Source organism: Ictidomys tridecemlineatus, chromosome 3, assembly GCF_052094955.1.
Source record: "Ictidomys tridecemlineatus isolate mIctTri1 chromosome 3, mIctTri1.hap1, whole genome shotgun sequence".
Taxonomy (NCBI): Eukaryota; Metazoa; Chordata; class Mammalia; order Rodentia; family Sciuridae; genus Ictidomys; species Ictidomys tridecemlineatus.
In genome coordinates, this window is record NC_135479.1 from 146,534,835 (window position 1) to 146,778,627 (window position 243,793).

A 243,793-nucleotide genomic window follows, 5' to 3' on the forward strand; every position below is an offset into this window, starting at 1 on the left:
TAACCCATGTAGACTGTGGTATTTGTTATAGCATCCCATACTAAAATAGACTTCCAAAGGACAGGTATTTGCTTTTCCAGGGAAACTGACAGGGCCTTATGAAGACAAAGAGGAGCAAAGCCAAGGTTGGAAATCAAGTGGTTCCATGGCAGAGTGTGTTAATTAGCTTTTCATCACTAAACAAATATCTTAGATAAACTTATAAAGGGGAAAGGTTTATTTCAGCTCACTTTTTTTAAGTTTCAGATCATGGTGTGTTGGCCTCATTGCTTCTGGGCCTGCTGGGAGAAAGCACATTATGGGGAGATGTGACAGAGCAAAGTCACTCATCTCATGGAACTCAAAAAAGAAGAAAAGGAAGTGGAGAGGATGTCCCCACTTTCCTCTTCAAGGCATAACCCTAATGACCTGAAGACTTCCCACCAGACCCTACCTCCTGATGTTTCTACAACTTCCTTTAAAACATGGGCCTTTGGGGGACATTCCAGATCCAAGATGTAGCACACGACTATTGATACTAAGAGCCCAACTGCACTTCAAATTAGGGGAATGGTCACTCTCTAAGGAACACATAAATGATTGCAGAATTTTGTAATTTCAGACTAATATAAAAACACGTAGCATAAAATTGTACATGCCATTTTATGGCCTGCTCTTTGTATATCAGCTCACTCATATCAAGTTTCTTAGTCTGTGCACATGCTGCTCCATATGCCTTTACTTTTCTTTACACTCTTATTTTCTCAGGATTAACTCCTATTGTCTTTTGTCATCTCAATCTCAGAGTCTTTAGTTAAATTTCATTATACATTATTTCCAATCATTCAGTGCTCCTTGAAAAAGAGCTCAGCTCTTTAACCTTTTCATCCCATCTTCCTCCATTCCCCAGAGTCTACTGTAATTCTGAGTGACCTGTGCTCACCAAAGAATAAAAGACAGGGCCGTAAGAAGACCTAACAGACACATTTTTCTATTCTCTTCTCCTGTGAGGAAGTTTCATTCTTTTAAAACTGAAAGATCGATTCTGAAGCTAAATGTGGAATCAAGTAAATAAACAGAAAGGTAATGTTTGTGTAAGGGAGCCGTTAAAAGGACTTTCATGCAATGGCTTTGTTTTCTAGGTAGAAGAAAGTTCATCTTTTGGGAATGTGAGGAGTAGATAAGGGGTTGAAGATTGACAAGGATGTCAAAATTTCAATTAACTGCTGTGAGAAGTGGGAGAGGAATAGAAGACACACCAAGGATTTGGCAGTGTCCTGAGGATATGAAGTGAAGTTGTGATGTCTAGTGGTCATGACACTGATGCTACTGATGATACTGACATGGTCTGATGTCCCAGTAGCATTCTGTACCCCAAAGGAGGTTGAACCCATCCAGGACAGGACTTTGCTAGGTCCATACAATCAGGAATTTGAGAATATAATGATTAATAGAAGTGCCCCAGTGTTCTGGCATTGAATAACCACTTCAAATTCTAGTTCTGTCCCTCACTATATGACCCTGTGCAAATTACTTAACCTTTTGAAGTTTTATTGTATCATGTCTAAAATGAGAATAATCATGTATGCTTTACTGAGTGTCTTGCCTCTATTATTCTGGGACCTGGAGACACAGCTGAGATCAAAAAAGAGACAAAAATCCATTTTCTTGGAACTAATCATCTAGTGAGGAGAAAGTAAGAGTAATAGATAGTACATTAGATAAAATGCTTGGCGGAAAAAAAGCAGCCACTCCCCTCAAAAAAAAAGTTATATCACTATAGTGGACTACAATTTAGATGGGTGGCCAAGGAAAGGACTTAGTGGACTGATGTTTGAACCTCAAAGGGATGAGGATGTACATAAAATGAGCTAAATATCTGATACACAGTAAAATTCAGTAGATTCAAACTAATATTATTCTGACTATGAACAAAGTGCCTAAAATGACAGATCAGTGGGATCTGGCTGGTCTCCCTAACTGTTTTAACCGAGGAGCCCAAAACAGAGCCTGAGTGATTCCGGTCTCTGGCTGGAGCTCTTCATTAATTAACACTCCAGAGTCTGAACCCTCAAATACCACTGTTTAAAGAATTGCTGAAGCGCCACTTACTAAGAGGCACCTTCATACTATTCACTATTCTTCACTTCTCACACTCATGCCCTTAGAGATGTCGCCAGTCTTCTTTCAAATTAACGCCAGGTCCTGGTCGCCATTTGTCTTTGGGTATGTATGTCACTTCTCTAGTTCTTATTTTTCATTGCAAAGTGAAAAGGTCACACTAGAAGACCAACTTTCCGACTTTACTATTTTACGACTCCAGCAAAACCCATATCCCCACTCCCTTTTCCTTGCTCATTCAACAATCTCACTGCAGCTGGTAACCTCAGTCCAAATTCTCTAAAGAAACCTCAGCCTTAGTCTGGTCAGTAACACCCAACTCGGCGGACGAACGAGAGGCCACCGGAACATTCACCACACACCGGTATCGCCTAACCTTTCTGGAAAGCCCTCCCTCTCTGCCTTTCCGGCCTTTCCCCCATCTTCTTCCGGGACACGCTCTCGCCTTTGATCCCGCCCCTCCCCCAGCCCTTAAAGTCCATTAGCTGTTTCTTTGGGGGAAGCGGAGGAGTTTCCGAGCGTTGATTGGCTGCTGTCATTGTTGACGGGTTTAGTTACAAACAAGGCGTGCCTGGTCTCCCTGGTAACGCTCTGACGATAGCTCTGATTGGTCGACGTCCTAATCTTATTTTCCGTCCCTTCAGCGAGTGGCTCAGTCCCTGGTGGGGCGCGGCGGTGGTAGGTGTCGGTGGATGGTGTTTCCGAGCTGACGTGGCTTAGATTGGGAGGGGGGCCGCTGGAGCCCCCCATCTCAGTCGCTTCTAGGTGAGTGGGTGACGCTCCCCAACACCTCCCCTCCTCGAGTGCTGTAACGGTCACCTCTGCCACACAGGCCGTGGGGACTTTCGGAGCAGCCCCAGTCGAGTCCCTTCCCTGCCCCGCCTCTCCCGGATTCACTCTGGGTCCAGCTCTTCACCCGCCTCCCTTCACCTACCAGGCCTAGTTCTAGGAGCGCTCATTCCTGTGGGCCCCGCCGAGGGTTTTGGCTTCGCTCTGCGCGGCTTCGCAGCACGTACTCGCGGTCTGCCCCTTTCTCAGGACCTTTCTCCTCTGGGAGCGACGGGGAAGGGCTCCCAGATCAGTCCTGTCCTCCGGGCCCTCTCTCCTGAGCGGCCCGCTTTAGTCCGCCTCGGTACGCAACAACTTATATCGGAGAGAACCTGCCGGGGGCCCTCGAATCCTGGTCCTAAACAAACTTAGTGTCCCGAAGGGGAGGCTGGTCTCAAGGCCGGAGATCAAAGAAACGTTGGAACTCGGCATACAAACGCCACGGGGTCGAACGATCCTTCTAATGCTAAAGGGTTGCTAGAGAGATGAGACGAAAGGGATCCCTGTGATTCTATCAATGCTAAAAACCCCAGGAATCAGGTGGCAGGCAGTTGGAGGAAAGGGGACTTAAAAGAGAATTCTGGAGGAAAAGAACTTGATTTGGTTGCGTGGACTATATGTAACACACATAGGAACGGGAGGGTTGAGTTCCTTGACAACTGGTGAATATGTTTCTCTGACTTATTTAAAGAGCTCCGGTTCCTCTATGGGGAGAGAGCGCTTTAAGAATGGGACAGAGGTATTTAAAAATCTTGGACAAGCGCTTTCACTTTTGGAGATAGTTGGAAGCTGTCCGAATGTAAAAGGGACCCGTTTACAGTTCTATGTAAGATGGCAGTGGAGAACTTAACAGAATTGCTGGCTGCCTTTCCAGAAGCCATAAATTAATAACATTGGATAGTCAGAATGACTATGAAGGATCAAATCCAGGAAATACTCTGTTGGAAAAAGGGGAGGATTTAGTCATGAAATAGATACAGTGTTAAAAGAGTACTTAAAAATTGCGGGCTGGTGTGTAGCCCAGTGGTAGAGCTCTTGCCATTTTTTTTTTTTAAGTTGTCCATGGACCTTCATTTTATTTATTTATATGTGATGCTGAGGATCGAACCCAGTGCCTCACACATACCAGGCAAGCGCTCTACCACTGAGCCAATTTGAGCATGTGTTTTTCCCCAAATATTGTATACTTCTTTTGGCTAACATGTGACTGCTAATATAAATATATCACGTCTGTTATAAAACATACAAAAATATAAATTTAAAAGAATGATTTTTTAAAAATGGTAGAACACTCCCAACTCAATTTAAAGGTCAGATTGGAACTCTGCATACAAATGGAAAACGGTCAGTCGAAAGATCCTTCTAATGCTAAAGGGTTGCTAAGAGAGATGAGCCAATGCTTTGTTTTTTCAAGGTTGTTTGCACCTGAGAATCTCCAGAGTGAGGGGAACCTCCATGAGTCCCTTCCTAAAAATAATTATCTTTAGATCTTTTTCTTCTTTTCCTATAACTTTTACTTGATGTTTAAAGCCCCCTGCTCTTTTCCCTCCTTTGGGTTAATGGATTGATTAGGGGATGTTGATATTACATTGTTTATAAAATAAATCATTAATTTCTCTAGGTTAACTACTATTAAAAAAAATTATTTGGAATGGACACATCTCACCAATAGTCATTACATAGTAACTAGTCTATTGTCAAGAACCTTTAAGAAAGTAGAGATTAGGCTCTACTTTCTTAAAGGTTTTTAATTAAGGTATTTTAAAATCATTTATGTATACTTCAGTACCAAAGGATATAATGTAAAACAAACAAACCTCTATTGATTTTCTTCTTCATTCCCTACTAACCAGAACAATTTCTTGATTATCCTTAAGAAATTTTCTGGTCATAGTGAAGCATACATATAATATATACCTCCTTTCATGTGAACCACAATGCACATTCTATTCTATATCCTTTTTTTGCCACTTAATACCATATTTAGTTGGAGTATTCCTAATCTGAAAATCAGAAATGATAAAAAATCTGAAATTGTGAGATCTAGGACATGATGTCACAAGTGGAAAACTCTATACCATGCATTTTCATTTCAGGCACAAAATTATTAAAAATATTGTGTAAAATTATATTCAAGCTCTGATTATAAGGTATATATGACAAAAATGAACATTGTATTTAGACTTGAGTTCTATCCCCACGACTGAACATTGTGTTTAGACTTGAGATAGACAAGATATCTAATTATGTATATGCAAATAATCCAAAATTCAAAACCATTCAAAATCTGACACATTTCTGATCTTAGGCATTTTTGGATAAGGGATACTTAACCTGTATTAGACATTTTCAATATGCATAAGTATAAAAATACCTCTATTTCAAATGGCTTTCCCTTGTAGAAACAGCTGTCCTGGTGACAGATTTAGATTGTTTTCAGTCCTTAGCTATCAAACACTGCTCTAATGAACATCTTCATGTGTGTGTGTGTGTGTGTGTGTGTGTGTGTGTGTGTGTGTAGTGTCCTTGTATGATCCTGTCTGTGGTATAAACAATATGGAATTTTGGGGGCCATATTATTATGAATCATATAACATGCTAAAAAAATCACCTATTCTTAAAATAAAAAGGGCTGGGGATGTAGCTCAGTGGTAGAATGTTTATGTAGCATGCCCAAGGACTTGGGTTTTTCCCAGTACTACAATAATAAATAAAAAGAAGAAGAGAAGAAAAAGAATAAACATTGTGCCCTCATGCCATTATCCCTGTTTTTCAGCCTTGGTGAAGAATATTGGGTGCTGAGGTTACTCAAAAAATGGAATGTCTTTTGTGTACCTCTATTAGCCAGTTAGCCAAGAAACTTTGCAGAGCTGTGACTGGGCAAATTAATTTCCCTGTGCTTTAGTTCACTCACTTTAAAATTAGGGACAATGATAGTATCTCCTTATGAGAGTTGTTATAAGAATAAAATGAGTTAAATAATGAGGAAAAATAGGTTATATATGTAAAGCAATTGGAGAAATGCTTGATGAATAGTGCTGTGTATTGATATTGCTATCATTTACTTCTAAATTTGTTTAATAAAAAATAATGACTTTTTGAATTTTGAATTATGAAAAAAAGTTTTTAGTTTTCTAATTGTCTAATTATAATATTGAGTGTGCTTTTTCTAGCTGCATAGCACTACCTTCTTTACCTTCCTCTTAGCTCTTTATCCTGGTTGAGAATCACTTTGAAAATGAGTTCAGGAAAACTACAGAGGTACAACTTAAAATTCATGAAATGAGTCTGAGAAGTGACCTCAATGTAAATCTATCCATTTTCTGTGTTGTTTCTGTGGGAATGTGACTTAAATTCCACAGCAAGTGGCACATAGGTATGTACACACAGTGTACATACGTCCTATCTTCAGTTATTTTGCTTATTTTTTCAACTTAATTATGTTTTCTGTGGTTGAGGACATGCTTGATATTCCCTTTATTTTTATAGTTCCTACCATAACCTTACACATTAGATAACTATGTTAAAAATAGTATTTGCTGATAAATAGTGAAGGCTTTAGAAAAATAATGCTTTATTTAATTCTCAGTACCATTTCAACATACAGTGGAAGGTGCAGCCTACATGGACTTTGAGGGATTGTTTTATTCGCCTAAGTGTTTTACAGAAACCTAGCATTGGCATGATATAAAATATATAGTCTATTTACTTTGCAATAAAATTAAAAATTTCTCAATAATTATTGCCATTAATATTTTTGTTATCCTGTTTTCATGTGACTGTATCCTTTGCATGTAATGATTTTTCAGTAGGATGCCAATAAAACACAGCCTCCTAGAAAAGATGAATCAGAATCTCATATATGGTAGTGGTATAGGGGAGAAAGGAGGAAAATTATAGTTCAGAAAATATTCAGGATCTTTTTTTTTAAATATTTATTTTTTAGTTGTAGTTGGACACAATACCTTTATTTATTTACTTTTATGTGGTGCTGAGGATTGAACCCAGGGCCTTGCACTTGCTAGGCGAGAGCTCTACCGAGAGCTCTACCGCTGAGCCACAACCCAGCCCTTAGGATCTTAATTTTATATGAAAATAGATTGCTGCATAATTGGAAAAAATTTAAGTCATAATTTCACAATAGACAGTACATAAAACAAGATATGTCACAAATTTTCTAATTGTAATATGCATAAGGTTTGATTTTAAGGCCTGCCACCTTGGGGAGTGGGTGTGTGCACTCATTTGCAAAGGTGATAGTTTTACATTTCTTTGAAATGGATATGGCTTAAAAACAGTTGAGAAACACGGTCTGAAATTTCACTACTTTTCTGTTTACTTCTAAAAATAATAGTGGTAGCAATAGGGTCTAGGGTACTTAGAGAAGAAAAGTATGGGTATGAACAGAAGGTTTGTGATAGACAGGGAATAGAGGGATTGGTCAGGGAATCTGAACTGAAGGTGCTGGAGAGCATCCAGTCACTTTGGGACATGTAACAAAAAGCCCCGAGTTAAGTCTAGAAATTCCCTTATGAACATGCTATGTTCTATGAGTTAATCATTACTGAATGTATACATGAATCAAAACATCACAGTGTATCTTATGAGTTGTAAAAAATATTATATGTCAATCAAAAATAAACAAAAGAAACTCCCTATGGATGCTTCTAAACATAATTGCTTAACAAATAGTTAATTATTAATTATTTTTTCTTTAAAAAACCCTTCTCATTTAAAAATAAAACCCAGATATGGAAAGCCACACCACAAAATACCTATGGCATAATGAATTACTTTAAGGTGAATGTTCTTGTCATAATCACCAGGTAAAAATACAACTTTGAACATCATCCCATAGACTGACCTATGTGCCCATTCCCACTCTCTTCCCTTCCAAAGGTAATCACTTCCTTGTGATTTCTTTATAGTTTTATTACCCAAATGTAAATGTCACCTTTTTAAAATTTGATATTTTGTTTAAGTCTTTTCCTTACAATTATTTGTTGAAGAACTTAGGGGTCTTGACCTCTGGAGTTTTCCAGTCTAGGAATTGCACATTCATTGGGTAGTTCAGCCTATTCCTCTGTTCTCTGCCTTTCCTACAGATTAGTGCCAATCTTTTGATGCTGTATAAATCTGTGGGTTCATTAGGATATGTGAATATTAAAATAGATTATTTATTTTATTAGATGAAATAGTTTTATAAGGAAATGCATCCTCACATCAGCTGTTTGCTTTCTCAAAAAGTTCAAGTAGGAAACGCAAAATAAATTTTTATATTAGTTTTGAAGATAATTGGTTCAGATGGTGACTAGTTAGTTTATTCCCATTTAACTCAAAAGATTTAAAGTTTTTTTGTGGATTTCAATCTGTTGTTAATTCTTAATATTTTTTTAAATGGGTTCCTTTATTTATTTATTTGGTGGTGCTGGGGATTGAACCCAGGGCTTTGTGCATGCCAAGAAGTGTTCTACCACTGAATTATGTACACAGCTCAGCATTTCTTATTCTTAGATAAATTCAGATTGTTTTTTTAGCCAGTGGGAACCTGGGCCTTTTAACTCCTGGATCTTTTTGACGTGAGTGTAGTAATCTTTGATAGCTTCCTTGCTAACTTATGTGACAAGATGTTTCAGGCTCATTTTGTATATTTCCTAATTTAGAACAGGAATCAACCATTTCTCTAAGAAGCCCTCCTATTTAAAAAACAATTTTTTGTAATGGTAATGGTATTGCTTCTCATTTTATCATTATTTATAATTCTTATAACTAATTAGAACTAGGAAAATATAAAGATTAAACACCTTATAAGTTCGTACTAATATTTTATAGTCAAGATCAGTATTCTGAGACTTCAGTTTCTTCTCAACTTCTTTATCTTCTTTTTTCATACTGAAATTATGATAGAATTAGTATGCCTGTAATTACTATTTGCTTGAATCCCACATTCCACATAACAATGTTAATACAACCCCTGCCACCTTATTAAATGAAGTTTTAAAGAGGTTTTTTCTTCTTTGTTTTGCATATGCTGTTTACAAGCTCCCCAGGTGTTTGTTTTTTTTTATAATTTTCCTGTATATTTTATTTATACACACATGCACCCATCCACATCCAACTATGTGTGTTCAGGTTCTCTGTTCTTGAATTTTGGGTAGTTTGTGTCTTTCAAGGAATTGGCTTAGTTCATCTACTTTGAATTTATGAATGCTATTTTCTTTGAATGTATCTTAGAATTACTAGTGGTATTTTGTTTTCATTTATGATGTCAATAATTTGTCTTTTTTTTCTTAATCAGACTGTCTAGGACTTTATCATCTTTGTTGATCTTTTCAAAGAACCACATTTTTGGTTTTATCGGTTTCCTCTATTTTACTATTTTCAGTTTTATTAATCTTTAATCTCAGTTTTTTATTTCTCATTTCCTGCTTGTATTGGTTTTAATTTATTCTTTTTCTAATTGACTAGAGAAGAAGCATAGAAGCATAGGTTACTTCTTCCTTTTTTTCTAATATGTGCATTTAATACTATATACATTTTGAACAATGATTATATTAAACTTTTAGTGAAATTACATGGTTCATCAGGAAAGTTTAATGAAAGCATGGGATTCATGGGGGCACATGAAAAGGAAAGAAAATTTATGAATCACAAGGCTTAAAAAAGTAGGGGAGGATTACAATCTGGCAGAGGAAGGAAGACTAAGAAATTCATCTTTATAATTGAAACTGTGGTGAGAGGAACGACATTAAAGATAACCTTTAAGATGTACTTAACAATTATATACTATTATTTAAGGATTGTATTCTTGTATTTTTTTTTAAAATATGATATTAGTTATAGTGATTATAATCTCTGTGCTATTGCCACTGTGCAACTATACTGTACACACTCAAATGACCTTTTGAAGAAATCATCAGGCTGCATAAAGTGTCTACTATATATATCACCTGCATAGTTTTCATGTTAGTGATATGGTTACCACTATAGGTGAAGCCTTGGTCATTTTATTGATTATTATGTTTTCTTTTCCTTTTTCTGCAGAAATGCTAAGCCGTTTATCGGGATTAGCAAATGTTGTTTTGCATGAATTATCAGGAGATGGCACTGATCAGAATATGAGGGCTCCCTTAGACCCTGTGAGTAGCTCTGTTCTAAATTAAACCATGACAGACATGTTTCATGTTCTTCTGAGTATATAAATAATTTAGAAGTGTGTGAGTAACTTTCTTTATGCAAAGTGGAAACAAGGATTAAGGAAAATATTAAAACTCTGTAAATTATCCTTCTACTATAAATTTATGGCTTAAGAGCCACAAGGGTGGAAACACAAGTTCTGGATGAGATTTGAAAGATCTTATTTGTCTCTCTGGACCTGTTTAGTGCTAGATTGTTTTAAGGCTTCCTCCTCCTTGGGTATGTATGTCTGTTTTATAGAAAATGTTTAAATGACAAATTAAAAAGGTTTGGGTTTGAGACTATCTCTTTGCTTGTATAAATTTATCTACCACTTTTCCTATATTTTATTTTTATTTTCTGAAGGACCTAAAAGAAGTCTATTAGTTTTCTGAAAAGACAAAGAATAATGCCTAGTGGTTAAGAGAATTTTATTCAACTAAGCCTCTTAATTTAAAATTATGGGCTCTTCCACTTTATAGTTTGTGATCTTTATTTTCCTTTATTGTTCTCTTTGGTAGTAGTGTTAGTCAGCTTTTCATCACTGTGATCAAAATACCCCAAAAAAACAATGTAGGGGTGCTGGGGTTGTGGCTCAGCAGTAGAGCATTTGCTTAGCATGTGTGAGGCCCTAGGTTCGATCCTCAGCACCACATAAAAATAAATAAAATAAAGGTATGGCATCCAACTACAACTAAAAAAAAATTTTTTTGAAAAGAACAGTATATAGGGGGGAAAATTTATTTTGATTCATGATTTCAGAGGTTTAGGCCATGGTGAACAAACTCCATTGCTCTTGGACAAAGAGCAGAACGCCATGGAAGAAGGGCATGGTGGGAGGGGCTCTGTTCAATTCATGGCATCCAGGAAGCAGAAAAAGAGAAAAGGGAAGTGGCTGCAGGGTTCAGAAATCCTTCCAGGGCATGCCCCTAGTGAATCCCCTCCTCCAGCGCCCCCCCCCCCATACATACAGTTAGTCTACTCAAACTAGGCTGAACTGATTAGGTTTTAGCTCTCACAATCCACTCTTCATCCCCAAACATTCCTGCATTAACACAGGAGCTGGTGGGGGGGATATGAATATCCAAAGCATAGCAGTAATATTAGATTAATAGTACGTCAATAAAATACTCAATATATTGTAATGGCTGTAAGTACTGTTGGCTCAGTTTTTATAAAGAGTCTTGAATTTCAAAGGGTATGAGTTGGGCAAAGGATAAGATGAAATTCCTGGAATGAAGGGATTCCTGTTTGGAAGTTATTACCTTTTCCCTGATGTATTGGCAACTTTTTCCTAAACATCAGGAAGTACCTCAGGAATTGGACATGGAATTTAATAGTAGAACAGAAGAGGATGTTTTGGAGCGCCTGGCTTATGCAGAACAGTTGGTGGTGGAGCTAAAAGAAAGTATTAGACAGAAAGATATTCAACTGCAGCAGAAGGATGAAGCTCTACAGGTACTGCTGCATTTGTTCTTTCTTATAGAGCCTTTGCCAAAGGACAGATATACCATTCACTTAATAATCTAGAGAATTTGTTTCTTATTAATACTGTAATGTGATGTCTACTAAAATAACTTTTGTTATGTGCTAGATAAATATTTATGGAGAATAAACATTCATGCATTTATCATTATTGTTTTTTGGCAGGAGGAAAGAAAAACTGCTGATGACAAAATTAAAAAAATCAAACTTCATGCAAAGGCAAAATTAACTGCTTTGAATAAACACATAGAAGAAATGAAGGCACAAGGAGGAACTGTTCAGCCTCCAGAATCTCAGTCAAAAGAGTCATTCTCCAAGGTATGGGTACTGGGTATTAGATGTCTTTTCTGAGTCTAGAAAGCTTCTCAGTATGGAAAATCTTCACTAACCACAAATATTTGTAATGGTAAAATAAAAAGCATTAAATACTGTCCTTTCTTTGGGGACAAGACATAATTTGACTGGACTATCTATAGCTCACACATGGAGAATGAAAGGCCTACAGAAAACATGGACATGAAATGTCAGTTGTGGCTTAGACTTTCAGAGAATTAAAAAGGCTAATAGGAAGAGATAACAATTAAAGTTAGACATTTAGAGGGGAGTTAGTACTTTTTGGAATAGGTTCAACTTGGAGGAGTTAGAACATTAACTCTAATTTTTTTTTGTTTTTTTTTTTGCACTCTGAAGTCCTTTATTCAGAGACTTAATAAAGAAAAATTCTATGTCCTCATATGGCCAGAGTGATGGATTAGTGTTTTACAGATTTGGGGTCTGAATCAGCCAGATTACCTTGGACTCCCTGTAAAGGAAGTTCTCTGATTATGGCTGCCACCAATAAAATAGTTTACAGTTGAGGATACAGAGAGGACCTAAGAAAGTTTCTCTTTTGAGGAATAGAGTATTACTGTTCCAGTACTTAATATTTTTCCTTCATGATATTCATATTTAGACAGCTATCTGGACAACAGGAAACTTCAGTTTTGTGCAGAGTTCAGTGGCAGGAATGTCACATGTGCACATTGTAGTTGTAGAGTCAGTCAACCTTCACCCTGTATAAGAAATCTTATTTTCTTAATTTCTGTCTGGTTTTATTCATTTACCAGCTGAGTCCTTATTCTCATTGTTCTCAGTTCTTGGGAGAAAAGGTTTTAATTAGTTTTCTAGGCATAATCCTTAGGACATTAGTTAGCTCCCCAGTACCTTGGTTGGTTTTTCTTTTCAGGGGCTAATGCTCAGACGACATTCCTTTTCATGAACTGATAACCTCATTTAACTTCTCAAAAGCTTATTTTAAAGCTTTTATTAGTCTTTTCAAATAACTTCTTCATCTGCATTCTTCTTTTTTTTTTAATTTTTTTATACCACATTTTCTTTTTCTTTTTCTTTTTTTAAAGAGAGAGTGAGAGAGAGAATTTTTTAATATTTATTTTTTTAGTTTTTGGTGGACACAACATCTTTGTTTGTATGTGGTGCTGAGGATCGAACCCGGGCCGCATGCATGCCAGGCAAGCACGCTACCGCTTGAGCCACATCCCCAGCCCCGCATTCTTCTTTTCTTACTTTTTGTTTTTTCCTCCAACAGTTCCCTTCCCCTGTCTGTGGTAGCACCAACCTTTCTTTTGTGTTGTTTTTTCCTTCAATTTCCCTCAGTCGTCTCTTAGATTTTTAAATTATTTCATACTTTTATTTTTAATTAATTTTATTTTTAGCTCTGAGACCTAAAACATCCAACATCTTACAGTTTTATTTCCTTTCCCTGTTGAGTAAATGATTCCCAGCAGTCCCAGGCAGTGCTAGCAGTCAGAGTATACATTTATATAGTAAAACTATTATGGATTCAACACAAAGCCAGATGATCTGAGGAGCGAGCATATAGTTGAAGAAATGAAAGCAATCCTCAGATGCTAGACTAATGTGAAAGAAAAATGTAAAATTAGTTTTTGCACTTGCAGTAAGCAGAATTAGGTTCATTTGGGGATTCAGTGAGGAAATTGAATCTGGGTCTAAGAAAGATCTTTTTTTTTTTTTTTAAAAAAAAGGAAAGATTGTTGAAAGATTTGGATTTTCCCTACAGGCCCTTTTTCTGATGTTTTAACCCTCACTTAATAGCAGCTGTAGTTTTCTGGACTCTGGCCTTGATTTTTCAAGGCAGCAAGATTGGATTTTCTATTTAAGTTTAGTCCTGCAAGACACTGACTTGTTCTTAGTCTTAAGCTGTCAGATGGGAAGCTTAGTGCTACTACTTCTAAGTATAACTTCCTTCCTATCTTTTCCTGCTTTATAATGTTTTCTATATTTTCCAGAGTTTATAGCTTATCTCTGGGGGAGGGGAGATCTAGTAGGAGCTACTTGGCCATACTAAAACTGGAAAACCCTAAAATTACTTTAGGTTTTTCTTGCTCCCATGAGTTTAATAAAATTATAGTTTAGTAGTTGTAAAGAACAAATAGAGTGTGTGTGTGTGTGTGTATGTATGTATGTATATATATGTATATATATATATATATATAAATAAATTGTAATGTTTTTAAATGAATTACTTTATCTGTTGCATTTTCAGCATGACAAAAGTTCTACAGAGGAAGAAATGAAAATGGAAAATATCAAACATGAACTCCAGGAGAAGGAGAAACTAATTAGCAGTTTGCAAGCCCGGCTTACTGAGGCAGAACAAGCTGCCCAGGTAGGGGATGTGAGTTACCTCATGATCATAAGGTTAATGAATCACTAAAACCCAAGGGATGCATTATTATATGACATATTTATCAATATGTCTATCAGTCCCATCCCTTCCTGCTTTCCTATCTCCTTCTCTCCTCCTCCCCTCCCTCCCCTCCCCAACTCCTTCCTTTCCTCCCTTATATCCAAGACTAGTAATTTTATTAGTATATGCTTGGGTATTTGCCATTCTTGGTAGATATTTGTATCTACCTAGTATATTATTTGAATTTGTGGTTCACATATTTATTACATAAGTTTCCTTGATTTATATAGTTTGAAGTATTAGATATTTTCCCTTACTTGGTTTTCTTTTGGAGGACTTCTGTTGTTTGTGTGTTTGATCTTGGATTATCTACAATATTTATCACTTTTCTCAATTTCTTTTTATCTCTTTCTTCCTTAAAATTTTTCTAGCTTCTTTTTTTTCACTCAAGGCAATCTATTTTATATTTCTTGTTTTTTCTTCTATTCTGGAATGGTTTTTTCTTTTATATCAACTTCATGAGTTTGGTTACCTCATTTTTTAGTTTTTCTCATTCTTTTTTGTTGTTTTTCTGTGATTCTGGGGATCAAACCCAGGGCTTTGAGCATGTGAAGCAAGAGCTTATCACTGAGCTATATCCCTAGCCCTTCTAATTCTGATTTATGATTTTCTTTCATGTCCTTTACAATTTTATTAATTTTTAACTCCTTTTGAAATAGATAGCAATTTCTTCTTGTTTTTTGAACATGCTTCTGATATATTTTTTTTTTCACCTGTAAGCATATTATTCTCCTTAGCCTTTTTAAATACTAATTTCATATGGGATTTGGGCCTTGATCTTTATATCCTTTTGTGTGGGTGAAATTAGTTTTCCTGAACCTTCAGGAGGGGGCTTTTTTAGGAAAACTTTTCTTACATAATAGACTTCGCTCATGTGTTCTTTTTGGGTTGTGTTCAAAGTAGATTTCTCAGATTTGTGACTTTCTTTCCCCCACCTTTCACTTTGGTCTATATCAGCACTATCCAATATGAATAGGTTTATTTGTAATACAAAACTCTGGAGGCAATTCACTTTTTCCTCTCCAGGTGAATATTGAAACAAACTCTAATATATCCACATATTGGAATTCTTCTTAGAAATAAAAACAAATGAATTATATATACATCAGTAGTCTGCCTTCATTTTAATCTATACTGATTTTTGAACTAGAAAAAATAATTTAGTTATAACTAAATTAATAATAAATGTATATATTTCAATTTAACTACCAATTGTGATTTATTTTGGTATCAACTATTTACCCAAACTGTCTGCTTTAAGTATTCAAATTATTACCTTTGTAATGTCACAATACTGTATAGGAGTGTAGAAAACTATTGAAACCGCATCATTCTATTGATACCAAATATATGTATGTTTGTCACTTGAACAACCCCCCAACAATATCTTATCTATACAACATATAAAGTAAATATAGTCATACCAAAACAAAATTATTGAAAAATAATTTATACTTTAGTTTTAAATTTAGTTAAAATTAAATATTAAGAAGAAAAATTTTTCACATTAGTTGTATTTCTTATTCCTTTATAGCCTTATGAGGTTAGTTGGTGCTGAATTATACCATTCTCTTTTTTTCTGTTTCTATTATCCCTATTCTTAATTTTTATTTTTTTATTTTTTGTGCAGTGCCAAGGATTGAACCCAGGGCCTCACACATTCTAGGCAAGCACTCTGTGATTGAGCTGCATTCCCCAGCCTTGCTTAATTTTTATTTCATTAGTGAGCATTTTCTTCAGAGTATATGTCTAGGTCTTAGAAGGGAGCCTTGATGAGAGACCAGAGGGGCTAAATTCATCTAGCCCTTTTAGTCCTCCTTACTGTGGACGGACCCTTTGCATTTATTCAAATTAAAGAATGGAAAAGCCCTGTTGCTATTCTAAAATTTGCCAGCTGTCCATTCCAGCAATACTTTTTGGCTATTTGGGAGTTTTCCTGTTCTCAGGGCCATCAGATGTCACTTTGCCTCCATCTTCTTCCTGTTATTCAAACTCTAATACTATGCAGGTCTTGTAGATTTTAGTGGCTTATCCTTACTTCCTTATGTTTTATGTTTTAGGGTTTGTAGAACTATCTTCCTAATTTTATTGTAAATATTGTCCATGTTTTTTTTTAAATTTTGCTGTCTAGTTTACTGTCTTTTTCTAAAAAAAAGTGAGGCAGAGAAATGTGAAAAAAATTTTTTATCACTTCTGTCTTCTTCTGACAAATAATTTTTGATAATCTCTTTTTTAAATTCACAATGCAATTCCTTTTTATGTTAAGTGGAAATTAGAAGGAAATATGGTAGGCATTTAGGATAAATAAGAAAGGAAGGTCAAAGAATTAAGAATGCTAAGCCTTTTGCTTAAATAAATACTTTAATTCTTCTATATTTTCAGTTTGATAAAAGTTCTACAGAAATGGAGGAATTTGTAATGATGAAGCAACAGCTCCAGGAGAAGGAGGAACTCATTAGCACTTTGCAAGCCCAGCTCAGCCAGACACAGGCAGAGCAAGCTGCACAGGTAGGGGAAAGAAGTACTTTTATTAGAATAAAAAGTTATGATATTTCAATCCATCACCATTTCTTACATTGCAAGTCAATTCAGATAGTTATTTTTTAAATTTTAGTAGGTGAAAGAATAGTAGCTAGAGTGTTAAAAGTAGAAATTAGAAGGGTGTGGTAATAGAAGAAATTAGGTAAGTACATAAGTATGTCATTAGGGAACACTAGAAACTCTCAAAAAGTGTTGTTTACCTTGATGTGTTTGCCATAGGCTAATTGATGATTGTTTATTAGTTTCACAGATCCAGATACTTGATTTTAATAGCATGGTCTCTTAGGAATGGGCTTTATAATAAGTTCAAAAAAGACTAATAAGCCAAAAGAAATACAAATAATTAGGTCCATTCTTTTCATACAATAGAATCTTAGTGGGAAGGTAAATTATAATCAGAAAGTTATTTAGTAGGCATGTAATAAGAAAGTTATGTAGGTATGTGATTCCTTGTTAAACAGCAGAAGTATATGACGTTCATCTTATTTATTTCTTCCAGCAAGACCTGACTGTTTAGACTGACATAACTCTTTCTATTTTTCTAAATTTTTAGTTGACCACCCACACCCATATTTTTCCTTTGGGAATGCTTTTGACTTAACACATTCTATCCATGAAGTACTTTTTCACATAGCTAATCTTACCCATCAGATATATTGGTAACTTGTTATTAGTGGTACCTTTTTATTTATAAATGGTCTATTGTTTTAGTCAGCTTTATTACTCCTATGACTAAAGGACCCAACCAGCATAACTGTAGAGGAGAGAAGGTTTATTTAGGGCTCATGGTTTCTGAGGTCTTAGTCCATAGAAGGCTGGTTCCATTCCTTGGGGCTTAAGGTGAAATAGAACATCATGGTGGGAGAGAGAGATCACATCATGGTGGGAGAGAGAGATCACATCATGGTGATCAAGAAGCAGAGGGAGAGAAAGATAGATATCACTCTGAAGATAACAAAATATACCCAAAACCATACCCCAATTCCCACCTCTTCCAGCCATACCCTACCACTTCAGCTACCACTCAGTTAATCCCTTTCAGGATTAAATCACTAATTGGGTTAAGACTCTTAAAACCCAGTCATTTCTCCTCTGAACTTTCTTGCATGTCTCACACGTGAGCTTCTGGGGGACACCTCACATCCAAACCATAATACCTGTCGTTGTATAAATTGTTAAAATTATATATACTGAAATCCTTAATTTTATCTTACTAGCTTTCATTATGTCCTTTTTATGTAGTATCATACACATATCATATCATATCATATGGAGAAATACAATACATGATTTTTACCTATAATTTGCTTAAATTATGGAAAGCCAAGATATATAACTATATTAACAGATTTATGATAATTTAAGAAATTCCAAATAAATGTTAAAGCAAGCAACATTACAAACAAATTATTTTGAGAGGAAAAAGATGTTATTGTGAGCATGACAGTTATGGAAAGTTATATAGAAAAGTTGAGATTTCAGCAACACCATGAGAATAGATAATATTCTATAAGAGCTGGAGAAAGGCATTCTAGTCATGGAGAAGAGTGTGAGAAGTCTCAGAGAAGATATATATCCAGTACACTTAAGGAAAAGATAGTTAGCTGTCTTTGGCTAGGGAAAGACTCCATGCCTGCATGCTTAAAACACAGAATTCCAAATTCATAATGAAGTCAGAATTTCAATAATCAAAAAATCATAAGGGTTTTTTTGTTAAACTATCAAGAAATGAGCCAAAGTTAAGGTTTTACAACTAAGAAATCAGCAATAGGTAAAGGACCAATGCAAAATGGGCAAACTAAGATCTGATCAACATGCTCAACCATAGAATGAATAGACATCATAGCCTAAAGCCAAACAAAAACACTGATGCCCGGCAGCTCACAATCATTCATTTATTTCCACTTCATCCTGTTAAAGGCCAAATGAGCATGATCTAGAAGCCTGTAAGTAATGTTATCTGAAAATAACTGTTTGTGAAGGTGGTATGGGTTTGGAAGCACACTGAATTCTTTGGTAGAAGCAAGTCTTTGAAAATAAGACTGGAAAGATAAATTTATATTTTCAATTATAGAGACTCTTGAATAAAAGATACATTAGATTGAATTTTCACTTATAAGGCATGAGAATGTCATTGAATATTTTTGAGCATGAGTGTGATGTTGAAAGAAGTATCCAGAGTTTAATAGAAGTCTAAATTTATATTTAATGTTCTAATCTTTGAGAACTTTTCAAAAATATACTTGTATGTTTAAAACATTTCTACCACCCATGAAAATATAATTTCTAATAGAGTTTTATTGAGACTGACTTCTGAATTTGATACTAGACTTCCTCTCATTTGAAAGTACCATCAGGCCCTTCTCTCTTCCAGCATTCTCATCTTTGACATTCAAAACTGAATTTTAAAAAAACTTGTCTGTAAATTCTTAGTGTCTGTCTTTGGAGAGTAGTCTGTAAGTTTTTTTTGCGAAATACTCGGAAGTATAACTTGCATAGTTTCTCTGGTGTGTATCTTCAGTTGAGTTCCATGCAGCAGGTGGTCCGAGAGAAAGATGCCCGCTTTGAAACACAAGTTCGTCTTCATGAAGATGAGCTTCTTCAGTTAGTAACCCAGGCAGATGTGGAAACAGAGATGCAACAGGTGTGTTGCTCAAACGCAGTAGAATGTCTGTCATTTCAGTTAACATTTAATCAAGACATCATAGCCGCATTTCAACTACTACCCCTCCCCACTGCTCTTCACTTGGTCCTGGTGTGCTCCTTATTGGCTTCTTTTTGGTGTCTTTGTCTTCTGTTGCACATTATTTTCCCTACCCTTATTTTGCCATTTACCCCTCTAATAAGGTTGTTAGAACACCAAAGCAGAGTTTAATTGGGGAATACGTGTGGTAGTCAAAATTTGGTTTTTCTTTGGTTTGGTTGATTGCAGCTGTCTTCGTGCATTAAAAACCTGATTCACATCTTTAAACCAATGAAGTCAATTTTAAACTTGGAAAAAATTGAAGACAAAAAGGAGAACTTTGAAACTGTGAAGTCCTTTATTATCAGTATTTTTTAAAATGTTCCTTAAATAAATTTTGAAAATTGACTTCATTGTATTTGAATTCACCATCTACTAACTCAAAGGTATTTGTTTTCACTTAGTGTGTAGTATAGTGTGGTACTGAAAGGCACTCCAGTGGCACTTGTTGTTTGATCCATTTTAATTGTTTTTGACTGCAACTTCTTCCAAGTTCTAAGCAATCTTTCAGAATGTACCACAAAGTAAAGTTTCAGAATATAATACTTGTTTAAGTAGAACATTATTTGCATACATGTATTCAACACATATTTTTCAAGTGCCTACCCTGTGCATGAAACTAGAATAGAAATGGTTCTTGCCTGCAGAGAATGTTATTTTTGGTGGATGAGATATACATGTTACCAATATTATTTAGGCACAAGACATGAACTATGTAATTTTGAAAGTGAATTTTAAAATGTATCATTTTCCTATAATTATCAGAAGGCTCTATAATTCAGGGACTTGCTCATTTCTGACTTCGGTGGTTGTCTGAGCTCTGGGAAGACATTTTGGAGATTCTTTGTTGCTGCTGGATGGGGGAGCATGGCATGCTGGTGTCCCCTCTTTAGTTGATCATCTTCTACATTAAGAAATTGAAATGTATAAATCCACATGACATTTTGAAAGGTAGAAAAATAATAATGCTCATTTGTTAGCACATTGTGTCTAAAATGTTTTTACAGAAATTGAAGATGCTGCAGAGGAAGCTTGAAGAGCATGAAGAAGCCCTGTCGGGCCGTGCTCAGGTAGTGGACTTGCTGCAGCAGGAACTGACTGCTGCTGAGCAGAGAAATCAGGTACTGTCTTATTCGATCTTTACTGCCTACCAGGGGGCTATTCTTTTCCACTTTAATTTGCTAAGAATCAGGTCTAAAAGCCTGTTGTAGACTTAACCAACTTAGTGAGACCCTGCCTTAAAATTAAATAAATAAGAACTGATGATGTAGCTCAGTGATAAAGTACCTCTGGTTCAATCTCTAGTACCAAAGAGAAGAAGAAGGGAAAAAAGCCTGTTATAAGCCTTTAGAGAATGGGTACCTTTTGGTTTTTCTTTCAGTAAATATATCTGATTATGTGGTGGTGGTATAATGATGAGCAAAACAAATACAGTTCTCCACCTTGTGGAGCTTACATTCCACATCATTATTGTTGCTCTTTTCATTTTAGGTCCAGAGTCCTACTTTCTCTAGAATGTCCTATTTTCCTTTAGTGAGTTCCTTTTTGATCACCTTTCCCCTTTGATGTCTTAAATGAATTCTTGTGCATTATATATCATCTCTTCTTTGCCTGATTTTGTCAGGTGGATTGAAGTAATCTCATTATGTAATATTCCCTTGAATCTAAAGATGATCAAGGATTTTGATATTCTAAAATCTTAAAAATACAAGTATCCTGTTCCCTGATTATAATGCATCCTGTCATTTCCTTTCTCATACTGTCCTGATCTTCATTCTTGTTAAGAACCAAGGATCTTTCCACTTTGTTCCTCCAGCGTGCTTCTTCTTTTGCCTCTCTCTTTCCTCTTTGGACCCATGCTTGACCATTTGGACTTTACAGACATTAGATTCCTTGTTGTATAACATGCAAGTAGTCAAATCATAATGCAGAATTGGTGCTATAGCCCACATTCTCTGCTTGTTCATTTGGGCACTGCATGCTGCTGGAGAAAGTCAACCAATCCTGTCTCCTAGTCTTCAACTCTCTTTCTTGAGGCAGGATTTCTCTCTTGCTTAGAAACATGTTCCCCTTCCTTTTATCCTCATAAAACCCATGTCCTGACCCCAAATCCCCTCTGACTGCCATTAGATAATGAAGTTTAAATTCTAGTTGTGCCACTTTTTAGGTATCACACACAAAATAATTACATCTATATATCTTCTGGCAAATTACATATTAGTTGTACTATGAATCCTCATAACAACCCTATGTAATAGATACTCTTATCATTTACATTTCGTAAAATGAAGAAGTTCAGGCATGAGAACTCATACGTGCCCCAAACCAATTTGGTAGGATTCAGATTGGTAAAATGGGGATAAAAGTATTTATATCATGGGCGTAACACAGGATCACCTGAAATAGTAAAAGTATTTAAGACAGTGTTTAGCACATACTTATGTGTAATAGCTAAAATTATTGTGATTCTACTGAAATCATTCTAAAGTCATAAAACACTTCTGTAATATTTGTTACTATTAATTACTTATTCCTTGAAGTTTTTCATTCCCTTGACTGTTAGAACTTGGCATTATGTTGGTTCTTTTCCTACATTTCTGGAGCTTTTCTGTTTGTTTTTACTTCATTGACTTCTTTTCGTTTTCCTACCCATTTAACTGTGTTTCCCAGTATATCAGACTCAGTCCTATATTGTCACTAAATGCATTCTTTTCACTTTCCCTCTCATGGTAGATGGTAAGACTGCATCCCTAGTGCCACTAATATCTCCAAAATTTTATCTTCCCAGTGTATTTATTATCTATCCAGTTCCCTTCCAATATGGTGGGTATCACACAAATCCCTCAGTGATCCCTGAGGTGATAGATATGACCATTACCTTGATCTGATCATTACATATTGTATATATATATATATTGAATTGTCACATTGTATCCTATAACTATATATAATTACTATATGTCAATCAAAAATAAAAATATATTAAAAACAAACAAAAACCAAAGAAAACCTTTTTTATCATATTTCCTCTCTTAAATGGACCATTTACCTGAAATAATAAAACTCATTAGGCTTTTTTCCCCCTCCTTGTTCTTTAACCCCTACAATTAATTAATTAGCAAGCACCAAGAGCTGTGGCACACACCTGTAAACCCAGCCACTCAGAAGTTGAGGCAGGAGGATTGCAAGTTCAAGGCCAGCCTCAGCAACTTAGCAAGACCCTGTCTTAAAAGTAAAAAATAAAAAGGACTCTGAGGATGGAGCTCAGTGGTAAAGCACTCCTGGGTTCAATCTCCAACACTAAAAAAATTTTTTTAAATGATTATTGTTTCTTGATTTTTACCTCTTAAATAATTCTTGAATTCTCTTTATTAGTAATACCAGTAGACTAGTTCTGGCTCAACATTTTTGCATGACAGGATTTTCTCTTCCTCTGTTCTCCTTCCTGTCCCCCATTATATCTTTTATTTTGTCAATCAGGGAGATGTCTCCAAAAATCATTTCTGACCAGAGCGCTTCATTACTTAAAAGAAGAAATTCTAAGTCCCTTAATAATGTAGTGTGTAAAGATACTTATGATTTGACTCTTACCTTTTCTTACTAAAGCTTTACCTGCTACAAATTTCAAACATCATTGATAACCCTGTTTTTCTTTGCCTCTCTGCTTTTTTTGTCCTGTTTCTCTGAAGGTACTCTCTTTTAGTGCCCACTTACCTGGTTGAGTCCTCACTATTTAAATCTTACATTAGGTGGCTGTCTTTTAAGAAGGCTACCCTAACCCATCCTTCTTCTCTGCTCATATTAATACCTTTAAGTATCCCTTCTCATGGCCTTTAATATTTTGTATTATACTTATCTATAGATGTCAGTGTCCTTGAACTCTGAGTTTCTTGAGGGAAGGGACTGGATTCATTGATTCATTCAGTATTTATCAGGTACCACTCTATGCATATACTGTGCTAGGTGCTAGAGATCAATAAAAATAAAATAGACAAAGTTCATTTCCTATGGTACTTATTTTCTAATAGGAGAGGCAGAAAATAAAAGATATGTGAGTACAAACTATCAAAAGTATCTAGAAGTAAAAATATAGGGTCTTTAGCCAGTAGGTTTGGTCTCTTAAGTGCCTAGCTCCATCCTTCACGTAGAAGAAGTACTTGACTATGCTCATTGAAATGAAAGAATATATTTATGGCTCATGGGCTTTTATCTTTTTTCTTAGAGTCTCTCTCAGCAGTTACAGCAGATGGAAAGTGAACATAATATTTTAAGGAACACTATGGAAATAGAAAGACGAGAGTCCACAGTTCTGAAGGAAAAGATGGAACTTGAAATGGCAGAGAGAAAATTATCCTTTCATAACCTGCAGGAAGAGGTGCAACACCTTATGGGACAGATTGAACAAGCAGGCCAAGTCCAGACTGAACTGGAGTCTCAATATTTTGCTTTGGAGCAGAAGCACAAAACAGAAATAGAAGAGAAGACTGTTTGCATTTTGAATCTTCAAAAGACTGAGCAAGAGCTACAATCTGCCTGTGATGCTCTAAAGGATGAAAATTTAAAACTTCTCCAAGATAAGAATGAGCAGGCAGTTAAGTCAGCCCAGATCATTCAACAGCTGGAAGGTTAGTGTTTTATTGCTATTAAAGTTCATATCTCTAGCACTTTAGTGGCTTATACTTCTTATATTCAGAGATGTGTTAATGATATTTTTTGCTCAAACCATTTGAATCAGTAGGGTTAGCAAAGACTTCACTTTTGAACTGTTTGTTGCATTTTTTCCTGCCACTGACTTCAGTAATAATCTTTCTTAATATTATAATTCCTGTACTAATAACTAGTGATAATGATGTTTCAGATATTAAACAGCATGCTGTGTGAAACATGACTCTGATCTAAAAGGGGGTAGCATTTGAATTCGTTTGTGGGAAACTCAGGCCAGATCTAAGTACATAGGTAGGGGAACTAAATTGTATGGAGTCATTTTTAATTTCAAATGTGAATCTCAATCCTTTTCCTACAGGTAAAATTTTCTTTTAAAGAAAAAACTTTTATCCTTTAAGAGAGTACAAAGAAAACCTTTTAGGTATCTTTGTTATAAAAGTAATGCATTTGAGCAAATTGTTACATATGCACATAATGACATAATGAATCCCACTATTAGGTATAACTATAATGCACCAATACAAATTAATTAAAAAAAGCAAAAAACAAATACATGTTTCTAAAATTTTGAACATTTTAGAAGTTTATATTAAAAAGTGAAACTCCCAATACTGGTAATCTATCTTACTAGTCCTTTTCCCCAAATTATAACCTCTACTGATTGGTTAACAATCATAGAAGGAAAGATGTTAGATCTACATTGACAATTTGTATTGAAGAGCTGAGTATCAGCCAAGAAAGCATTACATGATAACATGGTTACATGAGCATGCTGTTTTCTTATCTAAACCAGGTTCGAGTTTATAAACTTTTCTCATGGGATCTTGAAGGGACCAATAACACTTAAGTGGAGAGTGAAGGAGATAAAATATGAAATACAAAAGTTATTTTCACAGGGAAAGGAAAAATAAACTTTAAAAAAATGCTTAGGTCTATTTTATTTTACCTTTGAAGGAAGTAGTTTTACTGCCTTTTGTCCTTAAGAACATTGACAGTTTTTTAAAATGCCCTTAGCATCACAGTTGTAATCAAGGTCACTGAACCTAGTAAACAGTATATGATGTAGCCTTAGAAGATAATAACTTTAAATAATAAATTTCAGACTTGAAGCAGATAGAACTTCTATTTGTTTTATTTTTTTCTTTTTCATAGATCAACTCCAGCAAAAATCTGAAGAAATTAACCAATTTCTAAATAAACCAACCTTTCAAAAACATGAAATTGCATCACAGACTTCTTTCCCAGATATTTCTGATGAGGGCACACAGGTAATGAAATGTGAATTTCTTATGAATATGATTTGTTTGTTTTTGCTGCATCTCTGCTTGGGAACAAACAGCATCATAAACCTGTCTTTTCTGCCCGGTAGGATGCTTTTTTGGGAGATGATTCTATATGAAATGAATCATGAAAAGCATTAACACAATGTCTCAATGATGAATGATGAGAATGTAAATAACAAACTCTATAATCTCAGGAGCCCTTCTGATTCTGAGGCCTTAAAAATTTGTATTGGAGATGAATTATTATTTTTGTTTTTATAATCAATTTTCCCAGTTCAGAAGTCAGCTTTGTTTTTGGTAGACTGAACTTTTTTCAGGGTTAATGTATATAAGTCAGTATAATCAAACTTATGATTTTTATAAAAATTGTATTGCTCCCATTAAATTTATCAGAAAAAAATTACTTGCCAATTAATTGCTGATTAACCAATATATTTTCCCTTACTTTTACAAAATTCTCTATAAAAAGCCAGATTATAATCACCAGAAGGCTGCTTATTGAGCATAAACATGACAACAAGGCAAATTAGTTGGATGATCCTAATTAACTAGTGCCAAGCTGGGATAACTGGGTTAATCCACCTCCATATAAGATGATACCCTTTCAAACTGATAGAACTATACAGCAACAGAGTCCTGTGGTCCCTGGGCAGTACGATGCACCAATAAAAAAAAAATTTTGCATCTATAGTTTCTAGCACCTGTGCTTTCCAATCTCTTCCATTATCCCATTTGCTTTACTGTCCATTTATCTATTTATTTGTCCATCAATTCATCTTAATTTCTTACACATTTCATAGTATAAAATAATCAGCACATATATCTCTAAATATCTTAGCATGCAAGTCATTGACCAGATTTCAATATTTATTTATAGTTGAGGTATACTAGTTGAGAAAATTCTTTTTCTTTTGAAGTAAAATTTACAAGCTATTATATGCATAAATCTTAAGGTGCCATTGAGTTATGTCAAATGTGTACACCTATGTTACTCAGATCCTTACTAAGATATACTTTGTTACCATCACCCCACAAAGTATCCTCATATTCTTTCTTATTTTTACTTTTTGGGAGGATGCCAGAGATTGAACTCAGGGACCCTTGACCATTAAACCACATCCCCAGCCCTATTTTGTATTTTATTTAGAGACAGGGTCTCACTGGGTTGCTTAGCACCTGGCAATTGCTGAGACTGGCTTTGAACTTTCAGTCCTCCTGCCTCAGCCTCCCAAGCCGCTGGGATTAAAGGTGTGCACCACTGTGCCTGCTCTTCATACTCTTTTGTAGTCATTTCTGCCCTTCTCCAGGGTCAACTACTGTTTTTGTTTTGGTTTTTACCATATATTAATTTTGTCTATTTATAACATCATATAATCATACAATATGTGCTTTATTGTGTAAACCTTTCACGTAACATATTTTGAGATCCATCTGTATTGTCGCATGTGTCATAATTTGTTTTGTGTTTCTGAGAAATGGTCTATCTTATGAATATAATATGTTTTCCTTTCGTGTGATTGTACTGCACTTTCTTTCTTTTTTTTTTTTTTAAGAGAAAGAGAGGTAGAGAGAGAATTTTAATATTTATTTTTTAGTTATCGGCGGGCACAACATCTTTGTTTGTATGTGGTGCTGAGGATCGAACCCGGGCCATACGCATGCCAGGCGAGCACGCTACCACTTGAGCCACATCCCCAGCCCTGTACTGCACTTTCCTATTGATGGACACTTAGGCATTTTCATGCTTTGACTATTGTAAATTGTGCTACCATGATCATTCTCACACTATTTGTGTAGACATATGTTTTCATTTTATCTTCAGTAAATACTAGTTGAAGATTTGCTAGGCCATAGAGTACATATGTATTTATATTTTTAAAGAACTACCAGATCTTTTCCCAAACTGATTGTCCCATTTTATATTCCACCTTCATTATATAAAAGTTCTAGTTACTCCATATTTTCTTCCAGATTTGGTAGTGTCATCCTTTAAAATTTTAGCCATTCTATGAGTTTATATTTCTAAATGATATGGAAATTTATATTTCTAAATGATGTGGCCATTTTGTGTATCTTCTTCTGGTAAAGTGTCTGTTCAAGTAATGATCCCATTTTTAAAATCAAGTTATTTATTTTTTATTATCAAGTTGTAGGAATAATTTATATATTAATTCCAAATATTAATCAGTTATCAAATATGTGTGGTAAAAAGTTTGTCCCATATTGTGTCTTGTCTATTCATTTTCATAGCAATGACTTTGAATTAACATACATTTTAAAATTTTGATGAAGTCTGTTACTTATCAGTTTTGGATTTCTGTGTTCTAAGAAACCTTTTTTTAATTTTTATTTTTTTTAGTTGTAGATGAACCAATACCTTTATTTAATTTGCATATTTTTTATGTGGTGTCAGGGTTCGAACTCAGTGCCTCATGCATGCTAGGCAAGCGCTCTGCCCACTGAGCCACAACCCCAGCCCCACTATGAAACCTTTTCTTAGAGCTAAGTCATAAAGATACTCTCTTATGTCTTATTCCACAAATTTATGGTTCTAGCTTTCACAGTTAAGTGTCTGAACCTTACATAAATTCTTGTGTATGGTGTTCAGAGGTTTTTTGGTTGAGTTTTTTTTTTTCTCATATGGATACCAATTATTATTGTACCATTTCTTGAAGAGACTTTCCTCATTCTATTATTTTGGTAACTTTAATGAAAATTAAAGATTAATAGGTGTCCACATATGAATTTTCTATTCTGTTTCATGATCTTTTGTCAGTCCTTAAGCCAGTGTTACACTGGCTTCGTTACTATAGTTTGTCTTGAAGTCAGGTATTAAAGTCCTCCAACTTTGTTCTTTTCAAGATTGCTTAGATTATTCCAGGTTCTTTACATTTCCACATAAATCATATGTTCAGCTTTTCAAATCCTATTTTTTAAAAAGTCCAGTTGGAATTTTGAATTAGCATTGTATTATCTTTTGATTAGTTTGAGAATTGACGTCTTAACACTACTGAACTTTTAAATTTATGAATATAGTGTATCTCTTCACTATTTAGATCTTTACTTTGTTTTAACAGTGTTTTATAGTTTTCATTGGAAAAGTAGCACACCTTTCAAAATTTATTTTAAAATAGTTCAGATTTTATGTTATTTTTAGATGAAATTATTTTATTTTCTAACTGAATGCTAATATGTAAGTATATAATTGAATTTTATTAGCCTTCCAGTCTATGAACTTGATAAGTTTATTTTATTAGTTCTGATACGTTTTTGTAGCTTTGTTATAATTTGCTACATAAATAATCATGTCATTTACAAATAAAGACGTTTTACTTCTTTCTAATCTTTATAACTTCATTCACTATTTAATAGAAGTAACAAGACTAGACCTTTTTCCATTGTTCCTAATATTTTTAAATATTTTTATTAGTGCATCATAGTTGATGGTGGGATTCATTTTTTGACATAATCATATGCATACAATATAATTTGCTCCACTTCAGTCCCTGCTATTTCCTTTCTCTCCCCTTCTCCCTCTCCCTGTTCCCTTTCCGCTACTGGTCTTCTTTCTATTTATTTATGGTTTTTTCTAAATGATGCTTTATAGATATACTTAAAGTTGAAATTCACTGTGGTATATTCATTATGTATATAGCATAATTTGGTCAATTTCATTCCGCTGTTCTTCCCCTTTTCCTCTCCCTCTATCTTCTTCCACTGACCTCCCTTCTATGTTCATGGGATTCCCCTTCCCTTTTTTCTTCTTATTTTGCTCTATCAAACAGAACATTAAATCCTTTTTTTTTTAATCTAGCTTATTTCACTAAACATGATTGTTCTCTCATTTTCATCCATTTACCAGCTGTTGTAGATTTTTCATAAATGTCCTTTTTTAATTTGAGGACATATTCCCTTCTATTCCTATTTCACTGAGAATTGGTATTCAATTTTGTCAAATGCTTTTTCTACATTTATTGAAATGACCATATAGATTATTTTCTTTTATTCACTTAGTAATTCAGTTATTTAATATTAAGACAATGTTACATCATTAGAATAAACCTCACCTGGTCATGAAACATTATACTTTTCATCTATTATTGAATTTGATTTGCTAACACTTTCAGAACAATTTTTATCATATATTCATGTGAATTTTTCATATTTTATTTTCATCTATTGACCTTTCTCCCTTTGGATAGATCCAGAGACATATTTTATATATAGTAGTCTGTACACCTTTGAAATATACAATTTGACAAGTTTTAACCTGTATGTAACACACAAAGCCTTCACCACTATGAAAAAAAATGAACATACTCATCATCTCCAAAAGTTTTATTCTGCCCCCTTTTAATCTCACCCAACCCAGGAAACCTCTGATCTGTTTTCTGTCATTAAAGCTTTAATTTTTTTAGAATTTTTCTTTGTTATTTACTTATTTTTGGCTTCTTTCACTCAGCATACGTATTTTGAGAGTCAGTCTGTTCCATTTGAAAAATCATTCTGTTGTATTGTTGAGTACCTTGAACATGCCATTTACTCACTCACTGATGGACAGTTTTGAAGTGTTGTGTTTTTGGCCACTGCAAATAAAGGGTCTTTTCTAATCTTTTAAGGCAATTCAGATAACAAGAAAGTAAATCTAGCCATTATTGCAGTTACCATTTCTGACATTTTTCATTCTTTGGGGATAAATTAGTAGTTGGCAATCTTCTCAGTGAAGGATCAAATACTAAATGTTTTAAGCTTTGTGGAGAATACAGTCTTGGTTGCAGTTAAATTCTGCTGTTGCAGAGCAAGAGCAGAAGAATAAGAGTAAACAAATGATTGTAGCTGTGTTCCATGAAATTTTATTTACTGAAACAAGTGTGGAAGGCCTCTAAAATTTGCCAAACCCTGCCTTCAAATTTCCATCTGGTCTGATTCTGCCTAATGAACTCCCTTTGACTTTTATGTGTGGGTATGGTTGTGTTCTTATGTGTTTGTGTGTATGTATGTTATGACTGGTTCTTATAACTCTTGTATGACTGAAGTCATCTTTATCTTGACCTTATTAAAGATATTTTGCAAACTATAGAATTCTAATTGACAGGATTTTTTTCTTTTCAATACTTTAAGGATATTAGTTGATTTATCTTCTTTCTTGCATTTTGTTTTTGACAAGAATTTTATTATCCTTCTCCCTCTTTTCCCCTGGCTGCTGTAGGATTTTATCACTGGTTTTGAGTACTTGAGTTGTGCTTTAGCATAGTTTTAGTCATACTTCCTGTTCTTGGGATTCATTGAGCCTTTTGAATCTTTGGGCTTGAAGTTTTAATCATTGTGGCTGTGTCACCTCACAGGCTCTGCCTGGCTTCCCCCTTTTTGGAGCAGATAGCCTGGAAACTCGTTTATGGCATTAAGTTTGTAGGGTTCTAGCCTCTAAAGGATCACTGTTCCAGTATTTTAAAAGCTTTTGTTTCATTATTTCACCCTGTATTGTTTTGGTTGTTTCAGAGGGAAGGGTAAACTGTTTCAGGTTTTGCTTCAGTGGAAGCAAAAACCTTCTATTGGATTTTTAGCTATATCTTTTTACAAAAGAATTTTGAAGTTGTTTTTCTAGAAAGTATGATATAGATTCTTAGCCTTCCAGCCTTAGAGCTAATACTCTGTCCTCTTCACTTAAAATGTAGAAACTTTTACCCTATTTTTAATTTATGTATATATTATATTAAAAGCTATAAGCCCCAGCACTCAAGTTTAACATTTAAATATTAAAAGAAAAATATTATCTTTAATACTTATCCACATATTTATCATTTGCAACGCTTTTCCCTCTTTTATGCTGAATACTTTTTGGAGCCCCCTGTAGATCTCCTATCTGATATTCTGTGAACTACAGCCATTTGCTGGAGATAGTTTTTTTATGTCCATTTCATATAATTTTTCTTTGGCTTCTAGAATAGCCTACAATGTCCTTGCAGTCAGGTCTGTTAATAATAAAATTCTCTTAGTTTTCTCTTATGTAAAAATGTGTTTAGTTTGCATTTATTCTTGAATGATATTTGTTACTGAATAATTCTCTATTGACTGTTTTTCTCTCAGGACATTAAAGAATACCATTGTCTTCTGACCTACTTTTTCCCCCCTCCAACAATTGATCATAGACATTCAAATTGTTTTTCCTCTGTATGGAAAATATCATTTTTCCATTGATATTTTAAGACTTTTCTCTTTATTCTTGTCTGTGATGTACTTAGTTGTAGTTTTCTTTGTGATATTCTTGCTTTTTCTTGAGTTTGTTTAATGTAACCTTGTGTTTGGGAAAATTTTAGTGATTTCTTGAAATGTTTTTTTTTTCCTGATCATTTTTTCCTCCTTCTCTTCTGGCATTCTATTTACAGTTATGTTGAATCTGTTAATATTGTCCCACATGTCTCTAAGGTTGTGTTCTTTTTTTTTAAATATTAGATTTGATAATTTCTGTTGATCTGTCTTCAGATTTACCAAGATTTCTTCTGCCATCTTTCTTCTACCATTAAATCTATCCATTGAATTTTTCATTTCAGGTATTCTGGTTTGGTTTGTTGTAGTTCTAGAATTTCAAATTGTTTGTATAGTTTCTTTGTCCAAACTAAAGATTTCAAATCTTTTCATTCGATATGAGCATATTAATTTTTAAAAAATATTTTTTACTTGTTGTTGGACCTTTATTTTATTTATTTGTATGTGGTGCTGAGAATCGAACCCAGTGCCTCATACACTCTAGGCAAGCACTCTACCACTGAGCCACAACCCCAGCCCCAATATGAATATATTAATTTATGCCCTAAGTGTAGCTTCTTTAAAATCCTTATTTGATAACTACAAAGTCTACATTATTTTGTGTTTAGTCTCTGTTGATTGTTTTTTCTTGAGAATGAGTCACATTTTCCTTTTTTTTTTTGTTGTTGTTGTTGTTGGTTTTTTTGATGAGTGATTTTATATAGAATCCTGGATATGTTTTGCAGTTTGTTCTTAAGAGTCTATTCTGCTATTTATAAAATTCTGAAGATTTTTGATTATTTTTTTTATCATTCAGCAACCTGGAATCAAATTACAAGCTCTGACCTGTGATAAAAAGCCACTAAAAACTCAGTTTAGTTTTTTTGCCTTAACTGACTGCTTTGAGTCAGTCCTGAAAATACACTGTTCATTGTTCAGTCAGAAATTTGAACTAAATTTGTACATAGAATTTAGAGCTCCTTTTTGCAAATAGTCTTTTTCTTCTGTCCAATTTCCCTGATGTGCCAAAAATATATTATAGCAGTTGTGTCTGCAACAAAGTATTTCTTCTTATCCTTCAAGCCATAAATACCCATGGCTATTCTATTAAAGTTTTACGTGCCTTATATAACACAAACTGGGAACTTCTGTGTTAAAGCCATAAAAAAAAACCTCTAAGCTCATTTCTTGCTATTTTTTAGTCATCAAATGAACGTTTGGAGTCAGGTATGCCATAAAAACTCTTATGGCTTAAAAATTTCACAATTCTGTGAAAAAATGCATAGAATAACCCCCTTAGAGAGATATAAAGCTAAAGATGTAGCATAATTAGTTATTTGCTTGTCATTAGGAAAACCTAACATTCTGGATTCATAAATTAAGCACAGGAGAATTTTATTGTGTATGAAAAACAAAACAAAACCAAAAAGGAATGAAGATTCTTCTTCCTTTCTTAAGAAGCATATGTTCCTTTTCCCTCTGTTTCCTTTTTGAGGTTTCCTTCTTCATGTTCTATCTTCTCTAAGAGAGAGGACTTGTTGCTTGGTGACGTTAATCTACTCTTAGACTGTTACTCACAAACCTAAAAATGTTCTTTCTACGCAATAAACTTGAGATTTCTATCTTTCTAATTCAGTCTTCAGTCTTACATTCAGAAAACCAATGAACTGAAAGTTGGTGTAAAATATTTTATTTCTCTATCTTCAGGTAGAGAAACATTCTTTCAAAGATTACCTAGGCAGAGAAGTAGATGCTATTTTTAAAATATTGCCATGGTTGGAGAATTTTTAGAAGACAAAAATGCTGGAGGTTAGCTGGGCATTAGTGTAAGTGTTTTTTATTGGAGAATCATTAACTTGTTGTCTTTCCACAATTTAGGCAGTCACTGAGGAGACTATTGCCTCTTTGCAGAAGAGAGTGGTAGAGCTAGAGAATGAAAAGGGAGCCTTGCTCCTTAGTTCTATAGAGCTGGAGGAGCTGAAAGCTGAGAATGGTATGTATTAAATAAAAAACCATAATTCTCTCTTCTTATCTCTCATGTGCCTCTATTCTTACTACTATACATGTGTAACATGTAGATTTTCTGATTCTATGATAGTAAAGATTTTAGCATAGCTGATAGTTTTCAAAGATAAAATTAATACACACTGATAATTAGAGCATAGAACCAGTGATTGCACAAAACAGTTTGCACTATGAGCCATAAATACTATAGAATTTCTATATAATTTAAATTCATTTGGAAATAGTCAGGATATCTTCTAGGGTTTATGAATGAACAGAACCTTAATAAGATAATGAATTTTTAAATAGGGAAAATGAGGAAAGGAAGGACATTCTTAGTAATAAATTTGTGGAATAAGTTAACAAAAATCATTATAAATAAAAGTTTAAAGGTATACTGCATTCTGATTTTTGCTCCTGCCATACTTTGCTTAGAATCTGACCCCTTTCTTTATCTGGATAACTTCAGTCTCACCCAGAGCATTGCTTTTCAGCAATTTAGCCCTTTTCCTGGGTTAAATGTATTTTTATGCTTCCGTAACATCTTTGCATACTTTTAATGTTGTATTAGAATTATCTATTTATATGCATGTCTTTTTATTACATTATAAGCTCTTCAAAGTATAAATTATGAGCTCTTTAAGGGAAGAGGCAATTCTTAAATTTTTACAAAATCTTTTCTTTACCCAGAACTAGTAGAGTATCTGGCAAACAATGGCTGCTGAATAGTTTTCTTGGGTTGTACTGACTTGTTAGCACTTTATTATATTGAACTTTATGTGAACAGTTAGTAAGAATGAAGACATATCTTCTTCCACTTGACTGCTTCACAAGGACCTTATGGGATTAGTAGCATATAAATATTAATGCTTTGCTGATCTAATTTATCCTAGATTAACTGACTACTAAGCTTTATGTTTTAGGAGTAAGAATGAATACCAAGTAAAGTTTGTAAAACTTATTAAACTCTAGAGTCAATATATTCAATATAGCCATTTTGTATTTTCCACTTAGCCCTAAACTGAAGATTATGCTCCCTGATTAACCTATTCCCACCATAAGCAAAGAAAGCCACATGTTCAGCTCACTTATTTAACCCACTCAAAGTACTTCTTTGAGACCTTAATCATGATGCTTATTTTACAGTTTTGCTAACAGTCCCTACCCTGCTCATGTGGCTTCCACATGGTTTGGAGGTATGGTGTGAGTTCCATTCTCTTTCCTGAAGGGATCATTAGCCTTAAGGCATTGGGTAGAGGCTTTTGTGTCTGCTCTCATAGGTTATCTTTGCTTTATGTGTCATGTTATATTCAATTCACTTTTGTACTGCCAATTCTATCATTGTACCCCCCACTTAAATAATCTTGTAAAGTGTCTGAATATACTGTAGGTTCATTTACTTCATAAATATTCTTGCCTTCTTTCATATAGCCAATGTCTGTGGTACCTTTCCTGTGTGCCAGGAACTATTCTAGTTGCTAAGGATATAGCTGTGAACATATTAAAGGAGGAGACAGGTTGGAAATGTGTTTGAGACCATTTCAGAGAGTAATAAGTATTAGAATAAAAATGAAACCGGACACTGCAAGCATCCCTGGGATAAGGCAGAATTAGAGAGGTCAGGGTCAGCCTTTCTGGGGACTTGAAACCTGAATGATTAAAGGGGTCAGCCATGCAAAGAGGCTAAGCAAAGAACATTATGAGCAGAAAAGAAAAAGCTGTACAAATGTCCTGAGGTGTGAATGAACTTGACATTTTGCAGACAGAAAGAAGGCCAGTGTTTTTGAAGTATAGTGAACAAAAAAGGGGCAGTACAAGAGAAGATTGGAGAATAAGCGGAGTCAAAGGATGAGCACCCAAATGTTAAAAACATTTGGGTATTGTGTAAAAAGTATGCTTATTATTAATAAGTTATTAATATCAGTGCACAATATTTTTATTTTCCAAGGTATTACTACTTTTGTTAAGATGTACACATTGCTAATACCTATATTCTGATCCCAGCTCTGTAAACTAACCATTTAACCTCGTCACATCATGTTATTTCTTTGTTTCCTCATTTGACTGTTCAGGAGATTGGATAGCTTCCATTTAGTGCAAAAATTTAAAGTCTTGATGAATATATAAAAAAGAATACTGAGGACATTATAATTAATATAAAACATACATTTGAACACAATATAATTATGGATAAATTAAGGCAAATGTATTGCCTCAGAGCTCCAGATTATGCTATAGAAATAACTGCTTCATCTCCCATGTATTGGTGCCCTCCTTCTTTTAAGCCTTCCACTACTTAGTATGCTTCATGCAGGCTCATTATCATCACCTAGCTCTATTCTCTGTCTTATCTCATTCTTTTGCTTCTTCTTTATTTTAATAAAGCAAGTTATTCATCTCCCCAGAACTATTTTATTTTTCTTCTTAATCTATTTCATCATTTCATGCATCTCAAATGTGATTGTGTCTCTGTTTTCTCAAACACTCCATATATTTTCTGAAGATCTTATTTTGTGACTTGCAGAAAAACTGTCTTCTCAGATTACTCTTCTGAAGACTCAGAATAAAACTGAGGAGGCAGATAGTGAAGTCCATGAGGTAAGTGGTACATTCCTAGTATAACCAGAATAAGAACTAAGTTAAGAGGAGGTAGCTTCAAATCTTTGTAGTGTCAACAGAGAATTACATGTGGTGAGGTCTATTTCAGAGATTCACAATGGTTAGAATTTCTCATGTACTCGTGTACATGAGAAGATTTGGAATTCTTTGTCCTAAAGCCATACAACTACAGTAGCCATTGCTTTTTCTTTGTGAATCTCAGAAAAGTTTCTCAGTGGAGATTAAATAAAATCTCTTAGGTTCCCCATCCTTCCCCCAGTTGGCAGGGCACCTTTGGAAAATGGAGCTTTTTATAACCTGAAAATTATTATAAGAAATATATGACTGCTTAATATTATTCTGTTGATTTAGAGAAACTTTTCCCCTGTGCTAAATAATTGTGTTCAGTTTTGATCTCTAGAAATTTAAGTCTGATATAGGTAATGAAGAAAGCAAAAAATAAATTTTAAATTTTTAAAATAGTGTTCATAAAAAAATTATGATATAACTTTTCTTAAATTGATGAATAATTCAGAAGATTGAATCTCTTTTTCTTACTCAGTAACTGAGAATGATGTCAAGATGATAGCTAATATTCATTGAGTACTTAGTGTTTGCCAGCTACTGTTAGTAAGTGGCAGAGCTAAGATGTAAACCCAGCCAGTTGGGTTGCAGAGCTTGTTGGCCATTGCATTATTCAACAGTTACGTGCTTTATGTTTTTATGTTTATTTTCCCATCAAGTTGGCATACTTTTCCTGAAGGGAAAAATGTTGTTATTGGCAGAGGTGGAGATTTTATTGTGTGCCCTGCACCGAAGTCCTTTTAATAAAATGCTGATTAAATCTGTCTTGAGATTCACTCATTTTTCTTTCTCAACAAAATAATTTTAGAGATAATATTTATGGATTGAACAGCCTAACACAGTAATGTTTATATAATTTGGTTATTTGCTCAATAAGTCCATAATTTCATGCCCAAGCTATTTTTTGATGATTCGATTCTGGCAGTTTATCTGAATCTACTTGTTTAAAAATCTACCTGTCAGTTAATAGGAATTTTATCTAATATTTGCATTTTCCTTATTTCAGTGACTAATTAAGGAAAAGGAATCCCATAACTTCCTCTGTGATATGGGATAAAATGAAGATTTAACTTATTTCTGTTTCCCTTTTTATTTTTAAGCAGTTCATGGGTAAACTAATTAGGAGTTTTAATCTAAAGAAAAAAGTTTTCCAAAAAAGTAATATCTAGAAAGTGAATTCCAAGTTTCCTTAGGTCTTATGACTAGATCTCAACCTCAGTATGGGATTGACAGAATTCCCCTATTCATTCAATTGGAGATACAAACTGGTTTATAAAAAATTTAGCAGTTTTATGGTGCAAAGGTGGTTGGGATCAAAAAGTTTTAGGCTTTGAAAAATGCACCAAATATTACTTTTTACTTATGCTATTTTAAAAAATATTTTAAAACATTTGATTAAGGCCTGTTCTTTCCTAATCTTTCTTTTTTTGTTTTGTTTTATTTTTAATAGATCAGCATGGTTGATATTACCATATCCAAGAAGAGCAGCTCTTCTACCGAGGAAAGTGGACAAGATGTTCTAGAGAACACATTTTCTCAGAACCATAAAGAATTATCAGTTTTATTGTTGGAAATGAAAGAAGCTCAAGAGGAAATTGCATTTCTTAAATCTCAGCTCCAGGGCAAAAGGGCTGAGGGGGACCATGAGATCCCTGACCAGAAAGAAGTGCAACAGATGGAGGGTGAGGGAATACCTCCAGTTAGAATGCAAGTATGTCTTGAAAATACAGCACAAGATTTTCCCTTAGTGCCAAATGAAGAGAGTAGTGTTCCAGTAGTTGAAAAAGAAGAAGAGGTGAGCACTGAACTTCAAAATACAACATCTGAGGAAATATCTTTAAATGACACTGGAATAGAAATTAAATCATCAGAGCAGGGTGATGCTGATAAATCCCCTTCTGCTGTGCCAGATGTGGGTCAGTGTCACCACGATGAGATAGAAAGGCTAAAAAGTCAAATTTTGGAGATAGAGACAAGCTTTCATAAAGCAGAAGAAATCTACGAGAAAAATTTAGATGAGAAAGCTCAGGAAATCAGCAGCCTAACCCAACTGATTGAGGAGTTTAAAAAGAATGCTGAAGACACCAGCAGCGCACTCACTGCTTTGTCTGAAGAAAGGGACCAACTTCTTACTCAGGTAAAGGAGCTTAATGTCTTAGCAGAGCTGAGGGCTCAGGTGAAACAACTGGAAACCAACCTTGAAGAAGCAGAAAAACAAAGACGACTTGACTATGAAAGTCAGACAACTCAGCACAACCTGTTCACCGAACAGATCCACAGTCTTAACATAGAAGCCAAATCTAAAGATGTGAAAATTGAAGCTTTACAGAAAGAACTGGATGATGTGCAGCTTCAGTTTTCTGAGCAGAGTACACTGATGAAAAGCTTGCAAAGCCAGCTGCAGAAGAAGGAAAGTGAGGTGCTTGAGGGGGCAGAACGTGTGAGGGGCATCTCCAGTAAGATGGAAGAACTGTCACAGGCTCTGTCACAAAAGGAACTTGAAATAGCAAAAATGGATCAACTCTTACTGGAGAAAAAGAGAGATGTGGAAACCCTCCAGCAAACCATTGAAGAGAAGGATCAGCAAGTGACAGAAATCAGCTTCAGCATGACAGAGAAAATGGTTCAGCTGAATGAAGAGAAGTTTTCTCTTGGAGTTGAAATTAAGACTCTCAAAGAACAGCTGAATTTATTATCCAGAGCTGAAGAAGCAAAAAAAGAACAAGTTGAAGAAGATAATGAAGTTATTTCTGGCCTTAAACATAATTATGATGAGTCAAGCCCAGCAGGGCTAATAAATAAAGAAGAACTACAGCATGAATTAGACCGCCTAAAGAAGGAAAGTGAGCAGAGGAAGAGAAAGCTACAGGCAGCTCTTATTAACAGAAAGGAACTTCTACAAAGAGTCAGTACATTAGAAGAGGAATTGGCCAAAGTGAGAGATGAATCTAGGAAAGAGATTCCACTCAATGAGAGTGAGAGAAGGGAAATGGAAGAAGACAAGGAGAACAAAGAAGACTCAGAAAAATGTGTGACTTCTAAATGCCAAGAAATAGAAATTTATTTGAAACAGACAATTTCTGAAAAAGAAATGGAACTACAGCATGTAAGGAAGGATTTGGAAGAAAAGATGGCAGCAGAAGCACAATTACAGGCTGTAGTCCAACAGATGAATCAAAACTTGCAAGATAAAGCAAACCAAATAGATTTGCTCCAAGCAGAAATTATTGAAAATCAAGCAGTTATCCAGAAGTTAACCACAGGGGCCAAGGATGCAGGTGATGGAGGCTGTACCACACCTGTAAAAGAAACAGTGGTGAGCAGTCCACCTGCCGCAGGTAGTGGAGAACATTGGAAACCTGAACTGGAAGAAAAGATACTGGAACTTGAAAAAGAAAAGGAGCAACTTCAAAAGAAGCTTCAGGAAGCCTTAACCTCACGTAAGGCAATTCTTAAAAAGGCACAGGAGAAGGAAAGACAACTTAGGGAGGAGCTAAAGCAACAGAAAGATGACTATAATCACTTGCAAGAACAGTTTGATAAGCAAAGCAAGGAAAATGAGGACATTGAAGACCAGCTAAGGCAGCTCCAAATTCAACTAAGGGAGTCCGTAGACAGAAAACTTCCAGGCACTGACCAGCAGGAACTGCACTATCCTGCTCAAAGTTTATTCAAAGCCACAGAACAGCATCCCACTCAAGCTACTTTAGAGTCTGACTTGTGCCCACACTTGCTTTCTCAACACGGAGATGCAAATACTCTACAGGGCCATACTTCTATTGCCCAAATTAAGGCCTATCTGAAAGAAATAGAAGCTGAGAAAGAAGAGTTAAAATTGAAAGTAAGTTCTACAACAAGTGAGCTTACTAAAAAGTCAGAAGAAGTATTTCAGTTAAAAGAGCAAATAAACAAACAGGGTTTAGAAATCCAGAGTCTGAAGGAAGCATCCCATGAAACTGAAGCCCACACAGAAACCCTGAGGCTGAAATTGGAAAGCAGTCAACTAGAAATTGCTGGCCTAGAACACCTGAGAGCATTACAGCCCAAACTAGATGAACTCCAAAATCTCATAAGCCAAAAGGAAGAAGAGGTTAGCCACCTCTCTGGACAGCTGAGTGAGAAAGGAAAAAACCTTACTAAAGTACAGACAGAAATGATAGAACAGGAGGACTTAATTAAGGCTCTGCATACACAGTTGGAAATGCAAGCCAAAGAGCATGAAGGAAGGTTAAAGCAGTTACAGGTGGAGATTTGTGAAATGAAGCAGAAATCAGAAGACATTGTAGAAGAAAATAAAACAAAGCAACTAATACAAAGGAAACTGCAAGCTGCACTTATTTCCCGAAAAGAAGCACTCAAAGAAAATAAAAGTCTCCAAGAAGAGTTGTCTTTGGCCAGAGATACCATCGAACGCCTCACCAAGTCTTTGGCAGATGTGGAAAGTCAACTTTCTGCTCAAAATAAAGAAAAAGATACACTCTTAGGAAAGTTAGCTCTTCTTCAGGAAGAAAGAGACAGACTCATTACAGAAATGGATAGATCCTTACTAGAAAATCAAAATCTCAGTGGCTCTTGTGAAAGTCTGAAACTAGCTCTAGAGGGTCTTACTGAAGACAAGGAAAACTTAGCGAAGGAAATTGAATCTCTGAAGTGCTCTAAGATTGCAGAAAGCACAGAATGGCAAGAGAAACACAAAGAATTACAGAAAGAGTATGAGATTCTTCTGCAGTCCTATGAGAATGTTAGTAATGAAGCAGAAAGGATTCAGCATGTAGTGGAAACCGTGAGGCATGAAAAGCAAGAACTATATGGCAAATTGAGAAGCTTAGAAGCCAACAAGAAAGAGACAGAAAAGCAGTTGCAAGAAGCTGAACAAGAAATGGAGGGAATGAAGGAAAAAATGAGAAAGTTTGCTAAATCTAAACAACTGAAAATCATAGAGCTAGAAGAAGAGAATGACCGGCTTCGAGCAGAAGTGCACCCTGCAGGAGATACAGCAAAAGAATGCATGGAAGCACTTCTTGCTTCTAATTCCAACATGAAGGAGGAACTAGAAAGGGTCAAAGCAGAGTATAATACCCTTTCAAAGGAGTTTGAAGCTTTAATGGCTGAGAAAGACAGTTTAAGTGTAGAGGTTCAAGATTTAAAACATCAGGTAGAAGATAATGTATCTAAACAAGCTAGCCTTGAGGCCACTGAGAAACCAGAAAACCAACAGGATATCATTGAAGGGCCAACACAGCCTGTACCAGGTGCAGATCAAGGGCAAGACTCTCCAAGTATGAGCACAGAGCCTGAAGGCGCCGAAGCTGTTCTATCAGAGCACAGTGCCAAACTGGACATTGGTGAGAATTTTAGTTCCTATGATGAAATTAATAACTACCTACAGCAACTTGATCAGTTTAAAGAAAGAATTGCTGAATTAGAGGAAGAAAAACAGAAAGGCAAAGAACTTAGTCAGTCTCTAGAAGATGAGAAAAATGCCTTACTGAGTCAAATATCAGCAAAGGATAGCGAACTAAAACTGCTTCAGGAAGAAGTAACCAAAATAAACCTGTTAAACCAGCAAATCCAAGAAGACCTCTCCAGAGTTACCAAACTAAAGGAGACAGCAGAAGAAGAGAAAGATGACTTAGAAGAGAGGCTCATGAATCAATTGGCAGAACTTAACGGAAGCATTGGGAATTACTATCAGGATGTTACGGATGCCCAAATAAAAAATGAGCAATTGGAATCTGAAATGCAGAACCTTAAAAGGTGTGTGAGTGAATTGGAAGAGGAAAAACAACAGTTGGTCAAGGAGAAAACGAAGGTAGAATCAGAAATACGAAAGGAATATTTAGAGAAAATACAAAGTGCTCAGAAAGGACCTAGCAATAAAAGCCATGCAAAGGAACTTCAGGAGCTGTTGAAAGGAAAACAACAAGAACTAAAGCAGCTGCAGAAAGACTGCATCCGGTATCAGGAGAAGATTAGTGCTCTGGAGAGAACTGTTAAGGCTCTAGAATTTGTTCAGACTGAATCTCAAAAGGATTTGGAAATAACCAAAGAAAATTTGGCACAAGCAGTTGAACACCGCCAAAAGGCACAAGCAGAATTAGCTAGCTTCAAAGTTCTGCTGGATGACACACAAAGTGAAGCAGCAAGAGTCCTAGCAGACAATCTCAAGCTGAAAAAAGAACTTCAGTCAAATAAGGAATCGGTGAAAAGCCAAATGAAACAAAAGGATGAAGATCTTGAGCGAAGACTGGAGCAGGCCGAAGAGAAACACCTGAAAGAGAAGAAGAATATGCAAGAGAAACTGGATAATTTACATAGAGAAAAAGTTCACTTGGAAGAGACTCTTGGAGAGATTCAGATGACTTTGAACAAGAAAGACAAGGAACTGAAGCAACTGCAGGAGAACTTGGACAGTACTGTGGCCCAGCTCGCAGCCTTCACTAAGAGTATGTCTTCCCTCCAGGATGATCGGGACAGGGTGATAGATGAAGCCAAGAAATGGGAGAGGAAGTTTGTTGATGCCATTCAAAGCAAAGAAGAAGAAATTAGACTCAAAGAGGAAAACTGCAGTGTTCTAAGAGACCAGCTCAGACAGATGTCCATCCATATGGAGGAATTGAAGATCAACATTTCCAGGTAAATGCTTAATAATTTTTTTTTCTTTCTGAGGTAATTGAGGGCAAAGAAAGTCTCTAGATTATTCCTATTCCCTTTAGAATTATGGAATTACTTGTTAAATTCCCTTTGAAGATACATTCTCTGTCACGTCTGACTTTTGTATGTTTATAGGAGCTTCTTACTACAACATGAAAACATTCATCTTCCTCTCTAATGAGAGGTCTCTTGGGTTTCTCATTCTTTTTATTTCCATTTCTGGATTTCTTGACTACCAAAATAACCTTCTCTGGATTTGTACCATAGTTGACTCCCATATTATTTTCTTTTCTCTTCCTCATAGTCCACATCAATTTATATGCCTATTAGAATTAATTTCCTCAGCCTCCAAATTTATGGTATCATTTTTCAGGCTCAAGAAATAACAATGTGCTGGGGATGTGGCTCAAGTGGTAGCGCACTGGCCTGGCATGCGTGCAGCCCGGGTTTGATCCTCAGCACCACATACAAACAAAGATGTTGTGTCCACCAAAAAAAACTAAAAAATAAATATTGAAAATTCTCTCTCTCTCAAAAAAAAGAAATAACAATGTTCCCCACCATTTGTACTCTTCTACTTCTAATAGGATCCTTCTGTTTTCCACCTCTTATACCAAAATTATTCATTAAAAATACCAAACATTAACTTGTCTGGAGCAAAATAGAAAAAAAAAATACAGGGAGAAAATGTTACTTTTCTCAGTGTCCAAAACCATATCACTAAAAGAAGCAATATATTTTGGAGTTTATGATTTAAATCTATGAATCCTTAGGTTGATAATATGTTTACTACATTGAGCAGACAAGCATACAGATAATATCTCATTAAAAAGTTTAACACTGTCATTTATGAATATGGATTCATTTGTAGATTTGTTGAGTACAAGTTGCATTGCAGTATTTATTCCTTAGGTACAATATTTCTTGAACTCTTTAGTTAATGACAGCCCCCCTCTTTTATTTTAAGGCTTGAACATGACAAGCAGATTTGGGAATCCAAGGCCCAGACAGAGGTTCAGCATCAACAGAAGGTCTGTGAGGCTCTACAGGGGGAAAACAAAGAACTTCTGTCACAGCTTGAAGAGACTCGGCACCTATACCACAATTCTCAGAATGAATTAACTAAGTTGGAATCAGAACTTAAGATTCTCAGAGACCAGTCAACTGATTTAAATAACTCTTTAGAAAAATGTAAGGAACATAAAGAAACTCTGGAAGGGATCATAAAGCAACAAGAAGCTGATATCCAAAATTGTAAGTTCAAGTATGAACAAGTAGAAACTGATCTCCAGGCCTCTCAAGAACTGACCAGCAGGCTGCATGAAGAAATAAATATGAAGGAACAGAAGATTGAAAGCCTGCTTTCTGGCAAGGAAGAGGCAGTCCAAATAGCTATTGCTGAATTGCATCAGCAGCATGATAAAGAAATTAAAGAACTGGAAAACCTGCTGTCCCAAGAGGAAGAGGAGAATATCGTCTTAGAAGAAGAAAACAAAAAAGCTGTTGACAAAACCAATCAGCTTATGGAAACATTGAAAACCATCAAAAAGGAAAACATTCAGCAGAAAGCTCAATTGGATTCCTTTGTTAAATCCATGTCTTCACTTCAGAATGACCGAGACCGCATAGTAAGTGACTATCAACAGCTGGAAGAGCGACATCTCTCTATAATCTTGGAAAAAGACCAACTCATCCAGGAAGCTGCTGCTGAGAATAATAAGCTTAAGGAAGAAATTCGAGGCTTAAGAAGTCATATGGATGATCTCAATTCTGAGAATGCCAAGCTGGATGCAGAACTGATCCAGTATAGGGAAGACCTGAACCAGGTGATATCAATAAAAGATTCTCAGCAAAAGCAACTCCTTGAAGTTCAACTTCAGCAAAATAAGGAGCTGAAAAATGAGTGTGCTAAGTTAGAAGAAAAGCTAAAGGAGTCCGAGAAAGCAAAGGAGGGTCTGCAGAGGTCCTCTGCTGCCCTCCAAGAGGAGAAACAAAGTTTATCTAAAGAGATTGAAAGCTTGAAAGTATCCATATCCCAACTAAATAGGCAAGTGACAACCTTGCAAGAAGAAGGTACTTTAGGTATGTACCACACCCAATTAAAAGTAAAAGAGGAGGAGGTTCAGAGGTTAAGTGCAATACTTTCCTCCTCTCAGAAAAGAATTACAGAATTGGAAGAGGAATTGGTTCGTGTTCAAAAGGAAGCTACCAGGAAGGTAGGCGAAATTGAAGATAAACTGAAAAAGGAATTAAAGCACCTTCATCATGATGCGGGGATAATGCGAAATGAAACTGAAACAGCAGAAGAGAGGGTGGCAGAGTTAGCAAGAGATCTGATGGAGATGGAACAGAAATTACTCGTGGTCACCAAAGAAAATAAAGATCTCACAGCACAAATTCAGTCTTTTGGAAGGTCTATGAATTCCTTGCAAGACAGTAGAGATCATGCCAACGAGGAGCTTGATGAACTGAAAAGGAAATATGATGCCAGCCTGAAGGAGGTGGCCCAACTAAGAGAACAAATGGGCCTCCTACACAGAGAGAGCGATGCGCTTCTTTCTCAAACAGGCTTTCACTCCAACAGCACTGAGGAGAATGGCTTGTCTCGCCTTGAGAAACTTAACCAACAGCTCATATCTAAAGATGAACAACTGCTTCAATTATCCTCACAACTAGAAGATTCTTACAACCAGGTGCAGTCCTTTTCCAAGGCTATGGCCAGTCTACAGAATGAGAGAGATCACCTGTGGAATGAGCTGGAGAAATTCCGAAAGTCAGAGGATGGGAAGCAGAAGTCTGCAGCCCATCCTGTCTCCAGCCCCGCTGAAGTACAGAGTTTGAAAAAAGCAATGTCTTCACTCCAAAATGACAGAGACCGACTAGTGAGTATCTAGTTCCCTCTTTCAGATTTGAGAGTTTCTGAACCTTTCTTTAAATTGATTTTTTTTTTTAATTTTCTTGATTGTTGATGGATCTTTTTTTTTCTTTTTAATTTTTTTTCTTTTATTGGTTGTTCACAGCATTACAAAGCTCTTGACATCATATTTCATACATTAGCTTGAAGTGGGTTATGAACTCCCAATTTTACCCCAAATGCAGATTGCAGAATCACTTCAGTTACACATCCACAATTTTACATAATGCCCAATTAGTAATTGTTGTATTCTGCTACCTTTCCTATCCCCTACTATCCCCCCTCCCCTCCCCTCCCATCTTCTCTCTCTACCCCATCTACTGTAATTCATTACTCTCCTTGTTTATTTTCCCATTCCCCTCACAACCTCTTATATGAAATTTTGTATAGCAATGAGGGTCTCCCTTCATTTCCATGCAATTTCCCTTTTCTCTCCCTTTCCCTCCCATCTCATGTCTCTGTTTAATGTTAGTCTTTTCTTCCTGCTCTTCCTCCCTGCTCTGTTCATAGTTGCTCTCATTATATCAAAGAAGACATTTGATATTTGTTTTTTAGGGATTGACTAGCTTCACTAAGCATAATCTGCTCTAGTGCCATCCATTTCCCTGCAAATTCTATGATTTTGTCATTTTTTTATTGCTGCATAGTACTCCATTGTGTATAGATGCCACATTTTTTTTACCCATTCATTTATTGAAGGGCATCTGGGTTGGTTCCACAGTCTAGCTATTGTGAATTGTGCTGCTGTGAACATCGATATGGCAGCATCCCTGTAGCATGCTCTTTTAAGGTCTTCAGGGAATAGTCCGAGAAGGGCAATAGCAGGGTCAAATGGTGGTTCCATTCCCAGCTTTCCCAGGAATCTCCAAACTGCTTTCCAAATTGGCCGCACCAATTGGCAGTCCCACCAGCAATGTACAAGAGTACCCTTTTCTCCACATCCTCGCCAGCACTTGTTGTTGTTTGACTTCATAGTGGCTGCCAATCTTACTGGAGTGAGATGGTATCTTAGGGTGGTTTTGATTTGCATTTCTCTGACTGCTAGAGATGGTGAGCATTTTTTCATGTACTTGTTGATTGATTGTATATCCTCCTCTGAGAAGTGTCTGTTCAGGTCCTTGGCCCATTTGTTGATTGGGTTATTTGTTATCTTATTGTCTAATTTTTTGACTTCTTTGTATACTCTGGATATTAGGGCTCTATCTGAAGTCTGAGGAGTAAAATTTTGTTCCCAGGATGTAGGCTCCCTATTTACCTCTCTTATTGTTTCTCTTGCTGAGAAAAAACTTTTTAGTTTAAGTAAGTCCCATTTGTTGATTCTTGCTATTAACTCTTGTGCTATGGGTGTCCTATTAAGGAATTTGGAGCCCGACCCCACAATATGTAGATCGGAGCCAACTTTTTCTTCTATCAGACGCAGAGTCTCTGATTTGATATCAAGCTCCTTGATCCATTTAGGATCTTTTTATTTATTTATTTATTTATATGCAGTGCTGAGAATCAAACCCAGTGCCTCATACCAGCTAGGCAAGTACTCTACCACTGAGCCACAACCCCAGGCCCTATTTTTCTTTCTATAGGAAAGGATAAACATATATGTGTTTTTGTTTATCATATTGCCTTTTTTAAAAAAATCAAAATTTTTCTTTGCACAAAATTCTCCACTGGTTTTAAAAGGACCATGAGATAAGAGTTGTTTTACATATTTCATATATACATGCAGAAACACAAATGTTTCCAGAATTTGTCCTAGTTTAATTGAAAGAAAGAATAGGGATCACTTAGTGTCATCTTATACTGACATTTAGCAGTATAGATCATCTGGTAACATTTAGGGTAGAAAGGACTCAGCTCCTCCCCAAAATGTAAACCAGCCAGGCTTGGTAGAGCAGGTATTGTAATCCCAGTGACTTGAGAACCTGAAGCAAGAGGATTTCAAATTTTCGGAGAGCCTCAGCAATTTAGTGAGACCCTGTCACAAAAATTTTTTTAAAAAGGGCTAGGGATGTAGCTTACTAGTAAAGTACCTATTGGTTCAATCCCTAGTATAAAAAGAAAATAAACCAACCCAAATTCATTAAGAAAAAAAGTCAAATATAGAAAATTTAGTTTAAGGATTTTTTTTAGTGAAGGATTATTTATATGCTGAACCATTAGCCATTTTCTCTTAATACTCAGCTGTTTTCAGTGACAAAGCCAAGGACAATTTATTGAAATTTTGTTCCTTTTCTTAAAAGCCAAGAGTTTATCCAGGTGTGCATGTATGCATGCGCGCGCGTGTAAGCGTGTGTGTTTCCTGAAAAGTTCTAGGTCATCAAGATTCAGAGGCAGAAATCTGGAATCATCAGAAGCAAGCGAGGTTGTCAGGGGATTCTACTTTGTGGCATTCCTATCTTCAGTTTCATGACAGTCTGTTAACTTGATTAAGGCCATGTGCTTCCAGGAAAATAGGCCAAACAGGAAATACATTGAGCTTATTAAAAGTTCAGATTTTCCATTTTCAAATGTGATCCATGCCCAGAATCTGAAAATTCTAGTTTTTAAATTGGCCCTAGTGAAAATTTCAGATGGTTTACCCTAACTGTAGTCTTAGGCAATTTTTTTTTCTTTGTAGGTATTGTGTTCATTCCTATTATACTTAATATCCAATTTTTATAAATAACCTTTTCTCTTTTATAATTTGGACAAAGCACCCTTTTTCAGTTCTGGCTTTGACATCAACACAGTTTTTCTTGTTTGTATTTTGAAAACACTCAGCTGGTTTTGTCCTAGGAACTTGGTGTTTTATATTCCTTTCAGAACACAAATGCAAAAGCTCCTCTTCACCAAGACACTAGTATATACCTCCAAGCTGGGCCCGTGTTGATTACCTTCTAAGTCATAACATTTTTCCTGGAGCTGTTAGGATAGATTCTGAATTAACTATGTTTCATTCAGTGAATCACTTTACTAGTCTTATCTATTGTAAATACTAAGTGCTAAACTTTATCTCTTGATACCTGTTCCATATTTTTGTTTGCTGGATATTGATAAACCAGTTTAAAAAATAGTTATTTCCTTGTCTCTGTAAGTCAAAGTAATATTCTTCTGTTCTCTTAGACTTAACAGCTGTCTATGATTTTATTTCATTTAACTATCAAGGTCTATCATTGCTTTATTCAGAATGTGCCCCCAAATGTCTTTCCTTTCCATCTTTAATATTCTTGGATAAGCTTCTAGATCTTACCCTTAAACTATTGTAATCATTTTGGTTTTGGTTTGTCACAGCTCTAGGTTATAATGTAAGTTATAAATGTAGCACAAGGCAATTACCATTCCTGGATAAATTTCTGAAACTCTACTGTCTTATTAATACCCTACTTTAAAACCTTTAAAAGTTATACTATCTCTAGAATAGGTTTTGGATTCAAACACCTGAGTCTGACATTTAAGACCTTATAATTGGTCTATATCTTTCTTTCCATCTTCCCTTTTATTGGTCCCTGCTCATACTATTCATCCCAGCTAAACTGACGTTCTCTGTATATAGTGATTATATCTGATACTTCCTACTTGCCCATATTATCATCCTCTCAGCCAAATTATCCTAATTTCTTTTCTGGGTGAGTACTTTCCATTATTTAAAAGTCATCTAGAGCTCAAATTCTCTGCTTACATTTCTCAATTGCTTGATTGTTACTTCCTTTGTACCTTCCTAGTACTTTTCTTATTATTTGTCCTTCATTGCCTTGATTTTTGTGTGTATGTATGATGTGTGTTTAATTTATATATACTATTATTTATTCAACTAGGTTGCAAACTCTTGAAAATGTCAGTCTTATACATGTTTGTACATATTATGGTATTTAGCATGGGGCTAACCAAATAGAGGATAATCAACAATTAATAGTCATCTTCTATATTTGTGCTTCTTACCGAAAACACCATTGTTTTCTCTGTTGTGTAAACTCTTATTTAGGGAAGTTAGGGAAAGTTTTGAGAACTTTATATCTACCATGAGAGAATCATAAAGCCCAGGTAGGTTTATAAATTACATAAAGGCTTTGATAGTCTGACCACTTTATACATGGTCAGCTGCAGTCTGGAGGACTTGCTGTATACTTTCAGAATGTATTAACTAACTATCCATCAACTCTTCTTTTTCAAATATCTAATTTGGAAGATTCTCAATCACTATATGTGGAATAAATATGGATTTTTGGTGGTGGTGGGGTGCTGGCGAGTAAACCTGGGGCCTCATGCATGCTAAGTGCACATTATGCTACTGAGATACACCCCCAGCCCAGGATATCTCATTTGAATCAGTGTTAAACATTCAGCATAGGTCAGCAGTTTATCCCCTTTGCTCACACTCAATATCAGGACCACCCAGAGATGATTTAGGATTGAGAGAAGTTTGAGTTACTTTTGTTCCTTCATTTATTTATTAGTCAGTGGGGGATGTTTTCCCAAATGAAATCTGAAGGTTCAAATGGTGAGAAATTAGCCCCAGGAATTCTACTGGGACATAACTACTTTGAAAGATTCTACAGTTTTCATAACTATCCACACTTCCTTAAGACTTTCCCATATTCTGATGATGCATTTAGTCATCTTTGGAGGTGCCTGTATCTATTTATCTCTGTTCACCTCATTCTAAAAATGTCATGAGGAAGCATAGAAAGATATAAACAGGTTTTTTAAAGATAAAAGGTATTGAAAAGAGAAAATATAGGACGGTGAAAGATTAAACCAGGATTAAATCCACTCAACTTGGATCAGTGCCCCAAGAAGTCACAATGTCCTATAACCTTTGTTAGAAAGATGGGCTGTTAATTGGCTCTGAGCTTTCTGGCAGTAATGAGAAAGATAGACTCAAAGCCATATGCTTAAATTTCAGTGTCCCTATTTTAGGAGAAAGGAAGAAAGAAAATTTACCTGCTCTAGATAATTATAGTTACTCTTTAAGTATTGAAGAAATATATATAATGTTTTCCTATAAAGAGAACACTGTATAGTTGTGAAACAACCTTTTACTTCTCTTTAATAAATATAACAAGGTGTTTTATAGACACACAGCTTTCTGATGATTTGATCTATTCTGAGGATAACATTGAAACTCCTCCAGCTAGAGTGGAGGAGTGAATGGAATGTATAAGTAATATATTTTTGCTTTAAATCAAAGCAAATATTTTTAAATATTTTATTTAAAAATAAAGTTACACATGGACATATTTAATTTTTCTAAGCTCTCTTACGTTCTATAGTTGTTTGGTGGGAAAAGCTAAGAGTAGCACCTCCAATCTCATTTCTTCTCCTGAGGCAATATGCTTTCAACCTTTAAGCATATTTCTTTGGTATTTCCTCAGTGTCTAAATATTGTGCTTATATTGCACTTTGACTTTTCATTTGTTGCATTAACTGTCGACTTTCTTCATACTAACAAGTTTTAACTTTCTTTATTCCCTCTGTTTTCACAGTATGTATGCACATTTTTTAATGTACAACCCCTTATCTATTTTCTTATTGTAATTTAATTTTAATTTCTGTTAAATCAATTCAGTATTTTTATGACTAAAAATGCTATTAGAATTGAGATGCATTACTTATATTTTCCTCATCATCTGTCTTTCCTAGCGTTATAACTGTGTTTTTGTTTTTGTTGTTTCTTAGTTTTCTTTGTACTTATCAAAGTGATTCACTTGTTGAAATCTCCTGTTTCTTACATCCTATTTCTTCTTGGTTTTGTGTCATTGCTTTTGTGAAATCATTCTGTGTCTCCCTAAGAAAAGGTACATGGGAGGTAAATTTATTGAAAATGTTCTTTCTTCTCCCATACCTGATTGATAGTTTGGGTGAGTATAGAATTCTAGATTGATAATAATATCCCTTCAGAATCATGAAGAGGCTGGTTGGTTGCCTATGGTTTACAAGTCTAAAGCTATTCAAATTCCCGGCCTTTTGTGTGTGATCTGTTTCCTCCCTCCCACTCCTCTTTATCCCTTTTTCTCTCCTTTCCCTTATTACTCTATCCCCTGTTATGAACTTTTATGATAACATGATTTGGTGGGTCTGTTTTCCTTTATCAACCAACTCAGTCGTTTGGCTACACTTTGCGAAGATGTTTTTCATCTTTATCACTTGGCCTCAGGATTGAATTTTCACTTTTACCAATATGTTCTTAATTTCTAAGGAATTTTTGTCTTTGTCTCATAGATTTTCTAACTTATATCTCTCCAGTGATAATGGTGATAGGTTGGCTTGTTGCTTTTGTTTTGTTTGGCATTTTGTTATAATTAGCTTTTCTTTATAATTTTTAATTTCTGCTCAATGTCTCTTCAATATTCTCTCTTAAATCTTTCAGTACATTACATTTTTCCCCCTCTTATCTCTTCCAAATTAACTTGTGGTAGATTCTTTAATCTCTTAATGTTAGCCATTCCTTAGGTGAAGGTTAAACTTTGGTTTTCATGTGTATGGGTAGGGGCTAAAAAGCTTATAGGTAGAGCTTACCACCTGTGAGTTTCATTGTGTGGGTGATCTTGTTGAGCCTATTTGTGTTAGTTCCCCAAAATGGTATCTGGCAACCTCAGATTTTTGAGAGGGAGCTTCTCATTTTCTATATGGAAGTAAACAAGCACTCTCCGAGCTGAGCTGGAGATAAGGCTATAAGCATTCATAAAACATACATTTAATTATTCTTGTTTTGGAATAGTATTCTTACTTGCCACTTGCCTGATGTTCCATGGTCCAGAGATACTTCCTTTACCTTCTCCAGAGAATAAAGCTCAGTGTTGTCAATTAGAGCAACACAAAGTGGTACTGAGGAGGGGATCTAGAGATGAAATTGTTTCTTAAGCAGCTTTCATCTAATCCTCCTTATCTCAGCTACCACCTTCCTCCGACCCCCATCACCATTTTTTTCCAGAAGTACCTGGTGCTGTTAATTCCTGAGCCTTTGAAGATTCTGCAGAGTAAGTTGTATTGGTTCTTGGCTTTTCTTACTGCCAGCTTAAGATTCAGCTTTCTCAGATCTAAGTCAGTTACCACTTATTCATCTGCTTTTCAGCTTCCAAAATGTGTTGCTGCTGACTTTTCTGATGTCTTTTGTTCTTGTGTTGTATGCTTTAAAAAAAATTTTTTTAAATGCCTGTATTGTAATGCTAATCACATTTCTGAGAAGGTGAAAGAAGTGTGTGTCTAGGTTCTTGTCTTTGCCCAGATGTCCTAACATTATTTCTATCAAGACTTAATGAGTATTGGGGGATAAAGAGTTTGAAAATACACCTGGAATATAAAACCAAGTCCTTCATCGTCATCATCATCATCATGACTAACTTTACATGTGAAGTGTGTTAATTTTTTCACTGGATGCTCGTATCCTAATGAAAAAAGTACTATATCTCCATTTAACAGATGAGGGAAATTACGACTTAGAGGGTATGAGGAGCATTTGTATAGTCACACATCCAAGAAATAGTAGGTCATGCAACTGCAGAGCCTAAGTGCTCTTAACCACTGGACTGCACCACCTTCTTAACATTAGCTAATCAAGTTCAAATTGATGTCTATGTAAGAAAGTTTGGAAGCCTAACCCAGGACACATGACTATATGGAAAACCAATCAGTCTTTACGCTTCTTGTTCTAGGGTGTAACCACCCACAGTGAAGTGGTAGGTCCCTTCAGTCTATCCCATGTCAGAGTTATAACTCTGGAATCAACTTAGAATCCTGGGAGCAGGGTGGGTATGGAGACGAAGTTGCTGAAATGGTCTCCAGCCTTGATGGCTGTCCATGGGTGATTTCCAACAGCATGGCTGTGTGTGTTTCACCATTTTAGAGACTCTTGCCTGTAGTGTTATGTTTTAGTGGGTGATGTATCAGGTGCTGGTAGTCTGTTGCCATGTCTGACTTGACTTGTGGGAGAGCTACTGATGACTTAGCTTGGTGAATGAGATGTGATGAGTCATCCTTTAACTTTCCTTTTGGTTAAAGCTGAAGGAATTGAAGAATCTGCAGCAGCAGTACTTACAGATTAATCAAGAGATCATTGAATTACGTCCACTGAAGGCTCAACTTCAGGACTATCAAGATAAGACAAAAACATTCCAGATTATGCAAGAAGAACTCAGGCAGGAAAACCTCTCCTGGCAACATGAGCTGCATCAGCTCAGGTATGATGATCCCTGCATTTGACCCTTTTCATTTCACTTTCTTTTAACTTTTAATTTTGAAATAGATTTATAGAAAGTTGCAAAACTAGTACAGAGAGCTCTTGTGTACTCTTTACCCAGTTTCCTCTGAAGATAGCAAACTTACATAACTATAGTACAATATCAAAACTAGGAAATTGACATTGGTACCATTTACAGGTCTTCTTCAGACTTCACCAATTTTATGTGTACTTATTTGAATATGTGTATGTGTAATTCTGTGCAGTTTTGTCACATATATAAAGACACCATGTAAACACTACAACCCAGACAGTAGAACTACTCATCACTACAAGTATGTCCTTAGTGCTACTAGTTTATAGTCACATTTTCCTCTCCCCTTCCGCCCTCTTGCACTGAATCCCTAATCTCTGGCAACTACTAATTTATCCTCCATCTCTATAATTTTGTCATTTTGAAAATGTTTTATAATTGGAATCTTACAGTTCGTGGCCCTTTTCCCCCACTCTCCAGAACATACATTTTAAACATTTATTTTTATTGGAATTTTTTGGTTATACATGAAAGTAGAGTCTATTTTGATAAAATTATACGTGCATGGAATATATCTTATTCTAATTAGGGCACCAGTCTTCTGGATGTACACAGTGGTGGGATTTACTATGCCATATTTATATATGTGTGTATAAGAAGGCTATGTCAGATTTTTCCCACTGTCTTTTCTATTCCTATCTCCCCTCCCTTCCCTTCATTCCCCTTTGTCTAATACACTATTCTCCTCCTCACCTTATTGAGGGTTAGTTTTTACATATCAGAGAAAACATTTGCCCTTTGGTTTTTTGTGATTGATTTATTTTAGCATGATAGTTTCCAATTCCATCCATTTACTAGCAAATGTCATAAAGTTATTCTTTTTTATGACTGAGTAATATTCCATTGTGTGTGTATGTGTATGGTAGAGAGGCTATTTTTACAAATACTAAAGGAAAATAGCTGGGGTCAAATAGAAGCCTTACTTTTGGCCAGATTCAGGGAATAGAAATGACAGCAGCTAATATTTATTGAGTGTTCAGTATGTGCCAAGCTCTATGCTTGTTACATAGTAAGTATCTTATTTAATCCTTATGATAACATTAAGGAGTTGATAGTTTATTCTGTTTTATTGAAAAGGCCCAGAGGAATTAAGAACTTCTTACTCAGAGTGTGTTCCTAGTGTATTGTGGAGCCAGCTGTTGATCCGAAGTCCTTCAGAGTCTACAGCTGCGTTCCCTTTTTTTCCCCCCACATTTTTTATTGGTGGATTATAGTGGATGAGATTTGTTGTTACATATTCATACATGTATACAATACACAATATAATAAAAAAAATTTGGCCAGTATCACTTACTCATCAATCCCCACCTCCCACTCTGTGGTCCCTTTCCTCTACTGATCTCCCTTTGGTTTTCATGAAATCCACCCCTATCTTTCTTTTCCTTTTCCACTCTAGCTTCCAGATATGAGAGAAAACCTACAACCCTTAACCTTCTGAGTTTGACTTATCTCACTTAACACAATAATTTCTAGTTCTATCATCTTCCTGTGAATGATATAATTTCATTTTATTTATGTCTGAATAAAACTCCTGTGTATATATACCACATTTTCTTTAACCATTCATCCGTTGATGGATACCTAGGCTGGTTCTATAGTTTGGCAATTGTGAATTATGATGCTATAAACATGGGTATGCCTGTATCTTTGTAGTATGGCTTTGATTCTTCAGGATAAATGCCAAGGAGTGGTATAGCTGGGTCAAACGGTGCTTCCATGCTTAAGACTTTTGAGGAACTTCCATACCGATTTCCATAGTAGCTGTAGTAATTTACAGTCCCACCATCAGTGTAAAAGTGTTTCTTTTTCTCCACATCCTCTCCTGCAATTGCATTCTTATAGCCATGATGTTATCATGGTGCTGCCCTGCTATCAATTATAATGGTTTCCTGTGTCCTACATGGCCTGACCTCATTTCTCTCCATTCTTGTTTATAACACATGTACTTTAGTACTGCATCCCACAATTTTAAAATTCATTCTGTAATTCAAACTTTTGCTTAGTGCCTTTTGCTTAGTTTTTTTTTCCTGCACTTGGAACACTTTTCCCATTTTGGAAACTCAATTCATTATACAGATTCCAGACCAAATGCCAACTTCTCTGTGAATTTAGTCCAGGCCAGCCAGTTGTGGAATTCCTTTTTTAGTTCTGCATCAATTTGTTGCATGTTTATGTTTATAACATAAATTTCACTGATTATATATTTTCTTTATTTCATGTCTAAGAACTCATAATGGTTTTAAATATAGAATTATTTACAAGTAATTACTCATGAGTATGTTTTTTACCTATCCTTGTTCCATGAGATTTTTGTTTGTTTGTTTGTTTGTTTTGTTTTCTAGGATGGAGAAGAGTTCCTGGGAAATGCATGAGAGGAGAATGAAGGAACAGTACCTTATGGCTATCTCAGATAAAGATCAGCAGCTCAGTCACCTACAGAATCTTTTAAGGGAATTCAGGTCTTCATCCCAGACTCAGACCCTCAAAGCACAATACCAAAGACAGGTGAGGAATCAGTGTTGATTGAAATTACCATTACCAGAAAACATCAGCTTCATATAAGTTAAGTGCCCATCTGCCACTATTAGGCGAGCTACCTTATGACTTTCTGTGGGGTGAGCAGGGTTTCTAGAGGGAAGGAATTAAGCATGAGAAATCTTAGAAGAAAATTTCTTCAATGTTTGTATCCTGGCAGGCATCCCCACAGACATCAACTTCCCTTGACGGATCACAAAACCTGGTTTATGAAACAGAACTTCTCAGGACCCAGCTCAATGACAGCTTAAAGGAAATTCACCAAAAAGAAATAAGAATTCAGCAATTGAACAGCAAGGTAAGTGTTTGCTGCTAATTGGAATTTGGTTTCTTTTTCCAATGACTAGAAGCAAGATGATAAGTAGAAGCTGATTCAGCATAGGTTCCCCGCTGTAGCACAACTTTCTCAGAACCTGGGTTGCTTATTCCAAAGTACTAGACACAGGACCATTTTCTTTTCTGTGCCCTTGGAGAGGAGACAGTCCTTGAAGATGATTTGGAAAAATCCATACAGTAAGAATAAAGAACTACTCTAGGAAGCTTTCCTCCCAGCATCATCTCCGCACCCGAATCACTTGTTAGTAACATTGGGGTAACTCCCTACCTCATCTTTTATGAATAATTATCCTTCTGTTGCTTTTTGACTAGTCAGAAATGTTCTCCAGTGGCTAAATCCCTACCTGCCTTCTTCAGAATCCAGTTAAGAGTCTGTGTTAAAAATAGAAATAATTTAAGAGACCAGACTCTGGAGCCCAGAGATTGGCTTCAAGGAGAGTGTATATGCCTCAAAATGTATGCACAATGGGTTATGCATAGGTTTCTCATCAGTTCAACAAGAGTCTGGGGTCAAAAATTGTAAAACTCAGTAGGCTCTTTTCACAGAAGAGGAAAAAGGCCTAGTATAATACAGTAATTTACCTAAGATGTTAAGAGGAGGTCATTGTGAAGCAAATGTGATCTTTGTGGAAAAGCACGGTGCATGTCATAAGTTGAACATACTCATTAAATGGTGTTAAATTCAACTAATTGATACTAAAGTGTAAGAAACTAATACTATTAACTTAGGTAGAGAAAACTGCATTTTTAAAAAGTGGATCCAAACAAACTGGTGAAATTGCAAATCCCCCTTTGTTGGGGACATCTGTATGGGAGTTTCAGAGGGCCTCTGAGCAGCTGCCACCCAGTTTCCCTTCCATATTGTCAGATATTCCAGAAGTTGCAGAATAGGTCTATAGCCCCTCTTCTTGCAGTGAGCTAGTTCCCATCTCAATCCTTAAATTTGCTCAAACATTTGACCTCTAAACATTTGACCATGACTGTCTCTGAGTATTTGTCTTCTAGGACAATGTTAAAACTGGAATTCAGGAGTATTTGAAAAGATGCAATCATTTTGGTGGATAGCAACTAAAACAATTCTAAATGTTTGATTGAAGTAAAACATAGAAAAGCATTAGATCATAGGTGTAGTATGATATATTATCACAGCTATGTGATTAGCACACAGATCAAGAATCAAAATGTGCCAGAACCCCAGAAGTGCCCTGTGCCCTCTTCTATTCCCTACCACCCACCTTAGAACTACGTATGAGTAGAGTCGTAGCTTCTCTGTTGTGTGGCTTCATTTATTTTGTGAGATTCATCCACTTTGTTGAATATAATGTGATTTTTTTTTTCATTCTTTTGCTGTACAGTATTGTGTTGTACCGTAATTTCTCTCTTCTATTCTTGAAAGACATTTGGGTTTTTCCAGTTTGGAGCTAAGACGAATAGTGCAGCTAGAGTTCTTTGAGAGAAAAATCAATAAAAATATTTATTTATAATATAGATGAACTTTATGTTTCAGTTAAATGTATGTGTAAGCCTATGGGTTACAATCAAAGTTGTATTTTTTGACAGATTTATTGAGATATAATTCCACTAAAAGTACAAAAAACACTGCTACAGGTCATTGTTATTCTGAGTGAGAAACAGCTCTTTTAGAACTCAGCTAGAAGGTACCTAGCTACCTAGCCTGGGTTCATTAACAGGGAACTCTTATTTGCCCTCTATGAGTCTAGTTGTGTGTTAGGTGTTAAGGATGCACATAGGGGCCTCTCTTGAAGTTTTTACAGTCCTTTGAGTTTATCCTCACTCTTAAATTGGTCCCAACTAACTAGGAGAATTGTTTCTGGGGCCCTAGAATCCAATGGCCTAGATGGGTGGTCAGCATAAAATGATCTCTCTCTAAAGCCACTTTTCCTTAGATGTTTCTACCAGCACGGTTAGATATCTGTGTGTACTGTAAAAATATTCTCAATATTTTAAAATGTAAGAGGGATAAATAATGATAATTTTAGTCTATATCATTCCCCCAAATGTGGACATGATGAAATATAGTAGCTTATAAGCAGATGTCAGCAAACTGTTCCTTAGTGGCTTAGAAGAATAAATATTTGAGATTTGTAGACCTGACAGTGTATCTATGATTCTCTGCAGTTGTAGTCCAAAAGCAGCAATACACAAATGAATGAGGTGATTTTATTGCAACAAAACCATATTTACAATAAAAGGACTCCAGTCCCTGGATCATGGTGCCAGCCCTAAACTAAAGGCACCGTGTTTATTCTAGACCAAGCAGTGCAAACATTAGGAGGTGGCATATTACTGATAGGTAATTTGGTTTCTCCAGTTGTGGGAGTTTTCGCTTCCAGTGAATTTTGCATGCCTTTTCCTTCCTCTTTTATATCAGCTAAGGGAAAAGTATGAGGATTTTTTTCAATATGAAGGGTTTTTCTGTTTGTTTTTGTCTTGTTTGGTTTTTATATGTGCATATGTTTGGTATGATTTGAACTATTCATTGTGGCCAGGGACGTTTTCTTTCTCCTGTGTTAGAAGATTGCATTACTCCCTCTGTCTATAGTTGTCATTGTTCTCATTACTTTGTCTTCAAATTCATATTGCCTCTCACATATTTACATACTTTTCTTTACTAATACCAGTCCACAACTGCAGGTACCCATGACTTTCTTAACGTCCCTTGCTGGGCCCTCCAATTGGATTTATCAGGTAGTAGATAAGAGTTCTAGACTTGAAATCAAGAACCACATTGAACCAGGGTCTGACATCTGCCAGCCACACAACTTTGGACAAATCACTACTCATTTTTTTTTAACCATTTGTGGACAAGGACAGAAGTCCTTTCTCTACATCTTTCAAATAAGATTATACTTGTAAAAGTGCTTTGTAAGCTGAGACTTGCTCTTCAGAACCACGTAAAGTAAAAAGTAAAGAGCAAATTTTATCTTAATAAGTAATTTTATAAGTATGTGTAATTCTCTTGTTTTAATTTTATGTGTGCATCAAATGCCCCCCCAAGTATCTCTAAAAAACAATTTATTTTCTCTAAAACATTGTTTGATTTGACTGTTGAATCTGTGAAAATCAATGCTCCTAGTGTAGTTATTTGCATGTCTTTAGGTGTGTTTGGATTTATTCTATTTTCACTTCTAACATATTATACCTAACACACATTATAATTAATCTATTCTTTTTGTTAGTACCGGGTTTAAACCCAGGGGTTCTCTACCACTGAGCTACATCCCCTTCCCATTTTGTTTTGTTTATTGTTATTGTTTTGAAACAGGGTCTTGTAAGTATCCAAAGCTGGCTGCAAATATTTGATCCTTCTGCCATTACAAGCATGTGCCATCATATCCAGCTTATGATATTTTACTCTATTCTCTTGATACTGTGGTATTGAAGAATCTGTCCAGTAATATTATTGTACAAATTTTTAAGTGACAGTGCTCTTTCTAGCTATATTGAATTTGGGATTATAGTCATTTATTACTAGTTTAACTTGGACCCAACCTATTGCCTTCCTTTCTCCTCTTATATTCCTGGAATAGCTTATCCTAGTAGATTTTTGGGTTTCTGTTTCATGGTTTTTCAGTCAATATTCTAGGCACCATTAAAACAATAAAAAAAATTCCCTGCTACTCCTCCAGAATAATTTTCTTTTCTTGGTTGAAACAACTAGGCATTTTCTCACTTTGACATGCACTTAAAAATTTGATCCTTAAAACCCAGCAGTGCTATAGTAAAATGGTTCTGTGGAAGGGCACTTATCCTCACTTGTGTTTCAGTTCTCTCAGCTCCTTGAAGAGAAAAACACCCTCTCCATTCAGCTATGTGATACTAATCAGAGTCTTCGTGAGAACCAGCAGCACTACACTGACCTTTTTAATCACTGTGCAGTCTTGGAGAAGCAGGTCCAAGATCTGCAGGCGGTGAGTAAGAAGGAAGTGAGAATGAAGAAGTACTAGGAAATTGAGGGCAAGTGGTAAAGCATAAAGAGCAGCCTCAACGACGCTTCCACAGGTAGGAGTGATGTCAGTGGGGCAGAAGAGGAGAATGTAAAGGAAATGGGAAAAAAGTCTAGGAAAAACTACAGAATGGAAGGATTAGAAGAAAAAAGATGAGTGAGACAATGAGAGAGAAATCAAAACTTGAGTAGGAAATAGTAATGACAGGCTTGGGCCCTCCAAAACTGAGAAAGTATGGATTTTGCTTTAAGAAATATGAAAACTGTAGGAGGACCTGGGAGACAAAATAGGCAAAACTGTGGAGGCCGTGGAAAGAATGTGGTTTTGAAGCTCGTGGAGGCTGAGAATTCATATGAGTTCCATCAGACACACAGAAGGGGCTTGGAGAGTTCACAAGCAAGGGAGGGACCAGAGTTCTCGAAATCCATGAGCCCCACTAGATGAAAGCAGACATTTATGGTGAGGTTTAAACTTGCAAGAAGATAAATTAAAAAATGAGAATGTGAGGAGAAAGCTAAGGAAGAGACAAGGGTTTTAGGGAGGTGACTGATCTACCAGAGCAGATTCTCACTTCTTAACCTGCACTTGAGAATTGTAAGTGAGAATATTCCTGTCCAGGATTTCTCATTCTCTCCCATTTTCTACTTGTATAAAATTTCTTCTTCTCTCCAAACTCTACTTGTAAAAACTGAGAACTCATTTTTTACAAATAGAGTTTCATAAATGCTTTCATTACTGAATTATTAAGCTCATTCTTCTTCTAGGGGCTACCACATGTAGATGTTGCTCCAGGAGCTCCCCAGGAAAAGAATGGAGTTCACAGAAAGAGTGATCCTCAGGAATCAAGGGAGCCACAGCAAAGGTAGGGGAGCAGGACTCTTCCTGGGCATACATAAATGCACAGAAGTCAGGCAGTCACCTAGCTTGTACTGTGGTCCACTATATGACTATATGTCTTATTTATTTATTTAGTGGTGCGGGGATCAAACCCAGGACCTCACACACTCTAGGCAATACCACTGAGTTATATCCCAGCCCATATTGTGCCTTATTATCTTTTTGGCCTCAGAGAAATGATGTAAGAATTAAATAGTAACAAATGGTATGTGTGAAAAGTTTATAAAGCCAAACAGCAACACCCCTAACAAATACTGTGGCATTGAAATGAAAGATATTGTCAGTCCTCAGACATCCTGAAGCTATTTCTGCAGTTTCATTTAATCTCTCATCAGCTGTGCTTTTAAGATGTGTGTGTGTGTGTGTGTGTGTTTGTGTGTGTGTTCATGTTCAGAGAAGCTTCTATAAACTTTCCTGCTGTTCTGCATCTAATGATGCTCACTGTTTCCCTTTTATTTTGAAGCTTTTCTGAAGCCCAGGAGCAGCTGTGCAATACCAAACAGGAAGTGAATGAATTAAGAAAGCTGCTGGAAGAAGAACGAGACCAAAGAATAGCTGCAGAGAATGCCCTCTCTCTGGCTGAAGAGCAGATCAGAAGGTAAAGTTGAATCGGGGCAGCCTCTGATCTTTTCTCGTTGCATTCATGAGCATTTGCATGGCCAGACTCAGGATTCATTATGATCTTACCCTCACTAGGAGACAGGTGCTGCAGTGAGTGTAGAGTCATATTGTGGTCACCCAAAAGAACACTACTTTTGGAGTCTAGGAGGGCCATGCTTCCCAAAGCAGTTTTTAGAAAATAATAATAATAATGATAACAATAACAATAACAAAATCTGCCAATCCTATGATATGAAGTAAGCTTTGAAAAGTATTTTGCATCCCCACAATAACTGTGGGTATTTGGGTTCTTCAGAGGGCCAAATCAACAACAACCTCCATTCCTTATCTGAGATCTGAATCAATTGAAGTCATTTTTTTAAAGATTAAAACATAATACAAGATGAAAAGACCATTTTATAAAGCTGACTTTTAAAACTAAATAACTTTATTAGCAAATGATACTTCCTAAGCCTGCACTTCCTCTCCCAGTCACAGACTAAACTTTCTCTGTAGAAGATTCTGCTCTTGCCATACTCAAAACATTGGAATCACAGAATGAATTGTGCTTCTTGGGAATAATTTGCACAATATGTGATTGGAAAGGATGGGACTACAGAACCCGTATTCATTATTACCAGCTCACTAGTTGAGAGAATCACTATGCATGAGAGGGTGAAGTGACTACAAGTATTTGTCGCTGGAAATCCTTTTATGTGGAAAGAAACATTAAAAGAAAGCTCTTGTGTTATGTCTAGGGTTATGTTATGTCTGATCAAGCATCTGCCTGTTAACTGGGGTGGAAATTCATTGTATTTGTGTTCAAATGCCTTCTTGCAAAGCTTAAGTGTCAGAAGAGGCAGCCCAGGGAGCGGGTCTTATTTGAAATCCCTTTTTTTCCCACTCAGCATATTCAGAGCTTGTTAAAATTTAGCATCCATGTGGGCCTTGGTGTGCAGCTTTAAAGGTGGCTCGGTGGAGGCACAGCACAGCTTTGGGTTGTCTTGCTGTCTCTGCCCAGCATTTTCAGGCCTTTCACCTATAGCTATTTCTCTTCTACTTGCTGTGGAATTGCTTAGACCTGTAAGACCTGGCCCATGTGGAGGTGGATCCCCCTAATGCATAATTTACTTACCCAAGGCAACTTGAGACTGCATAGCACAGGGTGACTCCTGAGCCTGTGGATGAGCTGCATAATCCAAGCCCAGCCCCTTATAGTTCCTCTTTGGCTGTGATGTGGAATGGAAATTGGGATAGCTAATTAAGTGCTTACCACCTTGGCCAAGTACTTTAAAGTCTTAGGGACCACACACGTGTACTCTGTAGTGCATGGGGAACTCAGTGGCCTTGCAGTTGAAAAGCAGCCCACACTGGTGGCTCAACAATACCTACGGACATCCCATCCTCCCTCAGCCTGACTGACTTGCCTCCAGAGTAATAGAACATGCAGTTTAGGGTCAAGGCTGCCTCTGAGAAACATACTTCATGAAGGATCAAACATACAGAAGGTGTATTCTGCAGTCAGCCTGGGGCTCAAGAGGAAAGCAGGTGGTGGGGGTGGGGGAAGCAAGGCTGCACATGCTCAGGATCTCTTTCCAAACTCACAGATCAGATTCAGGTATTCCTTCTCTCCTGGAGAAGAGTGTGACCTGTGATAGATATCCCCCAGGAAGAAGAAGCATGAGGAGAGGAGCATTCCCTCCTGCCCACCCCAGTTAACAGGCAGATGCTTGATCAGATGTGCTCTCACCACAATTCTCATTTTCCTCAAGAGACCATTGGGTGAGTGATGGCAGCTTCTTCCTTAAATGGAGAAGTTCCAGTATGAAATAAATAAGCAAATCAGTAAAAATGAAGCCGGAAGCAGTAGAGGCTGCCAGTGCAATTTAATTTGAAGAACCCCACAGAAAAATTTAATATGTTTTTGCCTCTTAGCCTTTAATAAGTGAAAAAGAAAATATGATAAGTTTCTCTGAATCAGATGTGTGTAGTGGAAAAAACAAAAACAAAAACTGGATATTGGCTTCTGGTTCCACTGCTTGCTGGTTGTGTTCCCAGGGGTAGGTCACTCCACCAACTCCAAAGCATCTGAGCCAGCACTTGGTACATAGTAGACAGTCGACTCCTGGTAGTTAGTATCACCTTTACTACTCTGGAGCCAGGCACTGCAGAGCAGCCTTTGCTGCAGATCCCCTGTGCTATCTCTGGCTGGGTGACCAGGAAGACTTCCCCAACTAGCCTCTCGTGCTATGAACCCATACTGTGCCTCTTTTTCCTTACACAGGCTAGAACACAACGAATGGGATTCTTCCCGGACTCCTATCATTGGCTCGTGTGGCACTCAGGAGCAGTCATTCTTAATAGATATCACGAGCAACACCTGTCGAAGGGTAAGAAGGGACAACGCAGAGAGGGTGTGCTCTCAGGGCTGCCAGTGTTGAGGGTCCAGAGTCAAGCAGAGAGTATATAGAAGACTAGCCACTGAGCAGGTGATGTCTCTAAGACTAGAGGGTGCAGAAGACTTAGAGGAACCTGGTGGAATTTGCCAACTTGCATGATTAAAGGGGAAGGGAAAAGAACATAGCCCTTTATGATGAAACTCTCTGACTGTCAGGTTTTTCTTTCAGACTCGGAGTGGTGCTGGATGGAAGCGGGTCCTGCGGTCACTCTGTCATTCACGAACCCGAGTGCCACTGTTGGCAGCCATCTACTTTCTGATGATTCATGTTCTACTTGTTCTGTGTTTCACAGGACACCTATAAACTTAGTTGTCACTTTTTGGACCATACCCCTCAGAACTTGGAAGTCTCTCACCTCTATTGCCATAATTATCTATTCCAGTGGAACAGTCTTCCCATTTACAGATCATCTCTCTGCCTCTCCAAGAAAAGTGCCTGCAAAAACAGAGGTGGAATGAGGACAGGTTGGAACTTCGGGGACTGGAGAGTCTGCTTTCTTCTACTGCCCAGGGCCCAAATACTCTGCTTAATCTGAGACGCCTCACAGTTGGTTGGTTCAGAGTTGTGCAGGTCCTGATGTTCTGTGGTCCTATGAGATACTGAGACATGTCTTTCAACCAAGTCAAGAGAATGGTCCTAATAAACCTAATAATTTGAATTTCAATATTATTTTGATTGATAGCTCTTTTTGTTTCACTTGTCTATATTTTCTCCTGCTTCAGGGGAAAGTTCTAGGGAATAAACAACTGGCCTCATAGACATGTGATTAGATGTCTTGCTGAATAGGATGGGAGCTGAAGAATTCCTCAGGGACTTATCATGGGGAAGGGGACAGCATCTTTTCCCCTGACTGTTCTTCCACTGGAGGGAAAGTTGTGGTCCTGGTCTATAAGGACAGCACCCATTGTCTGTGCCCTTGATCACACGTAGACTAACTGACTGGCCTCCATAGTAATATATTTCTACAATGTATTAAGTGGCCGATACCTTTCCCTGAAAGGCAAGAACAACTGGCTTTGGACACCAGTGTTCAGATTCTTATCATTCCAGTTACTCGTATGTGCTTCAGTTATGGACCCTGAGATATGCTCAGGGGCCAGCAGGGGCCATTGCAGGGTGGGGCATTGACTTCCAGCCCAGGGGTGACTAGTGTGATGCCCACACTGCACCTCTTGAAGCACTCAGCTCCAGTGCTCTTGGCAACAGTTATTCCAGTTTCCCAGCCCCATACTCACCTACCTCTGAGGACCAGAGGGCTGAGGCAAGAGGAAAGAGAATATAGAGAGACAAAATATTTAAAATCAGACCTAAGAACGACAGCCAGGGGAAATTCCATCTGTGCCTGTTCTCTGCCACCTCTCTCTCCTCACACACCCTCACTAGTTTGTGACTCTCTTATTATATTCAAGATATGTCCCCTGCCTATTCTCCCTACCTATGGAAGAGAGGAGACTGGAGGGATCACTAATCTGTTCACAATCTTTGCTCTGTGGTGATTAAATCTTGGTCACAGTATCCCAGGAACTTTCCTGAATAATTGTAAAATAAAATTATTTTCAGACTGAGTAGTTTTGTGTGTGCATGTGAATTATGAACATGGTTGTTTATATACCTAGTGTTTGTACACTGGGAATGGGGGAAGGAAGAGAGGGGAAGAAGGAATGGGCTGCATAGAAATGTCTACAAGTCTAAAAAGCTCTACATACTCAGGCTTCCTCCTCACTGACCAACATCAGTAATGGCTGCAAGCATCCTTCTAGCCTTAGTTGCTGGACCCCAGTCCTAATACTGAACCAAGAAAGCTAGGTCTTAGGATATTGAATTCATTAGACTGTTCATGTTCTATTCTGTCTTAGAAGAACTCTTGAAAACATTAGGCCCCTAGAGATGCCTTTGGGTGGGAGTAGCCGGAGGAGAGTTTAATAGCACAAAGCAGGTCAGGTGGGCATATTATCATGTTTTTATATAAAGTTGCTACTTGGGAAAAGCTAGACCCCTTTCTAAAGATACATTAGCTAGGTTAATGGAGCCTAGTGTATCTGGTTTCAAAGCCCACGCTACTTCTGCCTGCTGCATCTCACTATATCATCAAGAATGACCTTGAGACATTTGCAGAGGGGTATGGGTTTTCTTGTGTCATCTGGAAGTTCTGTGGTTTCTTCAGAGAACTGTGTTCCTATATGTTGTGTCAAATATCTGGTCTGTTAGTTCCAATTATGATACTACATTAGGATTCCAAATGAAATGAAAGTTTTTTCCCTTTCTACAAACTTTTCCTTAAAATAGTTTCCATGCCCCCACGATAAATACGAGAGAACAAATGAATAAAACTACCCAGTTTATCTCAGATTTGGAAGTGACTTTAGAAACTTTCTGCCCCTTATTCAGAGATGCCCTTTTCTCTATGGTGGACCAATTCCAGTCCTGCTTGGGCCCCTTGGGGAGTCCATGACCTGTGAGCAAGTTTAGGAGAGGCTAAATTGGATACAATAATAAACAACTGCCACTCCTCAGTGGTTAAACAACAAAGGGTTATTTTTTGAAGATTCCAAGTCCCACAATGATTGGGGCTCTACTCATGTTGTCATTGTCAGCCACCCCCACCCCCACCCCCAGCTGCCCAAGGAGCCTCTCTGGGGAATTGTAGATTGCCTTGACAGGCAATGAGAGAAAAAACATAGCAAAACTTGCAGTGATCTTGAAGTAGAAAAGGATACACTTCTAACAGGTTACCTGAGCAAGTGTGACTTCAAGAGGAAAGGGAAGGACAGCTGATCTGGATGGACAGTCCTAACATCAGATGATACCACCTGGTTCTTTCAGAATTCTCTCTGAAACCAAATCCTCCTGGTGAGCTCCGACTCCACACAGCCTCCGAAACAACCAGGAATCTTTCTCCCTCCATGCTTTGACTTGCCCCTCATTAGTTATTCTCTCCTGTCAATTGATGAATTCTTATTTAGACATGGACTATGTGCAGGTCTCATTTTGAAGTGCTGTGGGTAATGCAGAAGTGAATTATTTTTTAAATCTTAACTCTTCAAAATCTACATGTAAATCACTTTTCCCTTTAGGGCTTTCTTGGTTACTACAGCCTACATCAAATGCTTTGAATTCTTTTACTACTGCAAATGCAGCTGCCCACCTATGCAGGACAAATGCTGATCTATGACATTTCCTGATGGGTTTTCCAGCTCAATGTCTCTGTTTCTATGACGAGATTACAAACTTGGAATGAAAACAGAGTTTTTTGTGATTGCCTCATGATCCTCAAAACCTTGCAAAAAACTAAATCATTTAACCCTTTTAATTTAAGTGCCTAAAGCAGAAGGAACTGACTCAAACTTCAGGAAGTAGCTGTGAGGACAGGGTGACAGGAAATGACAGGAAACCTGAATACGGAACTGAAGCAGCCACTCACTTTCTTACCCTGAAGCTATAGCATTCAGAGAGGGCGCGGGTGTGGACGTGAGGAGCCCGGAGCTCAGATCAAACCCTTACGCTGGTGGAGGTGGGTATTCTGAGCGAATGGTGGGAGACTTGGGGAACACAGGGCAAGAATGGAAGATGAATCTACCTGGTGCTCAGTTCTTGTTGAGGGACAAGGTTACTGTTAAACTCTGATGGCCAGAAGGCCTGGTTGTACTGGTGTTGGAGAATGAGCACCTGGGTGTACAAAGGGAAAGGAAAGGTTTCAGCCCAGGAAGCAGATTTCAGGAGCCAATAAGACTCAGACCCAAATCCACAGCCACCCTAAGGGCTGCAGCTCCTAGAAACTGAGTTGGGAGGGGGAACCACAGGTGATGGAGACAAAGACTGTACTCGAAGAGTCCATGGTTTAGTGGGTAGACGAAACCCACAGAGGAAACGTAACAGATCAGGAAGTAGTCACTAGTGCACACTAGTGCTGAGAACCGAGTGCTGATGGGGCCAAGTGCAGGGTGACTGATCAGCTGGGGCTGGTTTCTATGATTATGATCCCAGAACCCTAGAGTGTCAGAAACAAAGGGGACTTTACAGATTACCTCGGTTAAACCCTGGGTTTATTTTCCTTTGGAGGAAATCAGAAATAATCCGTTGTTTGCCAGATTATTTAAGATTCTATCTGTGAATTTCCTAGTCCAGCCCCCTGTACGTCCTCTACGGCAATTCCCTGCCATTGTCCGGGTGCTTCACTGATGTTACTGTAAGAGCCTCACGGTGAAGCTTCAACTGTGCCTGGGCTCCATGTCTCACCAGCTCACCCTAGTCTCCCACTTCTATATAGCAACTCTTATCTTTCTGATTTCTGGGCAGTAGGGAAAGGATATTAAGTTGTCTCTGTATCAGAAACTTTATTTCAATGGAGCTGAGGGTGTGGCTCAGTCGTAGAGCACTGGCCTAGCATGAGTGAGGCACTAGGTTCAATCCTCAGTGCCACATAAAAACACACACATACATACATACATAAGTAAAGGTTTTGTGTGCATCTACAACCAAAAAGTGAAAAATGAGTGAAGGTGGGAGAGTGATGAGAGTCAGGGTGAGGCCTCAGAGGAACAGCTGGAAAGAGGAGGAGACTGTCAGTCCTCACTGCTTCCTTATTACTCATGAATATTTCAGAGACTTCTCCTTTCGGTTTTCTATGTGAGGTCCTTTTGTTGCAGAGCAGCCCAGGAACCAGCCATAGGAATTATAAGAATGTAGGATGATGGGTGTCATTTACCTGTCCCCACCCCTCATCCACAGTTGTTGCCCCAGCAGGGAAGGCCGAGCGGCTCTTGGTGGTGACACATCCCGCAGCTAGGATGACTCATTCTCTCATCTCCAGTCTCCCCTGTGGCAATTCTATAGCCACACTATCTGGAATTTCCCCTGAGCAGGTTTTCAAAGAGAAGGATGATGTTTCCAAGTGGACACAGAATCTGGAGAGTCTGAAGGTGGAGGTGGAGAGACCGGAGAGCTCTAGGAGTAGTCAATTGTAAAGGGAGACAGTGAAGAGGCGCGGGGGAGGCCGCCAGTGGGAAGAGGTGTCAGAAAAGGGAAGGATGGGCAGGGAAGTTGCCAGCTAACAAGAGGGTCAAGAAACCTCAGTGGCCACCAGAGCAGATGGACGTTGTCTATTATGACCTCTTCACACCGAGATCCAGGAGCCCACAAATGCACAGCAACTCTAGCTCTTCCTCCAGCACAGTTGGCAAGGCTCAAGGGAACACTGGGGCTGCCCCCGCAGAACAACACCTTGGAATCCTTTCAAACTGGTCTTCTCCAGATGATCTCTTTCATGGCTATTTAGCTGATAAAAATCAAATATCTCCTAATGTTTTAAGATAAAGGATTTATTACATGCTAATTTTGAATCCCTTATATTCTTTAGAAATATTATCAAACTTTTTTTAAAAACTGAGTAGTAAAGATTTATTCCCAGTAAATAGTGCTTCCCCATGCATTGTTCAACACAGGAATTCCAGCTGCTTGTCCCTTCTGACCACCCACAGCTGTGCAGTGACCAGTCTCCGCACAGCTCTTGCATTGATGGTAGAAAAAAAAATATTCTCAAAATAATTAATTAATCAGGTTGTAGACAGTAGAAGATTTTCATTTCTCCAGGAAATGAAAATGTTTGGGTCGTGTGAAAGGAGTCATGTAGATATCAGAGTGAAATGGCAGCATACTTTGATGGATGTCCTAGCTTCCCTCACTGATTACCACTCTGTAAGCCACTGCCTGGCTGACCTCTGGACACAAGTGAAGAGTCCAGCTGTTTTGACACCCAGGACATTTAATGTTACCTACACCCATGAGAATTTCTCTCCAGAGAAGGTGAGCCCAAGCCACATTAGCTTGTCTTAAATAAACCCCATCTCCTCTACCTGCACATAAGTACCTTCCTAAAACTTTCATCTGCTTTGTCTTAGCTCCTATTTTCTTCTAGGAAAAAAATGGCAGGAAACATTGGGATTTAAAAAAAAATGTTTATTTTTTTAGTTCTAGTTGGTCATAATGCCTTTATTTTATTTTTATTTGGTGCTGAGGACCAAACCCAGAGCCTCATATGTGCTAGGCGAGCACTCTACTGCTGAGCCACACAACCCCAGCTCCAACAATGGGCTTTTTAAAACTTTTTAAAAATTTGTTCTTTCTAGATATACATGACAGTAGAGTATTTTTTTGATATATTATACATACATACAATAAGTATACCTTGTTCTAACTAGGATCCCATTATTGTGGTTAATATATGATGCTGCGTTTACACTGGTCATGTAAGACATAAGCTCCAGCTTAGGTCTGTGTATAAGGAGAGGAAAGATATGCCCAATTCATTCTATTGTCTTTCCTATTCCCATCCCCCTCCCATCCTTTCATTCCCCTTTGTCTAGTCCAATGAACTTCTAGTCTTCCCCTCCCTTGTTGTAAGTTAGCATCCACATATTAGAGAGAACACTCTGCCTTTGATTTCTTAAATTTTTTTTAAAAATATTTATTTTTTTAGGTATAGATGGACACAACACCATGCCTTTATTTTTTATGTGGTACTGTAGATCGAACCCGGATCCCACCTGTGCTAGGTGAGCACTCTAAGGCTGAGCCACAATCCCAGCCCCTCTGCCTTTGATTTTTGGGGGACTGGCTTATTTCACTTAGCATGATAGTCTCCAGTTTCATCCACTTACCGGCAAATGCCATAATTTCATTCTTCTTTAGGGCTGAGTAATATTTCATTGTGTATATACACCACATTTTCTTTATCCATTCATCAGTTTAGGGCACCTAGGTTGGCGGGCTATTTAATATCGGCTTTTTGTTTTTCCTTCTCCTGATTCTTTTTTGTCCTCAATTATTCCCATTTTCTGTCACCTTCAGATGTGGAAGTCTGTAGTGGGTCATGATGTATCTGTTTCCGTGGAGACCCAGGGTGATGACTGGGACACAGACCCTGACTTTGTGGTGAGTTTGAAAGTCGTTTTTCTTGAACGATGAGGAGCGTGAGGGATGAGCAGGCATGTGAGCCACTCTCCGACCTTGGAGGAGACTTAGACAAGGACGATGTGGGACTGAGTCTCACAGTGGGAAGGATCAGTGGGACAGTGGGTGGATGAGTAGGGCATGTCTGATAGCTGGTGTGAAGGGTGGAAGGAGACAGGTGTGAATGGTTGATGGGCCAAGCTAAAGTTGAGGAGCAGGTAGACCTGGTCTCCTTTGGCCTAGGATCTAGGATTTGGGCTAGAACTGTGTGATACAGGTGGGTTGAGATGTTGTAGGAGACTTAAGAAGAACAGGCAAAGGAGGCAGAGTAGGAATAAAGGTTTCAGAGCTCAACAGTTTAAATTTTACATGGAGCCAGACGTAGTAGGGATACCCTGACTGAAGAAGGTAGCGGATACAGGGAACTGGGAGGTCTGTGTAGCAGTGTGTGTGGGTCTCCTCTTGGCACGGCACATTTCCCACCAACACTTCTGTTGAATGCTCTTTTGTAGAATGACATCTCTGAGAAGGAGCAACGATGGGGAGCCAAGACCATCGAGGGCTCTGGACGCAAAGAGCACATCAAGTAGGTGCCATAAGGACTGGGAGAGGGAAGGGGATTTTGTGAAGAGCTCAAAGCAATCTCAGTAACTCTGGGGAATATGTGGGAGGGAAAAAAAATAGTTCATATGTGTTTTGTTGTTGTTGTTGTTAATTTTGTTTATTTATTTTTTGTAGTAGTGGGGATTAGAACCCAGGGCTTTGCATATTTTAGGCAAGAGCTCTGCCACTGACCTACATCCCAGCTCTTTTTTAAAATTTTAATTTTGAGACAGGTTCTTGCTAAGTGTCCAAGGCTGGTCTTGAACTTGTGATCCTCCTCCATCAGCCTCCTGATAGCTGGGATTATAGTCATGCACCACTGCTCCAGCTTATGTCTGTGTATATTTGGGTTTTTGGTTTGGATATTTTTTTTTGTAGATTCTGTCTTTGTGTGTCTCTATATGTGTCATTGTATATTTCATTTCTTTCCTCTTGTGCCCATGACCTTATAATTAGTTTTTTATATCTAAGACCCTGCTATTTCCTCCAAGGGAGTCTGTTGTAGTAACAGCCTTCCTTCAGTCAGGCATCAAGGATTCAGAGAGGAAGTGTCTGTCTACCTACCTACTACCCATTAGGTATCTAGTTATCACCCATCTGTCTCTTCACATAAATATAAATGTGTACTTAGAATAGAGGGTGAGTTCAGATGGGCTAAGAAGGAGTCAGTAAAATGTCAAGGTGAAGAATTCAGAATACATTTAAAAAGACAATATGAGCTTCCAGGGTTGACCCAAATAACTTAAAATACACATTTGTACTTGTCTTCCTCACACAAGTGAGAAGCCTTGTGTTTAGTAACACAAAGAAGAGTGATAGGAATACGTAATGATTAAAACTATTTTAGCAATGACCTTTTACGGATTGTGATAGCCTAATATTCACTTTTACTAGCAAGATACCAGAAGAGAGAAGGAACGTGGGGACACATCCAGAGGCTCCTGTGGGATGTATTGTGTATTAGGATTGAGAGAGCCCCTCTCTTCATGGATTATTCAGATCCATCTAACCAGGAACGTCAGCTTTGGGTAGGAATAGAGTGTCCAAGGCCAGTGGCAAAGTAAACACAACAAAGAGCATAACAAGAGCAACAATAGAAAGAACCAATAACTACATACAAAATGGAAAAATTAATTTTGTCAGCTCCATTTTAATCCCCCCCAATCTAATAGCAATGTTTTAACCTCGTTTCCCCTAGATTTAGAAAAGTGTGAGTGGGTAGAACATTTGTCTAGCATGCACAAGGCCCAGGGTTCAATTCCCAGCATTGAAAAACAAAAAATGTCAGTGGATGACCTTGTTACTCAAGCAATACACTAAGAAAACTTGGCACTTGTTTATGTGGTTTGAGAATATTCAGTACTGTGCATGGTTGTTCAATCAGACATAAATGGTTTGAGTTACAAAGCTATAATGAATGCCATTGTTAAACAAACCAGGCAATTCTGGAAGCAGTTGGAGCTTCACTGAATACATCACTTTGTCTGACGTCCACTGAAGTCATACAATGTGGTAACCATGCATATGTCTTGTTAACCTAGCTGGATCTATACCTAATGCAATAAATGTTAGATGTATTTCCACAAAAGCTGACTCACCTCCCATTTATCCAGGCTACCAAGTTACAAAAGCCTGATCTTTGTTGGTAACAGGCCTGGTGACTCTCTCTTATCCTCTCTGATAGTCAGAGACCTCATTTGGACCAAAAAAGACTTCTAGAGGACATTCCAGTATTCAGTGTCTGACCCTCTGGTTCTCTGTGGCTGATGTGCTCTATGCCAACCTTCACTGTCTGATGGGAATCACTGAGGCCTTTGGAGCCGGGGGATTGGGGGGTTCAGTCCAAGAGTAACTGTGCGCTTACATGACTCAAAGCAGGAAGAGGAAGTGGCTGGTTCTCACTATCTCACCACCATCTCCCACGCCACGGTGTTTCCATTTAGGTCTGTCTTCAATAACTTTAGTTTGAGAAGTGGTTTGGTAATTCAGAAAATAGCTCAAATGCTCCTCTCTGTCCCCCAACTTTTGTATAAAGAAACTGCCTGATTTCCAAAGTGTGTGGCCCTTTCCACCTTCCTCTCCACCCTTGCCCACTAATCTATTTTTAAGGATTCTCACTACTCCCAGACAAGAGTTTCTTAGACTATCTTTGGGAAAGAACCAGGTTTTTAGTCTGCTCTTGTTTTCAAATTTGTCACAGACTAATATTTTTGTAAAATGAAAAAAATGACATGAAGAAAAAAAGTATGATTTTTTAAATATTTTTCTAGCTGTAGTTGGATAGAATACCTTTATTCCATTCATTTATTTTTATGTGGTTCTGAGGATAGAACACAGGGCCCCAGGCCTACTAGGTGAGCGCTCTACCGCTGAGCCACAATCCCAGCCTCAAAGAAAAGCACAATTTTAATTTTTAGATTTGATAAATCGAATTGCTATGTTAAAATGCTATGAAAGTTTCTAAATACATACTCCCAATTTTTATTCTTATTTCATTGTGGAAGAGAAGTGGTTGGGCTTGTGCACCGCACCCTGAGCAGCCTGACATCAGACGCAGCTCCCGGTGCTTCCTGAGACCTGTCTGGCCATCAGGTCACATCCTCACTGCCTCGGGAGCACTGTCCACTTTGTCACGTCCTGACGTTTTATTCCAAGTGGCAACGTAGAATGATGCGGTACCAAGAGTACTAAACAAGCAGCCTGAAGATCTAGGGACTGTTCCCTGCTCTGCTACCAAGGGACTCAGGGCATTGAAGAGAATTATGTCACCACTCTGTCTCTATTCCCCCTTGTGACTGGGAATAATAGACCATCCCTGTTTACCTCACAGGAGTGCTATGAAGAGCCACAGCTATGGCCTAAGAATCATGGCAACACTTATTAACTGTTACATGTCATGCAAAATGTGTTTCCCAAACAACACTATATCATAGATCTTGCTGTTATCCTGATTTCACAGAAAAGTAAATAGAGAGGTTTAGATGTTTAGTAATTTGTCCAAGGATGTACAAATAATAATTTGAATTCAGCTCAGTCTGACTCTGTGGACTGAATTTTGTTGTTGTTGTTGTTCTAGGGATTGAACCAGAGGCACTTTATCACTGAAATACATCTCAGGCCTTATTTATTTATTGTGGAGACAGTGTCTTGCTAGGTTGCTTAGGGCCTCACTAAATTGCTGAGGTTGGCCTTGAATTTGTAATCCTCCTGCGTCTGCCTCCTGAGTCTCTGGGATTACTAGTGTGTGCCACTGTGCCTCACTTTCTTCTTAAATTTATTCTAAAATATTTCATATTATTTCATGTGGCTATAATTATATTTATTTTTAGCTTTGAATTTCCAAGTGTCCATGGCTAGTATATAGAAATAACTTGATTTTTTTAAAGAGAGAATTTTAGTATTTATTTTTTTTTTTAGTTTTCGAAGGACACAACATCTTTCTTTGTATGCGGTGCTGAGGATCGAACCCGGGCCGCACGCATGCCAGGCGAGCGCGCTACCACTTGAGCCACATCCCCAGCCCGAGAGATAACTTGATTTTGACATAGTTACCTTGTATCCTGTGATCTGGCCAAAGTCATTTAATAGTTCTAGTAGATTTTTGTTTATGGCTATTCCTACATACAAGATCACAGAATATATAGTACACATAGTATACATACAGAACCACTCACTTTTGTGCTTTTAATTTTGTTAAAAAAAAAAAAAAGCTCTGTCCTTTCTTTTAGTTCATCTTTGAAGTCTTGGATTTTGCTTGGTTCTCATGATCTTCATTGCTTTATTAATGTAACATAGTTGAAATTTTTAAATAGATATCTGAGAGTGTGTCAAAAGTTTCTTAGGTGTACTTGGCATATTGAGTTAGTGACTTATAATTTTTCCTCTCTACTCTTGCACCTGACCCAGGTATTACTTCCATACATGAATCATCTTTGTGTTCTCAGAACCTAACAGCACCTCACACTCAAAAACTGTTTCATTAATAATCATTGAATAAAGGAATGCTATATCAAGACCTATTCAGAATGGATTCAGCTATATCCTAAATAGGTTAATAAAAAGTTGTTATTTTCCTCTGGTCACATTTTCATTCAAATTATATAATCTATTGATTGGCATAATCTCCTGGCTAGCCTCTGTCATCTATTAAGTGGGTGTTTCTGAATATCATTTTTCTAATCCCTTTTTCAAAACTTGTTTCAACGTAATGTAGTTATGATCTGATTTAATAATCACTAAGCTCATTAAAACTTAGTGGATATTTCTTAATAGAAAGCAATGTTTGGCCCCATTTTCTTCATTCTTCCTCTGAGTCTTTCAATTGGGAAGCACAGGAGAGTGATTTACTTGTTCTTGGATCCCACAGCCTTTCTGACACAGTAGGTTCTAAAGCATTGGTGTTGTTGAACTAGTAACATGGGACCTCTGCCGTCACCGCTGCCAGAGGGTTTAAAGGAGGCATGGGAACAGAGGGTTCTTCCAGCACTTAGATTAATTTCATCTGGTTTATAGCCAGCTTTCTAAAATTAACTGTGGCTAAAGTTGAAAAGGCTTTTTAAAAAGACCTTCACTGGATTATTCCACAAGGCCACCAGATGGATCTATTCTTCCATGAAAGAAGAGCATTTCCACGGTGAGATGGCCATTCTGCCTATGACCAATGTGTCTACTGGTCCTGAGCTTGTGAAGGACCAGGGACATCACTCTCAATACCTCAAATCTTCATTGCTTGCTGCAGAAGGTCAAATTTCTTACCTAGAGTTCTCTTGCCCAAATGTTTCTAAAAATCCCCAGGGGTTCCTGTATGTGCCCCAAGTATATATCAGTCCTTGTTGTCACTTAAGGGTGCTGGTGCTGATCTATGGCTTCATATGCTCAGGCCAAACCCATTGGCCAAGGTGACTGTCCACCCTCTAAAGTGTTGCAGCCACCTTCATGATAAAGATGGAAGTGAGTGTTCAGTGAGAGAGAGGATGGCTCCCTGGGTGTCACTTGCTCTTGGGGATGGGGCAAATCCCTGGGTGTCCCAAATCTATCATTTGAACCCTAAACTGTTATAACAGTTAAGGATAAGTGGATATTATTATTATTTTTTTGTTTGTTTAGTATTAGTTCTCTCAGGAATTATCTGGCGTGGGGAGAAGAGGGTCAGAAGATGTTGATTCTTGACAAAAACATTCACACAATACTAATGTATAAATAAATTTCCCCAATGCTACACTTTTATAAGCACCATTTTTAATGATTTCCAGTATGCTATTGAAGCTTAACGTTTCAATTTTCTAAACTATTTTTTAGTTATTGGCCATGTCGTTTCTTGCTGTTTTGCTGTTGTGCACAATGTTTCAATGAATATTTTTATGCTTCTTGAGATGGATCACTTAATTGATAGAAAGCAGGTCCATTCAGAGAGGAAGATGACATCTCAGTTATTACAGTATAGGTACCATCATCCTCTAAGGCTCAAGAACATGAAAAAATGGTACTAAAGATCAGAATCTTATTTTAATAAGCAAAATAACAGACTATTAGGAAATACTATTAGCTTCTGAGAGTTTTGATCAGGGTATTGTGCACAGGTCAGACTGATCTCTTACTGCCAGACCCATCTCTAGCATATTTTGAGGACTCGGGTCATTGCTACAAATAAACAGACCTCAGGACTTCCACTCTTCTGGGAGGATGGGTTCACTGACCTCCCTATGCTGAGTGAATCTTGATCATGTGGTTACTTCCAGCATTCACCAGCTGAGGAGCAAAGTGTCGGAGGAGCATGATGTTCTCAAGAAGAAAGAGATGGAATCAGGGCCCAAAGCGTCCCATGGTTATGGCGGTCGGTTTGGAGTGGAAAGAGACCGAATGGACAAGGTTAGTTGCAAGAGAGAGATTTGTTTTTTAAAAAAAAATCGATTAATTTGTTGGTTTCATGGTTTCAAATGTGTTCAAAAGTACAGTACCCACTTAGGCTTTAAAAAATAGAATGTCTGCATGTAATTTTTATCTTTTTTTTCCCCTGATCTTAACACCTAAGATATAGATGGTAGAAAATAGAGGCTAAATATTAGAATGGCAGCCAGAGGCACACTGTTACTCCTGCCCCAACAAGAGAGGGTGTGCCAGGTTTCTGTTCGCGACTAAAACACACAAGGTTCACTCCAGTTAAACTGGGCTAACTGGGCTGCACAAAATAACCACACAAGAGACACAAATACCTTTTTCTTTGGGGTCACTGTGATGGCTCCTCTGACCTTAAGGGTCCGCAGGGAAAGACAGAGAGCATGTGCTGACCCCTTTTATTGAGGAGAAGCTATTCAAATGAGGCAAGGGATCATATTTCAGGGGGCTGAGTCTATCTTCATGATGTCCACTGTCAGCAGGTTGACTGACACCTGGGTAGGCCACACCTAAGGACACAGTAAGAGAAGGGGCCTTCCATGGAAGATTCTATCCTAAACAGGGCCAGGGGTTATATTACAAAGGAACAAGTGAGCATAGCTCCACCCATGGGGCTGTAGGAAGACACAGCCTGGGCACGAAGACAGTCACTCGAACCCTAGAAGAGCGGGACAGTCTAGCAGCATGGGTGCCTGACGCCACATCACCTAGCAGGGGAGTTAACTCAGTCACATGGGAGGTTGGTCTCCCACAAGGGTGCACAAGAGGAGAAGGGGAAAATAGGTTTTAGAATCATTTATTTATTTTAAATGTCTATATGTTATGTCTTTGTTCAACTTCTTTTATTATTTCTTTACTGTGTATTTAGTGATCTTTTTGTACAAATATTACACGTTAAATGTTGGAGAAAAGTTAAGAATTTACTTCATTATTGTTTTGATGCACAAGGCCCTTGTTTTAGCTCTTTTTGTTTCTGTTTTGAACACTGCTCCTCCTATTCAGCTCTGTCCTCTGGCTCCCTGCCCAGCCTCCGGGAGTCTTCTAGGTGATGGCTCCCTGGTGGTACAGGGAAGAATCAGGGATGTGCAAGGCCAGGAAAGGCCCCCTGCCCTCATCCTGTACTCCTCAGCACCACTCTCAGAAGCTGCAGGACTGATCCAGTGTGGACTTGCTGGTGTTCTGACATGCAATGGATATTGCATCCCTGTATCTATGGTTTCAAGGTCATTTTGACCATTTCATCCTTCCATTCTTGATTGTTCTCAGAGTGCCGTGGGCCATGAGTACGTTGCTGAGGTGGAGAAGCACTCTTCGCAGACTGATGCTGCCAAAGGCTTTGGGGGCAAATTCGGAGTTGAGAGGGACAGGGCAGACAAGGTAAGCAGTGACTTGCTCCCTGCACTGTCCTCCTTAAACCATGGGGGACCTGCTGATACTTGCCCATAAATGTAGGCCACACTATTGGAGGCAGTAGATACTATTTGGGTGTGGTGCCATCACAGGCCTAGTTCCCATGAACTCCCTCAGCAAGTTCCTTGGTGCCACTGTTGGAGGTCACATGCTGAGCCCCAAGATATCCATTGAAATGCAGCAGGGGCTGGGTATAGCTCAGTGGTACAGCACTTGCCCAGCCTTTGTGAGGCCTGGTTTTTCATTCCTATCACTGCAAAAAAATAAATAAATGAGGCAAAGACTCCAGCTCTCTGAATAAGAATTCCTCAAGCCATTGGTTTTGTTTTTGTTTCTTTATTTTATGTTTGTTTGTTTGATTGGTTTTTTTTTTTTTTGGGTACTGGGGATTAAACCCAGGGGCACTTTACCACTGAGCCACATCCTCAGTCCTTTTATTTATTTATTTACTGGTACCAGGGATTGAACTCAGGGGCATTCAACCACTGAGCCACATCCCCGGTCCTATTTTTCTATTTTATTTAGAGACATGGTCTCATTGAGTTGTTCAGCACCTAGCCATTGCTGAGGCTGGCTTTGAACTTGTGATTCTCCTGTCTCAGCCTCCTAAACTGCTGGGATTACAGGCATGCCCCACCGTGCCCAGCAAGTCATTGGTTTTTATTATACCTATACACATGAAGAGAAATTTCCCCAAGCTCTTCTTTTGGCCTAACATCAAAACCTTCTAAAAATGCATGCCTTTCAGGAAAACAGAGATGTCAACTTAAATATTATTACCATGACAACAAATAATCTATAAAAGCAATTATTTAGGATCGAAATGATTTTCAGAGATGAAGGGTACTTTTCACAGGATTTAGCTTCAACCTCTGAAGTCTGGGTATTTACAGAGACTCCTTTGTACCAAACAGTAGTTTAAAAGAAACACACACACACACACACACACACACACACACACACACATATATATATATATATATATATATATATATATATATATATATATATATCAGCATAGTACAATTACAGGATGACAAGGTGAACAGGAGAGGAAATTTGCTAATTCATTGAAGCTCTCTGTTCCATGCCTTATTAAATGAGATTCTTTGAGCTTTTATTTCATGGTGCAGGCTGGTGTCTCTTCCCTACAGCTGCACAGAGAGAGGACATCTTCAAGCTAACTCAATTGTGTTGTTCTAATTTCCAGCATTTGTTGATTATGTGAGACTGAATTCATAAAACTAAGTGCTAGAATATTGACTGTCTACATGGTGGAGAGAGGCAGGGGAAAGCCAAAACACATCTTGGAAAGTTCAAAACCTGCTCTAAAGAAAAGGGAAATGCAGAAGGTGATTTTTGAAGGCATAAATGGCATAGCTTGTAATGTTCTATAAACAGGATGGAATTTCCTGTTCCATTTGGCTCCCCTCCTGTGTGTCTTTGCCTAATCTCTTATTGTTACATGTCTGCTTTACAAGCCACAAGGGAAATCACCTGAACAATGTGTGTGTCATGTAAATAAAGAAAGGACACTTTACTAATTAGTTCGTGAGATGCAAAACCTAGACTTACTTACAGACTCCCAGTTACTAAGCCAATGGGGATGCAGCCCCCAGGTGATGTTAGGTCCCCCGGACAGTTCATCCAGCTCTGGGGTCAGCCAAGATCCAGAATCTCCCAGGTTTCTCCCACCCCATCAAAATCTGCTGTGTTTCACTGCTGAGTTATGAAAGAAGGTATAACCAACTAAGAACAGGATAAATATCTCTTTCATGTGCACACTGGTTTATAAGGTACTTTTATACGTATTATCTGATTTTAGTTTTGTGAGGATTTCTCAGGAAGAAATACACTAATTTAGAGAGTGACTCAATGCAGACTCATGTATATACCTTGTTCCATTTTTTTTGTCATATTATTCTAAATGAAGAGGGAGCCTTTCTTGCATTTTATAGTGGAGATGAGTAAAGCAAGTGTTCCACTTTTCTTGTTATATTAGAGACCAGTGCTCAGTCCTATTAAGGAGCATGTCTAAAGCTAACCAACTATGAATGGGGGAAGCGGGGTTGGAACTAGAGCTGTCTGTGTGCAGAGCCCGTGCTCACTGCTCGGTAGCACACTGCCAGGCACCACCAGCCAGTCGGGATTCTGTTTCTAGGTTAAAGTCCCATCACAGCCCTGAGCCCCCATAATCTACCTTTGGGGCTGAACCTAGAGTAAGGGAAAGGCAGGGAGAGGAAAACTGACAGTCCGGACTCTAACAGTTCTCTGTCCATTTCTCTGCAGTCAGCAGTTGGCTTTGATTACAAAGGAGAAGTGGAGAAACACACATCTCAGAAAGGTGAGGATCTGCTCTCCCGCCTTGCCTACCTGCCCGGCTGGCTCCTCCACGGACTTCACCTCCCAACAGCTGCTGCCAGTGTCCCTGCTCCAGGACTCCCCGGCCCACTAACTTATCCACTTTTTAATTCTACTGTGTGCTTGTTCTCTCTGTCCCCTTCACTGCTTTCTATGAGACTGATGAAGTTTTCTTTCATTCTTTTTTCTTGTAACAGTCTGAAAGTATTCGATTCCTTTATTCTAGAATTATCCTTGAATTTTAAGTCTCTAAGATCTAACAGACTTCCCTTTCAACCCTAGACTACTCTCGAGGCTTTGGTGGCCGTTATGGGGTGGAGACGGATAAACGGGACAAAGCAGCTCTGGGATATGACTACAAGGGAGAGACGGAGAAACACGAGTCCCAGAGAGGTGAGTTGGGGCTGAGAAGAGAGAGGTCACCGAGAAGGACAGAGATCTCCTTCCGTTCTGTCTGGAAGTGGCTCCAGGGGCCCCGGATGTGGAGGGGCTGATGTGCAGAGAAGGCAGATGGGGTGGGGTGGAGAGTAAGTGGGTGGAGGAGGGGAGACATGCAGGGGTGGAGAAGACCACAGCAGGATTAGGAGCAGAGCTGAGGAGGGAGGCCAAAGAGAAGGGGTCACTGGGAAAGGGATGGAGACGGGCTGGGCGATGGCCACACAGTGGCTTGGCTATGTGTCCCACATCCCCTTCAGCCTCACAGTCTACCTCTTCCCTGGATCTGTGCAGGGGTAGCTGGAGAGCTCTCCTTGTTTTTTCCTTTTTTGTTTGTTTTCTCATTATTTTGAAACTTCTTTCATTTTTTTGATTCCCTGTTTCCATTTCTCTCTTCTCCATTCTCTCTGAACTTTTCCCCCCATTCTTTCCCCTCTTTTCCCACCCATGCCTCTCTCTATCCTCCGAAGTCTCACATTTCCTCTTGTGTCTCTGTGTCCCACATTCCTGTCTTCTGGTCCTTCTTCCCACGGCTCCATTTCCCCACCTATCTCCAGCATTTTAATCTCCTATTGTGACTCTCAGAACTTCCTGTCCCACAGATTACGCCAAGGGCTTTGGTGGTCAGTATGGAATCCAGAAGGACCGAGTGGATAAGGTAACGCGCCAGAACACCAGTGTCCTGAGAAGGGTCCCCTACGTGTAGGGAAGTGGAGAGAAGAGTGCGAAGCAAAGTCGGGAGAAGGATGGGACAGTGATGCTGGTGCTCTGAGCCTGTCCTGCTGGGATCCTGCCCTCCCCATTGACTGTCTTCAGCATCTGATGGACATGAGGTCACAACCTGATGAGCTTTAAGTGAGGACAGTGGAATGCAGCAAGGAGAGACAGAGAGGAGAAATGAACCTCAGGGAAAAGTGGTGTTAGTTGTGCAGTTTCATGGATTGCTTGGCATTGCTTAACCCACTCTTTTTTGTCTCTGCCTAGTCCACGTCACTGTTGTTCCATACACTAGCTCCTTCTGCACTGGCCAGGGACCCTGCTGCACTCTAGGCTCAAGACATGTGATCCAAAGTACACTAAGCTTTCAAAGGGAGCCACCAAACCTACCTGTTTAGAACTCTCTCTGCCACAAAATAATAATAGGACCTTGTACTAGTGTTAAGACCCACATGGTTAAGGGCTACTTCCTACAGTGGGCCCAATCCCCAGTACTGCCTTCTGAGGCACTGCCATCCTGTCCCTCCCCACCTGCACACACGGTTCTCCCAATTTGCAGAGTGCTGTTGGCTTCAATGAGATGGAGGCCCCAACCACAGCTTATAAGAAGACGACACCCATAGAAGCAGGTGAGTCTCAGTTTCCTCTATGATCTTCAACTTCCTCTTTCTCCTCCGCAGTCTACCTCCTGCATGCCTTTAACTGCAGAGGTTATCTGATGGAGGCTTGATCTCTAGCCTCATATTCCCAGATCTGTCTCCTAGAAAAACCAGGTCAAGTGATAGAGTGGCATTAGGGAGGGAGCTGGGGGCAGAGAACACAGGGGGGAGGGAGGGAGAAGAACTTGGGAAGGGTATGCAGGGGTAGGAGCTTGGGATGGGCAGAAGATGGTGGTGGCTCGAGGGTGTACATGTTTGAGGAGAGTGAGCTACTGAGGGAACCAAGGCGTATAATTTAGAAAGGACAAGAGTCTGAGGTCACACCGAATGGCTAGATGGAAATCTGGGCTTTGAGTCCAAACCATCCCCCTGTACCCCTCTGTTCCTCCATCACCGCCTCTTTCTCTCTCCCTCCAAGAGTCTCCTCTCCATCTTCTCTTCTGGATATCTAAAACTGATTCCTCTTCTTCCTTCAAACGCCACCCTTTCCTCCACTCCCCGTCCATGTCAACCCTAATTCTTCTTGCCTGTGTACAGCTTCCAGTGGTGCCCATGGGCTGAAGGCAAAATTTGAGTCCATGGCTGAGGAGAAGAGGAAGAAGGAGGAAGAGGAGAAGGCACAGCAGGCAGCCAGGCAGCAACAGGAGCGCAAGGCTGTGGTGAAGATGAGACAAGAGGTTCAGCAGCCAGTGGTTCCCGCAGAAAAGCCAGCAGCGCCAGCCCCATTGCCCAAGAAAATCTTCTCAGAGGTGAGCCTGGCCCTCCAGGATCCTCGTCTGGAATCTCTTTCCCAGGCAGAACCTGAGGGGTCCAAATGATGGCAAGAACATAAGGCCTGGGTCTTCCCTGTGTAGGCACAGTCAGCTGTTCCTGTCCTCAGGAAGATTCAGTCATCTGTGTAGTTGATACTCGAACGTCAGAAACATCAGAAGACAAACAAGCGAACACTAAGATATATGTAGTACAATGAAGGGCAGGCCACCAGCCACTGTGGCCAGTCATCCAAGAGGGAGGAGCCAGTTCAGGCTGGGGCCCATCTTGAGCGATGAGTTCTACTTGGATTGGCAGAGAGCAGGAGAGGTGTGCCTGGTGATTGTGAGCGAAGGTGGTGGGTGCTTGTTCTCCATAGGCCTGGCCTCCAGCACAGAGTCACCCAGCACCAGAGCCCGAGCCTATGAGAACTAGCAGAGAACACCCAGTGCCTTCCCTGCCCATGAGGCAGAGTCCCCCGGAGGTAAGCAGGGCCCCGAGGACTCTCTGCCCCAGGGAGGTGGGTTGCATAGGGTGGCCAAACACCCTGCTTCACCTGGGACTGTTCTGGTTTGAGCGGTGAAAAGTCCTGCATTCTGGAAAATTCCCAATCCTGGACAAACTAGGACAGCTGTTTATCTTAGCTGTGCTATCCCAACGATGTGCTTTTTGCTCCAGAGTTTCCCTGGGCTTCCAAAGGCTCTGACATGCCTTCCACTTTCCTGCCTTTATTCCTTTTACATTCCCCTCCTGTCGTTTCTTGGTAGGTGTTCTGAGTGAGTGGGTATGGAAGGAGGTTGCAGGATGAAGATGGATGACAGACTGTGGTGGTGCAGGTGGAGTCTCCACTGACTCCTCCTGCTGAGTGCAAGTCACATTGCTCCACATTGTCTTTTCTCAGGACCATGAGGAGCCCCCAGCTCTGCCTCCTAGAACTCCAGAAGGCTTCCAGGTGGTGGAAGAGCCAATATATGAAGCAGAGCCTGAGCCTGAGCCTGAGCCTGAGAATGACTATGAGGATGTTGGGGAGATGGACAAGCAGGAGCAGGATAATGATCCAGAGGGGGACTATGAGGATGTGCTGGACCCTGAGGATCCCTGTGTTCCCTCCACCCTGGCTAGTGAGTGGGGTATGGTTAGGGGGAGAAGCAACTCCTCAGTTTTGTCAGGTGTGGGAGAAGAGGGGGATGCGTTTCCCCACTGCCCAGGAGGATCTGTTTCTGCCTTCTCCTTGTTGGTGAGACCATGTGTATATTTCTCATCATGCAGGACCATCAGGCAGCCCAGCTAGGGCTGGGGCTATGGGGATCTCAGCTGTTGCCCTGTATGACTACCAAGGAGGTAGGTTGGGAGTGGCCTGAGACCTCTGATACACAGGAAGGGGATGGATTCTGGGGGTCAGGGAAAGGCCCAGTCTTGCCACCAAGACAAAGGCCAGGCCTCTTTCCTGGGAGTAAGTTCAGGGAGAGATGGCAGGATTCCTGTTTGACCATCTTAATATCCCCTCCATTTCCTCCCCAGAGGGAAGTGATGAGCTTTCCTTTGATCCGGATGACATCATTACTGACATTGAGAAGGTGGATGAGGGCTGGTGGCGGGGACGTTGCCACGGCCACTTTGGACTCTTCCCTGCAAATTATGTCAAGCTCCTCCAGTGACTGACCTCACTATCTACTACAGCTGTGACTCCCCATGTCCAAAGTGGCTCTGCCTCCATCCCATCCCCATTCCTGCTGCAAGTGCCTAACAGGAAGTCTTGGGTTACCCGAGGTTCTGGACAGACTTCCCTCTCCTGTTTCATTAAGGCTTCAGGCCAAAACAGCATGAGGAAGGAGGTCTCCTTCCCGATGGTGTCCTCTATGTCCTGGAATAGCTCTTGGATGTTTACATTGTGGTCCTGCCTTCTTCCCCAGTAATGCCCACTATAATGACTCCCCCAACTCTGCTCTATGCCCTTGTAAGCACTGGGCTTCCTGGTTTGCTTACCTGAGAAGGTGGGTCTATTCTACCTGGTTGTGTTTTTGCCCACTTTTCTTTCCTTTGGAGATATTTCTGAGATTTTTTTCTGTTCACTCCTAAAGTTGGAAATAAAGTGGGACTTCTGTGCACCTCTGTGCTGAGGAAAATAAAACTTCTTGTGCAGTCCTGGCTCTCATTGCTCTAATTTCCCACCCTCTTCCAGGCATATCCAGAAGACCCACTTTTAACACTACCTATTCCTAGCACCCTAGATTCAAGGGCGAGGCATTTTCCTACTCCCTTACACCCGGTCCAAAACAGGTGATCTTGAGAATGGTGGTAAGGTGGGATGACAGGTGGCCAGGTGGTATCCACGTTAAGGTGGTATCAAATCTACCAGCTTTAGCAGTTGTGCCAGGCCAGCCACCTTTTCTTTCCACGTGGTGATTGTAGAGGAAGAAGCCCAACCTAGAGGATAGAAAGCAGGAGAAAGGAAAGGAAAACAAATTGTAGTGAGGCTGAAGAGGATTTAGATCCAGAGACAGTGGCCTCCTTGTAGCAGGCTGGATGGAGGAAGTACATGAAACTTCTGAATGACCCAGAGCCGAGGCAGATAGGAAAGAGGGTAAGGACATGTGGATGGCCATTGTGGACAAAAAGTGAATTGCCAAGCAAACCATGGGATGAGGGAAATTGAGAGGTCAGGGCAAGGTGGGTTTTTCTCAGCCCCAAACTACTGGGCTCAGCCTCAGCAAAGGTCAGAGACAGAAGATTTGAGGGCACAAAGTGGGGGATTTGGTGTAGATGATCTTTGGTTGATAGGACATAGAATCTATGCTGTTACCAGCATCCAAGTTGAGTCCAGCTGTCACAGAGGGAGAAGGCATTGGGGTGGAGGAGGAGGAACTAGGATTAGTGGCTGAGATCCATAGTTGCTCCAGGACTTCATCAGAATTGGTGAGCTGCGGGGGCACCTAGAGAGCTGCACGCTTCAAGCTTGTTCTTGACTTTTCTTCAAGACACACAATCCTTAGTTTCAATAATGACTTCTCCACCAGCAAATCACAAAACTCTCTAGATATAACTCACACGATTCACACACCTTAACCTTTCAAAGGTGAGTGCAAAGCAGCCTTTATTTCCTCCTATAGAGACACTGGGATTTCCGGTATATAGCAATAGGTCACCACATGTACACAATATCATTCTTCATTTCAGTTTGCTTTGATTTCACACAGAAGGCAGACTTTTACAGCAGTTTTCCTGATCCATCTCCAAGTTCCACTTTGCTTTTTCACTCTTCCCTTCAGAAGAGGAGAAAGTTCTTTTCCAGATCGCTTTGCTGCTAAGGCAATAGAGTCCTTTCTGGCCAAGTTCTACAGACCCTGCCCTCCACATTCAAAGCTAGTCTCTACTCTGGTCTGCCTTTCTGGGCTGTGATGCTCATCACGGGCTCTGTTGAGGCTCTATTCCTGTGACACAGCCCTCTCTGCCCACCTCAAGTGCTTCTTACTCTGAAGCCATGTCTAGCTGTCTTGCCTCTTCCTTAGGCGCTCCCTGCTCCTGCTGCTCACTACAGCCTCACCTCACTAATCAATCATCTGTCTCCCCACAGGGTCTCTGATAAGGTCCCCTCCTGCTCCTCTGCTCTCTCCTCTAGGAACCAGGAGATACCAGCAGTACCCTGGTTTCCTGCAATATGAACAATTAACTTATAAATGTGTTTGATGATGTTGACCAAATCAGTACTCTTCTGAAAGGAGCAAATGGGAGAGGAAAGTGCCTCAAGGAGCGCCCCGCCCCCCACGAGGGGGCGTGTCCTGAACCCGTGCCCCGCCCACCCTCGCTGTGGAGGGAAAGCCTTCTGCCCTCTTCATGCCTCTGTGGTTGCTCCTCAACCGCAGCCCTGACTCATCGTCCTCTGTCCTTAGTTCCTCTTTCTCTCTTTTTCTAATTAGAAATCCTGGCTTTGGGAGCATTATTCCTCCACATAAGAAGGACCAGATTCCAAACACATGTGACTGACACCCAGAGAACTCTCTTCCTTTCTTCTTTCCCACACCTGACATCCAGAGTTTGCTTCTAGTTACTCATCTTCACTGAGTAAAGCCTTAGATCACACTCTAGTTATATTTTTAGAAAACAATGACATATATAAATGTAAAATATAAATCAAACAATAAGCTTTAGAAAAAGTAAGATTACGTTACCAAATAGTACCAAGTGGCACATAATAATGAAAGATGAGCATATTTCTGGTTTGGGGCTTGCTCTACCACCATCTTGACTCTTCATTTTCAGAGGTATGACCTACACCATTTCTGAACTGGGGCGACCCAGTCAAAACAAGCACCCAGATGAATGAGCCAATTTCTTTGGTTGGGTGAATTCGTTCTCTACTTCCATTTTGTTCTGTCCTCCCTTTTTCCTATTTCTCACTTGCTTGAGAACAGCTAGAACTGCTTGGAAAATGGCACTGATTAAGGTAAGAAGGACATAAACATAAGACAAATAACTTTCCTGGATATAACTGAGGAGAGCAGAAAATACATATTCTTCCATGTGGCCCGGGGACATGAAGCCATATCAAACAATTGGATCCATCTGGTTTCCGTCTTAATATCACCTGACATCTGAAACCTATTTAGTAGATACATAAGGGCAGCATTAAACCACAGCCATTGTGGATGGCTATGTGCAACAAGATTCTGTTGTACTGACAAATGAGCATATCCTAACTTACTGCTATGATATTCCTTAGGACAGTGGTTCTCAGCCTGCAGCCACTTTGCTCCCAGAGGACATTCTGCAATATCTGGAGACATTTTTGGCTGTTCACTGTGTGAGTGTTACTGTGGGGTGGTGGGGGATGGATTTAATAGAGGCCAAGGGTATTGCTAAATACCCTATAATATATAGAATAGTCCATTATGACAAAGAATTATCCAATTCAAAATGTCAATAGTTCTGGTTAGGCACAGTGGTGCACACCTGTAACCCCAGCATCTTGGGAGGCTGAGGCATGAGCATCGCAAGTCCAAGACCAGCTCCAGAAACGTAGTGAGACCCTGCCTCAAAATGAAAAGGGGCTGGGGAGGTAGCTCAGTAGTGAAGCTAGTCCAGGTTCCAAGTGGCTAGGAGTTCCAAGGTTAGGAAACTCTGCTTTAAGGATTACAAGTTTATTGGGGACTTTTCCCTCTACTTATGTGCTTGGGAATATTCATGGTTTGTTACCAAAAACAGCAGTAGCATCTGTTTTTGACAGGCTGGAGGAATGACCAGCGAGCTTGGGGCAATCCAAGGAACCACTGTGTTCATATGTCTTTCTCTCCAAGGCCCCCAGTGGACTATCCAAGTGGTGTATGGTACCTGTGGACTAGTGCCACAGGAACTGTGGGGGGTCTTGTTTGGACTTTACCCAACACGTAGTCTCCTCAGCTTCCCTGTGTGTCCTGGCATGACACTGAGGTTGGCATCATGTATGGAGGTCATTTCAGACATAGGGTGGCACTGGGCTTTGCCTATGCTCTCCTTCACCCAGACCTACAATATACGTCTCAGGAAAAAACAACCTTGACTCCTGAATCATTATTAAAAACGTTAAAAAGTAGGCTTGAGGCTTTTGTCCTTTCTTTGAAAATACAGAGTCTCCTCTGGACTCTCCCTCGTTTTTCAAGGCTTCCTTTCTATACCTTGCTAAGAATCTACACAAGAGTAACTGACTGTCCATGTACTGTCTGCCCTGCCAATATGCAAGTTTTGTAAACCAAAAAGCCCAGTGTAAAATCATGGGCTTTTGTTGGTTACGGAATTTCATTGCTCTCTCACTTCCTAAAGACTTGTATTCCTTTCCAAATAGCCTCAGTTACTTATTCTCTCCTCAGACTTATCTATTTTAGAAAAAAAGAAAAAGAAAACTAAGTCACAGTGTGGCATTATCATATAAGTCATCGCTTAGGAAATTCTTAGGTCTAGTACAATTGCTGAGGTTTTGAAAGACATCATATGTTCCAATACATGCAATGAAGCAGAATATGCAGTTACAGCAGGGGTTTCTCAAACCATTCTCAGTCCTGCTTTCAATCACTCCAAGGAAAAATTCAAGAATGATGCCATCCAAATCTCTAGATGTGTCTTCCTCGTGGTCTAGTTCTAAAGGTGGAGACTAAGCTCTCCTGGGCCTGCTCACGGGGCTGACACATGCTAGTCAAACGAATCGGGTCAGTCTTGTGCTCTATGATGTTGAAAGGACAGGCCTTCAGATGCTCAGACATGGAGGTGACTTCATTAAACTCCCAGCTCTTGATTTGGGAGAAGAGGCTGCTGAACTGCCAGATCTGTGGAGAAAGAGAAAAACTTAAAGATAAACCTGGGGCAACGCCCCCAGGCTGGCTGTGTTTGAATAGGATGAGGAAACGCCTCTCTCTACTTCCTTCCCGAGTGTTCAGTGGCATTTGACTTTTGTCAGTTTCTTCCCCAGAGTCCAATTTTAAGCTTCCCCCTTCCAATTAATAACCTTCCCAGACAGCCTTGCAGTTGTGTGGGAATGACTGACACAGATCAGCATATTGACATCCACCTACCTTCCCCTGTCCCTCCACTAGCAACCGTTAGTTCTAGAGTAGACCCAGTTTAAATCAGGACAATTAGCACCAATGGGATTCTACCCCAGCACTTTTGTTTGAGATTTCAAAAAGCAGATTCTCTTTCTCCTTCTGTACTTGAACTAGGAACTGTAGTCCTAGGAGGTGTTAGCAGTCTCCAGGGACCACCAGAGGAGAACTGTCTTAGAATGGAGCCAATATTGAGGAAACAAAGAAACAGAAAGTAAAACGAACATTTGGGGAATTTTTTGAGTTGCTAAGTCAAGCCTTACCTGAAACTATTAGGCTAAGGACTTTTGAGTTATATACGCTAATAAATTCCATTTATTGTTTATGGTACTTTTAATTGCTTTTCTACCTGCTTGAAATTAGAAGTATTCTAACTAAATTAAGGTCTTACCTCAATGGAGAGTTCTATGAGTTGAGTCAGTACTCAATAAAACACTCTCTGGTCTTTCCAGCTGGGAGGTGGTGGCAAAGCTACTAGTTTTAAAATGTGGCTATGAGGCTTGGCACCCTTGGCACCTGGTACCCTTTCAGCCTGACTACTTCACCCTCAGTGTTTTGTCTTGTTCCTGTGCAAAAATAAACTATTTCTTGGGATCTTGGAATTATTTCCCTTTTTACCCCAAAAGCCATTTTAATGTGAATATCCTTTAGCCCCAACTAAATTCTCTTTATTCTTTTCTGCAAGCAAATTAGTTTGTCCCAAATGATATCCAAGAGTGGTCAGCAATCATTGAATTAGGAACAAACTTGAAACCTACCTCTCCCCACTCCCATCTCCCCCCCCCCAAAAAAAGAAAAATATAATTTCTAGCATGCAAATTAAATTATTTGCATCTGTATTGTAGAGGAAGATAATAGGTAGTTTTAGACAACACTTTTCAAAAGAATATCTCATTCACTATTTATCCTTAGCATGTGGTTGACAGTCAGTGTTTAGCACATGGATGTAGGCATGGATACGTAAGAGAGAGTCTTATAATTATGTTTGAACAAGACTGTCTAGGTGATCAATAATGGAAATACACATTTTAAATATAGTCAACAAAAATAGATGCAAACACTTCTAATTCCCCAATGCAGCTCTTAAACACCCACCTTTTAGGAAGAACTGCAACATTAATATTATAGAATTATTGACCTAAATAGGTATTAGTCATTCTTGTTTCGTATTACCCCCATATTTACTATGAGAAAGAACGTTGCAGGCCAGGTGTAGTGGCACACATTTGTAATCCCAGCTCCTTGGGAAACTGAGGGAGGAAGAACACAAGTTCAAGGCCAGCCTGAGCAAATTAGGGGGACCCTATTTCAAAAATAAAAAATGAAAAGGTCTGGAGATGTAGCTCAGCTCAGTAGTGAAGTATCCCTCAGTTTAATCTCCGCTATCAAAAAAAAAAAAGGACATTACAGGCACTTAGATATGATGAATTAGGAGTCTCACTTCTGTAGAAGTCATAATACAGCTAAGCAAATATGACCCAATGGAGAAAAAGAAACAAAAATTTTACTGAAGGAAAGGGATGCTTTAATACAACAAAGTTTTCTGAAAAAATTAAGTATTTGAACCAGGGGAGAGATCGGTAGATTGAATTCATGAAGAATTTCAAAATGCCTTTATCAACAGCAAAAACTATTCTTAAAAGAACCATTGAGGGCTGGGGGTGTAGTTCATGGATACAGTGTTTGCTTAGTATGCCCAAGGTTCTGGGTTCAATACTCAGCACTCACTACAAAACAAACAATAACCAAGAATCAGTTGACATAGGACTGAGAAGAATGTTGCCTTACTGTAATTGAGTCCAAGCAGGAAATAGATGGCACACACAAATGGGGTCACGTTAAGAGAATTTTTAAGAGGAATGATTTTCAAATATATGGGCAAGGTACAGGAAAGCCATGAGATACTGTAGAGTATCCAACCTTAGTAACAGTATAGAGTCACTCCTCTAGGCCTGAAGGGGAAGAAGGCTGTCATAGGAACCCAGAATGAGTAACTGTGTGGGAAGAGCCACCGGAGGCAGCCACCTTAGCTGAACTTAGCCAGTTCAAAGGGGCATGAAGGGAAGGAACCAGGAGAGTGGATCCTTCAACCCTGTTCTTCCACCCTCCTTCCCTCCCATGGTATTAGCCCCACTGGAAGCTGGAGGGCAAAGGGAACCAGTTAAGCAATCTGGGGACACACCAGCGTGGAAAAGGATCTGTCTCCCTTAATAGACTGATCTCCTTGAATCAGTCTTAATTCTAACAACTGTCCCATCATCTAGTGCAATCCTTGTCACATAAAAAGCTCTTTACAAGTATTTGTTGATTGAGTGAATGCATATTAACTTGCCTCTCTGTGGACTTTCCAGGAGGTGCCTCCATGAGAGTACTTCTTCTTCTTCCATTGCAAGAGGACCATCCCTCTCTCCTGTAACAGGGTGGCACAGATATTCCTCATCAGCACAGACACCTGGGAGAGCTGGGACAGGCTGATGCTGTCCAAGAACCCAGCAATGTACTGCAAAACCTCCAGGGGCAGGCTGGTTAGAGAGTTCTGGCTTTTTCCTCCTTGATCTATGAGATGGTTGCTCTTCCTGCTCTCGTTCAGTTCTGGAGCAACCTCGGGCTTGATGGCAAAGGTCTTGAGCTTCTGACTGTAGATCACTTTGGCCTTTTGTCCTGGGGGACGGAAATAGTTCTGAACAAACGTACATCCCAGGTAGGAAAGGGGGCATCGGTGTTGGAACCAGCCATTGAGGCATGACTGAATGTCTGTGTGGACGTTCTTGAAGTGCAGGGGGAATTCATCCCTTCTGAAGAATTTGTTGCAGGTGAAAGTAAAAGCAGAGCTACTCTTGTTGTGTCTCCTGGTCACACACTCACTGTGGAGCTCTACATGAAGTCCCCCTGGGTTGGCAGCAGTCAGGAGATCAGCCAGCACTGTCCCCGAGGAAAACGGTCCTGGCTCAAAGTTGTACGTCTGTGTGGCAAAATCCATGAATAGCCCATCAATGCTCCTGGATTCAGAGATGACGTGGCCCTTGAGTTCTCTTTCCAAAGCACACTGGAGGGTGGTCTTGATGAGGTCTGATTTTGGCAGGTCCTCCACGGTGATCCCCAAGTCAGAAGTATCTACCGCCTTGTGTTCACTCGGCCTACAACTCAACATGGCATCCCCAATTCTTGCTCGCTTCCCACAGTAGCTCACAGGAACTTTGAAGGTGTAAACAGTCTTAACTTCTTGAGCCTCAAGGTTGCCATAAACAAAGTCTCTCTCCCTGGGGGTACAAGCAGGCATCTGACCAAAGTGAATGAGCATCCGCCCATTGTGCACTAGATACATATTATAGTCCTTTGCATCTACAGCTGTTTTCAATCTTTCCAGAACACCATCCTGCCAGGGGGCAAGGCCTGTCTTTTCCATTTCTGCGGAAAAGTCCCGCTGCTTCTGGTCTTGCTGTGGTTCTTCGCCGTTGGCAGCAGCCTCTCCCTCTACCACGTTATTGCCGTCGGAAATCTGTTCTGTCCCTGCACCATCCCTGCTCTTGCTCTCACAATTTGCTGATGAACTAGTTAAAGCAGAGGCTGCATGTTCTTTGCTGAACATGTTTTCCCACTTGTTGAACTTGGCCAGGTCCATCCCTTCTTTGGTCTTGGCTAGTGCCTCTCGTTCTTCTTGACTCAACTCATTCATCTCCCCGTTGGGTGCTGACAAACCATTGTGTGGTACCAAACTGGCATCTGGTCCTCCCACTGCTCCTTCCATTTCCTCCCAGTTGGCATCACCATTCCTGGTTGGCTCCTCCTCCATGGCATCTCTGGTTTCTGGGAAAAGCTCTACCATGTTCAAGGATCCGAAGAGAATCTTCTGATCCTGGAGGGCCAGGGCTGTATCCAAACACTCCTCATTGGGGGTCTCTTTCATGATGTTCTCATGAAGGATTGTTTCTGAGTCCACGTTTGGCCAGCGGTTCCATTCCATGGAGCAGCAGACCACGCTGGCCGGGCACATCTGCAGATGCTTGGCCAGCTTGTGGCGGGACATTAAAAGGGGGCAGCCATATTCAGAGTTGAGGCATGGAACCTGCTCTAAAGGACAGAGGAGCTTGTGCTCTGCCTCTTTGCACATGTGGAAGGTAGCACCGCAGAGCAGGTGGCAGCTTATCACCAGGCAGGAGACGTTGGGCTCCACAGGAACATGGCAGTGGCGGTTGATACATCCTTCACAATGCCTGTGTGGCCCAGGTGGGGGCCTGTGTACCCTGCCCTGGACACGCCAAGAGCAAGGGAAGAGAGGGAAAAAAAAATGAATGCGGTAAGAGAAGCTCAGTGCATGTCTGAGACAGTGTTGCTTCTTTCCTGTCTACTCATGAGTTTTATAGGAACCTTGTAACCTAGTGATGATTGTAGAGAAGAAAAAAATCCCTCCAAGTCTCACATGCCAGAAATAACAACTATCAACTCTTAAAATGTTTCCAGTGTTCATCCTACCTATATAGTACCTATGTTTAGAAAAGAACAAAAAAAGCTGAATGTAATGAATGATCTATGACATTGACAGTTTTTTTGTTATTGAGTTGTAGCTTATGTATGATTTATAGGGCTAATACTGTGAATACAATTTTGAATCCTGTGTTTTGAACTTCTATTATGGCATAAAACTAGATTGGTATTGATTCTTTGCAGTGTTTCTTTATAATGGCAGATAACATTCCAGAAAATTGTGTGCTGTCATTCATTCAATCATCTCCAGAGGTGTGCTGGGAGGAGAAAGGGCTGTGTCTGGTTTTGCTCACATCTGCATTCCTAGCACCTGATACCAGGCCTGGACCATTGTAGGTACTCAATAATATTTTCTGAAGGAATTATTAGTCAATTAGGGTATTGTTCACTTTTTGCTATATTATTTTTTAACTTTTAATTGACAATATTTGTATGTATTTATGGGGTATAGTAGGATAATTCAATTCACATAGATAATGAGTAATAATCAAATCAGGGCAACTAGCATTTCCATCTCCTCAGACATTTACATTCCTGTGTGTTGGGAACCTTATTTAAATATTTTCATTAAAACTGTTTGCTCACAAATTGTTTTCTACTCTCTGCTTTCCCCTTACTCCGTGTTAATTTCTTGCCAATAAATAGCATCAAATCATAAGGACAAGTCTGCCAGCTGTTTGGGCTACAGGCTAAATAAATCAAGACCCTGACTGAAAGGTGAAGCTCCAACAAACATTCTGGCACTTACCATAGCTTCTCAATTTCTTCTTGCTTCTTAACTCTAGGGGAAAATATGAAGATATGAATATTAATGATTAGTAAGAAAAATATTATGGTTATTTATATTAACAGGAGCCAAAGACACTCCACATTCTCTCTCATTTAATTCTTCTCACCATCCTGGAAGTGGTGCTTCCATTTTATGGTCAAGGAAATGGAAGGTGAAAGAAGTTAAGTAACTTAGCCAGGTCACACACTGGTAAGTGATGGAGTCAGGTTTCCAACCCAGGTCATGCTAGCCTGTGCTCGTGCACTGACCCCAGTGCCCTCTGATGCAGCACATTACCTACACCAATGGGAGACGCAACTTCTGTTTTCTTGCAATTTTTTCCATTGTCTATTGACAGTTATTCTAGGGCTCCTACTTCTCTGTCCTATACTTTCCCAATCTGTCCAAGTTGCCCCCTCACTTTGTCTCTCACTGGACCTTCATGACTAATGAGAGGTCAGCCAGATAGCCAAGTTGGTCTGGGCAATGTCGAAGTACCTGTGACATATCTGTCATGTGCCACCACCTTGGTGTCTTCCACTGTGTTGTGGTCAGAACAGGGGTCAAAACCCCAAAGGCCTCAGTTGCAGGCTAAATAGGGAATAGATTCTCTGCCTTCAGGGATTCTGGTCAATTAATTGGTCTTGGGGCTGGGGATGTGGCTCAAGTAGTAGCGCGCTCCCCTGGCATATGCTCAGCTCCACATACAAACAAAGATGTTGTGTCCACCAAATACTAAAAAATAAATATTAAAATTCTCTCTCTCTCTCCCTCTTTAAAAAAAATATTTAAAAAATTAATTGGTCCTATGTGTTGCCAGGTCTTCTGATTTTTCCAGAGAAAGTGGAGTTTTCTGAGTGCACAGTAGGAGGCAGACTACACAAGGCTCAACCCTGGTGCTACAGGTCAGCAGCTATAAGACTTTGAGAAAGTTACTTCCACCTCGTTGTTCATCAGTTTTCCTGTCTGTAAAGGGAGGATGATAATAGTACCTGCCTGTAGCACTGTAGGGAGAAGTTAATGAGTTTTAAATGTATGAAACTCAGAACAGTCCTTATCTTGTCAATTTATTGATGGTGAGTTTTCTCCCAATATTTTTTTTGAAGATTTTAAAATATATTTAAAAAGTTTAAGGGACATTTAAAAAAAAACACCCAAAAACACTCTACCTAGATTCAACAACTATTAACATTTTACCATTTTTCTCTCCCCTTCTTCTCTTTCTCTCTCTCACAAACATTTTGACTGAAAATAAGATATCATAACATTTCATTCCTGAGTACATCAGCATGCATTTCAAAGAATGAAGACATTTTCTTTGGTAATTTTTACATTATTTTGTTTAAGAAAACCAAAATTTATTTATTAATGTCATGCCACAGATTGTTTATATTACTAATTCCCTAGTAGTTCCAAAAAAATGTTTTCCATAATTTTTAATTTTTTTAAAGAGAGAGAGAGAATATTTTTAATATTTATTTTTTAGTTTTTGGTGGACACAACATCTTTATTTTTATGTGGTGCTGAGGATGGAACCCAGCGCCCCACGCATGCCAGGCGAGCATGCTACCACTTGAGCCACATCCCCAGCCCGATTTTTAATTTTTTTAATGTTTAATTTTGAACAAGGATCCTTTCAAGTCCCATTTATTGCATATGGTTAAGTCTTTTTAGCCTCTTTTGTCTGAAACTGTCCCTTCAGGTTTTCCTTTTAAGGAGTGACAGTCTTAAATCTCAAGAAAACTATAGTCTGGTTCATTGTTTATTCACTTGTTCATCCATGCATTCAATAAACATTTGATGATTACCTGCCATGTGTCGGTAAGGAGTATGAGTTACCTGGACTGCTTGTCAAAGTGACTTAGAAACTGTTTTCGTTAGAATCAGTTGTGATGTGTATAGATCTGACTCGAATAGATCTGCAATGTTCAAAACTGTCAACCAGATGTGGCTATTTAAATTTAAATAAATCAAAATAAAACACAATGAATGATTCAGTTCCTCAGTCATGCTAGCCATATTGTAAGTGCTTACTCTCCACATTGGACAACACAGAATGTGTCCATCTTTGTGGAAAGTTCTATTAGATAGTGCTGCTGTGGGTTCTGGCCACCAGATTCGGGGTGTGTACTGGAATTTACAATCTTAACATCCTGCCCATGTAATGATGACAATGATGATGATTTTCATAGCAGGTATTGAACGCAGAGATGTTTAACTGGTGACGTTCCCACCAGCCCTTTTAATTTTTTTCTTTTGAGATAGGGTCTCTCTCTAAGTTGCTTAGGTCCTCACTAAGTTGCTGAGGCTGACTTTGAATTTGTGATTCACCTGCTTCAGCCTCCCAAGTCACTGGGATTAGAGGCATGCACCATTGCACCCGACCACATATGATTCTAATGCACATTAATGAGAACCCTGTTCTTATTAATGAGAACCCCCACTAGGCCCACCAAGTGATCATGAAAAAGGGACTGTGCTGGAATGCTCTCTCCACCTAATCATCCAGAGTCAGGGCAGGTGAGAAGCCACAGGACAGATCCTCAAATAGGTTCAGGACCCAGTGGAAGACAGACCAAGGTGTGAGAATCAGAGAAGGAGCTGAACAAACACAGTGGGAAGCTTGAGGGAATTGGACTGTGCTATCGTCTGAATGTTTGTGTTGCCCCAAATTCATGTGTTGCCATCTTATCCATAAAGTGAGGGTGTTTGGAGGTGGGGTTTCCCAGAGGTTAATTATGAGGGCAGAGCCTTCATGAATGGAATTAGTGCCCTCATAAAAGAAGCCTGACAGGTTCCTTGTCTCTTCTGCCATATGAACATGGAGCAAGAAGATTATGAACCAGTGTGCAGGTCTTCACCAAACATCATGAGCATCTTTGTCTTGGACTTCCCAGTCTCCAGAACTGTGAGAGATAAATTTCTGTTGTTTATAAGCCACCCGGTCCATGGTATTTTATTATACAATCAAAATTAACTAAGATAACCTGAAATGGAATATAATATGTTCAAGAAAGGAGCACATATTCTGGATGCAAGAATCCAGCTGTTGATCATTTAACACTCTTGCCATATCCCAGCTCACTTCTAGGGGAAAAATTGTGGACTTATTTTGGAAATTATTAAATATTAGACTTAAAAATCTGGAATTATTTGATACTCCATAGGGAGCCAAAAATGGCTCCTGTTGTAATTTGAGTGTTGACTGAGAGCAGTGGAGGGATGAGTGGAGCAGGAGGATCTGCAGTTAGAAAATGCTTTTTAGAGAACGTGATGGAAGATTTTATGGGTGATATTGAAAACAGGCAGACAGGAAATATTACAAAGAAGAAATCATATATTTGTTCCATGCTAGAGATGGGGAAAGAAGAGACAAAGTTGATACCAAATTTTTGAGTGAGAAAGGGAGAATATCGGCTATAATTTTGAGAAAAATAGAGGTCTGAGAGGGAACCATCTTTGGAAGAAAGATGGATCCAGAAACCGTAATACAAGTTGCTTGAGATACTGGTAGATCATGTGGATGGGAAGATGAGGGACTGAATGCAGTGATGCAGATTTGAGAACTTATCCACTTAAAAGTGAGAGGGGAAGCACTGCCTAAGGAAGTGAGAACACCAGAATAGGTATGTGAGCCATGGTGCATGGCCATGTGTGACCACTTTGAGGCACATTAGGAAGAAGTAGAGTCAGAGGAGAGAGCTCAGCAAGTCAGAACGATGTTGTCACAGATATAAAGGCAGGGGAGGGCATGCCTCAAATGCTACTGCAAGACTAAGAACAATGACAACATTGCCACCGTTTATGGGAGGTCCCCAAAGAGCTTTTGCCAGAGTGAATGTGGCATTTCAGCTGTGGGACCTTGAGCCATTTGAAATGTGGCATTTGCTCAGAGGGAGGGGAAAGCTGTTAAGCACGTAGTGCAAGACGGACCCGGCAGACCTGTGACCTGGCTGAGAGAATGTGACCATCAGCTTTCTGCAGAAAAGCAACTTGTGAATGAAAGAAGGAGTCTGGAAAATTCAGGGGCTCCTTTTGGCTTTCAGGTGGGAAAGAAGAGGCAGATGACAAGTGGAATAGGACTATGTGAAAAAAAGATCCCAGGGTCAGCAATATCCGGCTTCCTATCTGCCAGCTTGCTGTGTAATGAAGTGGAGCTCAGTTCCTGGGAAGAGAAAAGAAGGGCTTGGCTAGTTCAGTGGGCTACCTATGCAAACTGGGCCCTGGCAGCAGGGATATGTCTGGCTGGAGGGACACAATCCCTTCTTGGCCTTCAGTGTTATGGAGTATGGTTCCTGGGAATAGTGTTATTAAAGTGGGAACATTTGTGGGATAGGTTTAATGCTCTCCATCCCTGTGAAGTTATTTGGAAATATTCCTTTAAGAGAAAACAATGCACGCTGGCATAGAAAAGGCGACCCTCCCCCACTGCTTTTAATGCTGCTATTTAAAGATCCTCTTTCAGGCTCCAGAGCTACATCCAGATGAGTGACTTTGAGAGAAGACATGTGCTGAGCAGAAAGAATGGTGGGTGGAGGCTATTCTGGAGAAGTTTGGTAGTTGAAAGAAGGAGAGAGACAAATAGAGGCAAATGAACCTTTCATTGTGTATCTGGGAAAATTATTCCCACTGAGATAAGGACCCATCTGGAGTACCTGACAGTCTAATTATTGCTGGTTTGCCTGGGACTCCCCAGGTTCAGCATTTAAAAGTCTCACATTCCAGGATTTGGACAGTTGATTGCTCACCTTAAGTTGGAGCAGATCAGTGTTGCCTCAAGTTAATCAAATTAGATATCTCATTGGTTGCCTTGTGACATAGATGACCTGTTCTCCTAATCTTGATTCATTGTGCATAGAGACTGGATCCTTCTCCTCTATGGGGTCTGTCTGACTTTTCTACAGTGAAATATTTGTGTCTGTGTTTTGGGTGTTGTGGAGGAAGAGAAATAAAATTTGGTGCTTATATCATGTGCTTATATCATCTCATTCAGTCCTTACAACAACCAGGTGAGGTGGGTATTACCATTTTCAGTTTACACACAAGGATACTGATGCAAAAAGAAGCCTAAGTTTGTTGGACTTCAAACCCAGTGCTCTTTGCTATATCACACAATGTTCAGAGACCCACGGAGACATATGTGGTCCATTTCACCAGTCTGGGGAGGATGCAAGTCCATGGCTAGAGTTGGGACACAGCATGGTGGCCACATATATGATCTATTCCTATTGTAAAGGAGCCAGGTGTTCTTCATTGGAACCATCTCCATCTCTGTAGAGAAGTTTTCATTTTGTTTTGGTATGTCTCTAAACCTTATCCCATATTATGTCCCCTGTGAGTAGAGGAAACGAGAGGAGGATCTAGGTCTGATTGATGGCTTTACATTTCATGGAACACAGACGTGAAAGGGAAGGGATTAGTGTTAAAAATATTTACTAAAATATGGATTCTGAAATTTAAAATGAAGTACATACTAAATCAATCACACAGATGATATAAACTTTTTACTGTGAAAAAGTTGACAAAAATCTATGCCTGAGCCCTTCAAATTCTATGCTCTTATATTCACCTTTGAATTATCTCTTTTTTAATATTTATTTTTTAGTTTTTGGTGGACACAACATCTTTGTTTGTATGTGGTGCTGAGGATCAAATCTGGGCCACATGCATGCCAGGTGAGCGCGCTACCACTTGAGCCACATCCCCAGCCCCTTGAATTCTCATTTCCAGACTGAAAAGGTAATGCATCCCATCCTCTTACGAATGAACTTCAGTCAAGCACATGATCAATATACTTTCCCCCTCCTAAAATGAATTTTAAAGTTCCCCTGTCTAGAGGGGACAGTGGTCAAAATAACACAATTTAGATTTAAATTAGTTCAAAGACCTTAGATTTCACTGTGTATTGGATATAGCTGAAGTGGAGTTGTGGGAGGACCAGATATGTGAGTTTAAGGAATGGATATTTCACTAAAGAAATAGGGGAGCATTTAGAACCTGGCAACAGTTTGATGTGATGATAATCATAGTGCTATGTGGACCACTCAGAATGTAGCAAAATGATTAGCAAAGGCAGTGTGGTCCCCAGGCAAATAGCGTCAGTATCACCTGGAAGCTGGTTGGAAGTACAGATTTGAGGCCCTACCCTAGATCTACTGAATCCATCTGATTCTATGGAAGCTCCAGTTTGAGAACCACTGAGCTATAACAGCTTGGTATTGTGCTTCCAGGTAGAAAGGAACTACTTGCCAGTTAATGGGGAAGGTCGGTGGGTAATCCTATCATTCCATATCTTCCACCACCACTGCACAAGCCTAAGCACCATGATCTCTCATTCAGTCCAGTATAATGAAGGTTATGATCAGTTACAGTCCCCTAATTTGAACCTCATAATCCATATTTGCCAGCAGAAAGTGTGATTTAACAATTTATAAAATTAGGTCATTACTTTCCTGCTTAAAATTTCCATCCAATTCCATCACAAGAAATAAAGTGTGGAAGTCCTTGTCATGGTTCACAAGGCCATGTAAGAGCTGCCTCCTGCCCTTTGACCTCATCTCTTGCCCTTGTGCACTTGGCTCCACCTTTGAATTACTCCAGCATGAGATCCACATACTTTCTCTTTCTACAGAGAGAATTCTCCCCTCGTTTCTCATTTGCATTATAAGCTTCTGCTCCCTATTTCGAGATCACCTTGCATGTTACTTCCACAAAGAGGCTTATGTGACACCTCCAATGTAAAGTACATCAATCCATACTCTCATGAAGTAGCTAAGTACTTTTTGACAAGTTATTTAATCTCCCCAAAGCTAATTTAGTCATCCATAAAATAGGGCTGATAATAACCCATCGGATTGGATGAGCATCAAAGGTAAACAAAGCAACTCAATTTTTAGGCCATTCTCCTGGTCACCTCCCTCTTCAGGCCTTTATTTCTTCACATTGTATCGCTCTTGAGGCCCTTGGCTGGCCTTTTGATTTTCAGTTGCCCCTTACTCCAATGTATCCTACGTAACAATGCCAACTTAATAATCTTCAAACTCCATTTAAAAAATAAATAAATTTAAATAGCCTTACCTCGGTCTTTTAAGAATGTAAATCCCCATAATCCTCAGGGCTCCTTTAATCACCCCCAAAGCATTCCTTAAGCTCTCATGATTTCAGATAGTATGCTCAGGCCTGGGATACTGCCCCCTCCCCCCCGGGGGTGGGGGCTATTGTCATCAGAAGGCCTGGAACTTTTTAGATGTCACAAAGACAAGCTGAAGGCATTTTTCTTTCCTAGGCCCAAGTTTGTATAAGTTTAAATGTTTACCTACATTCTCCTGCTCATTAAGGAAAATGGAAGGTGCCAGTCAGACTGGGCTTCTCTCTTGTAATTAGCTGCTACAGCAGCAGAGACTGGTGGAGGTTGTTGGAAGCTGGGAGCAGGGAGAGGTTCATATGGCCTGCAAGACTGGCAGGCGCAGCAAGGCAGTGGAAGGTGCTCTGACTGGACTGTCAATAGAGGGCTCAATCACCTCTCAAGTAACACGCTGCATGATCTCTGAGGGGCCAGAGAGTGGGTGCTGCTGCTACTGCACCCAGCACTCAATTGGTATTTACAGAATAGGATGGAGTTGAATTAAACAGAACCTAAAAGAAAGTAGCATTTTGAAAGAGCTGTGAGAGCAACTGGAAACAAATTTAGGAAGAAATTGTGGTGATGCTAATTGGGGGGTGCTTTTTAAAAAGGGTGGAACTAACTAGCTTAGGTGGAAGAAGCTTCAGTGGATTGGAGTTAAAGACACATTGAGCACCACCAGGATTATTTCCAGGGTATTACCGGGACCTTGTTCTCTGAACCACTTCAGCCATACCATCAGAAGTGTGGACCAGGCAGATAACAAGAAATCCTCTACTCCAGAGCTTCTCCCACTAGGAGAATCACTGGGACCATCTTTTTAAAGTGCAGGTTTTGATTCAGTGGGACTAGGGTGAAGCCTGAGCCTCTCTCCTGTAATCAGCTCGAGACAATGCTGATGGTGCAAGGAAATCACTTTGAAAGGAGAGGATCTAGGTTCACCTTATTTTTTAGAAGAGAATGGAAGACTCAGAGAAGGAAAGTACCTTGGTCTCAGAGTCTAATCACATGCTTCTTTTCTACTGCACTGGGATGTTGTTATTGAGTCTGGAGAAACCACAGCACCACCCAGAGCTACCTGCCGGGTGGTGGTCAAAGGCAGCCTACATGGTACTGAGGGCTGAGTTGGACAGAGCCTGGAAGAATAAGGCAAAGGTGGTGACCAAGCGTCACTCATTGAAGGTCATGATAGCAGGTATAGGAGATGTATTTTAAACACTGACTCAAGCAAAAGAGAATGGGATTAACAGATAATAGTTTTAACATTCTTTACTATAATTTTAAAGTTAGCAGCAAACAGAGTTGATGTCAGGGAGATATTTTTAGGTAAAGGGCCCTCTCAGCACCCCTCACATGATGTCAGTGACTAACTATTCTGCCTCCTCATGTGGCTAGCCCTAGTAATAATGATTTATTTCTGAGCTTCAACTTCAGTGAAAGTGACAAGGTTAAAAGGTAAAGGTCAAAGATATGAACTTTAACTCTTAACCTATTAACTAGCCAAGGAATTACTCTAATTATATATTATTAACCTATTTCCCTCCTATGGAGATATTTAATTTTAGGGAAAGAAATGTTTAAAGTTAACCATTGAAGTAATCCTTTTGCATCTTGAGATTTTTTTTTTTTTTATACAACCAGTTGACTGAGAATGATTCCCATACCTGGTTCCATAACCTCAGGCTTCTACTAACTTCACCACACCCTAAAAACCTAACCACTCTCCCCAGATCTCTACAACTTCACAATCTACAGTTCTCCACCTACTCTAGACATCTCTCTGCTTTTAATCTGCTTCGTTGTTTAATTGGCTATTATCTAGGGGTGGCTCTGAATGAAGGCTTTCTATTACTGCTAAATCAGCGTAATCTAGTCTCACTGGGATGGCACCCCAGCATACATTTTGTAGATTTAGTGCCATGGAAACCCTGGCAAAATTAAATGAAGTTAAGCAATTATACACGGTGAATTTCACTGTGCCCAGAAAACAGGCATAATTATAACACAGACACTTAGTGCAGAGTCATGAGTATATCTGGAGGTTATAGAGACAGGCAAGAAGGAACCAGAAACTAGGGTATCTGAGTGGTTGCTTTAGGTCTCTTTTGAGTTGGCATTGCTGGCTTTCACCTGAACACTTCCAAGTTTAGTATACAGAATCCCTTTTGCTGCATAAGCTACTTCCCAGGATGTCCTTAGCTGAACTTTGAACCAGAGAAATACAAGAAAATAAACAGTGCTCCGTTACCCTTGGGGTGTGTGTGTGTGTGTGTGTGTGTGTGTGTATGTGTGTGTGTGCGCGCGCGCGCGCGCATACAACACTATATATTTATTCCAGAAGCCACGAATAATCTATCTGTATTTTATAGCTTATAGTACTGCCTGTATCTTCAATCATTTTGCTGTTGTTCCTCTGGATGGCAAGTCTCAAGTTTGTAACAATTTTTGGTTTGGATGTATAAGCCTATATAAAGCTTTAACTTGTACACTACTTTCACTTATATTCCGTGGATGCATTTTGGATTTAAGAGACCTGGGGAGGAGAGAGTCTCATTTAGGGAATATTGTTAAGAGAAAAACAAGTCTTACTGCAGACAGAGTTTAAATAGTGCGTGCAGTAAGTATAGCTGTTGCATTAACTGGTAGTGTGATACAGTAGATGGAATTTAAGCTGCATGAGAATGACTTGCAATGAACACAGACAATGCAGATTGGAGAAAAGATCATAGCGTTTGGACTTTAGAAAATAGGAATTCTGGGTCTGCACTTTCCCCCTGTGTACTTATCACCTGCTCCCCCTGTCACATAACTTTTCTGGTTAATTGTAGAAGAAAGAACCTAAACCATCAGCAGTTTAGATTCTAAGCTGCTCTAAGATTTTAAATTTGACACTGCAGCTTACACATGGCTGCGTCTCATTCTTGGGGGCTAACCCCCTCCCACAATGAATCTGATCAACAATCCACGTCCTCAGGCACAAAGGTGATGCACAGCAAGCCTCCATCTGCATGTTCATCATCTGAATGTCCCCATGGAACACCTGCCCCTGATTGAAGAGCTTACCTTAACAGTGCAGGCTGAGTCAGCATCTACTGCTCCTGTGTGCCTCAATGGTGAGCAAGCAGATCTCCGGGAGGTACCTGGGTGTATCCGCAGCAGCAGAGGACAGAGTTCTGTTGGGAAGGCAGGGAAGGGGAGAAAACTTAAACAGAAATAGTTCAAGTGTTTTGAAGTTAAAAATAAAACTATATCACAAGGGGCAATGTGACCAGGCTCAGCTTACGACTTTTTCCTTCCCCCTCTGTATCATCACTTGGTCTCTACTGGAATGACATTAGCAGGAGAAAACCTAATGGGAAATGGGTTCTATTTCAATGGGCTTTCTTTCCCTCGAGGAAAGAGAAAAACCCTTTGCAGGATTATTTCAAAGCCAGAGCAGCCTCGGAGTCCTGTGTGTGCAGTGGACAGGTCCAGCTGTGCCCCAGGAGACTGGTGGAGCATTCAGCACCGACTGCTGCTCTAATTATAACCACGCTTCTCACCTAAGCCCAGTGGCTGGCTGAAACATTGACTTGTGCAAGTGACATGCTGTCCTGTTGCTGTTTCTCCGATTTCTTGTCATGACTAGTCAGCAGCTGTTCTCTGCTGGCTCTTGCCTTTCCCAGGTGGCTGGAGAAGGCAGTTTGCAATTCAGAAATCAGGGGTAGAATAAGTTCAAAGTACAGAACTAGAGGTGGAAGGAGGCTTAGATGCCATTTGCTCCAACTCTGTTTTGCAGATGAGGAGACAGAGGTTCAGAGAAGGTAAATTACTTGTCCAAGGTCCGTCCCATGGCTTACTAGTGTAGGAGGCAGAGGAAGGACCTACTTCTTTCTTCTAACTCCCAGTCTTGTGTAATTGATCTTTTTCAAATAAACACATTTAGCCATATTCTGAGGAAAGCATTTTTGCTAATTTCTAGATATGTGGCTTTGACTAGATTACTTAACCACTCTCTATCTCACTTTTTCCAGTTGTGAAATGAGCATAATGATACTTGGTGGGACCATGTGTAATAATGCATTGAGACATGTAAATCACATGAATAATGTCTCCTACATACAGAGGGCTCAACAATGCTAGCTGTAACTTGAAAGTATTTTAACTAAAAACAGTCTTGTTAAATTCTACTGAAATTACAGTCAATGCATTCTCCTCTCCATTGGATTCTTCCATGCAGGTATGTCCACATGGATAAGCTTACCTGGCATGAGAAACCAGCAGATGAACATTGTAAAAATTTCTAAGATGGATTTTGTATTCTGAAACTTTGATGAATGTGTTTATAAGTTCTATACTATTCTTGTGGATTCCTAATGAAGTTCTATGTATAAGATAATGCCATCTGTGAACAGAGGTATTTTTATTTTCTTTACTTTCTGGAGGATTTTTGTCTTCCCTAGAATGGCTAACACAATGTTGAACAAGAGAGGTGAAAGGGGCCATCCCTGATTTGTCCCTGACCTTTGGGGGAAAGCATTCAGTCTTTCACTGCTCAGTATGATGTTACTTGTGGATTTCTAAAGATGGCCTTTATCAGGTTGAAGGAGAAGAGTTTGATTGTCCTAGTTTGTTGAGTGTCTATCATGAAAGGGTATGGAATTTTGTCAGGTACTTTTCCGGTACCTCTTGAGATGATAATGTGTTATTTTTTTTTTTAAGAGAGAGAGAGAGAGAGAGAGAGAGAGAGAGAGAGAGAGAGAGAGAGAGAGAGAGAGAGAGAACTTTAACATTTATTTTTCAGTTATTGGCAGACACAACATCTTTGTACATGGTGCTGAGGATCGAACCCGGGCCGCACGCATGCCAGGCCAGCTGGCTACCGCTCGAGCTACATCCCCAGCCCGATCATGTGTTCTTTTGTGTTTTATTCTATTAATATTGTATAGATCAACTTTTGCATGTTGAACCAAACTTTCATTTGGTTCAACACTTGGTGGTAGTATATAATCTTTTCTATATGCTGCTGGATTTAGTTTGTTAGTATTTTATTGAGGATTTTGGGGGAGGGGGGTGGCATGGATACTGGAGATTGAACTCGTGGGCGCTTGACCACTGAGCTACAACCTTAGCCCTATTTTGTGTTTTATTTAGAGACAGGGTCTCACTGCGTTGCCTTGTGCCTTGTTTTTGCTGAGGCTGGTTTTGAACTTGTGATCCTTCAGTCTCCTGAGTTGCTGGGATTGCAGGAGTGTGCCACCGCTCCCGCTTTATTGAAGATTTTTGCATCTATATTCAGAAGAAATATCAGTCTGACATTTTCTTGTGGTGTCTGTTCAGTTTTTGTGTTGCGTTGTTACTGATCTCATAAGATGAGTTAGGAAGTATTCTCTCATTTTCTGTTTTTTTAAAGAGTTGGTAAGGAGTTATTGTTAATTCTTCTTTAAACATTTGGTGGGATTTAGCAGTGAAGACATTGGGTCTGGGCTTCTCTTTGTGGGAAGTTTTTTTTTATTATTAACTCAATTTCTCTGCTTGTTAAGGCCTTAGTGTTTCTATTTCTTGTTGAATTAGATTTGATAATTTGTCTTCTAAAGAATTTGTTCTTTTCATCTACACTAATTATCTGTTAGCATATTGTTGTTCATAATATTCCATTATATTGACTTTTTATTTCTGTAATATGCATATAAAATCCCCTTTTTCATTTTTGATTCTAATAATTTATATCATCATCTTCCTCTCTCCCTCCCCCTTCTCTTCCGTCTCCTTTTTCTACTCTTCCTTCTCTTTTGGTCAGACTAGCTAGAGGTTTGTCATTTTGTTCATCTTGTCAAAGAATTAGCTTTTGGGTTCATTTTTTTTTTCTCTATTGCTTTTTCTATTCTGTTTCATTTATTTCTGCTTTGGGGATTTTTTTCTTCCTACTTTCTTTGGACTTGGTTTAGTCTTCTTTTCTATTTTTTAAAGGTGGAAATGATTTGAAAGCCAAACCATGAGGATGGTGAAAGGATCAGTGGTTGCCAGAAGTTTGGGGAGGGAGGAATAATAAGTGGAGGAAAGGATTTTTTGGCAGTGAAACTATTCTATATGATACTATAAATTATCCTCTATGATACTACATGTTACTATGCATTTGTCAAACCCATGGAATATGCAACTCCAACAGTGAAACCTAATGTAAACTATGGATTGTGAGTGATAATGATGTGTCAATGTATATTCATCGTGATAAATAGGTCACTCTGATGGGAGAGCTTGATAGTCCAGGAGGCTGTGTGAATAAGGGTAGAAAGTATGTAGGAACTCTCTGTACTTTCTGCTCAGTTTTGCTGTGAACCTAAAACTGCTCTAAAGCATAAAGTATATTAAGAAAAATCAAAAGTGAAAAACCAAAACAAAACAAAACAAAAATCTTCTCATAGCCTAAGGACCAATGACCCTGTCCCAGGCCTGAACACATGCTATAGCCCATATTTCTGCTATTTCTCCCAATACATGCTGGCCCAGATTAGTCTTATATGTGTGCTACTCGACTATTCAAATTATTGTTTCTTCTTTGATTTTAATTTCTAAGTAGAGAAGTGAGTTTCTCTTAATTTTATTATCTTGTTGATTTTAATTTCTAAATAGAGAGGTGGAGTTCTCTTAATTTTATTATCTTGTGATCAAAGGGTGCTGTCTTCATGTTATTGATTCATTTGAGTTTGTTAAGATTTATTTTGTGATCTAGTTTGTGCTTGAAACGAATGTGTATGTAGAAATCTACATATAAACTCTGCACACTTCCATTAGATTAAACTTATTGTTTGGTTAAATTTTTTTCATCCTAACTAAATTTTTATCTATTCACCTATCAGTTATTGAGAGTGTTTTATGATAATTTTATATTATGGTTAAGTATTTATCAAGTTTCTCCAAGAAACTTTTGGTTTAACTTTTGCTTCATATATTTTAGTTAGACGTTATTAACTATCTGCAAGTTCATAATTATATTTTTCAAACTAAATGTTCCCTTTGTTAATGTATATTTTACTTTATTTCTAATAAAGTGTTTTCCCTTAAAGTTTAATCTGACAGGTATTAATATAATTAGATCAGCTCCGTTTTTGTCTAAAGGTAATTTGCAGCTATAAGTTTCCTTCTAAGTGGTGATTTACTTTACCCCATGAATTTTGGCATGTTGTGCTTTTGTTCTCATTTATTTCAAAGCATTTTTCAATTTTCCTTGTGTTTTTTTCTTAATTCACTGGTTATTTAGGAGTGTGTTCTTTAATATTTACATATTTATGAGTCTCCCAATTTTCTTCTGCCATTGATTTCTCATTTTATTCCTTATGTTTGGAGAATATCCTTTGAATATTTCAATCCTCTTAAATTTATTATTTTATGACTTCCAATGCCCTTTGTTCAAAACATTTTCTATTTCTTTTTTCAATTTTGAAGTTTTCTCCAAAGATCTTAATTTTCTTAGTTCCTAGATGTATCATTTATTGAAAGGTTCTTATTTTACTATATATCTCCTTATTACTAATGTTGAGAAATGCTACTGATTATTTGGGTTGATCATATAGATGGAAAATGTGCTGAAATATTACTCTAAAAGCTTAACTCTGATTTTTTCAGTTTTCCTGGATTATCATCCCTTCTTCAAAAGAAGAATGATAGTTTTCATACTTTTTACTATGTCTGGACTCTTATTCTATGTTAAGACTAATGCCGGACATTGTGATGCACACCTATAATCCCAGCAACTGGGAGACTGAGGCAGGAAGCCAGCTCCAACAATTTAGCAACTGGTGAGATCCTGTCTCAAAATAAAAAATAAAAAGTCTGACCATGTGGCTCAATGGTATGTCATCCTTAGGTTCAATCCCCAGAACCAAACACACACACACACAACAATCTAACTAATGGCAATGGTGATTTTTCTCTCACATTTTAACTGAAAATTCCCTCTAGAAAGCCCCCAAACTAAATATTAGAAATAAAATGTGTCTATAATTCTCTTTTATTCAAAGTAAATGACACCTAATGCCACTGTTCCTCTCTTTAAAAGTTTAAGATTGTTTCAGGAAGAGGGAATTTTGGAGTCTCATTGTCCTTCTAGAAGGCAACTAGGAGGCCTCTACCCAGGAAGAGCTTTGGGGCCCAATTTGAGTAGTGCTGAGCTACACTTGGGAAAAACAACAACAACAACAACAACAACCCTCTAGTTTTTACAATATTTTCACTGAAATCAAGAAAGAAGATAGTCACATGTAAAAGGCAAGAAGATGTCTTTTCTAAATGGTCTGCTATTTGTTAGTACTTTGGTCAGAGAAATGCAAAGTTCCAGCCCACTGGAGAGGTTCTGGAACCCTGGGCTGTCTCATAGACTGCAGGCTGCGAAGACTTGGCTTGTCCTACTCGACCAGGTTTGCCTGGGAGATAGAACAACAGCTGGGCCAGCAAATGTCCTGAAAGAGCAACCCTGTCCTTGTAACTGGAACCGCGTAGGTGAAAGATATTGATCCAGGCTGTGGATGGAAGAGCTGGATATCTCACCATTGTCAGGAAAACTACAGTTCTAGGATTTGGGCTGTCACAGGCATCAGAATTCAAGGCAGGAACTGAGTCCACCAGCCACTCCAACTAAGGGTCTTACATTTGAGACTCTCTTGTGGGACTCCATGAAGATAGTGCCCTGACCAACTGGAAGGGCTTATAGGCTGAGGTAGAAGGGGGTTCTAGAATCCTGGAGCCACAGGAGAGAAAGAGTAAGGATTGACAAAGTACTGGGGGAGGTGGGCACATTCTTCTCAGCTGCAAGGATCTGGTTTGGTGGTTAGTGGTTACTGTTATTGCTGCTGCTTCTTCCCCGATTTGAACCTCCTGTTTCTGAACCAAAACTGGAGTGTGGGGAGGGGGACATAGTGGTGTCTTAATGAAGGTGTGTGAGGCTTCTCCTCGGGGGGGAAAACAGCTGCATTGTAACCCTCATGTCCTCTCCAACTCACCACGACACCAGGTTCTGAGACAGCAGAGGTGGGCATGAGGGAGGATGGTGAGGGTCAGGACAGGGACCTCAGAGAAAGAGGAGGGAAAGAAAGAGAGTGTGTCTCAGAGATTATGCTGGGGGTTCAGTGGAAGGGTCCTAAACTCTAGAGAAGAGCTCAGAGATGAAGGGAGAAGTGAGGAATTTGAACAGGGACTTTTAAGGCTTATTTTAGAAAGTCTCGGCAGACATGTTATGGGCCTTGGCGGAATCAGAGGGTGGAGGGAGTCACTTGTCCATTAGTAGTGCTGTGAATCAACAGACTACAGGTGTTGTGAAGAAGACTGAACCCAAGGAGTCAGTCTGGATGGTAGCCTTCTTTGAGTTCTGTAGTGCAAGGGTTACGAGTAAAACTGTGGCCTGGGTGTGGGGTGCCGCAGTCTGGCTGGGCACAATTCAGGAGCCACTTGTCAAAAGAAACTAACTTTATTTTTAGAACTACAAACGCCAAGCAAAACAGCTCCTCAGGAAAAAACCCTCAGAGCCCAACTGCCACCACCGGCTTCCACAAGCCTCTCACCCCCACACCAGCCTCTCAACCTCCCACAATCCTCCTGCTCTTGAGGCCGATTGGCTGGGTTGTGTGGGTGGAGCCAAAGAAGTCCCCCAATGAGCAGCTCCGTGGAGGAGCCAGTCAGCTAGATGTTGCTGGGGCCGCTGTGAGCCAATCATCAGCTGGCAGTCTGAAGGGCAGGGAAACGGCCCAATGAACATCACCGCAGAGGAGCCAATCAGCTAGATGTTGCTGGGGCCACTGTGAGCCAATCATCAGCTGGCAGTCTGAAGGGCAGGGAAACAGCCCAATGAACATCACCACAGAGGATCCAATCAGCTAGATGTTGCTGGGGCCGCTGTGAGCCAATCATCAGCCAGCAGCTGGAAGTTTGCTGGCAGCTGGAAGTTTGCTGGGGCCCCTTTGGCTGTGGCTCTCAACAGTGGGGCATGTGCCTGTAGTCCCAGCTACTTGGGAGACAGAGGCAGGAGGATCCCTTGGGCTCATGAGCTCAAGACCATCCTGGGCAAAATAGTGAGACCACCCAGTAAGAGGGGGGGGGGAGAGAGAGAGAGAGAGAGAGAGAGAGAGGGAGAGAGAGAAGAAGAAGAAGAAGAGGAGGAGGAGGAGGAGGAGGAGGAGGAGGAGGAGGAGGAGGAGGAGGAGGAACAAAGACTCTTCTGTATTTCAATTAATTACAGTGCTTGCTATCTCTCTGACCCTCATTTGCCTCTGAACCTCAAATTCCCTGCCTTTGAAAGTGTGTGATAGTGAGACCAACATATGTGATTGCAGTACCAGTTCAGTAGCTACTTGATAGAGGAACGCTATTGTGTTAGGAGGGAATTTCCAGGCTGAATATTCCAAGGTGGTTTGGATGAGGTACCCAGCACACCCCAGAGGGTCCAGCCTTTCCTGGTTTCTCCTGTAGGCTGTTTCAAAGCTGGCTCCCTCTGGAGGTTATTATTTTGGAGCATGGTCTGGCTCAATAGAGCCTCTAACTCTTCATGCTGTCCGAGGGTGAATGATGCCTCTTCCCTATAGCTACAGGGCAGAGATACAGAGGGGACAGTTACACTTCTATTACCTGTTCCCCCACCTCAGGAGAAACAAAAACAGAAACATAGCTGTGAGTCTCCCATGCTTGCCTTCCCACCAGGCTTGGGATCCAGAAAACAGGGACGCCAAGTCTGAATTCTGAAGGGCTGAGCCACTTGCAATAATGCTCTGCCCTCTTTTTGTGAGACTTAGTGTGTCCCTGGTAGGAAATGAGTTACTCCTGGAATCTCTTCTATACTCAGTTACCTTGACTTTCAGTTTCCCCAGTTCTGTCTGACTCTCCTCTGGCCCTCAGACTTTCAACCTTCCTAACCCCAGGGCCTTTGCCAGTGCTTCCCTCTTCTGATCTTCCTATTCACATTCTTTTTCTTCAAGAAATTAGGAAAAGGGTTCTGGCTCAGTGATAAAGCACTTACCTAACCTCTGTGAGGCACTGGTTTTGATTCTCAGCACTGCATATAAGTAAACAAATATAAAGGTCCATTGCCAACTAAAAAAATAGCTTAAAAATAAACACATAAATAAAAAGAAACTAGGAAGAGACCATTTCCCTGTACCTGGGTAGAACGCACTCTTCAAAATGAGTTTCCTCTTTTCACTTATTTATTCAGGAACCTAGTCCATCTCCTCTTCAAATGGGCTTTATCTTTTATAGGATTTTCTTTATTTTACTTTATTTTATTTGGTACTGGGGATTGAACCCATGGCCACTTTACCATTGAGCTACACCACTAACCCCTTAACAATTTTTATTTTTTAAATTTTGAGACAGAGTCTCACTAAGTTGCTGAGGGTCTTGCTAAATTGATAAGCTGGCCTAGAACTTGTGATCTTCCTGCCTCAGCCTCCTGGGATTACTGGTGAGCACCCCTGCACCTGACTTTTCCCAAGATTTCTAAGACCCCATTTACTCTTTTGAGAAAGGTGTCTAAGATATGAAACAAAAAGTGTCCTTAGAAATGAAACAAAATTAAATAAATGGTGTTTGAAAAATTATAGAATATTTTTTATAAATGGCAATGAAGAAAAGTTTTTCTAAGAATGCATTTATTAAAATTAGCTAAAGAAGGGTTATAAACCCTGACTGTAGTAATAACCCCACAAACAAAGGTAAGTTGTAGGATTTAAGACAAAGCTGTGCTAATTTTCCTATAACATACCCCGTTTCAATAAAAAAGGAAGGGCTTTATTTGGGCTCTACTTCCTGTATTTAAGACTATAATATCAACACTAAAACCAGGCAAAACACTATAAAAAATATAGGCTGATTCCACTTATAAACATGGATGGAAATAAATAAAATATACTTAAGCACATTTTAAATGTGCATATGCTTAAATTTATGGTATCTAATTTTTGAAGTCCATATATATGTATTTAAATCAAATCTATAAAATATGAATTCAGAAATATTTTTTCTGTTCCCATTTTATAAAATTATTCTACTCAAGCTGTGTTTACCTTAGATACCTATATTTTCATTAACACACTGATCCTGTTTTTTTTAGTTAAATGCAGCTTTACCAGGCACATAATCTTACTTTCAAGTAAGCTGTTTGTGATACAGTATTTTTGGAATGTGTTTATGGAATATTATCACGGGGAATTTTATTCTAAGCCATGAGAGACTTACTTGTATAATATGAAGATAACTGTTCCCCATTCCCCATATATCCTGTAGGAGTGTATTTGTGATTTCCATGACCTAATTACTTACAATTTATTGCTTTAAAACTTACTGTCGGGTAATTTTAAACAAAGAAATCAATTTATTCATTTATTTAGATAAGCAATATATGCAAATAGTACAAAATTGAAATAATCTGTGTTCTCCAGCTTTGCAGTTACTTCCTACAGCTTTTCAGTTTAGAAACTGCTTCTCCAAATAACTGTTAAACACGTCAAATGTGGTTAATTCCACTCAGATACTGAATTTCTATTTTAGTCAATTTTAATTAATTTATATGTAAGAAGTAATTCTCCCAATCCAGTTATTGGGAAACATTTTAATATGCTTGCACAACTTGAGTATGTGAATTTACTTATCAACTGTGAATTTTATGAAACCCAAAGACACATCAAGAATTTCTGATAAAAATTCAGCAAGTAGATTGAGATGTGCTGTAAAGTGGAAAGTAGTCATTGGATTTCAAGTCTTCATATAAATGGAAGAATGTAAACTATCTCACTGGACTATATTCAGTTTGTTTAAGTAAAAGTAAAGATGAAACTTTAAACTTATCTATTTGTTTCTATCTAAACATGACATAAAATAAACAAATAAGCTTATAGATAATAAAGAGAAGGAAAAAATGTTTTTTTATACATGTTTACAGCTTTTTATTTACTTTCAAATCATTATTAGCCTGCTTCTGTGTTTAAAAAGCATCCTTTCAAGTAGGACTGTAACTTTTCTACACCTAAGATTTACAAGTATTTCTTGATGTAATAACCAGTCTTTTCTGACAAAATTTATTTTTTTCTTTTCAAATGGGTCTTGGAGCTTTTCCTTGGTTCTGACTTCCCTGCCATCTGCACTCAAAGATGCAGAGGGAGAGAGTGGGACATCCTCAGGGCTGGAGAAGAGAAGAACCCCTCAAACACCAACAGCCACACCCTGGAAAGTTCAGAAGACCATTCTGAGCAAAGCTTCCGCATCAGGCAGCACTTCTGCAGGCTCCAATTTGTGAGTGAGCTCCAAGAACCTAAATCTAAAAAGGGTGAGGTATCTGGGCCCATGATCTCATGAAACTAAACCAAAGCTCCCTTTCCAAACAGAGCCCGGCAATAGGGGACCTAAGTGTGGGTATTCTGCTGGAAGGGATTGCTGAACACAAAATAACCCATACAGCCTCTCTCACCACCACCCAGCAAAAAGGGAAGGCTTGGGGGAGGAAGCTTCCAATAGAAGGATTGACTTGGAGAAGGTAGATTTCCAATAACTTCAAAAAAAAAAAAAAAAACAACAACAACAACAAAAAGGGAAACTGTACAACAGAAAATCTTGCTGGCCTACCCTTCACTTAAGAAAGTACAGGAAAACTCATTTCACACCAAAAAATGCACAACAGAAAGAATTCATTATTAAAAGGGAAAATAAAAAGCAGAATAAAGTCCCTATGGGACCATGAAACCTTGCCAAATATACCCATAAAATGCATAAAAACTCTAGCCCAAATTTCAAAATAAGGTAGATAGGAGAAATCAAGACACTGCTATTTCAACACAAGAATTTTAAAATTAAGAAGTGGAGTGTTTGGAGAAAAAGGCTTAAAAAAGTGGCAAAACTCCCTGAAATTCTTATTGAAGAAACAGAAATAAAAGGAAAGTCATTTCAGAATGATAAATGGTTACAATTTAAAAAAAAATTTTAAATGACTAAACTAAATGGAATATCAAAATGATACCTAACAGACAAAAAAAAGGCAAAGGGAAGGAAAGATTTTTAAAGCATAAGAAATGAAGGAAAGAGATAAAGAATTCAGGAGAATAAACAATAAAAATAAGAACCGACATACGTGTAGTAGGAAAATAAGAAAAAAGACAAAGCAATGACACCGAATAAGGGCTACAAACTAATTTAAGAAACTTCCCTCCAGCAAAAATATCTGGGACTGAATATGGAACGGCATAATCTTAATTTAGATCCCCCTGAAGCAAACCCTGATACAGAGATTCACATGAAAGTATTTGGGAAGCGCAAGGAACACTGGGAAGGGAAGCGTGAGGGGCAAGATGCTGGGGAACTAGAGCCTAACCCTGCAGCAAGCTCTGGGAGAGGTGCAGAAAGCTGCAGTGAGTGGGGGAAGGGGGCGACAAAACCAACAAACACAAAACAAAAAACCAATGAAATGTCAATTTAGAATCTTATATGTAGCCAAAATATGTTTCAAAAAAGAAATCAAAATAAAAGTTGCCTTTGGATATCCCAAAGCTGAAAACATCCATCACAACCAGACTTGTTAAAGGACAGGATGTGTTAAAGGACATTCTCCCCAGAGAAGGTAAATATCTCTAAAGACTTGGATTTGGAATATGTAACAAATGCTTACAACTCAAAAGAAGATAGACATCACAATTTAAAAATGAGCAAAAGAGGGCTGGGGTTATAGCCTGTAGCACTTGTAGAGTGCTTGCCTCACAGGTACAATCCCCAGCACCACAAAAAGCAAACAAACAATTGGACAAAAGATTTTAATAAGGGGTGGGTTGTAGCTCAGGGGTAGAGTGCTTGCCTAGCACATGTGAGGCACTGGATTTGATCCTCAGCCCCATGAAAAGATAAGTAAATAAAATAAAGCTATGCTGTCCATCTATAATTAAAGTTATTTTTTAAAAAAAATCTGAATAAATGTTCCCTCAAAGTAGGATATTAATGGGCTTATGGAGGGATGTGGAGAATTTAGAACCCTCATACATTGCATTGTTGGTGAGAACATAAATGGTGTATAGCTACTTTGGAAAACAATTTGGCAGTTTCTTAAAAAGTTTAACATACACTTACCATATGACTCAGCAATTCCACTCTTTGGAATCTAACCAGGAGAAATGAGAGCATGTATTCACAAAAAGATAGGTACACAACTATTCATAGCCACAATGCTCATGACAGCCAAAAGCTGATGACAATGCACATGTCCTTGTTCAATGACTATACAAAAATGTGGTATATCCACACAGTGAAATGCTTTTCAGTAAGAAAAAAAATGGATAACTGATGAATTTTACATCGTGGATGAACTTCAAAAATACTTCTATGTTAAATGAAGAATATATTTGATGAATTCATGGGAATTCATTTTGTTATTGTTTCTGTTTTTCTTTATATTTGTTTGAAATGTTCCTAAAAATAAAATGTAATCCTTAGCAATTCTTTTTTTCAAAGGAAAGGGATGGAATTGTTGTGTGGAGGCACTGGATCCACTAAAGCTAGAAGTGGAGAGAGGCTTTCATGAGTGTCTATTTCCAGGGCTGGCAAAGCTCATAAGAGAGCAAATGGAACATCTAAAATTTAATGCATCATAAATAGTGATAATAGTTGATTGGTGGGTATGGGAATTTCGATGTAACTATTTTTAATTTATCTATTTCTAATTTTTTTATAATGAACTTTTAAAATAAGTCAAAAAAGAAAAAAAAATGAGTACATCATCATCTTGGAAGGCCAAGACCATGAAGTTGTTGGGAAACACAGCTGGAGGAAGAAGTCACACCTGGACCCTGAAATCCAAAGAAGTAGCTACACTGCAGCAACAGAAGATTGAGAAATTGAGCTACCATGAATGGAGAGTACATGGGCCCTTCCTTCCCACTGAACTGATTCTATTCCAGGAAAATCCATCTCAATCAAACATGACAAACACACCAGGTATTTGGTTCCTTCTAGTTGGTCTATTTTCACTAAACCTTTTGAGGGGAATGCCAGAGGAGCTCCCAGGGGAAGAGGGACAGATTAGAAAGGGCAAAGAGAAGGGTATTTGCTGGACTTAGCTTGGTCCTGTGGTGGCAATGCATGCTGGATCACTTGTGTTTGTTAAAGAAGCCAGAGGGGGTTTTGTTCATAAGAGGGACTTTGGAAATAAAAATTATATGCTCAAAAATATTTTCAGTTAGCTATGGCTCAAATGAAAATGAAAGAAACTATAAGTCAATGTGGTGTTAAATAAGGAAAAATGAAAAGCTTGGAGTCAGGATAGACTTTGAGTTACAAGTTAATAATTCTAAATGAGGAGCCAAATTATTTTTCAGGGCAATGTGATAGGAAGATTAAGTATATTGATGTGCTTATCAACATATTGTCCATATTATCATTAGTCATATGTGGTCAACCTCCAATTATACACAGGAAACTCCATGTGGGAAATTTCTTCCAGCAATTCAATGTATACATGCGATGTCTTCTGTAAACTAAATCTGTTTTCAATTCAGTAAGTTCAGGATCAATGACATGCAGGTTGCTTTCTGGAAGTTTTAGGTCAGGCGTGATGGCACATGCCTGTAATTCCAGTGACTTGGGAGGATTAGGAAGGAGGATCCCAAGTTTGAGGTCAGCTTTGGTAACAAGCTTAGTGAGACACTGTCTCAAAATAAAAATGTTTAAAAAAAAAAAACTGGGGAGGCAGTTCAGTGGCAAATGTACCTGGGTTGGGCTGGGGATATAGCTCAATTGGTAGAGTGCTTGCCTTGCATGCATAAAGCCCTGGGTTCAATCCCCAGCACCATCACAATAACAACGACAACAAAAAGAAAGTATACAAGTGTTAACCAGTAATCTGAGTCATATGTGCTCAATAGTAGAAATTTTGTCTTTAAACTATCTTTTCCTAGGTATGTAATTATGAATAAGTTGCTGAAACTCTACCTTGGTGTCATCAAGCATAGAAAAGAATGTTAAGACCATTGATCTACTTTCTAACAGGGAGTGTAAATGTATCATGTGATACATTTTAATGTAGGATATTGATATACACAAAATGCCAGAATAACATGTGGCATATTGTATGTACAACATAAATGCTTTCTTGCTAATTTTATTATTTTAGATTATTTGTTACTGAAATTAAGTCTTTTTGTTTAAATTATCGGCTTTGTTGAACATAGGATGTGTGGTAATTTCTGACAATTAACTCACTGCTTATGACCCCATTTATAATAGTTAACTTCCTCTTCATATCAACTGTAAGTTGGAAAATAGTGCCAGTTGAAAAATGTAAATGGCTTTCTAGAAAACAAACTTTGAAAATTACATTATTAAAGAATTAAAGTAAAAAGAAAAAACTACATTACTAATTCTATTTTCCTAAATAATGTGATACAGGAAATATATTTTTCTTTAAAATTTGCAAAACTATAGTATATGTACACATAGTATAAAAATAGTAGGCTATAAAAATTATACCAAACCTATTTTAGTAAATACCTCAGAGATAGGAGGTAGAGTCAAAATGATAAGACAGATCAAATACTTCAGCTTCATCTTCATTATCTTATTTTTAATAAATTAGAATAAATTATATGATTTACATAGAGAGCATAAGGTTGGAAGGAGCTGCTGGAAAAAGTGTTATATATGTTATATGCTAACATTTTTAAAATATTTTTTCTCATAGTTGTAGATGGACACAATATCTTTATTATATTTGTTTTTCTTTTTATATGGTGGGCCAAGGAACAAACCTAGTGCCCCATGCATGCTGAGCCACAACCCTGGCTCTACATACTAACATTTTTTGATGATATAGTTAATGGGTATTTGTTACAGTTATTTATTGTTCTTTTCTGTATTTCAATAAGTAAAAGTTAATTAAGACAGTCAACTGTATTACCACTTGAAGAGAATATTCATGGTCATATAAAAATGACAGAATAGTTAGAAATTCAATACTCATTTCTAATGCAAATTTGAGTAAGTATGATAGAATGTATTTCCTTAGTAACAATGACAACAACAACAAATTCTACATCAATAGAATACTTATACATGATACTTAATAAAGAAACATTAAACACATTTCCCACACTTGTAATCTCAGCACTGGGGAGGCAGAGGCAGGAGGAACACAAGTTCAAGGTCAGCTTCAGCAATTTAGGGAGACCCTTAGCATCTTAGTGAGACTGTTTTAAAATAAAAAAATAAAAAAAGGACAGGGACAAAGCTCAGTAGTCAAACACCAATGGGTTCAATTCCCAGTACAAAAACAAAACTCTCCAAAAACCAAAACAACAACAAAAGCATTACCATCAAAGTAAACAAATAACAAAAATGTCCTGTATCCTAGGTATAGCAAATGCAACAATATATGAGTGAGAAACAAGTCATATAAAAAAGTGTTGTTATGTGAACAGAAAAAAGGTGTATTAAGGTCTCTAGAGGAACAGAATCAATAGGGGATTTATCAGGTTGGCTTATGCAATTAGAAGCTGGATAGTCCACAGTGGCCGTCTGCAGGCTGGAGAGCTGGAAGAACCAGTCACTTCACAGTCCAAGAGACTGAAGCCCCAGAACAAGAGGGATCTACAGTGCTATTCTAGTCCAAGACTCAAGGCTTCTGGAGAATCACTGACAGAGTCTGCTTTGGAAGAGTGAGAAGCCAGAGTCCAAAATCCTCAGACAGTCACAGCAGCAATCAAGAACACAACAGCAATCAAGAACCCGTCGAGAAGAATCAAGCTTGCATCTGCTGATGCTTCCTTGTTCTCCCAACTTTTATTCCAACCAAGCCATCATCTTATTGGAGGGTGCTGCCCACACTTAGGGAGGGTCTCCATTTCACTTGGCTATTCCACATGCCAATCATTCTTAGATACATCCTCATTGACACACATAAACTTCTTAATCATAGGCATCTCTTAATCCAATCAAGTTGACAATTCAAAGTAACTATCACAAAGAGTTTCATCTCTGAAAAATACACTGAAAAAAATGTTGTATAAAGCAGTTCAAAACATTGAAAGAACAAATGCAACCATTAATAGCTGATTTAAAACAAATAAAAATGTAACATTACATTCTAAAGGATCTGGGCTGGTGATGTGGCTCAAGAGGTAGCGTGCTCGCCTGGCATGCGTGCAGCCTGGGTTCGATCCTCAGTACCACATACAAACAAAGATGTTGTGTCTGCCAATAGCTAAAAAATAAATATTAAAAAATTAAAAAATTAAAAAATAAAGGATCCAATGCACAATAGCCTCAAAATATATGGAATAAGAACACATCTAAATGAAATGTGCAAAACTATATAAAATAAATATAAAATTGCTAAAAGGCATTAATGACCTTTAGCATAAGTAGGAAAGCATGTTATGTTCTTGAAACAAATGGCTAAATATTGGGAAAATGTCAGTCCCCCACCACCATTAGAATTCAACTTAATCCTAATCAACATCTCAACAGAAATGCTTATGAAACTTAGCAAGCTGATTCCCATAATTAAGAAATTATTTAAGAATATTTGAGTATTTTTTCTCTCTTTAAATTTAAAAATTATTTTAAAAGATTATTTTACTTGGGGAGAATTTCAAAGAGCTTTATTATCCAATTAAACCTCACATGGCATGCTGCAATATCAATACATAAAGTGAGATACAATAGAGTGTGACTTCACTGTATAAAATGAGTAAAGGGGTGAGAATATAAATTTGAGTTTAGAAACAGAAAATACTTCAACTACTAGACCATCCAGAATGCTCTGATTTCAGAAAACACTATTTCTACTTATTAGAAAACTTGACAAAATGTAAACATGTGTTCACATAGACAGACTCAGTATTTACACTTACAAGACCTTATTTTTCCCTATTTTTTTTCTTCTCTGTGTTCTACTTTTATTTCCAATCACACCTTCTTGAGCAGAGAAAGTGATAATCTCAAGTGGTGTGTGTACATTCTTCTGCTCTCTCTCAACAAGCTTGGATTAGTCCATTAGACTGAGAGAGAGCATATAGAGAAGTGCTCACATTCCAAACCCTGAGTTATTTTTAAAAAGTTTACAGCTAGCCAACCCTCAAACATGCAAGAGTCCAGCCAAGACAAGAGCTGTCTGTCTGGCTTGTAAATTCATGAACGATAACAACTGCTTATAATTTTAAGCACTGAGGTTGTATTAAACAGCAGTGGCTGACTAATACATACGCAGTCTTCATCATATATACAATTTTTCTGGATTGGTTGTGCTCATTCAGTTCTTATCATGTTCCTGCAACCTGTATTTCCATATTACCATTCTGCTTAGGATTTTCTGCAAAATTTTTAGCCATGTACAGTGTGAGGCATAGTGAGTAACAGTCGTCTTTTTGGTATGTCACATATCCTTTGACAGCCCCTAAATGCTTCTGGAAAGGGCTTTTTATTTCTTTTAGTAAATATCTATTTAACACCACTATATACTAAGTTGTACAGCATGCTGGGCTGGGGATGTGGCTCAGCAGTAGAGTGCTTGCCTAGCAAGCACGGGGTCTCAGCACTGCAAAAAGGAAAGAAAAAAAAAGGCATGAAGCAGCATGACTGGTTAGCATCAGGCATCACGGTGCTTTAGATACTGATAACCTTGTAATAAAGAAAATAAAAATAATTTATCTGTCCTCTCCTAGAGCAAAGCCCAGAATATATATATATATATATATATTTTTTTTTACAAAATGAAGCTGAATGGGGCAGAATGCCATCTAACAAAACATCCTAAACAGGTAAATAGGTAATATATGTAATACTTCTGCATTGGAGCCAAAAAGGCCAATTTAGCATTAGAATAGAATAGAGAATAGAAAAAAAAAACAAACATGAATAGAAAAACATAAATAGATGTTTCCAATAAATAGGAACAGAACAAGTAGTAATTTATGTACAAGAAATTAAATTACATTCTAACAATATGCAAAAGCAATTATAGATGGATTCGATAGCTAATTTTTAAAGTTTATATTGAAATAATGAAAGAAAAAACCCTTAGGTAAAATAAGCTGCATCGGAGTAGAGAAACTACTGCAAAAGCACTTTCTTATTTTTTTAAGGAATTTGTACTGGAAAAAAAATTTAATAAAAAGAATTCCAACATAAAATATCATTAAGGATATGAAAAATTAATGTCTAGAAGAAAGAAAAAATAATTTTCAAATTCCAAAACATACTCAACTTTACTAGTAATTCTTAATATGTAAATTAATTTTCAAACGAGTTAATTTTTCTCCCAAAAGAGTGGCCAAAGCTTTTAGTTACATATCAACATTTATTGAATGTGGAGGAGAGAACACCAGCATTTACTATTACTAGGGATGTAAAGTAGTTCAAGATTTGAGAGACACTTAATATCTTTTGTTTTAATATACTTCCTACCATTTTACCCAGAATGTTTACTTCTAGGAATTTTAAATGTTCTCCAACAGAAGACTGTGAAATAATCTTTCCCTCATCCATAGCTTGGAATAGTATAAATCTTATATATTTACAGTCTTTAAATGCTGTAAAATATACATAAGCTAGCCAGCTTACCCAGTTGTTAGCTTACTGTTCATTGATTGAGCAAACAATTTTCAGAATTCTTCAACTGACAAAACTGAAACTCTTTATCCATTAAACAACAACTCTGCACTCCCGTCTCCTCAAAACCCTTGGCAAACAATGCTTGTCCTTTTTGTGATTGGCTTATTTCACTTAGTATGTTCTCATGGTTCCTCTACATTGTGTGAAAATTTCTGTCCTAAGAGTGAATAATATCACCTTATATGTATATATCATATTTGTTTATCCATTCATCTGTCAATGGACACTTATGCTACTATGAACTATCGGGTCTACAAATAACTCTTTGAGACACTGTATTTCTTTTGGGTGTATGCTTAGAAGTGGAAATGGCAGGATCTTGTGGTAATTTTATTTATATATATATATAATATATATATATATATATATATATATATATATATATATATTAGTTGTCAATATACCTTTATTTTATTTAAATGTGGTGCTGAGAATCGAACCCAGTGTTTCACACATGCTAGACAAGTGCTCTACCACTGAGCTACAATCCCAGCCCTGTAATTTTATTTTTAATTTGTGGGGTAGCACTATATTGTTTTCTAAAGCAGTGCACCATTTAACATTCCCACAGGTGGGCTTGGGTTGTGGCTCAGTGGTAGAGTGCTCGCCTAGCACATGTGAGGTTTAATCCTCAGCACTACATTAAAATAAATGATTTAAAAAAAAAATTCCAATTTCTTCACACATCTTCCCCCAACACTTGTTATTTTCTGTTTCTTTGGTAGCTGCCAACTTAATGGGCATGAAGTAGTATCTCATCATATCAGACCTTGGGTAGCAGCCCCTTGGCCATGACCAGTGCCTGGGCCTGAGGCTGAGTCTTTGGCCTCTGGAGTCTGATTGGGATTAGAGCCCATCTGTAGTGCCTAGGGATAGTCTGGCTAGCAGGTGGTCACATTAGGCCAGCTCATGGGTCTCAAGTAAGACTTTGGACACAAGCTCTAGGCAGGGGGCACTGCTGGACTCGCTTGGATTTTAGGACTCTGTCTGTTCTTGCTAGTGGACTGGACCACAAGATAGCCATTCTTTCCAAATTACCAGTGGCTGGGAGGGCCCCAGGCCTCACCTACTCTGTTGTGCAGATTGGCTGCTTTTCCTCAGAGTTTTGGGGAAATCCAGAGATGGGTTAAGGGCTGCTGCAGATCTGGGCTGCTCGCCTATCTCTCAGGAGAGCCAGCTCCCACTGCACCAGCAGCCCCACTCCTGCCACCAGCCTGTTCGGCAGCTTTCTAACATGCACCGGCCCATCCCTTAGATGAAATCTTCTTGTTGCCCTCAAGTGATGGACTGAAGGAAGGACTCTGAGATATCTTGCTCTATCAGTGGCTTCTAGCAGCCCTTCTGACTGGCTCTGCCTGTGCCTGCACCCCCTTGAGCTTCAGGGGCCACCACCCACTCTTCCCTGCCAGGACAGGTCCCCAGCCCTGCTGTCTGCAGGCTGCTGAGAGGGTCATGTGCAATAAGAACTTCCAACCATGAGAACTTTGATTTCTGGGTCTGGGGATCTGCTCAGGTGAACAAATCAGCTCTGAAATTCATCACCCTCTTGTTCCAGGTCCAAGCCTGGGACAGAGCTTGATGACAGCAGCTGCAGGTTGTCCAGGACCCCAACCTCATACAGGGCCAGCTTCTGAGCCATTTCTGTCAGCCTGGGTTGATGATGATCTGCAGTGGCTCTGATGATGATGATGGAGCAGAGTTGCCCAGGGGCAATCCTTCCATGGATGTGGGCCAAAGGCCCAGGCTATTCCCTCAGCTTCACTCTCCAGCACTGTCCCCTTGAGTACAGCCAGCTTCTTTGAGGGGTGCTGGACCTGGGGGGCAGCTTGGGGTTAAGTGCCAGGAGTGCAAGGCAGCAGAGAAGTCGATACACTCTCATCAGGCTGACTGGGGCTTTTCAGGAGCTCGGGGCAGCTTGGGCTGGGGCTTCTGGCAGCATTGCCAGAGGCTGCTATGGGCCACCTCCACTCTGGGCACTGCCAGTGATAGACACATAGGAGATCTCCTGTGTGGAAGGAGGGCTAGGGTTGGCAGCTTCTGTCTCCCAAGGAGGCCATGCAACTGCTGCCAGCTGCTTCTCCAGCCTCTTGTACACCCTCTGGTCATCATGGGTTGGAGGGACTCCTCTTGGCTGGGAGGTGCATCCACAGCAAACCAGCTGATCCAGGGCCAGGACCAGCTGGGACAGGCATGGCCCAGGCTTGGGGTCCAGGTGCTTCTTATAAATCTGGGCAGTGATATAAGTAAGCTGTGCATCTGTGGCTACACCTCCTTTGAGGGTGGTCTGGGTGCTTTTAGGGCCATCCAACCCCCTCGGCCTTGTCTTCAACCAAGTCTTTCAGATACTTGTTCCTTGCTCCATGTGTCCTCACAGAGCTCCATGTGTCCTTACAGCCAGCCCTCTGGCCATCCAGGGTCTCCAGCACTACCACTCCAAAGCTGAAGGTGTCAGTGTCCACAACCAGCTGGCTGTGTTGATGTAAGGCAGGGTGCCTCAAACAGTGCGTGTCCAGGCCAGGCACTGCCCTGGCCAGGGCTGGCCCCTGCAAAGTGACTGAAAGGGGCCAGGCCAAAGTCTCCCAGCTTAGGCATCAGTCTCTCATCCAGAAGGACATTAGAACTCTTGATGTCTCTGTGGATGAAGCTGTGGCTATCCTGATGTAAAAACTGAATAGCCCAGTAGGATGTCTGGTTGCTGAGGCCAGGAGAGAGGAGGGCAGGTGTCAGTTTGGAAGTGGGAACGGTCTTCTAGGGAGCCATTGGGCAGGAACTCATAGACAAGGCCTTAGAAGCTGCTCTCAGCACAGAAGCCAGTGAAGTCCACACTATTTGGGTGATCAAAGCTCCAGAGCTGCTTCATCTCAGTCAGGAAGCTCTGCTTTTCCACAGTCCACTCTAGGTCAGACTCCTTCAGCCTCTTCACGGCATACAGGGTGTTCCTTATCACGGCCTGGTACACACACCCAAAGTGCCTTTCCCCATCCTGAGCTCCTGGAAGAAGTTGCAGGTGTCCTGGGAAATCTCACACAGGGGCCAGCAGAATGGGGAGGGTGGGCCCCCTGCAGTAGGGACACTGGGTTCTTTGGGCTTGACTTGATAGAGGAAGGAGTTGGAGATGGCAGTGGTGGCTGGACAGTAGCAGGGCTTGGAATAGGGCAGAGCTCAGGACCTGAATGAATCCAGGAGCCTGGAAAAGCTGCGGGGGTGGGGGGGAATGTGGAAGGACTGCAACCTTGAGGACTCCAGGCCCTGGTCTTAAAGGGTTCAGAGTTGTTGCTGGACATTGGGGTAGTGGCGCTGGTGGGAGGATGGGAGGTGGAAGGTCAAGGGATGGAAGGTGGAAGGTGCAGGGGTGGGAGGTGGTAGTTGGGTGGGGAGGGTGCCAAGACGTGATGATGTCCCCCTCACGCGCAGCAGTTACAGGTGCATGAGAATGGGCGCAAGGTCGGCCACATGCACGCACCTTGTGGTTGATCCAGGACCACAGGACGCTGGCTGTGAACTGTCAGAGCCCTCGCCCTGCCACAGTTCCATCTGGTAGCCTACGATTAGTGCCACAAACTGGCACCAGTCAGTGGGTTCCAGGGCGTCCATCACTTTGTAGAAGCAGCACATGACCCAGGGCGCAACTCATACAAGAAGTGCTGGGCCCTAAGAACCGCAGCCCTGCCCCATCCCTGACCACTCAAAGGTCCCTGGGTGGGCAATGTTGCCACCGACCCTGGGCCTTCGGGACTCACTTCTAGTTTTAATCTGCATTTTCCTAATGATTAATGATGCTGAGCATCTTCTCATGAATTTGTTGTCCATTTGTATATCTTTTTTGGTAAAGTACCTATTCAAGTTCTTTGTCCATTTTTTAAATTAGATTTTTATTGTTAAGTTTGCAGGAGTGAACAAATAACTTCTCAGAAGAGGATATACAATCAATCAACAAATATATGAAAAAATGCTCATCATCTCTAGCAATCAGAGAAATACAAATCAAAATTACTCTAAGATTTCATCTTACTCATGTCAGAATGGCAGCTCTTATGCATACAAACAACAATAGTGTTGGAGAGAATGTGGGGAAAAAGGTACATTCATACACTGCTGGTGGGACTGCAAATTGGTACAGCCAATATGGAAAGAAGTATGGAGATTCCTTGGAAATCTGGGAATGGAACTACCATTTGACCCAACTATCCCTCTCCTCGGACTATACCCAAAGGACTTAAAAACAGCATACTATAGGGATACAGCCACATCAATGTTTATGGTAGCACAATTCACAATAGCTAAACTGTAAAGCACACCTAGATGTCCTTCAGTGGATGAATGGATAAAAAAAATTTGGCATATATACACAATGGAATTTTACTCACATTAAAAGAATAAAATCATGGCATTCATAGGTAAATGGGTGGTGTTGGAGAAGATAATGCTAAGTGAAGTTAGCCAATCCCCCAAAAAACAAATGCAGAATGTTTTCTCTGATATAAGGAAGCTGACTCACAAAGGGGGTAGGGAAGAGGAGCATGGGAGGATTAGATGAATTCTAGATAGGGAGGGATAGGGAGGGGGAAGGGGATTAGCAAGTATGGTGAAATGTAATGAACATCATTAACCAAAATACATGTATGAAGATTCAAATTGAGTGTCACCGTACTTTATAGGGCTGGGGATGTGGCTCAAGCGGTAATGCGCTTGCCTGGCATTCGTGTGGCCCGGGTTCGATCCTCAGTACCACATACAATTAAAGATGTTGTGTCTGCCTAAAACTAAAAAATAAATATTAAAAAAATTCTCTCTCTCTTAAAAATACTTTATATATAAACAGATATGAAAAATTGTGTATATATGTGTAATAAGAATTGTAATGCAAACAAAAGTACATGTATAACAGCATGAATTGATGAACATACTCTATATACAGAGATATGAAAAATTGTACTACTCTATGTTTAATAAGAACTGTAATGTATTCCACTGTCACATATTTAAAAAAAATAAAATCAATAAAACTAAAAAAAGTTTGCAGGAGTTCTTTCATATTGTGGATATTAACATCTTATCAGATATATTGCAAATATTTTTCTCATAACTCATAGGTTATCATTTCACTCTGCTGATTTTGTCATTTGATGCACAGAAATTTTAAATTTTAACATAGTCCAACTTACCTGTTTTTACTTTGTTGCCTATGTTTTTGATGTCATATCTAAGAACTCATTGTCCAATCCAATTTCATAAACCTCTTCCCCTAAGTTTTCGTCCAAGAGTTTTATAGCTTTAGCACTTACATTTAGGTATTTAACACATTGTTTTTATTTTTTTTAAAATTTTTGTTATTTTTTCTTTTTAGTTATACATGACAGTAGAATGTATTTTGACATATTATGCATACATGGAGTATAACTTCGCATTCTTGTAACTCCCATGATGTGGAGTTACACTGGTCACTGTAATATATCTTGAGCTAATTTTTATATATGGTAAAGGTAAAGATCCAACTTCATTGTTTTGCATGTGTATACTCAGTTTTCCCAGAACCTTTGTTCCCAGAACCTTTCCCATCAAATCATCCTTGCATAAACTCATTTGGCCATATCTACATGCAAAATAATGAAGTAGGATCTTTACCTTACCATCTATAAAATTCAACTCAAAGTTGAATTTTATAGATGGTAAATCTATAACCTAAATGTGTTAAAACTATAAAATTCTTAGAAGAAAACATGTACAAACACATCTGAATCTCTAGAGTTCATTATTTAATAATGAATACATATATCAGAATAATTCAGCAGTATCAACTTATATAAATAAATGTCTGTAGACACTACTACTATATATAATGAGCTTCCTTTTTGCCATTTTCCCACTATATTTCACTACAGTGTTCTTACTTTGGAAAGGGAAGTATTTCTATTTCCGCCTCCTTATCCTTTGACCTTCTCACCCAGAATAACATTCTCACTCGCTTCATATTTTGTGTTCTCAGCTTATTTAACAATTGAATCAATCATGGCCCAATATTGATTTGAAATTTAAAATTTCCTCTTTTATGATGGAAAGATTTTGAATAGATTTCTGAAAATGAGACACAACAATCAGTAACTACTTTAAAGAAAAGGCCCCGTGGGAAGGGAAGGACGGGGGAAGGAGGTTAAAGGCCAGGTATACTCACTGACACTAGCTGGAGCCTGTAGTTCCAGTTGGAATTATTTATGTTGATAAACAGTTCTGGCCATCCTGGTCATTATGTCCAACAGGGTCATTCTGAACATCAGGCTTTCTGAAATCTGAGGCAAGCAGCCTAAATGACAAAGGGGATACTAATGAGGTCATTCTGTCACTGGAAAGCAATGGTAAAGTACCTATTCAAGTCCTTTGTCCGTGTTTTAATTGATCTGTGTTTTCTCTATGACCTCAGGCAAGGGAGATCTCCATTGCTTCATATTTTATCATCAGAGAAATACTCCAGATGTATTTGTCCAGAATCATTATATATGAATTATCTTTATGGCTCAGAGTTAGGGTGGGTGTTTCTTTAATGAGATTGTTAAAATATAACCTAATAATGAAAAGAGGAAAAGTGAGATGAGAACTAGTGACCATGGATTTCTCATCAGAAACAAAGGCAAATGTTGGAACAGAATCTTTAAAGTACTGAAGAAAGAGAGCTGTCAACTCAGAATTTTATATCCGGGGACAATATCTTTCAAGAATGAAGGTAAAAACAGGTGTGGTAGTGTACACCTGTAATCTCAGCAACTTTGGAGGCAGGTGGCCCTTAAGTTCAAGGCCAGCCTCAGCAATTTAGCAAGACCCCATGCCAAAATAAGAATGTGTTGGGGATGTAGCTCAGTAGTAAAAAAGGAAGAAGGTAAAATGAAGACATTCTCAGAACTGTAAGAATTCATGGTCAGTAGTTCTATACCATAGAATATTAAAGGAAGTTCTTCAGGCTAAACAATATTACATAAGAGAGACAATTAGACAATTAGAACTTCAAGAACTTCAGATATGGTAAATATCTGGTGAAATAAATTCGTTTTCTTAGTTTATTTGAAATGTCTATGAGTACTGAACGCAAAAATTATCACATTATCTAGTGGTTTAGTTCACCTTTAATTTTGAAGTAGTTACAGATTCATGGAATCTGAAAAAAAAAAAAAAAAAAAGCACGGGGACGTCTTGTATCCTCTTCACCCAGCCTCTTCCAATGGTAGCATTTGTATAACTGTGCACACTGTCAAAACCAGGAAAATGAGGTTCACTGAGATCCTATCTATAAATCACAAAGTCTGATGCAATGTAATACTCAATGGATGGAATCTACTAATGCTTAGAAAAGTAATTCAAATTATGTAATCTTTCCATGACACTCAGAGGAAGTGGAATCTATTTCACAACCTCACTGATCCTGGCTTAGAGAGCTTTATAGGACCTGGCAGCCTTGTTCTCTGACCAGGACAAGATTAACCCTTGTCTTGAGTCTCTTCACTAAGTTCCATATCTGAAACTTTAATCAGTATATAAACCACTTATAAATCTTGCTAAATTATAGATTCTGAGGGTGGGGGGGGCTTGAGAGTCTGCATTCTTAACAAGTTCCCAGGGGATGCTGATATGACTGATTGGCAGATAAAGACTTAGAGTAGTGAGGCTTTAAAAGGATGCTCTCGGTATGCCCCTACCCACTGCACATGGAGTCTGTTGGATAAATGCGTTATGACCTAGAATACTTGCCACTTCTAAATTAGTTCTCATTCAGACAGGGGTGAGGATGAGGGGAAGGGCTGAGGACAGCTTTTCACCCATTGCCATGTTTTTTTATTCCAAGAATTCAAAATCTGAATTTTGACTTCCAGGAAGATACATTTGTCAGGTTGGGCAGGGCAAACATATTTTACTTAATAGTTGACTAGCTTAATTTACAACTTGCAAATAGATATAGAGTATGTGGACCTTCCTTTGTATTGACTTGGCCTTGTAAATATTAGGCACTTACAGAACTCTCCCCTTGGTCCTCCAAGTCTGATAAATCTGCAAAGAACAAAACACACACTGACAGTTGCCACTATGGCCAGACTAGCACAGACTAGGAACTTTGGGGAATGCTGTACAGTAGCTGTGGTAACAGCAGTCTCTCATTCATTCCCCAATTTTCACCCCATGATCAGACCTGTGCTTCTTTGGTCCTCAGCCTACCACCCCACCCCATCTCTTTTAACTCCCTTCAAAGTTAGTGGAGCTGATTTGCATCCTTTAATCTTGTTTCTTGGACTTTGGAATCCAGTTAGGCCACTTAAGCCCCACCTTCTGGCTCCCTCCCCTCCTTCCACCTCCCCTACTTACTTAACACGAATCCCCCTCCAGAACTCATTTTCAGACCTGCTTGGTGTGCCTCTCTCTAGAAATGCATGTTCTTTAGTGTGCCCTCATGGTGAGAGACCATTGAAATGTAATTTTTGACATACTCAGACTGCTCCAGCAACACCACTCACACACACCTGATGTCCCTCCCTTCCTCTATCCATTTGAACTCCCTCCCTTCATTTATTCATTTAATAAAGTATGTTTAGAGTCTAGAGCAACTGTGGCTGAGAATAACAGTCAATATTCTTTTTGTATTTATGCTTCCTGCCGCAGTCTGGCTGGGCACAATTCAGGAGCCACTTGTCAAAAGAAACGAACTTTATTTTTAGAACCACACACGCCAAACAAAACAGCTCCTCAGGAAAAGCCTTCAGAGCCCAACTGCCACCACCAGCTTCCCACAAGCCTCTCAACCTCCCCCACTCCTTCTGCTCTTGAGGCCAATTGGCTGGGTTGCGTGGGCAGAGCCAAAAAAAAATCCCCCCTAGTCTGAAAGGGCGGGGAAACAGCCCAATGAGCATAACCACAGAGGAGCCAATCAGTCGGCAGCTAGAAGTTTGCTGGGGCTGCTGTGAGCCAATCATCGGCTGGCAGCTGGAAGTATGCTGGCAGCTGGAAGTTTGCTGGGGCTCCTGTGGCTGTGGCTTTCAACATCCTACCGTGGACCACTCTTCAATCTAGCTCCTGTGTTCTTTTTTTTTAAGCATTTATTTATTTATTTGTTTATTATTGATTTTTTAAAAATGACAGCAGAAATGCATTGCAATTCTTATTACATATATATATACCATAATTTTTTCATATCTCTGTATACAAGGTATGTTGACACCCAATTCGTGTCTTCATACATGTACTTTGGATAATGATGTCTATCATTTTCCACCATCCTTGCTAATCCCCTCCCCCATCCCTATCCCTCCCTATCTAGAATTCATCTAATCCTCCCATGCTCCCCCTCCCTACCCCACTATGAGTCAGCCTCCTTATATCAAAGAAAACATTCTGCATTTGTTCTTTTGGGATTGGCTAACTTCACTTAGCATTATCTTCTCCAATGCCATCCATTTACTTGCAAATGCTATGATTTTATTCTCTTTTATTGCTGAGTAAAATTCCACTGTGTATATATGCCACTTTTTTTTTTATCCATTCATCCACTGAAGGACATCTAGGTTGGCTATTGTGAATTGTGCTGCTATAAACATTGATGTGGCTGTGTTCTTTCAATACAATCTTGTCTTCACTTTTACACCTATGTTGTTTAAAGTCTTAGGTGTATCTTTGGAAGACAGCAATCTAATCAGAAAATTCTAGTATGGATTTAATCCATCAGCATTTGATAGGATAATAGTGTTATATTTAGATTTATTTCTACCTCTTTAATTTGTACCATCTCTCTCTCTGTATGTGTTCATTTTAGCTTTTCCAGTCTTCTCTTGGAATGGTTGTACTTTATTTTCTGTCTCCTGCACAATAGTGTATACGTTATATGCAAGTGTTAAAGTTACTTTTTTTTTAAAGCATACATACTTGAGTTTGTCGTTTGTTTGTTTCTTTATTTATTTATCATGGTACTGGGGGTTGAACCCAGGGGCATTTTACCACTGAGCTACGTCTTCTGCCTTTTAACATTTTTAAATTTTTGTGACAGGGTCTTGTTAAATTGCCTAGGCTGGCCTCAAACTTGTAACCTTCTTGCTTCAGGCTCACAAGTCCCTAGGATTATAGGTAGGTGCTACCATACCCAGCTTTGGTTTTTAAAATTAAAAACTCAGTTTCTTTATAATTCTACCAAACCATAAAATGTTCTTTAGATTTTTGACAATGAATTCTTGTTAAAATTCAGTCTTTCATGCTATTTTTGCAAATTATTTTAGATCAAAATTGCTTTTATGTTCCTAAAAGTAGTTATTATTATTGTCATAAATAGTTACTTAGATTTACTTATATTTTTATCAAGTTCTGTGCCATCATCTCTTCTTTCACCCCCCTTTATCTTTTGGGCACTATTTTATTATTAATGACATAGATTCTTAAGTAGTTCTTTTAGAGTTGGTTTTTTTAAAAAAATAATTTTTTATTTGTCAATGGACACACAATATCTTTATTTATTTTTATGTGTTGCTGAGGATTGAACCCAGTGCCTCACACATGTGCTAGGCAAGCTCTCTACCCCAGCCCCTAGAGTTGGTCTCTTTATTATAAATATTCTCAAACTTTCTTTGCCTAAAATTATGTTTATTACATTGCCATTCTTGCTAATGGGTCAGGTGAGTATAGAATTCACTTATGTTAGAAGTCTGCTAACAGTTGAACTTTTATTCCTTTATAGGTAATCTTTCTTTACATTTCAATTGTTTTTAAAATTTTTATGCTTTCCAGTCTTCCAAAAATGTCCGGGTAATGATTGTCTTTATTTATCTTCTCTGTGTTTCATTTTAAGTCTTCATTCTAAATGCTGTTGAATTTCTTCAAGTATGGACATTTCCCCTCTCCTCCCCCCTCCCTCCCCCCCTCTTCCCCTCCCCTTCTCCCTCCTTTTTAATGAAAGAAAGGCTATTTTATTTTTTTTAAAAAAAAAAAGAAAGAAAGAAAAAAGCAAAACCAGATTCTGTGAACAGGGTGAGTCCTTCAGGCCTTCAGTGTCCTGGTGGTGATCTTGTCCTTCTTAATGATGTGGATGATGACTCCCATGCCTGACACTGCCTCTGGGGTCCACAGTGTTCAGCATGGCTTGGAAGGTGGTTTCAGTCAAGTGTTCTGGAGGCTGGGGCTGTAGCTCAGTTGTAAAGTGCTTGCCTAGCATGTGTGAGGCACTTGGTCTGATTCTCAGCACCACATATAAACAAATAAAATAAAGATCCATTGGCAATTAACAATATTTTTCAAAAAAGCAAAAAAAACAGAACAAACAAACAAACAAAAGCAGATGTTTTGGAGCCTTGTTGGGCTCCCAGACCCGTACATTTGTTCAGCACAGGTGCCACTAACTACAAACTCGTAGGTCACCATGGATCGTTTACCATCGGGCAGCCAATGAGGTCTAGAGAGCAAATGAAGGACTTAAAGGTCTTCAGGTGCAACCCAGCAATAACAGACACTGTGTAGTAGGGCCCAAACTGTTTCTCATAGAAGAAGTTGGCGATCATGCTTATGAGGGTATAAGGCTTAATCTGCTGACCTTTCTTCAACTCATACAGGTCAGCCCGAACTTGAGGTGCTGGGCAACTGTCTAGATGTCTGTGGTGAGCTTCACCAGGCCAATGTACAGCTGGTCAACCATAGAAGAGATCTATTTGAAGTCCGTGGTCACCATCTGCACCTGGATTCTGAAGTGCCTGTCTGCAGCATGGACACACAGTTCTTCCCATTCAGAGCGATGACAACCCCTGTGTTATGGGACATAATAGACTTGATTGCTGTGTACTAGGACCCCTGAGCACAGCTGAAGTGCCAGTTCAATTATAGACATTTCTAAGCCACGTTTTTCTTGAATGTTGTGATTTTTTTCATTCTAATGACTTCTTCTGGGATTTACATTAAATTTATCATTCTTATTCTATTCTTCATATTTCTCAACTGATATCATCTCTGTAACTTTCTGAGTTTCAACTTGTTTAGCTATAGTGCAGAGAGTCTGGTATGTACATTTTATCATTTTGGCTGATGCTTTTATTTTTTAGTCTTTAATTATTTTCTCTCTGTAATTCTTTGCCTACTGGTCCTTGCCAAGGTGTTCCTCAAATTGACTGAAATTTTTATTTTTTTTTAGTTTTTAAATTTGTTTTTAGGATTACATGACAGTATAGTGTATTTTGACATATACAGAATGGAGTATAACTTATTCTCATTAGGATCCTATTCTTAAGGGATGTGGAGTACATGATATGGAGTTTCACTGGTTGTGTACTCATATATGAACATAGGAAAGTTATGTCTGATTCATTATAGTTTTAATTTGCATTTCTCTAATTGCTAGAGATGTTGAACATTCAAACTGACTGAGATCTTACTCATTCATAGATACATTCATTCTTATTGAATGTTGATGCAATTATTTATGGAGTAATAAATACTATTCTGGGGCTCAAGGGGGCAGTCAATTATGACTATAATGCACTTGACTCTGACTTCAAGCTATAATGACATCAGTTTTGACATCAGCTATGATAATGACAACAGACCAGGCCAAGGTCTGTTTGGACTAGGGAGGGGACTCTGACTCAGGCCCTTCCTGCTCCTGTCAGCTAGCCCAGAGGATACAAGTCTTACATTAATCTACAAGATCTAGAAACAAAGACCAGAGATCACGCTCTGCATCCTACAAAAAAAGAAGAAGGAGGAGGAGGAGGAGAAGATTCACCATGTGCCAAGAGTGAGAAATGAACTCAAAGAAAAGTAGAATGTGAAGCTATGGATAATATTAAAGAAAAGATGTAGGCATTAAAGACTCAATCCAGGAAAAGGGATGATGGTTGTCAGGCATTCCAGAGTAAACACAGTACAGAGAAATATCACACCATATTTCAACATCTCTCTTAAAATCTCTATTTCCTCTCAGTTTCTCCCTCTCTTTTTTAGAGTCTCTTGGTTTTCATGCCCATCAACTTGTTTCACCTGTCAACCTGTTATATTCCTCTTTACTTGTCTTCTCCATCCTTTTTCCTTCTCTTCTCTATTTGTCCTTTATCTCCCTTCCTCTCTCTGAAGCTCTTTCAAAACTCATATTTTAAATTTATCGCTCTCATAGTGACCCACTATATTCTCAATGTCTCTCTTTTCTTTATTTTTGGTGCTAGGGTGGAACCTATGGCATCACCCATGTGAGGCAAGCACTCTACCACCAAGCTCCACGCCAAACCCCTCAATCTCTCTCTCTCTCACTCAGTCTTTCTCTCTGCACCCACCCTCCCCATCTTAGATAATGTCTCAGTCTCTCAAATCTCTGATTCTCAACATTTTTATCAAAATATACATCTATCTCTGTTGACTTAGGTTAGTCTTATCTCTTTTTCATGGCCTCTTTTGCTCATTGTGCTTATACGATTTCTTTTCTGTCACACACTTGCTCCCTCTTTTTCTTGGAATTTCTGTTTCTTTTTGAGTTTTTCCTTTGATATCTCAATTTTGTCAAATCCCTTAATCTTTCTCAGTTTTTCTCTAGAAGATTTTTTTCAAAATAGATTCATTGAACTCTTATTTAATCTCTTCCTTTTTATGTTTCACAAAAAATACAAAAGTTATAAAAGCATGATCAGAAATATTGATGTATTAACACAGAACCTCAAAACCAAAGCTTATCAAGTACCATAAACTAAACTAAAAGCAAATATCCGGATTCAAGCCAGCTTCTCTGTCCTGGATGACTACAGACCTAACAGCTTTTCACTGGGCTTCCTGCACTTTCTTGGCTGCTCCTGCTCTGGCTCACCCACAACCATCAATATACACTCCATTCCTCCAGAGTTTGCGATTGAAATGTCAATCATTAAAAGATGAATAAAATAACTTTTCATATCACTCTTTCAAGCTTGGTTCCTTGAATCTAGTACATTTGAATTCTCCCAAGAATATAGAAAGAGGGTGTCAGTCCCTTATTATAACAAAATACCTCAGCCAGCAATGGTGGTGCATGTCTGTAATCCCATCTACTCAGGGGACTAAAACTGAAGGATCGCAAGTTAGAGGTCACACTGGGAAACTTGGTGAGACCCTGTCTCAGAACAAAAATAAATGGGCTGAGGATGTAATTCAGTGGTAGAGCACTCCTGGATTTTATCTCCAGTGACAAAATAAATATGGAAAGAAAGAAAGGAAGGAAGGAAGAAAGGAAGAAAGAAGAGAAGAGCAAGCAGAAAAAACCCCTATAGACCTGATCATTTAAATATTTAAATAAATAGAAGTTTCTTTTTAAAAATTTGTTTCAATTAGTTACACATGACAGTACAATGATCTTGACATATCATACATTTGAATCAGATAGGAAAATAGAAGTTTCTTTGGCTCATGGTCATAATTTGTTGCTAGGAGATCTAACCTAAAACAACAACAATAATCAAACAACAGCTAAAAAACCAAAGGCTAACTGAAATTCACTAAACAGAAAAAAGGAATCATTAAAAGAAAATCTTGGAACATCAAGCAAGAAGACAGACCATAGAAAGACAAAATATGAGTAAATACAGTAGACTTTCCTACTCATCTTTTTCTAAAAGTTTTCTACATTGATAATTGGAACAAAAAAATCTAACACTCTTCATGTTATGGCTCTCCATGAATACAGATAAAATTCTCAAAATAGTTACATATGGCCCAATTTGCCTTTTTTTGTTTCATTTTGTTTACAACAGCATGAAAGTAACATGCATCAATAAAGGCCATATTTCAACTTTTGAATTTTGAACTTATCTGGGGCCTGCAAGTTTGGTAAGATACTCCTTTGCAATGTGATGCTGGACAGCTTTAGTGAGCTTTGGCTTCCAGTCAGTGATGCAGTCACCAGGCAGAAGCAATTAATGTCCTATATTGTGTCGCTGAGCTATAATGGTGGGTAGATTAGGTGCATTAGATGTGTTTTTGACTTATTTTCAACTTAAAATGGGTTTATTAGAACACCCCCTCCCAATCATAAGTCAAGGAGCATCTGTAAGCTATTTCTACTTCTTTGAGTCATTGTGGAGAAATGGGTCTTTCTTCAGGGTCCCCTATAGATTTAAGCCACTGATGAAAACTTTTTCACTAAGGTCACCTGAATTCAAGTCAGCCTCATCCCTGGGCTATACCAGTGGTTCTCAATTCCAGAAGCATGTAAGAAAACCTGGGGAGTTTTTAAGACATACCAGCACCTGGGCTTTAACCCAGACGAATTAAGTCAGAATCGTTAGGAGTAGAATATTTTAAAAGCTCTTTAGGGGATCCTAATATTTAGCCACTGGACCTCTTTCAGTTGAGAAACACTGGACTTTAAACACAAAATCCTCTTAACGAGCATCTCTTTTATCCTGAGCACATAAGACTAACCAGCACCACTCTCACTGCATTTATTTTCTAGCTTTCTTTTTTTGCCCTTTGTGAGTCAGTGCCACTCATATAAGCTATTTATTCAAAGTTGATAAATAATTGTTTTAGTCAATTCATAAATATAGTTTATGTGAATTTTTATTTTTTCATATAACCTCTGAAATTTCAATGGAAAAGTCACTCAATTATTCATGCAAACTTTCTAAGAGGTGAAAGTCCACACAGACAAAGGAAAAGGAAAGGATGAAAATTAAAGGCAACCCTCTACTTCTCCCATCTTCCCAGATATATATATATATATATATATATATATATATTGAAAACTATATTAGAACACTTAAATATCATTTTCTCTGAATAGGACTTACTATATGCCATCCCTGTTCTAAGCACTTTATATACATTGACTCATTCAGTCCTCACAAGAACCAAACAGGTTGTTATTATAATTACTCCCATCATATAGATCAGAAAGCAGGCATAAAGGGGCTAAGAAAGTTGTCCCAAATCACACAGTTAAGTCTTTAAACCCTAGACTGATGACTCCTGAGCTGCACTGCTAATCTCTATGAAGATTATATTGTAAGTTAGGATTCCTTTGATATTTTTATCGAAGAATTTTTTTCTTCTATAGCATTCATTTCAAACAGCACTCATTATTGAAGAAATTTTTATTTCTTCGATAGCACTTTATTTCTCCCTGAACACATCACAATTTAAAATTATTAATTTATTTGTTCATTGTCTGTCTCCTTCTTTACTCTTTCATTCTGAGATCAGAAAGCATTTCACACCAGTTCACTGCCACATACCCAGTGCCTAGCATACAGTGAAGTGGCACCCCCTTTCTCTACAGAAAAGGCTTAACTGGGCTTCTCCAGAAATCTTCACCATGGCTGATTTTAGGACTGACAGCAAAAGAGTCTCTATAAAAGAGTTCAATGTAGATAAACTTCCTATTTTTGTATTGTCCTGTTTTACTTGGCCACTGGCCGGGAAGATACCAGCACTCCAGGTGCTGGACACCCCCTTACTAGTTTTTCACAAACAGGTATCCAGTATAGTAGTTTGTAGAAATGAGCAAGCAAGGCCTCTGGCCTTGAGCTGGGGCTTCACAGAGATGTCTACATTTCTAAAATAGGAGAAGTTACCAATTGGGCTCCATGGTAACAGCTGGCAGGGGGAGGAAAGAAAGGGGAGAAGAAGCTCCCCCCTTCTCAGGTGTTGTCCTTGAGTGGTTAACTTGCCCAGAAGAGTGAAAGAAAAAAACTGCTTTTATGTGAACTTCTGCAGACTGTGAACTTCTGAACCCCTCCCCTTACATGCTGGGTATAAAACTCTGAAACTACCTGAACTCGGGGTTCAGGGGATTGATTGATCACAGCAAAAGTTGTGCCCTCTGAACCTGGCTGCAGCCAAATAAAACTGTTTCCTGCTATGTTTGGTGCCTTGCCTTGGCTGTCCCTACTACAATAGTAGATGATGCTCATTAATAGTTGGGTGAAATGAAGGCAGGACTAAAGCGTTTCTTTCGTGGAGTAATGTTTCCACCTTGCGGAATTTTAGTATATTGCAATTTTTAAAAAAAAACAAGGTAGGTTTTCCTATGATAACTGAAGGTCTGGTGTGCTATTTCTCAAACATATTAGAGTCTTTTTTCTTCTTCTTAATTGGACTAGCCCTTTTGAAGTTTTTTAGCACTCTGGAAGAGCCCAGGCTTTTTAGAGCAGGACTGTGATCTCCTAGGTTTGCTTGGTGAAGTGAACTATGCAACTAGGTAATTAGCGGGCATCACTTTGCGTTCAGAACTCATTTGCTTCCACCTTGTTATAGAACAGAGCACAGATTCCTTAATAGGCTCTTGGCTCAGAGAGGTCCCTCAAGTACATTTACCGCCCCATCCTTGCAGCGTTCACACGGCTATGGAAGGGGTCTGTAGTCCAGCAATCCCCAATTCCGGATCCCATATTCCTCACTGTATGATGGCTAAAATAGAAATTGTATATAGACTTAGTCTTTGTCCTCCTGTCATACATAGGAAGAAAGCGCAAATTATGTTCCATTAGAAACCCTAGGTTTTCTTGAATAATGTTTTGTGTAATGTTCAAAAGAGGGTAGATTCTGGTGTTATCCTCCTTTACTTTTACTTCCACCCTGATTCTGTCACATTGATCACGAAGGAGGCTGGAAGCCGGAAGTCTCGGATTACAACGCAAGCCGCTCCTTCTCCCTTGACTCTATGGTTTTCGGATTACTCTCTCCACCGAAAACTCTATGGTTCCGGGGATGGGTTGGGAGGTCTGAGTTTGAAGACGGTGGCGGGAAGATGATAGTTATATCTGTCATCAGGCCGGAGTTCTCCCCTACGGTAGGGCGCTGGGAGGATGCCTTGTCCTGAACAGCCCAGGAGACTCTGCAATGAATCTTCTTCATCGGAGTGGAAAACGGCGGCGATCAGATTCAGATTCATTCTCGGGAAGCGGCGGCGACAGCGGTTTCAGCCCCCAGCTCCTGTCTGGGCCGGTGCTGAGTCCACCCCCGGGCTTGGGACGCAGCCTGAAGGCCGCAGGTGCAGGTACTCTTGTGCACCCTGGGGGCCACGGGATACGTGGCTAGTTTCGCCAGATCACAGGCCGGACGATGTCCTCGCTGCGTGGAGCTTGCTTGTTGGCACAATCCACTGGAATTCCGCACTCCTCCGTTTGTGACTGGGGCCTGGTGCTGTGGTCACTTTCTGCTCAGACATAGGCATGCTTTCACTGACCGCGCGGTACTCAAGTTCAAGTGACTTCAGGGTTTTTAGATCTTTGCAGAAACAGCCTCCTGGTTGGCCGTTTAAACCCCTTCACCTGAGGGAGGGTTTACTTCTAGAGTGCTAATTTCTCCTTACAGATCCTTGTACCAGGTCGCAGATACAGCGCAGGCAGTTTGGAGCCCAGGGGAAGGCTGGAAGGGATTTGTAGAGTTTTCTCAGATTGGGTTGGGTGCCAGTTGAACATTAACCCAATTCTTCATTGTTTTGGGGCAGTGGTTATAACACTAAAACTTAATAGAAACTTCTTCAACTTAGCTTTGTAATGAATACGTCTCCGGTGAGGAGCACGAGTAGTTCCAAACGCCTTATCCATTGTGCCTAACACAATTTTTTGTTTAGAGCTTTTAAGAAAAAGAAAAATATTATAGCCATTAAATACAAATAACAGTTTTTTTCTTACCTTTCTGAACATGGTCAATTTCTCATAAGCTTCTTGAAGTCAGGATGTGCTTTCATTCCAACACATAAGAATTCCAACACACAGTAGAGGACTAATTGCTAAGGTTATATGTTAGAACTAAATTAAAATATTAATTGTTTATGTTTTTCCTGAAAGGGGTATGCAAGCAAACAGACCTGGATGACCAAGTAGACAAGCTGCTATTGGCAAATTGGGGACTTCCTAAAGCAGTTCTGGAGAAATATCACAGTTTTGGTGTAAAAAAAATGTTTGAATGGCAGGCAGAGTGCCTTTTGCTTGGACAAGTCTTGGAAGGAAAGAATTTAGTTTATTCAGGTATTCAGATTTATGCACATTAATTTCTCTACTATTTTTAAGATGGGAGATGTAAATCTGCTTCCCTCCTTTGATCTCAGTTGCTTTTCAGAGTGTGAGCATTATACATTATATGTTTGTGTATTGACTTTTTTGTATAGAGTTATATGTACAAAAGTACATGTAATATGTTTTGTAGAAGATATACATGGGTTTTCAAGGGCAACTTTGACTTTTGCAATTTTTAACCTGTGCTTATTACCACTCTGATTTTAGAAATTAATCATTTGGTAAGACACAATTCCTTGTGTCAGTTTTCTCTGAAATTGTGAGTCTCCCAGATTTTTCATTATGGCTACAAAACAGAATAAGATAATTAATTTATTAGAAGATATAAGTTCGGGCTGAGGAGTTGGACTGGGGTGGCTTTAAAAACTGTTATCACTCACTTGCTGTATAATCTTGCAAACTGTTTAGAGGTGGGGTGAGGGAAGATACTTGGTAGTATTTAGGAAGCGTTAAGTTATTTCACATGTGTAAGAGTATAAAATAGTTTTTGGCACCTAGGAAGTACTCCTAAATGCTGACTAGTGGAAGAATGACCTAGCCACTTCAGTTGCTTAAACCAAAACTTGGGTATCATTCATTAATGTGTTAACCAGCTCACACAATTAATCAAAAAGCCCTGCGTCTTTTACCTTAAATATCTCTTGATTCTGACTACTTTTGACTACTTCTTTCTGTTCTTAACTCCATTGCCTGGTTCAGCTCCTTGTCTTTTTTTTAGATAATAATCTTTTAATGAGCTTGACCTTTTCCTCTGTTCTTGCCCCACTCTTTCAACCCAAAGAGAGCTTTATAAAATACAAATATGATCTTGTCACTCCCTTACTCATCTGTCATTCTGCATTACTTTTAGGATAGTCTAACCTCTTTAAACTCTGGAATTATAAAACTCTCTGTCATGTCTCTGTTATGTCTCTTTATTTTTTTGCTCCCCTGGATCACTTCATATTCCAGGCTTACTAAATCGCTCATTGTCTCCTGAACATGCCAGGTTTTCTTCCAGGCCTTTGCACTTGCTGTTTCTCATGCTTGTCATTCCTTTCCTCTTTCCTTCTCATAAGTTCTGTTTCCTTTCCTTAAGCTTCCTTACAGCTCCTCTCCCTCAACTTCTGGCTCCTATCAGAGGTTACAAGTATTCATCTTCTTCCTCAAGCAGGTCTTTTAGCCATGCAGTATTTAAAGAGAAGAATCTTTAGGTATAACTAGGTACTTGCTAATATTCATCATTCATTGCTGATATGAAGCTTTTTTACTCTCTGGTTTTAGTGTGAGACTATTTAGAAAGCTGGCTTACAGTTAGGGATTTTCAGGGTATAAGGATTTCAAGTGTTAGTTGAGACTTTCCTGATACGGTCATCTTAGGTTCCATAGTATTAGATATGGCTTAAAACATTCAAGTGATGTACCAGATGTTACTTGTTTTTTGTTATAACTTTGTGGAATAATCATGTTTTAGCTCCTACAAGTGCGGGGAAGACTCTTGTTGCAGAATTGCTCATTTTGAAGCGGGTTTTGGAAATGCGAAAGAAAGCTTTGTTTATTCTCCCCTTTGTTTCTGTGGCTAAAGAGAAGAAGTACTATCTCCAGGTAATGTTCTTGTACTAAGTTTGAAATAGTGAACGCCCATTATTGGCAACCTTGGCTTATTGATTTGAAATTGAATTATATAAGAAATGAAAAATCTCTTGTTGCACTCATCTAGATTTAAATGTTGACCATTAAAGCATTGAAAGTTAATGGAGGGAAACTTTAAAAAAATATTATTGAATAAGAAAGAAAGAGCCCTTATGTAAAAATTTGTAAACTTTTCTTAGGAAGGAAACAGAATACTTCAATTGGCCTATAACCATGCAAATTAAGAATCAGGGTTAAAACTAAATGGTAGGACTAGACTGAAGTGTAGAAAGGAGTGAGTGTTTAAGGAAGCATATCTTATCCTTTTTGAGGGACACTAGGAACATTTAGGGGCTGAATAACAAGATACATTGGAGCTTAGGTAAAGCTTCAGGTCTGTGACCTGTTCCTCTGTTCTTAAAACATGAATAGTAGTTTACATTGATATGATACTAACGGTTTTTAAGGCATTTTCACAAATAAAGTGTTTCATAAAATAGATTAAACTTATTGTTGTGGTTTGCATTGAAAAAAAAAGTATTATTGGAATGAAAAGATCTTTGTACTGTTAGGCCAAAAAATCTGAGTTTTAGTCCCAGTTTTACTACTGTGTCTTCAGCCCAGACACACACTCTGCTGGGCCTCAGTGTTTTTGTTTTTAAAATGAGGATGTTAACCCTTTGCACTATTGGTTAACTCAATAAATGCTCAGAGGAAATTGATTGAATGAACAGCTTTAAAGTTCTATGGTTCTATAAATCTTTTTAACAGTTATTTCAGAGGCCAAATAGCCAACAAAGCTGGTCCTACATGGTAACAACTTCTCAACTTATACCCAAAATAACTAAATGATGAAAGGATCCTTTTTATTGAGAAGGTATGTTAGTTAAAAGTTAAACTTGGGGCTGGGGATGTGGCTCAAGCAGTAGGGGATGTGGCTCAAGCAGTAGCGCACTTGCCTGACATGCGCGGGGTGCTGGGTTGGATCCTCAGCACTACATAAAAATAAAAATAAAGGTGTTGTGTCCACCGAAAACTAAAAAAATAATTATTAAAAAATTCTCTCTCTTTCTCTCTCAAAAAAAAAGTTAAACTAAAAAAAATTAATATTAAAGTCCCACAGAATTAAACTTTTAAAGACTTTTCTTCCATTATTGGTCTTTAGTAGAATAATAAGACTATATTTAGTAGAATAAAAAGACTTTACCAGGAATAGAAAGAAGCATTTGAGGCTGGATCTGCCCTCTCCACAATTCGTGTATGTATGTATCCATTATTATATTTTGATGCTATGATATCTTGATTAGGCCTAGACCCAGAGACTACCATTCAACAGGAAAGTAGTAGGGAGCCACAGAAACTGTATTTGAATTTGGGACCCTGGGATAATTTTCTACCTTATTTTTAAAATGTATTTTTAACTATTAAAACGCCATTTAAGATGTGGCCACTAGAATAAAATGGTTATAGTAGTAGCAAAATCAGCAAGAATTTCAGCTACTCATCGAGAACTTGGTGAACTTGAAAATAACATGGTCAGATATTTTCTTTCATGTGCAGAAGCTAGAGAAAAAATAGCAAATTCCTTAAAATGTTAAATTAGTGTTAAAATCAGCTAGTTTATTTCTGTTTATTAAATTAAAAATGTTAGTGTTTAAGGTAAATTTTCTCCAATTTTTATAAATACCTCTTAGAACTTTGTAGGTTATTAAATACTATCATTAAAATGATGTACTTAATTTTATTTGACTCTGTCTTAATAGGAATTCCTGCACTAAGCTTTGTCATTTCTAAACTTAATATTTCTAGTATATGGTTTTAAAACAAAACAAAATAAAAACAGAAAGTCCTGGCCAGGAACAACTGAGATTAATCTGATAAATGTCTTTAAATGCTTATGTCTGTTTTCTGGAATGGAATCTACCTGTAATTGATATATTTTGACCTTTTACCACCCGTATTGTTTCTTTTTACTCAATTCAGAGCCTGTTTCAGGAAGTAGGAATAAAAGTTGATGGGTACATGGGCAGTACCTCTCCAACAGGGCATTTCTCTTCCTTGGATATTGCTGTCTGCACAATTGAGAGAGCCAATGGTCTTATCAATCGCCTCATAGAGGAGAATAAGATGGATCTACTGGGTAAGAAAATACAAAAATGTTTTTTTGGGCACTACTGGGAATTGAACTCAGGAGTGCTCTACCACTGAGCTATATCCCCACCCTTTTACTGTTTGAGACAAGGTCTCATTAAGTTGCCCAGGCTGGCCTTGAACTTGTGAACCTCCCACCTCAGCCTCTTGAGTTGCTGGAATTACAGGTATGTACTACCATTCCAGGCAAAAAATTAGAAAATTAAACACATTTTCTGTTGTTATTTTTGATTAAATAAAGGGGAGCTACTGTGATTTCTATATGTCCCATGTTGTTATTCCATTATCTGTCATCTACTTCTGGAGGCAAGAATTGGCATCTGAAATATTAGGAAATCTGCATTAAAAAATACAAGTTTTGTGTTCTGCTATTATTGATCTTACTACCTTGGATTTTTGTGCTTTCGAAAACAGAGATGATATCTTTGAGCCTCAGTCTTTTCTCATTTCTTCTTTTTTGTCTAAACTTTACCAGGAATAGAAAGAAGCATTTGAGGCTGGATCTGCCCTCTCCACAATTCGTGTATTATGTATCCATTATTATATTTTGATGCTATGATATCTTGATTAGGCCTAGACCCAGAGACTACCATTCAAAAGGGAAATAATAGGGAGCCACAGAAACTGTATTTGAATTTGGGACCCTGGGATAATTTTCTACCTCATTTTTTAGATTTATTTTTAACTACTAAAAGGCCATTTAAGATGTGGCCACTAGAATAAAATGGTTATGGTGGTAGCAAAATCAGCAAGAATTTCAGCTACTCATTGAGAACCTGGTGAACTTGAAAACATCATGGTCAGCTGTTTTCTCTTATGTGCAGAAGCTATAGAGAAATAGTGAATTAAAAAGGGGGATCTCATGAAAATAAAAGGGAGGAGAGTAAAGGAAGGGTTTCAAGGGGGAGGGGGAAGGATGGGAAACGGAAGGAACTGTGAAATGACATTGACCAAATTATGCTGTGTATGCATGAATATATCACAATGAATTCCACTTTTATGTGCAACTATATTGCACTAATTAACAAAAAATAGAAGGAAGAACAGTAAGGAAAGGAGATTGTAGTGGGGGGAGTGAAGAGTAAGGGGAAGTATTGGGGATTGAAATGGAGCAAATCATGTTATATGCAATTTTAAGTATGTCAGAATCAACCCTCCTATTATATATAATAATAATGCACTTATAAAATATTTATGTATCACAATAGTGCAATCCTTCACAATTTAATAAATAAAATATACAAAAATACCATGGTAATGTTGAGGCAGGATCAAAGAATATGAGACATGGACTCTATTCTATAAAGCCTTTGAGAAAGAAATCACAATCAATTTGTCTTTTTTTAAAAAATATTATTTATTATTTTTGAAACAGCAAAACAAATTCCACTTTCACCACAATAATTAAATGTTTTACTATAAAGCAAACACTATAAAAAAATAGATGGCATACAGGTTGAATACAAAGAAACAGAGTGTGACTTCTGCAAAACTTTTGTGTGGCCTTTTCCTATTTCTACTTGCTCTGCCCTGTTGAATTTTCTTTTTTTTTTTTTTAAATTGGTTTTATTTTTTGAATACATGACAGCGGAATGCATCACAATTCTTATTACACATATAGAACTGTTTTTCATGCCTCTGTTTGTACATAAGTATGTTCACACCAATTCGTGTCTTCATACATGTACTTTGGATAATGATGTCTATCACATTCCATCATCCTTGCTAATCCCCTGCCCCCTCCCTTTCCCTCCCACTCCTCTGCCTTATCTAGAATTTATCCATTCCTCCAATGCCCCCCCATCCCTACCCGACTATAAGCCAGCCTCCTTATATCAGAGAAAACATTCAGCATTTGTTTTTTTGGGATTGGCTAACTTCACTTAGCATTTATCTTCTCAAATGCCATCCATTTACTTGCAAATGCCATGACTTTATTCTCTTTTATTGCTGAGTAAAATTCTATTGTGTATATATGCCACATTTTTTTTTTTTTACATCTATTCATCCACTGAAGGGCATTTAGGTGTGCTCCACAATTTAGCTATTGTGGATTGTGCTGCTATAAACATTGATGTGGCTGTGTGCCTGTAGTATGCTGTTTTTAAGTCCTTTGGGTATAGTCCGAGGAGAGTCACAATTTGTATCAACTGTTTTATTACTTGTGACTCCACTGGATGTCAAATATCTTAAGGATTATAATAATATTATTAAATGTTATTTCCAGTGTATCTAGTGCAATGCTTGGCATATTAGGTAAAATAAACATTTTTGGATGATAAATAAATTCTGGAATAATTCAACAAATAGCAGGACTTTGGAAAACCTTACTGCTAAGGAAAAAGAGTATCCCATGTCCTTAGGAAGTTGTCTGAATGGTCCTGATTTTGGTGGGATCCATTGCGGGAGATACCAGTGCATGTGAAACACTGAAGTCACAAAAATGTTTACCAAAGAAGGCATGGGTTGACACTAAATTTTCAGTATTATTTCAAGTATATAGATTGGTTCAATTCTCTAAGTAGGGAGAAGGACATTATGATCATATTTATCTTTTGCAGTAGTCTATCATTTTAAAAAGTTCCTTAAAATCATCTGTTTCTTTTTGACCTGATTCTGTTTTTTTTTGGCACAACTTTCTAATGTGAATATGGTTGTTTCCTCCTAAAAAAAGTTGACACACTGTATAACTGACATAGAAATCTTTGATATATCATTCCTGTAAGGTTACCAATTTGGAAGTGAGTAACAAGAGGCAGTTTTCCTTGGGTTTGGACAGACCTAAGTCAGCTAATCATTGGTTTTTAGCTTTAGAATATATCCAGGAAAAGAATTGCCCATTGTGTGGAATCTGTTTTTTGTTTTTGTTGTTGTTGTTTGTTTTATGGTTTGAAATCTGCATCATTTATAATAAATAAAGGTAAATGCTTACTGTAGGGTATAAGATGTTGAATCTCTTAAAAGTCTTCTTGGAATTATGATTTTGTAAAACTTGGTATCTGGAAAATCTTTTTAGGAATGGTGGTTGTGGATGAGTTACATATGTTGGGAGACTCTCACCGAGGATATTTGCTGGAACTTTTGCTGACCAAGATTTGCTATATTACTCAGAAATCAGCATCTAGGTGAGTAGCTGAAATAACTGAATTCTTGAGATTTCAAACAATGTTGGAAAAATGTTTGCAAAAGTAGGCGTTAAACTAAAAGAGGACGGTACTTTCCTTATTTAGAGCAACTGTATAGTAGTTTTTGTTCTAAAATGAGTTCTTTAGATAAACTAATTTTAGATTACTTTGTAAACATTCTAAGACTTGACTGCTCATTGCTTTATTTCAGTGTACATAGTTTTGCAATAGGTTTTGGAAATCTAGTTTTTCTGTTTGTCAGTTTTATTTACATATAATTTAAGCAGGTAACGCTTATTTTGTCAAATAGTGGTTCTTCAACTCCTACTTCTCAGTGGCAACAACTTTCAAATCTTCTAGGTTTTTGTTTTTGTATTTACACTAGTATCTCTAAATGCTGCTCCTTGAGTTCTTTTATATTGACTTCTTACTATGGAACATGAAGATTGGGTTCTCTTATATTCTCTATGCAACAATACCCAATCTTCTCCCCCATTCTGTATAGTCTCTCTTTCTCCTTTGATCCTGTTTCTACTCTCTAGATATAATTATATTCTAATTTTGCTTAGATCGTTATTCAGTGTCATAGTAATGTGACTGTCTGAATGCCATTAACCACTGAGCTATTATAAACTGTAATTACTTTTACTTTTCTAAAAAGCCTTTTTTTTCTCTGAAATTAACAAATGTATTTTTTAATGGCTTGGTTTCCTTATGCATTTATTGCTAATATATCCATAGCCTCTTGCTCAATTGTGTAAATCTCCATTATATTCCAGCACATTTGATATTCTACCAAAGTTGTCATCTTGAAGATGTTTCTCCTAAAGCCTTCTGAGTTGTTCCAATCTGAAAGGTGGTTAGTCTGTACTTGTGTTGTGCTGCAGTCATCTGGGATCTCCCTTCACCATTATCACTCATTTCTATTGCTTTTTACTTCAGGTAGAGCCCCCTTTCTGGATCACATGTCTTTCTTTTCATTTATTTCCTTACTTTGGTGGGGATGTCTTCTCGGAAGTACCACTTTATTTCTGTGAACACACTATCATGGTTATCGGTTATTTGAGAACTTGTGTGTTTGAAAATGTGTTGCAATTATTTTCATAGATTGTCTGGACATAAAAATCAAGATTGGGAATGTTTTTCCTTCAGAATTGTCATGGCTTTACTTTCCCATTTTATTGAGAAATCCAATGCCATGCTGATCATTCATTCTTTGTATAAATTTTTAAAATTCTGTCTGGGAGTTTTTAGGAGCTCCTTTCTTTCCCTATGTTTTGAAATTTTGTACCAATATGTCTTGCTGGACACTTAATAGGCTCTTTCCATTTTGTGGAGATTTAAGCACATTTTTCTTTCTCAGTATGTGATAGAACAAGCAGATAACCATCTGTATCCCAAATCTTTATGGATATGATAATATTACTATGAAATCAGCAATTTTGACCTAATGGATACATGTATAATAATTAGCAAAAAATGTCAGAGTACATGTCAGTTCCACATGAAACATTTATGAAGAGATTTATCATATGCTGGGTCATAAAGAAAGTCTTAACATATTTCAAAGGTTTGAAATGACTTAAAATATATTCTCTGACAACAGAAGAATGGAGTTAGGAAAAATATATTCTCTGACAACAGAAGAATGGAGTTAGGAATAAGGATAAGCAAAGCACAAGCTGAAAATGCCTACATGTTTGGAAATTAAGCAATATGTTTTAGGCTCATTTTGGGTCAAAAAAATTAATCACAATAGAAATTAGAAAATAGTTTTGAACTAGAAAAATATTTCAACAAAATTGTGAAATGCAGCGAAAGTTATTTTTAAAGGGAAATTGATAGTATGAAATGTTTATCTTATTATAGAAGGCAGACGGGAAATGTTATTTAATTATCCATTTCAAGAAACTTTGAAAAAGAATAATAAAATAATGCCACAGAAGTAAAAGGAAATAAATGATAAAATTAAATGCAAAAATAAATGAAAAAGGAAAGTCACTTTCCAGAAAATTTAAAAGTTCTACAAATGAATAAGAAATACATAAATAACCCAATATATCAATGAAGAACTTGAATAGACATTTGAAAGACAGTTTCCCAATGGTCTGTATACATGAAATGGTGCTAGTCTCATTAGTAATCAGAAAAATAGAAATTACTTTTTCATGTTTACAACTTGCTCTCTAGAATGGCTAACATTAAAAAGATTGATAATACTAAGTAATGACAAGATTGTGGAACAATAGAATACACATATACTGTGGGAGTGTTACTTTGGTTCAGACTCTCTGGAAAACAGTTTGGCATTATCTCTTAAAATTGAAGATCTGTGACCTAGTAATCAATGATATAGTAATTTTATTCCTAGATCCTGTTCCCTAAAAAATTATATGCATGTGTATGCCAAAGGACATGCCCAAGAACATTATTAGCACCACTACTTGTTAATATACTGTGTTTTTTTTCTAATATTTATTTTTTAGTTATAGGTGGACACAATATCTTTATTTTATTTTTATGTGGTGCTGAGGATTAAAGCTGGTGCCTCACACATGGTCAGCGAGTGCTCTACCTCTAAGCCACAAACCCAGTCCCAATATACTGTTTTTTAATGTGAGTTTCATTTATTTTTCATAGCCAGGCAGATTTAGCCAGTCCTCTGTCTAATGCTGTACAGATTGTTGGAATGAGTGCTACTCTTCCTAATTTGGAGCTTGTGGCTTCCTGGTTGAATGCTGAACTCTATCATACTGACTTTCGCCCTGTACCACTTTTGGAGTCAGTAAAAATTGGAAATTCCATATATGACTCTTCAATGAAGCTTGTGAGGGAATTTCAACCCATGCTACAAGTGAAGGTAAGTCATTATTTTTATATCATAGCTCTTGGTATCATTGTGTTTAATGTCATTTTCTAGCAAGTTAACAATTTTTGGAATATAATGAGAGGTTGCAAAATAGATGAATGCATGTTCCACATCCACTAGAATTAAAACTAAGCCAGTCAGTTTCACTTTAAAGAACTGATGGTGATAGTGAAGGAGGAAATGTAGTTGTGCCTTGACCATCGTTTCCTGATATATGATATACCCATTTTTAAGAATATACTTAGTTTTGTGGATTTTTCTGTTTAACTAGGAAAAGATTTTCTTATGCTAGTTTAAACTAAACACTAATGTGGAAAATTAACCTTATATTAAATGGTAGGTATAATTATAGTATATAGAATGAAAAGCACATCATTTGGGAGTTAGACCTACTTCTGACATTTAATAGTAATACTTGATAAGGTTAAGATAGTAGTTGAATCACAAAACTTCTCAGAACCTAGTATCTTCATTTATATGTGGCCCAGGTAGGCCTCAAACTCTTAATTTTCTTGCCTCAGCTTCCTGAGTAGCTACATTTATGGATATGCGCTACCATGCCTGGATTGTTTTCTATTTTGTTATGGACTTTGTAGCTGATTTTTTATTATGCCTTTGAATAATAAAATTTTTCCTGTGAAGAAAAGTGAATGATTTTAAACTGGTGTGAGGAAATTTTTTTGTGGTCCTGAGGATTGGACCCAGGAATGCTGAGCTACATTCTTGGCCCCTTTTTATTTTTTATTGTGAGATAAGGTTTTGCTAAGTTGCCAAGGCTAGCTTCCCAGCTTATGATCCTCCTGTCTTAGCCTCCTCAGTTGCTGAGATTATAGGTGTGTACCAACACACCTGGTATGAAAATGTTTTAAAAGTACCACTGAGGTCGTTATTTCTCTTTCTTTTTTAGGGTGATGAAGACCATGTTGTTAGTTTGTGTTATGAGATCGTTCGTGATAACCATTCAGTATTACTTTTTTGTCCATCAAAAAAATGGTGTGAGAAACTGGCAGATATCATTGCCCGAGAGTTTTATAATCTACATCATCAAGCTGAGGGTGAGTTACCAATGGTAATGAAAGCCTACATACTTAGTACGTTTGCTTGAAAGAAATGTTAGTGATTATATTAAGGAAGTATGATTCTCTTCCACATTGCTACTGCCTGCTTTCTAGGCACTCTTTACAAAATTATGTTTTTATGATTCTACTCTTCTGACATCATTATAGGAATTGTGAACACATACTCAGGCTTCTTCAGATCTTCACATCTTCACATCCTCAGATTTCTAAAATACTGGGTTTATATAGGTGTAAACTAAAATTCTTCATTTGGCATCCATGGGCTTTGATCTTTGGTGCCCCTGAATTGTATGGAAGACTATGCATACAACCATATTTTTTTCTGGGAAAAGTAGTTGTATCTTTCTTTGTATTTCCAAAGGTGTGACTCTAAAAAGAATCATGTGTATAAGTATATATGTGTGTATATGTGTGTTTGTGTGTGTGTGTATAAAACATATATACACATCTATGTACACTTATATTTTAAAATCAGTTTTATTGAATATAGCTTATCCATTTTAAGTGTATAATCTGATGAATTTTAACAAATGTATGCATCTGTTTAACCACCACTATAGTCGATGCATAAAACATTTCTATCATTTAAAATGTTCTCTTCTGCTCCTCTTTTTTTTTTTTTTTTTTGGTACTGGATATTGAACTCTGGGGCACATGACCACTGAGACACATCCCCAGTCCTATTTTGTATTTTATTTAGAGACAGGGTCTCACTGAGCTGCTAAGCACCACATGGTTGCTGAGGCTGACTTTGAACTCATGATCCTCCTGTCTCAGCCTCCTGAACTGCTGAGATTTCAGGTGTGTGCCACTGCGCCTGGCTTCTTCTGCTCTTTTGTTGTCAGTCTCTTCCCTTTGTCCCCAGTCCCAGGCAAACACTGATGTGCTTTTTGCCATTTTAGATTACTTGTGCCTTTTCTAAGAATTTCATGTAAATGAAGTCATACAGCATGCATATGTCTTTTTTATATGACCTCTTTCATTTAATGTAATGTTTTTGAGGTCCATTCAGGTTGTTGATTTATTAATTTGTTCTTTTTTAATTGTTGGATGATGATCTAGAGCATTACTATAAACATTAGTATTTATTTTTACTGATTCTAGGATGAAAACTGCTGCCTCAACATTTTGACTATCCTGTTGTCCTTTGGGCTCCACAATAAATATAGGGAAGACAGAGACTAGTACTAGTTACAAGATATTAGTATATTTTATTATGTCACTAAACCAGTGGCATCATGAAGGCAGGTAATAGATATCTCAAGCCTAGCCCCAACAAGTAAACTTTGTCTAAAAGTAATATTGGCTAGACTCTGATCCAACATTGTGTTCTCTCTTCCTGTTGCCTCTTAATTGATGCTTTCTCTACCATGCTAACTCATTTTCCTTACATTGTGCTATTAAAAGTTATATTCCTTAATGACCAGAATCAGAGTTATTTCCTTTTCTTGAGGTTTTATTCCTTTGATCTGTAGCAGTGGTTCCCAGATGCTAGAGCTTGGACTAGAGTCTGGTCTGTAATGAAATTTCCACCAGAAGAATAATACAGCATGTTTTTAATAAAGCTGAAGTTTAAAGTTTGAAATTATCCCTATGAAATATATAAAAGATATTAAAGTATAAATTTTTATATCTAAAAGTCTGAAAAATTCTTTAAGAAACCATAGTTCCTGAGGGATTCAAGATGGTGGGCTAGAGGGAGCCTGCCTTCTTAGTTGCTGTATGGCTTGGGATTCAAGCAGCAGGAATACTGCTTCTCTGTTAGGTGGGAGAAAGAGGGATTTCACTAAAACTCTATATTGGACAGTCAGAGTATCTCTTAGAGAGTCAGAAATTTGGGGTAAATTAAACAAAGAAGAAAGACTACATTGGAGCTAAGCTGGTTGTGTCAGCAGTGGTAGGGGTAGTTTAACCCAGAGGAAGGAGGAACACAGAGAGAAACACAACAGACAGATTTAGTACAGAAAAACTTGAGGTCAGAAAAGGAGCCTTCCCTTAGCTGATCCAGAAGCTGCACTGTGCACTGGTGCTTGAAAAGTGCCCAGTATCTCTCCACTCACGACTTTGGCTGCTGAGAGCTGAGGTGGAGCCACCTTGAGGTGGCTGTGGGAGCTGGAATATCAGAGCAAACAGGGCTACACTGTCCTGGCAAATGCATTCCATGTAGACTGGGGTGTACCTAGCAAAATGGGAGTGAAGCAGGCACAGAAAATATTTTACCCAGGGGGATTCAAATGGGAAAAGTGAATGGGAGCTCACCTTTGAGTCTGGTTCATGTGATCTGCTGAAGTAGTCTGGAATCTGAACATGTGGGTGGCACTACATGCAGGGACTAAGCCTGGGAAACCTGGAAAGGCCATGTTCATGGGCAACAGGGTGGGTGAAGGATTGACTCCTCTCCCCCCACAAGTATTGTTTTAGTCAGCTTTTATTTTTTCCTAACTAAAAGAACAGTTTTAGAGGCTCACAGTTCCAGAGATCTCAGTTCACAGACAGCTGGCTGCATTCTTTGGAGCTCAAGGTGAGGCAGATCATCATGGCAGAAGAATGTGGTGGAGGGAAATGGCTCAAGACCTCACATCAGGAAGCAGAGAGAGTCTGCACTCACCACATATAAAATATATATCCCAAAGGCATGTCCTATATGACCTACCTCCTCCAGCCAACCTCTACCTGACTACAGTTACCATCCAGTTAATCCCTTGGAGGGGATTAATTCATGGATTGGGTTGATGTTCTTATAACTCAATCATTCACCTAAACTTTCTTGCATTGTTTCACACATGAATTTTTGGGAACACCTCATATCTAAACCAAAGCAAGTAGAATCCTTGGGAGGCTCCTGAGAACCAGACTCCCAACCGAGATAGGCAACTTCCAGGCACTAGTAGTATGTTGATCTAATCTCTCCAGAGCAGAAACCAGCAAAGACCCTGAGGGCTGATTAGATCTAAGTCCCACTTGCTGGAATTCCACCCATAAACTCTACAACTGCCCCACTCTGGGAGTGTATTATCTGGTCTGTGCAGACAAAATTTCAACTGATAGAACTTCCTCTCCCATCCTATTTTATACTGGGGAGAAGAGAAGTTGAGATTTGGCCCAGCTTTAGTCTTAGGCCATTGCAACTGGCAGCTTGGTGTACAACACAGAAAGAAGAAGGGGTGAACAGCACTCAGCCCTTGCTCTTGTTTAGTACATTCCATAAGAAATGGAAAGAAGGATAGATATAGACACTGTCCATCTATTCTTTTTTTTTAAAATTGGTCCTTAGTTATATGTGACAGTAGAATACATTTTGACATAATTATATGAGCATTGGAATATACATTATTCTAATTCTGACTCCAGTATTTCTTCTTCCCCTTACTTTTCCCTACCCTTGCTCCGTTCCCTCTATTGATTTTTCTGCCATTTATCCATAGTTATTATTTTTTAAATTAGTTTCTTGTACATGATAGTGAGATTCACTGTGGTGTATTCATATATGTACGTAGGAAAGTTATGTCAGATTCATTCCACTGTCTTTTCCTTTTCTTATACCTCCTCCCTTTCCTTCATTACCCTTTGCCTAATCCACTGAACTTCTATTCCATACTCACCCCTTACTGTAGGTTAGATTCCACATATCATAAAACATCTGACATTTGTTTTTTTGCAACAGGTCTATTTCACTTAGCATGATAGTCTCTGGATCCATCTGTTTACAGGTAAATGTCATGAAGTCATTCTTCTTTATGGTTGAATAATACTCCACTGTGTATATACGCCACATTTTGTGTATCCATTCATCTGTTGAAAGGCACCTAGTTTGGCTCCTTGGCTTAGCTATTGTGAATTGTACTGCTATAAACTGAGTCTCTGTAGTATATTGATTTTAATTCCTTTGGATATATACCAAGGAGTAGGATAACCATGTCAGTGGTGGTTCCATTCCTAGTTTTTTGAGGAAGCTCCATACTGCTTTCTAGAGTGGTTATACCAATTTATAGTCCCATTAGCAATGTATGAGCAGACTCTTTTCCCCACATCCTCACCAACATTTATTGTTACTTGTATTCTTGAAAATTGCTATTCTAACAGAAGATGAAATCTCGGTGTAGTTTTAATTTGTATTTCTCTAATTGCTAAAGATATAGAACATTTTTTTATATATTTGTTGACTATTAATATTTGTTCTTTTGACAAGTGTCTATTTAGTTCTTTTGCCCATTTATTGATTGGGTTATTTGTGTTTTTGGTGTTAAGTTTTTTGAGTTCTTTGTATATCCTGGAAATTAACAGCTTATCTGAGGTGCAAGTGGCAAAGATTCTCTCCCATTCCATAGGCTCTCTCTTTATATTCTTGATTGTTTTCGTTGTTGTTAAGAAGCTTTTTGTTTGATACCATCCCATATATTGATTATTGATTTTAATTATTGTGCTTTAACAAGGAGTCTTGTTTCAAGAAGTCAGTAGCTGAGCTGATATGTTGGAGTGTTGGGCCTACAGTTTCTTCTAGTGTGTGCAGGGTTTCTGGTGTAATTTCTAGATTTTTGATACATTTTGAGTTGAGTATTGTGCAGAATGAGAGATCATTATTAATTTCATTCTATGCATATGGATTTCCATTTTCCCAGCACCATTTGTTGAAAAGTCTATCTTTTCTCTAACATATGTTTTTGGCACCTTTTCCTGGTATGCAATAACCATATTTATATGGGTTTGTCTCTATGTCTTCTATTCCAGGGGTCTTGGTGCCAATAGCATGCTGTTTTTGTTACTATAGCTCTGTAGTATACTTTGAGGACTAGTATTATGATGCCTCCTTCTTCACTTTCTTGCTAATGAATGCTTTGGCTGTTCTGGGTCTCTTATTTTTCCAAATGAAATTCACAACTGCTTTTTCTATTTCTGTCAAGAACGTCATTGGAATTTTGATGGGAATTACATTGACTCTGTGTATATGCATGAAGCATAATTTTGTTGAATTCCTTCCACAGTTTCTCTGTTTTCCTGACCCTCCTGCCTTACCCTCAATCTCCTTTTTATACTCCACTGACTTGCCTCTGTACTTATATCTGACCTCTACTCTTCTTTCTCCGTACTTTGTTCTAGCTTCTGCATGTGAGAGAAAACATTGAATTGATTTTTCTGAGTCTGGCTTTTTTTACTTAGCATGATGTTCTCCATTTCCTTCCATTTGCCTGCAAATGCCATAATTTTATTCTTCTTTATGACTGAGTAAAACTCCATTTTTTTTTGTGTGTGTGTTTATTGCTTTTTCTTAATCCATTCATCTATTGACAACCAGTTGGGCTAGTTCCATAATTTGGCTATTGTGAATCATGTTGCTATAAACACTGATGTAGCTGTATCACTATTGAATGATAAATTTAGTTCTTTTGGATAAATAACAAGGAGTGGGATAGCTGGATCATATGGTGATTCTATGCATAGTTTTATGAGGAATCTCCATACTGCTTTCCAGAGTGGTTGTAATAATATGCAGTCCAACTTACAATGTATGAGTGTACCTATTCCTCCACATTCTTGCTATCATTTATTATTTGTACTCTTTTTATATTGATTCTTTTTAGTGACAGTAGAATCCACTTTGATATAATTATGAAAGCATGCAATATATATTGATCTAATTTAGCAATTGCCATTCTGGCTAGAATGAGATGAAATCTTAGTATAGTTTGAATTTACATTTTCCTGATGGCTAGAGATGCTAAACTTTTTTTTTTCATCATTTGTTGGCCATTTGTAATTTTTTTTTAGAAATATCTGTTCAGTTATTTTGCCCATTTATTGAAATGATAGGGTTATTTTTTAATTTTTATTTTTTTTTGGTGTTAATCTATTTGAATTCTTTATATTTCTGGATATTAATGCCCTGTCAGAGAAGTAGCTGGCAAAGATCTTCTCCCATTCAGTAGGGTCTCTCTTCATACTCCTAATATTTCCTTTGCTGTGCAGAGCTTTATAATTTTATGGCATTTCACTTATTGATTGGTGTTTTATTACTTGAGTTAGAAGTCTTTTTAAGAAAGTCAGTGCCAGCACCAACAGGATAGAATGTTGACTTGTGTTTTCTCCTAGCAGTTGCAAGTTTTCTGGCTTATTGCTAAAAGTCTTTGATCTACTTTGACTTGACTTTTCTGTAGGGTGAGAGGGATCTATTTTGATTCTTTTCTGTATGGACATCCAGTTTTCCCAGCATCATTCATTAAAAAGACCTTGTTTCCAGCATATATTTTTGGTAACTTTGTCAAATATCAGATAACTATAAGTATGTGTCTTGATTCCTATGACTTCTATTCTATTCCACTGGTCTTCAGGCCTATTTTGATGCCAATACAATGCTGTTGTCACTTTAGCTCTGTGGAACAATTTGAGAGCAGGTATTATGATTCCTCCAGCATCACTCTTCTTGCTTAGAATTGTGTTGGCTTTATGGGTCTCATACTTCTTAGTGAATTTTAGGACTTTTTTTTTTTCTAGTTTTGTGAAGAATGTCATTGGTATTTTGATGGGTATTGCATTGAATCTGTATATTGCTTTTGGTAATATGGCTGTTTAAAATGATTCATTCTCTTATTGAAGCACATGTGAGGGCATTGCATCTTCTAATGTTGTCTTCAATTTCTTTCTTTGGTGTTCTGTAATTTTCATGGTATAGATCTTTCACTTATTGATTAGATTATTTCCATGGTTTTTTTTTTTTTTTTTTTTTAGGGTATTGTGAATGGGATAGTTTTGTTGTTGTTTGTTTTAAATTTCATTCTCAGCAGAATCACTGTTGGAGTTTAGGAAAGATTGCTAGGCATTGCTTTAGCTATTCTGGGTCTCTTATTTTTCCAAGTGAATTTCATGACTGCCTTTTCTATTTCTATGAGGAATGCATTGGGATTTTAATTGGAATTGCATTGAATCTCTACAGTGCTTTTGGTAGTGTGGTCATTTTGACAATGTTGATTCTCCCTATCCAAGAACATGAAGAACGTGGAAGATCTTTCCATCTTTTAAGGTCTTTTTCAACTTCTTTCCTTAGTCTTCTGTTGTTTTAATTGTGGAAGTCTTTCACCTCTTTTGTTAAATTGATTCCGAAGTTTTTTTTTTGTTTGTTTTGTTTTTTTGAGGCTATTGTGAATAGGGTAGTTTTCCTAATTTCTCTTTCAGAGGATTCATCACTGATGTATAGAAATGCATTTGATTTATGGATATTGATTTACATTCTGCTACTTTGCTGAATTCATTTATTAATTCTTAGAATTTTCTGGTGGAAATTTTTGAATCTTCTAAGTATAGAAACATGTCATTGGCAAATACTGATAGTTTAAGTTCTTTTCCTATTTATATCCCTTTAATTTCTTTTGTCTGGCTAGAGTTTCAAGGACTATGTTAAATAGAAGTGGTGAAAGAAGGCATCTCTGTCTTATTCCAGTTTTTAAAGGGAATGTTTCCAATTTTTCTCCATTTACAATGATATTGGCTTTGGGTTTAGCATAGATAGCTTTTACATTGTTAAGGTATGTTCATACTATTTGTAGTTTTTCTAGTGTTTTGAACATGAAAGAATGCTATATTTTGTCAAATGCTTTCTCTGCATCTATTGATATAATTATATGATTCTTTAAATCTATTGTTGTGATGAATTGCATTTATTGATTTCCATATGTTGAACCAACCTTACATCCCTGGAATGAACCCCACTTGATCATGGTGTACTATCTTTTTAACATGCTTTTATATGTGATTTGCCAGAAATTTATTGAGAATTTTTGCATCTATGCTCATCAGGGATATTGGTCTGAGGTTTTCTTTCCTTGATGTGTCTCTGTCTGGTTTTGGTATCAGGATGCTACTAGCCTCGTAGAATGAGTTTGGAAAAATTACCTCCTTTTCTATTTCATAGAATAATTTAAGGGGTACTGGTATTAATTCTTCTTTGAAGGTCTTGTAGAACTCAGCTGAGAATTTTTCTGCTAGTTCTTTATTGACAAGCCAAGGAAATCATACGACCGTATACATGTATGGATTGGTGTAGAAAAATCATATGACAAAATTCAACACCTTTTGATAAAAATTCAGAGAAATAGAACTAGAGAGTGTATGATTAAATTTTTTTTTCCCCAAAGATATGTTTAGCTTCTGACTCCACAGCTAGGAATAAGACCTTTTCCCTCCTTCCTCCAGAAATGGCATTATTATGATGTAATTGTCTAAGCTGGGATGATAAGGGATAGGGTGTGCTCATGGTTCAGCGTGGTTTGCATCGTTATAGGGAGAGCAGGACAAGCTTTGATTCAGCATGATGTATGTCATTATATGATTATCTTCTCTCCCTTTTAGTTTATGTTTGTAGTGAAACATTGTAATTCCCTCATCTCTCATTTGGGTATATTCTACAGGTAGTTTTTTTGTGATTCCCATTGAGGAATTGCATTTAACATGAGAAGAGCAAACTATTCTGATGTGAATTGGAGCAGTGTAACTTCAGTATTATACAGAATGCTATGCCTTACCTCTCCAACCCCACCCCCTTAGTTACTGATAACACAGGGTTACATGTGTACATGTTGTGTGTTCAATACCATAGTATAAAATTGTTTTTTTCTGCTATATCATTATTTTCCATCTTGTAGAAAACATAAGTAGAACTAGTTTTTAAAATTTGCATGAATTTTCTTTACCTGAGGTCTTTCTGTCTGTATCAAGATCCGAGTTCCTGTCAAGTGTCCATTCAGTCTGAAGGACTCCCCTCACATAGGGCACACATAGGGCCTCCGATGCCCTTAGTTCCGAAACAGAGTGGAAAGCAACACCCTGGGCTCTTTTTAATCAAGTGCCGTGGTTTGAATGTGGTTTTCTCTACCAAATTCCTGTTGACATTTCAGCCTCAGTGTAACAGTATAGAGAGGTGGGCATTCAGCAGGAGGTTAGGTCATGAGGTTCCAGTCCCATGGATGGCATGCCCAAGGACTGGCTTACCATTCATCCCAGCACACACACAATAGTATATTTTTCAAGTTGGAGGCAATGGCATATGGCTGTGTTTTAATTAGCTTTTTTATCATTGTGACCAAGACACCTGATAAGAACAACTTGGAAGAGGAAACGTTTCTCTGGAGGATACAGTTTCTGAGGTCTCAGTCCATAGATGGCTGACTCTTGCTCTGGAATCAAAGTGAGGCAGCTCATCATGGGTGAAGGGCCCAGTGGAGGAAAGATGCTCACCTCAGGGCAATAGGATGAGACAGAGAAGAGCAGGGAAAGAGTCAGAGTGACAAAATGCTTTTCAAAGGGATGACACCAGTGACGCACCTCCCCCAGCCATGCACTGCTTGCCTACAGTTATCAGCTGGACAGTACTTTCAACCTAGGATGGACTGAGTAGGTTAAAGGTCTCAGAATCCAAGCCTGTGTGCCATGGCGTGGTTGGGCCTTGCCAGGCCCCGTAGATCCTTCCAGTGTTTATCCCAACAGATGTACCAGAGAGCCTGCCCTTCCCTTGACCTGTGAACAGCAACATCCTGAGGAGGCCAAGAGTCAGGGTAGAAGGGTGCTGCAAGTTCTAGTGTGCCTGCCATTCCTCTCTGCCTCTTCCATGTGGACACACCCATTCTCAGTGTAGTACCAGGCCTGATCCTGTGTCCCCCAGGCCTGACCCTGTGTCCCGCAGGTCTGAGTACCCCAGGACCAGCCCATAGCTGATCTTCAGTAGTTGGGTTGCAGAAGGCCGCAGCTCGAGCTCCCAAGGTACCTCCTCAGGGTAATCGGTTGACAGCAGCAGGGTCAGGAAGGGGGTCACTAGGAAGATCACCACCTATATACAAGAACTGTGCTGCTGTGTGCAGTGCTTCCTCTGGCCCACCTTCAGAAGAAGACTGGCTGTATTGGGAGGAGGCTACCAATGCCCTTGTGGCTTCAGTGGACATGCAAATGAGACAGGCAGACCTGTGGACAGCCAGAAGACCCCCACCTCTGAGCATATGTATCATGGAGGCATTCAGAACCCCAATGCCAGTACTCATCAAATTATTCCATGAAATGGAAAATGATGGAACACTTTCAAATTCATTTTATGAAGTCAATATCACACTCATACCAAAAACAGATAAGGACACATCAAGGACAGAAAACTATAGACCAATATTCCTGATGAATTTAGATGCAAAAACACTAATAAAATATTAGCAAATTATGGGTTTTTTTTTTTTTGGTATTGGGGATTGAAATCAGAGGCACTAAACCACAGAGCCACATCCCCAGCCCAATTTTGTATTTTATTTAGAGACAGAGTCTCACTGAATTGCTTAGTGTCTCACTAAATTGCTGAGGCTAGCTTTGAACTTGTGATCCTCCTGCCTCCACCTCCCTGTCCACTGGGATTATAGGTGTGTGCCATTGTGCCCAGCAGCAAATTGTGTTTTGAAATACATTAAGAAGATTGTACCCTACAAGCAAGTTGGTTTTATTCCAGAGATGTAAGGAGGTTTAAGATATGGAAATTAATAAATATAATTTATCACATGAACAGAATTAAGGACAAAAATCACTTAATAATCTCAAATGCAGAGAAATCCTTCAACAAATTCAGCATGCATTCATGATAAAAATACTCAAGAAACTAGGGAAAGAGGGAACCTATCTCAACATTATAATGGCTATGTATAAAAGACCCAAAGCCAACTGTTCCATTTCTCAGGACTAAAACACCCAGGGTCACTCCAGGTGAACTGGGCTACAGGAAATAATCACACAAGAGACAGAGATACCTTTTACTTTTGGTCCTGTTACAGCTCCTCTGACCTTAAGGGTCTGCAGAAAGAGAGCAAGAGAGCAGTGCTGAACCCTTTTATTGAGGAGAAGCCATTCAAATGAGGCAAGGGGTCAGGTTTCAGGAATAAATCTAACCAAGGAAATGAAAGACCTCTACCATGAAAATTATAGAACACTGAAAAAAGAAATTGAAGAAGACCACAGAAGATGGAAAGACCTCTCATGTTCTTGGATTGGCAGCATTAATATTGTTGAAATGGTCATACTACCAAAAGCAATATACAGATTTGATGCAGTCCTCCCATCAAAATGCCAATGATATTCTTCGCAGAACTAGAAAAAACAGTTCTAAAGCTCATCTGGAAGAATAAAAGATCCAGAGTAGGCAAAGCAATTTTAAGCCAAAAAAAGCAATGTTGGAAACATCAAAATTCCTGCCTTCAAATTATACCACAGAGCTATAATTACATGGTATTGATGAACAGATACATTGAACAGTGGTACAGAATATAAGGCACAGAGACAAATCCACACAGGTACAGTCATCCTTGACAAAGGTGACAAAAATATACACTGGAGAATTGATAGCTTTTAAATGGTGTGGGGATACCCGGTTATACATGTGTAGAAGTGTCGAGTTCCACAACTAAAACACTCAGGGTCATTCCAGGTGAACTGGGCTGCACGAAATAATCACACAGAGACAAAGAAATACCTTTTTCTTTGGGTCCTGTGACAGCTCCTCTGACCTTAGGGGTCTGTGGAAAGAGAGCTAGGAGCAGGAGCTGAACCCTTTTAGTGGGGATAAGCCACTCAAATGAGGCAAGGGATCAGGTTTCAGGGGTTGAGTCTAACTTCATGATGTCTGTTGTCAGCAGATTGACTGACATCTAGGAAGGGCATGCCCATTTCATGAGCTGTGGGGGGGTCTTAGCAGAGCAAGTGAAAAGACCAGAGCGAGACCCATCCAAACAGAGGGGCAATGTTGGTTCAGTCCACTGTGTGCACTCAATGCTCATAGTTCACACACACACAGCCCACGGCTGGCTTGCCACATCTCCACATTCTCATTACTCAAGGCTCAGGGGCACTCAGTTCCTATGTGGCAGCTCCTGACATAGAAGAACAAAATTAGACCCTTATCTGTCACCTTCCACAAAAGTCAACTTAAAGTGAATCAAAAACCTTGGAATTAGACCAGAAACCATGCAACTCCTAGAAGACAATGTAGGGTCACACTCCAGCTTCACGGTATAGGCAATGGCTTTCTCAATAGGATCCCTACAGATCAGGAAATAATACTAGAGATAATAAATGGGACAGCACCAAATTAAAAACTTTTACACAGGAAAGGAAACAATTAGGAATATGAAGAGAGAACACATAGAATAGGAGATTATCTTTGCTAGCTACTTTTCTGATAGAGGATTAATATCTAGAATATATATTCTATATATTCTCTTTATATAAAGAGCTAAAAATACACTGAAAAAAATCACATAATGCAATGAATAAATAGGCAAATGAATTAAACAGACACTTCGCAAAAGAAGAAATACAAATGATCAACAAAAACTTAAAAGATGTTTAACATCATTAGCAATTTGGGAAATGTAAATCAGAACTACGCTAAGATTTCATCTCATACCAGTCAGAATGGCAGTCATCAAGAATACCAATAATAAAATCTGGAGAGGATGTGGCGAGAAAGGTACACTTTTACACTGTTGGTTGAACTATAAATTAGTACAACCACTGTAGAAATCAGTATGGAGGCTTCTCAAAAGCTTAGGCATGGAACCACCATGTAACCCAGCTTTAACCACTTCTCAGTATTTATCCTGAAGAATTAAAGTCATCTCACTGCAATGATACATCCCTACCCATGTTTGTAGTAGCATAATTCACAACAGCTAAACTATGAAACCAGCCCTAGGTGTCCATCAAAACAGATTAATGGAGAAAGAAAATGTGGTCTATACAAACAATGGAGTTTTATTCAACCATAAAGAAAAATGAAATTATGTCATTTGTAGGAAAATGGATGGAACTAGAGACCAACATATTAATTAATCAAATTAAGTCAAACTCAGAAGGTTAAGGGTCATGTTTTCTCTCATATGCAGAAGCTAGAGAAGAAAAAAGGAAAACAAAGGTGGGGGTGGATTTCATAAAAAGCAAAAAAAGATCAGTAGAGAAAAGTGACCAAGGGATGGGAGGTGGGAGGGGGGAAGTGCTGGGAGTGATATTGGCCAAATCATATTCTTATATTTTGTGCATGTATGAATATGTAACTACAAATCCCATCAATATTTACAACTATAATGCTCCAGTAGAAAAAATGTGGAAAAAACCAAAAAAATGAAATAATATTTTCTGCATTTAAGACAGTTAAAGTCTTACTGGGGTAGAGGGTTACACAGAGCAAATCCAGCAGGTATTGTGTGATTGGTTATTTCTTATTAGGCTGGAATACTTCTCATGGAGAATAAGACTCCTAGGTGGTGCTGATACTGCTGGTTGGTTGGACAAACATTGAGCAAGGGCTTTGAATTTTGGGCTTTGAATGGTAATTAGTATCTGTAATCATCTCCTTCCTTCAACAGGTTCCTTTGACTCCCATCCCTACCCGAACATACACACTGGTGGACTTGGCATCACTCTAATGCCGAGTTTCCTGAACTTTTGTGCCCATTTAAAATAACCTGGGAAGAATTAAAGATTCCTTATGTGCAGGTCACACCCTATACCAATCACATCACAGTGTCCAGGGGTCAGTAGTTTTAAAAGATCTCCAGATTTTTATATTATGCAACAGTTTTTGACCCATTCCCTAGTATTTAACTCTCTCATGACTTAGGGAGATAACACTCCAAGAGGTAAACAGTGTTGAGGTGTTTATTTTTTGTGTATGTATGTGACAGGATTGGTAAAACCATCTGAATTTCCACCAGTGGTTCTGGAACAAAAAGCCCTCCTGGAAGTAATGGATCAGTTAAAACGTTCACCTTCAGGACTGGACTTTGTATTACAGAACACTGTCCCATGGGGAGTAGCATTTCATCATGCAGGTATTCCATATTTATAATCTATTATGAAGAAACCCTCTCTAAAAATTCTTAAATTTCTTCATTTTGATATTTGTGTGTACTTATTAACAAGACATATCTTATTATTATTAACAAATATTTTTTAAATCTCAATATTCTTATTTCATTTTAAGAAATTGCATGATTAAGTTAAATAAACTTGTTTGTTTTATTCTTATTTGTCTATGTAGTGTATAGTACTATATAAAGGCTTTTTTGAATCAAGTAAATTCTAAAATTATTATGTTTCTATACTGTTTCCTTAAAATTTAGAGTATGCTTGCTACTTTTATGCCATCTGAATGTATCTTTTTATCTCAGAGTACTGAAATATTCTCAGAGATATGAAAATCAAATTTATTTTAGAAATTGTGATAGAGCATTTGGAGAGGGCTAGAGTGTTTAAAATCAGAGATTATGGCAGTCATTGAATTAAATAACTTTTTTTCAGGAAGTGTTCTATCCATGATCATATGTGCTAAGGATGTGATAAAAAAATATATAGTTTCTACGGTTGAGAATTTAACCTTTTAAACTTATTTTAAATATTTATCCGTACATATATAAAATGGTAACTGTTATGTGATTTTTAATCATGATGTATACATGTACGTATAATACACCTATGTATATATATATCATGATACAAAATTTAAAATAAATTTTACTAAACCTACTAAATTTATTTAAATTTTCTAAAATTTTTTTTAATTTAATTTTTTTTACTTTTTTTTTAATTGGTTGTTCAAAACATTACAAAGCTCTTAACATATCATGTTTCATACATTAGATTCAAGTTGGTTATGAACTCCCATTTTTATTCCAAATACAGATTGCAGAATCACATCTATTACACATCCACATTTTTACATAATGCCCTATTAGTAACTGATGTATTCTGCTACCTTTCCTATCAAATTTTCTAAAATTTAAAATTTATTTTAAAATAAATTTAAAAGAACACCCCAGAGAATAGGGATTGGGAAACTGTAATATGCTACAAATTTAGCTTGCCATCTGTTTTTTTTTAAGTTTTATTGGAACACTATCATGCCTATTTGTTCTGTGTCTGTTTTTATGTGACAGTGGCAGGGTAGAATAGTTACAACAGAGTTTACCTATTCTGCAAAATCTAAAATATAGGAAAAATTTGTTGACCCCAGATCTAGAAGGTATAGTAGGGGTGGCAGATTATGCTCTTAAATAAATAGACTGATGATTTTTTTGTTGTAACAATAGCTAAAGAAAATCTTTAGAGGCTTGTATATTGTTTTTAGTTATCAAGTATATTTTCATTATATGTTAATAAATATGTTTTTGGAACCCCCTTTTCTTTTCAGGGCTTACTTTTGAGGAGAGGGATATCATTGAAGGAGCCTTTCGTCAAGGTCTCATTCGAGTCTTGGCAGCAACTTCTACTCTTTCTTCTGGGGTGAATTTACCTGCACGTCGTGTGATTATTCGGACTCCTATTTTCAGTGGTCGACCTCTAGATATTCTTACTTACAAGCAGATGGTTGGTCGTGCTGGCAGGAAAGGAGTTGATACAATGGGTGAGTTTGAATTTAATTGTAGTAGCATTACAAAAGGACAGTGTCAAACTTGAAATTTTGACTAGTACTTGGCCCCATTTCTCATTGTACTGTTTCTTCATTATCCAGTGTTCTTGGACATGTCATCCTTTTGGATTCACTTAATATTTATAGTGAATATCAGTTACAATTTTCACATATTGTCAACCATTGGTTTTCTACTAATGTAGAATTAAAATTTTCTTTTGTACTATATTCAGTGAAATGATTCAGTGTTACATAAATCAAGATGATTTCTTATTACATTAGCTGGGGTATGATTTTTAGTTTGCAAATATAGTCTACTCTTTTTAAAAAATCTTATTTATTTTTACTTATATATAATAGTAGAATGCATTACAATTCTTATTACATATATAGAGCTGAATTTTTCATATATCTGATTGTATGCATAGTATACTCATACCAATTCATGTCTTCATACATATAATTTGGATAATAATGATCATCACATTCAACCATCATTAATTGAGACATGATTTTTAGTTTGCAAGTATAGTCAACTCTTTAATTCTAATTAATTTTCATAGATATTAATTCTACTTAGGTATATGGTCTCAGAAGTCAGACTGTGATTTTAAGAGCTGAGAAGCATCCTCACACTTTTTGAGTAGGCATTTTATTCTTTTTTTAAGTTTATTTATTTATTCTAATCAGTTATACATGACAGCAGAATGCACTTCAATTCATTGTACACAAATGGAGCACAATTTTTTACTTCTCTGGCTGTACACAAAGTAGTCACACCATTTGTATCTTCATACATGTACCTAGGGTAATGATGTCCATCTCCTTCCACCAGCTTTCCTATCCCCATGCCCCCTCCCTTTCCCTCTCTACCCTTTTCCTTATCTAAAGTTCCTCCATTCCTCCCATAATCTCCCCCCACCCCCATTATGAATCAGGATCCACTTATCAGAGAAAACATTCAGTCTTTGGGTTTTTAGGATTGGCTTTCTTCACTTAGCATGATATTCTCCAACTCCATCCATTTACCTGCAAATGCTATGATTTTATTCTCTTTTAATGCTTAATAATATTCCATTGTGTATATATTATATACCACAGTTTCTTTTCCTTTTTTTTCAGAGAGAGAGAGAGAGAGAGAGAGAGAGAGAGAATTTTAATATTTATTTTTTAGTTTTCGGCGGACACAACATCTTTGTTGGTATGTGGTGCTGAGGATCGAACCTGGGCCGCACACATGCTAGGCGAGCGTGCTACCGCTTGAGCCACATCCCCAGCCCATACCACAGTTTCTTTATCCATTCATCTATTGAAGGGCCTCTAGGTTGGTTTTGGTGCCACAGTTTAGTTATTGTGAATTGTGCTACTATAAATATTGATGTGGCTGCATCCTTGTAGTGTACTATTTTTAAGTCCTTTGGGTATACAATGAGGAGTGGGATAGCTGGGTCAAGTTCCAGGTTTTCCAAGAAATCTCCATACTGCTTTCCAGATTGGTTGTACCAATTTGCAATTCCACCAGCAATATATCAGTGTGTCTTTTTCTCCACATCCTCGCCAACAATTATTGTTGTTTCTCTTCTTAATAGCTGCCATTCTGAGTGGAGTGAGATGAAATCTTTGAGTAGTTGATTTGCATTCTTTAATTGCTAGAGGTTGAACATTTTTTCATGTATTTGTTGATCGATTATATATCTTCTTCTGAGAGTGTCTGTTCAGTGCCTTAGCCCATTTATTGATTGGGTTATTTCTTTTTTTGGTTTTAAGTTTTTGAGTTCTTTATATATTTTGGAGATTAGTGCTCTATCTGATGTGCATGTGGTAAAAATTTGCTCCCATTCTGTAGGCTCTCTCTTCACTTCACTGATTGTTTCTTTTGCTGAGAAGAAGCTTTTCAGTTTGAATTCATCCCATTTATTGATTCTTGATTTTATTTCTTGTGCTATAGGGGTCTTGTTAAGGAAGTCAGGACCTAATCTGACATGATGAAGATTAGGGCCTACTTTTTCTTCTATTAGGCTCAGGGTCTCTTGTCTAATTCCTAGGTCCTTGATCCACTTTGAATTGAATTTTGTGCATGATGAGAGATAGTAGCTTAATTTTATTTTGTTGTGTATGGATTTCCAATTTCCCCAGCACCATTTGTTGAAGAGGCTATCTTTTCCCCAATATATGTTTTTGACTCCTTTGTCTAGTATGAGATAACATATTTATTTGGGTTTGTCTCTTTGTGTCCTCTGTTCTGTACCATTGGTCTACAAGTCTATGTTGGTGCCAATACCATTCTATTTTTGTTACTATTACTCTGTAATATAAATGTAAGGTCTGGTATATTGATGCCACCTGGTTCTTTCTTCTTGATAAGGATTGCTTTGGCTATTTTAGGTCTCATATTTTTCCAGATGAATTTCATGATTTCTTTTTCTGTTTCTATGTGGAATGCCATTGGGATTTTGATTGGAATTGCATTAAATCTGTATAGTGCTTTTAGTAGTATGGTCATTTTGACAATATTAATTCTTCCTGTGAATAGGCATTTTATATTCCACTTTTTCCTCCCGATTGGTTCTGGCTCTGAAAACACCCTTTCAGTTTCTTATCTTGTACTGACAAGCAATGATATTACCAGCAATCCATACAAAAGTTTTTGACTTAAGCAATGAAGAAACTGGTTTCAACTAAATATCAAGAGAGGAAAAAAAAATATTATTTTGAATCTGCTATACCATTGAGATCATTTAATGTTTTACTAAATTGTTAAAGAAACTTAGGAAGAATATTCTCTGTTATTTCATCTTTCTCCTATAGAAATGTTATACTATATATGCCCCCCCAAAACAAAAACAAAAACAAAAACAAAACACATCAACATCAAAAAAACCAATAAAAACCTTTGCAACTACTAAAGAGAAATTAAGAAATCCAACAGAGAAACAAAATGTGTTAATGGAAAAATAGGTGGGTTATTTTGGGTACTAAAAGCTGAGTAGATACTGAGGAAGTGACTTTTAGAACCACCCAATTTTTCACATGAACTCCCCAACTATAGTTGATTCTTCTTATTTACAGATTCCATATTTATGAAATTCCCCATTTATTAGAATTTGCTCAGAATTCTGGGGTCTTATTTTATTTTTTATTCAGAATTCTGGGGGTTTTGCAGATGTATACAAAGCTGCAAAAAATCTGAATCTTTGCAAGTACACTTTTCTGCTGAGGTCATAAGTCTGCCTTCTTCCTTCAGCTCCTCTACTGTAAATAAACATTCTTTTAGGGTCTATTTAGTGCCACATTTTAAATAATTTTATGTTTTTTTGTGGTGATTTTTGTTTAAAATGATTTCTAGATATAGTGTTAAACTTCTAGCTAGTAATTCCTTTCTGCATTAAGTCTAGATGTGCCTTCCAGAAAAATATTTTAAATTAGCTTTGTTTAGGCATGAGCTATAGGAGTGTTGTCTGTAAGTGCAGTTAATAAATCAATAATATTAAATAACATATCTTTAAGCAGAGATGGATGAAACAAGGTTTAGTGTTCAATGATGAAAAGGTTGTGACTCTAGTCCTAGGCTCACAGGAAATTCCTCTGTTCTCCCTCTGTGCAATGATACAGAATTTCATCTTTTGGTGACTCTATAGAATGTAACTACCACAGATAACAAGAATTGACTATGATTTATTGGTGACTGGATTAGTTAGAATGTAAATTTATTGCTATAATGAAAGTCAACATATGTAAATAATATAGAATTAAATTCTTCCTCCCTCTCTTCTTTCCTTCCTTTTTTCTTTCTTTCCTTTTTGTTACTGGGGTTAGAACCCAGGGGCATTTTACTATTGAACAAAATCCCCAGTCCTTTTTAATTTTTTTAATTATTTTTATTTTTATTTTTTTTGAGACAGAGTTTCAGTAAATTGCTAAGGGTCTTGGTAAGTAGCTGAGACTGGCCTCAAACTTGGGATCCTTCTGTCTCAGCCTCCTGAGAAGTTAGTTTCTTTCTCATAATGGTTTGCCACCTGGGGTTGATATGCTGGTGCAGTGTGTTAGACACCTCATCTTTCATTTTTTTTTCCAACAATAAAGTATAGTTTCTATCCTTTGGCACAGCCTCTTTCATCATTTGCATTTGAAACATCAGGAAGAGGGAGATGAGGAAATAAACACATGCCAAGCCTTTAATGGGTACCACCTAGAAGCTGCCTATAATATTTCTCCTCACATACAGTTAACCAGAACTTAGTCATATGATTATATTCCCCAGCTGAGTGGCTGTGTGCTGGACTTAAGGGTTTTATTAAAGGAAGACTGAGAGGATGGGTATTTGGACACAACTGTCATTCTCAGACTCAGCAACAAATGACTCATTTTACAATCTCTGAAGGATTATTGCTCTACTTCTTTTTTAAGCCCTAAAAATTTTGATGATTAAAAAAGCTTCCAAATTATTAGATTTCCCTTATGATAGGTATCAGAGAAATTTATTCTGTTTTTCTCTAATTTTACTACAAATTATGCAAATGGTATGTTTTATAAGGGTGGGGAAAAAAGTAAGGTATTCCTATTTGCCTCACCCTACCCTTCTCTAAACTGGTTTCTCAGAAGATTCACAATTCTAGAGAAAGAAATGTAAGTCTTTTTTTATGTAGATATTCTTCCTTCAGGTCCATAGGGCCTTTAAGTTAACAAAAAAGATAAGGAGGTCTTATTTACCTTAGCTTGTGTTTATCATATGAAGAACAATTGGAAGATTGGTTCTCTGGGTTAATTATGAAGCCTTAAGTCATATGGTATTACATCAGAATTAAAAATACCTTAATAACTTCATTTTTTATTTCTTGAAGTCTTTTGAGCTTTTGACCTTGCATTCCTATCAGGATGGCATATAACTTGCTCAGAACTTTAAGCAAGTAGGGAATGTGGGAATATGGTATTTTATATTCACCATGAAGATTTAAATGCTTAGTTTCGATTTTCATATTGTGTAGTACCTTTGTAACTTCTGTGCATTTCATAGATTGTTATTAACATTTCCTGGAGAGTATATGGCATTTTATTTAGATAACATGGTGTTTTATATAGATCATCTGTAGATTATGTGGAATCTTCCATTGTAGGATGATGGTGCTTTGTGTCAAAATGATGATTTTCAGGGTCAACAGTCAGTAATAAATGTTTGATTTTAAATAGCTTCAAGTTCCCTCTTGTAGTATAAACGAGACCAGACAAGTGGGAGTAGGAACCTGTATAAATATATATTGGCATTTATTTGGACATTTTCATAAATCTTGCCCATCCTCCAAAAGGGTAGTCCATTTAATTAAATAAACCAATTTCTCAGGGGCCTGAGACAGGAGTATCCCAAGTTTGAGACCAATTTCAGCAACTTATCAAGACCCTCAGCAATTTAATGAGACCCTGTGACAAAAAAATAAAAGAAAAGAAAAGAAAAATAAAAGAACTGAGGATATGGTTCAATAGTAAATACCCCTGGGTTCAAACCCCATTTCCAAAAAAGAAAGAAAGGAAGGAAGGAAGAAAGAAGGTAAGAAGAATTTAATTCTATCTTGTTTAAATATGTTTAAATAAATTTATATTCTAACTAATCTAGTCAATAAATCAGTCAATTCTTGTTATCTGTAGTAGTTACATTCTATTTAAACAACTCAGTAGCTTATTATTTTACTGCTAATACTAGTTAGCTCATTTTGTAGTGCTTCTTCCTTCAGTTGGGTTGTTTTGTGGGCATACAGAGTCAGGTGACATTTTATTCATGTTTTTAAAAGCTGGATATTGACAAATTTTAATTATTACTTTTTTTTTTTTTTTTGTATTGGGGATTGAACTCAGGGGTGCTTTGCCACTGAGTTATATCCTATATCTCACATCCTTTCTATTTTTTAGTTTGAGACTGGGCCTCCTATGTTGTTGAGGCCGACCTTGAACTTGTGATCCCACTGCTTCATAGTTCTAAGTTGCTGGGATTATAGATGTGTTCCATCATAACTAGAATAATTGTATATCTTTATGGGGTACAAATTGATGCTATGATATATGTATAGGGAGTGATTGAATCAAAATAATTAGCATATCCATCACCTCAAATATTGATACTTCCTGTATAACTAAATATTATAAACTTTGATCAACATCTCTCCATTTTTTCCACTCCCAGCCTCTAGTAACAACCATGCAGCTCTCTGCTCCTTTGTGTTCAATGTTTTTAAATTTTAGATTCCACGTATAAGTAAAAGATGTGGTATTTACTTTCTGTGCCTGAATATTTCACTAGCATAATATCCTTCAGGTTCATCCATGTTGTCACAAATACCATAATTTCCTTCTTTTTAAAGGCTGGATAGTATTCTAATGTTTATATATCCCACATTATCTTTATCTTTTTATTCATTGATGGGCACTTATGTTCATTCCATAACTTGGTTATTGTAAATAGTGTTGCAGAAAACACAGGGATGCAAGTATCTCTTGATACACTGATTTCAAATTTTTGGCATACAAACCTAGAAGTGGGATTGCTGAATCATATGGTTTTTGTATGGCTATGTTTTCTATTTTATTCTGCAATTCAGTCATTATATTTTTCATCTCTAGAATTTATATTTCTTTCTATTTTTTTATTTCTTTGTCAAACTTCTCATTTTGTTCATGTACTGTTTTTCAAATTTCATTTAATTTTTATCTGTGTAAACTTGCAGTTCATGGTCTTTCTTAAAAGAAATATTTTGGATTCTTTGTCTATTATTTCATACTTCTCCATTTCTTCAGGGTCCATTGTTAGAGCTTTATTTTCTTTTGGAAGTATGATTTGCTGATTCTTTGTAATTCTGTGTTCTTGTCCTGGTGTCCATACTGAAACCAGATTTTGAGATAAAACTCAGTTCTCTACTTCTTTTGGTATGTGGAGTCTGTGTAAGCTGCAGGCCTCTGCAGCCAAGAAAGCCCCTTTTAGTTTTAACAGCTAATCACAACAGGATATGCATACTGGCATCAGCTCTGAAGGCAAAGCTGGATTCTCCTCCACTATTATTGAGTGGTGTGTTGCTGCTTTCAGTTATTGCAGCTCTAAATGGGTGCTATGGCCCCCAATACTGCAGTAGGCTGTAGCAGCTCTAGCAGCAAGGATTTTGTCTTGCAAATCTGAAGAATAAAATTCACATGACAGTGGAAGGCCAGAGTGAAAGGAGTAGGATTTATTTAAAAATGAATAGAAACAGAACTCCTGCAGGGGCAATAGGAGCTCCTATTCCGCCTGTTGCACACATCTGAGTGTGCTAATCTAGAGGTTTATGTAGCACTAGGGTTCACACTGTTGGTTCAAACTTATACTGATCAGAATTTGGAAAAGAACTAACACTATTGGTTAAACCTTGAGCCTAAACTTCCATTCAAGTTTGTTCCACTTCTGTGTTGTTTTCTGATTGCCTTTAGCTCAAAATAATCTTTATGCTCAAGTAGCAAATTTGCGGGTAGCATATTCTGACTTCCTTCTATCCAAAATTCTGTTTTTCTACAGCTTTTGGGGAAGCAGGAGATTGAGGTTGTCTGATTGTGCATGCTTGGGTGTCTGGCTGTGGCACTGTGTGGAGCAGGCATCTGCACTGGGCCCAGGCCAAGTACGAAAGGTCAGCCAGCACCCCTGGCTTACCTAGCCTCAGGCCCCAGAGGGTATGGCAGGCTTCATGTGGCCAGGGCCAGTGCTCTAGTCCACCTAGCTGCTCCTCCACAGCTCTAGGATAACTTTAAAACTTGTATGGAAACAGCCCCTTCTTTATAGGTGTTCTTCAGAAGGGATAGACCCTCGCTAATTAGTGTGACCTATGATTCTGTGTGAGCCAGCTGCTAGTGAACCCAGGTAGTCAGAGCCTGCTTTTGTTTTTCTGCCTGTTGATTTAATTTCAAGTGGGGCTACTGACTCAGCTTTGCTTTTGAGTCAGAACTGTCTGAACTCTGTAATTAGGGAGAGTTGCTGGTTGGACATTGCAATGGACTATGATTGAATGAGTCCCAGGGTGTATTTCCTGGCCAGATGGTACCAAAATTTGAGATCTTTAGAGGCCAGTCTTGCAGGCTGGACCTTGATGTTAAGCAGAGTTGCTGCTCAGTCTGGATGGGACCAGCTGCTATGCTAAGAAGTGCATAGTCAATGTTTGTCTTCCTGCCTAGATAGGACCTTGAGTTGTGTTTCACAGAGCACTGTTAAAACTTCCAGGTATGGCAGAACTAGTCCTTGTTCTTTGCTGAAATGTGCTGTGGTGGTTCTCTCTCTCCCTGTACAGAGTCTTGGATCTGGCATTGGGGTTAGACCTGGATGTTGAGAGCCACAGTTTAATCAGAATGACGCCTGGCATTTTGTTAGAGGGAATGGTTGAAAGGTGACCCTGCTCCGGGATTAGGGCGGCTCTGGGATTAGGGCGGATCCTGTGCCTGCTATTTTGGAGTTCCCTACTTTGGAGTTCCCATTGAGTTCTCCTGGGGTTCTGGGAGAATTGGCGCGTGGAGCCTGGTGGAGGGAATGTGTTCCTGGGAAGTGTGTGTAGAGTGCCGGTCAGAGTTCGGGAATAAAGAGTTGCTGTTTGAACCTAGAAGGCTTTTTGGCAGCTCAGTTATTTGTGCCCAGCCAGACTGCGGCACCTGGAGGCTGGCTATCCAGGGATCCAAGCCAATCGGAACTTCCTACACCACTTCTGAGTGACCAGTTCATAGCAAGCATTGCTGTTGTGCACAGTAATGTTGTTGGCTGGTATTTCTAGGCAGATACCCCTGCTGGCAGGTACACAGAGCTTCCACCAAGACGTGTCTGCTGGTCACTGTGAGCTCACCTCCTGTTTTGTTTCTACCTGACCCTAGGTGATCTAGGTGTAGGTGGGCTTCTTGGGATTATAGTGGAATGCTAGGAAGCTACATGTCTGCTTCTGATTCTCTTTTCCTACTATAGAAACCATGAGTCCTAGGGATGCCTCTCCTTTGGCACTGTGATGACCTTTGGACACTGTGCTCTGATGTAGCCAAAATGAAGTCATTTATCTTAGTTCTGTGTGTGTGTGTGTGTGTGTGTGTGTGTGTGTGTGTGTGTTTTGCTGGGGTAGAGGGAGGAGGCCGACAGGGTAGGATTCTGTGGTCATGTAGATACCTCAGGTTTATTTTCAAGTTTGGAGGTCTTCACAAAGGATCCTTTCTGGGGAGAGGGAATGGGTTGGTAGTGAAACCTGGGAGCTCCTATTCCGCCTGTTGCAGGCATCTTGTGTCTTTTTTTTTTTTTTTTTTTTTTTAATAATGGCACCTTTCTTTTTGTAATTATGTCTAGATAAGTAGTCAATGATTATCCAGTTTATAGTCCTTTCATTTTATCCTGTCATTCTCAACTTGGCAGTCAGTGATAGGAAAGCATCATCTATACACCTGTACTTTTTCTGCCTGGTATGGTTTGGATACAGTATCACAATGCCGGTTTTATTTAGAGGATAAACAGTCAATTTCAACAAATATATGAAAAAATGTTCATCATCTCTAGCAATCAGAGTAAATCAAAACTATTCTAAGATATTATCTTACTCCAATCAGAATGGCAGCTATTATTAAGATAAACAACAATAAGTGCTGGCGAGGATGTGGGGGAAAAAGGTACACTCATATATTGCTGGTGGGACTGCAAATTGGTGCAGCCAATATGGAAAGCAGTATGGAGATTCCTTGGAAATCTGGGAATGGAACCACCATTTGACCCAGCTATCCCTCTCCTCGGTCTATACCCAAAGGACTTTAAATCAGCATACTACAGGGACACAGCCACATCAATGTTTATAGCAGCACAATTCACAATAGCTAAACTGTGGAGCCAAGCTAGATGGTGTTCAGTAGATGAATATACACATGGAATTTTATTCAGCAATAAAAGAGAATAAAATCATGGCATTTGCAGGTAAATGGATAGCATTGGAGAAGATAATGCTAAGTGAAGTTAGTCAAGCCCCCAAAAACAAATGCCGAATGTTTTCTCTGATATAAGGAGGCTGATTCATAGTGGAGTAGGGAGAGGAAACATAGGAGGAATAGACAAAGTCTAGATAGGGCAGAGGGGAGGGAAGGAAAGGGAGGGGGCGGGGGTTGGCAAGGATGGTGGAATGTGATAGACATCATTATCCAAAGTACATGTATGAAGACACGAATTGGTGTCAACATATGTTATATACAACCAGAGATATGAAAAATTGTGCTGTATATATGTAATAAAAATTATAATGCATTCCCCTGTCATTTATTTTTTTAAAAATCAATAAAAAATTCACACTCATGCCCTTCATTTTGCTTATTGAACACCTTATTTAACTGTTGCTTTTCCCATATCATTGGATTCAGTTTTGAAAATAATTCTTTACTCAATTATCACAATAACCTAAAACATTTAGATTAAATATTATAATGTGACTTTTTAAGATATTTATTTATAAGTGTTTTTTAATTTATTTGTCATCACTGTGACTAGTAATTTGTATTTGAATTTTACTTTATAGTTTTTAAAGTATCTCTATTACCTAATAATTACTAACAATAATGGTTGGTCCTTTAGCTGAAGGAAAAGAGCTATTTCTGTATTAACTTAGGTTCTACAGCTGGGGCCTGCTAAATAATTGATAATGGATTACCTGGAGAAAAGGCATGCAAACTTCATTTGATATTGATAATTTAATTTTTATGTGCATGGAAGCTTTCATGGAAATGAAGATCCTGCAAGGCTGTTAGACCTAGGGTCTTATAGTTTATATGATATTTCTCCATAAATTGTGGACAAGTGAAAAGACAAAGGAAAAGGTGTTTGGTCTTCTTGGGAGACTAAATCAGGAGAAGATTATATATATAGGAAACTAATGGCAGAAGTTTATATAAGTAATATTTGTTTGTACAGACCTCTCTCAAAAAGGACCTTCTTGGTTGGGGTTGTGGTTCAGTTGTAGAGCGCTTGCCTAGCATGTGTGGGGCACTGGGTTCAATTCTCAGTACCACATATAAATAATAAAGATCCATTGACAACTAAACAACAAAAAAAAGGACCTTCTGTCTCCTATGATAAGGGTTCTTCTCTTGGTATGGGTGAGGAAAGATGAAACATATTCACAAAGGGAAATTTATGTGTTGCTTTAGGCAGACTGGGAGAGGACAAAGCATTTTCTCTGTTTTCTGATTGCCTTTAGCTCAAAATAATCTTTATGCTCAAGTAGCAAATTTTAGGGTTGCATATTATGGTTTCCTTGTATCCAAAGTTAAAGAAGTAAAAGCATTAGGTATAATGCTAAGACTGTAACAACCATTATCATCTTTTACCTCTTTTTAAACAACTAAGACCAATTAAGTTCTCTTTATCAGGTATCTTATGAAAATGTGTTGGGGTTTTGACAACCTATGGTTTTTGTTTATAGGTGAGAGTATCTTAGTTTGTAAGAACTCTGAGAAATCAAAGGGCATAGCTCTACTTCAGGGATCTCTAAAACCTGTTCGCAGCTGTCTGCAAAGACGAGAAGGAGAAGAAGTAACTGCCAGTATGATACGAGCTATTCTGGAGGTAAGACAGGGTTCAAAAAACTACCACTTGGCTCTTTTACACCTATGTTAACATGGTAGCATTTTAGTATGTGAAAATCTTTTTGTTGGTGTTGTATGAGGAACTGAACTCAGGGATGCCCTCCTGCCTCAGCCTCTTGAATAGCTGGGAATACAGGCATGTGCCTCTGTGCCTGGCTAATATGTGAAAAATCTTGTCTCTCTTTCTCTTTTTAAATTATTTTATATTTTTAGCCTTCCCAAATCTGAATTTGAGGTGTTTTAGCTAGTGCTCTATCAATTCACTTCAAAATAATAATTAAAAACCAAATGCCAGATGGTTCTTTTCACTTTTTAGATATTCTTTATTGTTTTTTGAAGTTAAAGGTAACAAAAATGTACACAGTTCCTCCATCTCGATCATATCTTATGACACTAAAATAAAATCATGGTACAACTATATATGATTAGAAGTTTATAATAATACAGAAAAATCTCAACAATATTCAACAATAGTACAACAAATTCTGTACAATAATACAGAAAAATAAAACCTTTGTTTGCTCAGATTCCTCAAAGGTAACCCCCTGTTGAGCATTTCAAGTTTGATTCAGACATGTTTTTTGTGCTTATATAAGCATGCCGTGGTGTTGCTTTCAGCACCAGTACTAGTGATATTGGTGCCTCTATGTGAATTCTTGTCTAATCAGTTTGGGGGAAAAAAGAAAATACTTGATAACATAGAGTCAGGAAGGATGTCCAAAGTAGACACATTGATAACATTGCTGAAACTCTTTTGGAGAGCAATTTGGCCTTACCTGCTAAATTGAAACTACATATACCCATTTGCCTAGCAGTTCCACATCTAGGAATTTTATCCAGGAATATATTTGTGAAATTATATTAAATTAAATGTAAAAAATATATTTTTAGCACTATTAGTTAATAACAAAAAAATGGAAAAAAACAAGATATCATTAATATGAATTTTATGGCAAAAGATGCTTTGTGGTCATTAAAAAGCTCTGTGATGATATGTGTCCAATATAAAGTAAAAGAAGGCAAGAGACAAATTTGTATATATAATAAAGTAGCTATGGGTAAAATAATACCTGCAATAAGTGACTTCATGTTTTCTTGCACCTATTCCCACCTTTCTGTGTGGGAAGTATTCAATAGTAGCATTTCTCCTATGTGCCTTAGAGGAAGGATGAAAACATTTGATTTGGTTCATGGCCTTGAACTATCACTACCTCCTTAATGTGTATTGTTAGTTCTGAAATTTCAAATGGATAATGATTCATTTATTTTTGTTTATAAGCAAATACTATGTCTACCTACCTTGAGGGAAAACTTTTCATGGTGTTAGCAGGTACTATCTATATTTGCAGTGTGTGATAATGGAAGAGAGTTAATAAAGAGTATCTGATTCTGAAACTATTTTAAGAGAATAAAATCTCTTATATTATGAAGGCCTGTATATTTTATAAAAAATTTACAGAAGTTTTTAAACATTTTCTATCAGATAATAGTTGGTGGTGTGGCAAGTACATCAAAAGATATGCAGATGTATGCTTCTTGTACATTTTTGGCTGCGAGTATTAAAGAAGGGAGGCAGGGAATTCAGAGAAATCAAGATTCTGTCCAACTTGGAGCAATCGAGGCCTGTGTGATGTGGCTTCTAGAAAATGAATTCATCCAGATTACAGAAGACAGTGATGGAACAGAAGGTAAAAATGAGTTCTCAGTTAAAATTTATTCACTGTTTCATCTTCTACTCACTTTTCTGAAAATCTTGCTTATAAATTTCTGCATGTTGGGCAAGATTCTGTTTGTAAAACTGATGACAGCTGTGAAGGTTAATACAGGAATATAGAAAGACAATGTTTTGTTTTATTTTATATTATTTTTAACATTTGCTCCTGTGTTTCTTCACTCCCAAACCAGGAAAGGTGTATCGTCCAACACATCTTGGTTCTGCTACCCTTTCTTCATCACTTTCTCCAACTGATACCTTAGATATTTTTGCTGACCTCCAAAGAGCAATGAAGGGTTTTGTTTTAGAGAATGATCTTCATATTGTCTATCTGGTAAGTTCTGCCTTTTTAACTTTTGTATTTGTGCAAATTGGAAGGAAAAAAAAATAAAACCTTGGAGCATCAAAAAACACTTAGGGAACATCTTGTCTGTTTTCCTTGATCAGGTTAGTAGTGGTGGGAATAGCAAACAAAAGGCAAGGAGAGAATTGTTTTAAATAAGCTAAATCTTCAGTGACCTTTTAGTTTATTTTCTCCAACCTGTTTAAAAAGGGATTTGAGATAGTTCATAAAAAATAATTTATTTTGCAACATGTAAAAGAAAAGCAAAAGACAAGGGATATCAGAAAATTAAAGATGAACATAATACAAAACTCAAGAAGAGTTAAAGAGGCATGCTATTACATCATATACTCGTGTCAAATTTGGTTCTGAACTTTCTAACAACTAAAGGAGAGAAACTTGATTAGTCTCCATATTAATAAAGTAAAATGCATAAAATTGCCTAAGAGAAATTTAGTCCTAAAATAATACTTTGGGACTCATAGTATTGATAAATCTCTATAATAAATGCAGAAAGGAATTTTAAGTTTGTTTATATTATACCATCTTCCATTAGTGTAACAAAGATTTTGATAAGAATTGTCAAGTAGAGTTTGAGGCCATATTTTCTAGCAAGAACTTGATAATTAATTATTTTTATCAGTTAAGAGCAGATACAAGTCAGGTGCTGTGGTGTGAGCCTGTAATGCCTGTGGCTTGGGAGGTTGAGACAGGAGGATTGTGAGTTCCAAAGCAAGGCACTAAGTAACTCAGTGAGACCCTGTCTTTAAATAAAATATGAAAAATAGGGGCTGGGGATGTGGTTCAGTAGTTGAGTGCCCCTGAGTTCAATCCCCAGTACTTAAAAAAAAAAAAAAAAAAATGTACATTCACTTTGGTAAGCAATTCCGGAGAGGTAAAATTGAAATTTTTGTTAGAATGAAGGCCTATCGGGGAGTGTACTTTTGAAACACTATATAGTGAGTAGAGGGGAACTGTCTAGATAGTGTATTTTTTTCTTTTCACAAATATACTTAATAAATGGATAATAATGGGCTAAGGACAATCAATGGGCCAAAAGTTCTGTGTTCTAAAATGTGTCTGGGAAGATTCTCTTAGCAGGCCTTACCAATCATCTACCATGGCCTTAAAAATAAGTCTAATTTATCATACAGTGGCCAAGTTTGTGAGGTTTAGGGTCAGATTGCCATAATTTGACTATTGGCCTCATCACATATACCTTGGATCAATACTCAACCTCTCTCAAGATGCTCTTTCCTTATTTGTAAAATGGAGATAGTAATAATACCTTGGAGCTGATAGTCTTTGATGAATGTTTGACATCTTAGTAAATATTTAATACATTTTATCTACTTTTTTTTCTAGTAAATTCTCTATAAGCATTATGTAAGTCATTTGTCAAATCATTAATTATTCCTATCCCTCTATGAAATAAAGACCGTTGCTAGGCATTGGAATGCTGAGTGCTTATGGCTAGCAGACTCCTGTAACTTCTCTTGCTGCTTGAGTTGTATGCCCTTTAAGAGTTAGTTTCATTTGTTCTCAAACTTGTTCATGCCAATTTATGTCTGTGAAAATTAGGCTGAATGCAAATTACTAAAAAAAATTGCTGATTAAATATGTGAGTCGGATAACCTTAAAAGCTCTGAGAAAAACTTACTTCTTATAGATTATTTTGTAGTTATCTTTTTATGTATTTCTAAATTCACTTTACAAAACAGAAGCTAGAGTTCTTAAGAGTGAATTGTGGGTGTGGTTTAACTAAGAAAACAATGATAAATTCTAACAGATCTTAGAAGGTCTTATAAGGAAGGCTTGACCCTAGCTCAAAATATTAGCAAATAAATATGCATTTATGTTTTAGGTTAAAACATTTATACTTTGCATATTCTGTTATATTTTTTGAATATTTAAAACATGTATATGATTCAAAGGTTAGAAGTATATTAAAAGAAATAGTCAGAGAAGCCAGACTCCTGTATCTCCAACATGGTCTTCCCACTCCCTTTGTAAATGACTGTTTTCATTAGTTTTGATCTCTCTCTTTTCTTGCTTCATCTTATAAAAATTAACAAGGAGTAATGTATATTCTTCACTTTCTTTCTTTTGCAGATGATGACATCATGCATACATTGTTCTATACCTTCATTTTCCTTTCCTTACAATGTGATGTATCTTGGAAATCATTCCATATCAATTTATGGAGTTTTTTTTATTTCTTAGTTGTGTAACTCTGTTGAATGGGCACAAGTACTGATGTTTATTCAATCAGTTCTCTACTGATGAACATTTGGATTGTATCCAATATTTTGTTATGGCAAATGATGCTGCCATCATACAATGTTTAGTATTTACAAAGGTTTATCTTTAGCACAGACTCTCAGAAGTATGAGATTGCTGGGTAAAGAAAACCACAAGTGATTCTGGCTTTGCATGATTGCCCTCCATAAAGTCTGTATCATTTTCCAATTTTGTCAGAGAAATATGATAGAATTTGTTTTTTGCTCAGCCTTATAAAAATAGATTATATTGTCAAGATTTTGAATTTCTGAATGTAGCTTTAACTTACATTTAATTTAAAATGTACGTAATAGATTTTATATTATGAGTATATGTGAACATTTTTCATATGCTTAAGGGCAATTTGCTCATTTTTCTATTGCATTTTTTGGTCTTTTATATACTAGGGAGATGTATGCTTTGTGGTGTAACTGGAAAGTATTTTCCTCCTGTTAGTCACTTTTTTGTCTTTGCTCGTTGTGTTGTATCTAGAGCATTCTAAAAACTGCAGCTAAAGTTAAGAGCTTTTGAATTAATGAGAAACTCTTTTCTTGCTCTGAGATCAATAAGGAATTCTCTCACATTTTCCTCAAATATAATCCTTTTATTCCGAGCTCTGCTTTATTTGGAGTTTATCCTGAAGTATGATTCTTTAATTTTTTTCTTATTTTCCTTAATGATTATCTGCAGTCCCAGCATCCTTTATTAAAAGGTTCATTTATTCACAATGATTCAAGATGACAACTTTTATATACCAATTTCCCATTGAATTTGGGTATATTGCTAATTTTCATCTGCAATTGGATATTTTTCTGTTTTATTTGTTTGTCTGGCAACAAACCAATGAGATTATTTTGTGTGGTAGTACCTCTGTTTTAGTTAAAAGCTTTTATCATATATTTATGTGGTAGGGCTATTTTCCCTCATTGCTTTTCTTTTTCATTGTTTATAGGTATGCTTGTTTACTCTCTAATATAATGTTTAGAATTAACTTGGTAATATTTATTGGTATCATTAAAGTTTTAGTATCACTAATAATTATTCTAGTAATAAATTATAATATAATTAATATAATAAATTATAATAATTATAATAAGTGATGGTAGTATTAATAATTGGTGAGTGATCATGAGGGAAACTTCCTTTTTCTTGTCAAGTTGCCTTGCTCAGGGAAAGGAATGTTTCTCTTCTGTTTAAGTCTACTTTTGGGCTCTCAGGGGTATTTTGAAGATTTTCTCAGATTTTGAGCATTTATTTATTTTTTAAACAGCTTTATTATGATATAATTTACATATGACGTGTATAGGGTACAAATCAACGCCTTTTTATATATTTACAGAGCTGTGCAATCATCACCAACATGTGATTTCAGAACATTTCCATCACCTCAGGAAAAACCCTGTAACGCATCACTCCATATCTAGCAAACCACATTTTCCTCTAGCCTCCTCATTCTCCTCCAGCCCTGGGCAATCATTAATGTATTCCCAGTGGTTTTTGTTTCTATAAACTTTTCCATTGTGTAAATTTTATATAATGGAATCATATAATGTGTTGTCTTTTATGACTGGTTTCTTTTACTCAGCATGATGTTTTCAGGATGCATCTATGTTATAGTATCTATCAGTACTTAAGTCCTTTTAATTGCTAAATAACGTTCCATTATGCGGATATACCACAAAAACTTTTGTGTGTGTGTGTGTGTGTATATATATATATATATATATTTATCATTTGATGGCATTTGTGTTGTTCCCACTTTTTTACTATTATGGATAATGCTTCTCTGAATATTTGTGTACAATTTTTTACATGGATACATGTTTTGAAATTTCTTGAATATAACCCTGGGAATAGAATTGCTAAATCAAATGGTAATTCTATTTTTAATATTTTGAGAACTCCAAACTATTTTTTTTTCAAAATGGCTGTTGAATTTTACATTCTCACCAGCAAGTATACAGTTCCTATATGTTTATATTCACATTAATGCTTGGATCAATACTCAACCTCTCTCAAGATGTTCTTTCCTTATCTGTGTTTTTGAATGTAGCCTAGAGAGTGTTAGGTACTGTCATTATGGTTTGACTAATGATGTTGAGCATCATGTACTAATTGGGCATTTGTATGTCTTCCTTAGAGAAATACCTAAATAAGTCCTTTGCATATCTTAAAATTGAGATCTAAGAATTGTTATGTATTTTGGATATTGATGGATGATTTGTAAATATTTTCTTCTTTTCTGTGGGTTGTTGTTATGGTTTTGAAATGAAACATCCCCCAATACTCATGTGTTGAAGTCTTGCTTCCTAGAGTATACAGTACAGAGGTGGACCTTTTAGGAAATGACTGTTGGATCATGAGGGCTCTAACCTTACCAGTGGATTAATCCATTTGATGAATTAATCATTTGGACTATTGGGAGGGATTGGAGGTTGTAGGAGGTTGGCTCTTGTAGAAATGACTGGGTCCTTGGTGGTATGCCCTGAGGACTATATCTTATTCCCTAACTCTTCCTTCCCTCTTTCTCTTTTTGCCTCCCTTTGCCATGATGATCTGCTTTACTTCAGGCCAAAGCAATAGATCTAGTCAACTGTGGACACAACCTCTGAGACTGAAATAAAAATGAAATCTTTTCTCCTACAAAATCAATCTTTCCTCCTTCAAGTTGTTTTTCTCCAGATATTTGTCACAGTGATAAAAAAGCTCATGGTGTTTTTTTTTTTGTTTTTTTTTTTTTTTTTTTGCATCAGGGATTGAACCCACAGGTTCTTAACCACTGAGCCTTTTTATTTAATTTTTAAAATATTTGAAATAGGTTCTCACTAAGTTGGTTAGGACCTTGCTAAATTGCTGAGGCTGGCTTTGAACTTGCAATCCTCCTGCCTCAGCCTCCCAAGCTACCGGGATTACAGGTGTGCCACTACACCTGGCTGTCTTTTTGTTTTTGATTATGTCTTTTGAGGCATAAAAGCTTTTTTTTTTTTTTTTAATTTTGATGATGTCTCTTGTTGCTTGTGCATTTGATGACATAGTTAAGAATTCACTGAGTAATCCAATGTCAAAAGATTTATTCCTATTTGTACCTTTGAAGGGTGTAATTGTTTCAGCCCCTATATTTGTATGATTAGTTTTTATGATGGGAGTAAAGAAAATGTCTAACTTTATTCCTTACAATGTGCATATCTGGGGGTCCCAGTGCTAGAGCTGAAAACACTATTCTTTCTCTATTGAATTGCCTTGTCATCCTAATTGAAAATCAGTTGACTAGAAAGTGAGGGCTTAAGGGCTGGGGATATGGTTCAAGCCGTAGTGCGCTGGCCTGGCATGCGTGCGGCCCGGGTTCGATCCTCAGTACCACATACAAAACAAAAAGATGTTGTGTCTGCCGAGAACTAAAAAATAAATATTAAAAATAAATTCTCTCTCTCTCTCTCTCTCTCTCTCTCTCTCTCTCTCTCTCTCTCTCTCTCTCTCCCCCTCTCTCTTTCCCTCTCTCTCTCTCCCTCCTCTCTCTTTAAAAAAAAAAAAAGAAAGAAAGTGAGGGCTTGAGCTGAGGTGTAGAGAGGTGGCTCTATGGTAGAGTGTGTGCTTAGCCTGTGCAAGGCCGAGAGCAATCCTGCCACCCGAATTGAGGGCTTATTGTGGACTTTCAGTTCTAATTAATTGATTGATGTGTCTATCCTTATGTACATGTCATCCTGTTTTGGTTATTGTAGCTTGGTAGAGAGTTTTGAAATAAGGGAGTATTTGTCCTCCAACTTTGTTTTTTCATGTTCAAGATTTTTTTTCTAGCAATCTAGAATAGTAAAATATTCTAGATTACTTACATTTCCATATGAGTTTTAGATGATTTTGTATGATTTATAAATATTTTCTTCATTTCTGAAGGTTGTTGTTATGGTTTTGAAATGAAACATCCCACAATAGCTCATGTGTTGAACTCTTGCTCCCCAGTGTTAATTTCTGCAAATCTAGCTGTATTTTGGTAGAGATTGTCTTGAATCTGTAGATCAATTTGGGAAACATTGTCAACTTAACAATATTAAATCTTTGTATCCATACACATGGGTTGTCTTTCCATTTATTTAAATCTTTAATTTCTTTCAAGTTTTACAATTCTTTTGTTAAATTTATTCCTACATATTTTATAATTTTTGAAGCTTTTTTGTTGTATCTATTATAAATGGAATTGTTTTCTTAGCTTGTTTTTTATATTATTTATTAAAATTACATAAAATGTTTCCTTTTGTGTATTGCTTTTGTGTCCTGTTATGCATTGAATTTGAAATATTATCTCTAATAATATTTTGTTGGGTTTCTTGGGATGTTTCAACATTTTATTGATAGGATTATATCAGCTGCAAATGTAGATAGTTTAGCTTCTTCCTATTTAATCTGGATGTGTTTTATTTCTTTTGCTTGCTTAATCGACCTGGCTAGTTCCCCTATAAAATGTGGAATAGCGATGGTGAAAGCAGACATCTTTGTCTTGTTTTGATCTTAAAGGGAAAGTCTTTTACCATCAGGTACGTTGACTGCAGTGTTTTTGCAGATTGACTTTATCAAGTTAAAGAAGTGTTAGATTTTGTCAAGTTTTTTTTTCCTGGATTTATTAAAACCACATGGTGTTTGATTACTGGGTATTCTAATAATTTTGAATTTTCTGGAGCAGTCCAAGTTGGTCATGTTGCATAATGCTTTTTTATATGTTGCTAGGTTTGGTATTATTTTGTTGAGAATTGTTGCATCTGTATTCGTAGGATATCTGGTCTGAGTTCTCATTCTCATGATGTCTTTGGGTGGTTTGAAGATAATACTAGCTTCATAGAATGAGTTAGGGTGTTCCCTCCCTTCTGATATTTTTGAGAAGAAATCACCAAGGATGGCATTCTTACTTAAAATGTTTGTTAGATCACCAGTCAAGCCATCTGGGCTTGAGCTTTTCTTTGGAATAAATTTTTTGATGATAAATTCAACATCTTTACTTGTTATAGGTCTATAAGATTTTGTTTTTTTTCTTGAGCCAATTTTGGTAGTTTATGTACTTCCAGAAAATTTTCCATTTCATCTATGTTATCCAATTTGTTGGCTATGAATTGTTCACAGAGATCTCTTATAATTCTGTTTATTTCTGTAAGATCAGTGACAGTTCTATTTCCCTTCCTCTTTTCTTTTGGTATTATTATTGTCACACCTGTTACAACTCTAAGTATTACAAACCTAACAGTGCATTTGCAATTTATATCATTATATATCTTTAAAGAAGCTGACAGAAATATATACTTACAGAGTTTGTTACGTTAACATTCCTATTTACTGTTTCTTTTGATTTATTTCTATGCATTTGAGTTATCATCTTTTGTCATTTCCTTAATCCAATGCAGTTTTGCTTCCTCCTGCCTCCTTTATTTTTTTGTTATTATTTTTTTAATAGAGAGAGTGAGAGAGAGCGAGAGAGAATTTTTTAAAATATTTATTTTTTAGTTTTCGGCGGGCACAACATGTTTGTTTGTATGTGGTGCTGAGGATTGAACCTGGGCCGCGCTCATGCTAGGCGAGTGTGCTACCAATTGAGCCACATCCCCAGCCCCCTCCTGTCTCCTTTAAACTGTTATTGTCAAATAGATTGTACCCATGTACCTAATATGGTCCATCTTCTTTATCTTTCTCTCACCACCTTTCTCTAGGTTTGGTAATACTTCTATTCTCTACTTCTTTGAGATCATATAGTTGCTTTTAAAAATCAATCAAGAGGAGAAAAAGAAATTATGCACTTTAATAATTTTTTTTTATGGAAGCACACAGTTATCTTTATTGGCTATCTTTGCTTTTAGAGTGGAATTGAAATACTGTTTGGAGTTATCTTCCTTCAACCTGAAGAGCTTTCTTTAGCATTTAAGAAAAGAATGCTAGTAAAATTTTCTATTTTTGTTTATCTAAGAATATCTGTTATGTCTTCAGTTTTGAAAGACAATTTTCTGAAACTTAACACCAAAAAAACTCAAATAACTCTATCAATAAATAGGCTAAGGAACTGAATAGACACTTCTCAGAATATGATATACAATCAATCAACAAATATATGAAAAAATGTTCAATATCTCTAGAAATTAGAGAAATGCAAATCAAAACTACTCTCTCAGAATGGCAGTTATCAAGAATATAAACAACTATAAGTGTTGGTGAGGATATGGGGGAAAAGTCACATTCTTACATTGCTGGTGGTACTGCAAATTAATGCAACCACTTTGGAAAGCAGTATGGAGATTCCTTAGAAAACTTGTAATGGAACCACCATTTGACCCAGCTATCCCTCTCCTAGGTCTATACCCAAAGGACTTAAAAACAGCATACTACAGGGACATAGCCACATCAATGTTTATAGCAACACAATTCACAATACCTAATTTTTGGAACCAACCTAGATGCCCTTCAATAGATGAATGGATAAAGAAACTGGTATAGATATACAATGGAGTATTACTCAGCATTAAAAGAGAATAGAATTATAGCATTTGCAGGTAAATGGATGAAGGCAGAGAATATCATGCTAAACGAAACAGGCCAATCTCCAAAACCAATGGCCAATGTTTTCTCTAATATGTGGCTGCTGATCCACAATGGGAGGGGACAGGGGAAAAATGGAGGAACTTTGGATTGGATAGAGGGGTGTGAGGGTAGGGGAGGGGGCATGGGGGTAGGAAAGATGGTAGATTGAGAAAGTCATCATTATCCTAGTTACATGTATAATTGCACAAATGGTGTGACTCTACATTGTGTACAACCAGAGAAATGAAAGCTGTGCTCCATTTGTGTACAATGAATTGAAGTGCATTCTGCTGTCATGTATAACTAATTAGAACAAATAAAAAAAAGAGAAAGTTTTCCTTTATATAAAATTCATGGTTGATAGGATTTGCTTTCTTTCAACAGTATAACTGTGTCCTCTCATTGTCCAGAAGTTAGCTTTTAGTCTTATTAGGTGTCCATTGTATGTGATGACTGGCTTTGTTTTCCTTGCCACTTTCAAGATTTTATCTTTTAGTTTTTAACATTTTGACTGTGATACATCTTGGATGGATCTCTGCATTGGAGTTCATTGAATTTCTTAGATATGCACATTAATAGTTTTCATGAAATTTAGTATGTTTTTAGCCATAATTTCTTCAGATTTTTTTCTGTTCCTTTCTATCTCCTTCTAGTTTCATTATGCATGTGTTGGCAAACTTAAAGTTTACCATATTTCTCCAGTGTTCTTCCCTCTTTCAGACTGCATAATCTCTACCAATCTATCTTCACGTTTGCTGATTCTTATGTCACTTGGGTATATGGTCAAGCTCTCTATTCATTTTAGTTATTGTATTTTTCAACTCCAGAATTTCCATTTGACCCTTATTTTATTTTATTCTTTTAAATATTTAATTTTTTAGTTGTAGTTGGACACAATACCTTTATTTTATTTATTTATTTTTATGTGGTGCTGAGGATTGAACCCAGGGCCTTGCATGTGCTAGGCAAGCCCTCTACCACTGAGCTACAACTCCAGCCCCTTGACCCTTATTTTAATAACATTCACTTTATGCATGCTTTCTACTGATGAGCCAGTGCCATCATGCAGTCTTACTTCTGTAAGTATGGCTTTCTTTTGTTCTTTGACCATACTTATTGCATCTGCTTTGAAGTCTTTATTTATCCTAACATCTGGACTCTCTCATAGGTATTTCTTTTGCCTTGCTTTCCCCCCTGTGTTTGGGACACACTTTTCTCTTTCTCTCATGTGTTATAGTTTTTTGTTGAATCCTGGACATTTTAGATAAAATATCAACTCTGAATATTGATTTCTCCTTCTTTTATCTCTTCTTTCTGTTTTACTCATTCTTTCATGGCAATTACACAGAATACTTAAGTCTGTACCTAGTATATGGTATTGTGATTAAATGTGATATAAGATTAAAGTTGTAGGATCTATAAAATCCAGTTTGTATGCATAGTGGTGTCTTTCTTTTGTCCCAGCAGTGAGTTGTTCATGAGTAAAGGTTGTTTCCATTTAAATGAGGTATATCACACATTTTTATAAGTCCTGAGGCCTTTGTCTTTATTATGAAATTTGTCTTTATGGATTTATAATTTTGTTCCTTTTGTAATGCAGTAGTGTTTTTTCCCCCAGTGCTGACTATTGGACCCAAAATCTTGCACATGGTAGGCTAGTGCTCTGCCACTGTGGCACATCCCCAGCCCTCTGTAATGCACTAGTTTTAGCTAATGCCTGATATTTCTTCCCTTTAGGTGACACCTATGTTTGAAGATTGGACTACTATTGATTGGTATCGATTTTTTTGTTTATGGGAAAAGTTGCCAACTTCTATGAAAAGGGTGGCAGAGCTAGTAGGAGTTGAAGAAGGATTCTTAGCTCGCTGTGTGAAAGGCAAAGTTGAAGCCAGAACTGAAAAACAGCACCGCCAAATGGCCATCCATAAAAGGTAAACATAGTTGCCTGAACTCAGTGTGCTTCACCCAGTGTCTGGCTTACAGCCAACGTTCATTTGTTGTGGTAACTTTAATTGTCAACAAAATAAAAATTTTTGCTAACTATAGTAAAATTTTCAGTTTCTTTTGTTTACTGAATTTATTAATATTTTAGTTTCTTCTTGCACCTTATACCTTAGCAACCACTACATATGAAGCTCTTTTAGAATGTCTGATTTCCCTTCCTTAAAGAAGATATGAATCAGAACTGTCAATTTACTGTGGATTCACTTGGAATTATGCTTTGGGCACCCTTAGAAGTAATTCATTACAAGTAGGAAGAGATAATTAAAAGACTTAGGTGGGGAAATTTTAGTCTTTTAGCTTCTTTGAAATATTATACAATTATTTTTCTTTTATATTATTTACAACACATTCAAGTGTAAATTTTATAAGGATTCATATACTTGAATTACTTGTCATTGTTGCTTTTAAAATCAAAACCAGATTTTATAATCAGATTGTCATTTTATTGAAATGTGATTAGATAATCATATATCTATGTATTAAGTCTTCTTTTAATTTTTTGTGCCATTGTATTTTTTGAACCGAGTCTTATTCAAAATTAGCAATATTGAAATATGAAGGACTTTTTTGTAAACTGACATTAGTTCCTTGCTCTCTACTGCTCATACTGATGCATGCCAACACTTACTTTGTAAACTTTGATCTGTCTTTGTCCACCAGCCTATTTCCTATTAGAAACCCTCCTGGAGTGTTTAAACCCTCCATTGTCTTTGTGGTTCTTAGTTGCTTTGTAGCACACATTGTACTTTTGTAGTAGATACAAGTGATCTCTTACCATAATGTTGGTGATTTATTTTTTAGGTTTTTCACCAGTCTTGTGCTACTAGACTTAATCAGTGAAATTCCTTTAAAGGAAATAAATCAGAAATATGGATGCAATCGTGGACAAATTCAATCTTTGCAACAGTCAGCTGCTATTTATGCAGGTCAGTTAAAGGGTTTTACATTTATTGAACACTGGATTTATTGAAGACTGTGGTTGTTAAGATTCCTTTTGTTCAAATTCCATTTTATCATAAGTCTCTCTAGTAGTGGTATAATTTTGTGTAGTTCCTGTTATCATCAGAAAATCTAAAACTATGGCTTCTCTGGCCTCAGCATCCTGTAGAGAACTGCTACGAAGCTGAGTGGGCCTTATTCCCCCTCTGTTCTTTAGGAACCTGATGACTATTCCTCTTCTTTATGTTTTGTTTGTTTGTTTTTGGTACTAGGGATTGAATTCAGGGGCACTCAACCACTGAGCCACATCCCCAGCCCTATTTTATATTTTATGTAGAGACAGGGTCTCATTAAGTTGCTCAGTGCTTCACTGTTGCTGAGGCTGGGTTTGAACTTGCAGTCCTCCTGCCTCAGCCTCAGGAGCTGCTGGGATTACAGGTATGCTCCCATGCACCTGGACTGTTTGTTTGTATTTTTAGTTTCCTTCCTTCCTTTCTGCCTTCCTTCCTTTTTTTTTTTTCCTGTGGAAAGAAGAAATAGAAGTGAAGTTATCATGGTCTCCCTTTTCTCAAAGTACTGATTAACACATATTGTTGAAAATGAGAATGTCAAACAGAAAGCATTTCCTGGACTCTTGTCTGACTGTTTAAATCATTATCTCTTCTTTTCTTGTTTATTTCCATATTTTTATTGGCACATTATGGTTGTACTTAACAGTGGAATTTGTTGTTAAATATTCATACATGCACACAATATAGCAATATAATTGTTAAATATCATCCCCTAGTATTTCCTCTGATTTAGAATGTCTGATTTCCCTTCCTTAAAGAAGATATGAATCAGAACTGTCAATTTACTGTGGATTCACTTGGAATCCAATATTTCCTCTTCTTTTAGGAAGTATTGGTGTGCCTTAATATATGAAACCCATGTTCTCTGAGCTAAACAAACAAGGAATTCTGGGTCTGATTTTATCAGGGGACCTTCTTTCTTAGGAAGGAAACCCCGGGGCTACTAGAAGATGTATATATTTACATGAGCAGGAAGTTTCATTGTGATTGAAGGTGTGTGTACATGAAGGAGTGCTGAGGGGAAGATGGAGGCAGTGGGTGGTGAGGAGGGAGGGACTCTAACTCACTGGCATCCTAGATCTAAGATTGCCTTTAGGATTAATGTTCTCATAGGGAGGTGACTCAGTGGCATGATACTTGGCTGCTCTGACCTCTTTATTTCAATTGGGTTTAGCTGTTTAAATGGCAACCTGGAATTTTACTCTTTGTAGTTCTTGTAGCATTTGAATATTTAAATAAGCTGTCTTTCTCTAGGTGGAAAGAGTCCCTCACTTGTATTTTAGAGTTCTCTCTTTCTTAAGTAATTCAGGAAGAAGCTGGATGCATAGGTGCATGCCTTTAATCTCCACTGCTCAGGAGACTGAGGCAGGAGATCACAAGTTTGAGGCCAGCCTTAGCAACTTAGAGACTGGCTCAAAAAAAGGGCTGATGTAGTGCAGTGGTAACCCTGGGCTCAATTTCTAGTACTGCCAAAAAAGAAAAGTAAGGCAGAGGAGAATGGACTACTGGGAAGGCTTTTTGTTTGTTTTGTGTTTATGTGCTCTGCCTCAGTTTTCAAATGTTAAATTTAGAATCAAGAATTAATGAGAGACAATTATTGTATTTAGCAATTTAGTGTTCATTTTTCTAGGTCCTTAATATATGTCTGTTCTCCATTAATTTATCCCTTGGGCCTTGTAAAATCTTACAATTCTGCGGGAAACAAACAAAACAAAAGAAGTACATGTGAAGAAATGGAGAATTTGTGTATAAGGAGCTTTTTATTATTCTGTTTTTATCAGTGCATTATCAACTTAACACTTATTCTATCACTTAGGGATGATAACAGTATTTTCCAACCGTCTGGGCTGGCACAACATGGAACTACTACTTTCCCAGTTTCAGAAACGTCTCACGTTCGGCATCCAGAGGGAGCTGTGTGACCTGATTCGAGTATCCTTGCTCAATGCGCAGCGGGCCAGGTTCCTCTATGCTGCTGGCTTTCTTTCTGTGGCAGATCTTGCTAGAGCAGATGTTGCTGAGGTGGAGGTGGCTCTTAAAAATGCTGTGCCTTTCAAAAGGTGAGGAAGCCTCTTTATTTACATAGGGTTATGAAATGATAAGGTTATGAAATGTCATGTCAGATAATGAAATTAAATAATGATAAGTATTACAATATTTTCCTCTTAATCTCATGAAATACTTGATAAATGGAAGAATATGTGACTACTTTTTTCTCCTTGAGGATGACTTTTCATTTTGTTTATTTTATAAATATTGCCTGATTGAAAAGCCACTTCTAAAAGGATCATAATTCTCTCCTGAAAAGATTGAATGAAAATATAGTACCAATGCTTTTGTCTTTGATGAATTTTCATTTTCATTACATATCCAGGGCTCATCATATACTTTCTTTGGTCAGGATCACTTTATTTTTTATTTTATTTTATTTTATTTTATTTTTTGTGGTGCTGGAGATCGAACCCAGGGCCTTGTGCATGCGAGGCAAGTGTTCTACCAACTAAGCTATATCTCCAGCCCCAGGAGCACTTTAAAATGCATTCTTTGCAGAAATTCTTTGGAAAACTAGTCCTTCAAAACATTTTGTGAGGAGAGGATTCCTTGATACATTTTTTTTTTTTTTTTGTGAATGTGGAGTTTAACCAATTCATTGTATGGGCTGGACTCAGCATATAATCAAGGAGTAACTTAATTATTTTAACTGTCACTGTTGGAACTCATTCCAATATGAAGAACCAAACACATTCATAACTATTTGGTTACTTTCTGGTACTAAAAGTTTTATTTTCAGGTACCTAAGAATGTGTTCTCAATCAAAGCATTAATCTCTTTTCCAGTTCAATGTTTCTTTCTTCCCACTCATTTCTGGCCTGATCCAGGGTGTGGAACTTGGAACACATGGGGCGTACGTAGTCTTTTGCTATCCTCTTGGATCTTACATATCTCCTCCTCTATGTACCCTTTCTTTTTGATAATCTTAAGATTTCAGGTGGGAAGAAGGGAGGTGAGTTAAAGAGGCAGAAAATCTTTGATGGAGGTATTTGTTTCTGTATCGCTGTTAGACAGGATGCTAGCCTGTGCCCATATTATGGTTCTTTCTCTCCTGGGGTATCTTTGTTTTCACTACATCCTCATTAATGAGAGCCCTAATGCGGAAGAAGTTGCAAGCTGTATGTATCCAAACCAGTGTTATAAGGAGGGCCATGCAACAGTGTAATCAAAGTCAGGTTTATGGGTTTGATGAACATGGGTTCTTTTTGAAAGTGTTTTCCTCCAGAAGGGCCTGTGTCTATCTCAAAGTAAGAATGTCCCTCAGAGTCAATGATCGTTGCAAACACTTGTAGAACTTTAACTGTGATAAGTGTTTTCACATCATTATTTTTAACAGTTCTCTCTGGTTGCAAAGATCATTATATTTTTAGTGGTCTGTTTCAATTTTATTTTTTCTCCTAAGCTCATATGGTTTTAGTGTGTGATTTTGCAGTGCCTGGGGTTTTTAAGGGATACATAGGGTATCATAGTAGAAATTTTTGGTCTCTCTCTCTCTCTCTCTCTTTTTTAATTGGGCATTAGGGTTCTTTGTACATATTTGTGATTATTTTAGGTAATTTAGTAATTTAAAAAGTTTTAACAATTTTGAAGAAAAATCTTTGGAAAATGCTTTCTACTTTTTTTGGGATGCAGGCAGGTTGAGTACCAGGATTGAACTCAGGGCACTTGACCACTGAGTCACATCCCCAGCCCTATTTTGTATTTTATTTAGAGATAGGGTCTCACTGAATTTAGCATCTTGCTTTTGCTGAGGCTGGCTTGAATTCATGATCCTCCTACTTCAGCCTCCTGAGCTGCTGGGATTACAGTGCTTTTTACTTTTCAAAACAATATATTTTGACCTTTTCTTAATAACTTTGTCAAATTAGCTAGGTCCTTTGTCATTCTGTCATTAATTTTGTTTATTGTACATTAGTGATATATTGCAGAGCTATTAAAATGTGTAGACTTTTAATCTGTTGTGCATTGTTACTGTGCTCTGTGATTTGTGATTTTGTTTTTCCATCATTTTCCTGAGTGTCAGGCTACCAGCTGATTAGCTGGTATTTCTCATTGCTGTCATTTTTAGCAGTCTACTGAAGTTTAGCAGCTAGGACACAAACACTGAAGGAGTCATTATAGATTAAAGAACTCCAGCTTTTTGTGAGTTCACAAAAAGGATGGGGTGTCTGTTTTAGAATTAGATGGACTTCTTTGGAAAGTCTACCTAGAATGTGACTTAAAACCAACTTCTAAAAGTGCTAGTCACCTCTGGAGTTTGGGTTTCATAGAACCTTTGGAAATATGTACTGATAGTTCCTGAGGTAAAGAAAATCAGGTATGGAAAAATCTTTACATGGTAACAACATGCCACAAATGATCCATTTTAAAAAAGTTCAACTGAAAAACAGTGTTGTTTGCAAGCACATCACTTCTATTTTATAGTGAGGTTGTTGTTGCAAAGGTTATACTTCTTCTGAAAGCCTAGAACCTGTATTGATCAAAATTAGTGATAGTATTTAGCAGGACAAATTAGTATTATGTGCATCATGTAATACCATGAGGCCATTGTATTGCTTTTTAATTTTTTGGGGGGGGTGAGGATGATATTATCTTGTTATTCCGTATTCTTTTTTAAAAAATTTATTTATTTTTTATTTATATATGACAGTGGAACGCATTATAATTCTTATTACATACACAGAGCATAGTTTTTCATATCTTTGGTTGTATGCTTTTTTAATTTTTTTATAAATTAATTCATTTTTAAGATTGACAACATTTATATGTGTCAATTTTGAGTGTGCCCAAGGAGGAATTTATGATGTTCAACATGTTCAACATGATGTTCAACATGAAGTTTTGAATAGGTATGTATTGTAGAATGGCTAAGTTGAGACAAAACATAAGTTTTCTGTCTTGAGAACACTTAAAAATCTACTCTCAGTGATTTTTAAAGAATTCAATGCAGTAATATACAATACTCCTAGAATATTTATTACCCAAAATGTTGAGAATGAATTTAATCATAAAGAAACTAAATTGGAATACATTCTCCAAAATAATTGACCAGTCTTTTATAAAGGGAAGGGGTATGGGGTTATAAATGATGGTGGAACGTGATGATCATTATTATCCTAAGTACATGTATGAAGATACGAATTGGTGTGAACATACTTTGTATACAACCAGAGATATGAAAAAAAAAAAAAGTCTTTGAGTATTTTCCTAAACAAAAAGTCAAGGGCCGTAAATCCTTCTGTGGTAAAGCAACTTTCCAGATTGAGGCAGGGGCCCTCTGTTTGCAGCCAGGAAATGGAAGATTTTTGATCCCAACCTGGTCTTAGGGACTAGATTGCTTGATTGCTGCCTGAAAGATAACAATGTGCAGAAGATTCTAGGAGGTGGAAGAAGCATAATGAGGGTCATGGAGGAGTGTGCCCAAGGAGGAAGCTCAGGGCCAACTTGTCAACTCCAGGGTTGTAGGGTGACAGCCACAGCAGATATTCAGAAATCCCGGAGAAAGGAAGAGAGGCAATGTAGCAGAGGAATTCCTTTTGTGCATTTTGAGTAGCTTTGTTTGTGGAGTGGAACACATTGTTTTCTGGGCTCTCTTTCCCTGCCAACATAGTAGAGTTTTGACCCTATGGTTTTTTCTAGCACTTGCAAGGTTTCTGGTCTAATTGTTAAATGTTTGACACTTGACTTTTGTGTAGATTTAAATATAGAGATCAATTTCATTCTTCTAGCTGTAGCTATCCAGTTTTCTCAGCATCGTTTGTTAAAAATGCTTTCTTTTTTTTCCCAACAAATATTTTGGCACCTTTTCCAAGAATTACATGACTGTAAGTGTGTGGGTTTGCCCTGTGTCTTCTATTCAGTTCCATTGGTCTTCCTGCCCTTTTTTTTTTTTTTCCTATTATGGATTTTTCATTTTATTTATTTATATGCAGTGCTGAGGATCAAACCCAGGGCCTCACATATGCCAGACAAGCACTCTACCACTGAGCCACAACTCCAGCACCCCTTCCCCACCACTTTCTGCCTCTTGTAATGCCGGTACCATGCTGTTTTTGTTATTATACCTCTTTGTTATAATTTGAGACCTGGTATTGTGATTCCTGCTGCATTGCTCTTCTTGCACAATATTTCTTTGGCTACTCTGGGTATCTTATTCTTCCAGATGAATTTAAGAACTGCTCTTTCTTATTCTGTTAAGAACATCATTGGTATTTTAATGGGGTTTTATGGCCAATTGAGATCAATCAAAATTTAATTGGAGAACTGATATCTGTATAATGTTAAGTCAACATATCCAAAGATTGGTTGTTTCTTTGCATTTGATTTAGTCTTTGTTTTCCAGGAGGTTTTTTTTTTTTTTAAAGTTTCGCTTGTAGATTTTTGTACATTTCTTGTTAAATTTATTCCTATTTATTTATTCATTTGTTATTTTAGTTGGTGTTTCTCTGATATCGTATACATGATTATTAGTTGAGATTTGAAGGCTACTGATTTTTATGCATGTCTTGTCCTGCTATTTTGTGAATTTCTTTATTATTTGAGTTACTTTTATCATTGATTCTGTGGGGTTTTCCAGGTATGTTACTATTTTTTTTCCTATAAGTACAGGTATATTGCTTCTTCCTCACAATTTCTTGTGCTTTTATTTGATTTTTCATGCCGAATTGAATTATTTCTTGCCTAATTGAATTATCTCTGGTTTTTAACTTGAATTAGTTTATCCTGCGATTGACAATTCTTCTAGTGTAGTTCCTCCCTTTTCTCATTTTCAGTTTTATTTTTCATTTCTTCTTCATGAAATATTTTGTTAAGAATGTTTTGTAGTGCAGGCTTTCTGGTTGTGAATTTTTTTTTTATATATATTTGTTTATCATGGAAGGTTTTTTTTTCATTGACAAATCTGAAGCTTAATTTTGCAGGGTATTGTATTCTTGGTTGACATTCATTTTCTTTCAAAGCCTGGGATATATGATTCCAAATCTTAGCTTTGATGGTCTAGCTTGAGAAACCAGCTGAAATTAGAATTAGTTTCCCTCTAAATGTGACTTGTTTTCTTTGGCAGCGCTTAGAATTCTGTCCTTAGTCTGTATGTTTGGCATTTTCACAATAATTTGCCTTGGTGTGGTCTGTTGTAATTTTGTATACTTGGGGTCCTGCATGCTTCATGTATTTGATTTTTCATTTCATTCTTAAGGTTTAGGAAACTTTCTGGTATTATGCATTTCTTTCCATTGTTTCTCTGAGCCTTTGTTTGATCTTTTTTAAATCTTAAGTTTGATCTTTTCCTGTTATCCCATATTCCTTGGAAGTTCTGTTCATGTTCTCCTAACATCTTTTCTCCGTGGTCAACTTTATTTTCAAGATTATATATTTTGCCTTCATTTCTTGAAACTGTGTCTTCTAAGTGGTCTGGTCTGCTTGTGATATTTCCAGTGAATTTTAAATTTTGTTTATTTATTCTTTCACTTCAAAGATTTTTGCTTTTTTTTCTTTCTCAGAATCTCTGTCTTGTTATAGAAGTGATCTTTTTCTTCCTGTATTTTCTGCTTTATATCATCTTTTACCTTGGAGATCAATTTAATTAGGGACATTTTAAACACCTTTTCTGACATTTCTATCACATTGGTGTCAATAGATTCTGTTTTTTGACATATTTTGGTTTGTTTGGGGTGATTTGTTCCTTGGGTTTTTCATGTTGTTTGGGTGTCTATTGATCTAACAGTTGCTTTAAGGTAGTAGATATTCCTGAAGGTTTCCAGTATCTCATGGTTTATGGGGAGACAGATAATAACCACCAATGTAAACAATTTACAGCATTACACCAAATAGCTCTTGCTATGAAATCTGTAATGTTTATATTGTCACAATAATCAGAAATGAAATGATCAGTTATTGCCCATGGCAAAAACAGTAAGTTTACAAATGGTCTACAAATCCAAGTCGTGATCAGAGATAGAACAAAAGTGATATAGGGTGTGATGATTATGAGAGAGGAGGAGAGAAAATAGAAGGAAAAAATTAAAGGAAGAGTGAAGGAGAGAACAATGGAGATTAGCTGTTAGCAGAGGAAAAGAGAGAAAAAGGGTTGAGGGAAACTGATAGGTAAGAGAAAACAATGTATAAAATAAAATAAATAAAAAATACAAAAATGAAATAATAAATTGCAAAAATAAAATTGATATCTGCTAATCAAACATCTTAGTCCTCAAAATATTGCTCCATGAAAAATAACTGCCTTCAAATAAAATGGTAGAAGTGAGAAAAAATAAAGATATATGAATATGTATAAGTATCTAGTTAAAGATAGAGTTCTTTAAGAGGAAAGTGATGGGGTGGTAGAACAGGGTTTTTAGATTCATGAAATGAATAGGGCAAATGCAGAGGTGATATAGGATGTGTTTGTAAGGGGGGAGAACAAAAAAGAGAAATAAAGGAATTAAAGGAAGAGAAAGAGAGAGTGCGCCAGCATGCAAATAAGCAATCGAGTTTGGCTGTTAGCAAGAAAAATGAGAAATATTAACAAAGGAAAACAATGTTTTGAAACAGACAATGAAAAATCAATCCAAAATATACTAATCAAAAACTTTAACCCTCAAAAAACAGCATGAAAAATAGCTATCTTCAAGAAAATGCTACAACTGAAAAATCACAAATAAATATGTGTACAAATGAATAATTGTCATGTATCAATCAGTGTGCATTTAAAAACAAAACAGCAAAACGGAAACAAAATTACAGAATAGTCAATGAGGGTACTCACCCAGTGTCTGTGCCAAACTGCCTTTCCATTTCTTAGCTTCCCTTCTTAGCATGAGGGTGTGTGGAAGACACTTTTGGCTTCACTTCCAGGGTGTGTAATTGCCGTCGGGTTCTGTGAGATGAGTTTCTGCAAGTGAAGCTCCCTGGGTGAGGATTTGGTCTGGTATTGCCCCAAGTGTTTTGTTGTGTGGGGTGTTTCAGGCCTTAATGAATGAACACACTTCTAGGATTCTACCCAGTGCTTCAGTGCTTCTTCACCTGTTCTGTTGTTTGGCAATACTGCCCTTATTTGGCTTCTCAAGGACTGTTTTAGAGCACTGAGCTTAAGTACTCCTCCCTGATCAAGTTCTCTCTGCCTGTGGTCCTGCGCTCTGCCAGTTTCAATGGGATGAGGCAGAAATTCTTTGTGCTAGAGATTCTCCTGATTTGCTAGGCTCACTTTAGATCTCGTGGTTAGTGTCAGCAGGATTCATGTATTGGTCTCAGCCCTGAACTCATGGATCTAAGTTCCTGGTCTGAATTAGTGCTGCAGTTATCATGGGGGTATTAACATGTTTCCAGCTTGGGCTTCCTGTACTGGCTGGCAGACATGACATTTATGCACCAGTTTATTGGGTCAAATAGCTTCTGGGTTGGCTTAGGGCAGGCAGCCCCTCTGATCCTGGGATTCCCCATGCCATGATTTTCCCAGGACTTTTTTTTTAAATTTATTCATGGATTTTTATTTTATTTATTTATATGTGGTACTGAGAATAAAACCCAGTGCCTCACACATGCTAGGCTAGCATTCTTCCACTGAGCTCTAGACCCAGCCCTTTCTCAGCAGTTTTTGATCTTTTCCAACCTGTATTAATTGTCCACAGAGCTATGAGAAAAGCCACTTCCCACTGATCCCCATCTTGTCTCTTCCAAATCCCAATTCTTGTGATCAATTCAAAAAGATTTCAGACAAGCTGCCCAGAGTAACAGGAAATGAGTTTATTGAAGGGATAGGAAAAGGGAGAGGGGACCCTCAAGTGACCTCTCAAGAAGAGAGGGACAGTGTGCCTCTCCTGCTCTCCAGTTTTATTGGGGATCCCTCCTAAGTTTCTGGAGAGTCCTGCCCAGGTCCACCTCTTGACTTTTTACTCACAGCAGGCTGACATCAGACTTCGAAGTCCCTATGTCATGGCAACTCTAGGTCACCTTGGCCCATGCTGATGTGTTCTAATTGGATTCTTAATTATAAATTCTTACAGATTTTATGGTTAGAAGGAATTATCCTTATCTCCCTGAGTTTTGGGATCTGGTCTATGAAAAGGGTAACAAAATTTACTACCTTCAGGGTAACTTGAGTTCAAGTCCCTCCCAAGTCGAGCACGGGTGGTAGGAATGGGGTTCCCCTCGGTGGAATGGGCTGGCTGAGTAATAAAAGCAAAGAAAAATAAAATAGTGAAGAAACCATACAAAAAAGTAGTTGCAAATGTCAGAATAGGACAGGCAAGCTGATCAGACAGATTGAGATTCTGGACAAAGATGGAGCCTGCATCTTTTTATTTATATCGGGAAACATCAATGGCCTTCACCAAAATAGGATAAAGGTAGGCTGTTCAGTTCCTAAAGGAATATGCCCATCTCTGGTACTACTATGAGGAACCTTTCTGGCAGAGCAGAGGGAAAGTCACATGCATTGGACTATCTATTGCCGTGGGAGAACTAGGGAAAGTTCCCAGTGCCAGGCCTATCCCTCCCTGGCATCCATGCCAGGAGGTCCTCATGTATTTCACGGATGGCTTCCCACAGATAAGTCTATGGTACTCATATTCTTCTGCTCCGGTAAGTTATTTGATCTTTTTGTGTGTAAGCATTGGGATCTTTTCCCATATATTTGAAGTTTAATAGTTTTACTAGGTAAGTTTCTATTTTATGTAACAAAATACTTAAAAACAGTGGCTTAAGAATAGCAGTTTAAGTATATATTATCTTGAAGTTTCTGTAAGTAAGGAATTTGGGTGCACCTTTGCTGGTGGATCTGGCCTGGGGTCTTTCATAAGGTTGCAGCTCAGTTGGTGGCTACGACTGTAGTCATTTGAAGGCTTAACTTGGGTGTGCTTCTGGGAAAACTCATGTCCACTCTGGTGAGTTGGTGTTTGATGCGTCAGGTGTGATCCAGATGGAGCACTCCATAAAACATCTGATGATGGATGACCTCCCCAGAATCCGTGATCCAAGGGAAAGCAGAATGGAAGCTATAACGTCTTTTATAACTTATCCTTAGTTTTTTAGTTGTTTTACCTGAGCAGCTTAATTGGACACTAGTACCCCATCTTAGCTGGAAGCAGAAATTGGTCAGCCATTATTTCTTGCATAATTTTCTCCCCATCCTGTCTTCCTCCTCCTCCTGGTATTTCAATTATACATATGTTTGACTTTTTAGGGTCTGTATTCTATGATGTTGCCCAGAAGAGCACTGATATTGTATGTCATTTTGGGTGAATTCAAACTCTAAACTTGGTGGGTAGTAGCTCAAGTCTCTGTTCAGACTTTTTAACAGGTTACTTGGGGTCTTCCTACACTGGTATAATTTATAGCCATATACTGGGCAGAGTTTATATGAAGAATTTGGGGTCTCCTTCTTTGACTTTCTCATTTTTAGACATTCCCCCTTTAATTTCTAACTCCTATATTTACCCTAAGCTCTGTTCTGGATTCAGTCAGTGGTCTCCAGGTTTTAATTCAAACTCTTAGTGGGCCTACATGGTACTGACTAGAGCCACTTTCTGGTGAAAACTGTGAAAATTCACCCACTGTCATTTATTTGTTCTAACATTCAACCCCTATCCAGTTTCTGCTTTCTTTTGGCCACTCTCCAGTCTCTTCAATATTTGGTCTAGAGTTTATAGTGTGTAGAACGATTTGTTTTCAATGACAACATTATGACCCTTTTTAATTTTTAATATTTAGCTTTTGCTTAAAGAAGTTTAGTTAAACATTTCCTTATTATGCTATTTTAAAATTGCAGAACCACCCACCCTTTTCTGGTGATTTTTTTTTTTTATACTGTCCTCAGATGACATAGAATATAAGTTTAAACATTTTTTTTTCTCTGATTTCCCCAGGTAGTCATGAGAGTAGATATCCCTCTTTTTCAGGGTTATTTCTTTAATTCCTAGAACAGCTCAGATTGAATGCTTAATAAATATTAGTTGTATGAATGAATTAATCAACACATTAATTTCCTTCTTTTTAAAAAAATCTTTTTCCATAGTGCCCGAAAAGCAGTGGATGAGGAAGAGGAAGCAGTTGAAGAACGTCGGAATATGCGAACTATTTGGGTGACTGGCAGAAAAGGTTTAACTGAAAGGGAAGCAGCAGCCCTTATAGTAGAAGAAGCCAAAATGATTCTGCATCAGGACTTAGTTGAAATGGGAGTGCAATGGGATCCTCACTCCCCTTTAAGTTCTGGTACAAATTCACTGTCCAGAAGTGAGTCAGAACAGGAACACACGTTGATAACCCAAACTACAAGTTCTCATAAAAGATTAACATCAAAGAACAAAAGTAATATAAGATTTAGTGATTCTTATATTAAGCATTCACCTGATATAGTGCAAGATTTAGATAAAACTAGAGAGCATACAAGTTCCTTTCATTGTAACTCCCAGGATGGCAATCAGGAACATCAGAGATATTCCATTTCCAGAGCAAGAAAGCGGGCTTCTTTGGGCATACATAAAAAGAGGCTGAGAACATCTCTAAACAAAGGAAAATCAGGCACTAGAAAAGTTGTTCAGACTTTCTCATTAGAGAAAACAAAAAAAGCAGCTTTGAATTTCAGTTCAGAAGAGATGAACACAGGCTTTCAATCTTGGAATAATAGAAAGCATCAAAAACAGTCCACGGATGGTAGTCAGGTGAAAGACTCTGGGCAGCGTGGAATTGATTTGAAAGGGCAGACTATGTTTAGTCCTGATGTTTGTGAAGAACCATTTACTGTGGATGAGAAGAATATAGAATTTAGAAGTCCACAGCCATTTGCCAAAAATGTACCTTTTTACACTAAGGGAAATTATAACAAAACATCATTGCTGTTACAAACAGAGCAAAGCTGTTTAAAGAAAAGAACAACAACTAATGATATTCTGGAGAAATGCTCTGTCATAGGATCCCAAAGCAAAACCATGACTTGTCAAGCTACTAGTGTGGTTAGTAAAAATGGAAGAGGATCAGCAGTTGTTGAAACAGAAAAAATAAACACAGTGCTGATACAAAATGATTTAAAAAATCAGAATGTTTCTGTGGTATATCATGATAGTCATCCAGTTAATCAGGGCCTGGAAAAGCAACATGATAAGCCAACAGACACTAACATCAAACAGAAAGAAATAATACAGAGAAAAATGCCCTGTGAGGTAGTCAGTAGTTATATGCATAAAGAGCCAGTTGTTACTGCGATCACATGTGAAAGTATAAAGTTTAATAGTAAGGAAAATAAGCCAAATCATTTTCAGGCATTAGGAGATAATGTACACAGAAGTGGGGTAACCCCTGGAATATTTCAGTCAATGAGAACATTTGGTAAATCAGGAGGCCAGCATGAGAATTTTCTAAATTCTTCTAGCAGAAAAGAAAAAACAAATGCTTATGTAACAAACAAAACTGAAAATAATTGTGTTTCTGACTTAGGTTTAGTCTGTGATTTTGAAGATAGTTTCTATTTGGATACTCAGTCAGAGAAAATAATTCAACAGATGGCAACTGAAAATGCCAAACCAGGAGCAAAAGACACCAACCTGGCAGCAGGGACAATACAGAAGAGTGTAGAAAAACAGGATCTGAACCCTTTCCACAGTGAGTCTCATATTTCTGGTGAACAGCATTCCCCAGGAGTCACTAACCAAGAGAGGTTGGACCTGAAGACCACAGAAACTGTGAAACAGAGCACTGAACAAGAGGTCGATAGTCTGACTCCAGAAAGCCTGGTTTTTCATTCTCCAATTCTATTGGAGGAAAATAGCCCTTGCTTTAAAGGGAATGAACTTTCTGTTACTGACTCACAATTAAATAGTTTTCTTCAAGGTTATCAAACGCAAGAAATGGTAAAACCAGTCACACCTGTGGTTCCTTGGAAGAGCTCTCCCACTGATACTGAGGGAGAATGTCTGCCTGGTCCTGAGATAAGTTTGAATATGAGTGATAGTTTACTGTTTGACAGTTTTAGTGAAGACTTCCTAGTAAAAGAACAACCACTTGATGTACAAATGAAAGAACCCCCTCCTCCTGAAATAACATCAAACCATTTCAGTGATTCTGTTTGTATACAAGAGGACCCAGTGAAAATATCCAATGTGAATGAGCATCAAGGCATTTTGCAGCAGTTGACCTGTGTCAATGATGAATCTATTATGTTTTCAGAAGTGGATTCTGTTCAGATGGTTGAAGCTTTGGATAATGTAGATATATTTCCTGTCCAAGAGAAATGTAATTCTGTGGTATCTCTTAAAGCATTAGGTAGAAGTGATTCAGTGATTGTGAATAATGGACATCTGCATGGAGAAGTAATTGGAGGAGATGAAGATGATGAAAAGGCTTCAAAGTCCAGATTAACTGGGACACGGCAAAATAATTCATTCGGATGGTCAGGGGCATCAATTGACTTAAGTCCAGAATTACAAAGGATTTTAGATAAAGTTTCCAGTCCTCTGGAAAATGAGAAGCCAAAATTAACAACTATAAACTTGTCTAGTTTAAAAGGTAAAAATACAGAGTTACATGAGAGGAAAGAAGTGATTTTAAATTTGGAAACAAATCAAGTACAGGCAATTTCAATTTTCCCTAATAATGAAGTAAAAAGCAAGATTGAGGCATTAACGAGCAGTGCCAAACATGGTGAAACCTCATTCCACTTGCCTTGTAAAGAGGGCTTGATAGCTGATGATAATGGTCTCATTCCTCCTACACCCATTCCAGCATCTGCTTCTAAGCTGGTATTTCCAGAAATGCTTGGAGCATCTGTAAAAGTTCAGAAAACAAGTAACGTTTTACAGCCTGGTGAAGATTGCACATTTGGCTCAACTTTAGATAATAAAAAGCAAGATTTAATGTTAGAGAATAGAAACAATTTCCAGGAGGACAATCTTGTTAGAGACACAAGTTTTTCCCTGCAGTTGTCACAGGATGGATTACAGTTAACTCCAGCCTCGTGCAGTTCAGAAAGTCTGGCCATCATAGATGTAGCAAGTGACCAAACTCTCTTTCAAACATTCATTAAGGAGTGGCAGTGCAAAAAGCGATTTTCCATCTCACTGGCTTGTGAAAAGATTAGAAGTTTGACATCTTCTAAAACTGCTACTATTGGTGGTAGGTTTAAGAAAGGTAAGAATTTTAAAAAAATTTTTGTTTTTTCATACTTACCTATAAATTAGTTGGTGGACTGAGGTGAACTTTAGATTGTTTAGTATTAGTTGTTAGATATCATCTATTCAAAATTTAGTTTATCTCCTATTAGGACTTACATGTAAAACAGCATTTTTTTTTTTAAATTTGGCCCAGGTAAATTACTAATAGTTTCCCTCCAGTTTCCCTACAGTAGGAGATATATCCATTATGTACTATATTCATTAGGATATAAATTCATAAAAATTAAGACAATATATATATATATTTAATATCAGATATTTATAGCATTTAAATGTTATAACATCATGATTTTTAATTAATCATCAGTACTTATTAATTATTTTCTATTAAATCATAGTATCTGTTTACTTATATAACCACAAAGGGATGTAACCAATGGGTATTATGTTTTTCACAATATGCATTAGATACATTTTCTAAATTCTGTCTCAAGTAGAACTTGTATCTCCAGTGATAGTCATGAATTCCATACCAAAGTCTTGATTTCATAACCTCACAGAACTCTCCCAGATTTCCAGAGAGTTAAACCTTTTGATCAAATAATGCCATGTGTATTTTTGTCTTAGTGCATGAACCTTGGGTTCAGGATCGTGGGGAATAGCTGTAGTTAGCTTGTCAACCTGTTGTGGGAAATCGGGTTTGATTAGAGTTCTTGAATTTGTATGTATGGATGAATTTGTTCGTAAAGTTTTGAGTATTTGTCTGATCTTCAGTTTGTGGAACATATGTGTTAATGATAAGTTTGATGTACTTTTCATATTGAATTCCACTTTTCATTTTTTATCTATCAAGCACAAAATTGAACACATTTTCTGTATCAGGCTCTATGCTAGAAGACTATAAATGCTTACTTAAATTTAATAAATATGTATTGAATTCCTTGTGCCAGTTTTCTAGTTATTCAGTTAATTTTCTAGTTATTGGGGATATAGTTGTAAATAAAATGGGTTGGTTTTTGCTTTTTGTAAATGAAGGATATACTTTTTTAGAAAATGGTGTTGACTCTAGATTTTAAAAATTGTACTTAATTCTTGACTAAGGAGTAAGTCTCTTAATGCAGTTTTTTAATTGTTAGAATTGGTGGATTTGCCCTAAAAAAACAAATGTCAAATGTCTTCTTTGATATAAGGAGAGCAACTAAGAACAAAGTAGGGAGGAAGAGCATGAGAAGAAGATTACCATTAAACAGGGATGAGAGGTGGGAGGGAAAGGGAGAGAGAAGGGAATTTGCATGGAAATGGAAGGAGACCTTCATCGTTATACAAAATTACATATAAGAGGAAATGAGGGGAAAGGGAAAAAAAACAAGGGAGAGAAATGAACTACAGTAGATGGGGTAGAGAGAGAAGAGGGGAGGGGAGGGGAGGGGGGATAGTAGAGGATAGGAAAGGCAGCAGAATACAACAGACACTAGTATGGCAGAATGTAAAAACATGGATGTGTAACCAATTTGATTCTGCAGTCTGTATACGGGGTAAAAATGGGAGTTCATAACCCACTTGAATCAAATGTATGAAATATGATATGTCAAGAGCTATGTAATGTTTTGAACAACTAATCAAAAAAAAGAATTGGTGGATTTGCTCTAAAGTTTTTACAGTGTATAAGTTATAGAAATTTGAAATGTAGTTTATTTTTTTATTTAGTTGAAATGCCTTTAATCATGATTATAGTCTATCTTAAGAAATGTTTAGGATATTTTAATATTAATACTAATTTTAATATTAATATGGCAACAAGTATCTTAATTGATGGGAAGCCTAGAAAGATCTTTCATAACACCTAAAAATGACTAACTACATAATGCACATTTTAGGAGCTGCAGATTTTGCCCATAATATAGTATTTATTGTTATTGTTTTAACAATTTATTTAATGTCTTTAATGTTAGAGATTTTTTTGACAATTTCACATTTGATTTATTTAGTTAGCTCACTTCAGGAAACACCTATTAGAGAGGATGGATTTCCCCTTCAGGGCTCTGATGACATCCTGGTGGTTGGACTGGCAGTATGCTGGGGTGGAAGGGATGCCTATTATGTCTCATTGCAGAAGGAACAACAGTATTCTGGTAAGTAATCAGTATTTGACTCACTCACCATATAATTAATGGAATATCTGTTAGTGTAGTGATCTTTTGTTGAGAATAATTTCCTGACATTACCTAGGATTTCCTTTTAGGATTAAAAAAAAGTTTATTTAGAGAATAGCTAGTGTGTACAGAATTGCATTCATTAACTCGAAGGATTTTTACCTCCTACAAAGCTGGGGCTTAAACCCAGAACTTCTACCTGGTAGGCAAGTGCTCTATCACTGACGTACACCCAAAGACCACAGACCACAAGAAGCATTGCCCTGGTAGTCCCCTATCTGTTTTTCTGAGGCTGTTAAGGCTGGACCATAGCAGTTGCTTAGTGTTTCTCTGTGCATTGTCGGGGTCTGGAGCTTGTCCAGAGGCAATGTTGAGCTACACAGATATACTTGATAGTGTTGAATCACACAGCTTTTAGAAGGGACTTCGAAATGGAAGGAATAGGATCTAGAAAAATTCTTTGTGATCTGATAAGGGTTTTGGATAATCAGCTGTTTGGTTGGTTTGGGCGAGAAGCAAAACTAATAAGGATGTCAGATTGTGGGAGGCCGTCATGTCATGTGACCAGCGTTTTCCTCTCCTGATCAGTGGAGGCACTGTTGGTCACTCCCCACGATCTGGCCGCTTTTAAGTAGCCGAAGACAGTAGCCCCCATCTTGAGAGTAGTAAAAAATGCAACCAAGAGTGTCTTCATGTGTAGGTGTGCCTTCCTGCAGCCCCATGGGTCAAGCTGCGTTCTCCTGTTCCTTTGTGATATTACCCCTTGCCCTGTTTGGGATAGAATGTTCCATAGAAACCCCCTTTGTGTGTCCCCTTCTCTAACTCTGCCCTTGGGTGTGACCTTCCTACATGTCAGTCAACCTGCTGACAGCAGACACCATAAGCTAGACTCAGCCCCTTGAAACCTGACCCCTTGCCTCATTTGAATGGCTTCTCCTCAATAAAAGGGGTCAGCACGTGCTTGCTCTCTCTCTCATTATGTGGACCCTTAAGGTCAGAGGAGCCGTCACAGCACCCCAAAGAAAAAGGTATCTCTGTCTCTTGTGTGGTTATTTTGCGTGGCCCAGTTTCCCTGGAGTGACCCGGAATGTTTTAGTCACAAGGAATGGAACATCAGATAGTATTTTTTCCACAATAAGCATGAAATACTTTCAGTTGTTTTACAGGAAAACAACTTGTTATTTGAAGTTCTCCTTTTATTTTTGACATGACATTATATTATATATCTCCCTTTAAACTCATTTCAAAATACCTATTTTTAACTCCTGAAAAAATGTTAACTTGATTTTTTTTAAAGTTTTTTTGTTTGTTTTTGTACTAGGGATTAAACCCAGAGGTGCTCTGTAGCACTGAGCTACATTCCCAGCCCTTTTTATTTTTTTAATCTTAAGGTAGAAGTCTTCCTGAGTTGCCCATGCTGACGGTGGACTTGTGATTCTCTTGCCTCAGCCACTTGAATAGCTGGGATTAGAGAATACCTCTAGACCATGTCCAGCTATTTTAGATGTCCTGATATTTAGAATTTTGTCCCATATAGTTAAGCAGAGCATTATAAATCTTCTAACCCAAACCATAATTTTACATTATAAAGCACTTCATCTACATATAAGGTCATGCCAAATTTGTGATTACTTGGAAACATATCCTTAGGCTTCTGAGTCTTTTCAGTCTTTCCACTAGAGATTATAGCTTCAAATGAATTTATGTAATTTTTGCACAAAGACTTTCTTTTTCCCCTCTAGAGATTAGTGCCAGTTTGGTACCACCTTCTCTGGATCCAGGCCTGACTGTGAAAGACAGGATGTGGCATCTTCAGTCATGCTTGCAGAAGGAGTCTGATAAGGAACGTTCTGTCATCATCTATGATTTCATCCAGATCTATAAGATTCTTCTTCGGTCATGTGGCATCTCTCTGGAACAAAGTTATGAAGACCCTAAGGTTCTATGTTATATTTAATATTTTTGCACTTAAACACTGTTAGTGTTTAGAGTTAATTCTTAAGTGGCATGGTATTTATTTAGCTTCAGTAATTCAGTGTAAATCTTTTAGAGAAGTCATTTCTCTATCCACTAATCTCATGCACACATAATACAATACCATAATAGAAATGTCTGTGTGAAGAGAAGAACATAGATGTCACAAATCCTAAACCATAAAATTGATGATTTTGCTTAGAGCTTTTTTTAAAAAAATTAATTTTGGTCTTAAGTTGTAAGTTTTTGTTCCATGGTAAGTTAAATGAAAAGAAAACTGTTAAAACTATTAGAATTCAGTATATAAAATCAGGATTTTTCAAATATTCATGAGGGCAGAGTGCAGAAAATAGGAAAAGTCCATGAATAAAAGATGCCAAAAGAGAGGATAGTTGGGGCTATAGAGGCAAGTCACATTAGTAGTCTCTGAGTGTGTTCCTTTGTAATAGCAGAGTGTGACACATTCTTCAAAATGATGATCCTAAGTTATCAGGAGTCACATATGCCATTGTAATATACACTGAGCAGTAAAGTACACTTTCAGAACACATTTATTTATAATATCTTTAAAGATACATCCTTTCCCCATCTATTGATGCATGCAGTGTTAATTTAGAGTCGAGAATATACTATTTGACAGTTATCACTAAAATAGTTGATGAAAATAGAATGAGTTTTAGTTTCTTAAGGTTTTTTTTTTTTTTTTCATGTGATGTTGGGAACCTAGGGCCTTGCACATACTCTGTGATTGCTCTGCCACTAAGCTATGTCTCCAGCCCTAGTTTTTTAGGGTGTTCCCCCCCCCTTTTTTTTTTTTTGGCAGATTTCAAGATTGTCACTTGATTTTGATGTGCTACAATCCAAAACAAGAATATGGGTTATGTGAGCCTCTCATTAAAAATATCCTAGATTTATATAGCACCTTCTTTATAAACTACTTGAAATATGTCATAATCAGTTTTATTGATCACTTTTTAAAATTAGAGAATCATACATAGTATTTGGGTTCATTTTGACAAAATCATACATGCAAGGCATTTGATTTCAATCCCCATTACCTCCCCCTTTTCCTCCCCTCCCACTTCCCCCCATTCTTACTCCTCTATTATTCTATCCTACATATATACAAAGGTGAAATTTCCTTTGGTACCTTTATATATGAATTTAACATGATTCTGTTAAATTTATTTAGTTATCTTCCCCTTTCCCTTCCTTCCTCCCTCTCTCTCATCCTTCCACCCCACTGATCTTCCTTGTGTCTTTATGATATCTGACCCCTCCCCAACTGCTTTCTTTCCCTTTAGCTCTAGTTTTCACAGATGAGAAAAAGCATTTGACCCTTGGTTTTCTGAGTCTGGTTTATTTCACCTAGCATGATTTTATCCAGTTCTATTCATATACCAGCAGATGCTTGAGTAAAACTCCATGGTTAATGACAACACTTGATATAAGCAGATAAACTATTAATTTTAAAAATTTCATTTGTATAAGAAACCTTAGCCAATTTTTACATTAGTTTCTTTCATTCATTATTCCTCTAAAAAACTTTATTCCTAACTTACAAAATAAGTAACTGAGTCATATAGTAAATTTCAGAAGTATTGACAGTGTTTAGATTTCCTTTTTCTATATCCAGTTCTGGATCTCCTGGGTCTACTGTTAGAAACTGCAATTCTCCTAATTTCATGGGGAAGCCGACCAGTTGGTTGGGCCTGGTGACAGACTCCCATGATGAAGGGAAAATATAAAGGCATTCTAAAACTCTGGGTATGATTTTTTGTTAAAAAAAATTATTTTTTAGTTGTAGCTAGACACATACCTTTATTTTACTTATTTATTTTTATGTGGTGCTGAGGATCGAACCCAGGGCCTCGCACGTGCTAGGCGAGTGCTCCACCCCTGAGCCCCAGCCCCAGTCCTGGGTATAAACTTTTAATGGTAAAACATATATGCCTCACTCTGATGTTGAAAGAACTAAGTAAACCCCAAACCATACATACCTATTTTTATTATAGTAAATTAGTTCACTTCAGCCTTGGTGGAGAAGCCTCTATTTTTATTCTCAGACACACTGTTTCAGTTGGCTGAGAGGCACTTGGTTTTCAAACTTGCTTCAGAATGAGACACTCAGGAGTGTTGTTGTGATGGGAAAGGTATATAACGTTTTCTTATTTGAAGGCCGCTGGTGTTATTGGTACCAAAAATGAGACCTGTTGCAGTTTATGCTTTTCTTCTCCTTTCCCAGGAAGACCACTAAATAAGTAATAATAAGGGAAATTATAAATGGATTATCTATTTCCCCTTTAATTTTAAGGGTGCAGAAAAGTCTTTGAAAAAAATCAGGAAAACATTCTGATCTCTGTCCCATTTAGGTGGCATGCTGGCTACTAGATCCAGATTCAAAGGAACCAACTCTTCATAGCATAGTTACCAGTTTTCTTCCTCATGAGCTCCCACTCCTAGAAGGATTGGAGACAGGCCAAGGAATTCAAAGCCTGGGGCTGAATGTCAACACTGAGCATTCTGGGCGGTACAGAGCGTCTATAGAGTCCATTCTCACTTTCAGTTCCATGAATCAACTCAATTCTTTGTTGCAGAAGGAAAACCTTCAAGGTAAAATTTCCTGGATTTTTTGTTACAGATTGGGGTGTGTGTGTGTGTGTGTGTGTGTGTGTGTGTGTGTCTTAATTTTATCCAGTGGTTTTTATTCATGCTCGGAAGACACTTTTCACAGATTTTTACAAGTGAGCTGTTATCTTTTTAGAGCTATTAACAATTGTTTCTTGTTTTTATTTTATGTTCTTTTTAGTTATACATGATGGTAGAGTCTATTTTGATATAATTATGGAAGCATAGAATATAGCTCATTCTAATTAGGACCCCAGTCTTGTGGATGTACATGATGGCGAGATTTACTGTGTTTTATTCATATATGTACATAGGAAAGTTGTGTCAGAGTCATTCCACTTATTTTTTTCCTTTTCCTATTCCCTTTCCCTTCCCTTCATCCCCTTTGTCTAATCACTGAATTTCTATTCTCCCCCCACCAGTCTCTGCCTTATTGTAAGTTAGCTTCCACATACCAGAGAGGACCTTTGACATTTGGTTTTTCAGGATTGCCTCATTTCAGTTAGCATGATAGTGTCCAGATCCATCCACTTACCTGCAAATGTCATAAAGTCATTCTTCTTTATGGCTGAGTAATTCTCCATTGTGTAAATTTAATACATTTTCTTTATCCATTCACCTGTTGAATTGCACCTAGATTGGCTCCTTAACTTAGCTATTGTGGATTGTGTTGCTCTAAACATTGATGTGGCTGTTTCTTTGTACTATGCTGAATTTGACTCCTTTGGATATATACTAAGTAGTGGGATAGCTGAGTCATGTGGTGATTCCATTCTTAATTTTCTGAGGAGTCTTCATCCTACTTTCCCAGAGTGTTTGTACTAATTTGCAGTCCTGCCAACAATGTATGAGTGTACCTTCATTATTAGAGTTGATGAACCTACATTGACACATCATGTTTATACGATTCATGCATATTATAGTAAGTTTCTGTGGTTTATTCATTTTTACTGCTGTGTAGTGTGTCACTATATGAATGTGTCCAAATTTCTCCATTTTCCTAATGATGAACATTTGGATTTGTTTCAGTTTTGTTTGTTTTGAGTTTCATTTTGCTATAATAAGTATTTCTATATGAATATTCTTACACATGTACATTTTCCTGGTACATATGGGCAAGAATTTCTCTTGGGTGTGGGATTGCTTTGTCATGGGAATAGAAATAATCAACAATTCAAGATTCTACTAAACTGTATTCCAGCATGATTGTATAAGTTCACTCTCTAAACAGCAACATGTAATGGTGATCACATTCATATTGTCTCAACTTTGCCATTTACTTGGTTGTAAATGATGGTACCTTTTCTTTCTTTTGTCATCTTTTAGTTTTTATAACAAATTTATTCTAGCTTCATGAAATGAGTTGCAAATATAACCTATTTTTATTCTGGAGGAGTTTATATATTATTGGAATGATGTGTTCCTTGAAAGTTTGGTGAAATTCGCCTATAACTATTTCTCTGTAAAGATATTTAGCTGCAACTTTGATTTCTTTAACTGGAGGATTATTGAATTATTTTTTATTGTGTTTTATTAAGCCATAAGAGTTTATCTGTATATTCTAGATTTTCAAATTTATTGGCATAAAGCTGTTACTAATTCTCTTTTACATCTCTACTTTTTGTGAAAAAATTCAATATTTTTACATGTAAAAATGTTAAATACAGGGCTGGGGTTGTAGCTTAGCAGTCGAGTGCTCACCTAAGCACATATGAGGCACTGGGTTCAATCCTCAGCACCACATTAAAATAAATAAATAAAATAAAGGTATTGTGTCCAACTACAACTAATAAAAAAGTATCTAAAAAATGTTAAATACATTTTTCATGTGTTTCTATTTGATGTGGTTATTGTTGTTTGCACTTTATTTTCCTACTGTTCTACATTGTTTCTGTTCACTTTTATTTGTAAATGATTTATGCATAGCTCTGCTCTATTCTGAGGAGTATACATCTGCAATCTTAGAGATCTAAATTTGTTGAGTCGCTGTCTTAGTCATTTTTGTTGTTTTGTTATTGTGACCAGAATATTGACAAGAACAACTTGGAGAAAGAAAAGTTTATTTTGGCTCATGGTTTCAGAGGTTCATTCCATGGGGGTCAACTCCATTGGTATGTTGGAGAGGTGGCAGAGGAAAGTTGTGCAGCTCATGGCAGCTGGGAAGCAGAGAGGAAGTGAGCAGCCAGGAAGACAAGATAGAGTCCTGACGGGCACTCCCCCAGTCTTATTTCCTCAAGCCATGCCCCATCTGCCTACAGTCACCACCCAGTAATCTGTTCTGTTATTAATCCACCAAGTGGATCCCACTGATGAGGTTCCAGCTCTCACGATCTAATTATTTCATCTTTGAACATTCCGGTGTTGTTGGGCATGAGTTTTTTTTGTGGGACACCTCATATCTAAACCCAAATAGTCCCATTCCTAACTTCTCTGCTAATTTGTGTATTCCATATTCTTTGTGAGTTCATTCAAGATTTCATCAGTGGAACCCTAAGGACTAACTTGGGGAGAAGCCTTCCTGTAGAAAGGTTTTACTTTTGCCAAATTATACACATCCAAGGACTACATTAGCCTATCCTGAGGTTTTGTTGCAGAATAGGAGTCCCAGACTCAGTTCCTCCTCCTGTCACTGTGTCAAGGATCTATAGCCCTTTAACATCTTTTGCTATAGGACTCCGTCTCCATGACAGCCCTGTTCTTTCTTACTGCCTGAGGATCCAGCCTGGCTCCCTGTCACTATTACTTGGCATTTCCCTGACTGTTCCTATTCTGACTCAAATTCTTTATTTCACTGATCCTACATCACATGAATTTCTGTTCTAACTCAAAAAAGCCAGGCTCTGACTCCCCACTAATTTCTGCCGACTGTTAGAGGCCAGAGCTCTCATTTGTTTGCTTGTTTTGGTGGTGACTGTGGGTATCTCTGGAGATCCTTGTCTGCTGATTGAGAACAGCAAGAGGTCAACAAATGTTTACATGTGGAGCTGGGCAGGGTGGGCCGGGGTTGCTCAGGGTTTTAGAAGCTGAAGTCTTCAGAAAGGATTTTTCTTGATGATGTAGGACAGCATTTCCCACAGTGCATTCAATGAATACTTACATTTTAGGATATTAATAGGCATTACATGAAATAAAGGGTTTTATGGTTAAGTAACTTCAAGTTGGAATTTGTTTTCTTCAAGTCTCCTCAGAGCCCTTAATGTATTAATAGTCATCATGAATATCTAACAATAGTAGATAGATGCAGAAACTCACAATATACAGTATCTAAACTCCCACCCTTTTTGTAGGGCATCTTTAGAATTAATATTACAAGAAACATACTGGGAAAACTGATTTAAAATGTCTACTCTGTTGAGAAATGTCTGCATATAGAAAGATGCTGATTTTTATTTCAGAAACGTTTCTTTACTATTTGACAAGAGCATTGGAAAATATAAAACATCTATATTTAGTCCTTTGTGCAAGCATTTATTCTGTTGGGACCAGAAATATTGCAAATAACTGTAGAGAATTACCCCTTGTAGTTAGTTCAGCAAACAAAGCTGACTGCCTTACTCCTGTGAAGAGTAGAAGCAGAGCTATTGTCTTGGGAGAAATATAGTCTCCCTATAATTCAGACTATTCCAGATTTTGTGCTCTGCATACACAAAGATAATAGTTGTTTTGAGAACTTGCTGAGGAGACTGGGATGTGAGATAACTTGGGTAACATCTCTGGATTGTCCTAGACCAATTCTATGTAGTTTAGGCAGTGCCGTAGTCACCTGGGCTGAATTAACATTTAATTCTTATCTTTTTTTTTCTTTCAGATATTTTCTGTAAAGTAGAAATGCCTTCTCAATACTGCTTAGCTTTGCTGGAACTCAATGGAATTGGCTTTAGTACTGCAGAATGTGAAAGTCAGAAACATATCATGCAAGCCAAGCTGGATGCAATTGAGACTCAGGCCTATCAACTAGTCGGCCACAGCTTTTCCTTCACCAGTGCGGATGACATTGCCGAGGTAGTATCATGGGAACAGGGAAGTTAGAACATAATTTTTAGAGTTAAAATGAGGTGTTTGTGTGTATTTACTAAATTTGTTTACCTGAACACTAAAGATCAGTAAAATAAAACAGCTAATCAGAATGCACTGGGAATCGAATATTCTAGCACCAAATTAACATTTTACTTATGAAACAGGAAAGTAGTAGAGAATACTAGCAGGCATGGTCCAGGACAAGATTTGCCTGGATCACTGGTGGCACCCACTACATATTTGTTGAACAGATGATCAGTTGTGGTGGTCCTGTGACAGAGTAGCTGTTGCTGTATGAAGTTAGTCTTTTCAAAAACTCTTGCCCACATCTTTCTTCAGAATAGACAATTGGGTATTTTTGTGAAATGCAAATAAAAAAAGGGATTTTGTGACTTTTCTGTTTTGAATCTCATTAGGATCTTTGTCAACTTACATGAATTTTGACAAAATTTACTTGTTTTATTTTCAAAGATTGGTGTTCTGTTCTCTCCTCTCATCACACTCTTTTACTGTTAAGGGTGGTCATGTTGTTTTTGAGGGGCTTCAAACACAACTGGTAGTGTGAACCTTCCTGGATCTTGTAGATATGATTCATTACTGTAGCATGTTGATGAAGATCAAGGCTTGGAAGCCAGACTCTGGGGTTTGAGTCCTGCCTCCTCCATATACATCAATTTTTTTTTAATATTCTTTTAGTTGTACACAATACCTTTGTTTTTATTTATTTATTTTTATGTGGTGCTGAGGATCAAACTCAGGGCCTCGCATGCACTACGCAAGTGCCCTACCTCTGAGCCCCAGCCCCAGCCCTTACATCACTTCTTTACATCTCAGTTTCTTCTTCATCAGTAAAATGGAGGTTGTTTCTCAACATAAATGATAAATGTAAAATACTTGAAAGAGTGACCATCACATAGAAATTGAAGTGCCTATTTTTAAACCACAGAGTTACATGTTTTAAAGGAAACAAGGAACTTTGTTTCTCTTAATAATGTAGTATATCTGTATTGAATTCAGTGATACCTTTTTTCCTTGTGTGTGTTATGTTTTCTTTTGAATTCTTTAGCTTAGAAATACTCAAGTAAATACTTAGCTGACTGTGCAGATATTACACAGGGAACTTATTGAAAACATGAAATCTCTGGGTTTGGGCATAAGCAAGGTTGGGCAGGAACAAAGGCAAGTGCATCATAGGCCTAGACCAAACTCCAGGCTAAAGCAGGAGACCCTTGCTATTGTTGGCTCCTCAGGTCTTCATGTTAAAATGGAAATTACCTGGAGAGGTAATTTGTATAGAAGCTTTCACAGTTAATTTTGAAGGTTTCACCAAAGAAAGACACTTAAGATAAAGAACTTTTAGATATATAATGTGATATATTTCTAATGTTATTATCACAATAAGTCTTCCTGGGATTATTGCTTTATTGTTACTTGAGTAATGCTCCATTTTTTTTGGTATTCAGTTATTTGATTTTTTCTCCTATCCAGTCATTTTTATACCCTTTGATATCTGCACTAGGATTTCCTGATAAAATATAAGCTGCCAAGTTTAAAATATGAATTTCACATACACAGAAAATACTTGAGTAAAACTATAGCCTATGTAATTAAAATTGAACTAGCATCCTATAACTGTATTTGTTCAATGTTGCAACCTCAATTCCTATGCATGCTTATAACCATATCTGTGTAACACAATTCTGTGACTAGTTACCAACACTCATAGTCAACCTCAATGCCGTCCACTCCTAAGTCCCCCGTCATTGCCTCTACTGTGAACAGGAACCAGCTCTTGGTTTCTATCAGCACTTCTGTCCTAGGGAAACACAGGCATATCTCTCCCTCCATTCTTGTGCCAACTTGTCCAAAAAAATTCTTGTACTTATGCAGATGGTTTCAATTTTTTGAATTATTGCTGAAAAAAATATTCCAAAGTTCATTAAATCCTTTCAAGATATATAAGTGAGAGTAGACATACTAAATAATGCTCTGAATTGCCTGGATCTTAATCCCTCTAATTTGACTTAGTGAGGGTTAGGTTTACCCTGGAACTTTCCTCTGCCCCAGAGCCTGGATCCCTGCTCTGTATAGGCCCTGTTTCTTCATTGGTGCTTACTCTTCCCTTCATCGTTTCTACATTGTATTGGCCGTCTTCTAGGGACTTCCAGGATCCAGTGTTGTAGTGGTGGGCCTAGATGGCTTTCAGAGCCTTCCCCATAGTGTTCTCTGCTTTTTTGATCTCACAATGGCAGTGTAAGATCCCATGTTGATTTTCTATTTTGGTTAATGACTGAGCAGTCACACTGATTATCACAGCACAAGATACTTAGGAGAGCTCAGAGTCCTCAGAGTAACCTCAAGTCTTAAAGGCAATAGCATATTTGCTCTACTATTGAGCTACATCCTTAGCCCTCTCTATTTTTTTTTACTTTGAGACAGGGTCTCACTAATTTGTTTGCACAGCATATACATGTGCCCGTTTAAAAAGCTTGTGTTAGTATTTTTTGAAAGTGCCAAAATTAGAGTATGAACAACGTACTTTATTAAAAATGATAATTCCAAATTGTCCAAAGAAATGTTCTCCTAACCCATATTAAACTGTAGAGATTATTTTCCAAATAACTTTTCAGAAAACTATTTTCTGAATGACAGTACTTGCAATTTGATTCTTGACTAAAGATGCATTAATTTCTTTCAGGTTTTATTTTTGGAATTGAAGTTGCCACCAAATGGAGAAATGAAAAGCCAAGGCAGCAAGAAAACTTTGGGTTCTACCAGAAGGGGGCATGACGGTGGACGAAAGTTAAGGCTGGGGAGAAGATTCAGCACTAGTAAGGTGCTCTTTGGGGCAGTCACGGAGCAGAATCTGAACTACTTTTAGCATTTTGGTGTCTTGAAATAATGCTGATGAAATCAAGATCCCATGTAAACCAGCACTTTAACTTACCCAGATAGAAATAAACGAATACTTTATGATTCAGTAGCCACAAAATCAGTGGAGAAATTTCAGCATAAAAAACTGGGACTGTAATGTGAGTTGTAGTTGTGTCTCTCCTAACATTAAAACAGAGTGAAGGTTTATGCACTCAGATCTACAGACATAATTTAATTATTATTATACTACTCTGGGAGCTCCAGTGTAATTTAACTTGTATAGTTATATGAACATAGAGAATGGTATAGAATAAGAAAAACTAAGTTTTTTTCCAGTTTCAGGGAAAAATTTAAGTTTCTATGAATTTGTTTTGAGAATCAAATCTGCTATTTTCAAAGGAAATTTAATGACAATACATGGAATCTCTATGCATTAGTGGGAGAGAAGAGAGAAAGGGCTTACTTTTATTTTTACTGAAGTTTCAATGGAAAAAATAAGGATAGAAAATGCAGCCACAGAAGCAGTGGAGAGATGTCCAAGTTGCCATTCTGTACAATTTTTGACCCTTACATCACTAACTGTGACTTGTGTGCATTTGGGAAGTGTCTGCAGCTCTGTGCTCTATGACTTTTGATTAGTCTCATGGTCCTTTCATCTCACAAGTTTCTATTTGGTTCATCGAAAGTCCCATGTTGCATGGAAATGCCAAAGTTTTAAAAATAAATATCTCCTGATTTCCTTGATATGGAAACCATGTAAGTATCAGGACAAGAAGGAAGACAACTGGGATACTTCCAGTCTTGTAAGGAATCCTGGTATTAGGAAAAAAAATGTGTAAAGCAAAGAGATGATGTAACTTCTTAGTGGGGGGTGGGGTGGGTTTACTTTATTAAGCTGTCTGAATTTACTTTTTTTAAGCTATCTGAATTGATAGTGCTCAGCATTACTATGTTTGCATTTTATAACTTGTACTTACCATAGTTTTATCAAGATGGTGATGTTTTCCTTTTTGTTTTTTTCAGTAGTACTGAGGATTGAACCCAGGGGTGCTTTGCCATTGAGCAGTTCTATTTTTTTTTTATTTTAAGGCAGGGTCTTGCAAAGTTGTCCAGGCTAGTCTTGAACTTGTGATCTTCCTGCCTCAGCCTCCCAAACTCAGGGATTACAGGCACTTGCCACTGTGTCCAATCTACTATTGTGATTTCTAAAGCAACCCTAGAAGTGATTTTGATTGCGAATATAGGATTTGTCAAACTAATTTTTTTTTTTGTGGTGTTGGGGATTGAACCCAAGGCCTTGTGCATGTGAGACAAGCACTCTACAAAGTGAGCTATATCCGCAGCCCCTCAAAACTAAATTTTGATACTGTATTGTTTACCTAAAAGAGAAACTTGTTTGCAATGGAATTTGGATAAAAATTTAATCTTACCTTGCTATATTTCTTTGGCAGGATGTTTTAAATAAATTAAAGGCACTACATCCTTTACCAGGCTTGATATTAGAGTGGAGAAGAATCACTAATGCTATTACCAAAGTGGTCTTTCCCCTACAGCGGGAAAAGCGTCTGAATCCTTTTCTTGGAATGGAAAGAATCTATCCTGTATCACAGTCACACACAGCTACAGGTGATGATAAGTGTTAAATGATTTCCAATTTTGAAGTGAAATCAAATTCATATATAACATTTGCTTGTGACAATCTAGGAATTCAAGTGTTGATCATTGGATTCAATGAAGTTCCACATCATTTATAAAACATATACTTCCTGCAAAGCATAGCTAGACACCACCTGGATACTGAGATGAGTTTTATTAAGATACATTTCCTGCTTTCAAGTATATATATAGAGTAACTGGTGTCTGACACACGATGTTTCCCCTAAGAGTATACATGGGAATTCAGTACTTGCATCAATGATCTTATCTTACCTTAGTGCCAGCCCTTTCCTGAGCCTCTTAAGATTCTTTCCTTCAAGCATCATGGAGATTCCTCAGAAAACTAGGAATGGAAATACCATATGACCCAGCTATCCCACGCCTTGGTACTTATCCAAAAAAACCCTAAAATCAGCACACTATAGCAATGTGGGCACCTCAATGTTTATGACAGCCCAATGCACAATAGCCAAATTATGGAATCCACCCAGATGCCTGTCAATAGATGAGTGGATTAAGAAACGGTGGTCTATATATACAATGGAGTTCTGCTTAGCCATGAAGAACAATGAAACTATGGCATTTGCTGGTAAATGGATGGAAATGGAGAACATCATGCTGAGTGAAATATGCCAGACCCAGACACTCAAAGGTCGAATGTTTACTCTCACATGTGGAAATTATTTTAAAATTAAGGAAAGGAGGGAGGATAGGATATAGGGAAGATCAGTAGTGCAGAAGAAGGTGATCAAGTGGCAGAGTGGAAGGAATGGGAAAGGGAAGGAAATGCAGAACGAATTCTTAAAAAATAATGTTATGTGTGTCTATAAATATACCATAGGGAAATCCACCTTTATGTGTAAGTATAAAGAACCAATCCAAGATAAATAAATAGATGAGCGAAAGAAAGTCGTTATAGTTGAGGAAGGAGAAAAGAGAATGGGGGTGAAAGTGGAGGTGGGGAGAACAGAAGGGAAAAGGGGGAGTGTGGGAACTGAAACTGAATTCTTTGCATGTATGATTTTGTCGGGATGAACCCAACTTCCATGTATAACTATAACGCTCTAATAAAACAGAAGGAAAGAGCTGAAGCTCAGTAGGCCTCTGGGGCATCTGTGTATAAGTGTCTTACTTTCTGAAGTGGGAAGGAAAGCTGTAGAGTCCTTTGGGTGTCTCATGTCCTCCTAGAATAAGTATGCATATAATCTGATAAAGAAAAGAAGCACTCTTTCTCTAGGCAATACAAAACTTTACTTGCCAAACATATTGTGCAATGGAAGAAAGGACAGTTATAAACTTGTTCACAGGTTGCCCCCATTTTTCTGACTGTGGGTTACAGTGCAGGTGAGGTGACTGCAAACACAGTCCACCGGTTTCCTGGAGTTGAGCTGATGGTGACAGATATCTAGGGGAGGCCCAGGTGTTCAGACTTCACAGGACAGAGTACTGAAGAATACAGAGCTATACAGCAGCCAGCTCTGGAGATTTGCATGGGATCCTCTGGGTCATAAGCTGAGCAAGGATCAGCACAGGCCTGTGAGGAAGTCGCCAGAAACCAGGGAGAGAATCCCCCGAAAGAATCAGAGGAAATTATTTCTGGGTTTGCCCAGAGCGAGAAACTATTCCTGTGCCCAAGAGCCAGACTGGCAAACCTCATGTTCCTGGGGCACGAATGCTTCCATCTTAGGTCCGTGATCAGCTCTAGACTCAGGGTTGCCTGATCCAGCCGAGCAGGCTTAGAAGTAAGAACCAAAGCCTCAGATCTCTTTTGATCAAATCCTTTGCCTATATATATATATATATGTCTATATATATATTTTTTCAGTTGGATTTTGTTTTCTTTTACTGAGTTTTAAGAGCCCTTCAGATACTCTTTATACAAGACATAATGTGGTTTGCAAAAAAAAAAAATTTAAATAATGGGTCTGATAATATTTTAAAATGTACTTCTTAAAGTCATTTTAGTATTAACCTACTATATTTTCAAGGAAAATAAATTTGAAATTAGGTTTGTGACTGCCTTTATTTCACACAAACTCATGAATGTTTTTAGTTATGATATATATCATACTTACAGAAATGTATAATGTATACATATATATATTTTAAAAATAACAAATCATTCATAGAGGTGGCAGTTTCAACTGGTGATATGGAATGTGGGCTCTGAATCAGAAATCACAGTTTGAATCCTGGTGCTGTGAATCTTTAGACAGGTGCTTCCTGCCTTAAGTTTTTTCCTATAAAAAAGAAAGTCAGAACAGTCCTGCCTCACTGGTCATTCTGAGGATTAAGTAGGTTAATTCTGCTGAGTGCTTAGACTAGCACATGCTTCTGGGAAAGTGCTTGGTATTAGTTCCTCTGTTATTTTTTTTTTCCACATTGCCACATTTTTATTTGGTCCAGTATGTTTTAACATGCACAGCCTTATATACAACAAAATAAAAACCATCTCTGATCCTACCATCAGCACTTGTAAATCTTTTTGTTAATTTTATTTTTGATTAGCATGTATTATACATATTAATGGGTTAAGTATGATATTTGGCTACATGTACACTATGATCCCTTATCTACCCTTTCCCCTTCCCGGTCTCTGATAATCACTATGATACATTCAGATTGACTTTAAACACACACACACACACACACACACACACACACACACACACGAGAGAGAGAGAGAGAGAGAGAGAGAGAGAGAGAGAGAGAGAGAGAGAGAAGATATGGTACTTGTCTTTGGTGTCTGGCTTATTTTACCTAACATGATCTCTTACAGTTGCTAAACTATTTAAAATGGAGACACCAAGAGGAGCTGCCTTCCTTCCCTGGCCTTATTCTTTGTTCTAAACAACTTTCTCTTTTCCTTTGTGTCTATTAAGCTAACCTCTTGGTCTTTTCTAGCAATTTCTTTTGGTATTTAAATATCACTTTGGAACACTTGCTAATGCTTTATAAATTTGTGTAAAATAAAATACTAGGTGATAAAACAAAAGCACCCTATGGTTTTCAAAGATGTTACATTTATTTGTTGCTCATAAAGCAGAAGGTAGTCAATTCTCTTCTATTATTGATTTTAGAAATAATATATTTTAATAATGTTGCATAATTTTATAATAATATTTTAGAAATGTAAGCTTATCTAAGCATGGCAAAACTATTTCATGATTAGAATTCACTTTCACTAAGCTATTTGCATGTTGTATAATTTATTTTTAGAATCTTTTTTTGTCTGCCAGTGTTACCTTATTAATTCAACTAATAGGCCAAGGCAGCATGCTAAATATGAACTATATTCTAGAAAAGAAGAAAGTGTGCTGAGGTGGAAAGAGCCTTGGATGCCTGCCTTTGCTATTTGCTAGCTTTGTGACACAAAAGGGGACATTTAATAATAATAATTATATTTCAAGCTACCATTAATTAAACACTTATTTTGTGCTAAAAGCTAAATAAAAAGAATACAAAATTAGGTTTTTATTCAGAAAAATGATGTCTAAGGCACTCAAAATGTCCAATTCATCAGAAGAAGATTAGATTACTTATAGCAGCTACTAGAAGAGCCCATTACAGGGAATAGTTCATCATAGAGGTTTTTAATGTTGCTATATATGTATTCAAATGGCAAGAACAAAATTAATGGCCCAAATACTTTTCAATATGTTTTAAAGAAGTTCAATCAATAATAAACAAACTATTAAAATTTGGGGGGGGGGATAAAGGCTTTATAAGCACTTAAAAACAGTTATTTACGAGAAACTCCTGATTCTAGTCTCCAGCCAGGTCAGTACTATTGTTTTCTTGAATGATAGTGCTGATGAGAAAACCAGCCAGGAGGTGTCTGAAAGTGAGGTCCAGTTGCCCCTCACTGCCGCTCCTGCACATAGTGCCCTGCTGTGGTGACATTGTTCTCCAGGGTCCAGCTGCTCTTCTGCTGCCCACCCTCCTCTCTAGCCTGTGCACCCTGGCTTGACAACTCCGATGTTCATTCCTGCTAAGGTCTATTTGAGTTACCTGGACTCGTTCCTGTGCTTGCTAACCTGTTGTGCTGACATTGGGCACTCATTTTAGCACAGGAATAGTTCAGTTTATCAGTTTGCATGAGATCACTTTTCCAGGGAGCTAAGTGAATGTAGAACACAGGCATTTATTTTGGAATGGTTTTGTACTTATGTTATTATTATTGTTAGATGCCTGAAAATGATGAAAATTTTCATTTGCTCTAAATTTAGTTTATCATTGATAGAGCATGCATTTTAAAGGATAATTCAGAAATGCAAGGCTGTTAAAATGACAGATTAATTTTTTTTCTAATTTTATGTCTTTCTTCTGCTTGATTTTAGGACGAATAACTTTTACAGAACCAAATATCCAGAACGTGCCAAGAGACTTTGAGATCAAAATGCCAACACTAGTAGAGGAAAGCCCTCCTTCCCAGGCCCCAGGGAAAAGCCTGCTTCTCACCGGCAGGTAAACTCTGTTTCTCTGTATTGGTATTAATACCCTTTTCTGAGTATAAATAACAAAAATAGCCTCTTATACAAAGTAATGAAATGAGTTTAATTTTGAGTTCTAAACATACCCATTTTTTATAGGTGCTACCATTTTAAATCCTGAGTTTGTCTGTAGAAAAGCTATTTGATGGTGGGAGGCTGAAAACCCGGGCCACTAATTGAATCAACCAGCAGTTAATCTGACTTTAATTCAGATCCTGAAGGGAAGAGGTTAGCAATGCCAGCAGTACCTGCCCTGCCCTACGCACATGATAGGAAGAAACGGCACTGATAGTTTATGAGATATGGTTAGAGATTTGTTGAGTTAGTTTAGAGTCAGTTGTCTCAGAGTTGGCTTGTGGAAAGGAGTGTTTGTAGAAATGTCACTCATCACACTTAATGTTAATCGAATATTTGCCAAAACCTGTTAAGTTTAAAAGTGAGTTCAGGTTGGGTTGTTTTTAAGTTTCTTAAAACTGAAATACTGGACCTTTCATATTTTTGAGATGCTTCATGTTCAGTTGATGATGTTGTTTGTACCACAGAGGACAAAATAAGAAGAGTTGCGTCCCAAACCCTGGACACCAGGCACCGATGGGTGAGAAAGCTGCAGACAGAGGGATGCCGTTTGCGGTGAGCATGCGCCATGCCTTCATCCCTTTTCCAGGTAATGGATTTTGAGCTTCTCATTGCTGTGGGAACGTTTTCAAATCATTGAAGCTGTCCCTGGGACTCAGGGACATTGACCCCTTGTCGTTCCTCTCTGCAGTGGAGCTCATCTTCCCAGGTTTTGCCAGGTTGATGGCTGTCGTTTATCATTGCCTTCATGATTTGCCCTCTGTGCAATTTCTTTGGTGTAGCTCAGTGGCAGCTGTCTGCTGAAATCCTGGATTCTAAGGCCATCGAAAACTCTTTGCCGAATCCAGTGGATTTTGCCAGTCCTCATCCTCTTGCACTTCCCTGTAGCATTTGTTCCTGTTCATCAACTCTCTGCTTCCCGACTCTCTCTCCTCTGATTTCTAAGAGCACAGATTTTATTGTTTTGGTCTCTCTGACTTGTTTTGCTCCCATGTTTCTTCTCCCTTTCTGCCCACTGCTGCTTCCTGTGGCATGAGGTCACCCCAGGCTGTCCTTATGCTGCCTGACCTCAGTGTCTAGCCATGGACCTGTTTGTCTTAAGACATGTGGGAGTCCTGTGGAACTCCTGAGTCCTCCCGGCTCTTAGCGTGCATGTTTACTCCTGATGTTTTGCAAGATGAGTGCGATGAACCCTCTGAATTTATCTTCAATTCTATCAGGAACTTATGTTCAACTGGTGAACTTGAGATCTGTGATAACATAACCTGCTCGGCAATTTTCAGTTTCATTTTTTAAGTATGATCTACCGGCATACAAAGTTCAGACCTGACCAATGGAGTTTTTAGAGCTCTTTATTTGAGCTGATTGGTGATTTCTTATGGAGACATGCAGTCCTGAGTGTCTTCTTTTAGTTCAAGGACAGGAGTGTGGCTGGATTTAAAAGCATTGTTGCATGATAGGAATGTAGTGTGAGGCACATCAGAATTTGAAAATTTTTAGTAGCCACATTGGGAAGATTTCCCCAGTTCCAGCATTTGAAATGAGCCTTTTTTTTCTTTTCATTTTGATCTGTTCACCATTTTTTTTTTCTCTGTGCTTAAATGGGATAATTTCTATTGACTGTTTGATGTTCACTGATCTTTTCTTCTATAGTGTCTAATCATTGTCACAGCTTTCTGGTCAATTTTACATTTCATATATTGTATTTTTCACTTTAGAATTTTCAGTTGGTTCTTTTTGTAGTTTTTATAACTTTATTGCAATTCACTATCTCATCATTATGTTCTTTAAATTCCTGAATACATTTTAGATAGCTTTTAAAAATTCCATTATCTCTGATTTCTGGGTCACTTTTCTAATGATTGAATTCTCTCCTGCTCAGTTACTTTTACCTGGTTCTCCATATGTCTCTGATTTTTTGGTGTGTCTGGACATTATGGTTTCTACCTTGTTAACTCTTTGGATTTTGTAGTTTTCACTAATAGGATATACATTTGTTCTGGCGAATAATATACTTTCAATCTTGAACATTTTGAGACTTTCCAAGTCTGAACTCAAGGGCTGTGTTAGCCTGGTTAATGAGGTGTGATCTTTCTAGGGTCTCTTCTTGGTGTTCAAGTAGTTCAGAAAGTCTCTCCATCTAGTCTGGTCAGAGCTTGGATTTCTCATTCCAGAGTGTGTGTCTTGACCAAGCAGTTCTTGCCAACCACTATGCTATGGTGGTTCTTTCTTCAGGAATAATTATTTCTTCTTTCCTGGTTCCCTGTACTCTCCCAGCACAGTTTAATATTTGGCCCCAAATCCAAAGGCGTTCTTATGCACGTCTGGTGCTCTTTTTGTGCATAGTTCCTTTCTCTATGAATTCTCACCAATTCTAGTACCTCACAGGCCCAAACTCTAGTCTGTTTCCTTAGCTCAGAAGGAATTGTGCTTTGTTTCAGCTCCAGGTCCTTCAGTACATCAGGGGAAACATCTCCATTCAGAAACCTGAGACAGTTGTATGGCCCACCTCATGTCCCTCCCTTCTCTGTGCAGTGCCTGTTGCTTAACCTCTCAGAACAATTATTTCATAGAAATAACTGCACCTAAGAGTATCCTGAATATCTTGCCAATATTTCTTTAGCAAATATAAGCAAATATGAATATGTAATCTTTTTTCCCCCTGTTGCAAAAATTAACATTCCATTTATACTGTTGTCTGGGTTTTTCAATAAAAATTTTATATTAGACTAGATTGTGCATATCAGTAAAGAAATTTGAATATGAGCTGGTTTATTCCATGTGTGGGTAATCTGTGCAGCAATCTGTGGGTTTGTTTGGTGAGTCACAGACCTGTTTAATTTTGATAGATATTGTCAAATTGTCATCATGAGAACATCTCAGTGTTTCTTTCTCTATAGCCAGAGTGTATTGTCCAAACTTCCATTTTTTTGCAATTTAAGGGCAGAAAATTTGTTTTTGTTAGATTTAGTTTCAATTTCTCTTATTATGAATGAAGATGAACATTCTTTAATATGTTAAAAATTCTTTAGTTTTGGTTATTTCTGTGAACTGTTTACTTGTATTTTGTCTGTTCTTGATCTGTAGCAACTCTTTTTTTTTTAATATGGCAGTGATTCTTTTATGATAGCAAAATTTTAAAAAAATTTTTTACCCTTCTTTTATTTTTTTATTTTATTTTTTTTTAAGGAGAGAGAGAGAATCTTTTTTTTTTTTTTTTTTGTAAATGGACACAACACAATGCCTTTATTTTTATGTGGTGCTGAGAATCAAACCCGAGTCCTGCCCGTGCTAAGTGAGAGCTCTACCGCTGAGCCACAATCCCAGCCCAACACTGCTTTTATTTTTTTGTTGTTTTTGCTATGTATGTATGAGCCATTCATTTCTACTCCATAGGTAAATTATCTTAATCCTTTTAATAACTCTTCCTTACTTATTGACCACTTGATGTTTTTCATTACATGTCTACTATTGAAGCAAAGTACATTTCTCTCCAGCCCACTTAATATATTCACTCATTAGACAGTTTCTCCAATAGTTAATTAATAATTAATTCAACAACTATTCTTCTTATGTACCAGAAACTGCAAATATTTCCATAGAATGAAAAGAAAATATAAGTCTTTAATTCATAAGGACCCAGTGCCATGTGAGTGAGGCATGAAAGAGCCATTTTATATTGTGCCAGGTGCTATGGCAGCACTGAGGAAAGCACTGCTTTGTGCTTAGGGGACAGATGTCAGGGTAGCTTTACACATATTACATATACTTGAAAGCTAAACAGAAAAAAATGATCTAATATACAGAACCAAATTGCATTATACTGAAAAAACTTTTGAACACATGAACTCAAAGTTCTAAATGAGAACTTGTATACAGGTTATACAAAAAAACAAACAAACAGAAATCCTGGAAATGAAGAAAATTATAAACCAAATTAAAAACTCAAATGAGAGTATCACCAGTAGAGTACGCCAATTAGAAGTCAGAACATCAGACAACGAAGACAAAATATATCATCTCGAAAAGAGTCTTGTACTAGCTTTTTAAAGATCATTTCTATTTCAGGTGGCTTAATATTGGCTGCTGATTATTCTCAGCTTGAACTGAGAATCTTGGCTCATTTATCTCAAGATTATCGTCTCATTCATGTGTTAAACACTGGAGCTGATGTTTTCAGGAGCATCGCAGCAGAATGGAAGATGATGGACCCACAGTCTGTTGGAGATGATCTGAGGCAACAAGCCAAACAGGTGATCCTGGTGGACATGTTTAATATAAATGGGAAGGATTTAGTGGTTCAAAAAATTTTAAGTGATTTTAATTATTTTCAGTTTAAGAACCATTTTTCTGTCTTTTCATCTTTCTAACCGCATTCAGTACTCATCTCATGGTATTCATTACACTTTCCTTTATAAAAACAATAGAAAGAATGAGATGGACTAAGATCTGAGGCCACTCTGTGTCAGAATGGCATGTGTATTTAAGACCATAATATGGCTAGTCAGAGCACCTGGTATTTAGTACAAGCTCATTTAAAAGTGATGTATTTCATTGTGTTTATGGTTGTATGTTTTTATTTTATGGTTGTATATATTTTAAATCTCTTTCTAGTCAGTAAATGTCCTGATATCAAGTTCCATATTTTCATTTTTACTTGCCCACAGCAAGGGGCTAAAATACATTGTATAGAAATTGCTCTCAAATATTTTTTGAGAAAATATGGTTGAGCTGTGGATTACAATTAATGACTGATTGCGTTTTAGCTTTTTGAGGACTGTGAACCTTTATGCTGACTTGTATCTCTGAAGTGGATCCATGCAAATTCCTACTCCTGCTTGAGAAGGTCAAAGCCACACTGAACACACCTCCTAGCCTGTGTCAACACTGACACTTCTTACCAAGTGCCCTGTGGGGCATCTGACCCATTCTCCAGAGAGCAGGATTGTTGGCTAAGAGGCATACCCCAGCTCTAAGGCCTTCTGTGTTCATTTTACATTTGCACTTCCAGTTACTTACTGCTGAAATGCTTACCAATCCATGAGTATCACTATCTTCATTTTGTGGATGAAGAAATAAAATACAAAGAGGTTAGATGGCTAGTGCAAGATTTATGTCTTGTGAATGGTGGAAGTAGGTGTGAACCCAGGCAGTAATTATTATCAATTAATATCCATCAGAGTTTCTTTAGTAGCCTCATCTAGACCATTCTCCTGCACTGCTCCCCAATTTCCTCAGGAGTTTTTATTTGTTTTTAACTCAGACAAATTCTGCATTTGTGGGATTTCAGGAGGCTGTGAGTTGAGGAAGGTATTTATTTCCAGGAATCACTTACTCTCTTCCTTTACTCATTCCAGCCCCTCAAAAGGTGATGCCAAAAGGCAGTACAGATGTTCAGTGGATATCAGCCTCTGTGAATTTAAACCATTAAAGCAGATCTCATCATTTCTTTGATCCACCATGAAATAAAAAAAAAATTACAAAAATTCTAATCCTAATGAACTCTGTATTTGCATTTTATGTAGTTATGACTTTTAATTTACTTTCTAAGTGTGATGACTCCTTTTCAGATTTGCTATGGAATCATTTATGGGATGGGAGCTAAATCTTTAGGAGAGCAGATGGGCATTAAAGAAGAAGATGCTGCTTGCTATATTGATTCCTTCAAGTCCAGGTACACAGGTGAGGAGCTTGAGTGCTGATTCCCCTCTCTGCCACCTAGGTGACCATGTTAGATTAACTTAAATTAAAGTCAAGTTTTCATCAGACACTGTTAGGGGCAAATAACATTAACCTTACTTATGATTTTTTTCATACAATATACTTTTTTTTTCTTTCCATAAAAGGGACAGATACAGAATAGCAAAATACAGTTGCTGAATATGCTACTGTGTCATTGTGTTTGGGACTTGAGCTAGGGGCTTAGATAGCATTAGTTTGAAACAATAAGCCACGGATTAAATGTACTAGGAACTCAAAAATGTGATAGATTTTACCATGTCTGTTGAAACCAATGAATGAAATGAAGGATGACTTTGGTTGTTAGTTATTTCTGTATTTTCTTTCTTAGGGATTAATCATTTCATGAAAGAGACAGTGAAGAATTGTAAAAGAGATGGCTTTGTTCAGACCATTTTGGGAAGGCGAAGGTACTTGCCAGGAATCAAAGACAACAACCCTTATCATAAAGCTCATGTATGTTGAAGTTTCTCTGATTTTTAACTTCATATTTCAATGATATGTATTTTTTCAACAAAGGCTAAGTACTACTAATGTCCCATTTTAGGAATACTAGACTATTAATTGGATCTTTTGAATCAACAAGGGTAATCATTGATTTTATTGATTTTTATTCTGCATTGATAACTATAGAACTTTTCTAACCTTATTCCTTTTATTGCTTCTGCTTGACTTCCTGGCTAGGACAATGTAAAATAGAAGTAGGGCAGTGTTCCAAAGAAGTGTGTTTGTCTCCTTTCATACTCAGAGGGAAAAATGTAAGCATATTACCCATGAATAGAACTTTCCTTGACATTTTTAATGGTGCCTGCATCAGATAAAGGAAATGCTAATAGGCTTTAGATTCTGGGTCACAACTCCTCAACCCTCTGGTGTAGTACAAAAGATGTCACAGATAATACATGAATGAGTGAGGCTGTGTTCCAAGAAAAGTTTATCTGTAGAAATAGGAGGTGGTCTAGATTTGTTCTGCAGACCAGTTTGCTGATCCTTTTTTAAATTGTTGCTTCATTGATTATAATTTGCCTGTTTTTCCCTTCAGTTGTTTTCAGTATATTTTTCTTTCTGTCTGATTTTGACCATATTTTCTGCCCTGTGCCTAAGACTGTGTGGTTTTTAATTGTGTTTGTATTGTGGGGAGGGCTAATTGAGGCTTCCTGAATTTGTGGTTTGACATGTTTTGCTGACTTTGGAAAACTGTTAGACACTACTTTAACTACTCTTTCATCATATTCTTTTCTCTTTTTTCTAGAACTCTTGTTATAAATTATAAGCTTATTTTTTCAATCCCTTATGTTTCATATTCTTTGTTCTGTATTTTCCACATTTACATTTCATCATACTTTATTCTGAATTTTTAAATTTTTTAAATAAATGCATTCTGAATATTTTTAATTTAGTTTTCACTTCACTGATTGATTCATTGATGTGCTGTTTAAAACACCTATTGAGTGTTTATGTTATTTTAATGTTTTTAGTTCTAGAATTTGTTTTGTTCTCATTTTATGATATATCACCCTCTGATGAAAAGTTCAAATTTTTTTCTTATGTCCTTGACTATATCAAACAGGATTATAGAGTTGACTAAGTTTGATAATAGTTGATCAACTGGTGAATCTCATATTCTTGTACTCTGTTCTTTTTGCCTTTTGTTTTTCTTAGTTTTCCATAAAAAGTTATATTGTCTTAATTTCTTATTGTCCTAGTTAGTTTTTATTGAGTGTTAAGCATTGTATATTGGAAGATTGAGGAAGTAATTTATCTTGTTTGATGATTTTGCTTTCATTCAGAGAAAATGTATCATTGCTTCTTAGAAGCAGGAGGACCAGAAACCAACAATATAGGATTACCCTAGAGACAGAAATGATTTGAAGCAAAATGGCAGGGTCACACTGTTTTAACTTATCTTTTTTCCTTGAGTATTGGTTTTGGGTTGCAACCTGATGATTACCAGGTCCTTTTATACTTGTAGGGCCCTGAACTCAAATATTTGTTTCCTTAAAATCCTAAAGACTAAGAGTTCTGCTCAGCTTTTTAGCTTCTCAGCTTCTGCTTCTAGAATATTTTTGTTCCTCTGGGAGAAATGAGAGTCTCCAATGCCAGGATCTCTTCCTTTTGTTTTCTTTCTTTCCTAGTTCTCTAGTTTCTAGATTTTTTTTTTTTTAACCTGCTTTTCATCTGACTCATTCAGAGAGGCTTTTTCTGACTACCTTTTTCAGCAGAGATACTGTCAGTGGGAGGATTGGTCTTAATGGCCAAGTCTACCATTTCCAGAGGACCACATTTTTTTATGGAGATAAAAAAATACTGGTAATGAAAGCATTGAACTTTGTGGGACCCAGCCCAAACTGCCGAGTTTCCTTAATTTGGAAGAGAATCAGAGAAGTAACAATGCCATAAAGTATATATTATTTGTTTCTGCGTTTGCTTAGTGAAATCATCCCCAGAATTTCAGTGGGTTAAATCAAGAAGGTTTATTGTGAATTCATGTTACAGTTTGGCTCCATGTTGATCATGGCTTTGCTCCACATTTTCTTCATTCTGGAATGAAGTCTTTACCTGAGATATACCCCTTTTTGTGTGTGTGTGGTAGTGTTGTGTGTCAGTCTCACATTTCGTTGGCCAAAACTAGCATAGGCTGTCCTTTCATAGGGGACAGCACTTGAAATTGCATGGGTATGGGTGGGGCATTGTAAGTGACAGAAAGGCAGCAAGGAATCATGACAGGAAGTGTCTAGTTTCAAGGAGCAAGAGTCAGTATAACTGAAATTATTCAGTCATTCTTTAAACAGTGACAACCAAGTTTACAGTGGATTCATTAGCATTTGACAAGCAACAAGTTACTTTCTTTTCTTTTTCTTTTTTTTAAGGTATACTTCTTCAACATTTATTTAACCTCCTAAAAGTTGTTTGTAAGCCAGGTGGCAGGGAACTTGAGAGGAACTCTGAGTTACATTGAGTAGACACCTGCCATTTGTTTTTTTAGAAATTTTGGGGCATCAGGAGTGATATTCATGGAGAGGTTATACCAGATATTAACTCAGGTCTCTTCCCCTATTGTTCTGGTATAATTATTTTTAGCAGCCATAATTGCCCAGCCAAGAAGCTCCTGGCAGCCATCATTTCCTGAAAGTTTTAAGGTATCACCAAGAGATCCAAGATCTGCACTTTCTCTAGCAGCTAATGTAGCCATGTAGCCTCAGCAGCCGATAAAAAGCACTGATTCTTATCAGCTGGAGCCAAACTCAATTAAGGACCAACAGGCCAGTGGTATGGGGGATGTGCTTCCGTCCCATAGCACAAAGAATGATACTCTACTTACATCTATAAGATTAAGAGTATTTTGAGGAATAGCTGGGTACAGCGTTGCACCTCGAGAGGCTAAGGCACGGGGATGGCAAGTTTGGGGCCACTCTGGTCAACTTAGCAAAATCCTTGTCTCAAAATTAAAAGTCTGGAATGTAGCCTAATGGTGGATTGCCACCGAGTTCAATCCTCAGAACTGTTAAAAAAAAAAAAAAAAAAAAAAGAAGCAAAAGAAAAAGTACTTTGAGGAATAAATCTTTTCGAGAGGAGTTTAGAATAGCTAGAACACTGATGGCATATTTTTCTAAGATAAAACGATTTTGAGTTATTGAATACATTCTAAATACTATGCAGATTTGGGGTCCTAGTTGAGTACTGAAGATTTCTAAACTGAAACAACCTGACTTTTTACACTCAGTCTAAAGGAAATGTGTAGCCACTACAGAATCTAGAGCCATGGATCATTGTGGTTGTTATTCTTAGGATGCAGCCTAATAGTTGATGTTCTGGGTTATGTCTCAGTCCAAATTTCCCTTCTGACAGCAAATATGAATACTGATCTGTGGACACTCAGGTCAAGCAGAAAACCATGTTGGTGCATCTGATAGAGCACCTGTTGTTGTATTTTATAGGCTGAGCGTCAAGCCATCAACACTACAGTCCAAGGATCAGCGGCTGATATAGTCAAAATAGCCACAGTTAACATTCAGAAGCAACTAGAGACCCTCCATTCAACCTTCAAGTCCCATGGCCATCGGGAGGGTAAGCTCCAAATCAATAGAACAGGTTTGTCCCTTGATAAAGGCCCTGCTATAACATGGTGAAAACAATATTATCAGAAAAAAGGGAAGTTTTTTATATTTATTTCTCAGCAGTTCTCAATGTCTTCATACTCTTTGAAATTATTAAGGATCCCAAATAATTTTTGTCAATGTGGGTTATATGTGTTGTATTTACCATATTAAAAATCAAAGCAGGGAATGTTATTTTTCTCTTTCCACATTTTTTATTGGTGATGATAGCTGTACATAACGATGGGATTTGTTGTGACATATTTATACATGCATACCGTATAACAATATAATTTAGCCAATATCACTCCCCAACACTTTCCTCCTCCTTCCCCTCCTCCCACCTCTTAGTCCCTTTCCTCTACAGAGCTCCCTTTGCTTTTCATGAGATCCCACTGTACTTCACCTCCTTTCTTTTCCTTTTTCCTCTGAGTTTGGCTTATTTTGCTTAACATAATGGTCTCCAGTGATAGGTCACCTAGATATGTCATTGAAGATGAGTTATGGTGCCATATGCGGTTAAAGATAGTCAAGGTTGGGACCATCAAAAGGAGGCTATCCCAGGGCACAATGACATGCTATTCATTTTTCCTGCTTTTTCCTGAGATAGGATTGTTACCAAAGAGAAAACTGCAAGGGATGTTCTGCCAGAACAGAGGAGGCTTCTTCATCCTTCAACTTCATGATGAACTGTTATATGAAGTGGCAGAAGAGGATGTTGTTCAGGTATTTTTGCAGAGTGTGGTACTCGCTTTTTCCTGTGCATGAGGTTTTGGGGGCCCTTCACGGGCTGCAGGGTGGCTAGATGCTTGTTGAGTCCTTACAGCTACAGAAGAGCTAAGAGTGCTCAGTTTCATACTTAATCTTAAAAGTAAAGAAATCCCTGATGCTGGGATAATTTTGTTAGGATAAACTAACAATTTGGAGTCTTACCCTGAGGGTTTCCAAGCTCTGAATGTTCTAGCTAAAGCTGTCAGGCCTCCTGCCCATCAGCGAAGGGCCTTTTGAGATTCCTGGCTCTTTTCTGATTGTGTTTTAAGCACCTTTGGTTTATCACCGTGTCAGTGGATGGGTTGGGAGATAGCCTTTGACTTGACAGAGTTTGTTAACCTCGAAAAATTGCTTTCTTTTGTAGGTAGCTCAGATCGTCAAGAAGGAAATGGAGAGTGCCATAAAGCTTTCTGTGAAATTGAAAGTGAAAGTGAAAATAGGTGCTAGCTGGGGAGAGCTGAAGGACTTTGATATATAACCCTGCAGTTGACTAAGCCCCAGGGAAGCCTGGTGCAGATATTGTCACCTGGGAAGAACAGAGACGGCCCTTTCACCTATTTCATGAACACAAATTCTCAGGTCTTGATAGATTTAGGATAATTCTGTAGTGAGGGTCTTTCTCTACAACAGTAAAAAAGATGTTGAGGGTAGGGAGGGGGGTAATATACCAAGTTCAGTGATTATATTCACTCTGAAAGAATATTTTGGATTAGCCTTTCATAATTTAAATTGGGGCTTTAAACAGGTTCAGAACGTATGCTTGAAATATGCACTTAGCACTTAAGCTCCTTATCTACCTGACTGACTAGGAAAGCTGAGCCACAGCCTTAGAGGCATCCTCAGGGGTCCTGGAATCTGGCTCCCCTGGTACAGACCCATCAGGGACCAGTCGGACGAGGATGGGGTTCCATGTACACCACCAGGGTTCAGCACTGTGTGTGATGTTTTCCCTCCAATATTAATTTAAAAGACTAATGAAATAGTATTTTAAGTTAGCATGGCTAATAAATTATGAATTCCATAAAGTAGGAAGACTTGGAATAGTTGGAACCTAAGAATGAATTTTTATGAAATGTTTATTCTTCTCTAGTTGATAGAAGGAAAACATTTCCAATACTTATATATGTATTATAAAATGAGCTGTACCTCTTCACAGGCACGTCCTGTTCTGTAAGATTAGATTTATTGCAGCTGAGCATACCACTGCCCCTGTGACATGGGGAGAATATGCCTGCTGCAAAGACTGAACTTTGTAATCCCAATCAGAAGTACAGAACTGATCTGGTTTTTTTTTTTTTCTGTTGACATAAAATGAATTTATGAGAAACTTCTTAAGAGTGGTTTCTTTTATTAAAAATTTTATTTGGTGTAAGAGTATCAGAAACCTGTGTCCCTTATTTACTCTTTCTGTAGCTTGTTCAACAGTGAGCATACAACAAGCATTTATTATATTCTTAATCAATTATTAGAAGAGTTCTTTTATGTTGATGAATCAGTGTAAAGAAAAAAGTTGCTTCATAGGTAAAGTGTAACACACAACCAGGATTTGGGTATTAGAGTACAAGGGACTCTGTTCTTTTTTTTAAGTGATGGGAGTGGGCTGAGGGAAGACTTTGTTAGTTCTTAAGGGATTTTTCCCCCTCTCCGTATTCCCCTGTACCCCATTTCTCAAAGAGAAAAGCTATTAGCCTCGTTAGTATTCTGGTGAGCTTAAGATCCAGTGCAAAAGAAAACTATCAATGTTCTTCAGTTATGAGGGTAAGCTGTACCTCATTTTTTTCAGCACTGGCCCTGCATGTACTATAACACGTGCATTTTCTTGTCCTTTTTGACCTATTAACTAAACTTAAAATAGGCAGTCCTGGCTTTACGTGGTTCAGATATGAACAAATTCCAGTTATTACAGATTACTGAAGTGACATAAATCTCCTTATAACAAGTTTCAGTTATTAGACTATATTAACTGTA

At 37.8% G+C, this 243,793-nt stretch overlaps 4 protein-coding genes and 2 pseudogenes across 9 annotated transcripts; 3 read left to right on the top strand and 3 right to left on the bottom strand.

Annotated features, from left to right (window-relative positions):
• The first annotated feature begins 2,715 nt into the window (after positions 1 to 2,715).
• Positions 2,716 to 65,793, top strand: Golgb1 (golgin B1). 6 transcript variants are annotated; one of them, XM_005327648.5, is made up of 22 exons: positions 2,716 to 2,865; positions 9,973 to 10,067; positions 11,410 to 11,562; positions 11,755 to 11,907; positions 14,153 to 14,275; positions 16,739 to 16,864; positions 19,419 to 19,541; positions 20,648 to 20,761; positions 23,863 to 24,265; positions 25,458 to 25,573; positions 33,713 to 33,827; positions 36,363 to 36,436; positions 37,971 to 43,156; positions 44,142 to 46,056; positions 54,063 to 54,241; positions 56,677 to 56,839; positions 57,030 to 57,167; positions 60,994 to 61,137; positions 61,938 to 62,035; positions 62,534 to 62,668; positions 64,955 to 65,060; positions 65,298 to 65,793. In XM_005327648.5, the coding sequence occupies exons 2-22, from the start codon at positions 9,975 to 9,977 to the stop codon at positions 65,430 to 65,432; spliced, it is 9,792 nt and encodes a 3,263-aa protein (XP_005327705.2). In that variant the 5' UTR covers positions 2,716 to 2,865; positions 9,973 to 9,974; the 3' UTR covers positions 65,433 to 65,793. The 6 variants fall into 6 exon arrangements, with proteins under 6 accessions (XP_005327705.2, XP_013215162.2, XP_013215163.2 ...); XM_013359708.4 differs by having other exon boundaries at positions 19,434 to 19,541; XM_013359709.4 differs by having other exon boundaries at positions 19,437 to 19,541.
• Positions 65,794 to 68,534: 2,741 nt separating this feature from the next.
• Positions 68,535 to 87,049, top strand: Hcls1 (hematopoietic cell-specific Lyn substrate 1). Its single transcript, XM_013359707.4, has 14 exons — positions 68,535 to 68,640; positions 71,976 to 72,059; positions 72,590 to 72,663; positions 78,419 to 78,548; positions 79,842 to 79,952; positions 82,275 to 82,329; positions 82,629 to 82,739; positions 83,384 to 83,439; positions 84,058 to 84,127; positions 84,695 to 84,906; positions 85,287 to 85,391; positions 85,809 to 86,028; positions 86,177 to 86,248; positions 86,429 to 87,049. The coding sequence occupies exons 2-14, from the start codon at positions 71,976 to 71,978 to the stop codon at positions 86,563 to 86,565; spliced, it is 1,437 nt and encodes a 478-aa protein (XP_013215161.1). The 5' UTR covers positions 68,535 to 68,640; the 3' UTR covers positions 86,566 to 87,049.
• A 935-nt stretch (positions 87,050 to 87,984) lies between these two features.
• Positions 87,985 to 112,385, bottom strand: Fbxo40 (F-box protein 40). The gene is made up of 4 exons (XM_078041172.1): positions 112,196 to 112,385; positions 106,920 to 107,029; positions 93,812 to 95,824; positions 87,985 to 91,203 (listed from the first exon to the last, which is right to left on the bottom strand). The coding sequence occupies exons 1-4, from the start codon at positions 112,383 to 112,385 to the stop codon at positions 90,991 to 90,993; spliced, it is 2,526 nt and encodes an 841-aa protein (XP_077897298.1). The 3' UTR covers positions 87,985 to 90,990.
• Positions 112,386 to 126,984: 14,599 nt separating this feature from the next.
• Positions 126,985 to 130,870, bottom strand: LOC101969479 (interleukin-1 receptor-associated kinase 1 pseudogene; annotated as a pseudogene).
• Positions 130,871 to 136,460: 5,590 nt separating this feature from the next.
• LOC101968919 (proteasome subunit beta type-3-like) lies at positions 136,461 to 138,745 on the bottom strand (annotated as a pseudogene).
• A 4,300-nt stretch (positions 138,746 to 143,045) lies between these two features.
• On the top strand, positions 143,046 to 243,155 carry Polq (DNA polymerase theta). Its single transcript, XM_021727972.3, has 30 exons — positions 143,046 to 143,424; positions 144,221 to 144,400; positions 145,902 to 146,032; positions 148,043 to 148,199; positions 151,227 to 151,335; positions 153,976 to 154,195; positions 155,112 to 155,259; positions 168,978 to 169,124; positions 170,483 to 170,695; positions 182,134 to 182,276; positions 183,780 to 183,984; positions 184,202 to 184,344; positions 194,923 to 195,116; positions 195,991 to 196,115; positions 198,016 to 198,259; positions 208,258 to 211,364; positions 213,337 to 213,480; positions 215,244 to 215,440; positions 217,848 to 218,088; positions 221,912 to 222,105; positions 224,819 to 224,956; positions 226,446 to 226,620; positions 230,991 to 231,117; positions 231,686 to 231,807; positions 235,287 to 235,471; positions 236,789 to 236,900; positions 237,289 to 237,413; positions 240,896 to 241,025; positions 241,665 to 241,780; positions 242,190 to 243,155. Exons 1-30 carry the CDS (start codon positions 143,268 to 143,270, stop codon positions 242,301 to 242,303), a joined length of 7,743 nt encoding a protein of 2,580 aa, XP_021583647.2. The 5' UTR covers positions 143,046 to 143,267; the 3' UTR covers positions 242,304 to 243,155.
• Positions 243,156 to 243,793: the final 638 nt, after the last annotated feature.

Coding starts and splice junctions, on each gene's coding strand:
- Fbxo40 (XM_078041172.1), bottom strand. CDS start 112,385: ATGGTGAGATATCCAGCTCTTCCATCCACAGCCTGGATCAATATCTTT. Junction 95,825..106,919: donor ACTCAGCCTGCACTGTTAAG/GTAAGCTCTTCA, acceptor ACTCATGAGTAG/ACAGGAAAGAAGCAACACTG. Junction 91,204..93,811: donor CCTGGAAAGTCCACAGAGAG/GCAAGTTAATAT, acceptor CTTTCTCCACAG/ATCTGGCAGTTCAGCAGCCT.
- Polq (XM_021727972.3), top strand. CDS start 143,268: ATGAATCTTCTTCATCGGAGTGGAAAACGGCGGCGATCAGATTCAGAT. Junction 144,401..145,901: donor AAAGAATTTAGTTTATTCAG/GTATTCAGATTT, acceptor ATCATGTTTTAG/CTCCTACAAGTGCGGGGAAG. Junction 222,106..224,818: donor GTGCGGATGACATTGCCGAG/GTAGTATCATGG, acceptor AATTTCTTTCAG/GTTTTATTTTTGGAATTGAA.
- Golgb1 (XM_005327648.5), top strand. CDS start 9,975: ATGCTAAGCCGTTTATCGGGATTAGCAAATGTTGTTTTGCATGAATTA. Junction 43,157..44,141: donor TTGAAGATCAACATTTCCAG/GTAAATGCTTAA, acceptor TTTTATTTTAAG/GCTTGAACATGACAAGCAGA. Junction 54,242..56,676: donor CATGAGCTGCATCAGCTCAG/GTATGATGATCC, acceptor TTTGTTTTCTAG/GATGGAGAAGAGTTCCTGGG.
- Hcls1 (XM_013359707.4), top strand. CDS start 71,976: ATGTGGAAGTCTGTAGTGGGTCATGATGTATCTGTTTCCGTGGAGACC. Junction 84,907..85,286: donor CCAAGAAAATCTTCTCAGAG/GTGAGCCTGGCC, acceptor TGTTCTCCATAG/GCCTGGCCTCCAGCACAGAG. Junction 86,029..86,176: donor TGTTCCCTCCACCCTGGCTA/GTGAGTGGGGTA, acceptor CTCATCATGCAG/GACCATCAGGCAGCCCAGCT.